This window comes from Diplotaxodon limnothrissa, linkage group LG8, assembly GCF_057381915.1.
Source record: "Diplotaxodon limnothrissa isolate DT_005_m linkage group LG8, D_limnothrissa_male_GT1.1, whole genome shotgun sequence".
Classification (NCBI taxonomy): Eukaryota; Metazoa; Chordata; class Actinopteri; order Cichliformes; family Cichlidae; genus Diplotaxodon; species Diplotaxodon limnothrissa.
The window spans coordinates 12,405,128-12,642,929 of NC_140603.1; the positions used below are offsets into that span (position 1 = coordinate 12,405,128).

Here is a 237,802-nt window from a genome sequence, read left to right on the forward strand (position 1 = left end):
TCAATACTGCCACCTGATGTAGAATTACTGCATAACACCTGGCTATCCTAAAAAAGCAAACATGATAAGGAAAGTCCCCAGGACTATCCCCGTTTAATTGTCATTTGTTTTGATAGTACGTGAGAACTCGGTGTCATTATGCAACCATCCGGTGCCAAACTGGATTAGTTAAAAGGATGATGATGATGATAATGGGTGCGATGATACCGAGGGTATCAGCTTTCAGCGTGTCCCCAAATAGCACCACAAATAGTTTCATCGCCATATGGAGAAATGGTTTGAATGGATGTAAGAGGTCCAGAAATAAGTTCCGGCATGAGAGCCGGTGGCTGTATGTAGGTGCATGATGATAGTGGTGATGTACTATTAAATTAAAGCGTTTCAATTAATCCCTGGAGCTCCCCACTTCATATAAACGTCTTCCTCCTATTCATAAGACTATAACTCACAGTTTGGCGTGGAAAATTATCATAACATTGTTTTAGTTCAGTATTGCTATTATATACAAGTCCCCTCTACGCATTCACGGCAATAAAAATGAATGAAACTTCAAAAAATGGGGCACAATGTGCATAAACATACATACGAATTAGGAAGATAGAAATAATAAAGACTCATAGAAACCGTAGTCCATAAGTTTGACGTAGATTTATATATATATTAATAATTCATATAACAATCATACACACATAATTGTTTTTATCAAGGGAATAGATAAGCAGGACAATGTTTTTCTCCATAATATAGTAGTATAATAGCTGATCAGCCTAGTGTTCTCAGTGTTGCCATTATGTGAAGCTAAGAACAGCTGGAATAGGGAAAAGTGTTAAAGGCATTCCCCTGTTGTGGGCTAAAAATCCAAAGAACAAATAAAGAAATGAACGTTTACATTTTGAACGTGGTGTTTTAACTTACGTAGGTTTTCGACTACAACGTCCCTACCTGCAGTGATCAATCAGACCAATCAGCCTGTTCTGACATTGGAAGGTCAGCAAAGTCATCGCAGACGTTTTACGCACGCCAGTTACGCACAAGCGCCGTTTCAACCAAACCGTGATCAGCGATGATGGTGTAAAAGCACAGAGATAATATTACCAAAATGTACTGAGTGTTTGGGGGGGTTTACAAAAAAACAACAACAACAAAAACACATTGCTTTATTAAAGGAACTTTTCTGAAGGTTATTTAGAACCAAAGCTGGTGAAGATAGCTATTTAAGGTCATTTAAAGAGTTCATAATCAACACAACGCTTTTTCACATTAATACATTTGTCATTTAAACATGATTAAAGACAGCGTTTGAAACGACATTCATTAAAGCGCAGTCAACAAGTGAAATTACATAAACACAGGGCAGGGATAGCTCAGTAGGTAGAGTGGTGGCCCCATGATCGGAAGGTCGGGGGTTCGACTCCACTGAACGGCTACCCTGAGGTACCCCTGAGCAAGGTACCGTCCCTACACACTGCTCCCCGGGCGCTGCACTGGCGGCTGCCCACTGCTTCACTGGGTGAATGGGTTAAATGCAGAGGAACTATTTCCCTATGGGGACTAACACGCACACTTTACACACTTTACACAAAGCAAAAACAAAAAAATAATAACAGTATTAAGTACGGTTGACTTGGAATAAGACTTTCTGGCTGTCAAAGATAATATAAAAGTTTACCCCAGCTTTCACTCTGACGTGTTCTGCACACTTTAACAGGCTGCAGAGTATGTTTCAACCAAATCAGCAACATATATTATTAGCCTTATGCAATATTAAGCACTTTCACATAGGCCTACGCTTAGCCTACCATTTAAGCATCTTCATTTATGTTCATATAAATAGAACAGCTCTGTCTACTGGACACATTTTTTGACTGACTGCTTTGCACACAGTGTCTGTTACATAGCCTATGCATCATATTTCGGGTGAGACAAGGTATATAAGCTGGTGAGAGTCGCTGGGGGCTTTACTGCAGTCACCAGATTCATCTGAGCGAATCCACTCTAGTCTTAGCCAGACCCTAAGGTGAGTTTCACTGAAGAGTTGCAGACCTGTAGGCAAGTCCACTTCCTGACTCAGAGAGTTACAGGGCTTCTACTTCTTCATGCAATGGGATGTAAATCATGTCCAGATTTTGAACATCACAAGGCCAGATTTCAGCTTTGGACTAACAGAGGAACGAAACGGAGAAAGAGAAAAAAAATTCAACTACAGATGCAAAGGAGATTTAATCTTTTGCCTTTTGGAAGGCTTTATTTTGGAGAAATTGGACTACCTTTTGTGGCTTGGAAGACTCACAGAGAGGGACTGTGAATTATACTGCATGGCATAATGAGTATTGCATGAAGCTCTGTAACTCTGAGCAGTGCACTACAAAGTGCACTGAGGGAAGTTAAAAGGTGGCCTTAGATTGAGAGTAAAGCTGCTTCATCGTGTCAGATTTCCCCACAGCCTGACTGACTAACCGATGACTTGTCCTCTTCTCTCCTCCCTCAGTTAAAAAATGGCATTCGCCGGAGTCCTGACCGAAGCTAACATCACTGCAGCCCTTGCAGCTTGCCAAGGTAAACATGATGAAACTCATAGCATTTTAACCTAGGGAAAGCCTAGACAACAGCCAAACTGTGACTGCAAAAACTTCGCATCCAGTTGCAAAATATTATAAAAAAAAGAAAAAAAAATCTCAGGTGTCTGCCAGTAGTATAGAGAGCTTTAAATGGCTGTATGTCTCAGCATAAAGCATGCACCAGTGCATCTACTGTAAGAAAAGCTGACCTGCACATTAGAAAAAAAGCTGAGTGATGGTCAGGAAGGGAAAGTGGATACAACCAAATGCCAGGCCTTACATGCAGAAACTACAGCCTCTGCAAAACACACCACAGCCTGTGTTTGTGCTATAACCTCCTTCTGTCCATCTTTCCACAGCTGCCGATTCCTTCAAGCACAAGGAGTTCTTTGCTAAGGTCGGCCTGGCAGCCAAGTCCGCCGATGAGATCAAGAAGGCCTTTGCCATCATTGACCAGGACAAGAGTGGCTTCATTGAGGAGGATGAGCTGAAGTAGGCACCCTCTCTTAAATTTCACCCACAAGCTCCTCAAAGCTCTTGTAGCACTGGGATCATCTTTCTCTGGCTCACAGTGAAATCAGAATGATGTCAGAGGCCCAAAAGCATCTGAGAAGCTCGGGCTACTGGGTGTTCTCCTAGACTGCAACTCAATACCAGTTCTCTCCTTCAGTGCCTCTCGCTGTAGGGTGACGTAGAACAGAGGACAAAGGAAAGGAATTGTAGCCTGCTTACATTTTTTTCATGACAAAGCCCAAAAACCTCAGCATCCAATAGAACAAGAAGCATTCAGTTAGAGATATTTAATATGCTTTTTGAATAGATGATCGGTTTAGCACAAAATATTCACTGTGATCCCAGAAAACAACTGTTCAAAGAAAGGCTTCTCTTTTAAAAATAAAAAAAAAGCTCATCTTTTGTCTCTGATTACCCTCTCCAGGCTGTTCCTGCAGAACTTCTCTGCCAGTGCCAGAGCTCTGACTGATGCTGAGACAAAGACATTTCTTAAGGCCGGTGACTCTGATGGCGATGGCAAGATCGGAGTTGATGGTGAGGAAATCTTTACCTCCAGAAGAACAATGTAAAGGCCATCCAACAAAAGCAAAACAATAACCTTCTTTCTTTCTTTCTCCCTCTACAGAGTTCGCTGCCATGGTCAAGTCTTAAATGAATGAACTGACCAACTGACTGACTTCACAACTCTAAAGGAACAACTTGAATCAAGACATCCTTTTCCTCTCTTCTTCTCCTCTTCCCATTCACTCTCTCTCTCTCTGTCTCTCTTCAGTTCTCCACACCACTTTTATACACTCAACCTTTCACCCCTGACCATGGACAAACTGCTCCCTCTCTTTCTTTCTCTGGCAGTGCAGACCCCAATGCTGTCCACGATGAATGTAACCAACTAAGTGTATAGCGTGGTTGACTCGTGTCTTTCTCTCTCTCTCTCACTTCTGTCGTCGTTTTACTGTGACTTCTGCTTTCTGTGAGATCAGTGATGATGCACTTTTAGGGCAAACGGACGGACGATGAGAAAACAATAAAGGTTCTTTTTTCAGTAAGACAAGTCTGACCCTGTTCTTTGCTATTCAGTTGTGAAGTAGTAAATCAATGATAGCTTCTTCTTTTTTTAAAGAAATTCAAAAACATTCTTTTAAATGCATGAGAAAACTTCTACATGTAACATCCACCCACCCACCTATCAATTCCCCCATTGCCTGTGAATTGGCTCTTTAGGTAATCTTTAGGTAATATGGCTCAGATGTGCCTATTTTAAGAAAATAAATCAATGCTAAACTTTTAACTAAAATGCTAAACAAGTAGGCGAATGTCACACAGACAGGTAATTGACTCTGTATAAATGATGATCATAGCCAACATAATGTCACCCCCATGGGTTTGTATAGTCCTGTATTGAAGTCACGAGTTCAGAATTTTGCATCACCGTCTGAGATTTTGGAGCCAAACGTTGAATAGGTGATGGATGGGTTAAGGGGGATTGTAACATGTAGTTCTTTTATTGAATCGGTTGCTAAGACCATAAAAGAAGGGGCATTTTCTCTTGTACATCCAGAAGAATGCAGTTTTAAAGCACATCTGCAACAGCATGTATCTTCTGTGAACAATTCATGGAAGTGATATGATATGCAATGTTCAGAAATCAACCCACCTAAAACACTTCAAAAATATCTATGTGCAAACTGACTTTAAATCATTTGATTACGTGTAGATTTTACATGTAGTTTTATTACAAGTACAATGTAAACCTGTGAATTTAATGGACTCTGTTCAAATGAAATGTACTTGATTTGTATGCATTCAGTTTATACTATATTTTCCTTAATGAGTCATTATTTAAATAAACAAACCTTTTTATTTTACTCAAAATTATCTATTATTTATTAAGTGCCAGTAGTTATATCAGACCAAATAAGCCTGTTGCAGCAGACCAGTTGAGTGCACATACTGTATATGCAAAATTTTCCACTATAATGCGCTCAGTTTTTGATTTGTGTGAGGTGTAAGGTCCTGTTTTGGTTGCTTAAATGCATTTTTTTTAATTGACTTTTGCACTATTAATGCATTACAAGTACGTCCAGCAGTGCTGATGTGAGACTTACATAACCTCTTAATCTAGATTCACTAATACGCTGACACACACCTGACTCCTGCTCTACATAATCCAGCTCTTATCTCTTACAGTATCTGGTAATGCTTAAATTCCACCTCCCTTCCAAAGTGGGAGAAAAACCAACAACAACATACAAGAGCAAAACTTGATTGATAATCGCAATAATAGTAAGCAACCACAAGGTGTCGCCATTTAAAATAAATAAATACAAAGAGGGTTTTCAGATGCTTGATGGTTAAAGTTGCAAACGTCGAGGCTTGGAGATAAAGAGGTGGAGTTACTCTTGGGGTAAATAGTTCATCTTTTTGTGTAACAAGTAGGTGAGACTGATGAAAATGCTGTTACTTGCAAAGTGTTAAGTCAGAGATTTGCAGCAATTGAAAGTTTGAAAAAAATAATTAGATTTATTCCCCCTGGTTCTAGTTACAGAAAGCACCCGTCCCCCCCCCCTCTTTCCTAAAGCCATTAGTGCTGACTGGATTCACCAGAGACGCTGCTGCGTCAGATGGTTTGGAAGGCTTCCCCCTTTGCAGGAAACAAATTCATCAGTTTAGAGTGGCAGGCTGCCAGCAGGCTCTTCAGCACAGGCCCCACCCAGCCTCTCACCTTTTAGCACAGGTGCATGAGTGAGAGCTTCAAAACCTCTGACAGTAACAAATGATATGCATATATCTAAATTCTCACTAAAGAAACTTGTAATCTTCATGTTAACTTGTTAGGCAGGTTGATGGCTCACTTGCAACAAACACTGAGGTTTTGACTTCTGAATTTTTACTATCAGAGCATGCGTAATGGAGTATTTCTGATAAATTACGACCTGCTTGAGTCATCCAAATCAAAGAGACTCTTCATTAAAGAAACAAAACAAAACAAAGAAATGATGCCAGACTGATTATTGGATACTTTTAAGGTTTCAAATGCACCTGCAGGGAGAGAGAGAGAGAAGAGAAGAGATGGGATGGGGAAAATGTAAGGGAGGGGGAGAGAGGGAGAGCAGTGTAACACAGGGGGAGAAAGTTGATTGGACGAACCACACGCTGCCATATGAGTAACGGGGGAAAGGGAGAGAGAGTAGGAGAATGTGCAGCGGATATAAACCGTATAGGTTAATTGGACAGGTGAGCGGGTGAGGAACACGAGACGGAGGCGGCTGGCTGCGGGAGAATTTGATCCTCGGACAGATTGGAAACTCAAGCATCGCACTCGTCGTATATAAGGCAGAGCCAGCTGTCGGCAGCCACCAAAGAGTCTTATTTGCTGCTGCTGCTGCTGCTGCTGCTGCTTTTGGACCCGGACCGAGGCAACTGCGGTGAGTAGCCCACAGCTGCACAGGTAAACTCTCAGTACAGGTGTGGTATCTGTCTGGTGTGGTCTGTTGGTGCAGTGGCACAGCCTTTAGACTATTTGGGTTACTTTTTCAGGGACGTGACGAAAGTTTTAAATTCGTCTAGCACTGCTTAATTCCTCCAAACATGACAGAAAGGTGAGATTTTTGACCAAAATACAGGTTCGGGCTGTTTCTGCTCATGCTTTTAACAGATTCCCCTAAAACAACCTGATAAAAACTTGCAGATCATTTTTTATCTACGTTTATTTTTTGTTTAAAGACAGCAAGCTGTCTAGCGCTCAGGGGAGGGTGTTTTAACTTTTCCTAGTTCTCTTTTTTATTCGTTCTGAAATGGAAGTTTAAGTATCACAAATTTTACTCCTTCCCTCCCTCTGTTGATTTTTTTTCTTGTAAAGTCCCTAAGTGCCAATTATTTTTGCACAGAGCCAATTAAGCACTTCAAACAAGGCCAAAAAAAAAAAAAGCCCATTAACAAGCTCGCAGGGGAGATCCAATCAAAAAGCACAATTAACCTGGCATCAACGATAAGACAGAAAATATGTTTGGAGTTTTTTGATAAAATAGAGATTGTACATAAAACACATGAAGCCCACTCATCAAAAACTCATAACCTGAGGTCTTATGGGATGATGATATTAACCTAGATACCACTACAGATATTAAAAAAGGTAATCCAGTGTGATACAAAAGTGGGCTGAGAGGATATCAAACAGCCAAATGTAGGTTAAGATCATTAGAAAAAAGAAAAATACAGACCTATGTGTGTTTCTTTAAGACTTTTCTTCTATTTTGCAGGACCAACATGTCACTCACATCCATTCTTTCCGCTGACGACATCCAAAATGCCATTAAGGACTGTGAAGGTAGGATGTCAACTTATGCACACTGGACCACACAATAACTAAACATGATCAATTATGACGGTTGTATGACTTATATGCAAAATAAAATACATTAAATGCCGAATAAACGGTTGCTGTAGTCGAGTTCTTTGGTTTTGTTTTTGTTTTTGCAGAAAGGTGCATAATCTTCTCCACAGCTTTTCAATATTGTACAGTGTCCTCGCTACTAAAGTCGCACCCGCTTTAAATCGGAATTTATTTATTTATTTACTTTAAAAAGGGGGTTTTAATAATCTTCTCTGTTTTTTATATTTGTGGGGGCATGGCTGCTGGCTTTAAACGTTTAAAAAAAGAAAGAAAAAAAGGGGGGAGGGAAGAGGAAAATCCTTCCCTCCGTCGCTGCAGACACATGCCGTTTTAATCTCCACATCACCTCCCGGCCCGGTGAACCTCACGGGTCAGCTCTGTTTCTGTATTTGTTTCTCTTTTTTTCAACATTTGTATGCTTTCAGCTCCGGACACTTTCTGCTACAAGAAGTTCTTTAAGCTGTGCGGCCTGTCCTCAAAGACACCCAAGGAGGTCAAAGATGTGTTCCAGATCCTCGACGAGGACAACAGCGGCTACATCGAGCACTCTGAGCTCAAGTGCGTAAAAGGATACGGGGTGTCTGCTCTCCCAGAGGCGCTGAATCTTAGTCTTTTCTTTTCAATATGCACTTTTGTTCCTCTACCTGGATTTACTCCGTCAACTAACTGACCCAGTGCGGTGTGGCTTCATATTTAATGTGAATCTATCTCGTATTATTTCTCTGATAGAAAGAAAAAAAGAAAGAAGGAGGCTCGGTACATTAAATCACACAGTAGTACTCTATTACTGTGATGAATGTTAAGCTGTCTCGCAGTAATCCACTGTGAGTGGTGTTTTCATTTCATTTCTGTTACACAATTCATCCTTTTTTTGATAAGAGGTTTGACTTGTGCAGTCCAGTTTAGGAAGTGGTGTCTTTCTCCATGTTCTTATTATTTTCTGTTTTTAAAACATGCCGTATATTGTCATCCATAAATATCAGTCATGGATAAATATCATTGTGTTGCATTGTGTGTGTGCGTCTAGGTTTTTTCTGCAGCGGTTTATCCCCAGTGCACGGACACTGACTGACGCAGAAACCAAGAGCTTCATCTCAGCAGCTGATGATGACAGCGATGGCAAAATTGGAGTAGACGGTTGGTATCTGGTTTCTCACAAAAAAATCAGCATGTGGGCAGAAATGATCTTATTAGTTGGATTAAGACTCAGCTGGTGGAAATGAACCAACACAGGCTGTGCCAAAAGAGACGAACTGGGTGATATATGAGATTTAGTGTGTGTGTGTGTGTGTGTGTGTGTGTGTGTGTGTGTGTGTGTGTGTGTGTGTGTGTGTGTGTGTGTGTGGGAGGGGGGGGGGTGTCTTTCACAAAGAATCAGAAAACATCAGAAAACCTTAAATGCACTATACATCTATGAGGTGAGAGAAGGTATTGTTTTTCTATAATGTTGAAATCCTGGGAATGTTTCATTGGTGTATTTTCTGATCCCTATTTAACCATTATGCCATGTGTGAACCACACATGTTGATATTAAGGTCATCATCATGCTCGATCATTTGCCCCAGTTTTACCCATTATCCATTTGCAAACAAAAAAGTTGTCTTAGTTAATAGGATGAAGGATTTAGGCGATCCAAAATGGACCGCTTTAGTCTGTGTTTATTGTTTATTTACCAGCTCTTCCCTAATCCTGGAGGGAATTGACACAAGATTTAGATTTGCTTGTTTTCTTGATTTTTGTCACGTGGCACATGCAGAGCTATGATTAATTCTGAGTATTCCTTTATTTGTTTATTCTTTTCCCCAGAATTCCAATCCATGGTCCTATCCTGAGTTTTCAGATGAAAAAAGTTCAAGCATTCAGGTCCTTTGGTCACTTTCCCACATCTGGAGTCTTCTGATCCACTTCCAGGGATTAAATATGTTTTCTATTAATGTCTGTGTGCACAAATTGCTTTAAAAAAGGCCTTTTTATTTTATTTTAAAGGCATCACAACTTAATGTGTCTTTTCATTATATTGGTATGTGGTTTCTCGTCTGTAGCATTCCCCCCTGACAATGAATGTGGTAAATAAACATGTGGAAACACACACACTTGTGAACTGACTGTGTATATATTAAACGAACTCATATTATGGTGTTTAGTATGCTTTGATGATAAAGTTATACATAAAGCAGTGCTTAGCACTGGTGCATCATATCAAGACGTTTGTGGGTCTAAATTCCCCTGTCAAATGTCAGCCTTTGTTACAGAAAAGGCCTCTCCATGTGTTGCTCAAAGTCCAGAAGACATGCCTGTTAGATTATTTGGCTGTAGGTGTAGAAAAAAGGAAGATAAAGAAGCTTAAATTTATAGAATAAAATGGATATATGTAAATATTTGGACACAACTTGTAGTGTAAAGCACATTGTTGTCGGTAAGACCCGAAACACAACATATAAATGGCAGTCTAAATCAAAAACAAATACACACAAGATTACAGCTTTACTGGAGGTCAAAGGAGCTTGCAAAGAAAAGCATCTGGACTTCTTTAAGTTGCTTGAAGACGTTTCACCTCTCATCCGAGAAGCTTCTTCAGTTCATGAGAGGTGAAACGTCTTCAAGCAATCAAAATAAGTCCAGACGCTTTTCTTTGCAAGCTCCTTTGACTACGATGACCTGGATGACTGAGAACCTTCACAGACAGCTTTACTGGAGAATCAAAAGAAAAACAGTCTGGGTGCAGGCATGTTTTGGTGGCACTAATTCCTAAGTATCAACTGTACTATTCATCATTTATAACCTGAAATGTCCGTAATTAAGAAATGTATGTTTTAAAGATTTAATTTTATATAAAGATAAGATATAAAGGGTGCAAATTAAGAAAAAAAAACATTTTAAAACGAAAAAGACAAACTTTGTATCTTGCTATTATGTATTTAAAAATTCTAATTCTGTAATATTATTGCACAGCAGTATGCTTACTCAGCAAAACGTGTTGTGGTCAGTTAAACTGGAGCACCCCACAGATCATTTGAACCCCCTATTTGGAGAGTAGGAAACTTTGTTTGAAAGCGGTTTGACCCGAGCGACTGAGCTTGTAGCACCTCGTAACTAAAAGCAGGAAGTTAAGGATGTGAAGTAGAATGCAAGCGGCTTCGCTTCCCATTAACACCATTTACGCATTAGTTCTTTTAATTTTCACTGTCTGTATCAGCGAGTACATGGACGTGTTGTGTTTATCTTCTGTAAGGTGAGTGTTACTGTCACGGTTCACTGACGGTTCCTCCGACAGCCAACACAAGCCTACAGCTAGCAGAGCCAAGCTAACAAGCTAGCTGCTCTGAGTGACTCCGGCTGGTCGCTGACTGGATGTTTGTCAATAGTAGTACACAATCACATAAATTTCCTTATGTGTTTGTTTTGTAGTTTATTATAACACATATTGTATAAAAATATCCAAGTATTTCTCTCTGCCGGCTAAAGTACAGTAGTAGCATTTCATTTGCAGTACCGTATGTGTACGAGACAATAATGACAAAATGTAAAACGAGTAGAAAACAAACACACCCCTTAAATGTAGAGGTGTAAGCGTCTGAATTATATCACTTTTATCTCCAGTAAATGAAGTGAACTGCTAAAATTTTACCTTGCGTGACCTAGTGCCTCTAACTTTAACCAAAATGGTCAAAAACTGGTACACCGTTTTATTATTATACACAGCAACATGGCTGCTAACTTTTAAATGCAAATATCTAATAAGCAAATCGCATGGCAGCAGTTCAGTGCATTTAGACACGTAGACATGATCAAGACGACCTGCTGAAGTTCAAACTGAAAATTAGAATGGAAAAGAAAGATGATTTTAAGTGGCTTTGAACGCAGCATCGTTGTTGATGCCAGACAAGCTGTTCTGAGCATTTCAGAAACTGCTGATCCACCGTCTCTAGGGTTTCCAGGGAAAGCGAAAATATCCAGTGAGCATCCAATTTTGGAATTAAAATGACTTGTTGATGGCAGAGGGGAATGTTTCTAGGTGATAGAAAGGCAAACTTATACAAATAACCACTAGTTTACAACCAAGGTATGCAGAAGAGCATTTTTGAAGGCATGACACGCCAAAGCTTGAATTGGGGGCTACAGCAGCAGAAGACCACACCGGGTACCACTACTGTCAACTAAGAACAGGAAATTGAAGCTGCAGTTCACACATGCTCGCCTAAATTTTGATTTCTCCTGCATCATTCAGAGGGTAGGCTTAGATTTTGGTGTAAACAACATGCTTTGTATCAACAGTTCAGGTTGCTATTGATGGTGTAATGGTGGGTGGAATATTGTCTTGGCACTCTCTTTGCCCCTCGACCATTGCTTAAACACTACAGTCTACTGTAGCATTCTTGCTGACCATGTTCATTACTTTATGACAACAGTGTAGCCATCTTCTGATGGCTTCTTCCAGCAGGGTAACAGAAAATACTCTGTGGAGGCCATTTAAGTACAGTAAGCGCAATCTTTAGATCTCAGTGAAATAGAGAACTAATGGAGTGAGAGATTCCCACCATGTATGTGTAGGCAACAAGTCTGCAGCAACTGTGTGATGCTATCATGTCAGTATTGGCCAGAATTTCTTAGGAATGTTTCCAGCGCCTTTTAAAATGTGTACCTTACCAGTAGTGTATTATTACCAATGGATTTGTGTCACTATATAACTGGATGTTGTTGTCTTTGTTTTGTAGGAACACGGCATGCTAACCAAACGGCCACTGGAGCAAAGGAAAGGCAGACACAAGTTACACTAATGCTGATGATCAGGTAAGTTTAGGTGACTGAATATTTTGGTCTTCCCTTTTTCCATGCAGTATTTTGGCCCCTATGCAATGTTTTGGTCTCTGTGACCTTACCATTCCCATCCTAAATGATCATAGCCCCTCCACCCTTATTTATTTATTATATTATATTACTGCCCTTGTATACACCCCCACACTGCTTCTGTTTCAGTGTTTCTACATACACCGTGTATAGTCAGGGGTGCACATACGTGGTTCGCAGGTGCGCATTCGTTGTCAAAATAAAAGACGCGCACCAGATAAGAAGTTGCAATGCGCATTTGCGTACATATAAAAGCCACTGTTTTTGTCCGCTAGAGTGGGATTTTCACAGCATATTCTGCACTACATCTGTGTGCGTTCATCATTTGTTTGAAGCCAGTTCACCTCCTGCAACCACGTTTCCGAGTATACGCACTTCTTTTGCGGTTCGGACTCTTTCTGGCATTTCTTTGGAGGTGGAGGACCACCAAAGTAATTGCTTAAAGGAGCTTGCTTCTTCGACATCTTCAAGAGTTCTAGTCAAAGGTCTGTCCTCCTCCAGAAAATCTTATGTACGCAAACTGGCGTTTCAACTTCTTATCTGATGCACATCTTTTATTTTGTTAGCGAATGTGCACCTGCAGACCACTTATGTGCACCCCCATATTTAGTTTAATCACACACACACACACACACACACACACACACACACACACACACACACACATATGTATGTGTATTTATATATATATATATATGAAAATATGAAATATACTGCTTTTTCTTCTTTGTATATTATTTTCTTTACTTTTGCACCTTTGTGGTCTTGCTACCCAATTTCGCTGTGCAAAAAAGTGCACAATGACAATAAAAGGTCCAAGTCTAAGTATTACATAAGAGCAACTTGGATGGAGTCTAGAGGTATGTCACCTTTCTCTTTGTGTGCCACAGCCCCAAAATGGCCTCAGGAATGCAAGAGAAACAGTACACACCATCTTTACTCAGTTTTTTCATTTACAACCCCACGTTTGGACCTCGAGAAGGAGAGGTGAGTGAGACTCCCTGATAAAGAGTTCTTATGCAAACCTTTTTAGCCTTTAGATGAAAAAAGCATGCCTAATGCAAATATTTTTGTTTTAGGAAGAGAAAAAGATTCTGTTTTACCACCCCAGTGATGTTGAGAAGAACGAGAAGATCCGAAATGTCGGCCTTTGTGAGGCCATTGTGCAATTCACCAGGTATCAGTATTATGGTGTATATATTACTGCAGCAGCATCATGGCTGTATTTGCAGTCTATTTATTTGTACTTTGAGCATAAATTTAAGCGTTTGTAGCTGTGATGAAGCAAAAGGAAGCCTGAAGCACAATAGAAAAGGGAAATGTTGCAATAAGTGGTCAGATGCACACTGATAAATATCTAGTGTAAATACAGACAGAAATTTAAGAGCCGTGCGTGTTGTTTGGGTGTGTCGCCCTTCTTCACTGTCACATCCCCTTTGTTCCAGGACGTTCTGTCCAACAAAACCAGCTAAATCCCTGCACACACAGAAGAACCGGCAGTTTTTCTTTGAGCCCGAGGAAAATTTCTGGATGGTCATGGTATCTTGCAAGCTTATGTGTACATCACCTTCCCAGTATTTAGTCTTTGTCCAGAGTTTGTCTCCTTCATTTTAAATATCATTCTGCTCTTAACTCTTTAATGCTCCTTTGTGCTGTTTTATTAAAAAAAAATCCATCCTCAGGTGGTTCGAAATCCAATGATTGAGAAACCAAACAAAGATGGCAAACCACCTACAGCAGAATATCAGGAAGAGGAAATGCTTGTGAGTACTGAAAAGTATTCGTGTATGTCTTCATTGTTTATCTCTGAGTATTGCCAGTTGTACTTAGCTTCCCTCTTGCCTTTTGTAGGATACTGTTTATGGTGCAGTGGTAAGGCAGTGCTACAGCATGTATAAGGTGAGTTTGAGTGCGGTTTTAGAATTTGCCATACTTTTTAACATTTACAACACAAAAATCACTTAAACCACCAGTGTGATAAGTTGTTATTTAGCAACACAGACCCAAACCATGACACAGCCACCATCATGTTTTACAGATGAGGAAAAGGTTTTTATACTGGAATGCACTTTTTTTTAATGCATTCCATTTTAAGTCTCTTCTTTTTCTCTTCTTCAGAACAAAATGTTTATCATTCACATCAAAACGTCCTTTTTAAAATTATTTAGTCATTAAACATTCTCGCTTGTCAGCATGACTTTGAACAGAGTGCAGATGAGCTGTGGTGATGTTTTCAAGTTCAAGTTCAAGGTTCTTTATTTGTCACATGCATAGTTATACAAGTATAACACACAGTGAAATGTAGCCTGACACGCTCCTCGACATGTGCAAAAATTGGGGGGGGGGGGGGGGGGTGTAGAGGAAGAACATTATATATATATATATATATATATATATATATATACACAGACATATATATATATACAGACATATAGTATATACACTGGGTGAATGTGCAGTAGTAGCAGCAAGCAGGTGAATTCTGTACATTAATATGAATAGACATCTGACTATTTTACAGGATAGACAATATAAACATATTTAAAATTAAAGGAATTGAAATGTACATTGTGCCTTGGTTTAGAGTGTCTGGAAGAGAGTCCTGTCTCAGGGCGGGTGTGTGTGTTTAGGGCACGGATGGCTTGGGGATAGAAGCTCCTCTTGAGTCTCTCTGTCCTTGCCCGGAAGATGCGGAACCTTCTACCAGATTGCAGAAGTTGGAACAGTTTGTTGCCAGGATGGGACGGGTCCTTCAGTATCTGCGCTGCTCTAGTCCGGCATCTCCTGGTGTAGGTGTCCTGAAGCGGGGGGAGAGCAATCCTGCAGCAGCGTTCTGCTGTACGGATCACTCTCTGGAGAGCTTTTTGGTCCTTCACACAGCTGTTCCCAAACCACGATGTCATGTTCTGTGTGAGGATGCTCTCCACAGCGCCTGTATAGAAAATCCTGAGGATCTTTGGAGAGACCCTGAACTTCCTCAGTTGTCGTAGGTGATACAGGCGCTGCCTAGCCTTTTTGGTCTGGACCTGAATGTGGGCAGCCCATGTCAGGTCTGAGGAGATGTGGACACCAAGTTTTGACACAAACATCGTTGCTGTTCATTGTTCTTCTGCCGATGAGCTACTTAGCAAATTTGAAAGCGTCCTAGAGTGTGTGCTAGCTTACCATCTTCATAATGGTGATTCGTAAATAGTAAAATAGTTGTTATATATCACTGATCTATTCTTATCTTTCTCAAAGCGCTTTATACAACGTGGCTCATTCACACACATTCATACTCTGAGCAACGCATTGTGGAGCACGACTTGGGGTTCGGTATCTATCTGTAGTCAAATGACTACTCTATTAAATCTTAAAATAATTTAAATAAATATGTAATTAATGTTAAATTACTAATGCTAGAGGTTCACAAACATTTCCCCTCACAAATACACATTTCACGGCTCTTGAAATGACATGAAATAGTACAATATATATTTGTTTGACTTGTTAAGAAATATAGAAAATGTCAAAGGGTTCCTGCTGCTGTGTGTAGTGATACATTTATCTTCTGGATGAAGAAATCTTTGACTTAAAGTTTAGTAAAGTAATTAAAATAAATGTCATTGCTTTTATCACATTTGTGTTAAAATTGTATTTTACTGCATTGGAGGCTTATTCTAATAAAAAGACCTTATTCGCTCAAAGCCATGTAATGACACCCTAGAGTAGTGTTTCTCAACTCTGCACCCCCAGAGGTACTCTGAAGTGTTGCAGGGGATTTTTTTTTTTTGTTCATTTATTAGATGTGTTCTTAATTCCCGAAATTATTCCTGAAATAAATAGTATTTTAAGTTCCTATTATTACTATTTTAAGGTTAATCTATAAGAGAAAAATGACAGACAAAATGTAAAAGTTGCAATCAGCTGAAAACACAGGAAGAAATTAAAAAGAAGGCAACATGGAGTCAGTAAAATACTGTTGTTTCATTTAAATTTAGTGCTGGTCTTTTCCGGTTGTAACACTTCTCATGAAGTCAGGTCTGTGCATTATGTTGAGGGAATTTTGCTTGAAATACGTAATGAAAGGATTACATTACTGGGGGGAATGTTGAATCATTGCTCTTGAGTGTCACACATTACTAATTTATACCTGTATGATGCCAAAATAAGTCATGTTTTAACAATGCTCATTTTCCTCATGCTGTAGCTCTTCAATGGCACCTTTTCCAGAGCAATGCAAGCTGGCGGAGTGGAGCTGCTCATGCAGAAACTTGAGAAATTCTTCTACAGGGTAATAAATACTCACAAGCCATAACATTTTTGTTGCTAGGCGGATATGTTTTGAGTTCAGATCATGCATGCATGTATATTGACCTTGCTTTGACAGGATGATTCCCTTAGAATGCCGGCATGTGTGTTTTTAACAGAACTCATTCGAGCCTGACTGTCCTTGTTATCACAAGGGTTTCCCTCACTGATGACAGTTGTCATAGGGACACTGTTTATTTGTGAATGCTCCCGTTACTCTTGGAAAGCTGTAAGATGTTTGCAGTCATGGTTGACGTCTTGATCGTTGTCTTGCCCCCATTATTTGTCTTCACGTCACACTTCTGTCAACTAGCCGGAACATTGCTTTTAAGGAGCTGCTTTAAAAATTAATTTCTAATTAGGGAATACCCTTCATCCATTAACACGGGCTTCCCTGTCCACCATGAAATCTAAAGACGGGGAGAAAGAGAGAGGCTGTGGTGTGCTTGTCAGAGGTTGAATGTCAATGCGGTACAAGTCAAAGAGTTTCTTATATCCTCTTTTCTGTATTGAACTGTAAGCAAGCACTTGTGGGCAGGTAAACTAAACCCTTTCTTTTTTGCGTCTCCTGTGTCTGTGTGTGTCCGTGTGTTATCACGCTGGGGTTTCCAGTATCTGCAGACTCTCCACTTGCAGTCCTGCGACCTGCTCGATGTATTCGGAGGCATCAGCTTCTTCCCATTGGACAAGATGACCTACCTGAAGATCCAGTCTTTTGTCAACAGAGTGGAGGAGAGCCTCAGTCTGATCAAATACACAGCCTTCCTGTATAATGACCAACTTATCTGGTATACAACACTTGTTGATGCTGTGCTTTAAACTGTATGTTTGTCCATCAAACCCACCATCTGTCAAATTTGACTGAGCCATCCGGTGTATTAAGGTAAAATCCTGTGCTGGCATCAGCACACGAATAATGGCATGCTGGGTAAACAGTGGTGGTTCTAAACACAGCAGTTAATCCTCTTTGTGGTTTATGCGCTCCCTGACATGTCACTTGTTTTTAATTGTGCTGTCGGCCACCGGCTCTGTGTGTAAGCACAGGGGGAATTACATGATCGCTAATGAAATTACTGGAGAGCAGCATAATCGTTCACTGTGAACTGAAGATGGACAAACAGGAAGGAATATTTAATTACTGTGCAAATTAAGCATCTGCATCTGCTGCACAGCACTCATTGAATCCCATTTATAGCCACTGCTGAACAGCAAATAGTAAGGCATTTTCTCTTAATATCTATCCAGTGATCCATAACACATTTGACAGCACACCTGATAAAAATGAATCCATGCATTTAGTTTTTTTTTTTTTTTCATTAGTGCAATGTGACGTTTACAAGGTGTCATTTTTGGCATCGTGGTCGTGTTTACAGGAGCGGGCTGGAACAAGATGACATGAGGATCCTGTACAAATATCTGACCACCTCGCTTTTCCCCAGACACTCAGAACCAGAGGTAGGTGGAGTGAAAAAAGTGGACTTCTGCAGAACTCCAGCCCACTAGATTATTTTAAGGGCAAATCGAGGAATGGTCAAAGGAGGTGTCATGACTGTAGAGAAGAGGACCACTGCTTCACGATATTGCATAGTGTATATCATATGACAACATGGCTAACTTGTCTTGATAAATCTGTACAGCTAATGCTAAGCTTTTTATATAATTTGTAAAACAGGTCTGTGTCCATGGTTTTGTTAGTTTCCATAGAAGGATCCACCGTCATTAAAACATACAAAGCTACTGTAGCATTTAGAGCAGTGTGGCTCACTGGGATCATTTGCACAAACGTTGACCCCATTATCTGAAACTTTGGCTGTGTTTAATATAAATATCTGACACTTTAGTAATATAATGATTATTTTCTGACAGAAAATATGACCTAAAATAAGGAAAGCATAATAGATCTACTTAAATAATTGGCTAAACAATCCATAATTTTACTCTCTTGTATTTGCTTGTTTCAGTTGGCTGGCAGGGACTCCCCAATGAGACCAGAAGTTGCTGGAAATTTGTTGCACTATGGGAGGTAAGTCTATGATCCCTGCGCCCATCTCTTTTAATCCAACCCCCTGCAGTGGTGCGGTTACTAGAGTAATGTCATTCGTGGGCCAAGGCATCCCAGATACGTCAAAAGGCATGTTCTGGATGCACATATGAATGATAAGATACAGATGCATGTGTGTGTGACACCATGTGTGATTTCGACCCACTGACAAGCAAATTAGATAACGAGGTAACTCCCTTGGCTAACACACCGTACTGTTAGCCAAGGGGTGGAGTATCACTCCAGCCTCGAGAGGTTTCAACTTTCTATTTGGTTTCCGTGTCCATGTGTAACAGGAGAAAGTTTGCTCAGGTGTTGCCTCCCTGTCTGCATGCTGCTTAAATAACTTGTGTCTCACGATGATGTAAAGTTGCTACAGTGGTCCGAGTGTGACTCTTGCTGAAATTACACGGGACAGACGACACAGCATTTCTTGAAAAATGCTGAGAAATGTTTTTTAAATCAAGACAAGGTATTGCAGTAATGGAAGTTGCATAGGATTGCAGAGTCTGTTGGACAACACTACACAATAGACGTGCATTTAATTGGAAACATTAAATTGTTACACATAATTTTCAATTCAATTCAATAAAACTTTATTGATCCTGAAGGTTGACCCCGAAGGAAATTGGGTTAAGGCTGCCGACCTTTGCCAGCGCTGACTTACCCTTCTGACCATACATGCATTACACAAACATCACATGGGGAAGACAGGTCAGAGAGGTATAACAATGGAAAATGCACCACATAAGGAAAGATAAGGAGAAAAAAATAACTCCTCCCAGACTGAGCTCCAACAGGGAGACCAGTTTGAGAACAGAAAAAAACACCTCTGCACATGAAAAAACTCTAAATACACCAAAGAAACACATGACAAGCAACAGGGGTGGGTAAAGGGTGAGAGACAGCCGATTTAGACAGTGCATCCGGGCCTGCGTGCGCTGGTCTCCTTGATCCACCGTCAGCATCGGAAGGGAATAAGCGTCGAAGGCGTTTGGAAAGGGAGGGGGGATGAGTGTGTGCATATCAGTGTATATGTATGTGTGTGCGTGTCCAGAGTTCAGCTGAGACAGTGTCCTTTGCCCTGCTAGGCTAAGTAAACAGTCTTCCAGCCAACCCAGGTGGCCTTGGAATGGGAAGGAACAGACTAAACACAGTCGTTATCAGGGTGTTTTTTGTTCGGCTCCAGCCTTGCGACCGCAGCTGGCGCCGAGAGGGTATCCGCATGAAGTGATGGTGCTTTTTACTTTAGTGCGAACAACTCATATGAATTTCAAAGCTGTTCTAACAGTCCAACACTGGTCTCTCAATCTCCCGTTGGAGAGCCGTGAGCTTTCTATGATGTTATCCAAACTTACGTTCTGTGATGTTGTCGTTTTTTTTGCTCAAAGAGCAGGTTCTGAGAACTCACGACCGCAGTTTAAGTGGTTTCTCTAAATTCCTGTGTAACTATATAACAGTGAATTCGTTGTTCTGTTGTGAACAAAAGAGGCATAAACGGTTTTTGCTCCTGAGAACATTAAGCTCATATTTGTGTGGTAAATTCCTGATTAGATTTGGTGCCATCCATTATTGGCTTTAGGCTAATATGCTACTTTACTACAACTGTTGATTATTACGGAGAAACGTGCACTGTGATGATTCATAACACATCAGTCAAAACAAATAAATACTTCGTCTTCCGGAGATTACAAATACATCTACGCAATTTCAGGGCCATCCATCCAACAGATGTTGAGATAGTAGATAGATTCATAGAAATCTAATGTGATTAGAAATAATACCTTAACTGCTTCTCAGAGGATGAGCTTTTCCTGTTTTGGAAACCTCATGTGCTCCCAGCATCACGCATATCTTAATATTTTCATTCCCATCATTCTTCAGGTTCATTTCTTAACTCTTTCCCCCATAAAGATGACATTTGATGACCTCCCCTGTACCCTTAATGACGAGTTTATATCAGTATATTTTAATAAAGATGTGGTTTGATAACCATTAAAATAGTTTCCAGGTTTTTCTAAGGGAAGCTGCATTGGCAGAGACCACCCTCTCACATCCAGTCATGTTGTTCTATAAACAGGCCTGAAATATGATAGAAACCGTTCAGCTCAGGGTTACTCCTGGTTTCAAGGGGTAAAGAGTCAATAGCATCGTGTGCTTTTGTTTTTTGGTGTGTTTTGGGCACCAATTGAGCTTTCTGATTTTCAGTCATTTGGTTTTGAGTAATTAGATCATCTGTTTTGATTTTGATACCTGGTCTGTGAATATGAACCCAGGCACACTGCGTCTGTCTTTTTCAGGTTTTTGACAGGACCTACAAATCTGAAAGATCCGGAGGCCAAATTCCGATTTCCAAAAATATTCGTCTCTGCAGAGGACGGCTACGAGGAGCTGCATCTGATTGTTTACAAGGTACAGTAGGTTAAATGCAACACTCTGGCATGACAGGCTTGTTTCATTTCTCTTGATTTATTTAGTTTTGATTCTTTTTTTTTTTTTCTAATGCATTAAAAATGAGTGGGCAGTTGTTATTCATTTTTAGGAGGATTCTTGTAATCTGTGACTGGGGGGGATTTAACCTTTTTTTCTGTTTATGAATAGTAGATTTGGGATAAAATATATTCCACTGCTCTGTCAAACGATGTGGACTTCAGGGATTAGTGCGCGGAATTTTAAAATGATGAAGTATATCCCGCACATTAGTGTGATTCCTGGCCTGTGTGACCTTGATTTTAACCTGCAGTGATCTGCTTTGATCTCCAGGCAATGAGCGCAGCAGCTTGTTTTATGATCAGTGGTAAGTGTGTGTGCCCTCCCGGTTTAATGATGAAAGTTCACTTTCATTTTGCTTTTTTCAGTTCGGCATTTTGATGTTTTTGCTGCTCTTATAAAACGTAATTATTACATTTTCCTCACCTTATGTCCAGTAACAGCTGACAGTTCACTCGTCTGTTTCCTAATAGCCTCTGTGGAGCTGACGAGGGAGTTCTGTGAGCAGTTGGACAGCTTGGTGGGCCCTCAGCTTACTTTGCTGGCTTCTGATATTTGTGAACAGTTCACAATCAACCGCAGGATATCAGGGTTTGTTGCAATTTCTCCTCTTTCCTAGCTTTTAGCTTGGCATGTTCCTGATCTAATCTCTATGTGGTGCTGCTACGCTTACCTCAGCTTCATTTTACAGAGAATACAGGGCATAATGATGCACCTCTGGGCAAATTACAAATATTGTTGATATAAAAAGTGATACGGACAAAATGCCATACCTACAGCAGATATTTATTCATTTTATTTTAAAATTATACATAAAGATTGCAACACAAAACCAGGGTTTAGAAACTAGACATACATCTTATTGTTTGTAGCTCAAGAGTTTAATATTATATGTTTACGACATTGAAGGACTATTTGTGTGCTTACAGTATTGTGCAAAAATCTTGAGCCACCCCTTATTTATTTATTATATTTTGCTTCCAAGCAGCCAGACTTTCTTGTAATATTATAACATATAAAACTGCATCTTTAGATACTTTGTTACTAGCAGCCTGCCACAAAAACACATCAACGTTTTCCCAATTCCTTAGTTAAATCTTCAAAAATGGCAAAGAGAACACAGTTTGAAATGCATGAAATTGTATTTTTGCACCAAGTAGTTTGATTTTGTGCAGTGTTATGAAGAAATGTGGAGAAACTTTACAAGTGGATGTCAAGAAGTCATTTTTAAAGAACTGGAGTGAAAATCAGTGGCGACTAACTAGAGTGATGAATCCACATTTGAAATGTTTGGTTCAACTTTTCATCAGTATGTACTGAGGAGTCAGGTGAACAGTATAACCCTGAGTGTCTGCTTGGTGGAGGCTTTATCATGGTTTGGGCTTCATTGCAGCCAGTGGGGATCTTGCCAAAATTGATGGAATCCAGAAAAGTACCAGCAGGTTTGGTCCACCATAAAATACCATCTAGAAAGTATTTGATTGGCTCCAGTGTCATTTTTCAGCAATGATAGTGATCCCAGACCCAAGGCCAAAGCATACCTGGGTAGAAAAACACGAGACTTTTGCACATTACTGTATTCAAAATAAATCAAATAGTTTTTTTCTACTTGTGCCTTTGTACAGTATCAGGAAGACTGGGAGGATATTTAAAGGCAATCTGAACTCCAAAATTAGAAAATGAGGCTAGAAAAGAGCGGTCTCAGGTCTCTTTTCAGAATAACGTACCTTAATGTCATTTGTGCGTCATATTTGTAAGTATCGATGACATTCATGTTTCTGTCAGTCAGTCTGCTATAACTAGAAAGCTGATTGATTTGTGTGCTTGGTGATTACACTTCCCACTTTGCTTGTCATTGGCCTGTAGCATTAGCTCTGCCTGGCTGGCAGTGATAGATGAGACTCTTACTATCACTGGGTAGCATCATGTCACTACTTAGGGGTAACTCAAGCAGTACAGCTTTAAGGACTGGCATCCTGGTCAACGCTCCTTTAATTCCAGCAGTTAGCTTCAGACACGGCCCGGCAGGTAATCCAAACCTGACCGAGGCAGTTTGATGGGCTCCTTTTTAATCACCCTAGTGAAGAATCCACTCAATAAATAATGCCACTGCAAATTTATCAGCTAGCTTTCAGGTCTGTGTCCTGGTTTGGCCTCGTCCAATGGTAAATAATTACACACATCATGTATAAAAATCACCTATTTGAATACATTCACACACATGTCCATAGATGCAGTTTAGGCACTTTTGTTAAGTAAACTCCAGCTCATTAACTTGGCACAGCGTGGGTAACCAATGAAGCAGGGATAAGTAAAATGATACCTTGGTTTAAGGCTTCATTTGGTAACAGTATGATTTTAGAGACTGGCCCAGCCTCTTTAACTTTGTTTGTCTCTTACTCTAACCGATCTTACTGGATATCAAGGTAACACACATTTCATGCAGATTTTGAAAAGCTGTGCTGGCACCTTAAAGTCATAAATCCCAGGTTCTCTAAACTATCAGGTATAAAGGATAATTTGTAATACTAACATTTTATCGGCACTTTTTATAAGTTGCTTAACTTTTGCTTACTTTTGTTACTTTCAGGCCAGAAAAGGAGCCCCAGTTTAAGTTCATTTACTTCAACCACATGAACCTGGCAGAGAAGAGCACTATCCACATGAGGAAGACCGCCAGTGTTTGCCTCACCTCTGTCCATCCTGACCTCATGAAGATCCTGGGAGATATCAATTGTGACTTTGCCAGGTAAAATCAGAGGACACTTTAGTGAAACTTAAGCTATATTTACTAAGTGCCATCAGGCATTTCTTCGAGAGTTCTCTAATGACAGTTCACAGATAAGATAGGTGGTACTGCTGGTGTTCCTAATGGTGACCAGAGAGGATAAAGAATTGATTAGTTTTGGTTTATATAAAAATAAATAATAATAATAATAAGAGTGATCACAGCAGCATTAGACCATCTTTAGTTGTGTATTTTAGAATCAAACAAAGAAGATGTGTACAAGTACAAACTCATTTTCCCAGCGTTTCAGCACAGCCGTGTAATTTTCAGTTTTATTACGACACTCCTGGGATCTTTGCATATCCACATTCTTTCCGTCTTCGAAGCAACTTATTACACTGCAATCCTGCAGTGTAATAAGTTGGGGGGTTTTGAGTAGGTTAAAATGTTCTCTGGTACATTACATGATCTCTCAAGCAACAAAGAGCCCACTGTGAATGTGGTGAACACCTTCGTTTGAAACATGTAGTTCTTTCCGTCTTTCAGGGTTGACGAAGATGAGGAAATCATCGTAAAAGCTATGACAGACTACTGGGTAGTCGGCAAAAAGTCAGACCAGAGAGAACTGTACGTGATCCTGAATCAGAAGAACGCCAATCTGATCGAAGTAAACGGTACGTCTCCCCTATTTGGCATAAAGCAAATGTATGTCATTCTTACCAAAAGTACACCATCTGTCCCAGTAATCTCCTCTTCTCCTTACGTTGACCCTTGTCTTTTTTTTTTCCCTTTTTCTTTTTTTTTTTTTACTATAGAGGAAGTTAAGCGGCTTTGTGCGACTCAGTTCAACAACATATTTTTCTTGGATTAATGGTGAAGACACTAAAAACTGTTGCAGGGTATCTTGACAGCATCAGCGTAATGCAATAATTGCATCGTGAAATTAACAATAACAATGAAAAGATTCCTCACATCGATTTGGTTTTTTTATTTAACCTTGAAAAATTGTAATTTTTCTTCTGTAATTAAGTGTAAAAAAAAGAGAAAAAAATCCAGGTTTTGACTGTATGTGTAATTTTCTTTCTTTCATTTTCTTTGTACATACTTGAGCGATTTGAAACAATTTTCTTTCGCATTAAAATGTGTTCATACACTTTTATAATGAACATATGACACTTTTTCAAATATATTTAAAAACTGACATGCTCATACTCCGGCTTTATTTGATGATTCCGATGCCATGTCAAAAGATTTGTGGTTTGTAAACAACTGCCCTAACTTCAAATAAATTAAGAACCAATTTTCTGCAGTGTACTGAATATTTTAAGTCTCTTTGGCTTTAGACACAAAAGCGAGTAAAGGTTTTGGAAACTCCACAACATCATTCTGATCATGAGTCACTGAAGTCAGGAAAACTCATTAAAATGTAAAGAATAATAAGGTGTGGGTCACCTCTTTGATAACTGTTCAGTGCAAATTAATTGAAGGTAAGTGAGTAGATGGTAGCATTACTTAGGTTTTTGTGGCCTGTTTTCTTTGTTTTGCTTTGTTGTTTTGTTTTTTTTACATTTTATAACAAAGACATCTGTTCAAAATAATTAATTCCAGTTACTTTAAAAATAAAAAGGATGAGGATGGGCTAGAATAACACAAATATTAACTTGTGATGAACTCCTGGAGCACTTGAAACATGCCAGAGATCATAGAAATCTACTGTTCCGTGGTTCTTGGTAAATAACAGAGAGCACTGAATTCTTGGCACCTATGACATATTAAGCTTCTAATATCTTTTTTTGGTGCTTTTGCAGGAAATGTAGTTAGCAAAATCTTACAAAAAATTTCATGAATTAGGCTTGAACAGCTTTTTCTTTTGGTTTTGTCTGAACTACATCCTAACTTGTACTTCGTCCTTTGTCCTGCAGGGGAAAAGGACAGAAAATGTGATGACATATTATCTCTTAAAAACACAGTTGTGAGTTTTGTTGACAGAGAGGTTAGAAATGTAATATTTAGTCAGGTTTTTTTAATGACCTTTAAAACACAAGTGTTGTTACTATTTTAGGACTTAAATCCACCATAAAACAAAAATGATCATGACTCAAAAATGTATTTGTGTTGATGTTACTTCATTTGGTTGTTGAACTACACTACACAGAGTTTCATGTGGAGAGAAAAAAAGGTGTGTACATTTATATATGCTGTTGGAAATTTTCTCACCTGTTTATGCTCTCCTTGTTTGAGTTATGACTTTGTCGCTGGTCTCAGAGTCAATTCTGGTCTAACAGGCAAGTTACACAAGAGTGATGTGGACACTGAAGTCTGCATAAGGTACACAAAGGAGTAAATGGAGTGTGTATAGCACTTGGTGCAGTGGCCCCCTGCCCCCAAGCTAGGCAACTGGCTCCAGCAGATCCTAGGAACAACATCAAGATCTCTGTCCAGAAGAGTGCAGTCCTAGAAACAGCTACTGCGCAGGACCCTGAAGCTCCCAGGTCCCAAGCTTGAAGGATAAAAATCACCTGCAGGGGGAAGAGGAGGGGAAAAAAACAGAGATATTATAATTTATTTGGCTTCAAAATATCACTTTTTAAATCTTCTGTCTAATTGAGAAATGTATTAAACTTATTTATGATGAACACTTTTATTTGCATCACATTGTACAATCATTTCATTAGTTTTCTGTGGATGCATGTGTATTTTTATTTTAGGTTGCTTTGCAAAGTAACAAATAATGATTTACAGTTCATTTCATTCCACATGGATTTAACCCACATAGCTGATTGCTGATTATAAATAATTCCCGTGTTCAACTATATCAGCTAAACAACTTAATATTAATACTAATTGTTACCCTTCCTACTGTAAATGCCTGATTTTATCAGACACATGCATATTGTGTAATTATACAGGGTTTGACCTTAAAAAAAAAAAAAAAAAAAAGAATTTATTCCAAGCAAACGTTTTTATACAATTTTTTTCTCCACTTTTCTGGACTAATTTCAGCACACAATGGAAAGTTGTTACAACAGCAACAAAATAATCAGAAGAAGAAGAAAAGAAACTAACCAATCAGGGCTCACGTACGACTTGCAGCCAATCAGCGTAAACTTGGACAAATTTTAAAAACTCACCCGCCATGATTGTTATGTTTCTGCACTGAGCGTGTACGTTGCGCTGTCAGGTTTTAGTAAGTAGACAAAAAAGAAAAGAAAAATATTGTACCTCTTTGGAAAAAGAAAAAAGGTAAGTTGGGTTTTTAATCATAAAAGTTGTTCACTTAGATATATTTGTTAACGGAACGTTGAACTCTGCGCGAGTCCTTCTGTCAACAGTCGCGGTGGAGTGGGTTACAAAACTAGCATTGGTTGAATAATTAGCTCGTGTTCCTGGTTCGCCTTTGAAAGTATCTATTTCTACTCACTACACTTTTTAGTAGCAGTAGAACAAAACACTGTGCTGGCTCACGTTTATTTTCTCCAATTTTTGCCTTATTATATTTTGCTTTTACTCAGGTATGTAGTTGGTGTAAGGTTCACGTCTCCTTCAAATCATACTTTAATCCAGTAACACTGACGTTGACATTTGTTTGCAGAGAAACCACCAAGGAAAAAATTAAGCCATCGCGACGCCATTCCTGTCGTTGTTTTAACGCAATTGTTTGAATTTCCGGAGAATAAGAAAAGCGGGAGGGGAAAAAACACAGCGTCAATATTTTTGATCTGTTGGTTGTTGCGTCTGCAAGCTTGTAGCTAAACAGGCCAAAATGAAGCCGTTTTTGCCGTGTTACCATTTATAGTGCCTAGCCTATACCACATACTAAGAAGTGTTTTGTTTTTTGTTTTTTTCCCCTGACAGCTCTTGCTCAGTACATTGTCCATGTTTTGGGAATTATTTTTGTGTGGTTTTAAAATTGCCACCACATGAATAATGACACTAATACGTTTAAAAACTGCCTAATTTCTATTCTTATAGCTGATTACAACACAAAAAACGAAAAAATTTTGCCATTCAGTTTTTGATCCCTCTCGTTTTTATCTAATATGACAAATGTCTCCTAATGTCTGTAATATCCATTGCATGCAATCTGCAGTACCTTTCAAAACATTATGTTTCCCTTCTTGAAAAATCCAGATACCTGATTATGGAGTCACGATTTGCTCACCTGCGGCAGCGGGACACCAGTGTGTCGATGCTTAGGGTAAAAATGTCTCGGAGAAGGTCTCATTCCCAGAAGGAGAATCGAGAACGTACTGTGAACACCCGGAGGCAGCTGGATAAACTCCCAGAGCTGGAAATGTCCTCCCTGAATGCCTCTATTGCAGTGGCCAATATGTCAACCATACAAGAGAAGACGAAAAACAATGAAAAACCTGCTAAAGGTATGGCTTCACAGTTTTAAAAAAAAATGGACTGCTCTAGCTCTAGCTGATTTGTGCCCTTTCCCATGCTTGTTACTCCACAGCAAAAGCAGTGGAAGATAGGCTGAAACAGCTCGAGCGCTGGAAGGAGCGGAAGGCTCTTGAGAAGGAGAAAGAGAAGAGGGAAAGGGAACGTAAAGGGGTGTTTAAGATTGGTCTGTATCATCCAACGGGAACCATTACCTCACTACCTGCTGTCCCAGATGCCTCAGCAAAAATCCAAGAGGTAAGAGGGGACTTATCAAAAAACACTTTAGGTAACTTATTATAAAACAAGTCTGTGAATCACATTACTTCCCTATCTTTTTGTTGGTTCTTTCATAACTGTGATGACCACATGATATCAGAGGATATTCTTTTTGGTCTCAGTGGAATTTATTTATTTATTTTTGGTTATGTTTTCAGAAAAAGGCGAACACGGCTCCATCCCAAAGTATTAGAGTCACTCGTTCAATGAAACAGCAGCAGCAAGTGGAGAAGGTACTGTTTTCTTCCACGCATGCACCATTGTTTTCACAAGTTTCGTATTTAACTATTTAAAACAAAAAACTAATACTTTGTTCATTTGTTTTTCTATTGCCTCAATTTCTGCAGCCTCTGAAGATACAAGATCCAAATACTGGACTGAAGAAGGGTAAATTAACTGAATGCCCCTTAACTGAATTTTTATTTTTTTAAATGCAGCTTTTGATTAGAAGCAGTTTTAGTAATGACCTTCTTCTCTTTCTGTAGGACAACCTGCTGTGGAAAGATCAACAAGGACCCGGCTAGCTTCTGCCAAGCCTGCATCAACTACGACCAAGACCAAAGGTACAAATAATTTAAAAAAACTGCCCTTGAAACCAGCCATTGAGCTTTGTTTGTTTTGCAGTACTGCAATCCTGTGTTTAGCTCTTAATTTGTGTCTGTATTATCCCATTCTACCATAGAAGCACCTGCCGTACGAGCTTTGTCAACCAGATCTGCCAACAGACCTCCAGTTCCTGTGGTAAAAGGCAAACCTAAGGACAAGACTGCAGGTATTGTCTGGTTTGGAAGCTCATTTCATATCGAAACTGGGAAGGGAAGTTAAGAAATGGCGTTGAGGGATTAAAACAAATGGATATTTGTTTGTGTTTAATGTCTCTCACCAGTGTCCGATGCAAGAACCACAAGGAGCCGAGCAAATCTTAATCCTGTGGCTCCCCTGTCTGGTGCACAAAGGAACTGTAAAGGTATCATGAACCATAAAACCAAAACAAAATTTGTTCCAAATGTGTCTGCCTCACTTTACATTGTGAACAGTTGTTGGAATTTCTCTCACCATTTTTGTTGTCCTTCTTTATGAAACACAGAAGCAGTCAATGACACTATCCATCATGCTGTCTCAGAGGTGAGCAGTTCAGTGAAACACACGACAAACTAAACTTGTGAAACTTTTAAGTAACTTGGAGTTTAATTGCTTTGCTGCTCCTGTCGTGTGCAGGAACCTGAGCTGACAGTGCCTGAGATGCAGGACATTGAGAAAAGACCTAGTCCTCCCAGCCCGACACCATGTGCTGAGGAAGAAGACATGGTGGTGGATCAATCTCCAGCCAAGCCTGTTTCTGCTGATCTCGTCCCATCGACATCCTCATTTGCTCCAGAAGGTTTTCTCTTCCAGGCTCCGACTGGCTTGTCATCCTTCAAGTTTGAGCCTCTCACACCTCGTTCAGCAGACTCCTTCCTTACACCAAGGTCTGCTTCTTTTTTCCGTTTCATCTGCTCAAATTTTCCTTTTGCTAAATATGTACTGAAACACTGATGTTGGCCACAGTATTGCAAAACACCAATTAATAGATGTGTTTACTGCTGTTGTTACTCAGCATTACTGTGACGAGTCAGGCAGTAGTATCTTTTCTTTTTTCTTTTGGGCCCTTTTTAAAGAAAATATGTAGGCTTTAGAATTTCAGTCAATCTAAAAGCAGTGCTGTTCTTTCCATCCAGCTCCAGCTTCAACCTTCCACCAGCCCCCGTATTCAGTGATGAGCAGAGCGAATCGTGTCCACCTAAATCTCCTCTGCGCTCTCCTCCTCATACCTCTCCCACGGTTGTCCCTCCAAGTCCAGGTGGATCAGTGGAAACCAAGCACGACGTACCATATTTCAGGTACTTTTCATATTGTTTAGTCTTTCAAAAAAGAACGCCTTTTTTTTTTTTTTCTTTTAAAAACATTTTCTTTTAAATGCTTCAGATCAGAAATGGCCAATGAGACAGAGAGACTGATGAGCTTGTCTCTCCACTGGGAGTCTAAAGTGGAGGATGAGTCCATCCCAGAAGAAAGTGAGTTTATCTTCTACACCAATTGATTATTAAAACCTTGAATATTTAATTTTGGTTCTGTAGATAGTGGTTGTTTTTCATATGAGGAAAATGGTGGATTTCTCTGACTAATAGTAATTTTGTTATCTTCTTTCTCATCGTGTTCAGTGAGAGATCGCATGCGCACAGCTGTTGGCCAAGCACGGCTGTTGATGAAAGAACGCTTCAACCAATTCAGCGGTCTGGTGGACGACTGTGAGCTAGGCCGAGGGGAGAAGATCACCACCTGCACTGACCTGCAGGGGTTCTGGGACATGGTTTATTACCAGGTGATGCCTCGAGAGGTGCAACACACACATTAACACGCAAACAAGGAGAAGTGACCTAACATCTGTTTTGCACTCTTTCCGCATTCCAGGTCGAGGATGTCAACAAGAAGTTTGACGCTCTGAAAGAAGCGGAGGAGCGAGGCTGGGTGGAGGAGCACAAGCCTCCACCACGACAGAAGAAAGTAGTTAAGGTAAAGATTCCTAATTTAAGCTTTGGTTCAATAACACTGCTTTACTTTTGTCAACACACAGCTGTGCCATCATAAAACTAATTGAGTTTTATGGTTGCTGTTTCTGTAGTCATTTGCATATGAAGGCCTCCGTGTTTAAGAAAACAGCTTGTCCCGTCTTTTTCACAGAAACAGCTAGCAGCATCTGCCAAGCCTGCAGGAACTAATGCAGCAGCTAAGGCTCGTCTGGCTGCCGCAAAAGCAGCCATGAAAGCCAAAAAGCAGGCAGCTGAGGCAGAGAAGGCAGCCGGTGCTGCTAACACTGAAGACTGTCTCGTCTTGAGCTCTCAGAATCCACACCCACAAGCAGGGGCTCAAAGGCAGGACACAGTGGTCTTTGATGGAGGCTTCTTCCAGGTGGAGAGCCCAGCTAAACAATCAGGTGACTTGCATGCCAAAAGTTTGGACTTTGGATGACTCTGGATTTGGTCTAATCATATTGCACATGTTGGGTTTTTTCTTTGTTCAGTTAGGAGATCCAGCCATTTAAATGCTGCTGTGCTGCCTGGGGTCTCTCCCTGCTCCACATATCTCTCACCTAGAAGGGTCACCCGGCGCTCCCTTGCGTTGGCTCAGACACCTGTTCAACATGTTCACGCACCCGCACACCTCCGCCTCACTCTCAGACAAACCCCAGAACCAAAGTCTCAGTGCGGCACTCCTCAGGCGACCCAGAGCAGAAGGGACATCGTGAACATCTCAATGGATTTCTCACCTGTCAAGGAAGTGATTTCAGATGACACCCAACCTGACGGATGCCCTGCACAAGTGTCAGAAAAAGTCTTCACAGACATTCCCTCTGTTCCACAACTCCTTCCAGCAATCCTCGAGCCAGCCGAGGATGTAACTGTTGATAACCCTGTCAGTCCAGCAGTTCCAGGCTCTCCGTGCAAACAACCTGCCGTGCCCCCAGCTCCTGAGCCCTCATCAGCCCCGAGCTTTACACTGTCGCCCTGTGCAACTCCTAGCCAACCTTCCGTCTCTTCATCTGCTGTGCAGGGCCTAGTGGAGACTCTGTGTCACACACCAGACAGCACAGTCGTTGAGGTAAAATAAATTTCCCTCTCAATTCTGTTTTGTGCTTCAGAACAAATTTTTTTTTTTTTTTTTTTTTTTTTTTTTTTTTTTTGGGGGGGGGGGGTGTTTTCTAGCCATGTAATGAATATATTATTGTCTCGTAATTTTAGGAAATTTCTGGACTGGATTTTGAGAGATACCTCCAGCCCTCAGACAGATGCAGCCTGTCACCAAGGGACACAGTTGCGACAGAGACACTGTCACCCATGGCAGTGGATGTAGCGATGGAGAGTCCTAGAGGACAAGCTACGAACTTTCTTACTGAGAAAGAGTCTGGTAAGACTAATGTTTTATAACTTGGCAACACTAACTAATGAAAGAGATTTTTATGTTGAAGTGTTGTTGTTTTTTTTGGGGGGGGGGGGTTTGTCACCACATTTTTAAAAACTACACATTTTCACCATTTTATTCATTCTTTTGCTCACTTCTGTCACGACAGCACTGCCAGTGGTGTCTTCGGTGTTAACTCGTCACTCACGACAGGTCAAAGTTTTTCCACTTTTCTTCTAAACACTAGGGTTTTATGGAGTGGTTAAGTAGATAGATCGATCCTAATGTTTTGTCCAAAATTGTCTTTGTGATTTTTCTCTTTGGATTTTTTTTTTTTTCCCCTTTTATTCTTTAGGTACAGACAGCAGAGTCTGCCTTGCTTCTCTTCACCCCAGACCTGAAGGACAAGATACGCCAGTCAGTCTGTCCGAGTGACCTCATGGTCTTCACCCCTCCTAATATTTAGTAAAGAGACTGAAGAAAGTAAAGAAGTGTTTATTTTTGACTTGTTTTAGCAACTTTTTACACTTTTTAATATTAAAAAAAAAAAAAAAAAGATTTTTGACGTTCTTAGATGAGTAGAAAAGTTTTCTCACGCAAAGTTCTAATTAAAGTTTTGGTTACAACCAATAAAGAACTCTGTATCTATATCCAATCACAAATGAACAAAATGCTCAACGCTGTTATTACTGACTGCTTTTATTTGTTAAAACGGGATACACAAACAGAATCATTTGTTTCATCTTGTATTCTTCAATTTTCTGGGGGGTTTTTTGCTAAGGGGGGTGAGGGGCATTTCTTCTGAGAAGAGATGCAGTCACAAAATCTTTGTTGCAAAGTGGCAACTTGGAAAATTTGAAGATTTTTCATGAAACCAGCCCTTTACTTGCATGTCTTGTTAATAATGGAGTACAACGTGTGTGAGGTCATTGTATTAATATTTTCACTTCATAATGCTCTAAACTGAACCAACAAAACTAAGGACATGATAGCTGCATGTTGTTCTGACAGCATTATTTGGCTTTTGTTTCATCTTATCTAGAGCAACCTGAGATTCTGGGTGGTGCTTTTCTTCCATTATGTTTCTTGTGACCAGCTGGTAATAGTCAGATGCTGGGAAGAAAAAGTGGTTGAAGAATTCATCGACAGTCTTCATCTTAAGTTCCAATTTGCAGTCTTTAGTGTTGTTTTCTGCTGGTCTGCACATGATTTCACCTTCAGGATCGTCTGTGTACTCTAAAGGAAATAAACATGTTAGGCATTTTAGTTCTGACACAATCATTCTGAGAATTTGAAAGTACAAACCAGTTTTAAATATGTGATTTGTGAAGTGTGTATTTACTGTGCATGTCTAGCTTACATTGAATACAATAAATGTCCCTTCATTTTCTGAACCATTCTTATGTAAAACTTTGGGTCTATGAAATTTTGAATCTGTAATGATGACAGTAGGATAACATCAAGGGAAAAGAATTTAAGCCTTTTTAGGTGGTCAGTCTGCAAAACATTTAAGCATTTTCAAGGCGAAGTTATGGACTCGGTTTACATCCCAGTCACCACTGAAATGAAAGGTTATTGGTTTAAGTTCTTCAAAAAAACCCTGCCCAGGCAAGATAAGACCTGCTTCTAGCCCTCACGTCATACTGGGCTCTTTTTGTGCCACTTTTTTCATTCGTATGAACGCCATTTCCGCTGTGTTGGGTGTAACATAGCCAAACTTGCCAAGCGGTTTCGTTTTTGTAAAATCTTTAAAATTTCAGTCTGATGTTCTTAAATCAGCCTAAAATGACGGCGCAGCAAAAATACTCACACTCAACACCCTAGGGACCGTTTTGTGCCCCATTGAAACCCATTATAAACGCTATTTTTCACGGCAAAAAAATTACGGTCAAATCGATCGTGATCGGTTATGTTTCCGTTTGCAGTACTGGCCTTAGAATTGTAATTTTTTTATTTGTCCACCGGGTGGCGCCCTTGCTCCACATGTGACGCCTGCTGGAACATACACACCTTCTCCAGCGGCCTGCTCGAGACAGATACCCGGAAAAGGCAGACTAATTTCCTGCGTGCAGCAGCAGCTTGGCCCGCTGCTCGTTCCGGACCATTTTCTGCCCTTAGGATCGTTTGAGGGTGCATTAATTTTTTTTAATCAACAGGAAATGACGTATTTGTTTTCACGTGGTAGCGGAAGTGTGTGCTGCAGACACGGGAACCGAACCATATGCTCCGGCGCTGCGCGAAACACACCCGCGGCAGAGGCACTCCTCCCCGGGGGAGCAGGAGCAGCAGCGCCGCCTGGGGACATTTTCGGCTTCTGCAAAAAAAATTAAAAACGGATCGAAATTAATGTTGGTGCCAATCTTTTGTCCATCTAAAGGCCTAATTATAATAACAATAAAATATTACTTCAAATGTTTTTTTTGGAAAATATTTTATGTTTTATGTTTTATGTTTTTGGGGCAAAAAAAGCAGTGCGCTCATGTGACGAAACCGGGATATAAAGGGTTAAAATCCTCGAAATGTAATTAAAACTTGACATGAATATTTCAAGGAGAAGTAGGTCTAAAAGATTGGCTAATTTAAAGTGGAATAAAATATTAATATATAAATTTTTTATAGCACTTTTTGGGCGTGGTCGATAGTGTGCATTTTATGAAATGCGCTCCTGGAAAAAAAATAAAAGGCGATCGAAATGACTGTTGGTGCCAATCTTTAGTCCATCTAAAGGCCTAATTATAATAACAATTGAATATTACCTCAAATGTTTTTTTTGGAAAATATTCAAGTTTTTTGTTTTTTGGGGCAAAAAAAGCAGTGCGCTCATGTGACGAAACCGGGATATAAAGGGTTAAAATCCGCGAAATGTAATTAAAACTTGACATGAATATTTCAAGGAGAAGTAGGTCTAAAAGACTGGCTAATTTAAAGTGGAAAAAAATATGAATATATAATCTTTTTATAGCATTTTTCGGGCGTGGCAGAAAACGGTCCCTAGGGTGATGAACGTAAGTTTTTTAAAGTATGACGTGAGGGCTAGAAGGCCTGAAGTCCTATATATATATACACACACAGGCATGCATACACTGAAACTATAAACCAAACCTGCAGGCTCGGGTATCTCGTTGGCTTCCGTCTTGACATCCCACTGACTTCCATCCTGAGCACTGGAAATCCCAGTCTGCAATAAAGATGGGATTTTATCTTATTAAATATTTTAGCAAAGTTACTGCCAGTTTTGTGGCATATTCCAGAATCACCCTTCACAGATGCAGCCCCAGTCATCTTTTTGTGCATATAGTGTTGGTTGTTTTGTCAACCAATACTGGCCTGTATCGGCTAGTAAAACTGCCAGAAGGAAAAATGAGTAACACTGAAAGTAAATGAATAGGGGAAAAAATACAGGAGCTTGTTAATTTTGAAATATATAATTATGTCACAGCTTGCAAAAATATGTTTGGTCCTTAATATGTTTGAACAACTACATATTTTACATGTGACATGACATTACAAGGTTAGCAGATACAGAGATTATGAAAGCGTTGAGACAGGATCTGACCAACTGGAAGGGGCTGTTTTTTGTCTGTATCATCTCTTCACTGACCTCCACCTCAGGCGAATCCTTCCTGGTTTCAGTGTTGGACCCAAAAACCCGATGGTCCTCCTTCAGTGTTTCAGAAACCTGCTCACATGTAACTTCTGCGCAGCCCAGAAGCACCTCAAAAAACTCAAGGAACGTAATCTGCAATGGAAAGAACAGAACAACAGCTCTCATGATTCAAAAAGAGTAATATTGTACCAAAAAACAGCTGAATGAGTTTACTGATGTAAACAGACCTCCAGATCAACACTGGCAGAAAGGTTGTCGGGGTTGTGGCTTTCTGTATTGATGATCTCCAATAACCTCCTTGTGGTCAGCTTATGGTCCAACAAATGGAAATCCTGCAAGTGGTTACAACATGAGGTTTTAACTTTGATTAATTGTTTTTGTGATAAATAGGCATGTCATTCATCCTATCTGCTGTTGTTGTTGATAAAGACATTTAAATCAGATTTGTTTGACCATAAATCCACTTTAATTTTTTTAAAGTATTGTATTAATGTCAAATCTGGGACATAAAACTTTCATTCAGTTTTATTTATATAGTGCCAAATTACAACAACAGTTGTTTCTGTGTGCTTTATAATATAAGGGAAAGACGATGCAATAATACAGGGTTAACCCAAACAATCAGATAACTTCTAACAACAAGCACTTGGTTATAGTGGGAAGGAAAAATTCCCATTTAACAGGAAGGAAGAAACCTCCAACAGAACCAGGAGGAAGAGCCACCTGCCGTGACCAGCTGGGAGTGAAGGGAAAGAGGGAATAGAGCAGCAGTAATCATTTAATACTGAGAAGCTTTTAGTTTGCACTGATGAAACAGGCAGCAAAAATGTAATGTACTATTTATACAAGCAAAGAAAAGTGTTACAGTTTGTTGCACCTTGAACATCCACAGCAGGTGATGGCAGGTCATGGTCTGTTCATCCCTGGTGGCTGTGCAGAAAAGCTGAAAGACTTCCCAGCACCTCTTCATATAGTTCATAGCCACCACTCCAACGTCTGGCTGCCTAAACAGAAAGCCTGGACAGACGCAACTATTGTTAATGAACAGTTAGTACTACATACTATAGAGTTAAGCAAGAGTGTTAAACACTACAACATCAGGATTCTACAGGAGTATCAAAACCTGTGAAGAAACCCAATTGAGGAACCAACAAACTACTAAACCAAAACATTAGTAGTAACTGAACTTTTCTTTCACCGATTTGCTCTTTTAGTTCTGATTACAGTGTCGTTTGCTGTTACCTAGCAGTACCGCTGATGAACGGATTGTCTCTGAAGTTCACCAGCTAGTGAAATACAATTTAAATGAATCACATACAATTGGGTCTGTAGCATGTGTAAGCACCTTTTACATTCTTAGCATTTGGAAGGATGTCATCTGTCATCAGTTTGGAAAAACAGGCAGCCAGAAGGTGCTTTGGTGACCTGTAAATAGAGAAAAAAATGAATTATTACAGATAACTGATCATGATTAATCCCGATTAAACAAAGTTTTCTTGAGTATAAACAAACTGATTTTATTAAGTTTATTAAGGGACACCCCAGGCAGTTTCATTGTGATATCTTCTGATAAAGATAGGAACAGGTTCCCTTACACCATGTCTTTACTGTGGATGTGGTGGGCCACAATGACAAGATAGCTGATGAGCTTGCGAAGCAGCACAGGCGTGAAAGGCGAGTGTATCTCTGCTGGATCAACATCCTCTGAAACACACAGAGTGAAAGCGGTTAAAATAACCTATAAATACTCTCAGAGGATCATTCAGTGTCTGCTGTGGAGCAGTCCCTTTCACCTCTGATAAGACGGTCTATCTGTGTCAGAGTTATGCCGTGATGATGAATGTTACAGTCTTTGAGCAGGCGCCAGAACTGAAGACGGGACAGCAGGAGGGTGTTCACCGGGGAGTGGGCATAACCAAGCCTGCTGTAGAAACTACAAATTGACCTCAGCTCTCTTTCTTGCCTCAGCACCACAAACTCCACCTGTTACACATGATACACGGTTTCAGGGTGGGAACACGGCTGTAAATGAGGACGCTGGGCTGAGGACTGACCTGTTTGCGCTCTGTGTCACGTTTTCTTTCCGGGATCATGTCCAGGAGACAGTCAATGTTCAGAGCCATGTCTGGTCCCAGTAAAGATGAGTTACTATGTGACAGTGGGAACGCACCTATGACAAATTTCAGAAGGATTTCAAGACTGCAGGATTGCTTATTTCCTCCTTTACTATTTTGAACATACTCTTGAATACTGTTGCTCCTTACCGAGAGGAGCACTATGTGCTCTCAGGTTGGGTGTGATAATTTGGTCATCCACAAAGTGTCCCTCGAATGCACGCCCGTCACTCAGTGTGAATTTTCCCTAACAAAGGTGACATTTTTCTGAATTTTACAATCAGAGTTGATTCATTCTGCACTTTTAATACATCAATAAGAAAGCATACTGTGGATTTCTCTAAACTTTTTCCAGCTGACAGTGAAACACACCTGCCCGTGCTTTTTATTGTTCTTCCATTCTCCTTCATAGATCGCACCACCAGCGTAGTAAAAGGTTCCCCATCCATGCCTCTGACCCTGAGCAAATTCCCCTGTGTATCGATTGCTCTGGGAATACTGAGATCCATCTTTTCGTCTTAAATTCCAGACATGTGTGCCTTGGCCATGCTGCCGCAGGAGCAACCAAAACATAAATCTGATTCAAGAATTAATTTTTTTTAAGCTTTATAACTTCATATATAATTAAACTAGGGTTTTCTTTCATACCTGCACTCCATCCTGCCATGCCCCAACATACTTCTGTCCCAGATTCAGCCACCGCATCGTGCCCTTTCCATGCCTCTGGTTGGTCTTCCACTCACCAGAGTAAGTGTTCCCAGAAGGGTAGCTATCAGGAACAGATGTTATTGCAGGGTAATTCAAATACAACACCAGATGAGGAGATATATTCACCTGATGCATACCATCTCAGTCCACATCCTTCTCTGTTGTTCCTCACCCAATCTCCTTTGTACCAAGAGTTTTTTTCCTCGTTATAATACGCCGTACCCTAGCACAAACGAGACCAATTAAAAAGAGACAACCAAATTCCTAAAAAATGACAAAATCAATGGTAAATCATACCTTTCCATGTCTCTTGCCCTGATGCCACTGCCCGCTGTAAAACAAGCTGTTTTGGGTACATTTGTAGGTTCCTGTCCCATGTGGTATACCGTTGTAAACCTCCCCCTTATAGGTGCTGCCATCTGCCCATGTATAAGTGCCCTGGCCCATGGCAATATTGTGTACAAACTCTCCCTATTAGATAAATTCAATTCAGTATTTTGCCTGCATTCCTTTATCAAAGACTTTGCCTCCACATTATGTTTCATTACACCTTACTGACCTGTATTTTTATGAGTGTGTATATAAAGGATGGCTGTTTTTAGAAATGTTACATATACATTGACTTTTCAAAAACCCTGCTTAAGAAAGGATACTGTACAGTTAGTTTTTAATGCATAATTTCTGTATGCTACCTCATATTTTAGTCCAGCTGCCCGTGTGAATGTGCCGAATCCATCCATAAGTCCTTTGGAAAACATGCCCTTCACAAAAATACAATTCAAACATACATTTTTGTTATTTGTTTGATGCATTTTTTTTTGGAAGGATATAAACACATTTCAAAATATATTATAATATAATAAATCCTTAATTGATTTATGAAATTCGGTCATTATTTGTATTTGAAATTCATTTGTAAAGCTGTACCTTGTACACATGGCCTCCTTCAAAATAAGCTACACCTTGTCCATGAAACTGCCCTTCACAGGTTTCCCCTTCATATCTGTCAGAAAGACACCAAACCTCACACCCTGAGTAACTTATACGTTCTCTAAAAACAATTATTCACATAACTAACGTCGTGAATAACAATGTACCTCTGTTCAGTTAAGATAACAAGTGGGGGAAGTTCATAGTTGCCTTCGTCCTCGGGCTGCTCGTCACTGTCAGGATGATTCTGGAGCTTGATTTGGCTCATCGTCATCGACTTTTAAGATCGTCTACCCTCCTCCGTTTTGGATGTCATACCCAACTGTTATTGTTTTCCCTTTTTATTATTATTTTTCCCAATCAAACATTTTCCTTAGCCTCTTTTCTATTTCTCATCTTGTCTCAAGTACTGCACAAGCTGGGAATAGGAACTTAACCATGGCAACGGACGCTTACAACTACGGAAGCCTGAAAGAAAGCCTTCATTTGAGTTTGCTAGGCTAATCCTTGGTCACACCCTGACCTGGTGGGCTTTGAATGCGCAACTGATCTAGTATTTACGATAACCTTAATAAAAGGCATTTTGTGAGCGCAAATAAGTAAATAATAAAACATATTTTCCAGATACAGCAGTCGGACACTTTCAAGCGTCATTAAACACTCATTATGGATTTCAAAGTAATGGAAAATACATTATTTCCATTGTTAAATTACTTCTGCTAATCTTAAATCGGCATTTGCTACTGGAAATTTAGATAGTCTGATGTGTATAACGTTTACAAATCCAGTGGCTGATAAAACGATCCCAAATCTTGTGGTCCTAAAGTGACGATATTTACAGATCGTTTGCTTTTCTGCATTTGCCTTCAGTAATTTTACCACTCAGGTGTGAATCTAGGTTGACCTCACTCCAGTAGCAGACCCATTCAGTCAACACAACACAATGCAAACCTGTAAATAAATGATTTAAAGTAACAGAGACAGAATACATATATTTTTCCAGTATCTTTTTTTATTGTTCTGTGTAGTGTATATTAAAATAAAAAAATATAATATGTAATATACATTTTTAAAATCTAAACACAACTAAACATGACATTAAATCAATAACAAACCATTTAACTCTACAATATACCATAAGAGTGGTTTGACAGAAGTAATCTGGAGTGAGGACACATTTGAGTTATCTTAAATCAGTTACTCCAACAGTTCCTTCCTTTGCAGACTCAGTATTGTGAGATGACGTCCAGGTTAGCGAGGTGCCTCATGGTTGGCCTGCCGTGAGGACAGTTCCATGGATGCTCGAGCTCCCCCATGTGAACCACGAGCTTCTTCATCTCATTAACACTCAGAGCAGTGCCGATCATCACCTGATGAGCAGAAAATGTATCAAAAAGCATTTTTAAAATAATGTTATGCAATTTCCCTATAATGACATTTTTAAAAGATCTTAGATAACTACAAATTACTAGCATTACTAACAGGGTGTATCATACCATATAGTTTATGTATGTAGCTTTCCAAATCAAGCTTCCTCAAAGATGAATATCATTTCTGAGTCCAAAAAAACGTAATATCACGATGGGCAAAACAATCTAGAAATCGAGACTTCAAAAGTGGACTTTAGAAACCAATAAGTGGCCACGTCCATCCTTTATATACAGTCAATGCTGCAGTCTATGACTATCCAGTCAAAACTTGAGTGAGCACTTAAAAACAACGTCACAGTGATATAAACTCACAGATTTCCGACAAGCTCTGGAGGCGAACATCTGCCTGACTCTGGATGGTCGACACATAACCCCTGGACTGTCGCTCAGCATGAAGATCAGTTCTTCGATGTCTGATGGACCGAATGTCCAGTTTTTACTGGTGGGCAGTGAGACCAACTTCACTCTCTCCATCACCTGAGCTGCAGTCCCCAAAAAATAAACAACAAATATAAGCTTCATATTTGTAACTGTCAAAATAATCAGATCACTTTTAATCCCTGGTGCAAATTGTATTACCGTCCTCATCAATCAGAAATTCAAAGCCATTGCCCTTGAAAATCTCGATGTTCTCTATGAGTACGTTCTCACTGACTGCAGTGAGGTGAAGTTTTTGTGGGCTGCAAACGGAAAAAGAAAATAAATAAAAACATACTCGGATTGCCATTGGAAACATTCCAAACACGGTTTTACTCAGTGATTTACACTCTTACACAATGAGCTTCTGCCCTTGGAGTACGGTGTGCTGCTGTAGCATCTCAAAGTTGTACTTCTCATCTGTGGCATGCTGATCAATCATGAAAAGGTCCGACTTGAGTTTTGTGATAATGAAGCCCAGGTTAAACTGACCGATGATCTCCATTTCTTTAAACATTTCTTTACTGAAGGGATTAAAAACATTTTTCTTTTAATTATTTGTTTGAAAATTGCACACCGACAGTTAAGTCCATACCTCTAAAATCTACCTGATCTCCTTCTTGAGCTCTTCTTCTGCACTCTGGTTTTCTCCTGGATTGATCTTGGCTCTGAAGCGTCTGTACAGCAGCTCTTCCCCGGCCCTTTGTTTCTGCTGGTCATGTAACCTCCTCATCTTCTTTGCAAGCTCTGCTAAAGAGAACTGAAGATGCACAGTCCTCCTCTGCAGGGAGACTGGAGCATCCACTGTCAAGGGAGGTTTCTCACCAGCGTTTGAAAAAGTGCTGGATTCTTCTTCTGAAGGGAAATGTGGATCGTCTTTCCTGGCCCTCTTGGCCTCTGGACTGACAGCAGAGTCCTCATAAGGAGTGCATGCTTCAGTCTCTAACTCTGGATCTTCGGGAACAGTGTGAATGTTGCCTGATGTCTCTTTAAAAGTTTCATTATTAACACTCGTTCTGTCCACTTTTGGAGGACCGGACTCCAGGTCAGAACACTGAATATCGGGTTTTGCTTCAGCTGTGTTACAACTGGACCCAGCACTGTCTTTTTGAGAATCAGTGTCCTCGCAGGACATCACTCGGTACCTAAACCCATCTAGCACCGACTTCCCTGCCGACGAGCATTTATCCAGCTGTCTTGTGTATTTTAATGGAGATTTTAAACTTGAGTTGCAGGAAGTTTTTACAGGATCCTTAAAAAAAGACTGCAGTGTTTTCTGTGTTGTGCCACTGCCGGAAGCTTTTTCCTTACTCGACTTCCCAGAACTGGAACTGTAATGACTTGAAAAAGCAGCTTTTAGGCCGGCCAGATTCAGGGATGACTTTGGGCTCAGAATAACAGATTCGGTGTCCTCCTCACGTTCTGCCTTGTTCTCGTTAGACAAGACAGTTCGGCAAGGTTCAGATGTTGATGTTGCATCTATGAAGAAGCACAGAAACAAAATGAAACTTTTAAGAACAGCTAATAAAAATACCATTCATTGGAAAAGGGATAATTAAATACTGAACACAAAATGTGCTGATTTGATTAAACCTGGCAGGGTCCATATGCCTATGATATCCCATGAAGTAACTGTACATTATTGTCTTGGTAGGACATTTCTGAAAATAATATATGAATCCATGCTTCATTTGATAATACTTTGTAATACTTTATGGACTTCTCCCATAAAGTAAACAGATTTTGTAAAAAGATTCTACACGTGGCCATGCATTATTAGAAGATAAATACTATGTAGCTCTCATGCTCCCACACTTAATTAACTCATAACCATGGCGTTATTTCCTCCTTCCCTTACATTACTAACCAGTGAGCGCAAGGACAAATATTCCTAAAAACCTCTCAGTGTTGCTATTTTACCGTATTATTAATGTAAAGATATGAGGGTCTACATGTAAAGGTGTATTCTTACTGGTGCTGGGTGCAGGTGTATAGTTCAGGCTGATCTTATTGACTCCACCCTCATATATGGCGATGAGAGAGGTCTTCAGAATAGCCAACAGGAGTTTCTCCTCCTGAAGGAAAATCTGTCGCTTGTCCGGGGTTACATTCACATCCACACACTCTGAAAACACAACGCACATGCACTCAGGGAAATCAAACGGGTTCCATAAATTACATCAGCTTGATTAATCCCCATTTTCTCACCTGAAGCAACAGCTACGTTCAAGGCAACAAATGGATACTGATGTCTGTTGTACATGTGATACACTTCGTTTACGAGTTTGGTCACCTGCAGGGTGGGAATAACCAGAGTTCAGGCAGGAATGATGAAATCTGACACCTCCTCATAAAGCCACTCAGCAGGAATTACCTTCAGGGGGTCACAAGGCCGACTGTTAATGAAAAAGAACTGCCTGTCTGTGGTGCTTCTCCCAACACCGTGGTCACCTTGAGACACAAAACCTGTGATCCTGTCAAAAGCAAACAAAATAATAATAATTACAAAAAAGAAAATAATAACAAGAATTGTGCAAAAAGGTCTTCCTATAAAACACTCACGAGAAAAGCTGTTTGGGTAGATCTGCACCCTTGAGTCCATATTCTTCAATAACATTTTCAGTGGGAGAAACTTGCTGGAAAGGTAGAAGACTCTGCAGCTGCAAGATGTACAGCCAGCACATAATCACAGAAAAAAAAATTAATATGAAATAAAACATTTAGCAAGCACATGAACCGCTTTTTTGACAAGCCTCTTTTATGAAGTATCAGGCCAGTGGCTTTGTTGTTATTAGCAACAGCATATTAACCTGCTTTGGTCCAAATATGGCTCCAATGTTGTCTCTCATACTTTGGCTGCCAGTAGTGCTGAGGACTGTGCTGCGCTTTCCCTGCCCATTTTGGTTGGAGCAGGTAATGCGCACTCCTGTAGAAATGATACAGTAGGACTGCAGCACATGTATCATTTTGGCATACTCCTAAAAACACAGAACAAGATAATAGCCGTTATTAAGGTCTGTTGACATTGTTGATCTAATTTGTTACTTTAAAGTTAAACTTGGCATAGAAAATACCCACTCTTGCCGCCGCCTCTCATCTAGGACAACTCCAGAGTAGAACAAAGCCCAGGAAACTGGCTCTGGAGCCCGAGTTGTATGTTGAGGCGAACCAGCCCATCTCAGAGATGTGACCTACCACGTACCACAAGCTAGTTTTGAAAGCCACGGATCAACACACCAGGACCTTGTCCCTGATCACCGCTCACCGCACTGGGACTGGCTCACGGGTGGAACCCTGGTAACCCTGAGTTTTTAACCCTTGATTTTTTTTGGACTTCATAGGGGTTGTTAGAATTGCTCTTTGTCTGGCTCCTCACCCAGGACCAATTTGCCTTGGGAGACCCTACCAGGGACAAACTGCCCCTGACAACATAACTCCTGGGATCACCGGAACGCACAAACCCCTCCACCGCGATAAGGTGGCGATTCACAGAGGGGGCACCTGAAGCCCACTTTTGGAAAACTCAGTATGTGAAGAAAGACAATGAAAGAGACGACTGAATGCCCGACCTTCTTAATATTGCGTTGAAACTCTTTGTGTCGAACAGGCAGGGTGGAAAAGAGCTGCTGCAGGCTGACCGTGGTGCCCTGTTGCCGAGGATGAGGGGTCCTCTGCACTAGGTGGCCTTTGTGGTCAAAAACCAACTTTGTGCCCACCTGGCTGGACTCGTGGCAGGTAATGACACTTAAGTCACTACAATAAGGAGCAAGAGCAAATTTTAGCTGGCAAATAATTTAGTTTTATATCTAAAATTACCGCAGAACGTGAAATACTTTACCTCAGAGCACATAAAGAGCTCAGGGCTTCACCTCTGAAGCCAAATGTTTCCACGTGGATGAGGTCAGAGAAATCCCTCAGCTTTGATGTGTGATGCTTCAGTGCTGTGGAACACACAGATGATTTCTTCTTAACAAACAAGCACAGGCAGATATTGTCTAATTACACAGATACAAAGGTGACACTTACTCAGTCCTTCAAAGTTGGCCTCCTCAACACCTTTGCCATTGTCTGCCACCTCCACTTGTTCAGCTCCACTCTCCTTCAGCTTGACATCTGCAGCATGCAAACATGTGATACATTAAACTATATCTAACAATGCAAAACAGTATTATTAGGCAAACGGGACTCTATCGAAAAATACTTTGGGTAAATATTTAATTACCAATGTTGGTGGCTCCTGCATCAATGCTATTCTCCACCAGCTCTTTGACAGCAGTGGCCAAAGTCAGCACCACCTGTCCTGAGCAAATCTGATGCACCGAGTGCTTATCAATAGCTCTGATGGCCCCGGCAGGTTCAGAGCTGCAGCAAAGAAAAGCAATGTTGAATTCCAGTGTACAAGGTAACAAAAGTTTAAAAAACACAAATATATGCATATGAACAAATGCTCTCGCTAGCTTACCATGCATCAGACATCTTCGAAGAGTGGAGTGACTTGAGAGTTTAAATTTGTTTTTTTCTGTAAAACACCGAATAGTTAGTCCCTGCCGTCCCTTCTGTCAAATAGTATCATTGGCACTGCTTGCCAGTACATCCACTACCCGACACCATGCTGTAAACACAAACCTAAAGCAAGTCCCGCGCGAACTGCGCAGATTGCTCGCGAGCGTCACGTGTGCGCAGAACAGCGCAGCTTCCTATTAAAAGCAGCAAAACAGTAATATAATGAGTGCGTAAGAACACAGCCTCAAAAATAAATACAATAGTAGCAAAAAAAGTAAAATAAATGGCACTGTTAGAGTAAGTATTTTCAAAGCTGTTGCCTAAAGCTTAGTATTATTTCATCACCAAACCGACTCCGTAACGTGTCAGGGCGAATGTGCAATTATCCAGTTTTTAAAAACGAAAAGACGACTTTTTAACTACAGGGACCACCTCAGTGTCTTGACTTTTTAGTTTCATATTTTTCAAATGCGCTTATGTTAATTTTACTTTAAGTTTTTATTTTATTTTATTTTTTTATTTTACAAAAACATAGATTAAATAGAATAAATAAGTTAACCTTTTGGCTTAATACGCTTATTGTCAGACGGTCCCTGTAAGGCTGGGGAACGCAAAACATGGCTGTCCATTGACATGGTGAACCTTATGGCATTTTTCATACAGCTTTTCGGACTTTTCTGCCGTTGTACATTTTCACAAACTGGGATTTAACGTAGAGTTTGACTCATCTTATTGCAGACATGGGGCAGCTTTTTTATTTTTATTTTTTGTCGGGCAGCGTGGTGAATTAAGCGTTTTATTTTGCCATGTCATCGTTATTTCCCGTACTAAAATGTACAGCTCACCGTCCGACAACGGACTCGTGCAGTCGGAGGAATGTTCTGGCAGCAGCGGCCTTTTGCTTCGGCATAACCGTAAACCCAGCTGGAGGCAGGAGGCAGACAGTATCGTTAGCCTGCTAAACTTGGCGACTGAAGAGGACGACGAAGTCCAGTTTGACAGTAAGCAGATTTTCGTTGCTGTGTTTTACAACTGCTAAACTCAAAGGTTTTGTTTACACCGGTGTCAACCAAACGTCCGTGACGGTTGTCCACATTGATTGAGTGAAATGTGAGTTTTGGAGTTGTCGAAAGTCCACACCTGCATTTTTACTTATGTAATATAGCAGGGGCGTAGCTAAGAAGTTAAGAGTCCGTGTGACAAGTAGTGATGGGTCGTTCGCGAACGAAATGGCTCTTAGAGCCGGCTCTTTGACGTGAACGACGCGAGCCGGCTCCTTATCGCGAGCCGTCACGTGGTTTTTTTTTTTTTTCTTTCTCTCAGCCTCTCTCTCGCACTTTTTTTCCGCTTCACTCTGCACGCGAGCCTTGTGCTTTACGCTGGGCAGAGGGGGGAGGGGCGGTAGTTACACTCAGTAGCACAGGAACAGAGCCAGAGAGAGAGAAAGAGAGGCAGGGACAACAACATTAGAAAGGTATAGTAATCATCCACAACTATTTTCGGTTGCAGATGATAAAGGATTGAGAAAGTTTATTCATGCAGGTCCATATGACAGAGAATATGCATGTTCTTTTAGTTTTCATATTATAATTTATATTTAATTGTGTTGTGGTTTGCAGTGTTTTGTGTTCTTTTCACTTTAAATTTGTGAAAGGAAAAAGCTGAAAATGTAAATAGTTAAAACTTGAAATGTGAATAGTTGATTTTTGTATTAGATGATTTATTTATTACATTTTATGTGGAGTGAATAAATAAAAGTATATTTACGGTGGCCCCTAGAGACAAAGCACATACAAACTTCAAATCACGTACGAACTCTGAAGCATGTACAAACTCCAAAACACGTACAAACTCCGAAGCACGTAAAAACTCAGAAGCATATAAAAACTCAGAAGCACATAAAAACTCAAAACACGTACAAAAGAACAACAGAAGTGCTCCAGGATGCTGGGCGCAGTGTTGAGCCTTTGTTATCTTGTGGCTACACAAGCCAGCAAGTACCAATGACCGGATTTGGTGTGTGGTAATAACAGGTAAATGAACTTTTTTTAAAATTATTTGAATATATATATGAGTGCCTGTGTATAAATACACAAACAATACACACATGCTTTCAATTGTGTAATTTAAGTGATCTAGTAGCTCTGCTTTGGAAGTTCAGTTCATGCTAGAAATGTGTTTTGGAGTTTGTACGTGTTTTGTCTCTAGGGGCCACCGCATATATTTATATATAAACATATATAAATAAAACCACTTGTTTTTACGTTAGTAATTCCTTTTGTGCATAATTTTATATTATTGTTAATAATAAATTAATTAAACAACAAAACAACCTGAAGAGCCGGTTCGGAGCCGAAAGAGCCGGCTCTTTTTAGTGAGCCGAACCGAAAGAGCCGGTTCTCTAAAAAGAGCCGGAAATCCCATCACTAGTGACAAGCCATCCTCTGAGAGACCGTTTATTTTAACTGCATGAACAATTTTAAGGATCAGCTTTAGTCTTCAGCCTCAGCCTCCAGTCATGATATCGTGCACAGTACCCTCCAATAAGTATTAATTGAATATGGTGCTTGCAAGCATATTCAATCTTTTCACCTTTGCAAAACCCATTTGAGCTGGGTATGCATTAAAATGTTAACTTAAAAAGCAATCTCATTAGTTGGATGACGTATTGTAGTATCCATTGTTTGAGTTTCCTTTTACTTGAAGCAATCAAAGTAGCATGAATTAGTACAGACATTAAAAAAATAATACAAACACTCCCTTTATTGTGGATAGCTGGTACCCAGCCAGATCCACTTATACTTAAGTATAGTGGCAGCTGTCCTGTTTAAGGCATGTTTAGAGTGAAATGAATTCTGTTAAATGCTACCATTTACCTCAGTGATTGTATTAGATTTAGGATTTGAAATAAACTTCAGTGAATGTGGCCAAAAGAAGAAGCTACCGTAGCTTTATAACTTTTGCTGATTTTGATTGCATGTAAGCTTCCTCTACTTTTGCTGTCTTCATCCTGCACTCTCTCCTTCTCACCCTCTCTATCCTCCTCCCTCAGGCTTTGTGCTGTCACCAAAATGTAAATGTGACAGTGAAACAAAATGTACAACAACAACAATAAAAGCAGGATTTACATCGTTTTATGATAGTATTCTAATTGAATATAGGCTTCCACTGCCCGTTGATAGCTAACATCCTTCTGGCTTGCTCTGGAGTGCTGTTGTGCTGTAAACAAATAATGAAGCCCAATTCAAGCAGAATGGGAATAAAATAAACTACACTGGCTCCTTGGCTGGCATAAAGCGATATGGCAGTAGACTTATGGACAGCTAATAATCTTTAGCGCTCTAGCCTACATCGGCTAAGGTTTGTGATGCTATTTAGAGAATTTGATGATGAAAATTAGGGGTGCTTGTCCCCCCACCAGAAAGGCTCCAAACCCTTTGAAATACACTCGTATATATTTGTGTGTTTGAGGTCTCATTTATGTTTTGGGTTTTGAGGTATGTGCGGCTGAAATGCCTGACTGAATTAAAGCAACCATACCTATTTATGCATGGCCTATCCCTTTAGTTCTTAGTGTCACAGAGAGAAATAATAGTCTTTACATGTGAATTTACTCCATAGAGCCTTCAAATAAAGTGAGTCACAAAGAGGCAGGTCTAGCCTGACCTTCCTCCTTTACATAAACAGGATTTAAAATACACCTGGTTAATGTTTGCTTCACACGTCAGGCCCTCCCTGTGTACGAATTCTGCAATATTATAAAATGAGAGTGACGACGGAGACCATGCAAAGACCCCTACATGCACATCTTCTCCTAAGCTCAGTCATTTTGTGCGATAGGTGGAGGGGGGCCTGTGTCCACTGGATAAGGCAGATAAGCATTACTGTTGTGCACACCCCCTTATGCATAAACAAGATGAGCAAATTTTTTCTTGAAGTTGAATCATTAGTGTAGCTCTGAGGCCTTAATATTGCACCGAAAGGGTTTTCACACAGAAGAATGGATATAGGAGAAAGAAACATTGTAGAAATTATAGCAAAAGTTATTGAAGAAGGTAAGACAGCTGTGTCAGAAATCTACTCTGTGAACTTTACAGAACAGTCAGCTGCTTTCACAAGTGCTTATTTGATCTCATTTTCAGTGTTTTTCTTTCTTTTTGTCCTATGTTTAGCTTCAGACACAGACGATAACCGTGAGGTGTTGATGGCTGGTAGGCATTATCCGTCAATCCAAGAGTTTGCCTCAGCCATCCCCAACCACCTTCTCCTCGGGTCTTTGCTCGAGCACCTGTGCTTTGTTTACGAGAGCAATCCAGCTCGCTCACGCATGCTGTTTAAAGGTAGCCATCGAGATCCTATACTAAGAACTGACATTTAGTTAGAAGAGAAATCCAAATACAGTTCATGTTTAGCATTTGGTTCATGTGTCACATAGGTTTAAGTATTTTATTGCTCCTCTCACAGTCATAGGTCAGCGTTTAGCTGCCATGAATCTCCTTTCACCTCTGGCAATAAGTGATGAATTCAGCACCGTCAGACTCCAGCATAACCGGGCCTTCACCGAGCTGCTTAATGCTGCCAGCTCCTCACTCTACCCTCAGGTAAGTGGATCTGTTGCCAGCACCTACACTGCGTGCTTGGAGTCAGTATGTTAGTTTTAATCAACATTTTTGAGCAAATTCTGTACTTTGATAAACCTTCTTTGCCGCCTGCTGTGTCAAAGAGTGATCATTGTGATTATCCTCGTCTTGGTTTGCAGGGCCTCGGAACAAACGCACACAATCCTTCTCTAAGGTAAATTGTATTTGGATTTTTTTCTGATGCATGTGTTCAAAAGCATATTTCAGTACATTTTTAAGGAAGCCTGTTTGTGCCTTAAGCAGACCTAAGGAGGGACTGTTTCAAGCGCAGACATCACGGTATCTCAGTGAGTTCGAAGAAATCTGTAGACTTGGGAAAGGATCATATGGAAACGTATTTAAGGTATATATAATTTTTGTGACATTCTTTAAGAAACTCTTCTAAACTTTTCATTTTTCCTCACAATTTCATTGTACATGTACAATGACAAGAAAGGTCTATTCTGTTCTAAAACTGGATTTGAGTTAAATCATTGTGTTATCGTTGATAGGTTATGAACAAATTGGATGGACAGTATTATGCGATGAAGAAAATTCTCATCAAAAAAGTTTCAAAGGAAGACTGTATGAAGGTAAGCCTTCTGAGCTGTGCTCATTAGAACACTTATGTAACTTAAATACAGAGATATGAAGTACCCGCTTTAACTTGTTTTACTTGCTGTAGGTCCTTAGGGAGGTCAAAATGTTGTCCAGCTTGCAGCATGTAAATGTTGTGGGCTATCACACCGCATGGATGGAACATGTCCAGCCTGCAGCATGTGAGTATTTCAACTCTGTCCTGCACATGTTTGCTTGGAAGAAATGCATGATGGGACCGCTGATGGAGACTTTGTGTGTAAACTGTCTTTGTTGCAGATCCTGAGTCAAACTTGCCTGCACTAGAATCTGCTGGACGACAAGACAGGTAGGCAGTGTGATTATTATCCGTTTTGGCTTTGTGATTTATTAGGTTGTTGATAATTACAGTGTTACTATTATTCTCATTTATGGGCTCAAATTTTCGTTTCGAGGGTGTGCTAGAATAGATTTGCAGGCGTTAATCTTCAGATGGTACACAGATACAGCATTACTTCTCACCTTATGTGTGCAATGCTGTTTGTTTGCTCCCTTCCTGAATCCCTAATGTGTTCCGACTGGTCAGTTGGCACGATATTTCCACAGTATAACGGTTTAACGTTTTCCTAACAACAAAGGATTCCTGGTTTTAATCCTAGGAGGAGACACAAATGCCATGGGTGGGTGTGCTAAATTAGATGCTGAGCTACCCATTGTAACCCTTTAGGGACTAGCCAAAAGTAACTTTTTGTCAGTGGTTACTAAAAAGACAACAATTTAAAATAAGCAGAAAGGTTTCCTCTTGCTTCTAATGTCCTCTCTGTGCAGTTTTTATACAATTTTTAAAAAACCTAACAAAACAAAAAAACAGCACTTATATCTTTAGCTGATTATATTAATAGTTATTTTTTCAGACCACATTACTGTTATATTAAGGGTTTTAGTTATGAGCAGCAAATTGGCACATGATTTGGAACATGGCTTCTGGTTTAAATTTGTCTCAGTGAGCCAAGTTTGTTTGACTGTTTCATTTTTATGTTGTCTGTGAACAGAAACAGAAAAATCTACCTGTATAAATGAGAACAGATTTATTGGGAATATTGCTTGACTAAAATTTTGTTACCGGTAGTGTGAACAAAGGCATATGGGAGAGAAGCAAACATAATGTTAACCATATTACTGTCACACTTTCCTCCTCTTGTTGGAACGTTGCCATCTGGATTTAGTTGACTCAGGTGCTTAAAGTAGCTACCAAGTAGGCATCTTGCCAATGTGTTACATAGTAGCATAGGTAACAGAAGAAAAGACTGGATTACAAACCAGATATTTAAGGCAGTTCAGTAGCATTGTTTTGTGTGCGAGTAAATAACTCCATTTGTGGCCTATGTAAATGTTTTACAAGTATAGGCTATACAAATTATGAACGGCATTATTAAACTCTCTGGGGAAATGTCATTTTTTTCATTATTTCACAAGTGTTGTTAAACAGAGAAATTGTCCCACCATGGTGTCTCTCTCTGTGGGGATTGTGTTCTTTATAATGTGTGCCTCTCCCTTCTTTCTTGAAACATAATCAGCATCTCTGAGGTTGTCCTTAGCATACTTCAGTCTGACTTGTAGGTGTCTCTAATGCAGAAGTTGAGTTTTTCTTGGGCTGCAACCTCATAGTCCATTCCTGTGTATGGCTCTATTGGATTACTTCTTTTTTTTTTTTTTGACACTGTAATTTTTATTGATAGTTTTGTCACAGTTTAAACATAGACATGTATTGCATTACAGGAGAAATAACCATGCAAGCACACAGTCAAAACAAACAGAACTAAAGCGAACAAAAGGTGTGGGTGCCAATTCTAATCAACTACCGTATGCATGCCTGCCTTTACTCCGCAGCATACATACTCCAGCTTATATACGTACTTTTATACGGGCATGCATCAATAGATATACAGAGTCATAGACCTTAAATGTTTTGTTCGTTCATTAATTTTCCTTGGTGCCATATAATGTCCACTTCTCCCACTTAGCAACGAAAATATCTTCCTTTAATCTGAGAATGTAAGTCATTTTTTCCATTGCATAGATTTCTCCAACAATATTTGACCAGTCTTTTGATGAAGGCGGATCCAGTTTGTACCAGTTTCTTGTTATAGCTTTCTTTGCAGCTATCAATAGGATTTTTGTCAAATACAAGTCGTCGTACAGAACATACTCTCTAATATTCCCAAGATATACAGTTTTAAAATTGTGTGGTAATTGATAGCCCAAGATATTGCCTATTACAAGAGTCACGTTCTTCCAAAAATTATGCAGTTTCAGGCACTCCCAAAACACGTGCGTATGGTGTGCTTCCATGTTACCACATCTTCTCCAGCATGGCAAACTGTCTTGAGTCTTTTTACTTTTGATTTTTGGTGTAATAAAGAATCGAGTAAGGTGTTTCCACCCAAATTCTCTCCAGCATCTTGAGTTAGTCGTTGTGTTCTGGGTTTCACACATATCTAACCATTCCTCAGTTGAGATATCAGTTTTTATTTCCTGCTCCCATTTCTTTTTTATGTATTCAGTTGATGTTGCCGTGTTCTCTCTTAGATTTTTATATAGTACAGAAATCTCCTTGAATTGGAGGCCCTATTGGATTACTTCTTGAAGTCTACCATTCCCGACATGGCTAAGTCATTCATTGGTGTCTTGGCAGTTGTTTTGGGGTCTTTAGACACGTCTCCCTCTAGTTTTCTTTCCACAGTCTTTGAGATCTTTCACTTTCTACCTCTACCAGGCTCGTTCTTTACTGTGTGACTCTCCTTATATTTCTTGGTGATGCTTTTCACTCCAGTTCTTGACGCTTCAAAATGCTGTGATAATTTTGTATAGCCATCTCCTTATTGGTAAGCATCAACAATTCTTTTCTCAAGTCTAAACTGATTTTATTTGTCTTTGGCATAATGCTTTCTCATGTGACAGCTAAAACTCTTGCTGAAGTTTTAACTGTGTAAATTAGAAGATAACCCTTAGATTTAACTTGATTTTACAAGCTTTGAGTATTACAGAGTTACATCATTGCACAGCAATGGTTTGTGCTATGGCTCAATAAAAAGGTCAGTTTTTCAGGAGTCTGATAATGTTGTTTTCTTTTTTTCTGAAAGAAATCTGGATTTTTGTAAATGGTTTTCTTGGGAACACATACATTATGTATGTTTATCCTAGAAACCCTATGTTGATTTCTTTATGTACTAGGTTTCTGACTTGTTGTGTTTAAAAGCATTTGGGAAAATTTTGACAAAACTAATAATTTTCTCCTGCTTTTGTAAAATTACCTTGAAGTGGAACACTTTGGATGAATTGCTGACTTCAATTCAGAGCACAAGTAACATTATTCTTGATTATGTGTAGAAATACCATTAAAGGTGGGCTATTTATTGCAGGTCTTGGCATAAAGTCTGTGTGACTAGTGAACAGTGTTGGTCAAGTTACTTGAAAAAAGTAATCAGTAACTAATTACTGATTACTTCCCCAAAAAAGTAATCCCGTTACTTTACTGACTACTTATTTTCAAAAGTAATTAATTACTTAGTTACTTAGTTACTTTTTAAAAACACGATTTACAACCTGAATAGGTGATAAAGCGATAGATCTTTCAGCCCAATTCTACTTTTTCTACATAATCCATCATACAAAATGTAATCAAATGGAAAAGTCCCTTTTTAAAACTTGTTTTATTCGTTTTAATCTTTTAACTTTATGCATCAAGCAAAAATGTAATTATATGCAACATTCTCTGGAAGAAATTTGTTTAATATTTAAACCTATTTTCTGCACATTCCAGCACATAAAAAGTGTTTACACTCAGTCTTTCAAATAGATGCAAGTAAAACACAGCAGAGAATAAATAAAATCAAAGACTAGCGGTCCTTTTGCTCTATTTTCACCTGTAAAGCAGGAGCGGGGTACGCGGAGGTTTACCCTGGTGCAGGTGTGCCGCAGCGGTCAGTGGAAGGATACGGCAGTTTCTCTGTGAATTTCCCATTACGTGGTAGCGCACTCGGAGCTTGCTTGGAAGCTCACTCACATGTACTGTACCAATGTACCTGCACATGTGATGTGACAATAAAAGTGATTTGATTTGATTTGATTTGAAGTTTAGGGGTTTTTTTTCGCTGTAAAAAGAAGTTTTCTTCCCACGCACAACGGACACTGTTTTTGTCACTTTTTATCAAACTTAAAGTAAGGTCAGTACTTCCACGCTTTAAATGCTGCACGCTCATACTCTCTCCAGTACTCGATATATGATCCACTGTTGATCTGCACACAGCTGTTGTCATGAACGTCGCACTCGCTTACGTCACTGTCATGAGACATTCTCGCAAAAAAAAATCACGGTTGTAGTAACGCAGTAACGCAGCGTTCCTACGGGAAAGTAACGGTAATCTAATTACCGTTTTTGCAATAGTAATCCCTTACTTTACTCGTTACTCGAAAAAAGTAATCTGATTACAGTAACTGCCCATCTCTGCTAGTGAATGACTAGATATCTCGAGGCATGTACAGGCAGCACTAGTAATTAGTTTGTGAACTTGCACTAAGTCTGTCTCGACTCTTTCATTTACAGCCTTGATGAAAGTGGGGAGAAGAACAGCAGCAGTTCCTCTATAGTTTTTCAGAGCCACAGTCAAACACCCGCAGAGACTGCTTCAAGTGCCAAAGTACCTCAGAGAGACACGCAGCCTATAAAAGCCTTAGTTCCCACCCAGGAGGGACAGGTGGTGTGTCCCAAGACGATGCGTCGCATCCCAGAGAACTATGTCCCTTGCGTTTTTCTGGGACAGCAAGGTCCCATTAAGGCCTCCAAGTGTCCTGCCATGGGTTGGGACGCTTCAGCAGTTTTGGATGAGGAGTCCAGTAGGAGTAGCATGGAACTAAACAACAACTCCTGCATTGACAAGGAGTGTCATCAGTGGACTGAGAAGCGTCCAACGAGGCCTTCTAAAGAGGTAGGTGATTTAAAAAAACAACAACAAAAAACCCAAACTTTCTTGGATTTAAAAAAGCTAATTAAACTAATTTCAGATACTGAGGTAAGTGTATGTAGAAGTCATAAGTTCAGGCTTCAGACTGATCTAAATTATAATATTTATAATTATTTTATTTTTATAATTTTTCACAGTTTTCACACGGATGTCAGTGAGATTGAATATCAGTAATATGATCATCTCCAGCACACTGCTCTCGAACAGTGCATTCCTATCAGAGAATAAACTGAAAGGGTATACCTAGTTTAAGATAATTTTATATAGGCTTGCAAAGCAACGCTAGTAAAGCCCATAAATTATAATAAATAATAGACATGAAGGTGGAAATGAGCAATAGGAGTTTTTTCTTTTTCTTTATTGCAAAAAAGAAAAGCAGAGGATGTAACTTTTCTGTTATGGCATATCTGCAGGTGCACTTCCACCTGATGCTTTATATCCAGATGCAACTATGTGAGCGCTCCCTAAAAGACTGGATCTCTGAGAGGAACGCCAAGCCCAAAGAGGAACAAATCTCAAGATGTAATTTCTCAGTTATACATCCATGTTTATTTCAGATTACTTACAGCCCAGAGCTTCATGTTGCTTATAATATATGCAGATAATATTTTTAGGGGTATTCTGAGATAGAAAATCTTTTTGGGGGAGGGGAATAAATAGATGTATTTTCTGTTTTCAGGTCCTTATGCCTGTATTGATACTGAACACACGCTCAGACTGCTAAGACACATACTTGAAGGTGTGGAGTACATTCACTCCAATGGAATCATGCACAGGGACCTGAAGGTATGATTTCTCTTTTCTTTCTTTCATCCACACCTCTGTTACTTTAAGGTTAGTCAGCGGTTTGATGCAAAAGTTTAAAGTCAGGTGGAGTTTGAACTGGTGTCAGGTTGGAGTAATATGAAATTATTATTTTACATATTCCTGTTCACTGTCTGTCACAAAGGAGATGTTGTGTACATTCTCCCAATGGTTGAAGATAAATTTGTACAGCTTGTCAGGAAGGATTTTCCTCGTTTCTTCTTTCTTGCCTCTGACGTGTGTTAGATAAATGTCACTCTTACAAATATCCTGAAGTCTCCTTGGCTGTCGAGTTAGGTTCATGAGGTAGTCTCTCTGTTTAAAGAAACATGGTTTTGTTAAGGTTAAGGGCAGGTGGCCTTTTTGGTTGTAGACAGTAAGCGGTGAGGTCAGGCTGAGGAGCTTCACTAGCAGAGAAACATTTCTCACATTAGGCATGTTGTTCAGGAAAAGGTACAGACAGTTCTCCCCTGCTTCGCTTAGCTTATACATGCTAGCTCCGTAGCTCAGCAGCAGGTCTACGAGCTCCTCATTTCCCATGCTACATGCCTCGTGTAAAGGTGTCATGCCAGCGTTGTTCACTGCATTGGGCTCCGCGCCTTGTTCGAGCAGCTCAGTGATGCTGCTAATGGCGTCTTCTGGGGTTTTAGTGGTCTTTGTAGCCATTGCCACAGCAGCGAGGTGTAGAGGGGTGTTCCCAGTGTGCTGCACTCCCTATTAAAAAGAATAATACAGACTTGTTGAAGGACACAAGATATTTCAACAGTGTTGAGAGCAGAAAGGTTAAAGGAAAACTGAATCACATGCTGCCATTGTGCATCTTTACAAACTTGATCCATGCTTTTGGATGGGAAGGGGCTTTTTATAACCACAGCATATATAATTGAGTGAGTATGTAATTAAGATTGTAAGTAAATATTTAATTAATGATAAGTTGGTGTTGACAGTTATAATTAACTTTTCCTATGTCTTATTATCCATAAAGCACAGTTGATTAAAAAAACAAACAAACAAACATAATACTGAATATCAAATTCTCAAACAATACAAACCATGTTAACATTTGCGCCATGCCTGAGCAGACTGGCAATAATATTCTTATGCAGTATCCCAGCAGCCATATGCAGAGGTGCCATCCCACTGCCATCCACAGCATTAACATCGGCACCATAGCACGCCAGTATTTGGACAGCAGATAGTGCTCTGTAGCGTACTGATATGTGAAGAGCTGTCTGGTGGCCTTTTCTCTCCACCTACAGATGAACCACAATTTAACCAGTATTTATCTTAAAGCAGAATTTACTTCCACAGACTTATTACAGTATGCTGACTTTGACGTTGTTGGTAGCCCTTTTGCATGTTGAACATCAAAGTTAGGAGATTGTAAGAAGCAGCTAGACATCTATTTGCCTACATGGAAAACTCACCTTAGCATTGATGTTTACACCATGGTCACAGAGGAGCCTTAAACAGGCCTCTGCCTTTGTACACACACCGATCACTTTAGTCTGGAACTTGGAATCTGGTTTTTGGGACGTATTCAGGATGCTTGGCCAACCAATTATCACCAAGTGCAGCGGGGTTCGACCAAGCATATCTCTGTGACAGAGGTAAAGGTGAAGACATGGAGAACAGAAGACTTTTAACAGAAAGTACATTATTTTTCTTGTTCTCAACCCCCTATAAAATAATTGTATGATGATCAAATGCTTCAGGAAGTATTAGGTGATTCTACCTGAGTTAGATGTCAGGTTTTAGTGCTTACATCCATACCTCAATTCAGTGTCTGCTCCTGCAGACAGAAGACTCTGCATGCTTTGGATTTTTCTGTAAGAGGCAGCCAGGTGAAGGGGAAGAATAGCAAAGCCCTACCGGGAAAAACGAGTGAAGAAGAAATGGAATAATCATAAATTTAAGTTTCTTGTTTGCCTATAAACAGTTGACATTTATTTGCTATCAAAGTTGTTTTCTTTCTTTGTTTCTGTGAAGTGAGACTTGCTTGCAAGCATAAAAAGATCCTTGCAGTATTTTATAAGATGGTAGCATTGTTGCATTTACCTTGCAGAAGGCTTCTTTATATACTTTGCCTTGTGGCTCAATGAGGAAATTGCTCCCATGTTTCTCAATCAAGTCTTCAATGCGTTGCAAGTCCTCTTCCATGACTGCTGTGTAATATTCATTGCTGTGAATTTTGCTAATGCTACCTCTCTTATCCAAACACTCCTTGTGCTCCTCCAGCATGGTCAAGTGCTGCAAATTCACTGATGTTTTTCATAGAAAGACATCAGGAAGCAATACTTTACGGAAGGGAAGTCGAAAGCTACTTCTGTTTTCTGTGGTTGGTGTTTTTCTAACTTTGATGTGCAGCCTTCCTGTCTGAACTGATAACTTGTTGCTGCACTCGGGGCCAATTTTGGGGGCTTGCTGCATCCGTTCCTGCAACTAACTGTGTTTGCATCACATAGTTACCTTTTATTTACCTGTACTTAAAGTTAAATCTTGATGACTGTGGGGGGATGAAATTGAAAAACAATTGACCATGTTTGGTTACCTTCAATTTTATTTTCATATTTTTACTTTCTCATTTTATTTTTCCATTTTAAGTTATCTTTAGCTAGACTGAGCAAGTGCCGCAGTTGTCTAGCAATCTCATAAATCAGTAAGTTCAGGGAAATAAATGGGGAGAAAATGTAGGTGAAGTCACTACAAATAACGTAAATAAAAAAATGAATACAATTGAAAAGTAATGGAAAAAACAAAATACAGTATAAATAGTCCCATTATTAAAAATATGCTTTCTATTGCATTTAATTGCTTATTTATATATTCTTTTTGTTCACTGGGACAGACTGGATTAATTATTCAATGTATTTTCCCATCAGAGCCTTTATGTGGAAAGAAATTTAAGAAAAAATATTGCACATTTTATGTAAAGTTAGATTCTCTCAAATCATAAGAATGTTTAGTTTTTGTCTTTATTGTATTGCAGATTTCACATAAAAGAATCTGTGTCCTTAGTGACATATGGAACTTAATTATAACCTTTTTTTTTTCTCCCCACAGCCAAGGAACATTTTTCTTCACGGCCATGATTGTCATGTTCGGATTGGGGACTTTGGTTTGGCCTGCAGGGACATCATAGCGGATGGACTCAAAAGCAACACTTCTCCTTACAGCGGTAAGAGTTTACCCACATAACATGGCATGTTTCAGAACCACCAGTAGATGGCAGCGTTTGCTATTTAATGACATTTCTGGTGTTTTCAAGATTGCAGCCATACTTCAGGTGTTGGCACATTTGTGTATGCTGCACCAGAACAACTGAAGGGCTCCAATTATAATTCAAAGGTAATGGACTGCCTTACTTATTAATAATTCATGTTTTCTTTTCATGTAAAAATCATTCTGAAGTGTTAGCAATTTATGATTAGAAATGGTAACATTTTATTAGAATTAATTATTTTTTTCTGTTGTCTTTTAACAACTGTGCTGAACATGAATCTTCATTTGCTGCTCACTCAGTCTGACATGTACAGCATCGGAGTGCTGGCTCTCGAGCTATTCCAGCCTTTTGGTACCGAAATGGAGCGGGTCCGGACACTTGGGGACCTGAGGGAAGGGAAAATCCCTGACTCGTTCTGCCACAGATGGCCAGTTCTGACAAAATACATCATGAATCTCACAGATAAAGAACCCAGTGTTCGTCCCACAGCCAGCCAGCTTCTACAGAGTGAACTCTTCTGCAGTAAAGACAAGGTATGGTGTAATTAAAAGACTATTTCTTTTTTTACTTAAGGAAACAAAGTAAATAAAAGTTACTCATGTAAAGAGTGGATTATGTTTTACTGTTTGAAGTTGTTGAGGTTTTTGTTTTCATAATAATTCCAATCCAGTTTTAAGAATATTCCTCACCCTCAGGTGATCCACGGTTTGCAGAGGAGGGTTGAAGAGCAGGAAGAAGAGATCATGCAGCTGAGGAGACGGATCACTCAGCTCCAGACTTCACAACTCACAGTTAATTTCTCCGAGCTGGAAAACACCTGAGCCTTTGAGGAAAAAAAAAAAAAAAGTTGCTAGCTTAGTGCAAATTAGTGTGTTTGTATGTTTGAATATTTAAGTGTGTCTCATGCATCTGGATTGCAAATACTTTTCTTCATTGAGCAGTTTAATAAAAATTATTTCTAATATATTCGGCAGAGTTTCTGCAAAGCACCGTGTCACTTAAAATCATTTGAGGTATTTCTTTAAAATCTATGATTTATATTATGAGTTTGACAAGTCGATGTTTAAGCAGAACTGAGCAGCAGAATAGTTTATCCTGAGAGTTCAAGGTGCAGTCTTTACTGTTTGACACAATAAGTCCTGTCATTCTTTCTTTTTTCTGAAAACATAGGCACTTATTGTATTTACATGATGAGGGGTTTCTATATTTCCTGCATATATGTTTGAGATTTGTTTAAAATGAGATACAGGGGGTGCGCTCTGTTATGTTTCAATAGCTTTCAAACGTTAAAATGCTGGGAGCACCCAATAATATAGGGAAAATAGCATTTCTACATCGTTTTTGTTTTGTTTTAGTAAAATAATTAAATCTGGACCACTTCTATAATCACGATAAAGCTATAGAGCTCATACTGTGGGGTGGTACACTATGTACACAAAGTTTAGAGGTATGTACATGCGCCGGATATTCACTAGGAACGTTTGACGATTTTAGGAACCTATCAGAGGCCTTGTTTCATCCCAGGTACCCGGATGTACCCGTGGGGCAATTAGCTACGTCATTGTTCACCGCCGGACACCCGCTAGAAATAAGGAATGGATTTACAACCTCTACTAACGCGATCATAACAGGTTACAGGTGAGTGTTGTATTGCCTTTACGATCAAGTGCCACTTTAACTGTGCGCCCGTAATATTTTGGTAGGCGTGAGCCGCTGAGATTTGTTGTAGTAAGCTTACACCGGTTCTCTATGTCGTGTCGGAGAGAGCAGCGCAGTGATCATACACAAGCGCCGGCGTCGAGCCCCTCCTTTCTCCTCTAGCTAGACGCCCCGTTGCCCAGGCCACACATTTTTAAATAAAATAAATGTCACCGCACAGCCAGGAAACTACCCGTCAGCTTGCTGGTCCGTAACTACGCTTCTCTGCGCCATGTCAGCCAGCGTCCATAGTCTTGTGCTAGCTAGCAAGTAGGCAAGCTAGCTAGCCGCACAAAATGCTAGCACAGTTCGATAGCTACGTTGCGTTCGGCGTTTCGATGGTTTTTGCATCTTCTTTAAGTGCGCGTCATTACATCTCGGAATTCGACAAGACTGGTAAGCTCTCAACTTGCTCTCCGTCTGATGTGCTCAGGGTTTTTTGTGTGTTTTCTTGAGGTTTTGCGACGCTGCGTGTTAAAGGCCTAGCAGCCGTCATTTAGCCAATGTGAGCCACTCTGTAAGAGCAGGTGGGAGGGAACAGCTGCTTCTGTTGTAAACGTGCTTCCGACTTGGAAATTTCCTCGGTCGAGTGGGTTATCTGGCATTTCCCCTCTTGAGTTTTCTAAACACAAATTTTTGTCGATATTTTAAGTTTGTTAGTTGGACAGAGTTAAATTAGATGTCGAAAGTTACTCTTGTCTCCTGGTGTTTGTTATTTAAAAGGAATCTGACAAGATGATTCAAATAAAAGCAAAGGGTCAAAAACAAATATTTGGCGCTCACTTATGCTAGTCTGTTTGTGAATGTAAACAAATCATCCAATCTAACACAATTTCTGATACTTGTTTGCTGAAAGTTTAGGCGATGGTATGAGGGCAGTGTTTAATATAGCGTTATTTAACTATAAGCTATAAGAGACTTAGAGCTTTTTATTATCATTGTGCAGTTTTTTGCACAGCGAAATTGGGTATAATCTGTTAATGTGGCTTTTGTATTTAGTAGTTGTTGTCCAAACTCACTGTACTGCTACCTAACCAGTGTAGGATTAATGTAGTATTTAAGTTTTCTTTCCCTTTTTCCAAAATAACAATGAGAAAATTCAAACCTAGCAACGACTTAGTTTTTTTTGTTTTGTTTTCAGTTCATAAACGTATGTGTCTTTGTTCCTAATGCAGCTATGAACAATGACCATAGTTGACGGATCTTCAGAAAAGTCTGACCACGAGTCAGCCGGATGTAACCGACCCTCCTTCACCAGTGGAGACGTGGGGATGGACGGCAGTTGTTCCAGCAGCTGGGCAGTGGGCCCCACTGTACCCAGTGACTCTCCAAGGCTCAAGGCTCCAGTAGGCTGCCTGGCCCCCACTCCTGGAGCTGCTGTGTACAACAGTACACCCTCCTCCGTGGACCGGCCCAAGGACCAAGGTCAGAGCAAAGCCTGGCTTTTTTTCAAAATGTCTTTTTAAGCTGTTTGAAGATTTTTATTGTCAGACAGAATAGTTTTCCAACCTGTTTTAGCAAATATGGAACCACACTTTTTAGCCATTATTTACCCATATTTGTCAGAATTGGTTTTAGTAACATACAGCTAATCTTTTTGCTTCTGCTTTCACACAAGTTTGACAACTGTTTTTGTGGGTGTTGTGTTGCTGCTTCCCTTCTCCGTTCATTCATCCAGTTATGTAATGCATCCAGCTTTGCATGATCAGTCACTTCAGCTCGTGATGCAATTGCTGTTTTTATATAAAGACCGGCAGCCCAACTTGTTTAGCAGAAACAAAGGAGAAGGCAAACTGTCCCGTCTTTCTTCCTGAGCCTGTTTAGGAGTTGTTCACAGTGGCCAGAATCACATTATATAACTGTTAATAGTTGTAGCTATTACTGTGATGTCCTGACATGACTTTGCCATGTGCCAGTGTGTGGTTGTATAAGTAAGTTAGCATTAAATTATGTCCTTTTTAAAATGTATTGAAACAGATTTTTAGTAATAATTGTGGCTCTGTGTGTCAGTGATGAGCAGTAGCGATGGAATTGACTTGCCCCAGAAGGTGCTGTTCTCACCAGATCGGCTCAGCCTAAAGTGGGCCCAGGTTCACCGCATTGGTGCAGGCCTCCAGAACATGGGGAACACCTGCTTCCTCAACTCAGCCCTGCAGTGTCTCAGCTACACCCCTCCTTTAGCAAACTACATGCTGACGCGGGAGCACTCCAAAACATGTAAGTTTATTTCACCAACAGTGGTGTTACGCAGTCCTGCGCTGATTCTCACATTGTATCACTCCTTACTCACTCAGTATTTTGTCTCTGTCTCTGCTGCAGGTCATGAGCCAGGGTTCTGTATGATGTGTACCATGCAAAACCACATCATTCAGGTTTTTGCCAACTCTGGGAATGTCATTAAGCCCATTGGTGTACTCAATGAGCTTAAGAGTAAGTGGATGACTGTTGATGCTGTGCTCTGTGCAAAGTGTTTACCTATATTTTAATGATAGGAGGCGCTGTGTGACTGTTTACCTTTTGTAATTTTGGAGGGAAATAATCTGGAGGGATTTTGAATTCTGTTTTTAAATAAGTGTAAACTTGCATTTAACTGTGGTATCCTTTACAATAATTCACCTCCTGCTTTGTTTTTTGGTTCTGTTTTTCCTCGTTCCCCTCACCCAGGGATTGCAAAGCACTTCCGCTATGGAAGCCAGGAAGATGCTCATGAATTCCTGCGGTGCACAGTGGATGCTATGCAAAAGTCCTGCTTACCTGGAACCAAGTGAGTGTCATTTTACATTGCATGCATTCTAAACAAATTAAACACACAAAAATATTTTTACTTGGGCTTGACAGTGTTTGCACTTTATTATGTAGTAAGATCCATAATTAGCTACGTAGAGGTAACACCGTGACAGTAGGAGAATATGAAATAAATCCTTTATCCTGTTTTTTCAGGAAGTGCAGTTTTTACTAGTTCGTTTTAACTATTAATGCTTCAATTGCTGAGAGTATTTTTCAGAAATGCAGATTCCTCAGTCTCTTGCCTGACTGACACCTCAGTTTACATACTAGGCAAGCCACTTGATATAATACCTCATTATTATATCAAGTTTTTTAATGAACTTGACTGCTCCAACACAGAAAGTATTCTTACACTGGGTGTGGTAGCTTGTTTTGGTAACAGGGCTTGAAAAGATCAGAAGCGGCTTAAACGTGTAGTAAAACAGGTGTCTGGGATTATGGGGGAGAGCTGCCAGTCTTAGTGTCTAGTATAGATTTCTTCTGAGGCAACAGGGTAAGCAGTGTGAGCAGGAGCACTCAACCCCTCAGGTCACCCTAATGGCATTAGTGCTATTATTGCAGCAGCAAAATTCAGAAAATCCAGGTTTTTCTATGTGTTACTATAGAGCTTCAAAGTCTATGTGCACATTTAACCAAAACTACACGTTTAACAGATGCACTGGGCTGAGTGTTGTGCTTCTTGTTAGACTCCTAAAAATAATTTATTAATTCATTTTTTTTTTTTAAGAACCTAAAGTGTCAATTCTCATCAAATCAATTCTTCCCGTGTAGCAGCAGATGGCCTCTTAAGTAATTAATCGTGCTCCAATTCCTCCTATTGTCTTTTCTGCTACTTGAATACTATAAAGTGATCGTCTGGTTCCAAAATGCTAAAAATAAATGGTCAGTTAATTGTTGCACTGTCCTTATTAGTTAACTTTTGTGCTTTATCTTTTTATTATAGATTGGACAGGCAAACGCAGGCAACCTCTTTCATCCATCAAGTGTTTGGCGGGTACCTAAGATCCAGAGGTAAGTCACTGTTTTTTAAGGTTTGATTTATTTTTCTTTTATTTGTCTTTTTATGTCTTACAGCTTGTGTGATACTCATAGCACTGATTTCTGTTTCAGTTAAATGTTTAAACTGCAAAGCTGTCTCAGATACATTTGACCCTTTTCTGGATATCACTCTGGAAATTAAGGTAATTGGACAACATTCAAAGTGACGTTGCTACTATGTATTCTCTGCATTATGGAGTGTGAGGTTTTTCCTCTCTCTCTCTGTTCATATAGACTGCTCCAAATGTCTCCAAAGCTCTGGAGCAGTTTGTCAAGCCAGAACAGCTGGATGGCGAAAATGCTTACAAATGCACCAAGTAAGTCAAAGAGATGCCAAACCATGATGAGTTTTAGTGTTTAGGTGTGATTTTTTTTATTTTATTTATTTTTTTGGTCAACAAGCTGAATGTTTGTTTCCTTCAGGTGCAAAAAAATGGTAACGGCCTCAAAAAGATTCACAATCCATCGCAGCGCCAATGTGCTCACCATCTCACTCAAACGCTTTGCAAACTTCAGTGGAGGCAAAATCACAAAGGTAAATGGCCAATAGTGTCTGCTTAAGTCATAAAGATACATGACAGATGCTTTGTTTTATTATAAAACAGGATATTTGCATGTAATGTTTGAAATTTTTTGTTTGGTGGTCATCAGGATGTGAAGTATTTGGAGCATCTGGATCTGCGGCCCTTCATGTCTCAGTCCCACGGGGAGCCCCAGCTCTACAGGCTGTATGCTGTGCTGGTTCACTCTGGATTCAGTTGTCATGCTGGACACTATTTCTGCTATATTAAGGTACTGGCTGTGCCCGAATCTGTTTGAATGTTGCTGTTGCTTAGTACAAACAAACACACACCATAAACAACACATTTCAGCAGAAAACTGAATGCAAACAGAGAAAAATACTTTGTATGCATTGAAAGAAAGAAAGAGGAAAAAAAAAAAGACTCCTATATAACCATAAGATTCTTCTTTTTAGCTCAAATTCAATTCAGAAACTGAATCTGCTGTGTCACATCTCTCTCATTCTGTCTCACAGGCCAGCAATGGGCAGTGGTTTCAGATGAATGACTCGTCCGTGTCAGTCAGTGACATTAGGAACGTCCTCAACCAGCAGGCCTATGTCCTCTTCTACATCAAGTGAGTAAACATCGGTATTTTTAAACATTCTAGGCTTATTCCTTCAGTAGAACTTTTCCCATCATTATTTAATAATGTAGACATGTTTATTCCCACTTTTCTTGTAGAAAATTTATTATTATAACCTAATGTTATAATGTTGATGCTTTGTCATGGTTAATATTCTTTTTTCCATGTCATCAGGTGCACAGATGTGAAAAAAACTGGGGACTACAGCCACGTGAACCATAACGCTGGCATATCTGGTCAGTCATCTCCCCGGCCGGTGGTGATCCCACGCACCATGGCCACCATGCATCACAACAGTGTTGGCTTCATAGGTCCCCAGCTGCCACCACACATGAACAAGGTACTTCCTCACCTGAGGGTACTGCTAATGTTGTTGTTTTTGTTAAACCCAGTGTTTGTCTTCTAAAAACCTGTTGTTGTGACTTCTTGTTCCTTCAGAGTTCGCTTCATGTTAATGGGAATGGATCTCTGAGGGACTATCCCACAAGCTCCAAGCCCAGCACCAGCGGCAGTGCGGTGGGGAAACCAAACCATGGACTAGCTACTTCTGCTTCCTCTGCTTCCATCTCCCACTCAGTAAGCCGGCCCACAATGATTCCAGACAGCGACAAACGACAGAAGCTTTCATTTTCAATTGGGCTAAGCAAACCGAACCGCCCATCTGCTTCTTCCTCCTCTTACTGCCAGCCGTCCTCCGCCAGCAGCTCCTCCTCCTCCAGCTCTTTGTCCTCCTCACAGTCTACCTCAGACGTCCAACCAGACGTTCGTTTTATTCCGCGTCCACTAAACCGAGTCGGCGGCATGCCTTTCAGTAATGGGGATCACAACCCTGTAGGAAACGGGGCATCCTTCCTGGTGCCGTACAGCCAAGAGTCTTCAGAGGAATCAGACCAAGAGAACTGTGGCACTCTGGATAACGGCAGTTCATCCAAGTCTCATCCTAATGAAAATAAAGACACAGGAAATGTCTTTGATAATTCTCCCAAAACCGCCAATGGGGAGTCAGGAGTGCACCATCACGGCAATGGATTAAATGGACAAACGTATGGAGACTTCAAATCCAGTCAAAATGGGCACCACAATGGTCATCACAAAGTGAATGGACACAGCGGCCCTGACAAGGTAAATCTTGTCTTTATTTTTAGAATGCTTGTCTGTTTGGGTTTTTGTTTGTTTTTCTTAAAGGGACGTATTATTAATATTTCTTTTATTTATTTTGGGCACATCAGATCTCTGGCAGTAATCATGGCAGTTTGACGTCTACGGCTCCTGTTGCTAATGGAATAGGCAGTGACCATAGCCAACCAAAGTAAGCCTAACACTGAACTAAAAAAAACTTATTGCTCTGCTGTCCATTTTATGCATTTAAATTTTTAAGTTTAGAGGAGTGATCTTAAAACTGTGCAGACTTTCCTCTCTGCCAGTGTGACAAAGCATTGCTCATATTGCTTTTGTATTTTATTTTTCCAGCAAAGATGCCTCATCCCAGGCCAGTTCTTCTCAGAGCATTCATCCTGCTGCTAATGAAAGCCAGGATTTCTCCACTCCTGTCACAAGGGCTAAAACTCCATCTGAACCCCTGCCTCACTGTACAGAATCCTCCGCCGTTAGCGCTTCACCCTCAGCTACTGCTACAACTACCCCTTCTGTTGCAGCTAAAGAATCTGCTTCCGCTCTTTCTTCTTCTGGGCAAGATGACAACCCTGCAGCCTTACCCCCTCAGCCGGGCTGCTCTCAAAGCACCAGTGGGGCTTCTGCAGCTCCACAGAAAGTTAGCGTAAGCAAGGATGAAGCCAAGGATCTACCACAAGATAAATGTGCAACAACAGGGACTGAAGGACGTAAGGATACTAAGGAGCAGTATCAGTCCAAGCCTAGTTCTAGTTGCAATGAAAGACGATCTTCCAGAGACAGGGAAAGACTGTACTCTAGCTCTGGCAGAGATAGAGAAAGACACTACAGGGATAGGAGTCACGAACGAGAAAGCGACGGCGATCGTCACCGGTACAGACGGGACTACAAAGACGGTCACCACCGCCAGTACAGGGATCGTTTCCCCCTTTCTGGACGTTACTACAGGGAATGGGAGGCCGATCGTCACCGGGAGCGAACCTTCCAGCACCCTCGGGAGCGTGATCGCGACAGGTGCTCTAACCATTACCATTACTACCGCTACCGGTCAAGAGAGGACATTGACCATGAGCGAAGGGGATATGGTTACTCCCACCGAGAGGAGTCTCGTGGCAGTCGGAGGTGGCTGCAGGATAGTAGAGACTCCTGGGCAATGAAGGATAAGAGTAATGGCAAAGAGAGAGAAAATTACTCCTCAAAGGAAGGAAATTTCTCACCTTCTACAGCACCAGAAACAAACAAGTTCAAGGGCTCCCCGCCACGGGCTCGCCTTTCCTCTCCAGACAAAGAGGATCAAAATCACAAGAGGACTCTCAGCAAAGACAGGGACGACAGCTCTGAGGCCCGCCACACTAAAAAACACAAAAAGAGTAAGAAAAAGAAGAAATCAAAGGATAAAGACAGACACCGTGAGAGTGGGTGAGTATTGCCATCTTTCTCTCAATCCTTTAATGAAAACAGAAGGAAATGTTTGTTTGTTTTAAGCTAGATTTTTTTTGAAAATAATATGGGGTTAAAGCTCACTATCAGTATTAATATTTTCTTAAAAACGGAAAGAATTTTCATCATTTTATTGATAATGGGTCACTTTTTCTGTCTTAGGCTGGCCGTAAAGCTTGAGATCTTGGTTTTGTTAAACAATGTGATTGGTTCTCTGTCATCCCATAGAAGTTCTGACGGAGATTCAGACAGAGCTGCGGAAATGAAGAAGAAAAGGAAAAAGAAGAGACATCAGGACAGCGATCCCGAACTGCACAGCCCAGACGCAGCTCGGAGCCACAGAAACAGAAGCAGCGAGGAAAGGGAGAGCCGCAAGCGACACCACTCTGACAGAGACTTTGAACATGACAATGGTTTTCCATCGGAAAAACGTCGCTGCACAGACTACGCTGACGGCAGCGGTGACCATCTACTACCTTCCGATCATACCGCACCGGCAAACGGTTCAAGTTACGGCCATCTCAATGGACAACCAGGTATTCATTTAGTCTCCAAAATCACAGGAATGCTGAATTAAATGGTGCTGACGAGCTAGTCCAATTTTAAAGCATCAAACCCTGTTTTGTAGGTTACAGCCAAATCAGCGGCAGTGGATTTCCCAGTGACCTGAAATACTGACTCTGTGAGTGGATGTCTTTTTAAATGGTCAGCGTCGATGTAGCTACTAATACTTTCTCTTCACTAAGACCTCATCTTTGTCATTTCAGATCCATCAACCGAATTTTAACAACAGCAGAGGAATGACATCAACTTTTTTGACGTGGTGCTTCTTCATTAGGAATAATATTGTATTTTTACCTTAAGTAAAGTGTTTTAAAATTTAAACTATCCCCCCCCCTTTTTTTTTTTTTTTTCCCTCTCCTCAAATGGGCTTATTTATTTGCCGTAATTTCTCCTAGCTATCGGTTAAAAAGAAACCTGTTGAACATTTATGATGAAGAATATTAATATATACTTGTATGAACACAAAGCCTGGAGCTTAAACATCTCAACTGCTGCTCAGTGGAACTCAGGACTTGAAAAAAACGTGTTAACATCAATCACAGATATCCACCTGCTTCGAAGAGGAACGAAACAAAGGGAATGACGTGATGCCCGAGAGGACTGAAAGGCATCGGAAGTTTAAGATGTCACCATATCTACACAGCTGCAATGTTTTACTTTATTTCTTTCTGGGAGCCGTGAAACTAATGGAGTTATTTGTGCAAGGGGAGGGAGGGAGGGAGGGAGGGTGGGGTGGGGTGGGGGGTGATGAGTGCAGTGGTGGGAACAGAGCTTTGCTGACTGATACCTCCATGTTAACCCTGGAAAGACTTGAGAACATTTCCCAGCTTTCATTTTCATCTTCGTTCCCATTTGTGAAGCCTAAGATTCACTCTGTAATTTTAACTTTCTTCACCAGATGCAGAGGGGTTTTTTGTTTTTTGAAAATAGTTTTGTCATGCCGCTCTCTCCCACATTCGAAAAACAAAAAGAAGCACCACGCTATTGCTGTCATGGTGGTGGACCACTTTTTCCTTTTTTTTTTTTTTTTTTTTAAGATACAGTTTGTCGTCTAGCGTCAAAAAATACTGTGAATTTAATTTTGAACTGTAATATCAGTTACTTTTATATGTTAAAAAAAAAAAAAAAAAAAAATCAAATCCTGTATCAGGATTCTCAGATTTCTGTTTTGTGTTTTTAGAAGAACAAATTTTGAGCATATTCTCTGGACAAATTCAGTGATGAATATGCTTTGGGTTGTTTTTTTGTTCTTGTTTTTTTTCCTTTTCAACTCTAGACAAAAGTTGGAAGAAAAACTGCTGTTATACCTTTAAGTTTAGCATGTACGAATTTATACATTGTATAAGGTAAACGCCTTAAAATACATTTGTTAATGTCAGAAATTGTAATTTGTTCTTGGTCTTGGACTTTGTTTACAAGCTGCATTGAAATGAATGGGGAAAAAATGCTGATTGAGATGAGTTGCAGGGATTTTGCTTTTTAAAGCCCCTGTGTGCTTTTGTATGATATAGACTAGACTGTATGAGACTCTTGTTGAGCAAACCTTCCACTACGGTTAAATTATAATGTAGATCCACTAACGACACTCCTATGTATTCAGGTTTTTGTTACATACAAACACTTTTCTAGCTGTTTGGGCTCAGCTCACTCTAATTTTCTCACAGCACTGTATCCATGTTTGAAATAACCAAAGACCTGGTAAGTTTGGTGAGTCGAGCACTGCTCGCTGAATTCACATGCACGCAAAAAGCTGTTTTCTTATCAGCATGTATTTTTTATTCAAAGTGTACATCAAAGTATTCGAGAGCCGTTTTCCCGCACAAACGCCAAACCGTGCTTAGAGCTGAAAGCTGCGCCCGTGAGGAAAGTTTTGGCTTTGTGGGGCGGTTTGATCTGTCTGGGGAAAACGGTTCTCAAAATTCCGGTTAGAGCATTCACACGTATTCCAGCAAATTCCAGTATCTTATTTTGAAAGGGTTTGTCCTAATTCTCTTTCATATTACATATACTATCTGAACCTCAGTAATAACAGTGTGAGGGGAAGCTGCACAATGACCCTCTTCCACTATTGTAAACTTGTTAGCTGTCAAACTAAAAATGAAAAGAAAATGAACGGGTAAAGGCTACAGCCATTATGATTTCCACACTACGTGAACACAATACAGAAAAAACAAAACGGTATGTAAATTATATACTATACATGCATAATGTGAGTCGGGGGGAGGGCTGCTTTTTTTTGTGAAAAGATGAGAAAATAAATACAAAAGAAACGATCGCAGAGGTGGATCTTCACTATGTGAGTTAATATGATGCGTTACTGCTGGCAGGCTTCGTTACACACGACTTGGTTTGCCTTTAAAAAGGAAATATCGTAAATGGACGTGTACGAGCCCATGTTGAGTATGTTTGCATATACAGGTACAGTCACTTAAAGGCTACATCAATCAGACCAGCTGACTGATGAGCTTGAGGCTTTCTGTAGTTGCGAATTATCTACAAAATATTGTTGGCAGTTGTCGAAGGAGGTGAAGGTAATGAAACGCTGAGACCAGACAAGTAGGTCTGAGTGGCTGGGAGCTGAACATTCAGCTTTCAAATCCTCCCAATGTGTTGCAGCACCTTATGTGTCCAGCAGGGTGTAGTCTCACATTAGGGCATGCTGAAAAGACTAATGATTACAGCTATGGCTATCTCCAGTTACATGAAGTCCTCATGCTGTTCTCCATCGTCGTCTAGTGTGGTGAGAATTTACCTTCTTTTTTTATTATATTTTTTGCCTGTAGCAGACTGAATTTGAATCTTTAATTCCCAACAGCCAAGAACTGAGGTGCAGACAAATCTTCAGGCAGAAGTAGGGATGATCCACGTTAGTCCCATATGTTTTACTGCATGTCCCGCAGGGCTGACGGAGAACGTATGAATCGGACGCCTTTGAGACTCTTAAACACACACACATACACACAAGGATTCCTCTGATGACAGAAATGCTGCTGACACTTGACGTAAGTGAGGGTGAGTCATCATCATTTCTTGTTGGCTATCCTCCTCTTCCTGGTGGCCAGCATGTCGTAGAAAGGATCCCTGCTGATGCTTGCTCTGTGGAGGACAGGAAGGAACAGATTTAACAACGACAACACCTATTTTTAATATCAGCAAAACTGCTTCTATCTAGTCTGTCTGTGTCAGCCCTGCGACAGGCTGATGGTTTTTCCGGGATGTACCCTGCCTCTCACCCCATGACAGCTGGGGCAGGCTACAGCCCCTCCTGTCACCTTGAACTGGATATCTCTATCCTATCCATCCTGTTTTGTCTGTATAGTTGAAATAAATCACCCATCTACAAGTTCATCAGCACCAAAATCTGGCACTTACACCTCTGAACGCTGTTCTTCACAAACAACACACTCGCTGAGCTAGAAATCTGTGCGACTGATAATTGTGTATCTTAGTTCAGTGGAAGTCAAATATTGAGTAACAGAATTTTAGGATGGAGCAGACATGCTGCAAGTTCATGAGCTTTTAAGTTGATGTGCATTTTTTCTTGTCCAATATTTCAGTGAGGTAGTTGCTAACTTTGCGTGCATTAAGCACTGCTGTGCTGTGAAGGTGAGAGACTGAACCAAAATGAGCTGCGGGCTGTAAAGTCAACACGAGCTAAAAAAAGCTCCAACGCTTCACGAAGCAAAGAGGAACTGTGGGTTAAAGTGTGAATCATGTGTGGGTTTGTCACAATGAGCATCTTTCACCTCGCACATGTGATACGGAGCTGCCATAAAATTGTAAAAATTACAACTTCAAGTTTTTCATTAACGCAGCTGCTCGTCAACCACGGCGTATTTAACTTGGACTTCTATAGCGGAGTCACAGATTGCTGATGGGAATAACGCTGAGTAATTAGCCGCTTTCCCACCACATGACGGCTGACATGTGTGCAAGTGCAGAACAGTTTCTACAACAGTAGTTTCCAGCCTTGCAGGTTGAATCAGGGCCGGACAGTGTGTGTGTGTGTGTGTGTGTGTGTGTGTGTAGTCGCGTGCTTGTGTGAAATCTGCTGACCACAGGACAGTCTGCCGCCCCGGAGTGTGGTTGCGGCAGCACAGCTCTGCCCCGCTGAGTCTAATGTGTAATCATTCCACTGCCAAAGTGACAGGAGGAGACTTCATGATGTGCAGCCACGAGAAGCCAGCAGTCCCCCCCCCCCATGTGAAATTTTCCAAACCAAGAAAATTAGCAGTTTTCAGTCTATTTAACCATACCCCAGGCCATGCTCACCAAAATAAGATTCCAGTAACTCACCCTTAAACCTTCCCCACTTTCATCAAACATCTCTCCACACCAAGGGTTTTTAAATCTCATCGGGGCACGGGGAAGATTCAGCAGTACAATTTTTCGCCTGATATTGATCGCACTGAAGCAGAGCCGATCATAACCAGCATGCTCGAAAGTTACCCAGTGGGTCCAATTTGCAGCAGCACCTCCACTCCTCTCTGTGTTTAACAAGTGTTTGGATGGGAATGCATTAAAACTGTCATTATGTTTTTAAGTGTACAGCAGTGCACCGAGTCTGAGCAGGTGTGTGTGTTCCCCCCCCCTTTCTTGTTGCACGCTAATCAAAGGCAAGTGTGCTTATCCAGCAGAGCAGACATCACCTCCGAGTGTTATCTGCATGGAAGTGTGAGAAAATGAGTCACAGTTAGTCACCAGTCTGCATGTGTGTGTGTACTCAAGCCTCAAGCATAGTTATGATTAAGCTCGCAGCTCCGTGTATGTGTGTGCGCGTGTGTGTGTGGGCTTCTCACAGTCAAGGTCAGACATGAGAAAGTCCCACATGGGAGCAGGCAGGCGTTGGCTAAGTGCCCTCTCAGTGTAAATGGATCCACACTAACGCAGCGTCTCTTACTTGATGGATTTGATCCACTCTTCTTTCTCCTCCGGGGTGGGGGCAGATATCCTGTACACCACGTGGTTTCCCTCGACGACACGTCCATCCGCCTCCGTTTTGCAGGCCTTGATTACCTGACCTTTATGGTTGGGGTTGTAGAGCTCAAAGCAGTTCTAAAGAAAAATCATGAAACTGTTGATTTACATGATGAAAGAATCCGAGAACACATTGTTTGTGTGTTGTTGTTTTTTTGGCAGTGCAAAGGTATTTAAATTTAAATGAGATGAGGATTTATTCGCAGGGACAGGAGGTGTTTCTTACAGGTTTTCTCGGCTCATCCACTTCTCTGATACTAAGATTTTCCAGAGGTATAATCCCACGAGGCTCTTTATCCTGAAGAGACACAGAAAAACAGTCCTCAGTATCACTTATTCATTTGCATGCACATCATTTACAATAATCATATCTATGTGCAAATGAAGTCACAGTGACAAAAGATCCGCCTGGATCATTGTCACATCACCTGTGACACCTTTAGCCTTATGCTGTAGCTGTGCTGTGGCTGCCATGACCCAGTCACAGACTGTATATAAAAAAAGATGGATGTAGCCTCCAATTTTTAAAAAGTAGTCTGGACAGAAACTAACTATTTGCTAACCTGATTTATGAATTCAATAAACACCGTTCCGGTGAGTTTATGGTCTCAGTTGCATGTTTCAGGTATGATTGATATAATATGATGTTATTCTATAAATTATGGAACCATTATGGTAAAATAGATGATAAAGCAGGGCATGATGCTTCTGGATGAGTGTTTCTGAGCCAGATCCTCCCAAAAATGACAAAAACCAAAATGTGATTTATTTATTTTTTTTAAATTATCCATCTTTCATATACAGGCTATGCTGGCTGTCTTGTTTGTTGGTGGGACAGAATATGATTCATTAAAAAAAAAAAAACAAGAATTTGTAAAAATGTAATTGCAAACAACCTTCACACTTTTATCATCACTGGTAATATTGAAGACATTTAGTACTTTTTGTTTTCTAGTGTGGAGTTTTACTAAAGGCAGTTTCAAATAACAAGACCTCAAAAATATGTGTGTCACAAAATTTTCCCAGAGTTTTTGATGCAACACATTTGCTATTTAGGTGCCATTTTTACCTTTATGTTAAGTCTGAATGCATCCAAGTAAAAATCAAGGTTCGATTAAAGCACTTTGAAGGTTTTTATTCATCCTGGTCACCCAAAGGAGATGTAACCCGACTCTCTCCATCCCCCCATTGTGTCTGCGGGGCCAGATGTGTGTGTGTGTGTGTGTTGGGAGAGCTCTTGAGGAACAGCCCCATGTCCTGCTTGTCATCTTCCTTCTAATAAGGTGGCAAAGCGTGGGGGGAGGAAATGCCCTGGGAGAGCTGCTCACAGCTGGCTCTGCGTATGCCCCCCACCACAGAAGGCGTTTGTATGTGCTGAGGGATTCATGGTCGCGGGCTTGAGGGAGACACTTGGCTTATAGCTTAGCAGGGCCAGATGTGTGTTGCAGACTTTGCAGATGTTTCCTATGATGTCTCATGTTAATTGCTGGAGTGAGGTTCATTTAGGTCAAGGGGGCGGCATCTGTTAAATAGCAAAGCTGGAAGGCACAGACCAGTGCCAATATGTGTGCGCGCATGTGTGTGTGACAGACTAATCTGATGCCCCTTTGTTTAATCCGTCTCTACTATATCTATTCACAAAACTGTACTAAACAGTCCTGGGTTAAATATTTTAAAATAATGTGAAAATTTATTACAGATGCATTCGTAAAGGAACAGTCTGACATTTTAGAGATTATATTTACTCGCAATTCTGCTGAGAGTTGGCCACCGATATTGAAAACCAAGTCATGACTGCAGTGCAATTAGCTGATTATCTTAGCATAGATTATTTTAACACCAGCATCATGATGATTGATTATATGTATGTCTGCATGTTTGTTCCCAAACTCCACCTGGACAACTGGTTTAATATTGATTAAATTTAACCGATAAACTACCGAAGGTACCAAGGCTCGTAACATCTACATGATGACTAATTATAATATTTCAAATAAAAAGTACTGTTTCATTTTCTGTGGATTTAAATATAGATCGAGGTCGGTGTGTGAACATACGTCGTTTTTACATATAAATTGCATAAATTTGCCACTTGTGCATACGTTTTCACGGTCACTAGAGGTTTTACGTTTTAAGAATTGGCAAAGCACACCTTCACCATTGTGCACCATGAAATGGTCAAATTCTGTCCTGACACACACACACGTGCACACACCAAATTGCCTACTTACTGTTGTGTATTCAAAGTAATAGAGGCAGTTGTCAGTCAGAATAAACCACCTCCTCTTCCACGTCTTCACTCGGCCACCTGCGAGGGAGAAACAAACAGCGTATGAGGGTAAACTGAAGAGGTGAATCTGTTTGTGTATGTGGAAGCTAACCTGCTTTGTTCCACGTTCCACATCTGGTTCTAATCAACATTTCCCAGCATTATAAGACCGAATCAGACCCTTATCCCTCAATCCCTTGAGACCGATGCCTGCAAGGGCAATGGTCTGGAGGGGAATGAAGGTGTTTCTCCTCCAGGAGGAATCACAGACACATACGAACGCATACATGCGACAGCTAAGAGAAGCAGCGCCATGACCCGATTTGAGAAAAGCCTGACACTTTTTAAATAGAAAGCAGCAGAAAAAAATAAATAATGGCCTGTGATTGTTGCAGTGACAGTCTTAGAAACATTTTAATGCATCCATCCATGCATCTGCTCCTGCTTGTCCTTTTCAGGGTTGCGGGGGAGCGCTGGAGCCTATCCCAGCTGTCATAGGGCGACATTTTAATGCATTAATGCAAAATATAAGGAATTCCCCACAATCTGTCCATCTAGCTCTGTCATTGAATAAAAAATGGATTATTGGGATTATTGGATTTCCTGATAATTACCCCATCAACAACATGATAAACAATTTGTCTATGTAATCAAAAAATAAAAAATAAAAACTTAATGGGACTTATGTCAACATATAATCTTCATAATAACTTGTTTGCTGACTGGATGAAACGTGCACAAAGCAGCTGTCACTGATGTAATCAATAACGTAACGCTTATGTGACTCAGATTATCATCCTAACACCCAGTATGATTTATTGGACTAGTTAACGAAACAGAAGTTTTACTCTGCTGCAGTCCAGGGAACCACATGTACACTTAATATACAGAGCCATCATCAGTTTGTTTTGTTTACAGAAAGCTCAAATAAATGTAGTTTTTATGAAAATTTGTTGCTATGATTAAACTATAAGAGTTTGAGTTGGTGGATGAATGGATGGGCTGGAGCCAATCCCAGCTGCCATAGGGCACGAGGCAGGTACAACCTGGACAGATCGCCAGCCTGTCGCAGAGCTAACACAGAGAGACAGAAAACTGTTTGCACACATTGACAACAATAGGAAATTTAGTATTAACTTAACCCACTTTTATGTCCAAAGACACACACACACACACACACACACACACACACACACACACATGGAGAACATACAAACTCCACACAGAAAGGCCTCGGCCAGATGGCCTAGACCTTCTAGCTGTGAGGTAACAGTTCTAACCGCTGCCCTCTGTGCTGCCCTCAGGCAAGTCAATGAGTTAAATTTACACCTCCCTGTTTAATTCACCTTATTTGTGCCTGGGACTACCAGCACAACATAAATCAAGAGTTTTAAGGAGCTTCGTTGCTCCTTAAAACTCCTTAAACATTTGAGGTCGATGTAGCTGTGATTAGATTAGAGTCCAATATACTGCTGTAAGAATTCAAAAGATTTAAAACAGTCTAGTGAGTGCAGCTCATTTGCTAGAGGACAGAGAAATCCTTGAATGAGCGGGAGGTAATAAAGCCTGCAGGGCAGGAACAAATGGAGGACAATGAAGAAAGGGAAAGGCTCTCTCTGATGTTTCGCTGCATGACCAGCCACGCAACCGTAGGTACGCATTCCCACAGTGCAGACACAAGCAGCCACATTCACTAAAGCCCGAGCACGACTGCGTGTTCTGGCAGGAGGAGCAGGAGATGTGTGACGTGCAGGGAAGTGGTAGAGAGCATGAGATGACCCGTTCAGCTAATCGGTATGAATCACGATGATTCCTGGCATCTACAAAGAATTGACGTTCTATTGACGAGTAATTTGGCCTAACCTTTTGGGGTACTTGCTGATATTTTCATGGCTGTTATATAATTTTATGCTTCCTTTCAGTGAAGTTGCAGAAAGGATTCTAATCGTTGTGTGCAGGTTTTGAAGCTAATGCTACAGCTGATACAGCTTTTTTTGGTATGGAAAAAGGCAAGAAATCTTAGAAAAACTGAGTAAAATTAGAGCTCTCGTAAGCACGAGCTTAGCTGTGTCCCTTGTGCCTTCTCAGTAGCCACAAGAGGAATAATACAGCCAATCCCCACGCAGAATGAGCCAGATCATTGACCTCTGACTTAACTTCAAATAAGATAATCCATCACATCACATTGCTTATACACTTATTTTCCCATTTACAGCTATGATACAACAACACAATTATATGAGCAGGTCAGCATGTTCAAGGGCCTGTTGTGCTAAGGAGATAATGGCAGCCAGTGTCAGAACGAGGGCGCTCTGTGATGAATTGAGCGGCGGAATGAAGACAAAGTGTTACCTTCCTCCTAATACAGAGATTTAAAGAGGGAGCAGCCATCACAGAGCAAAATGGAATAGCAGAACGAAGAGTGAAACAGAGGTCAGAGAGAGGGAGGGAGGAACCAAAACATGGGAGGAAAAAAAAAGAGAGATAAAAAACACCATGGCAGGAAGATGAAGAGAGAAAATGCAGAGATTACTATAAAAGGACAAGAGAATAGTAGACAAAACAAAGAGGAGAGGTCACAAGCTGATGGATAAAGACAAAAGCAGACATGCTGCAGGTGCACCACAAATTTCCTTTGAAACCCTTTGCCAAGGCCAACTTAGTTTTGCCTAGCTCTTTGTTTCCTTGTGATCTCACTTGCCTGACAACCAAGTCTCCCCTGTGTTTGAAGCTCATGCTGCCCACAAATCTGTCTCGCACCATCAGCCACAGCAGCTCTCCCTGCTCGACTCTCCACTCCTTGCCTACCCACCTCTCATCGATCCTCTCAGCCATGCTTCCACCTTCAGCACGATCAACCCCAGCCCTCTACATTTGCTATTATTTTGCTTCTCCAAGGTTTTAATTATTCTGGAGTGAATCTGGTGAAATATTTAATCGAGTCAGTCTACCCTAGGTGCTTAACATTTATTCTTGCATGCTCGCATGCGACAGCGGTAACAGGCAAACGTCATTCGTTGGTCATAGGCACCATTTTTGTAGTTTTTTGTGGCACCTCACTATGTGATGTCTGTCTGTCTAATCTATTAACAAAAATACAGCACACGTTTGCAACCAACATGACCAACATGAACTACCATGGTGAAGGTTAATTTTGCACCTCTGAGGCGCCCCATACATACCGAGCTTTAAGAGCCAGCCTTCCCTGTCGGGGTTGAAGAAGGTGTGCGTCAGATCGTTCCCGTCGTCCTCTGGGATTTTGAAGGGCTCGTTTTTGATGCTGTCGTAAAGATTCTGCATAGAGAGAGAGTGGTGGTTCAGGGGAAGCTAGTAAATTAAATGTCTCATTTGTATGGAGTGCGTGCAGCAGGGCAATCGCACATTTAAATCATCGCGCCACACACTTGGTACAGACAAATCCTCACCCTGAGAAGCTCCTCTGGCAGATCTCCCCCTTCATTGATCCCCCTGTTCATGGAGATAAAGCGCTCCACGGGGGGCTTGTCTCTGACGTTAGGGTTATGCAGGCTGGTGTTCAGCATGATGATGGCGAATGACAGCACATAGCAGGTGTCTGAGACAGAGAAATGGAAAGGGCGCGATGCGATGGATTAGAAAAAGCCCATGTCCAGGCACAGTGAGCACATTTATCGCTGCTGTTAATATACAATTATCACTGTTAATGATTTTAATCAATTTTGGTTACATAAAAAAAAGAATATTACAATTTATTAAAAAGCGTGTGCACAAGAGGGAGAGAGGCGCGTGTGTGTCTGCAGAGGAACGAAGCGTTTACAGTCTCGCAGACTCACACGGGCCAGTGGCTGCCTGTAAATGAATCATTCATTCCCGTCTGTCTGTCTCCTCTCACTGACACACTTTGGCTCTGGCTGTCCAGCGCCGTCTATTGTCTCCCTGCTACTTTGCAAATGAGGACCTCTGTACCAAACTCACCACAGGGAAAAAGGTGCTGAAGCGAGGCGAATGCCATGTTGTCGAGCTGGACGAAACCCAGGTTTCGCTTGCTCGTGGGAATTTTTAAAAACCTGAGGTCGTGTTGTGTTTTTCCCCAGTCTTGATACGCAGTTTACGTCAATGAACAGGAGCCGGTGCACCCACACACGTACCGACTGTCACACACACACACACACACACACACACACACACATAATAAAAATTCCCACCTGCCTATCATCAGATTCTGTTACAGGCTGGGGAAACGTCTACCACAGGAATGTCCAGTATGTAAATCAGGGGTCACCAACACGGTGCCCGCGGGCACCAGGTCGCCCGCAAGGACCACATGAGTCGCCCGCGGGCCTGTTCTAAAAATAGCTCACCATAACAACTTACCAGTAAGCTGCATCTATTTTTATTTTTTCTTGCTTTTTTTTTTAATCACAATTGCATTGGCGTTAATTTGTTAGAGATAATATATAAAAAAAAATTTTATTATTAAATATTAGATCATGATCTAATATTTAGTGCCAGCTGGTCTCCACGGAAACAGTTGCCGTGAAGACCAGCAAAGGCAAAGGTGAGGAGATGAGGAAAACATGGCGGAAAAAAGGAAGAAAACATATAATTTTCACAGTGAATGGGAGGAAGAGTTCTTTTTTACCTCTGTGAAAGATTCTCCACAAAAGAAGAACTTCTGACACTACTGCCGCTAAAGACAACAACGAAGGGAGTTGACATCTATAACGCGGTGAAGGAGTTTTTCGCGAAGAAAAAGGTACCGTTGGAAAAGCTGGTATCAGTGACTACCGACGGGGCTCCTGCTATGATCGGCCGACATACGGGATTCATCGCTCACTGTAAAGGTGACACAGAGTTCCCAAACTTCATGCATTACCACTGCATCATTCACCAGCAGGCGTTATGCGCAAAGGTGATCGGCTTCGAGCACGTCATGACTCCCGTCGTGAAGATCATAAACAGCATCCGCTCCAGAGCTAAACAGCACAGAACATTCAAGGTGCTATTGGAGGAGCTGTCAGCTGAATATGGTGACCTGCTACTACATACGGAAATCCGATGGCTCAGCAGGGGACGGATTTTGCTTCGTTTTTTGTCACTTTTGGGTGAAATCAAGGAGTTCATGCAATCCAAAGGGGAAGACACATCTCTGCTGGAGGACACCGATTGGACACTTGACCTTGCGTTTTTAACAGACATTACTGGGAAACTGAACCATTTGAACTGTGAGCTGCAAGGCAAAGGTAAGACTGTTGCTGACATGATTAGTGCTTTAAATGGATTTAAAGCCCAGATGAACATTTTCTCTGTGCATTTACAGAGAAAAAAGGTGCTGCACTTTCCCTCTGTGCAGATGGTGCTGAAAGACAATGCTTCTGCATGTGAGACTTTTGACAAAGTTGCAGAAAAGTACACTCAAGTCATAAACCGACTTGGTCAAGAGTTTGAGAACAGGTTTTGTGACCTTGATCAGCTTGAGCCATGTGTCTCATTTGTCTCATTTCTCACAATGGACAACTGTACCCTCAAACACACAATAATAACATGGACTGAACCACCACTCACAACCACTAGCACTTTATATAGCCTCTGTAGAAATTATCCACACCCTCACTTACCTTAACTGCACTACTGTATAGCCCTGTGTAAACAATCATTCTGTACATACGATAATTTTTAACCCTACAACTGTTTACAACTTGCATAGTTCCCATTTCTGTATAGCTGTATATCTCAGATTCCTGTAAAGTTATTTATTTCATATTCTGTATAGTTTTTCATATTTATATCCTGTCCATATCCTGTACATAGCTTGTACTCACTACAGCCTTTACATACTTAGTTATAGAATATTCACAACATACTTCATACCGTGTACATTATAACATAATAGACCCATTTCTGTAATATACTTACATATCTATATTATTGCTAATATATATTGTAATATATCTATATCACTAAGCACTTCTGGATGGATGCAAACTGCATTTCGTTGCCCTGTACCTGTGCATGTGCAATGACAATAAAGTTGAATTCTATTCTATTCTATTTGTTTCCAATCCTTTCATGAATGTGGACACAACATGCATTGCTGAGCAACTAAGTTCAATGTTCAGCTTGGATGCTGGACAGGTGGAAATCGAAATTGTAACATTGCAAAATGACGTCCACCTCAAAGCCTATCTGGGTGCACCAAACTTTTGGTGCCTTGTTGACACAGAAAAGTACAGTGGTGTGTGCACAGCAGCTATGAAGGTTGCCAGCCTGTTTGGTTCAACCTATCTTTGTGAATCAGCCTTTTCTGACATGAACTTCATCAAGAACAAACACAGAACACGCCTCTCCGATGCACATCTGCAAGACTCACTCAGAGTTGCAGTGTCAAGTTATACCCCAGATTACAACACACTGGTGAACAGCATGCAATGCCAGGTTTCCCACTAACAGACAAAGAAAGCCATATTAGATGTTCTCAGTGGCAACATTACAGTGTCATGTCAAAGTTGAATTTAATTATTGAAAAACAAATGTGTTTGTTAAGTGTAACATGTGACAATTTGCTTTAAAATGCTGCCAATTTGGTGAAAAGTTCTGTAAAATTTGAAAGTTGATTTTTTGTATGTTACATACATACAAAAATAATGTATGTAACAGTGCATGATTTGTTAAAATTTGTTAGTGGTAAGTGAAAATGTTGTAGAAGTGATCACTTCAAAATGTAAATACTTGCAGAGATATATAGAAATAAAGCGTTGCATATTGATATTTATGTTTCCTACCTTGTTTCCTAATTGCATTCTTTATAATTATGGTGAAAAATAATTATAATAATAATGTCCGTACATAGATGAATATCATTAATTATTAATGATAACACATAATTAAGTTAAACTGAGGAAATTTGTTATTTGAGAAGTGTGTGTCAAACTGGTAGCCCTTCACATTAATCGGTACCCAAGAAGTAGCTCTCACTTTCAAAAAGGTTGGTGACCCCTGATGTAAATGATACAAAAACTTCATGTATCAAAAAAGAGGCTTTTAAGCATGTAGCTTAATCACCAAGCACTTTTACTTTTCAGCATTTGGATTGGCTCAAATGCTAAAATGGGACCACATACACCAGCCATGGTATAGCACACAAAAGGTTCCTGTGAAACCTTTTACATTATTTATTGACAGATGTAGCTGCTGGCTTTGTTTACCACAATACTATGTATCACTCAGGACAGGTTGAGCCTCCCTGAATAATGCATTGGTTTTTTACTCATAAGCTCCAATGTAACTTGCTTTAATCTGGTTAATCCTTGTTGAGCTTTAGTTACAGCAACTCTTATGGCTTAATGGTTGAAATGCATTAATAAAAACAGGCCATCACTCAGGCACATTAGATTAGATGATTTCTGTGTGTTGGATTTCACATTTTCCTTTCATTTACCGCTGGGGTAAAAAAAAAATGATGCCAAAAGAACAGTTTATTAATCTGAAAGATTTGATTTGAAAAGTCTTGAATACATGGGAATCACTGGTTTACACCACACCACACACATGTTGTGCCTCTGACCTGTCGACTGGAAAACTCCAGGGTTGCACTGACAGTACCGCGAAGCAAAGGCCTCCATCATACGGTCGATCTTCTGCGCCTCGCCGGGCAGGCGGAAACTCCACAGGAACTGCCTGCAATAATGAGGCGTAGGGTTCGCACAATGCAGTTAACTGTTGAAATTATTATCCCCCCCTCCTGCTCGATATTTGAGTTAATCGCTCCCCTGACCGTAGTGCTTGGACGAGGTTTAGGTCTGCAAATTCGTGCAGCTCCACAAAAGCCTGAAGCACCTTGATGTTGAAGTCGTCCCTGGAGAAAGCAATAAAACCCCAAAAAACAAAGAAGGTAAAAGTCAAGTTTACAGTATCATTCAACAGCTAATCATTTTCTTTGAAAATACAAAACGTTTAATGGCGATAAAAACCCTGAAAACTATGTAAACCTAGACAGCTTGGGGAAATCATATTAATCCATGAAGGCATTTCACAATCCGAACTCCTTTTTTCGTTGCATTCCCTTCATATTTGTGCCCCAGCTCATATCAGACGCTGTGAGGGTCTGGAAGCAATTGAAACAGCTGGATAATAGTGCGTTTCTCTCCACCGCAGAGGGGAGGATGGGGGTAAACGGTGCATTTGACTGATGAAAAACAGCTAAAAAGGACCAAACCCGTACAGGCTCCTCTTTGTCAGAGTTTTGTTTGGCCATTGGAGGGTTTTCAGAGGAAAAAGTCGGCAGCTGCTCTCAGACTGCGGTCACGGCTTCTCTGATCATATTTGTTGTACACCGGGCTCCACGATCCTGACCCCTGTGTAGTCTCTGTATTGTGTATATTGTTGAAACCAAACCAGGAATTTTAAAGACTTAGCTTTTTGTTTTTTGTGGAAAGAAATTGTAGAAGGGTTGAAAGTGCTGGCTTATAAGAAACCTACAACAAACACTCTTTGAATTACTCTCAGAATGACTTCTTCTTTTTTTTTCTTGCTTATTTGTAGTTCTCGGTCTCGTTTGTGATTACAGTGCACGCTCGGCTGTCATCTACAGCCAAATAAATGGACTCCTGTCCCGTGAGAGTTACATGCAAGGTTACATTTATCCGTGCCTCAGTGTGCAATAATAATAATAATAGTACTAATTCGTCTCCTAGTTGTTTTCCTTTTCCACCATCTCTGTCTCTATTTTCCTTCTCTTCCTCCCCCCCTCTGCTCAGCATGTAATGATAGGTTCCTGGTCCTTGCATAAGCTTAATTAGTGATAATTACTGAGTGCAAACCCCCATCCTGTGCTTAGTGTGATTTCCAGTGGGTAGATGGCCGCTTTGATGATCCTCCATGAATAAAGCCTATTAGTAATAGAAGGAGTCTTCAGAGCCCCCCCCCAACCCCCCCTGTCTTTCAGCGTGTGTTTCATTGATTTACTATTGTCAGACTACATCTGTCTGCTGATGCACAAGCAGCACCTTTACTCGTGTAAGCCAATGCAGCGCGTTGGTGATGCAATTTCCTGCATGGACTAAAGGGCAAAGGGTCAGGCGGTGGAGCAGATAGTCTATTTGAAGCTATTTTAAAATGCTCTGTCACCAATTAAACATTCTGCGCTCACAGAAAATAAAAAGAATCCATTTATAAGCTTGAACACTGGCAATAAAAGAGGCTACTTTTAATTAAGCTTGTTCAAATGGCAGTTTAAACAAAGCACCAAATCCAGCTGGGACAGCATCAGAGGAATGCAGCCAGTCCAAATAGCTGAGGATTTATTCACCACCTGCAGATACACCATCACCTGACAGAGTCTGCGCTCGGTGCTATGTGATTTCCTGTATTTTATATTGGCTCCTTGGGGGCATATGCTTGTTGTTAGGTCTTGGTTGCAGGCAGCTGAGCATTGCTGAGCATAGAAATGTTTGAGATTCAGATTTTTCTTGCGATATTTGCATTTTAGATTTTATATCAATGACAGAATAAAACTCTTTAATGCCTTTTTTCTACAGACTGTATATAAAAAATGGAGGTAACCCCCCCAAATCCCTGGCTCAGTAATAAATAACAGGGTTTATTAGTGGACAGTTTTCTTTGTTGTTCGTTTTCTATCAGCTTCCATGTCTTGGTGTGGACTTCCTGTGTTTCTATACGGTTAAAATAGCACCATCCATCTCACTAGTCTTTCAGCTATCTGAGACAGCTACTGCGTTACAGCATTGTCACAACTTGTCTCTTTCTTTATTATCCTGCAGTCTGACCTGAGATATAAAAAGCTGGATGATGGTTTTATTACCAGCTATAAGTCCCACTGGGCGGACTTATAGACCAACACGCCTACGCTGCCTCCAAGATTTATGTTAGAAAGGGGTCAATCATGTTCCCCCTCTTTAATCAGTAAATCCAGTCCATAATTTCCTTCTTTAATCACAGAGGGGGTGTAAATCTCCTGTAAGGAGGACTTTCTCTCTAGGCCTGATAGACGCTTTGTCTTACCGCTCGCCTAAGTAGTCCCCGATGACGGTCTTGTTGAGGCCCTCGCCTTTGTAGAGGAACTGAGCGATGTCTTCTGGAGTGTGCTGGAGAAGGTCGTTCTCCAGCAGGAACTGTATTCCCTGGAGAGGAAGAGGAGGAGGAGAAAGCAGGATGACTGCTCATCTCAAATCATGGTGGGATGATAGATCATGACAAGATTTCACAGCTGTGAAGAGATTGCGTTTCAGTCCGGCACACTCGCTTCAAGGCTACTGACACTTTAAAGGCTGTGGTGGGTTTTGCTAAGAGCTTCAGAGCTTTGACAAAACTGCAAACCGCAGAAATAACACAGCGGAGTACCTTTTTAGGATCCATGTTGAATTTCTTCCTGCCCATAGCGATCTGTTTGTTTCTCTGGGAAGTTTTACTGGAACACAAAAATAAATATAGAGACTTTATTTATTTACTAAAAAGAACTCCAAACATGAATGATTTTCACCATCTAGCATGACAATAAACTCACGGTATCAACACTCTGATATGTTTTCTTACACGTGTAGGGCTACACATGGTCTCCTTGATCCACCCTGAGTCAGTGGCTTTGTTTCCTAAACCAAACACTGAGTGATGGCAAAGCTGGTCCCAGACAATAAATGAGCTGCCTCCTAACGTCGACTTTTCACTCACTTCATGTGGAAACAGCGCAGTGACCTCTGTGCTGCTAACATTCCTTTTTTAAAAACATAGTAAAGGGGCAGCGTCACATCTTGAGAGTGCTCAGGAACAACAACCAAAAGCTGCTGGTGACCTTTTAACACTCCTCCACAGAGAGCGTGCTGACACTCTGTATCACGGTAAGGTCCAGGAGCTGCACCGACGCACAGAGGAGACGGCTTCGACACAGCTCAGAAGGCTGCTCTCCGCCCTCCCTGCAGGGCTTACTCACCTCCAGCTTTTAAAGGACCCCCTCACATCCTGGCTCTCACCTGTTCAACACCGTTGCCCCTCTGCAGGTGCTACAGGGCACACAGACTCGGAAAGAGCATCTTCATAAGTGCCATAATCACCTGGCCACTACCACCAACATCCCCCCCCTCTCCTTCATTCTGCGATAATTTCCTTCCTTTACAATATCACAGCTAAGTGCAATGAGCAATATTAGAATATTGTCTATTATTGCTTAAATCATTGTGCAGTTCTTAAATATTTGCATGTTCATGTTACTCCATAGGATGACCGCTTGTTGTTAGCACATTGACTTCCTCACCATATTTTAAACACATCTTATTTATTTATTAGTTTTAATGTGAAGTACTTTCTTTATGTCTACTGTGTAAATGACTGTACGCTTGTTTCATCATACATTTAATGACAATAAAAACTTTTTAATTCCCATTCTAATATACAATAGGTATGATAATTCATACAGCCAGGTGTAGTTATGTATGTAGTTATGTCACATAATGCTGGTCTGTCATCAAAACTTGCATGCAAATCCTAAACGCAACTCAGACAGAGGCAATGAGCCACAGTCACAGAGATAGCTTCTATGAGGCAAAATCTAATCAAATGTTGCTGCTATTTATTGCTGTAGACCATCATCTGTCATGGAACAAAATCAATATTGTATATGTTTGTGTTATTTTAAGGGTGTTTCTGTCAACGCTATAGAAGATTTGTTGTTTTTTTAAAATGTAACCCAGAAAAGGGTTTGGTATTTATCTCCACAGATCGCTGCCATAGTGAGAAGGGCTCGATGAAAGCCTCATAACAAATAGGGAGTAACTTTGAGACACACTGCTGCCATTAAATCCACACTAAAAACAATTAACCTGTTTCCACACTTAGACATGCCTTTCCACATGAAACAAGATAATAAGGTAAAAAAAAAAAAAAAAGACTATAGCAATATCTCTGTTTAACAAAGCATCTCCACTATTTTGACTTACCTTTCTCCGACGCATGTCAGTTGTTCGATCTCCGTCATCACCTCTGCTATCTCAAACTTCAACCTCTGTGAGAAACACAGAGAAAATACAAACCCCAGTTGGTTTTCTTTATGCTTAAGCAGGACAAAGCAAAGGGATGAGACGGGACTAAGAAAGAAGTGTACGCAGTGGAAAACTAACTTTTTTCTTATGAGGAAACTGCGTGTGCAAAGATAGGCCCATTTGCATTACATACAGCATGCAAATGCCCACAGTGCCGCAGCAGCGTATAGACAACGGAAAAAGACTGGGAATACAGGTGAGCAATTACAACAAATACATTCAGCACTGTCCTTAATTTGGCAATAAAATGATTTTCAATCAATATACAACGGTTGTAGTTAATGAACTTAGCTGCTGAGATGAAGCTAAGTCTATCCAGTTAATATACTGTATATATTCAAGCACACACCTCTATGTCATCGAGCAGCTCTCTCTTCCTCCGCCTGATGTTCGACAGTTCATCCCTCTCCTCCACGGACAGATCCTCGGGGACTGAAAAGCATGATGGAGAAAACACAGAAGACATTACCTTAAAAGAAAACAAGTCAACTAAAAGGAGCAAAACAGGACTGCTAAATCAAATCTAGCAGTTCACTGCAAAGATGTAAAAGCAGTTTTAAGGCTTATTCTCCTAACACAGTAAAGTGGGACCTTGAACAGCTGGAACAGCAGATATCAAGAGCCTGCATGTTAATTTATAAAGACAAAAAGAGAAGGCAAAGGGTCTTAATTATTCCACTTGAAAGTGTTTAGCCCCTTCCCTCCTTCCTTCTCCATTTGGCTCGGGGGGAAAATTCTATTAATAAAACCAATCCAGATTATGTTTCTTTCATGTGAATTTGGTAATTTAACACAGCCCATGACCCCAACCCCCTCCAGCTGTGTGTGTTTTACCACTCTGAGCAAGAAAAAAAAACCAAAACATGCAAGAGAAAAAGATGATTTGCTTTCTTTTCCAATGTTTCACTCTTGTTTTTCCCTCTAACTTCATCCCTCTTCCATCCAACGCACGCTTTACTTCTCAATTTTCTACATCTTCCCGAGCACAGTGAGTCTGTGAAATCCTGCTTCATTAAGCCAACCAAAAAGCAGAAAGCGTAAATCTCTCAACAGGAAAGTGGCACATCTAAAAATCATGCGCAGCTTCACATGTTGCTAAAGGGAAAAGAAACAACCCACCCCCCCAAAAACCAAGAAAAACCCACCACTTGTTATTTCCCCCTCACAGTCGGGATTCTGCGCCAATTAAAAATAAAACAGGGTCACTGGGCTCAAGAGGAAGTACTCAAGCCCCTTTTAATTTGACAGCTTGCCGAAGAATTGCATTCAGGGCGGCCAAGTATTGTTGTCGATGGTATTCGCATTTAGCAGTGACGCAAAAGGTACTTTCTAACCCAGTTATGTAATTCTGAAGCAGCGTGATGAGGGTCAGGTAAAGATGGGGAGGGGTATTTTCTCCCCGGGGCCATGATTTTAATAGACAGCAGATGGGAACATGAAAGCACAACGAAAATAAAGATGTTAATTAATTAGTGTTGCTCACCTTCGGCTACCTCACATCACTTACACTACTTGCAATTCTATTGTGACCATGAATGAATGTGGCTTTGAAGACAATTACTTGGGAAACTCCTAAGTTTCCCAGTTTCAAGGCTCTTTCACATGACTTTTTAATGTTTTATTTAAGTGTTTTTGAACAATTTCGCCTGCATACATCAAAGTCTGTTTGTGAATTTTACTGGTTAAAAGTTCAAGAAGGATTGGAGGCATCTAATTAGTTGGAAGGATGTGCTCCCTGTGTCCTCTGCTTTATGAAATCTCAATCTATGCCTATATAAGCACAGTCGAGTTGTTTCTAAGCGTTATCTTATGCTAAACTATAGCTTCGTATTTAATGGACAGATATGAATATGGTATAAAATTTTTCCACGTTTATTGGGGGTGATACCAGTGCCAAAACCAGGAAAAAAAAATCAGACATCAACAGAATACAATCTGGGTGGCCTTCCTGTCAGCTAAAAATGGGAAAAATGAAGCTTCAATTCACAAAATTGAACAACAGAAAACTGGAATCTGACCTGAAGAAGTTTAGGCTTGCTGGCGGTGGTGTGATGGTGTGGGGGGGATCATTTACTGCCTCCTCGTACCAAAATGAGTATTGTTTAAATGCCACATCGTCAACACTGTTGATGGTGTCCATTCCTTTATGGCCACAGTGGGCCACCATGCGCCCTGTCACAAAGCTCAAATCATCTTAAACTGGTTTCTTGAACATGACGATGAGTTCACGGTACTCAAATGGTCTCCACAGTCACCAGATCTCAATCCAAAAGAGGACTGTGGGATGTGATGGAAACCTAAACACTTTCTATCATTAAGTTTTGTTAAAAACGAAGTATTATTAGCAAATACTGGATATTGTATCGTAAGTGTTAATGCCAATATATATCAAATATGTTAAGACAAAGACTAAAGCATCAGTTGAATGTGTTTTTCTTAGAAAACTAAATGGTAATCATGGTGAATGCTAACAGCTAAACAGGCGGATAAAACATTTCCTGGCACCAGCTTTCTCAGGCTAAACAATCAAATCGTATTCCGGCATCTGACACCGTTTGTACCAGATGACTAATTATTAAAACAGGAAATAATCTATAAAGCAAAAAATTAAAAAGGTTTTCCCAATCACTGGGCTTCTTTTATGCCTTTTGAATAATTGTCCCAGAGGATGATTTTATGCAGGAGGCATACAGCTCCATGTTTTCCATTAGCCTATGGCTGTGCATTAGCTAATAGAGATATCCCACGGCTGCAACAACAACGTGCATGATTACAATCTTGATTCATTACAAATTGAATGAGAAGAGGATGCTCCCTTTAATGAAAGCCAAGCACCATTAGTGGCATAGCGTTATCACGATCCTTCGATCGAGGCTAGTCTTGCTGGGTCTACAAGCTTTTCAAACCACATGATAACAGAGAAAGCCATAAAGTCCCTGCTATTAGTGCTTCTGGTCTACTGGATGCTCTTGCTTAGCAGTGTATGACCTTTCTTCAGAGGTGGTCCACCAATTAGATTATTAACACACCCGCCCCGTGACCTTCTATGACTTACTCAGGAAATGACTTTAGTGTCTTTAGCAAACTGGTCGCTACCAAGCCAAACGCAGCCATGCTTGAATGATAATCTACTAAAATCAATTACGGAGTGAGTCACTGCCTCTAAGTAAACAGCAGATCTTGAGAGGGTCAAATCATACAAAAGTTAATGGCACGCTGGCTTCAATTTGTGTCTAAGAAAACAAAAAAAAGCTAGACACACTTTAACTTCGTGACCTCTAGAAGAAATCCCCAACAGGCGACATTAGAAATACACGGCATCGAGTGAGAGATTCCAAAGGTTAACACTCCAACATGTGTGCGGCAAAACAAAAGGGTTCCAGCAATTTCCTGCCTTAAAAAACAAAATCTCCCCAAAATCTACTTTTAAGTGTAAATCTCCTGCTGCTCTTCACACCCAAAAGCAACAACAGTCCCACAAACACCCACTAAAACCATGCAGGAAATCGTCTGCAAACCATCGATGTGTGTATGTATATGTATACGTACATACACATATATATATATTATATTCAAGTTATTTTTTGGAGTCGACAGAAGAAAGGGGAAAAAAATTCCCAGGCTTTGAGAAATGAGTCTCTAAATCCTGTGTTCAGACCATTCGTGCAGGAAAAGCAGCGAGGTACTTGCAGCACATGGAGCTCACTTGAACCTGGCTGTGGTCCCAGTTGTCACTGACTCGTGTGACTGAGAGGGGATTTGTCTAGATTCACTGCCTTTAAACTGACTTTAAACGCTATAATGTATTTTAAAGTGGATGAGCTTTGAGAAAAAAAGGCATCCTTTTTATCCCAGTTGGCTCTGAAGCTCTATGTGTCACATGAGAGGAAGGAGGAAAGACCAGGAAGGAAACTTCCTTTGGATCCAGACCCTAATCCGTGCTCTGCTGCCCTCAATCCCTCAAACGGTGGACAAAGGCATGCTTTATATTATATTATAGCCCAGATCATACATACCAGTGGACATGTAGATGAAAATACATATGATTACATGCACACCAAAGCCAGCTGGCACTAATCCTACACACACTCTTTACAAGCCCTGTACACTCATATGTGTGATATATGGCAGCATATACACAGATGTTCCCAGCTGCTAGCCGCTGCCTGGCTCAGTGATGCTGGATAAAGTAACGTGATAGTTTGCGCTGCAGCAGATCACCATGTGGTACATAACGGTCCTGGCCTATCGTGTCAGAAGAGACGTTCCTGGGTGGCTAACATGGCCTCTAGTTTTAACTACCTCTGGGGGTCACCATCAAAATCTGGGGCTTGAGCGGCTGAAGAGCCTTTACACTGATTGCTCTGTTAATCTGCTGTTTTGGGGGCTGGGGACCTCCTGCTGTGAGTGCATTTATGTGTGGTTGCATAGGAGGTGGTCTGCACATGATGTCCTTGTTATATTGCACATCTGTTCGGCATCAGCACTATGTCAATATTTGATGTGATGCTTCCACAGCCTTATGCCGGTGGCTAAAGTAACTATGATCGGATGATTTGATTGGCCAGAGAAGGCATTTTTGTTGGAGCTGAGAGGATGAGTGCAGTTCAAACAGCATCAGTTTCACACACTGGAACTCTCCAGTCCTGGATGCTCCAGGTTATAGACAGATTAATGTTTTTCCGAGCTCATAAAGTCAAGTTCTCACTGAGAAGTATGGCTACACCCAGTACACTACACGTACCCAGACACTGTACTCATGATAGTGACAAAGTTTGATGTGGAAAGTTGTACCCGTCTGACCCTGCACAGTCACTGTCTTTGCTGCAAGATAAAAAGGATCTTTGCTCACAGCAAATGAAAAATAATATTTCTATTGATGCATTAAAAGCCCACATTATGGCTGCGGCGTGAAACAGTGACATCACTAAGTCCAATCATCATTTGCATCTGCGCCGAGGGTACAGGTACTTGCTGCAGTATTCTTCTCTGAGCGATAGGCGTATCAGCGCTAGCCTTGGAGTAGAAGAAGTTGGTGTGCACCGATGACTGTAGAAATTGGTGTCGACACATTGAAGATTATGTTTGATAAATGGCTAAACAGCCTGTAAATTATTACAAAACTAAACAACCAGCACAACTGTTATCAAATGTTACACAAAACAGAATAAGCGCTACACAGAACAGTAAAAAAAAAAAAAAATTAGTCTCCACCAGCATCGTCGCTTTTATACATGTAAAATTCAAGCCTTACACGGTCAAACCTCATTTGGATGCGGTTCCAGTTTCAGCCGGCAAAGATGGACAACACTGATATGACAACACATTTTGAAAAACGACATGTATGTGGCTGATCATTTCCTTTGCTTCCTGTGGGTGTCAGCTGACAGACAAGCAGCAGAATACAACGCTTTATCTGATATGTGCATGCTCGCCTCCAATATTGTGATAGATATCTAGCCAGGGAGCAATTTTGAAATCCGAATTTGGTGCCTATTATTTTGCACGCATCACTGAACAAGAGCAAACTTCTGATATCTCGAGTGATGCAGACTACATGCAGGCAGCGGCAGAGAACTGGAGCTGGATGATGGGCACAGACTTCTGTTAAACAGGAGCTCTGCGCTGGCTTTCAGCCCGCTCTGAGATCTGGGATGTTCCTGTGATGGTTGTGTCGCTGTCTGCAAAAACACCGAGTCTGGTGGACCACCCTGATCATGTTCACAATGAGACCAGAACAACACTTTACAAGCCACCCACAACGTCAAGGTAATTGCTCTCTCTTGGTATTGACTCCCAAGTTCACTATAGTTATTATACACGGATCACCTCAAAATATCCAGATGGCCACCTGGCAGATCAAATACTTTCCATTTAAAACAAAAACAAAATTTCAGTTCTTATCCAAGTCTAGTTGAACACAGACGTGAAAATATATACTTGATCGAGAAAACGGTGCAGGAAATGAAAGGAGAAAGTGCCCGGATATTTTATTAAACTTCAAAAGTTTTCTCCAAAGAGGGAATGATTCATTTCCATGGATTTAGGAGAGTCTGATGTTAAGCCTCACTAATATAGGATTTTAAAAGTCGATACAGATATCGATGCCAATACTGACATTACGCAGGTTATTTAAAAATCTGATATTCCAACATATTGGCTGATTTTCAGACATACAAAACATTAAAAGATACCCTTCCTCATTTATGCTCTCCACCGACGCTGCTCGGATCAGCTGGTGGTTGTATTTGTCGACTTTGCAGAGCGCCCTCTTTTGGACAAGCTGTGCAACATCGAGCTCGACATGGTTGAAGGGTGTTTCTCCAGTCTCGTTTTTACTTTTTGAACTTTTCATCTGTTGGATGTTATAAATGCAGATACTGATATATCAGGAAATAGCTAATATCAGCCAATAATAGGTTCAATGGCAGAAGTGCAAATCATAGAGGTACACCTCTATGAACTACCTAACCAGCAGTATGTATTTAAAGGGACATTTCACCCCAAGAAAAACGACATTTCTATATTTTCCCTCTGGCCTGTGCAGTCATTTATGCATCTTGATTGTAGAATAAATGAACAGAACTGTAGAAATGTTTGCCTTCTCTTAAACACACGCATAAAAAGCGCAGTAAACAAACCTTACAGTGGGTATTTTAATGCACAATGTTTTTCTTTGTATAAAAGTGCAACCACAAAGCATCTTAAGGCAACTGCTGTTGTGATTTGGCAGCATATAAATAAAACTGAACTGAAGCAGCAGTGATATCGCTGTGCAGACGGACTCATGCAAAGGCTAGGGTTTGTATCAAGATGTTCAAAGATTAGGGGCGTAACAATTTTGTAACTGATACAAAACCGCGATATAAACCTCCGCGATATCATATCGCAATTGCATCTTCCCATAACGTGACAGCCATGCTGTTAATGGGTGATTAGAGAACACAGCTTTGGAGTCTGCAAGAAAACTAACACTCACAGATCATTCAGATAACGTACTAACTGCTAATGTATCATAATAATAGACAGTTTTTAATCCACTCACAATCGAGTGATCAGCCCTGTGGTAAAAAAGATTTTCTTCAGTTATTCTTGTAATTCACCCCCTCTGAAAGAAAAACCAAGAATGGATTGTTTGCTGGTTTTAGAGAATTCTTATGCACAAAGCAAACATTTATGACCTTTCCCCTCAGCTGTGCTGTATTTTTAGTAAGCACTATAACAATACATGTCAGTTGTAGTACATAACAGAGGAAAAAACAGAGGAAAAACACATGCAGTTCATTCTTGGGATGAAATGTTCCTTTAATATATGTTCCTTTAATATATGGCCTGACATAAGTGCCGACAGTGAGACTGACCTAAGATATGTAGTAGTGGTTGAAAAGTAACCCACGTATTTGTGCTGAGGTGAGAAAGGGTTTGGCGTCCTCCATTTCTATCCAGCCAGAAGCCAAGAAAAACATGCAAGTCTCACAGCCACCCCCACTACTCCCTCCCTCCTTTCAGGCCTGTATGATCGGCTGGACCCAGTTTTCTTCATTCTCCTAAACTGGACGCAGCGTTCCCCTTCAGCTGAAATTACTCAGACACTGTAGGCCCAGATCTCTGCTGCTGTCTCTCTGTGTTGGTCCCCACAGTGAAACACACTCATTTAATTTGCCGAGCCTTTTGTCTCCCATCTGCTCTCTGTCTCGCACTTAAAGAGATTCCTCCTTTCAAAGCTCGGAGCAATAATTCCAAGCAAAGCGTCCCCCTATTTACAACAGCAAAAACATTGCCTCACTGACAAACAGTTGCAATGTCTTGTTTCTCTTTTTCTCTCTCTCTCTCTCTCTCTCACACACACACACACACACACACACACACACACACACACACACACACACACACACACACACACACCTACTACCATGGAGATGGGAACATGTTGCAAAGCCTCCACAGTCTCTCTTCTAATCAGGTCCATATGTAGCCGTCTCTCCCGACACTTAAATAATGCAGTTTGTTACGAGCCCCGACTCAATCCTTGCGCATCACCCGCCAGCGCTGTCTTTGTGTGTTTGTCTACTTACATGTGGTGTAATGCAACTGTATGTTTAATCTTCTAATGTTGCACCACAAAACCCATAATCTTGGCAGTCAAAATGAATTTCTGTTCTTTCCAAATCTCCCCTTAAGCCTTTAAATAACACAGCCTGCCTACTGGGTCAACCAGCGAGATTTTAAGAGTTCATTTTAGCACTTTTTTTTTGGCAATTGCTTGTGATGACACAAAATAGACGCATTTGCCTAAACCACTGCAGACAGTCATTTCAGACTACTCGGGTGCTGTATGGCGTTTGGAAGGGTGAATTATATGGAGCTCTATGCTCTATGGATTTTTCTTTATTTTTTTAATTACATTTGGATAAATGTTAAGCTAATTTAAACTCACCCTCTTCTGGCTTTTAGCTTTAAGCAGCATTAATATTAGTCTTCTCACATAACACTTGGTAAGAAAGCGAATGAGTGCTTTTCAAAATCCCCAGCTATTCAGATGACTGGCATTTCTTTTTTTATGTAACACAATAATCTGCAGATTTTACACTTTTTATATACAGTATTGCTCAACTACATGTTGGATACGGGAAATCTAATTGTCACCAAAATATATTACTGGATGTTGCTGCGGGGTTATGTTTATCTTCATTCAGTCCAAAACAGAAGTTATTTTGTTTTTTATCACAGAAAAATATGCAAAGCTGAAACAAATGGTTTCGGCTTAGTTGGACTATACTTAGCACCTGACAACACAACTGCAAGTCATCAACTTTGGGAACTTCTTGTTCTTGTTGTTTCTATTTTGTCCCGTTTGTTCTTTGTGGTCTCTCTGTGCTCCTCTTTTTTTTGTCTTCTCTTTCCCCTCAAGAGCCCATCTTTTCAGGAAGTCTCATCTTTTCAAGCAGTCGTGACATCTCCCTCTGAGCTTCTGCTCTGATGAAACCAACATGATCTGGCTGTATCGCCCATGTGATGTTACAAAAGACAGAAAGCCCCCCCAGAAAAAAAACAAAACAACAGGCATATGACCAGCTGAAACAATCAAAGCGTGGCTTGCACCAGTGGATGTGACATCATGTTTGGTGTTTTCAACCACTGGTTAGGGCCACAATGGCAGCTACACTAAGGCTTTCACTGGGGTCGTCGAGGAGATTTCTTCATGTTAAAAACAAAAACAAAAACCACTGTCTGCTCTTAAGTATGATTTATGTTTAACTGCAAGGACTCTGTAATCATGAACACTTGTCAAACCCTCTGCCTTAACTTATGGTAATGTACCTACACGCACGCTCAATCATCCAAGTAAGTAAATCCCCAAAAGTTGATTCTGTTCATCTGGCCGCTGCGTTTTCAGTGGGAGAAACGTTCCGTTACCAATCCAAGTGACTTCTTCAGTCTCAGAAGACCCACCTCATCAGGCCAGGACTCCTCAGTCTATTTACACCTACAGACCAGTGGACACTCTTTCAAGGATGAGGATGTACACACACTGGATGGGGAGGAGCGGGGTTTGAGCGTGGAGTCAAGGAGGCCATTTACATGGAAAGGGAAAGCATCTCTGAATCGTGGAGGGGGCCTAAGGGTACATGCTGTGATTGCATGCCATTCCCCAGTGAATGGTACTCATGGCCATTGATCAGTGGTTGTTGATCAATGAGCTCTGATCAGTGGTTGTTGATCAATGGTCATGAGAATTTGCATGTTAATGATCAAGGAACTGACCTCCCAGCCCATTGTTTCTTCAGTGGTGCTAGTTTAAGTCATTATGCAAATGTACTGCTTATAAGATTGGGGAAACCTGCAGTCAGCTGAGTCTGAAGAAGTCACTTGGATGAGTGACGAAACGTTTCTCCCACTGAAAACGCTACGTCCAGATCAACAGAATCAACTTTTGGGGATTTATCTACACGTTGCATCGACTGCAATGACTGATTGCATTTTCAGCTACTTCGGCTTTTCCTCTTTTTTTGAGTCGACTGGAAGAAAACACACCAACTTGAAGAGAGAAACTCCACCATCAATGAGTATTTTGGCAGCAAACATGCAAAGCAATGCAGGTACACCAGCACAAGTATTAAAACTGGTAGCCCTGTTGGCCTATTCTGCATGCTGCGTTAGACATAGATTGAGTGCAGTAGTATAAAATCATTCACTCTGTAATATTGTGCTTTTACAGCAGTTCAGACCACAGCTATCATCAGACAGCAATGTTATGTCTAATGTGACATGCTAAGTATTGACTGCATCTTGCAGAGCTTGTGGCAAAATCTTTGCACAGACCGACACATAAACCCAGGTTAAAGTACTCTAAACCATCTTTGGGGTAGGTCCGTCTAGAGTAGGTGTCTCCCAGACCACATTTTCAACCATAATGCCACAGAGAGAGAGACAGACAGACTCACAAAGCAAAAACAACACTATTCATGCTGTCGCCACTAGTAAACATGTATCCACCCATTCAGCACCAGCACCATTTACTTTCAGCCGCCCAGGGTGATGGATACCTACAGAGCAGCCACAGCTCGCCTCAAGTACCCGTTTGATGTCCTCCCACTCACTCGCCCTACAGCCACAACAAAGACCATACCCCAATCACACCAACTTCCCCTTCTTACCAACTAATCTCCCTCAGAGCTTAAGTTCTGCGTAGACTCAAAAGCCATCTTATCTTGAGTTTCACGCCTGCCGGGGTGAATATGATATGAAATAATTGCATCCAGTCTGATGTCCATTGAGAGTTGATTGCACAGAAACGCAAAGAAGAAAGGCATTTTTATTTTTTTTTACTCAAGCTCTTTCACTGCAAGAGAAGACTGATCAGAAAGCCTGGATGTGCTTTTAGGAGACACAGTAACTGCCATTGTGGTGTGTACCATTAACAGGTCTTTACATTCAGATATGAGATGTTATTTCAGAACACACTCACAGTCCAAAGACAGCAGGAGAATGGAAGGAAAGGCCTTTCACATTTAACTTTTCCCACGGTCAGATAGAGAGAAGAGTGCTGATTGACTCACTCGGGTTATCGTGACAGTTAAACAGGAAACATGGACAGAAAAGACTGACGGGGCTCAACAAAGACAAACAGTTTTGCACATTTTGGGCGTCTGCACCAATTTTGCCACAAAGAGCTTCATTCAGGCTTTAAAGGTGTTGGAAATTTCTATTCACTTCAGCATTTTAATACTCCCAAGTCTGCACAAAAAGCTCAGCTCGCAATAATCCTTGACTGAAGCATCACAGAGCTCCTACGAAGGAAAGGAAATACTAAAAAAAATAGTTTTTTAAAATCCAAGAGTAAAAATCCATGGCCTCAATCCAGCCATTCAGCAAACTGCTTCCTAGCCAGCTCCTGCGTCTGTGTTCTTTCCACTTCTCCATTCAGCTATACAATGATTCTAAAAATAGACACATGAGTAATAAAAACATTTTGAAGCCTGTTGCTGATTTCATCCAATCTGAAGCCAGGCCCTGTCTGCTCTGTGGCATGCAAGCTGAGCAGAGAAGCGCCAACTCTGATTAGCGAGTGCAGTAAACATGCACTAATGAATCCCATGCTGCAGCTGAGTACCACAAACAATGCACAGTGGCACCGTTTATAGTTTCGTTCAGCGTGGGGATAACTGTAGTTAAGAAATATAGGTTCTACTTGCAGGATGGGACAACTCCACACACTGCACAGTAGTAGGTGCTTTACAAGTTCTTGATTCTGTCTGCGAATTTCAATAACCCCGCCCCCCCAGATCACACACTTTGAGGCAGAGCAACAAGTTGCAAACACAAGCATGACTTTTCCCCTTGCAATGAGTTGCTTACTGTATGGTTGTTGACATGGATTGAAATCTAGCCGCTATAACATGCTAAACAGTGGGAAAAAATGGAGGGTTGCAGGACTGGAGCTACGATCTAAGTCTCTTAACCATCCAACAGAAATGCAGCATGCAATGAGGAGCAGATCACACTGGCACCACTGTGAAGTAACACAAAACAAAACTCATTCACACCTGCCAAAGGAAATGTTTGGGATTCCATAAACGAATGTGCCCATTATGGACTCTTATGTACGATGTGTCCTCCAGCTGTTATAGTGATAGCACCACGGAGGCCGCAGCATGGAAGGAAAGCTTAACAATGTGAAATAACTGTGAGGCCATTGGACAGCCTACATCTGTTTGTTTTTATTTTTGTACTGAATGTATAAGATTCCTTAAACGTGACAATCGGCATGTGTTTAAGAGATGAATGGTAAATCCTTTTCCCTCTGTTTTGGTCTCCACCTGCTCATGAAAATAAATAACTAAATGCTCCACTGTGTTTAGTGGTTTAGTGTTTATGTGGTCGCTTACTGCAGGGACGCCAGCACGCAGTCGTTTTAGCGGCTTTTGTTTAGCTAGACGGCCGCAAGTTGCGACTAGAGAGTGAACAACACCAAGCATAGTGAAAACCTTTCAACGAGTCGTGGGCGGCAACTGGATTTAAACACAAAAAATTAAAGTCTTTTCACATCATAGGCTGATTTTATTTGCAGACTGTCAACACGGTGCGATCAGTTAGTCACGCCCAAAGCATATTCTTAATGGGTCATTTAGCTAAAGAGAGCTGCAGAGGCGGGTGGTAATTTTTTCCCTGATTGGTTCATGATTACAAGCAAAGCCAGCTAACAGTATACATCATCGCCTGATCACCTGATAATCAGTGTCAGCAGAAAGCATTGATTATACCGATTTGGTGCACACCTGTAATCTACCAAAAAAAAAAAAGGCCTCTCATATCAGAAACCTCAGTATAGCCTTGTCATTTTGGGCCCAGCTGCATGTTCCCATACACTGTTTAGAGTTACAGAGGAGGAGGGTTGAGGGAGCATTAGCTCTTTGTGTACTGTTGCTTAATCCTATAAAATATGATGTCATCTGTTGGGCCTCTGTTGTTCTCAGATTGGCTCAACGGTGCAGAACAAATGATGCCCTTAACTTTGAACATATGTTGTGCAGTTTGCGTGCAGGCTGGACGTGCAGGCGTGGGAACACGGTCCCATAATGTGCACATATGTTAGAATGCAAGATAAGAGAGCTACAAAGCACAGTTTGCAACAAGGCAGATCATCATGCATTGAGCTAAAGGTCTGCAAAATCACCACGGCACTGACATCACAAAGTTTTTTCAGTGATCTGACATAAAAATGTAGCAGAACACACCTCTGAGTCTTTGACATTACTGACTTTGTGCAGCTGCCCGTTAAGTGACTGGCAGACAGATTCAGGCGCCAAATGCCTTTCGCTTAGCATCAGCGTATCAAGGTGCGCATGCGAACAATTTTTAAGCGATGGGAGGCAGCGAGAGTGTGAGTAAGTGCTCCAGAGCTCTCAATTAGTTTAACATGTATGGAAAGTTATTTGAAAAATCCGCTACGCACACCGCTGCGTGTAATCTCAACAAGCTCGTGTCCTATATTTCAGATTTAATCACACGTGCCTCTGTGCTCTTGAGCTCTCTCTTCTTGTCACATGATTTTTTTTTCGGGGGTGGGGGGGAGAGAAATTGGTATCGCTATGATTGACCTCATATGAGGAGATGGCTTGTAGTGCGCATGATTTTAAGGGAAAATGGAACAACCACACTAACTCCTCATGGGTTAGAGTCCAAATAGGATGACTGTAAAATAATATTCATGTCTGCAAGCCTCTGAAATAACACATTTAAAACTCTTCTCCTAAAACACACGTGAAAAGAGAGATCTTTGTTCATAGCTGGCTGTTTTTCCTTCTGGTAAAGCTAAAATATGAATATTTCTTGCCCTTTGGATCATGAATCAGCACAGTTACCTTTGTGGCACATTAGATCTTCTTGTTGATAACTAGCCCTAGAGTGAGAGCGTGGAGTGAGAAATCAATACGCCTGATTTTGGCAGCAAATATACAAACATTAATATTCACACAAATCCTCCAAAATATAGTCCCTTATTTGTCTATTATATAAATATTCCTACACTGATGGATGCTCATATTAAACAGTTTCAAATAATGGAGTCAGAGTGTGTATAAGTAGTCCTTGTAAAGCAAGAGCTCAGCTTTCAGACTGCTGTAAATGTTCAGCTCATGTGTTTCTTTTCAACTCTTAACACGTTGATCTCAGGCAAACAGCTCTGATTGTTTGAGAGGGGCAGCCAATACGAAGGAAGCTAGCCTAAATGGAGACGCGCTAAAGAATGCCTGTTTCAGACAGAGAATGGAGAGGATTTTTAAGCGTGAATCATGCAAAGCTACCCGAGTGGAATTCAAATAAAATTGAACACGGACATCAGCTAAAGGGCATACTGACTGGAACATTTGGAAATATCTGTGTCATCTATATCACTTTCATTCAAATTCAGGGCAGAGCATGAAGCTTTCCTTATATTCAGGTAATTCAAGCATGACACCGATGAGGGTAAAAAAGAAAAAGTGGAAGTTCAGAGGAACGCCTCTCCTGCCTCTACTAATCTCACAGTTTAACCGCCAAACTGTTATCAGACTATATCCATTTGTTTACACTACATTGTATTCAAGGACTTCAGGCCAGAAGACGGTTAGGATTATCTGCTTGGAAGCATCCCGTATGTGTGTCGCTCGCCACCATCATTTAATAACCAACTCAGAGCTGCAGCCACCATGTGTGGTAATCTGGGTTATGTTGCACTCGCCTGAACTGGTTGAATTCATTCAGCTTTAAAACCAAAACCCACCATCAGGACTGCATTATACTAGCTTTAATACCCAAGTCAGGACAGTCAGCGCACACTGGATATCACTAGTGAGCTCATCATGCTTAATTTCCACCTACATCAAGATCAAAAATGTAAATCTTGCATCTAATTCAATAATGAGCATTACAGTATTTCATTTTACTACAAGATCTAGCAGTAAAACTTCAGACAGAGTTTAATCAAATGTGCAATGGGTGTCACTATCCTAAAAAAACCCCTAATTTTTAAACACAGAACTGCTCATGAAAAAAGAACATTTAACAAGAAAATGCACTATCCTCCATATGGAAGGGTGCCTGTCAGATATCTTATCAATTTCCACCAGTTTACAGGCTTCACATGGCGCCAAGAGATAGTGAGAGATACTTCAAAGCAAAGCAGAGAGACATCAAACAGATGGAAAAGAAGCATGCAGGGAAAATTTTGCTTTGTGTAGCTTTTTTCCACCCTTCTTTCCTGATTTCTGCCAAGATCAGGATCTCACCTGCGATGAATGAGGGCATGCAAATCATTACAGGGCTGCCCTATATCTGAAAAACGCTCTTTTATCAGCAGGTATGTATTATCAGGGTACACGGCGGCCGACCGTGGAAGACTGGGAATGTCTAAACAAGACAACCTCATGTCTTCGCGCATCCTTGCGTCCTCGCACACATCCATCCATACCGTCCTCTCCGTGTCCCCCTCCCCTGCGCGCAGACTGAGAGGGAGAGAAAACCAGTGTGGGAGAAAGGAAAACAGCCTCACCGTGATTGTCTTCGTCCATACCAGCGACCTGGCACTTCCAGCAGAAGGTGTGAAACCTCGCGGGAAATTCTGTTTATCTGTCTTTACCGGGATTTTCTTTCCGTCCACTGACACATAGGCGACGCCGGCGGTGTGTTGACAGATGGAGGAGTGGACCGGTGAGCAGATGTCAGCGGCAAAATTAACAGAAAACAAAAAAGAAAAAAGGGAGAAGAAGGGAGGGAGGTGAGGAAGAAGCCTCCTTGTATATTAAAAGAAGCTCTTTAATTGCACGAGTGAGGTGAGACGATGAGATGTGAGGCAGCCGCTTTCTTGTCCCTCTGCTCCATCCTCAGCTGCTCCGTCTGCGTTCACACCAGCGACACTGCAAGAGCGACGTCATCAAGGCCCGCCCCCCAAAAATAACACCCCCCACACCAACGATACATTACACTACACACAATGTAACCGGCGCTTACTGATTAACCAAACAAAGTAAAATGAGTGATGTGGGGTATTTAAATCAAGCAAAATAATTGTAAAGCATTGTGATATTTAAAGTGAAATTACTCACTCAAATAAGAAAGAAAAAACACAATCCCTGCACGTGATTTTTTTTTATGTAGATTACTATTATTCTTGCAATTTCTTTCAAGGTTTTTTCCAAAAAAAAAAAAGAAAGAAAGGAAAATGGTAAGAAATTCCCACAAAAGTTAGATTAAATTGAATCCAGTTTTCTTTATTTAGCGCCAAATCACAACAACAGCTGCCTCAACTGCTTTACATTGTAAGGTAAAGGTAAAAATTTTTAATAAATGACAAATTAAAAAGGCATGAACATTTTTTTGTATCGAAAAAATATCGGGGGGGCAGCATGGTGGCTCGGTGGTTAGCACTGTTGCCTCACAGCAATAAGGTCCTGAGTTCAATTCCACCATCAGGCCGGGGTCTTTCTGTGTGGAGTTTGCATGTTCTCCCCGTGTTTGCGTGGGTTCTCTCCGGGTACTCCGGCTTCCTCCCACCGTCCAAAGGCATGCAGCTTGTGGGGATAGGTTAATTGGATAATCCAAATTGCCACTAGGTGTGAATGTGCGAGTGAATGTGAGTGTGAATGGTTGTCGTCCCTATGTGTTAGCCCTGCGACAGACTGGCGACCTGTCCAGGGTGTACCCCGCCTTTCGCCCTATGACAGCTGGGATAGGCTCCAGCGCCCCCTGCGACCCTGAAAAGGATACGCGGAAGCGGATGGATGGATGAAAAAATATCGAACCGTGACACCAAAGTATCGAACCGAACCGTGAATTTTGTGTGTCGTTGCACCCCTAACATATATATATAGTGGATATTTGGATTTATTTAATCTTGTACTTTTTATTATACGTTGCACAATGAGTTGCTTTACAAATTAAAAAATAATGACTTACAGTTCATTTAATTCCACATGGATTTAACGCACATAACTGGCTGCTGATTATAAATAAGTCCCCCGTTTTACCATATCAGCTAAAGAACTTAATGGAAATACTAATTGTTGCCCTTCCTAATGTAAATGCCTGATTTTATTAAACATGTACATCTTTGTTATCAGTTTGATGTACAGTTAAATGGATCATTTATTAACAGTTTCTCTGAACAGTCATGTAACTCCAGTGTTGTTGATGCAGTGATGACTTCAGCAGTGTTAGATTCACATGACTACCCAGAAAAACTGTTTGTATCATTCAAAATGAAAACATTATCCAAGCGAGGATGCAGCATATGAATTATACACTATGTGGAGACTATTGAGACTATTTATGACCACAAAAAAAGCTCAGTTGGAGATTAACCTCATTAATCAATGATGTGAAGATAAACCAATAAGAAACATGTCATAGGCGTTGGATTATGGATCATGGATTGTTGTTTTATCCCTTAAAACTAGTTAGTTCACATTATAGTTCATAATAAGGTGATTACATCATATCATATCATTTTATTTAACATTATTGATTTGGCCAGATGTTTTCCCGATGTATTTATTTGCATCAATTACAAGATCAGTGGTTAACTTGTGAGAAAAGTCTAAATATCTGTTTTAAAGGTGCTTTTTGCACTCGACCTACAGTGGGGCAAAAAAGTATTTAGTCAGCCACCGATTGTGCAAGTTCCCCCACTTAAAATGATGACAGAGGTCAGTAATTTGCACCAGAGGTACACTTCAACTGTGAGAGACAGAATGTGAAAAAAAAATCCATGAATTCACATGGTAGGATTTGTAAAGAATTTATCCGTAAATTGGGGTGGAAAATAAGTATTTGGTCACCTCAAACAAGGAAAATCTCTGGCTCTCACAGACCTGTAACGTCTTCTGTAAGAAGCTTTTCTGTCCCCCACTCGTTACCTGTATGAATGGCACCTGTTTGAACTCATCATCTGTATAAAAGACACCTGTCCACAGCCTCAAACAGTCAGACTCCAAACTCCACCATGGCCAAGACCAAAGAGCTTTCGAAGGACACCAGGAAAAGTATTGTAGACCTGCACCAGACTGGGAAGAGTGAATCTACAATAGGCAAGCAGCTTGGTGTGAAAAAATCAACTGTGGGAGCAATCATCAGAAAATGGAAGACGTACAAGACCACTGATAATCTCCCTCGATCTGGGGCTCCACGCAAGATCTCATCCCGTGGGGTCAAAATGATCATGAGAACGGTGAGCAAAGATCCCAGAACCACACGGGGGGACCTGGTGAATGACCTGCAGAGAGCTGGGACCAAAGTAACAAAGGTCACCATCAGTAACACACTACAACGGCAGGGAATCAAATCCCGCAGTGCCAGACGTGTTCCGCTGCTGAAGCCAGTGCATGTCCAGGCCCGTCTGAAGTTTGCCAGAGAGCACATGGATGATACAGCAGAGGATTGGGAGAATGTCATGTGGTCAGATGAAACCAAAGTAGAACTTTTTGGTATAAACTCAACTCGTCGTGTTTGGAGGAAGAAGAATACTGAGTTGCATCCCAAGAACACCATACCTACTGTGAAGCATGGGGGTGGAAACATCATGCTATGGGGCTGTTTTTCTGCCAAGGGGACAGGACGACTGATCCGTGTTAAGGACAGAATGAATGGGGCCATGTATCGTGAGATTTTGAGCCAAAACCTCCTTCCATCAGTGAGAACTTTGAAGATGAAACGAGGCTGGGTCTTCCAACATGACAATGATCCAAAACACACCGCCCGGGCAACAAAGGAGTGGCTCCGTAAGAAGCATTTGAAAGTCCTGGAGTGGCCTAGCCAGTCTCCAGACCTCAACCCCATAGAAAATCTGTGGCGGGAGTTGAAAGTCCATGTTGCTCGGCGACAGCCCCAAAACATCACTGCTCTCGAGAAGATCTGCATGGAGGAATGGGCCAAAATACCAGCTACTGTGTGTGCAAACCTGGTATAGACCTATAGTAAACGTTTGACCTCTGTTATTGCCAACAAAGGTTATGTTACAAAGTATTGAGTTGTATTTTTGTTATTGACCAAATACTTATTTTCCACCCTGATTTACGAATAAATTCTTTACAAATCCTACCATGTGGATTCATGGATTTTTTTTTTTCACATTCTGTCTCTCACAGTTGAAGTGTACCTCTGGTGCAAATTACTGACCTCTGTCATCATTTTAGGTGGGGGAACTTGCTTTATTTACAGTGGCTGACTAAATACTTTTTTGCCCCACTGTATATACCTGCCTCAATGTTGGTGATGCACGCATGACGACACCTTTGAGGGCTCACCGCCAAAGGAGTCTGACTCACTGAGGATTTTCCAGCAAAGCCATGCCAGCAGTCCAACTGCAAAGAATATGAAATGCATATGAAAGTGCAAAACCCAGAGCTCAGGAAGGGAGTTGTTGCTGAGGACACATTGTGCAGAACTACAGGGGCACAATGGAAAAAAGCTACAGAGCAGGAAGTGATGTGATGGGCCTGTCCTCCTCCACCCTTGCAGCATTATGAAATCTGACCTCTTTCAAAGTGAAGGTTCAATAACAAACAGCAACCATATCCACGGTGACTGAAATATTTGGGATAATAATCCATGAATGTGAGCACAAGCTTGCAGCATGCAAGACTTAAACTCTCATTAACTACAAAGCATGCAGAGTGGGAGAGTGAAGACACACGTGTTTAATTTGGAAATAAACATAGTGGTGGCACAATATATACAGTTTATGACTATAACATGGGAGCTTATTTGGAGGCAGTGGCTTTTTTTTTTTACCACTAACGGTTTCTGCGTTAGTATGCAAGCACATGCACAAATACACTTTTTTTTTTGCTTTTTTTTTTTTTTTAAATTGTATTCCCAAAGGCAACTTAAAGTTGTGTTTTGCACATTTTAATAAATCGCTGGACCTTTTCTCCACTTTCCTTCCAAAATATAATGAAATGAGGGGCAGCTCAAGACTTAGGCAAGTAATAAAAGTTAAATTATAGTAAACATTAAAACCTGATAAGCTACTTTCAGCTTATATTTTCAGTAGTTCTACTTTACTTCAGTAACTCCTGCTTGCTTTGTGGGTTTGTTTCATGAAGACGTGTGGAGGAAACATCCAGGCCTGAAGTAAAAGCACCATAATGCTACAAAGGTTTCATTCACTTGAAAAGTTTGCAGTTTGGAACATCACAAGAGCGATGTAAGGAACATGATTTATTTTCAGTCTTTTGTTCAGATGCTTTTTTGTACTGCAAGAAGAAAAATGAACTTGTTGAATGCCACACCTTTAGTATACCAAGAGTCTGATAATTGCAAGTCTTTTGTTCAGTCAAACCTTGAGCTATAATAGAACTGTTACTGGAAAGCCGAGTAAAACTCCCGTGCTTAGTTTCCCTTCTGTGGCATAATCACAGTAAACTTCTCCTGATTTGAAAATCCCTCTGCTGGCTGAACAGCTGACATAAATCATGCCTGCATTCATTGTTTCATGCCTCAGCAATGACGTCATTGTTACCAAGTAGAACAAACACGTACACATACTTCCAATCACAGCAGATTTATCTATGATATAATGGATCTATGAATCTGAGTGGGGTAACGTTTCATTCTAATACAAACTTAAAGCTAAATCACTCTCTACATATTTGATATCTGACCTGAATAATATCAACACTCTTGACACACAGTTTAATCTACTAGAAATACAAACATTTAACATATATGCACACATTCATTTATTCCCAGAGTTAAGTATCTGGAAATACTCATTATTTCAATTTGAAGAATGGGTTTCCGTCTTGTGATCTGATCGTATGTTTCTAATCGTGCTCTTTCCAGAAAATAAAAAATGAACAGTTACTTCATTTCCTCATTCCTCACTTCAAATTAAAGACAGACCCTACTTGTTGAGCAAACTACACTTCTCTTCCTAAAAATAGTAATTTAATGGCCTTCCTTGTTTTCCCACTGCAAAGCTCATGGAATAAACAGATACTGAGTCCACAGCGTGGGTAGCTGTAATTAATTTGTAGCATGTTTCCCATGAATTCCTCACTCCCCCTCAGAGGCATGCTTGTAGTCAGATGTTAGAGTTTTCATACAAACCTTCTTGAAGAAACTTGAGGACTGAATAATTGGATATGTGACAGTTTCGGCATATTTCTCTTTAACTAGTATTCCTGGCTGTGACAATAAGCAGGAATGCAGGGAGGTGACAGCCATAGGTTTGGGAATCATCCTGTCTTGCATGCAGATGTCCGGACTGGAACAGGAAGAGGCTCCATTTCCAGCTTCATTGAAACCAAATGGGTGGACTCAAGCAAGAGCTTCCTTCAAATCACTGAAGCTAGACTTCATACATCTGCTGTTTATGGTGTACACTTTGTTTTGAATAATTTGGAATACTTGGAAATGGAACATTTGTCTTCCAGAGGTGTGCCTAAAAATACTTTGTGAGTCATCTCAAATTTCTAGCGAATTTAAAATAGAAAGAGACAGAAAAAGTAAGAGTCAGTCTTTCCTTGCCCTAGCATTCTCATTTTTGTTGACTCATAAAGTTGGCCCCAGTCGGTCATCACACTTGACTTCATTAAAATGTAGTTATGCATTTTGTTTTTATTTCTTTAGAAGCCAGAAAAAAAAAAGCTTTGCATGGACGCACATCCTGTAAGGCAACTTGTGTCATCTGCATTAAAACATCATGTGCAGGGTCATCAATGGGTGCACGCATGCAAGAGTTGTCCTTTTTGTGATGTTTGTGGACGCGTCAATTTAAACTCTTCAAACATCAGTTTATTATAACTTTGTAAATGTGTTACTGTTTCACAAAAAAAGAAATATAGAGAAATCATTTGGGGATGTTCTTACTGTTGGTAATGTAGACATTGTCAGGGGTTTGTGGTTTGGTTGCTAATATTATAACTTTGTGTGATGGTCATGCACACATGCTAGGAGATCAAGTTTAAGGTGGGTATGATGGCATTCTCAGATGTGCTCATTTAACCAGATCACCATGCTGAAGTATGCTACGTACCACTAAACCATAGACTGTATATGAATAATAGACATAGCTAAATGATCAACATTATACAGTACATAAAGGTTCAACTATATACATGCACCCCTACTAATATTTGATCCAAGGTTTTGGCAGTCATCAACAAGCTTCTGTCATAATTCTGACTGGATGTTTGATCACACATCTTAGCAGAATTTGTAAAGTTCATTTAAACTGGCCGGTTTCCCGGCACAGACTCATCTTTTCAGTGTATTCCACAAATTTCCAGTGTATTCCACAAACCACCGACCTTTGGGAAGGCCATTCCAGTATATTAATGTTAGTCTGCTTAATCCGTTCCAAAACCATTTTAATATGTATTCGGGATCATTGTCCTGGTGGAACATCCAACTGTGTCCAACTTACAGTCGTCTAGTGTCATGATCCTAAGTCTGTGGCCTCACTCCTCTTAGAGTCCCTTGGATTTTCCCATTGTTCTGAGCATTCAACCCAATATCACGGCAAAAGGTGTAATAAACACATCAGTCCACAGTGTCCATTTCACACTTTATTAACATTACTACCACATTTACAAGTGTAAATGTACACATTAGCCGCCTAGCTTGATCATTTCTGATGATTAAGGACCCTGGAATGTACTTAATATATAAATCTATCAATTGTAATCAGTAATGATCACTAGTTAATAGGTTAATAGGCCTCATCCTTGTCAAGTTCAAGACATCGTGGAACCTTCAGAACCACCAAGTTCTTGTTTTTTAAAGTTATACTAGATGTATGCTTTACAATCATTTCACCCTGGAAAAGAACAGTTCAAAGAAATCAAGTAACGATGACATTCATGTCCATGATGAGTGTATGTAAACTTCTGACCACAACTGCACCTCTGGCAATAAAACACACACACACAAAATCCCATGACTAATCCACATTCACCCTCAAAAGTTTTTCTCCAGGAAGTTGTTGACTTTTTTCTTTTAGCTTACAAACTTTTATGCCCTGAACTTTTTGTTGCTCTGAAGAAGAAAATTACAAGTCAGCAACGCTGTAAGCTGCTTCCTGACCCATACTGATATAATGAGGCATAGGTTGAGCAATGTAGCTCCACGCTTTTTCTATTTTTAAGATAGAAAAATGCTGATTACTGAGCTCTGTTAGGTAAGTAGTGGGATTTTAGATCCCTGAAAGTGAGATTTACAAATGAAAGTGATGAAATGTTAAATGTAATTAGGCAATTAGTGAGTGCACTGCATTTGATTCATCACCTCCTGTGTTTCGGTCTACCACTGCAATGACCCTGCTTATCAATGTCTGTCATCAGATACAGAATTTATCTTCTTCAAACACATATTTTGTTTCATTTGTATCATTTGGCTTTGAACCTGCTGAGTTTCTTAAGAATTCCTCAATCCTGTGAAAACCATCATGAACTTCCCCCACACATTCCTGCAAATCCCAACACACAAGTAATGTGACACACTTCCTGTCTGACAATGGTGGAGAGACTGAAGCAGGCAAAGCTGGTGAAGGCCGGAAAAGAAACCGGAGAAAGAGAAATGCACACACACCGAATGAGAGAGAGGGGACAAAGGGAAACACGTGGGACGTCTTTCCAGCTGGGAGCAAAGCTCTGCAGTTTTTCTGTTGTTTGAGCAGACACAAGCTTCCCATCACATCCACCCCTGCAACATGTGACTCACCAGGACATTTGATTGTAAAAAACTCTGACTTGTATTTGATTGTTAAAATGTAATTGCATAGTTAAAAGATGGGTGTTTTTTTTAAAGAAATGGGACTGGACATTTGCAGGGAAGTCCCCTTTCATCTCACGACTAAACCATGCACATGTTGCTTGTCATACTTCAAAAGCGCTGCTTATTTTTAGGGAGCTTTCCATCTGCTGCCACTGGCTAATAAACAAGGTGCACAGCACTGCCTGAAGCCAAACTGAAGGAAAACATGCATCCTTCTGTTAAAGCTCGACATCCAGGTGGAGAATATGCTAGAGGAAGCCTTCGGGAAGCACCTAGAGGAAGGTTTCAAAGAATAAAGCAGAGTTTATTTCTGTTTCTAACACATTGTCATGGGGGGATTTGCTTCATAGACTTGTGCTGTAAAAAAGTAAAGTTATGAAACCGAACTATGAGCTCCAAATGAACATTTGCAGTGACTTAATCAGAGTTGCAGTCGCAGCTAAATTTTTGGAAAGTCCATCATGAGCTACTGAATCATTTATGTAGGTTATCTCCTGTCGCTGTGGCATAGGCTTACATTGATCATGTGGGAAGGAGAGATAGCAGCAGCAGCAGCAGCACAAATGGCAAATCCTCAGCTGGGATCAGCCATCTGCTTTATGTGCTCAATTCAGCTGGAATGAGGAAATCCAGAGAATGTAGCTTTTACTTCATTTAAAATGCTGAATTTTCCCACATTGTGTGATTCCCCACATGCACCATTGCAAGCTATACTCAGGCACTTGAGTGATGACTACGTGCAGACTGTCAATATGATTCCTATGCAAATGGCAACACCATGAAAAGGGTCATTAAATCTCGGTGCTTATTAGACAGCATAATGATCTGATGATATGTCTCTCTGAGCAGCGGTTTGAAGGAAGATGCATATGGACTGATGGCATAAAAAAAGACTTGGAGGCTAAGTTCATGAATAGTTTTTAAAACCTCCCTAAACTCAGGTGTTACAGCAAGACAAGGCCAAAACAGTCCCAATGATAAAACCCTCACATCTTTATTAAAGGTCGGATGTTAAAGGTATAAAAAAAAATCACCCAAAGTTGACCATGAAGAAAACAGATACTGTATTCTATAGTGTAAGTAATGATACATCCCTACCGCTGTCAGTGAATGCACCGGAGATCAGATTACAGTCTTAATCTTAGGTTTTATGTGATCTGCTTCATTGCACAAGTCAACCACATCGGCTTTTCGTTGCAAAACCGCAAAATCTAAATGAGATGATAAAATATAGACAGAGTTTAACTTTCAGGGAAATGCTACATTTCTTTTCAGCTAGATAAGAAAATTACTTCAACTGTCATGCCAGTTGCAACAGTAACATTGCTGTAAAAGAGAGAGAGAGAGAGAAAAGGAAATGTGTGCATTTTAATGTACCTTTCTTTATGAATACACTTGGGTGCTATAAATGATCATGACTTTAAAGTCTCAGATGGTTATTTTAGGTAAGTTTATTAAAACGTTTTATTGTTGGGGATGCATGATGCTGTTTCCAGTGTTTATGTGACTGTGTTAATGTTTAGCTAGCAATAGGACAATGTTCATTGAGCCAATGTTCATTGCCCAAAAAGTACAGGAACTGTGTGACATAAGTAAGGAGATTGTAACAGGAACATAATAGAATAATGGTATAATGAGGGGACAAATCCATTATGATATTAGAGTGTAAAGCAGTAAGAATACAGTAGATATGCAAGAAAATAGCTTTTCACCTTAATGCAACTTTACAGGTTTTTAAAAAAATGTGAGAAATGTGGTGAGAGTAAATTAAAAAAAATATCTAAATTTATATTCAAAAAGCTCAAATACTGTAAGATCCAGTGTTGCTAAAACTGCCTTTACTGGTAATATCACTTGAACAGACTCAAAATATTAACAACATGCTGCTAAACTAGATGCAAACATTAAAAAAGAAACTATTATGAAAAAACTTTGTGCTGTGTAAAATTCACAGTAAAACATTAAGAACAAATTTTCTTTGTGTTTTTTTTCTTCATTAGGATGCATGAGTACAACCTCGGGGAAGATTTTCTTCATTCATTTTGTCAGTTTGACATACAGTAATCACGCAGTGTGACGCCCCTCTGCTGTGTTTTACAGCCTCCCCGTTGTGATGGCGACAGGCCTGCTTATCCTTCATTAATCTCTCCCCCCTCCTTCTCCCCCTCACTTAATGGTGACGTTTATCCTATTAATGTGTTGTTTGCCGGTAAATCTCCCCCAAAACATAATCCAGAGACATGGTTAGTAATGTGTGTGAGCGGGGACATGGTTGCCTTGGAGTCTGTGATTAGTTAATGGACACAAAATAAATGTCAAGAGATGATGCTCAGAGACGCTGAGAGAAAGAGAGCGATCTGTGATTCTATTATACTTTTCCCCAGTGGCAACGAAAAAATCAGCACTACTGGCTTCCCTTTCACAGAGCTACAAAGATGTACAATACTGCCCCCTGCTGTGTGCATGTACAACTGCAGTTTGATTGTACCACGTTGATGAGTAATAAAAGTGTTCAGGCCCTTAAGTAAAGACAGCAATGCCACAAGATAAAATAGATCATTACATGTATAAATCAAAACATGGAAAGAAGTACATAATTTTTTTGCTACATTTTGTAACCCATTTAACACACATTCTTCCTTTGCCGATTCTGAAATATTTACTTGTTGTACATGATATTACTGCTTCATATGTACTTATTCCACTTAAGTGTATTTATTTTGATCTCATATTGGCTTTCATTTTATTAAAATCTTTGTTCAGTCAAAATGTAATGTAATTTAATTTATTTTAAAATTATTTCATTTACATATATGCCTTTAATATATATATATATATATATATATATATATATATATATATATATATATATATATATATATATATATATATATGTATGTATGTATGTATTTGATGTATTTCACTCTCTGTTTTTCAAATTTAATTACTGTGACAAAAGAATTCCCCAAGTCCGGGAATTATATCTCATCTTCTCTGTCAAATACACTAGTTCAGGAAGCCTTTTACCTATTAATTTAATGCCCTTTAATTGTATAATGTAGTGGCTGGAAATCAAATATGCCATGCCACAGAAATGGTTTTGCCTGCATCCTCATTTCTTGCCTTTTTCTTTCTTTCTTTCTTTCTTTCTTTCTTTCTTTCTTTCTTTCTTTTTGTTTTGTTTGCATAGAATTTTCATCTCACAAAACAAATTTTATTATTAGTTAATGATAGCCAGAATGAAAATAAATTGCAGGTTTTAAATGATGATTTCGTTGTTTTGTTTTTTTGCGGTTTCTTTGTTTCTTAAACGTATTTTTCACGTGCATGTTGCTAGTTTTATAAAATGACACTGCTTACCCCAGCCAGTTACATTTAACCAATAAAGACAGCAGGAATGCACACTTGAATATTTACATGAATGTGCTTAACTGTCCCTACAGTTATTTAACAACTCACGTTTCTTCAGATATTAAGAGATAGATTGCACTTATTAACCTCTAACTAGACATTGCCGTTATAAAAAGAATTATTCGGCAATATGAAACATTATTATATAGCTAGATGTTATTCCAAAATATTCCAAGTATTTTAACTTTTTTTGCCTTTTTTCCTTTTTTTTCTCCTTACTTTTTACATGACAGTGCATTGCTGCAAAGAATCATATGTTTATGGAGTTTTTGTTATTTTGTCACTTTTTTGGAGGCTGTCACGTTGTTATTTTAACCAGCAGATGGCACATTTTGACTACCATACAATACCCATCTCATGCCTTGCAGGAATCTCCTAGCCTCTGCTTCCAAGTTGTGGGCGTTTTTTCCTTCTCAGTCTTGACTTTTTTTTTTTTTTAGGGTGTTGCCTTTACAACTTTGGAGTTTCACCGGAGTGCTGCTAACAAGGACAGTCAAGTCGGATACGTCCTGTAGCAACATTTAAAACTTTTCGGACCACCGTCGAGGACCCCCCGCTTTGTTTATTCCACACTTTTTCAGACGGTACGGGACCGCTTTATTATAGCCGCTGTTAGCCAGCTAAGCTAACGGACGCCGAGCTGCTGTAACGTCGGCTGAGTCGCCAGAGAGAGAGTCGTTCGATGCAGGCCATAAAGTGTGTGGTGGTGGGGGACGGGTAAGTTAAAGGGCAATTTTATTATCAATTTGAGCTCTTAAATGTTCACAGTTTGAAGCACAGTACGATGTTTTATGGCTGTTTTAGTTGACCCAGTTACCAACAGTTGGCTAGCGGCTAACATGCCTAAGATAACAGCCAACATGAGCGACAGCTGTTGTTGTGCCTGTTCTCCAGCCCAGCTGGGTCAGACAGATTTATCTGCATGCCCCGGTTCGGTGTGACTGAAAGGCTCCACAGCACGTTATTTAGCAGGCATTTCGTTTTTTATAAAGTGTTATGATTAAGTGCTTACATTTGTCTGTTTAAATTATGGTTTTACAACAGCTGTGAAGCTGCCCAAGGCCTTTGAGAAACTTAATTCACTCGTTGTTTGAGGCTTTAAAACAACAAACCACCATTAAAATTCAGCAGAAGCCATTTAATTTTAAATTAGCTGGGTCATTCCTTCTCAATTCCTCATATTTTTAAACATTTTCTGCTCAAACATCTCCGATTTGCCTACCAGTCAGAGTTTGGACTCCCATAGTGGTTGCTGTGAAAATTTAGCTTTATATCTCAAATATTTTTCTGGATATTTATTAAGTTTTAAATGCCCGTTCATCCACTTTCAGGCCTTTTTTTGCACATTGAAATCTGAGTCAATGTTTGAACATGAATATCTCAAAAACTAGAAAAGAAAGGGCCTGAAATTTCCCTTTCCCTACCATAAAAGTGATTCAGCATCCGTAATATGGGACAGATGCACATAGAAGACTGAATATTGGCAAGTTAAAATATTAATATTTGCGCACACACTAGTTAAATAAATAATTAAAATCTTCACATTGCAAACAAAAAAAGGAAGAAAAAATTGTGATAATTTGTCAATAGTGTATATTTGTATTGTTTTCTCATTTTGTTTTATGCTGGATTGAAAAAAAATTTGAATTTTTTTTACACAAAACAAAAATATCACCAATTAGCTTATTTCAAATTGATCAAAATTCTGGAGTATTCAGATGGTACTCTTAATTATTAATACTGATCCAATAATTTGATTAAATATTTGCTAAACCTACAGCCCTGAAGGAATCTTTGAATTCAGGTTAAGTTTACAGTGTTGTTAGAGATATTAAAAGGCGTTTTGAATACCCTTTTTTTCCCGATTTTAAATGTAAAACATGCATTATCAGACTCCTCTAGGGCAGTGTGCTTGCTTACAAAGTTGTTATTGGGTTGGGGTTGGATGTAGAGAAAAAAAATGTCTAGAATAATAGTTGATATATGAAGCAAACATTTCAATTTACTACCAAATTTATATATTGGAATAAGCTTTATGAAAGTGAAAATGTTAAGTGAAATAGTACTTATGCAAATAAAAACATAATGTCTTTACCTGTGCTCAGCACAAAGTTTTATCTAGTAGTTGAGACCTATCATAGTTCACCGTATGACTGGGTGGCATTTAATGATCTGTGTGTGTGTGTGTGTGTGTGTGTGTGTGTGTGTGTGTGTGTGTACAAATTCTCACTTTGTTGAAAATCATGGATCAGATATACTTAGGATTATGATGCATTTCTAAGCCTACAGTTCATTTTGTAATGTATTTGTATGTGCTCTTATCCCCTATACTATACTGTGTGTGTTTTAGATCATATAATATAAAAGCTGTTTCAGGACACTCCTGGGCATAATTAAACTTTTGCGATTAAGACCTGACATCTCTTTGAAAGATCACAACAAAGCCAAAGCAGTAGGTCAGCAGTGGTCATCCAAAGCTAGATCTTTTACATGAAACCTGTAACTCGACATGTTAACCTGTCAAGTAGCACAGTTTCCCCATTCACACATTTCAAGTAAAGTGCTCCACTTCTCATCATTCCCTCCTTCCTCCTCTCAGGGCTGTGGGTAAAACATGTCTGCTAATCAGCTACACTACCAATGCCTTCCCCGGAGAGTACATCCCCACGGTGTAAGTATCACACACACAAAATCCCCCACTGGCCAGCTGAGGTAGGGGTGTCAAATTGACATGTGGCAGTTAATCTTGAACATTAAGTTGCATATTACAGAAGAAAAAAGTTTTGTACGTTTTTGCATAGTTTCAAAAACATTATCCACCTCTCATTCTCTGCAGCTTTGACAATTACTCTGCCAATGTGATGGTTGATGGGAAACCAGTGAACCTGGGACTGTGGGATACAGCAGGACAGGAGGATTATGACAGGCTCAGGCCACTGTCCTACCCGCAGACAGTATGTATACAGGCATATATTACATGTGTTTATCCACTGTCTTGCATAGTTTGGTGTAGCCAGACAATGTTCACTTACCCAGCACCGATTTGGAGTTATTCACTGGCCTCTAATACTCAAGACAGGGTCTGTGCATTCTGCAGAGTAGAGCCTTGTATCCACAGTACCTATACACTGTCTGGAGGATGGCTGGAGGAAGTGAAAAGCAGCTCTTGCTTTTGAAAAGCAGCTCTTGTTTGCCCTCTTTGTCTTCGCAGTCAAGTTGGCCTCTGTGCCAATGACTCGAGTAATGGGAGTCACTTTGTTTACCCAACAGGACCAGCCTGTGTTTGTGTTTATTTGTGAATCCTCACATCTGCATTAGTCAGTCTTATGTTCAAAATGTTCATCCTCAACTGTTATGGTTAATTAGTTCTTACAGTAAGTTTGGGTTATTATTTTCAAAGTTGGAACACAGACGCCTGCACAGCGATAGTGAAGTTCTTAATGTCGTAGTGATTTGTGTCTGTTTTGTCCTCCTCAGGACGTGTTCCTGATTTGCTTTTCACTCGTCAGTCCAGCCTCCTTTGAAAACGTCCGTGCCAAGGTCAGTACAGCATGCTCTTTAATATTAACTTAACTGTTGTCCATGAAATGCCATTCTCAGATCAGCTTGGCTGGGTAATTGTGTTAGTGTGATACATAGCCAGATGATGGTGTGCATTTTTGACACAATTCTAAGTCTAGCTAAAGAAATATGCTTAATTTTAGGATTTTTTTTTTGTCACAATGGTTTCCAAAAAACTATTAAAAAAAATGTTTTAAAAGCAAAATGTAAGTTTTAGTTCAAATGCAGCTCTTTGATGCAATGATCACACTTCTTAAAGGTAACACTGTTTGAAACTGGAAACTGTGAAAGAAATCTGTTGTTTTAAACAATGCACTTGCATTCAGTATCGTCTTTTTATTTAATAATAATGCATGCCAACACTTCTGTCCTCACCCTGCAGTGGTACCCTGAGGTGAGGCACCATTGCCCCAACACACCTATAATCCTGGTGGGAACCAAGCTGGATCTAAGAGACGACAAGGACACCATTGAGAAGCTGAAGGAGAAGAAACTCTCTCCTATTATCTACCCGCAAGGGTTGGCCATGGCTAAAGAAATAAGTCAGTTGTAGCTCCACACTTTGACAAATGCTTCCTTTAAAAAAAAAAAAAAAAAATAATAATAATTTATTGACTATTATTTTAGAGGATGAGGATGCTAGAAGGCAAACTCTGCAAGGGACTATTTTAAATTTGGCAGATTCCTGTTAACTTGGCTGCAGACTGACAGCAGCAGCGACTGGCGTCTGTTTGTTGCTCGTTTGTCGATTCATTGTTGGCATTTCAGGAATATTTATTGACATTTTACACTTGTTACAGTATTTAAGTAGTGACTTTTCTCCTATAATTGTTTTTGCTGCTTTAGAAACAGCATTTTGTTTCATTTTCTTTTTGATGATATTTTTCTCATTTTAATAATAATAATAATAATAATAAGAAGAAAAATAAAAACACTTATTAATTAGCATCTGGACAGGTGTGCCTAATTAAGTGGCTGGCGAGTATATTGTGTCTATTTATAGTCACATAGTAGTTATTTGGAAGAGACCATCTCCTACCTTCCAGATGGAGCCTCAGAAACTAAGCCTTTAGAAATCTGATAAAACTGCGCACAATTTGTTTTAAACTTATAATTCATTATGGCAATTAAAATATTTAACATTTCTATTGCTGAGTTGTTTTTTTCATCATTGATTATTTGTAATTGTGTTTTTATCCATTTCTTTCTTTTCTATTTAGAAACCTCTGCTGCCTTTTGCTGCCTAAAGTGTAGAAGGATCTTAAAATATGTTTTGACTAAAAAAACGAGACTGTTCTTCTTTCCCCTTTTTGTTGACCAGGTGCAGTGAAATACTTGGAGTGCTCAGCTTTGACCCAGCGTGGCCTTAAAACGGTGTTTGATGAAGCCATCAGGGCAGTTCTGTGCCCACCACCTGTCAAGAGAAGGAGGAGGAAGTGCAGCGTGTTGTAACGGGGAGCAGCAAATACAGTCGAAATCAGAACTCGCCTACTTGGAGGGAAGAAGACGGCTGGGTTATTTTCACCCTGTGTCCTTGCTTACATAGAAGCTTTAGTAGATCATCTGAAAGAACTTTACAGATTTAAGGGGTGCAGAAGAGTTTCTGTCAGATCTTTTCTCTGGGTTTGCATCTGTTTAGTCCTTTCAGATGGATGGGAAAGAAGTGATTTTTTGCTAAGGCCTCGGGGAACGGGAGGGCAGGGGATGTAATTGTTGAGCTGGGGAGAGAGGGAGGATTTTACTAAAAGAAAAACAAAAGTCGTCGGTTTTCTCAGACATTGTGAAGAAACACTACCTGAAGGTGAATTTCTCGTGACACTACCGTAGATTTAACACTAAAAGAAGGAAGTTCTGCACGGCACTCTATCCCCTACACACTAAGAGATTCCTGTTGCCTTGATTAAAATTTTAGTTTTAAGAGGTAAAAAGATTTTTTTTTTAGATTTTTTTTTTTAGATTTTTTTTTTTTTTTTTCCTCCATTGGACCATTTTTGTTTACACGTGTCATCCAACTAGAGGTGCTGCGAAAACTCAGCCATCTCTTGCTAGTCCCTCTGTGAACACTTTAATACTGTTTTTACCTGCACAACGTGTCGTCATGCAGTTGTGAAGAAAACCTTTAAACCCTAAAATGACTGCAATAAATTTTTGAAGCTCCTGCTCAGAATAATTGCAAGAGTGCAGTGATCAAACATTAAAGAGACGGTGTCTGGTTAATATTTTTAACATTTAGTTGTCTTGTTCCTCAATGTTTTTTTTCTAAATGTATCCATTGGTCTTGTCTCATCATATGTGAGCACAGTATTTTATGAATGACGGTCAGACATGTGAAGGTGTCTGTGCAGCAGGTCTTGTTTTGCTCTCCTTTATTTTTCCTTTAAAGTTGGGCCCTAGCTTTCACCAAATTTTACCCAGACGATGCTTCTTGCTAGTATGTGATACCCACTGTGTCATAGCCATCATGGAAGTGTGTAACATTTCATTTTGAACCCATCTATTACTGTCTGTTATGAAGCCAGTGAAGTAATTTTTGAAGGTCAGAGCTGATTTGAATGCATTTTGTTTTACAATTAAACTTCAGTAACAGAAAATTTATTATTTTGAAATGATCAAGTTGTGCAATTGCTCCAGGGAACTCAACATTTTATCAGCGTTTCATTGGCACAGAGGAAGTTGGATTTAATTTCTTAATAAATGTGGTTTCATTTTCACATTGTAATTTGCTGTGATTTCTTTTTCTTTTTTTTTCTTCCTTTTTTTTTTTTAAGCAAATTTGTTAAACTCTGTTTTTACATTTTATATGATGCCACAGACATTCTTTTGTCAAGGTAAAGGTTTAAAAATGTTACTATTTCCAATGAAATGCTTTGATTGGAGTAGTCCAAATTTTAAAAAGGGGGAAAATGCCCCATTAACACTCAGTTTTGCTTCTGTACTCCACCACAATGGAAGCGGTGTACAGAAGCAAAACTACAAAAAGAGTCTCAGAGCTTCCTGTAAATTAACAGACGACATGGAGCCGCTGGTCTGTCCATCTCTTGTAGCGCAGCAGCAGTTGTCAACTTTTTCTGTCCCCGCTTGGAACCAGAACATGGTTCATACCTCCCGACACTTTAATGATCAACAACATTAAATTAAAAACAAAACAAGGATCCAAATTTATTAGCGTCAGCCAACGTATTTTTTTCATGCATAAATCATTTCCTTTCAACTTGGATTTACTCCAGATTTTTTCTTTCAACCAAGGTGGGAAAGTGTTACAAAAGTTTAAAAAAACAGACATTTGAGTCTGCCTCAATTGTGGTCTATTATTTCCGAATATTAGTGTACCATATTAAACAATGTGGTGAACACTATAACCACAGTAGAGGAACATCAGCATGTTAATCTCACAGCCTCACTTAACTCGTGCAGTTGTAGATTTGTTCAGGTTCCTCGATATTACTTAAGTCAGTTATCTGCTTTCTTCCCTACCCTGACTTTGTGATTCATCGGCTAACAGCTAAACTTAATATTAAAATAAGCTCTGAGGAAAGGCCAGACATATTTCTTTTGCTCCTTGATAATTGTTCTTGTATGGCTTCATTCTTGGTCATTTGTGTGATGTGTAAAGGTTAAAAGTACATGGCCGCTTCACAGTTTGTAGGCTTTGGCTTTCCACTGCTCGTATACCAGGTTAGCAGCCACTGCATCTTCAACTCCCATTCCTGTTATTAAAAAAACAAAAAACAAAGACATTTTCAAAGCATTAAATTTCTTAATGAGATGAAAACATGAAGTAGAGGCCAGATTGTGTGGCTTTAAAGAGTGAGACTTACCAAGGGACTTAAACACGGTGGTCTTCTCTCTGTAAGCAGGTTTGATCCCATTAATAACATCTCCGAGCTCTGCAAACACCTCAACCTGCAAACGGCACAAACGCTGTAATATTCTTCCTCACATAAGATGCCAGTGACACACACACTGACCTGTAAGCATAACAGGAGATGACACACTGACCCCAGAGAGGATGACATCACCGGACTCGGCCATTGCTCCCTCCCTGCTGTCAGCATACACCACAGCCTCCTTCATCAATGAGTCATCCAGTTCCCGCCAATCTGGCCTGCAAGCTCCCACCGCTGGTTAGAGGAAAAGTAGAGAAACTGTTTTTCTTTTTAAAATTATTTTCTGTAGTAACCGGTAAAAAAACGCTCCATCTGTTTCCTCAGTTTTGCATAACCATCAATGTAAAAAAAAATCTCCCCCACTTCCCTTAAAATATTTTGTGGGTGAATTACTTCTCACCTGCCACATGGGCCCCTGGTTTGACCCACTGGCCACACAGCACTGGCTCTATAGACCTGGTTACTGTTACTATTACATCCGCTCCCCTCACTGCTTCCTCCACTGAACCACACACCGTCACGGGACCGCCAACTGAGCGGCGAAACTTCTCCGCTCCCTCCCTTCTGTGGTTCCACACCCGTACCTGAAATGAAGTTTCAGGGGAAGCGAAACAACCAACAAATCTTTGATTAGTTGGTGCAGTTAATGCATTAATATAGCTGTGATCAGTAACTGAGTAAATACTAAATGCAGTTTTTTTTTTTTTTTTTTTTTTTTTTTTATTAATATTTTTGGATGGACAGAAACATTAATAAATAAATATACAACTGCGATAATCATACTGTCAGTTCTCTGTCCATTTCTAGACAAACAAACAAACTAAGACAAGCAAACAAACAACACACTAACAAACAAAAAAAAAAAAAAAAAAAAAAAAAAAAAATTACATAAATAAATAAATAAATAAAATAAATAAAACCCAGGAGAAACAAAATAATACACCGCCTCCTGGAAAACATCAGCAAAAACAAAAACGAATAAGGGTAAAACCCCCTGGTGCAAAAAAAAAAAAAAAAAAAAAAAAAAGACAACAACCAAAATACCAATGACACATGAAATATCCCTCTAAGAGACCATTTATCATAATGTCTAAGAGACATTGTCAATGTACCGCAAAAAGGGACCCCAGACCTGCTCAAAAATATCTTCTCTTCCCTTCATTCTATACATAACCCGTTCATATGATGCCATCCTAGACATTTGTTCGGTCCATTCCTTGAAAGAACAGGGGCTGGATGACTTCCAATGCCTAAGAATTACCCTGCAACCAGTTATAAAAGCCAGACGCATCCACAATCTCTGTTTTTTTGAGAGAATGTTATCGTCAGGTAGTAGGCCCAGGATGCATATAGCTGGAGATTTAGAAAGATTAAGTTTAAAAATATCATTCACCAAGTTGATGATCCCATCCCACAAATAATCATTTTTCCGACATGTATACAACACTAAATGCAGTTTTTAAGTAATTTAATTTATTAAGGGATAAAAAATATCCAAACCTACCTGGCCCTGTGTGAAAATGTAATTGTCCCCTTGTTTGCAGATTTAAACCATGCTGGAGCATGAATGGCCTGTTTAAGGTCCTGTCAAAACATCTCAATCTGATTTAAGTCTGGTCTTTGACTAGGCCACTCCCAAAGCTTAATTTTCTGTTTATTGAGCCAATCAGAGGTGGACTAGCTGGTGTGTTTCAGATCATTGTCCTGCTGCAGAGCTCAGGGCATGAACTGATAACTGGACATCCTCCTTCAGGATTTTCTGCTAAAGCAGAACATCCTGGAATCATCAAGGAAACCAGGTGCTGATGCAGCAAAGCCTCCTCAGATCATCACATTAACATCACCATGTTTGACTGTTGGTTTGATGTTCTTTTTATGAAATGCTTTGAGTTTTATGGCAAGGTTTGAGTCCCATTACATGTGACTAATGGGAGTTCAGCTTTTCTCTCGTCAGTGCACAGAATATTTTCCCAGGTGTCTTGGGAATCATCAAGATGTTTTTGGCAAATGTGAGACGAGCCTTTCTTTTCTTTTTGGTCAGCAGTGGTTTTCATGTTGGATCTCTCCCATAGATGCTATTTTTGCCCAGTCTCTTTCTTAATGTGGAATCATGAACTCTGACCTTAACTGAGACAAGTGAACCCAGCAGTTCTTTAAATGCTGTTCTGGGCTCTTCTGTGACCTCCTGCATGAGTCTTCAAAGTGCTTTTGAAGTAATTTGGTAGGCCGGCCACTCCAGGAAAGGAAATTTTCTCCATTTCTGCATAATGGCTCTCACTGTGGCTCACTAGAGTCCCAATTTTGGTGCTTCTTAGAAATAGTTTTACAACCCTTTCCAGACTCATAGATGTCACTGATCTTGTTTCTCAGCTGTTGTGTTACTTTTTTAAATCTTTTAAGCCTGCTTCAGTTTGTCACAGAAGTTCTGTGTAAGTGATTTCTTTATTCAGCAGTAGGGATGGGTACCGGTATCCGGTTCTGACATAAACGGTAGTAACCAGACCAAAAAGCAGCGCACATTTCGGTACTCTGAATGGGACATTTTGGACCAACATTTTACACAGCACTCTCTACCACTATAATAGAAAACACCACATAAGGAAATATCTTCTGGAGCAATGGTACTTATCTCTAAAGAACAGCTCCAAATACCTGGAGAATTAATGCTAAAGAGCATTAAGAGTGTTCTGGTGGCACACGTCAAAAGACTATTGGTTTTTCCTTTAACATGAATGTATGGGTCATTCATACAATATTCAGGTACTGCTGCTACTGTTACTGGTCAGTAGGGCTGCCACAAACGATTATTTTGATAGTCGACTAGTCACCGATTATTTTTGCGATTAGTCGACTAATCAGATCATCATCCATTGGACATAAAACGTACAGCTTATTGCACCAGCAGCATCTGCTCTTATATAACTATCATTAGCTTACAGCTTTAAGTGTTTAAGGTATGTGCTAACTAAAAATAAAGACAAGATGATAGTTTATTAAATTTGAATGAAATTTGCAGATTGTCTCGGTGAAATTTAATAAACTCCTTGCTATCTAAAATATAACAGGACACCGGAGTATATTCTCCAGCATCTCACACTTCTGATAATCAGCTGTCTGCTTGATGTTTATTCAGCTGTGTAAAAAATATAACTTTAATCTCAGCCAAACCGATTTACTCAGGAACAAATAAAATACAAAAAAAGCCAAACAATAATATTTTTAAGTTATCTAAGTGACTCATATATGTTTAACCTGAGTAGCGAAAGACGGCGGTGGGTTTGAAAACGATTTGCCAGGAGTCCGGTGTTCTCACCGGCTCTAGTGAGCCTTGCCCCCGGCTAGCTAACGAGCTAGCGGGTAGCAGACGTCTCCGAAAACGTCGGAGCGCTTTTGAAAATATGTGGTGTCTTGATAAACTGAGCAGATATTTGAGGTTTACACAGCTACATTCTCGCCTGAAAATATGTTAAACGTTTATTTTGTGACCCAGAATGAATAATAAGAGTAATATTAAAACTAAGTAGCTACCGCCATTGTTGGAAACTGAGCTGGGCTGCGCTATGAATTCTGGGACAGAGCTACTTCTTCTTCTTCGGGGTTTAACGGCAGCTGGCATCCTTGTACATGCAGTGCTGCCATCTTCTGTTTCAGTCCGTTATTACACTCTTAAATCCTACTACTTATTCCTGCGTCTTTTGTGATCTTACAAAGCTTCAAACGACGCGTGGACTATTAAATCAGTCGTCGACGATTTTAATAGTCGACATAATCGTGACTAGTCGACTAATCGTGGCAGCCCTACTGGTCAGAGATCATTTTAAATACCGACATCTGGCAAAATATAGAACACATTTTTATCACTTTCTCACCGACACTGCTAGCAGGTCGGCAGCAGGGACTGCTCAAAGGAATGCTTTGTGCACATGCTTACTACTGTCCCTCTCTGTCAGCCCCACGAAGCTCAGCAAGCTGTGCTGTCACACATTTTGCACATTTAATAAGAGCCGACATCCTTCAGGTAACTCACAGTATGTTCAGTTTTGTGCAAAAGTCTGGGGTCCCTTATGTTGCACAGATTTCTTTAAATGAAAAAATAAATAAATGAAAACCCCTGCAGCAAACAAGCCTCTTAGTGGGGCAGACGTTGCACTTGCTTCTTATTCTTTAATAAATATGTAATAGTATGCTGTACTTAACGTATCATGTTCTCTAAAATAAATATATTTTTTGGAAGCATACCTCTTTAAATGAAAGCATTTCAGTGAAGGCTTTATAGTGACTCAGGGCTTGTTGGCCGGTCCCCAAGATGGCCAGAACCTCGGCTCCATGGCGCATCAGCAGCTGCATGACACACCAGGGCAGACCCAGAAGTTCAGAGCTACAGCAGGATTTCCAGAATAGAAAAGGCATGCTGTGAATAAATCGAGAGCGGAAGTACCTTAGCCGAGATTGCTGAAGCTCCAGCAGTACGCATGTTAGTGATTGCCTCTCCATCCATGACCTGCGGGTTGGAAGCATGAGACTGCAGCTCATAAAACCAAAGCCATCAGAAAGACAGGTGCATGCGGGGATTGAACTCACAGCTTTCATATGCCCGGACTCGGGATCCAGCAGCAACACTGTGGCTGACACTGATGGCAAAGTGGAGCCAGCCCCCCTGTTGTAGAAGCACACTAACTTTGTGGACAGGACTCCGTCATTCTCCATGTATGTAGGCATCAGCCCCAGAAACCTAGAAACGAGAGCGAGTTTCAACCAGCAGTAGCTGCACCCTGTTAATGGTTGATTTGGGCTGAAGCACTCTTGAAGCAGACGGAGGGCCTTACCCGTTGTGTTTCTGCAGGGGCACCGTGGAGCGCACAGGCTGGATAACCTCCGCGCTGTCCCGGCTGGAGAACTTACCTAAAGCCTCCTCCAGACGGGGGATCAGCTCTTTGTAATGCAACAGGCTCTCAACTTCACGCTCCCATATGATAACAGGAGGAGCCCCAGCCATGGCTGCTGCTTCTGAGACGCTGATGCGGAACTGACTTAACTGGTTTGGTACAAAATTTGAGTCAACATCGAGCGGGATTTGAGCTGCGTTCAAGAGCCGCAGTAAAGCTTTTTTAAACATGTTGCGCGGAGAGAGGCGGGACGCACAGAGGAGGCTGTATAATCCACTGCGCTTTCCAAGCGCCAGGCTCCCGTAGTCTGTGATTTGGCACCAGTTTAAGGGGAGAAAGTATTCAAACAAGCCAATCTCAGGTTGATACCCACTTAATCCGTGTTTAAGTGTTGCAGTTTCTACGCAAACGATTGTGAAACAATGTCCTGTCTTCACATTATAACCAGTAACGGGGCCAGCTAGATGCTGCTTTCACGCCCCCTAGAAGGTTTGTAAGTCCTTTGACTTCCACAGTTGTTAGTATTTGTATGACTGTAGAAATTCGGAATTATGAATTCATTACTTTTAATTGACAATTTACATCCGTGCTTTTGAGAACGTTTCCCGACTGATTATTTATCCTGATGCAAAAAAAGGAAACAAATTGTAATTAACATTTTGATGTAGTGATCAGTGTAAGAACGTGTTTTATACAGTACTGTACAAAGGTTTTGAGCCAGAAAAAATTGGAAAGAGGTGATCGATTTATCAAAACACATGCAAAAACATACGGAATTACAGCATATACAGCAAAAACAGTTTGTTGGGTCAGTGTTTGGTATGACCACATTTATTCTTTCAATTCTCTTAGGATAGTTTGCCTGTCATTTCTTTAAGTAGTCTTTGAGAATAGTTGTCAAGGCTGCTTGACTTCTGCCATGCTGAAGACAGTTTGAACCAAACATTTCAAAGCCATCACTAAATATGACCTGTTTGCCACTGATTTCCATCCCAGTGTTTCTGTAACCTGGTGTACCTCAGCCTTTTCTCCATGTTTCCTTCCACTGAGACCATTTCTGATAAGGCTTCAGTGAAGAATAGATGCATCTCTCAGGTCCTGGGTCAGGTCTCTCAAGGACATGATTTTCAGATAGTCCTCATCTGCTATTTTCTTTGACACACATCAGACCATGCAGAGATACGCCCCGTTTTCTGTTACTAACCATTTGGGAATCACTTTGTTTGAACTCATCTTGAAAAATTTTTTTTAATGAACACAAGACCAGGTTTTAAAAAATAACAAAAAGAATTATTTTATTAAGTGAGCAGGGCTACTACAAACTCCTGATGAGAAACATCGGTCCCAAAAAGCAAGAAACAAAACAAAAACACAATTAAACATGATTTTCCCCCCTCATGTTTAATCAAACAAAGGACAGCACTATTTAAAATGGTTTTTTTTTTTCCCCTCAAGGAGTTTTTGTCAGTGAAAGAAAAATCACACAAGCAGTCTCTCAATGGCCATCTGAACAGACTGGATCTGTGGCTTGAGCTGAGACCCCTCTTTTATAGTGACTGAGGTAGCGATAACGGGGCGCGACACCCCACAGGCCCGGCCCAAGGCCTGCTTGGAGCGGACGAACACGTAGGGGACGTTCTTGTCCTCGCAGAGCAGCGGCAGGTGGAGGATGATCTCCAGTGGTTCCGCATCAGCAGCCATCACGATAAACTCAGCGATGCCTCTGTTCAGGGTTTTAGTGGCTGGGGAAGAAAGAGCAACTTGAATACAACAAGTTTGTTCTTGGAAACAAAAAAACAAAACAATGCTCAGCATATTACAGGTTACACAAGAAAAAGTGCCCTTCATTACTGCTGCACCGTTATTCTTTTTGTGGCCCACAACAAAAATACAAGTGTCTGTTTAACACATTTTTCACAAGCACTTAGTAATTCATATAATAAAAGCACTCAACATTGGCTAATCATTAGCCTCCACAGGAAGACACAGCTACGGTGTAATTTAACAATTATCTGTGTAAACAATACTAAAAGTTATTTTTCTTCTCGCAGGCATTCCATTCATGCAGAAATCAGAGGCTTGTGACTAAAGCTTGTTGTTTAAAGTGAAGAGAAACCACGTTTCGAGCATGCTGGTGTCGCCTGTCCACTCAAATGCGTTCATTAACAACTTAAATATTAATTTGCACCGACCGTGTCGCACGGCACGTTGTGTTTACCCACCTTCGTTGGCTCCCTTCCTCAGTTGCTTATAGTTTGAGGCTTGCTGCACCAGATCCAGGATAGTTTTGGTCAGCGTGGCATCGGCCAGCGGGTAGGCCTTTGGGTTGACTTGTGCTTCAGTCTGCTCACCACACAGAAACAAAGTAACTCCATGTTAACCAAGAGAAACCAGTTAACGGGGAAAAAAAGTCACCAGCACCGTTTCTGGTCACTTCTACTGAATTCTGCACTTAATTTACTATGCTCGCTGGTAGCTAACTAGCTACTCTGTTAGCTTGTTCGTTCGAGAAGACACTCACCATGGTGTTTTTGTGCTATTCGGGCCCTCTCGGCGAAATGCTTCACGGAGGACTATTTTAATTCGACTGGCTTCTGAAAGATTAACGATACGATGCAAAATGCGATCTCCTGTGATGTATTCTACAGCGGTACCAACTCTCTAAGCTCCGTCGCATGCAACGAGTCCAAACGTTTGCCACACGTGTGGTGTGAGGCGCATGCGCACTGGCAAAGCTGGCGAAATCACAGGAAGTGCTTTGGGAGAAAAAAAACGTTGTTAATAAATTGAAAAATACAACGAAACAAGTCACTTTCATTTTTTTTTTTTTACCAAATAATAGACAACCTGGAAAGGGATTACATTTTTTTATTGAACAACAAATACCTTTTAAAATAAATACACGGAATTTTTTTTCTTTTCCCTTCAGCTGCTCCCTTCAGTGCTCAGCACATCTGCCCTGTGCCAAAGTAGTTCAACCTGGCAACATTCTGTTCTTTCACAGCAACCCTCCGCATGTGCTTCTTCACTACATCCATGAACATCCTCTGTGGTTTTCATTTTATCCTCCTGCCTGGCAGCTCCACATTCAACATCCGTTTACATAATTTCTAGTCCAATAAAAAAAAATATTTAACACATAAAATTATTTTATTTTATTTTATTTTATTTTATTTTATTTTATTTTATTTTATTTTATTTTATTTTATTTTATTTTATTTTATCTCCAGGGCAGCAGAGGGCGCGCGGTCACTGACTAGGCACCGTTTACAAGCGAAGAAAGCGCTGAGCATTCTGGGTAGGGCACTTTGAAGCCAGCCATATTGCTTCATCGTCCTGACCCAAGGCAAGAGGGGAGATGAAGGGGATTCGGGGAATCAGTCAGTTATCGGTGAGGACTCGGGCAATGTGTCCTACGTGTCTGTGTGTCGGAACATTTGCACACCGAGCTGTGGGCTGTGTTTGTTAGACGGTGTCTAAATTCCGGGTCGTGTCCGGGCAGGTTTTGATGAAGAGCAGACGAGGAAGCAGTCAGCTAAGTCTGGTCATGAATGACTCCGAGCATAACCAGCAATAACCTGCTAGTTACATCACGAACCCTGCGGATTTTAAGTCATTGTACACCCAGCTTAATACTGTCTATTCAGTTAATTCAAGTAAGGCTTAGAGAAATCAAACTAGTTGACGTCTGAGAGATGAGAGCTAGCTAGGTTCATGTTTATGAAGGACCTAGCCGTCGAGTTGCTTAACTTACATTTCCATTTTACTATCTAATGATGTCTTCCTCTTTCTTATCTGCAATATTGTGCAATTATTGCAGTTTGGATTTTGCAGTAAACATCTACACTTATGTGTGTTTACTGAGTGAGAACCTTTGCAGCCTGAAATGGTAGATTGTAGCTAGTTTTAAAAAGATAAGTTCTTACTTTTTCACATTTGTCGTTAAAGGCTTGTAATGTTGTTTGCCATCGTTCTGATGGAACACACCAAGAACCATATAGAGGTTGTTATTACATTTCAGAGTACATTACAATCTTACAAATCCTTGATACCTTCAAAGATAATTTGGAAGAATTAACCTGCAGATTAAAACCAGGTGATATGCTTAAACAAAATGCAGAACAGAGACTTAAGTGGGCCTTGTCATAAGATTATTTTTTCACCTGCATAATTCTAGCTTCATAGTTAGTCACAACATTCAGTTCTTTTAGTACAGACTGCCCTACTAATGCCATTGATCCCATTATTTTAAAGTTTGTGCTCATATCAGCCAAAAGGCCAGCAAAACATTAGTTGTAATGTCCTGCCTTCCTGTATTCTTTGTTTTTTTTTCCCCAGACAAGGTTTTATGCAGCCCAGGCTGCCCGTAAGGTGGAGGTCACTGGTTTTCATCCACAGGATGTTCAGGTCAGTGGTTGTTGACTTCTTTTTCTTCTCTGCAGAAACGCTTCTATGCGGCTGCCAGAAAAGACCAGTCCCTTGCTCAGCCCCTGGCTGGCCTCAGCCTCTCTCCCAGGGTTGGCCATTCCTACCAGGATGTCCACGTATGTCGGGCAGTGATGAAAATTGTAGTATATATTGGTTGTGTTTTAAGCTTTATCTGTTTGTTTCACCTTGCTGAATATAAATGTTAAGTAATCTAACTAAATGCCCGCATTATCTGAGCTGTATAAATGAAAGCCAAGGAAACCAGTTAACTGAATCACTGCCTATACCTCAGGGTACTAAGAATGCTAAAGGACATCTCTATATGTCTCCAGGTGACCAGGCTGCCCAGTGGGCTGGTTATCGCTTCACTGGAGAATTATTCTCCAGCCTCCAAAATTGGAGTCTTCATCAAGGCTGGGTGTCGCTATGAAACCCCTGAAAACCAGGGTGTCACCCACCTCCTCCGGCTGGCGTCCGGTCTGGTATGTAACTTAAAAAAAATCATCACATTTAGCTTGAAGTAACCATTGTCATCATCAACCTTGGTTCTTTGGTGTTGTTGAAAGACAGAAATGAGTAAAGCTGCAGAAGCACCAGAATACAAACCAAATCTTTATTCAGTTTTAGGTAAAAGTCTTATTTTGAGTAGAAATATAACAGTGTTTACATATTAAAAAGCCTGCACAACTGTTGTTAATAAATGGAGCTTAAGACCACTGCTTTTGTAATCATGTGTAACATTGCTGCATTTCAGTTGACATGTTACTTAACTTTTCTACCTTTTCAGACAACCAAGGGAGCTTCAGCTTTCAAGATATGCCGTGGAATTGAGGCAGTGGGAGGCAGTCTTAGGTCAATAACTAAAAGGTTTATCCTGTAAATAGTCATTTAATGCTGATTTTTTTTAGGTGTCTAATTGTATATCTGTTTATTTCTGTGCAGCGTGACTTCATCCAGAGAGAATATGACCTACACCGTTGACTGCTTAAGAGATGACGTGTGAGTCTCTGCATATCACCTGTGTGTATGATGTGTGTTGACATGATTGAGTAATAGTAATAATAATGTAATGAAAATGTTTGAAGTACTAGGAGATACTTAAAGAACTTTGTCTCTTTCTATTTACACACTTTTCCATATTTTGTTGAAATGACTACATTCACTGGAACATATGAATGCTCTGAGATGTGATGTTGCAGGAGTGATAACTGTCTTTTCCCGCTTGCTCTATTATTGGTCTCTAGTGACACAGTGATGGAGTATTTGATCAATGTGACAACAGCCCCCGAATTCCGTTCGTGGGAGGTGTCAGACCTCACCCCAAAAGTAAAGGTGGACAAGGCACAAGCTGCACAGAGCACCCAGATAGGTGGGTCCTTTGTTTCTCTTACAACACTCAGTTTTTGAAAGATTTTTAAGGGATCTGTTGTTTTAATATAGAACTACTTAATTTATATTCCCAACTGTGAGCCTGATTAATATTTTAAAAAGCTTCTTGGTTGTTCGATTAATCAATAATTACCCTGTAGAGCCTAGATACCAAACTGTCATATAGGGACAGTAATGTTCTCTCTGTTTTTTCTTCACCATGAGTGCGCTGCAGCTAACAGTCACCCATCCATCTTTTTCAGGTGTGGTTGAAGGTCTGCATGAAGCTGCCTACAAGAACGCCCTGTGTAACTCCTTGTACTGCCCAGACCACATGATCAACGACATCCACTCTGAGCATGTGAGTATATATTTTTATTTGTCTTTTATCAGTACGAAACGTACAAACTAAAACAATTATGAATTATTGCAATGTTTCCATTTTTCCCCAGCTGCACCAGTTTGTCCAGAACAATTTCACCAGTGCAAGAATGGCCCTTGTTGGACTTGGTAAGTGTTAGGATTTAAAGTATTTTCCATATAAAGAAAGAAGTAGCCAGATTTTGGATAAACGATAACAATGCTTACCTTTCTACTAGGTGTTGACCACACTGTGCTGAAGCAAGTGGGAGAGCAGTTCCTCAACATCCGCAGTGGAGCCGGCACCACAGGGGCTAAGGCACAGTATCGTGGAGGTGAGGCGAGCTGGCTGAGAGGGGGAAGGAAAAGGAAAAAATATAGGATTTAAGCAAATTTTGAATGAATGATTCCAACCTGAGAAATTGATAGACCTTGCAGACTTCCCTGTCTCATGACCTCGTGCCCATTTCCAGGTGAGATTCGCCTGCCCAGCACCAGCAGTCTGGTCCATTCAGCCGTGGTGAGCCAGTCAGCAGCAGCAGGCACCAGCGAGGCTCTGGCCTTCAGTGTGCTGCAGCATTTACTGGGAGCTGGGCCGCACCTCAAGAGAGGAGCAGGCGTCGCCAGTAAACTGGTCCAGGGTGTTTCCAAGGCAACAGCAGACCCCTTTGATGTGAGTGCCTTTCACTTTTGTAAGATAAATTGTAAATAAGCCATACGCCTACAGAGCAGTGTGTCTGCACATTAACCACAAAAACACAATCCAGCTTTATTCTAATTCAGTCTTCGTCTCCCACACCAGGTCACTGCTTTCAATACAAGCTACTCTGACTCTGGTCTGTTTGGGGTCTACACCATCTCTCAGGCTGCAGCTGCCGGTGATGTGAGTATGCCCCGTAGTCTTGAAAATAATTTTTCTTTACTTTTCCCCCAAATGAAACTGCTATTGAGAGCACTGTTTCACTCTTCTCTGCAGGTGATCAAGGCTGCTCTTGCCCAGGTGAAGGCTGTTGCTGACGGTGGAGTCACAGCTGCTGACCTCACTCGAGCAAAGTGAGTCAGACAGACAGAAACAGGATGAGAGAGACCCGACAGAATGTACCTCTGACAGAAAATGTACATTTTCTGCTATTTGGCTATAGAAACGCTGGGGGAAGGAGGGGGGAGGGGCGTGTACTTAGCGTTTATTTTAAAGATTTTTAAATTTTCAGGTTTAGGTTAATGAAAGAAAAATCTAGTGACAAATAATGCTGATAGATTCATCGGTATATAGAGTAATTAAAATTAGCTTCTTTTTTTGTTTTTCAAGGCAGGAAAAATATGAAAGGGGCCGCTGGCCTGTATAAAAGGAAGATGTTACATGCGCACTGGATTGTGTTATGTAATTTAAAAATCCTTTAAACACGCTGCAGTAGAGAGAAGCATCTCATTTTTACTGGCATTGTATGATTTATCTGCCTTCAGGAAGTGAGTTCAGACTTCTCCCACAGCTTGTAATTTCTGGTTGTTGTTTTTTTGTACAGCTGCCACTTGTTGCCTCTTTTGTGGCGTCATTGTTGATATAGAGCTAGCAGATGTTTTGGACATTAATCTCAATTATGAATTTGGCTTCTAAGTGTTCACTACCAAATGCATCCTTTCATTTGCAGTGGTGCATTTTCAACCCTCCCTAAAAGCTCAAACCCACCTGATGTTTAGTCTTTAAGGAACAGTCTGTCTTGGGTCTATTTGATGAGTCTGTGGAACGGTTCTGGTGGCCTGCAATTACTTTTAATTTGATTCGGGGTGTGTCACAGTCTGCTTTTGGTAGCACGTAATAGCTGACTGATGGCTTCACCTCTCTGTCACTGGCCCCACTAAAGAATGCAGGTCCACTGCCACTTGGGCCTTTCTTCACACCTGTCTGCAGCTGCAGTCGACCCCTGGTGGAGGCTGGCCAGCTGGACCCAGCAGCTGCTCTTGCCAGACTGGTTTCATGTTCAAAACACCCCCTAACTAGGACCTGACTCACTACTGGATGAAGCTCTGCCCTCCATCACCTCCATATTTCTTTTTTCTTTTTACTCATTCCTGTATTTTTTTTTTAATAACATTTGCAGATAAATAAGATTCCTTATTAAAACTTTTAAACAATTTTAAACTATGCTAACTGCATAATGTTTAATACATTCCCCTCCTCATTTCTTTCTGCAGGGCTCAGCTTAAGTGCCACTACCTGATGTCTCTGGAAACCTCAGAGGGTTTGCTGGAAGCCATGGGCAGTCAGGCTCTGACTGATGCATCCTACCAATCCCCCGAAGAAATCTCCAAAAAAATTGACAACATTTCCTTGACTGATGTTGCTAATGTAAGACTTTGTTTTGTTTTTTGTCTGTGCTTTGTCGTAGTGTAAAAGTGGCGTGTAAACTTAGCTCTTCTTCTTTTTTTCAGGCTGCCAAAACATTCGTATCTGGAAAGAAGACCATGGCATCCAGTGGCAATCTTGTAAAAACACCCTTCGTGGATGAGATCTAAATCCCACCCTCATCACCACACACTCAAGCGTGGTTGACAGCAAAGCAGAATTCGTTTCTTCTACATTTGAACAACAAAAAAAGGATTATTTTACAATGGTGTTCTCCTCAGACATTTGTCGTAACAACACTGGGTATTTATAGGTGTTGAAACAGTATACTTTCAGGTGATGCTGCTCTGGTGCATCACACTCATGTGTCCACGTTAACTGTATAGCTGATGTAAAATAAGGAATAAATTCTATCTACCACACCGAGTTTAAGGTCATTGGTGTCTTGAATAAAAGTTTGAGTTGGTGGAAACTGATCAAATCAGACTTGAGTTTACTTGATCTGATAATAACCACAGTGTGGCTGCATGCTTTCGGGAATGGGGCTTTAGTCCCCACCGTGTGTGTCCAGGAAATTATTACCACCTACATAAATCTGCACGATGGAAAAAAAAAAAAAAAAAAAGCTGCGAGAGTTTACGGATTTTCTCGCGAGAGTGACGGGCGTGGAGACGGGAGGGTAGAGGTAGGCTGTCTAGATTTGAGTTTGTCTTCCTCTGAGAAAGCAGGGTCATTTTGCGAGGAAAGAAGGCGTTCAGTGAAGAAGTAAGAAAGCTGGATGTGCGAGTGTGGGGGGTGAAGCTCCGGAAAGCCGCTTTAATGTGAGCATGGGCGGCGTTTTCCGCCTGTGGTCTTCCCGAGGTAGGAAACAGCTTCCATATGTGGGGAGAGAGATCGGACTGTTCATGCAAACTCAGGCACCAAGTCCAGTGCATGCATAAAACAGTATTTTGTTCTTTAAATATAATCTCCACTCGTGTTTTCCCCACGAATATCACCGAGATGCGGTGGAGCGACCCGTGACCCCCTGCAGCGATACTCCCCTCCTGGGCCAGCAGGTCGGGTCAGTCAGTCCACTTTCGGAGGAACAACAAAGAGAAATCACCCCATGCATGGACATCAAACCACCGGAAATTAAATACAATGTGAAGAGAGGGCGTGGAAGAGGCACAGGCCAAATTCCACAGTGATGGGACACGACATGCGGGTTTAGGTCACTTCTCGATGCCCTGTCTCCCTCGGTCCCTCCTTTTGTGTTCACCGACATGGATAAACTCACGGTGATATCAGGATGTCTCTTTCTAGCTGCGGACATCTTCGCCATCGCCAGCGTTGCCAACCCGGACTGGATCAACATCGGAGAATCAGGCGGTAGGTTGCGGACACTCCAGCACTGTTTTGTTTTTTGTGCTTTGCATGTGGGGAAGTCGGGGTGACACAGGAAAAGGAAATCTACCAACAACCACATGAGATGAAAAAGTTTACCCACTGTAGAAAAATAAGCAGACAGCAGAACAATTGTGGAAGATTGCACTCTTAATTCTGTCTTCTTATTAAAAACAACAACAAAAAAAGCTGCTCAATAACAACCAGCTGCACACACTGTTTCACTATTTAGGTATGCAAGGCTTTCCTGTTTGTTTCAAGGGATAAAAGTCTCTGACAAGCACATGGCCTGATGCCACAGCCACCATGCTTTACTGTAGGAGGGCATCACCTGGTTTAACCTTGCATGATGGGTGCAGTTTTCGTCTCTTACGCTGGAGAATCTTTTTTCCCTCCAGCTCTCAGAGTCCTTTAAATACCATTTGGCATGCTGTCAGCTGTTTTCACACATGCAGTGCATCCCTGAACTTTGGAAGGTCAGGTTCTGGACTGTTTTCTATTATTAAGATGAAAATAGTCCAATAGGTTCATAGCATGAGATCACCAGACCTGACTTCTTCACCTTCTACCCTGGCAGCACCCTCACCTAAATCAGAATATTTCCAGAACATGCAAAAAGTGGCCTTTCTCCTGCGCTATTCAGCACGTGAGAAAGAACAACAGGGAACTCAAGTGTCTTCCTTTTGCTGCCCCGCCATTAAGACTTGTTTCATGGACTACTGCTGAGATGGCTGTTCTTCCTCCAGGTTCTTCTGGCTCTACCGGGGAACCTAAAGCTCCATTATGGTGACCGCTCTTTGATAAGGACCTACTCACCCTTTTGGTCACTTTGGTCATCTGCTGTTTCACAATTACTGAGGTCATGGTGTTTATGGAAACACAGTTTCTTTGATCTGTGTTTCACCAACGTCACACTGTGGATGTCTACAGAGTTACTTGGACTATGGTGAAGTCCTGATAGATGTGTTTTACAAACTATGTCCAGTCCATTCAGTTTGCTGACAGTAGAGTCCTGCCACGGTTTTGACACATAAGGATAATTTAAAGCAGATAGTGTGTAGTTGGCCTGCGTTTGTGATAGGCTTGCAGCAAAGGCACCAAACCCTTCCAAATGATAGATTAATACTTTTGCAAAAAGTCTATTAAAAAGGCATACACTTGTTGTTACAGGTAACTAAATGTACACTGGAGGACAAACATTTATATTTTAAATGATTATACAATTTAAGAGTTTGGTTTGCTCAGTTTGGTTTGCTCAGCTGTTTCTTTGTATAAAATTAGATGATTAGTGGTTATTGGTAAGCGTGCGCTACAGCTGAAGATGTAGTTTCAGCCTTCCTGGTTATCTGCTTATTGCAGTAAAGCAATACACAGATGCAGCATCCAAAGCTAAACATTGACTAAAACTGGCACAAACGACTGTGTGCACAGCTGCACGAGGCTCTTGTCACCTCCATCAAAATGCTTCAGAGGAGCAGAGACAAGGATATAACAGCCGTACTGAGTGGTCATTACAGGATTGAATTTGTTCTTTAAAAAATAAATGGTTTCAGCTGCTCGTTAAGGATATAAGAAGCGGTTATTTTTGCACGATTAAATGAGAAACAGGTAAATTTTTCTTTTATAAAATGCCGTAGTTGTAAACGAACTGAAGCTCAGAAAGAGCTCACATTGTGAAGCTCTTATCTCCCGTTCCTCAAAGTAAATAATAGTGTGAAATGACTGTAGTAAAAGCCTTGTGTGCCTGTCTAATTAGCTGGATGGTAATTACCTGAAGGCAGGAAGTGCTGTGTGGGACTGAGGATGTTTGACTTTTAATTGGACCTCTTGGGAAAGTAATTTTTTCCACCCGGACAATTAAGTTCTACATGCTCAGTTCTGACATAATTCATTTTAGCCGTGTGTGCTCAGTGTAGTCACGTCTTCCTCAAACTGATAAATATATATCGTATTGTGTAAAACAAATTCTAATCCTCATTTAGGTGATTCAGTTTGAAGTAATCAGTATTTTCCTTACAGGGACACCGTATATTAAATTACTAGTGCAATCACTCTCAGAGAGATTGTCAAAGGTTTTCAAATATGTCAATGAGTGCAACTCGAGAGGATTCAACTGGTTTCAGCTGGTTGTATTTTGGTTAATTCCAACAGAAAAGGAAGGCTGAGCTCAAATGTAATAGTTACATGTGAATTTCTGTCTATGTAGACAGTAACAGATATGTGATTTTCGATGATTTATTGCAGCTAATTGCTGTATTATCAGAAACAGACTGCATGTAATTGCCAACTTGGCCCCATTTAATTGCAGACTGATGGCAGACTGACTGTTTTATGAGAACATCTGTGGCAGGTTTTAGCGACAGTGTTGATGTGCTTGATAGTCTTATTTTGCAGCAAAAAAGTAACTGTGAGAGTTAGAGAACCTTATCTTATTGGATAAAACTGATATTGACAAAGCATGTCACAGAATGGTAAAAGTCGGAATAATATTGTATCATGGGATGTCTGGTGATTCCCATCTGTAGCCTACATGTATGACTGAACATTTTCGAACACGCCGAACACTTCAAGCACAATTGATGCCAAAACATTCAAAAAGTGCTCGAGACGGAAATCCTCAGCCACCACAGGGTCAAATGGCACATCAGGTGTTAAGTGCCTGAGTTTAGGTGCTTTTTATATGACCTCCACAGTTAGCCATTCGCTTTTTAGGTGTTGATTTTCTTAGTTAGGTTATCGACTGCATACTTGCTGGAAACCTAGCTTCGTTTCCTTTAGGTAATGAAAGATTACTTGTGAAGTTCTTTCTCCAGTTTCCTGTAGACAGCTGATTGCGTTTAGTGACCCAAACAAGCTGTAATCAGAATGTTGCATTTCTGTTCCCGGTCTGTTCGGATGAGCAGATGTTTGTCCCTCAGGGCAAAAGCTTTCAGAGTTTGGATGATTGTGTGAATGTGTAGCCACAGCAGACTTGATTTTTGGATCATTAGGGCAGTTTCCAGGGAAATGGATCCACCATTTGCACTTTCCTCCACCCTGTGGTAAGAACAGGATGTCCTGTGGAAATGGGGTCTAGGTCAGCCTGCGGGGGGATCTGACTCAGGCCTGATGTTTCCTTCAGCCGGCCGTTCTATCATCACCCCAACATTAGGATCTTTGTTAACATGCATGGTCTAAAGTATTCGATTCTTTTTATGTGAAGCAGCTTTTTGTGCTGTACTTGTCTCGTGGGTGGAGTGAGGATAAAAACCACATGTGCATTTACAAATACTTAACAGTTAAATCTAAATTGACAGCGGCTTGATTGCTGTGAGTACCAGATGTTTATTCAAATGCGGTTTATTGTATTTAATTCCCTGCCAAATTAAAAGATGTTTCAGTGCTTCACTGTTTTTTCCTTCTCTCTTTTTTTATGCGGTTTGCTTGTAATCACGTTAAGTGTGTTAATACTACACTCATTGGGTCGAAATAACCTTGATTGCATTGCTAAATGCTAAAAATGAATACAGCTTCTCTTCTAAAGATAATTCAGGGAAAGAAAGAAAACAGAGTGAGGCGAGTGAACAAATGATAGTGTGGGAGGATTTTATTTAGCTTTTTTTTTTTCCACTCTCAGTGCGCGCACTGGTTTGCTTGGAGTCTTATCTTGTTGGCGTGGATGCAAAGTTGAGCAGATGCAGTCTCTGTTGGGCTCCAAGTGCAGACAGTAGCCCTCCTACCTGATATCACAGCACCCACCAGGCCTCTGGGAGACAGGAGGCCATCAGAGGACTCGCGCCACTAATCTCTTCATTTCCGTTGCTCTCTCTGTGCATGATGCTTTGCCGTTTTGTGCCAGAACTCCTGACCTGTTTGATATCATACTGCTGCTGGTGTTCTACCGATCAACCAGTTTTTTATAATAGCAGGTTCCTCGGGCCCCTGTGGACTGTGGTGGGGAGGGGAGAAAGACTCCTGCAGGGTCATCATGTCAACACAGTGTCTTTCTACAACATTAAACACTACTCACAGTAGACGTGAAGCTTAAAGGGAAGAGTCTATCAGTCACATACTGACTATTTAGCCACATTAACTACATGCAGATTGTGTGTGTTTGTGGCATAGACTGTAAATAAAAGATGTCTCCTCCATTTCTTCACCCATCTGATCTAAATGAGAAAGTGTGACCACTGCATGCTGCCCGCCGCAAGGTATACTCTGCTTTGTCGTACTTTTTGTCTCTAATGTGGGACAGAATGTAAAAAATGAACATTATGTTGCACTCAGTAAACTGTGAAACTAGTGATAAAAATCATAAACTCCTCAAGACGGTGTTTACTGAGCTCTTAGATCAAGTGAGCATACAGTCTTTGAAAGCTGCCCCCTTCAGGTCATTAGAAATGATGCCGGAATAAGGTCCTTCACCATCGGCTTAACTTTCTCAACCTGAAAGTTCATTGTCTATTAAAGTCTATGGTTTGTGTTACAGAAATAACCCACCCCACAGCTGTGATGTCATTTCTTTCCGGTGTTACTGATTGGTCCATAAAAACAAAGCAATGTTATATTTTTCCAGCTACAAAGGGGAAAGAAACACAAATACATAAATCTGTTAAGTGAAATAACAAAAGCTGCTGTGGGAAAACTGGGCGTGTCTTGCTAGCAGAAACCAGACCTGGAAGTTTCAGAGGATAAGCACAAACAACAGCAGAGAAGTCTTTTTGTGTTTTTGAGGTTTTTAGGGCCAAGTACAATAAAGTAAGTATTGTCTGCATCTAGAAGTATAAAACTGTGGGTCATCCAGGCTCCTAGGTAAAAGTTTTAGTTTCATTTCTTTCATCTTTCATAGATGAATATATCTGCACAATGGAAACATATATAAAGTGATAAGTATTGGGGTCTAAATGACCTTTAATTTCAGTGGGAACCAAGACATAAAACGAGTCATGGTTTATTAAAAAGATGCAGAATTTGCCCCAGCACAAAGTTTTAAATAACTCAGTTTTGGCCCTAGAAGTTGTACTTCTACCACCATCTTTTCTGTGGTAGAAATGGCCCATGTTGCCCTCTGATAATATTTTCGGTAGTGGTCCTAGAACAGATCCCTGTGGAACTCCGTGACTTTTATGTGGATGGATCAGTGTAAATAAGTCTATGACAGCACAACTGTAAATAGTGTCATTAGTAAAATACTGTGATCAGTATGCAGCACTGAAGTCTAATAGCAGTGTAGTGATATACTGACTGAAACTCTCCAACGATCCATTCTCATGCATTTCGTCACATTTCCTTTGCAGCAGGCTTTCTTACCTGTCTCACAACTCCTATTAGTGGAGAAGAGATCTTTCGATTCATACTGTGCCAATGACAAGATTTATCCTGTATTTCAAAAGGTTTTTTTTTTTGGAGTACCTTTACCCGTCATTCTTTGGTGAAAATGTACAGAACCAGCACTGCTTTGATGAAAACCTGAATCGATATTCACCTGAAATAATCAATACCATGTTCTATAGAGACCATTGTGTATGCCACACAATGATGTTTGCTTATTGTGTGTCTCAGCGTGATTTTTCTGCTTTGTTGATGGATGCAACATCACAAACCTCATTTTTCTCATATTTCACCTACCTTCCTTCCTCTCCCCAGGCTCTTTGACTTTGGGTCTCGTCCGGCAGTGCCAGACCATCCATGGCCGAGATCGGACCTGCACCCCCCCACGGCTGCCGGGAGAATGGATCACTGTGCTGCTCTTCATCATCCTGGGCATCATCTCCCTTACAGTCACCTGCGGTCTTGTTGTGATGTCACACTGGCACCGAGAGGCCAGCAGATATGCCCGATGGATCGCCTTCACGGGGAGTACGTATCCACTGCCACAATTTGCACTCAATCAAAAAATGCGCTCAAATAATCTTTTTCAGTTTCACCTGCGAGCGTGGCTCTGGGATGTGTTTACAGGCCTGTGGTTACTCACAGCGGGGATTGTAAAATGACTTTTTCCCTTTCTGCAAATGACTGGCTTATGTGCTCCAGCTAAACTTGAACTTGCTGAGATTTGCAGTGCAGCTGTGTGCTAATGGATGTAGAGTACCAAACCAAAATTATATAATAAATTCAGAAAAAAGCTGTGAAATAAACTTCAGCTACCTCTGCATCAGAATTATTTTCACTGTGGGAAAGCTCAGGTAATCATGAAAACATAAAAATATATATAAGGAGCTCTGTTTAATAGCTGCTAGTTTTTATTTTCGTAGAAAAGAGACATAATTAGTGTGCAGAGAGTGTCATATTACTTTAAATGTTTAAAAGAAAAACATTCAGGTTAATAACAGCTGGTCAGTGTTTTGGTAAGTGGACTGGTGCTTATATAGTCCTTTTCTACTCTATTACAGCACTCAGAGCATTCACACACACGTTCATACAAGTGCATTTTTTACGTCTAATGCTTTTAATCTAACATTCACACACTCACACTCTGATATCAGGGGCAATCTGATCAGCAGTTTGGCCAAGGATGCTTTAAAATGCATTCTGGTGGAGCCAGGAATCGAACCACTGACCTTCTGATTAGTAGGCGATGCACTCTACCTCCTAAGTGACACTTGAGACCCCAAGATTAACTCCATCACTGACTCCACCATCTCAACAGCCAGAACGGCCCACTGTGTAGGCTGCAACTGTCTTCAAAGCGGCTTTGGTGAATCAAAACTGCAGTAAAATGGAGTTTGTATGCTATCAATTTGGGTCAAGTTGGATTTTACATGCAATCAGTTTAATAATCAACTGTGGAAATTGTTGCATACTTATAAATTCACCTTAACTACTTACATTCCAGCCAGCACCCACAGATTTGAAACTCCAGGGTTTTCTCCACAATTAGTGACGTAACTGTTGCACGATGGGGATTTAACCATCCTGCAACACAGGCTTTCAGCAATGTTGCTTTTCGGCAATTTTTTGCAAACATTGGGGTTGTTGGACACTCAAACGTTGTGGAATCAGCGGTCGATGCAACTTGGTCACTTGCAAAAATATTTTCGGGGCTGCTATCCTGTTTTTACTCTGGTATGACTGAGCGATTAGTTCTGCAGCAGAATCATTGGTGCTGATGCTTCTCTATCCTTGTATTTTCTCATTGCAGTGATCCTGTTCTGTATGGCTGCGTTCATTTTCCCAATTGGATTCTACATCAACGAGGTTGGAGGACAGCCATATAAGCTGCCCAACAACACAGTGGTGGGCTCCTCCTACGTACTCTTCATTCTGTCAATATTCTTCACCATAGTGGGACTGCTGTTTGCCGGGAAGGTGTGCCTGCCCGGCTGACAAACTCACGTTCTCTTTTTAAACGCATAAAAAACCGCTACCACTGGAAGCCAACGTCGTTAGAACGAACTCTCCTGCGGCAGAGCTGGAAGCGTCGCTGAAAGCTGAGAAGTACTTGTCTTTCCCTCGCCGATGAATTGTCGCAACCGGAGCCAAAACCGCTGCAGTCCATCTGTGCATGTGTTTGTTCAGAGGCCGAGCAGGTGCAAGGAGCTCTGAAACGGCCCTCCTTGTTTTCCTTCGTGAACAAGAAGCAGGGAAGTGAACAGAAAACAGATTATAAAATGGCAAAAGTGACATGTGAGCTTTCGAGGAATTTAAGGGGGCATTGTGAACGTCTGAGCTGTCATCCTAAAAATTCACGACAGGCGACGGAGAGCTGTTGTTCTTCTCATCTGAACCATCAGGGACGATTTGCACATGTCAGGCCTGATAGCAGTCTGAGGCCCTGATATTGGCCAGTCAACCTCTGTATAATGTCTGTTCTTCCCCCAAACACTGCTACAAAATAATATAAGCTGCATTACTTTTATTTATATGATAGATTTGGAAGTGTATGTTTTAAAAGGCCAGCTTCTCTGCCAGTGCTATGTCAAGTGGATCATATTGCCTTGAGGATGGTTTACTGCAATGGAATAAATATAAAGTTCATGATACAAGAAGTCATAAAAATGCTATTTCTGAGTGGAATGTAAAATGGGCTATTAGCAACAGCTGCCCAAAGTTTGTAATGCTTGAGTCTGTGAAATGTGTCCGCACTGAAGGAAGAGGAGCTGTTGAAAGATGTCAGTTTTAAGCTTTTAACATTGTGAATAATCAGTGAGGAAAAGGTCAAGCCTGTTGTGGTTCTCTGTTAGTTTTACTAATCTTATTGATGTAGTAAACTGATTTTTCACCTTTTTTTTTTTTAAAGAATATTTTATGGATTAAACAGTGCAAAGAATGATAGAATCATCGACTTGTTTTATTCATCTATAATGCTGATGCCTGTGTGTGTGTCTGTGCCTTTTTTTTTTTTCAAATCACTGATGTTTGTAATTGTGCATGGAAGGTGTCATCGCATTAAAATTATGACAAGGGAATACCCATTCCTTTTATTTTTCATGCTTTTTCTCAAAATAATGCTGTGTGCATCTATGATGTTTGAACCACACACACAGTGTCTGCAGTAAGAGCAATCAAGGTCACACTTGAAGTTGTAGTGTGTGTTTATTGTCCTCAATGTCAACCATTACCATACTAAATATCTACACTCAACACTTTGTTAGGTACACTCTCATTAAACAGCTGATTAATCTAGCCAATCATGTGGGAGCAATTCTGTGCACATATACACTCAACAAAAATATAAACGCAACACCTTTGTTACTGCTCCCATTCCCCATGGGATGGACGTAGAGACCTAAAATTCATTCCAGATACACAATATAACCATCCCTCCCAAACAGTGGTCACAAATCAGTCCAAATGTGTGGTAGTGGGCACATCTGCTATATTGAGATAATCCATCCCACCTCACAGGTGTGCCACATCAGGATGCTGATCTGACATCATGAGTAGTGCACAGGTGTACCTCAGACTGCCCACAACAAAAGGCCACCCTGGAATGTGCAGTTTTTTGCACTATTGGGGGTCTGGGGACCCAGAACCGGTCAGTATCTGGTGTGACCACCATTTGCCTCATGCAGTGCAACACATCGTCGCATGGAGTCTATCAGATTGTCAATTGTGGCCTGTGGAATGTTGGTCCACTCCACTTCAATGGCTGTGCGAGGTTGTTGGATATTCGTGGGAACTGGTACACGCTGTCGTATACGCCAGGCCAAGACCCCGATGAGGACGACGGGCATGCAGTTGAGCGTCCCTGAGACGGTTTCTGACAGTTTGTGCATAAATTGTTTGGTTGTGCAAACCAATTGTTCCAGCAGCTGTCTGGGTGGCTGGTCTCAGACGATCTTGGAGGTGAACCTGCTGGATGTGGAGGTCCTGGGCTGGTGTGGTTACACGAGGTCTGTGGTTGTGAGGCCGGTTGGATGTGCTGCCATATTCTCTGAAACGCCTGTGGAGACGGCTTATGGTTGAGAAATGAACATTCAATGCACGGGCGACAGATCTGGTTGACATTCCTGCTGTCAGCATGCCAATTGCACGCTCCCTCATTGCTTGTGGCATCTGTGGCATTTTGCTGTGAGACAAAACTGCACATTCCAGGGTGGCCTTTTGTTGTGGGCAGTCTGAGGTACACCTGTGCACTACTCATGATGTCAGATCAGCATCCTGATGTGGCACACCTGTGAGGTGGGATGGATTATCGCAATATGGCAGATGTGTCCACTACCACACATTTGGACTGATTTGTGACCACTGTTTGGGAGGGATGGTTATATTGTGTATCTGGAATGAATTTTAGGTCTCTACGTCCATCCCATGGGGAATGGGAGCAAAAACAAAAGTGTTGCGTTTATATTTTTGTTCAGTGTAGGTGTCGTTCAGGCAGACTGCTTCAAGATGGTGAACACTAACTCACAAATAACCAGTCATTACAGTCAAGATATGAAGAACAGCTCAATTCAGTTCTGTTCTATTCATATGCTGCTAATTCACTGTAATAGTCCCCTCAATGTATATTTATTGTAAGATAAAGACCCTAAAATATTAGAGAGAAACCCCAGTTAGCATTTAGCCTGAAGGCAGCACATCACATATGAAGCACAACCAGAGGAGCGTTTATCTTTTTCCTTGGGACTCCCTTTGAGCAACTCAGTGACAGTGGGAAGGTAAAACTCCTTGGCAGGAAGAAACCTCCGGGGGAACCAAGCTCAGGGAGGGGCAGCGATCTGCCGTGACCGGTTGGGGGGGTGACAGAAGACAGCCAGAGTTCAATAATTGCTCATGATTAAATACAAAGTGGTGTAAAAAGACACAAAGTAAAAAGAGGTGAGTGAAGAAATAATGCTAAGTGCATTATGCTGAGCACCCCTCAGCAGCCAAGGCCTATTGCTGCATAACTAACAGAGGATTCAGGTTCACCTGATTTAGGCCTAACGAATCAACATCATCAAAAAAAAAAAGTTTTAGGTCTAATCTTAAAAATAGAAAGTGTTTTTATCCCAAATCCAAACTGGGAGCTGGTTTCATGGAAGAGGGTCCCTTTCTACTTCTAAATATCCTTGGGACTACAACTAAGCCTGCAGTGTGAGAGCAAAGTGCTCTGTTCAGATAATAAGGTACTATGAGGTATTTAACATTTAATCAATAAAGATTTTGTATGTTTGGAGAAAGATTTTTAAAAATCTGAATTTAACAGGGAACCAGAAACAGAGAGGCTTACCATGGTAACGTGGAAACCTTTCGAGTTCCAGTTAGTCTTCTTGCAGGAGTGTTCTGGATGAAATGAAGACTTTTCAGGGAGCTTTTAGAGTAACTAGATAATAATGATTTACAATAGTCAAGCCTTAAAGTAACAAATGCATCATCTAGTTTTTCAGCATCACTTTGAGACAATAACTTTGTCGAACCTCAAAGCAAATGAGCAGAAAATTGAGGCTACATTTCACACAGGCTCACAAAAATTGCACAGTAGAGGACTGGAAAAAGTAACCTGGTCTGTTTAGTCTCAGTTTCTGCTGCGACACTCAGATTGCAAGGTAAGAATTTGGTGTAAACAGCATAAAAAGCATGGATTCATCTCGACCTGAATAGACACTTAAGTCTAGAATCCTTCAGTATACAGAGGAGTTTGTGATTGTGTTGATACTGCGAGGTGTGCAGCTTTTGTGGGTAAAAACAAGCCCAAACGATCACATCTCTAATGCTCACCAGGCTTAATCGTTAGTATGAGGTGTTTGGCTGATATAGTGTGTTTGGTTTCCACCAAACATCTCCATCCTTGTCTTCTTTGTCCAAAGGACATGCTTCCAGAAGTCTTGTAGTTTGTTCACATGCAACTCTACAAACCTAAATTGCGATGCTATGTTCTTCTGCCAATCCTTTAAAAAAACAAACAAACATCAGTACTTGTTCAGTATTTTTATAATTGTGCTGTTATAAACGTGAACATTTGACATGCTAACCGAGGCCTGTAGAGTCTGAGATATCGCTCAGGGTTTTTTTTTTCTATAAGCATTGAATGGTCTGATGCCCTTTTGCTGGGACGTTCATTCTTGTGAAGATTGTGGAATCGTTTTAACAAATACTCAAATGCTCCAGACCAGCAAACTGCCAAAACATCTGCTTTTATAGAGATGCTGACACTGATGATAAATTAATCAAGTGGATTTGAGCACCAGCGCCTGGCTGCTACCGTATTAATTTGAATTTAAGAGGTAATGTTGTACCTGTTCATTGTCCATATGACTGTTTCTTTCTTTCTGTACTTTCTTTTCCACATGACTGTAGTTTTTGAGCCTCTTTGAACCACTTCACAATTGTTCTATTGGCTGGCAATAAAATTAACAATAAAAGGAAAGAGATTTAATTATTTTTTGCTCATAATTTCATTAATGTGATGTGTTCTAATGACAATGGAAAATTAAAGTACAAAATTATGATAATTAATAGTCCACTGCAGAGTAGTCATTTACACTTATTAGAAGGACTGACATACTTGTGTTACCTTTCTCTGGCCCCTTTTTGATTTTTTGGGTTAAAAACTACTAGAAAATAGTTATTATAACAGCAAAACTTGGTTTAAGTGTATCTATTTATTTTCCATGTAGTTAATTTCATACTGACACGAGATTAATTATGCAATAAACTTTCCATTGGATTTAAAATTTGTTACAGAGATACCAAAAGAACATGAGAAATGGGACAGCAAGTTGGCTCAGTGTTGTAGTCGCACTGAACACTAATACAAAAACGTGTAACTTATGTAGAACAGTGTTAAACAACACATGAGACTTACTGAAAAAAACGGTTTCACTTTTCATCAAATTAATCTGCATGACAAAAGTCTCTCTCTCTCATATATATATATATATATATATATTAACATATATATTAACAAACAAAGCGACTCATATGAGATAAGTTAAAGAAACATTATATTATAGTGAATTGAAAGCTTGTCAGTTTAGTTTGGCACAACAGTATGATCAACAGATACACTCCGTGTATGAGGTGCAAATTCAACCCCCACCACAAGAGGGCGTCATTGGTCAAATGTAATTGACAGTATAAATCCGCCTCCTTACTTGGACCTCATCGTCAGAAAGTCAGAACTGCCCAAACTGAAGGAAAATAGATCCATAAAACAGTTCGCTCCACATCAATTTTTATGATAGCCTTTGGAGTCTGTGTGAAGGTAGAATCACACCGCATCGTCATCCTTTCCTTTCTCTAGTATTCACACACAGTTCAGTTCTCATCTAGAACACCATAGGCCCACTGCACTGATTATGTTAGGCCATGATGGGACTGGTGTGCTGGAGCTTGGCCATTTGTGCAGCTGTAAGCAACAGTACTCCAGTGAGGAGCTCCAGGCCGTAGGAGAGCCAGGCTAGACCGAAGGACCAGCCGAAAGACGTGTGAATGTAGGCCAGACCCTCCTGACCCACCAGCCTCTCAGTCTCAGCCAGTGCCTGGTTCGAGTAAATGATGTAGAGACTGGCGCCGCACATAGTCAGCAGACCTGGAGATTCACACATATACACACAGGAAGAGGCAAGTAAGTTCAGGGTCTTCAGATTCAAAGCAGTCAAAACTGGTATATTTAAAGTATATAGTTAGAGCTGGATCAGGGAACTCTGAATCCTCCCTTTGTTTTGGCTGCTGGGGGCTTCCCATGCTGCAGTAAGTTTCTTCCTGTTTAAAGGGAGTTTTTTCTTCGCACTATTGCCATGTGCTTGCTCATAGAGGGTCTGATTGTTGACATTTTCTCTGTATTATTTTAGGGTCTTTACATTACAGTATAAAATACTTTGAGGTAACTGTTGTTGTGATTTGTATATTTATAAATAAAACTGCATTGAATTGAAAATTGAATCAGCTGAAAATAGTTTTTTAGTCCTAACACTACTTCTTTTGTCCCCCACTTAAACTGGAAACACTACACACCGTTCTCAGACATGCTGAATTTTTGGCTAATAGCTCTTTCAGAATCACCTCGTCGGTGCAAAAATACTATTTTATGTCTGTCAGAGAGTGTTATCGTTGGCATTTTTTTGTAGATTGACTAAAGTAATGGGAACAAATTACATTCAACTGGTTTTGAAAAAGATTGCTCAAAACCATTTTTTGCTTCTTAGAAGCAAAAAAATAACTTAGATGAATGAGGGGTGGTTACTTTTTGTCCAGATTTAGTGTCACATTCACTTAACATTTTCTCCAACAAAATGTTTTCATCAGTGTGGCCAATTATGACATGAAAAATGATTGATTATTACTGAGAGGCCTTTTTGTCTAAATCGTCATACTGATTAGTTTTATGAGTTTTATTCTGAGCTGATAATAAATTCCCAATTTCTCTGCCCTTATTATAAAAGTTATGTTAACATCTAACTGACATTTCAGTGCTTGTAAAGAGCTCAGTCTCTGCAAAGCAAATAGGAGCTGTGATATCGACTGTATGAATTAGGAAATGAAACAGAAAGTTCAGACGTAGCAGGAGGAGAGGAGACAGATTAAACCCAGACTTTTAGCTCAATAGATAACCTGGGATTTAAGTTGGCTTCCTTTATGGAACTGAAAGCTTTGCATTTTCCTCGATCTCAAGTTTAACAAACTCAGAGTTTTCACCAAACCTGCATCCTGTATCAGGGTTCTGGGCGAGATAGATAAAGGAAATCCTTATTTGGATCTGCTATTAGTTTGGTTCCAGGTTTAGAGGTGACAATAAATTATATACCCTGTTGAGGAGGATAGCATTTTAGAAGCAAACACCTGCACAAGCTGGCATCGTACTCCAGCAATTCTGAAGCGGAAATGTGTTCTAGTCAGAGCTCTGTGCTGAGAGCTGAGAACGGTAACTCATGAAGCTGCCCAGAATCTCATATTATGAGAGACAGGAACAGCACTGACGCATGGATTGTCTGTTATTCTACTCATCAGAGACTAGACTGAGACACACACACCCACCCACACACACACACACACACACTGTTCCACAGTGTTGCTATTGGAAACCCTTTTAATTCTGACAGCTTGCTACTGGTTTTAAGGGGATGCAAATGAAGCTACCCAGGGCGGGACTAATAAAGATTTTATTACAATTACACCCCAAGGTGCAACAAACTAGGAATATGATGAGGAAACCGCATCTGACGCCTCATTTTTATGCACTTTGCCAAGAAACAAATAGAGAGACAGGAAATGATTGAACTGCAGCGCATATAGGAAAGACAACTTTTACCATAATAGAGATAAGGAAGTCAAGTAATGGAATAATTTTTCATCAGGTGTGTAATCAGTTTTAATGATTGAGCAGACAGCTAAAAGAATAAATAAAAAAATAGAAATAAAGAAATCAAATCAAAGATATATTTTATTCAGTGTAAAAACTATCGCTTTTCATTATATCCTGTAACAGGACGTGAGTGTCACTGAAGTTTAGATTAGATTTAGTTAGAATAGGCATCTTAATGTCAAGTTGGTTCGCTTCTTTTGTTCGATATCTTAAGAGATTAATAGACTGTCTTGAATTTTTTTTTTTTTTTACAGACATTAGACCAAATATTCACCAACTGATTGTGCAAAAATGAGAGTGCCTACGTAATAACACTAGTATCTGCTCAAATAACCACTTTTATTTGCCATCTTACAAATCGGGGGATTTATTGAAAAGAAACAGCTACTAAAGTCTTGAGGGACTTTTCATTTCTTTAGAGATTGCTACAAAAATGGTAAAATAGTTGCAGAGATGTATCGAAACATCTGCAAAGACATATAGAAATGCAGTAAATAAAGCAAAAACAGAGTTGGTACAATTCTAATGAGTTGAAATGAAAGTCAATATTTGATACGATCACTTCAACATAACCCTTAAGCAGCTTTTTGCCCCTTGAAAGGCTTCTAGGAGTGATCCTTAAAGCTCTTTCTGAACTAAGAAGTTTCATTAATGTTTCAGGCCTACTGATTGAATGAACACATGGAAACTATTGACATTTGCTGGGGTGTTTGGGATTATTGTCATGCTGAAAAATGAACCCATTTCTAATTAAGATGTTTTCCAGATGGTGGATCAAAAGCTGATGATACATTTTTGCATTTAGAATTCCATCAGTTTTAAAAAGATCCTGAACACGACTAGCTGAAATGCAGCTCCAAACCATCATGTTTTACAGATCGCTATGGACACTCACTGTTGTACCTCTATCCTGACCTCCACCAAACAGATTGATGATTTTAACCAATGGCTGAAATTCATCCCAACCGTTTTTCTTGTTTTTCTAACTTAAGAATGATTTCTTGACAGCCACCCTTACATTGAGCTCATTTCTGATGAGGCTTCATCAAGGGTCAGATACAAACCTCCACTTGTCCAGTTTTTGAATTTTTTAAGGACACACTGCAAACCACGCTGAGATAGGCCAAGTTTTTAGCTAATAGCTCTCTGTGAATCACAAAAATACCACAAACTGCATTTCCTTCTCCATTTTTCATTGGTTCAGCTAGATTTAACAGAAACTGGAACAGAAGTTTCTTGTTAAATTGTTGTTTATTTGTAGCCACAACACTGTCTCAGTTAAGTATGTTTTTATGCTTGAATGATTCATAGATCAGTGTTATGTGGCTTAACAGATAAAAAACATTCCCCTGAAATTTTGAAGTTACGAGGATCGGACTGAAAATGAGTGAAAAAGCTGTCAATGTCCAAAGAAAAACTTTGAAAGGCCTTCAGAAAGCCTGCTCACGACCACTTTTTAAAAAAATGACAAGAAAGTGTGAATGCTTGGATGCAAAATATTAAGAGTGGGTCAAGACTTACTACAGAAATGTTTCTGTTTTTAACCCCTCTTCTGCTGCTGAAGCATTTGTTTTAATGTCACATTCAGGCACTGCAAATCAGACAGCAACAGAATGCCATTCATAGTTATTTACTCATAAACACGGTTTGTATCCAGCACTGAAACGCCGTTGCCATGGGGGTGTGTGTGCTCAGTCTGGAACAATGTTAAAGTGGGCGGTTAATGTAAACATCTGCACGAATGCCAAGGCCCGAGGCTTCTCAGGAGAACGCTGCACTGAGATAACCAATATTAGCCGTTGGTAATTTTAATTTTGGTTGTGTTGTGCAAATGAACAATTAAAGACTTCATCCTGTAATATAGCAAAACTCTTGTTGTCTTCCTCATCACACTACGTTACAATCGTGTTCATAAATGCACTGCACGCTTACTAATGGGCTAACTCTAAAAATACTCCGACATTAAAAGTTAATTAAATGCTTACAACTAAGAGCAGCAGAGCGCCCAACGACAGAGCAGAGTGGCAAAATCGAGAGAGATTAAGAAATGCCCGGCTCGGAGGCTGAGGTCTTTTAAAAAGTCCAACAGTCAACAAGTTCACAAGATGACTCCAATCTAATTCAAGACTTTATTTTATTCCACACTTAACCATGTGCTGCTTGTTAAAGTGAGACTATGAAGAGTCTGTTTAAGTATGTGTTTGTCTATCACAAGGTCCCATTTATGGAGGTCATAAGGCGTTGGCAGAAGAGCGCCCAGGAGATCCAGAAGCTCAGGCGCTAGATTTATGCAGACAAGAATAACTTAATTACTGGAAATAGCTAGATTAAGAGAATGGCATTAACAGTAATCTAACTATTTCACATTTATAGCTTTTTGAGCTACTAAACTAATAATCACTGTAGGTGCATGATACATGACATCTTAACACTTTCTGTCTTAGTTGTGACCTGAATGCCACTTTTATTACAGTTTCCTGTTTTTTAGTTTTTCAGTTTTTTCTGTTATCGCCCGGCACAGATTCAATACACACCAAAAAGAAACAGCTCTGTGGTCTGTAACTGTTTAATTCAAAAGTCAAATGAGTAATTCAGCTCTAACTAAGCTATTCTTACTCAGATCATGTTCTGAATTTGGATCAGATAACCAGGTTCAACATTTTACATGGCGGCTGAAACATTTGGAATATTATCTTCGTCTTGTTTGTCTCTTTCACAACTGGGGTGTCTTAACACATGCCAGTTTGCTCCGGCCATCTTTTTGAGGCAAACGGTCCTCACTGATTAATGATGCGATGAGAACATATCAATTTCAGCAAACCCACTGAAGTTGAATTATAAAGCTTTAAAATTTAAGATGTGCTGAATTTGAAGCAGGAACAGTAGTTTAGGGGAGCAAAATCGAAAGATGTGTGCTAAAAGAGGCAGCCTGACCTTTAATCTGTGTAATTCATACAGTCATTGGCCATTTTGTTAGGTAAGCCTCTTCAAATGCTTGTTAGCGGAGGAGTCGGTTGATTGAGGGGCTGATGAAGAGGATGCAAAAGACCCACAGTAAGCAGAGAAGACCTAATTATCTGGTCATGTAACAGCAACCTGATGCACACTGCATGGAGACATGGTCAAGACGACCTGCTGAAGTTCAAGCTGAGCATCAGAAAGGTGATTTAAGTCACTTTGAATGTGGCATAGTTGTTGTTGCCAGAGCAGCTGGTTCAGAAAACTGCTGATCTGCTGGGATTTTCATTCACAACCATCTCCAAGGTTTACAGAGATTGTATCAGTGGTTCAGGCTGCTGCTGTTGGTGTAATGTTGTCTGGATCATTTTTTGTTTTTGGCATGATCACAGTGTACCCATCTTCTATTGGCTGCTTCCAGCAGGATAACGCATCATGTCACAAAGCTCAAATTATCTCAAACTGTTTTCTCAAACATGACAGTGACTTCACTGTACTCAAATGGCCTCCACACTCAGCAGATCTCAATCCAATAGAGCACCTTTGGGATGTGGTGGAACAGGAGAGTCTCATCATGGAAGTGCAGCCAACAAATCTGCAGCAACTTTGTGATGCTGTCATGTTAACATAGACCAAAAATCTCAGAGAAATGTTTCCAGCACGTTGTTGAATCTGTGCTCTGAAGGCATAATGAGGTGCAACGCAGTACTAGCAATTTGTGCCTAATGAAATGGCCATGGTTGTATACAGATACACAGACATGCTGTTACAAAACCACTGCGATTCCCTAATAACAGCACACTAATTCATATTTTCCCCTCCTGTCAGAAGTTAATTATTAATAAATGTTGCAGAGTTAATAATCACAAGTCAATCAAAACGATTCCCTAAGTAATGCTGTGTCGTTATTAAGACAGCTTACATTTCTGGAGTGAAGTTTTGCTTAAAGATAATTTTTTGGGGAGAGCAGTATCATCGTCAACATATGGTTACATGTAGTTTTTACTTAATTCCAAATGCGATGCATTTCATGTATGAATGAAAGAATTTCTATAGTCCGAATTTACTGCATAATACAGTGTTTATGAAAATAATGACAACTGCAATATAAAATTCTCATTGAAAGTAGATTTCTTAAAACCCATATCTGCTTGTAGTCCATTTACGTGTGCCACATATGAGTCATGACCTATATTTGTAATACTTCTGTGGTCTAACTGACTCATGTGCAGGTCTCATGATGCCCAATAAACACGATGTGAAATTACAGACTATATAAAAAGTACAAAGTGTTAGACGGACACGTTTGGGTGATTGATTGCGCAGTCTCTTTCGGATAGAGCTCTCTGGCCACACTGGCCTGTGGCAATTGTGTTTTAATGGATCAGAATTGAATGGAGGGTAAATGGATGCACTAAAGCCCTTAGCAACTAAGTGTTTTCCGTTTTCACACACCGCAGTGCCCTCACAAAGCGGCTGACCTCACGCGTATTCAATACTCAGAGCTGGACATCCGGACCGATCTTCGTGGGTCTAAGGTTAAACAGATCAGAGTAAATAAAGTGAACCCGAACTTACTGCAGATGAAGAAGTACGACGCCGTGCCGGTGAGGAGGATCGGGCTACGAGCCAGGGAGCTGACCAATCCACAGATGCCTCCAAAGAGCAACAGAACCAGGCTGAGGGGAAGCATCACCACAATTGCACTGTGCATGTCTGGGTAGAAACAGATGGATTATGGAGCATCAGCGGAGTTATAGCTGCCTTGACAGTGAAAGTTCATTAGCAGAAAAGCTGGTGGTGTTTCTGGACTCACTCAGCATGCGCAGCTCGGTATCGGAGACCCCGGAGTAGTCAACTGTGAACGAGTCGATAGAGCCCGTGTGCATCTTCCCACCTGAATATCACATTTAACAACACGGTGATGTTGGTTGAGGGTTTAGATCTCAGCATTTAGAGGCAAAAGTTAAGAAAAGTGGCAGCCTACCTTCGTTGATGCTCCACAGTCCCGAGTGGGAACTCATGTTCTCAAAGTCGCTGACATTCATGGGATTCATTTCTATAATGTACCAATAATCGGTGCCGAGGGAAGTGGCCAAAAAGGCAAAGCTTAGCATCCCGCAGATGCCAGCTGCGATAACGAAAGCGCCAAAAGATACCTTCATCTTGGACAGGTTAAGGTTTGAGACACGCGTGAAACTCGGTGGCTTCAGCTCATGCGTAACGGAGGTCTTCTGCTGTCGAGTGTGCTTTGGAGTGCTTTTACGCACTCATCACCGCCGGCTAAGTAATCAGGAAAAAATATCCCTCCCCAAAATCTTTCCAATTGACTAATCAAATTGTTAAGGGGAATCGATATTCATTTCCGTTCTCAATTAATGAATGATCACACAGTAACAAAGAGATAAGAACCTGCCTGAGCAGCAGCAGCTCCTGTCTGGGAGGGACTCGGATTCACACTGAAACGCACACGTTTACGCAAAACACGGAGGGAGCAAATAGCGGAGAGTTAAGAGGCTGCACTCATTTGTGTTTGAGTAAAATACTTTAACCTCAATTTCAAGCTGTGGTATGGAGAAAGCTAGAGATGCAAAGGCTTATATAAATATAATCAAATCTAAATACATTATAAATACAGCCAGACCTTTTGAGTGGAGGATTCATGTTGCTCTAACAGACTACATCTATATTAAAGACACCATAAATAATTATGTTACAGAATCCAATATTTATTAGATATCAGATTACATAAAAACAGAAAGTGTTAAAAGATAAAAACACATACGTGAAAAAAGATGACATGAAGGCACACAAAGGAAACATAAAAATGAGTTTGGTGAGGAACAAGTCAATAATTCTGACAGCTACAATTATTCTCTCCATCTTTCTCAGATACACAAACGAGCTCATGTCATTCATCTGAATCTGTCGCTGTGTCACTCTTCTCCCATGGCCGTCTTGATGATGTCTGCTCGCCTCAGTTTGGCTGCCTCTTCAAACTTGGTGATGGCCTCATTACAAGATTTGTTCTGTGAGCAAAGAAGATCAACTGCAGATCAGTAATTAAGGCCTTGTTGTCATGGAAATAATTAGCAGACATTATTCTAGTCGGCAAAGTGTTCGCTCGTCAGACATATCCCAAAAAACTATTTAATAAATTGTTATTATACAAGACAACAGATTCGTGACTTCCTATAAAGAACGTACATTGATGAACTTGTGCCTCTCTTTCTGCAATCTGTAGAATTCCTCCACAGTCAGGTCTTCCACTTTTTTCTTCAGGGCAATGAAGTGGCAGGATGGTGAATGAGACTTGTGCTCCTTTCTGGCAAAAACAAGAGATAGATGGGAAAGTAAAGAGCTGTGGGCATGTAGTCACAAAGACTCCTAAATAATGCCACTGAAACACAAGTCTTGTTAATTATGACAATAAGAGTCAAAATGGGGGACCGGGGGTCACAGGCAAACTCTCGCACATTAAAGGAAAGGCTTATAGGAGTCAACAGCTGTTACTGGAGGAGAAAAACAAACAAAAAAAATAATAAATCACCAAGCCTCACCAAACACTCGTGTCACCGGATCGCTCACATGTTTTTATTACGAGTGAGCCAAAAAGGGGGAAATAACCCGGGGTGAGCACAGATGGTTCTGAGCTGTCATAAAATGTTAGCAAAAATCACTTGGCAATAACTTTGACACCAATTTGGCAACATGTTTGAAGTTTGCTTAATAATACTGAAGACATGCTGGAGACATTATTAACGACTTGTAAAAACAAGAACGGCTTAAATTTATGGAAGAAATTAACAACTATTGGGCAGTTTATTTTTTATTTCTGAGCCCAGTAATGTGATGTGTGCTCTTACTCTGGGTCATCCTCTGGCTCCCAGCCCTCCAGCTCTTTCAGGCAAAAGAAACACATGGCGATGTCTGGGCTGTTCTCTGAAGGTGTGTGAATGAAGCCGGCTTTAGCCATCTGCAGGAATAAATGAAGATGTCATGTTGCACGAAAAAAAAAACAAAAAAAACAAAACTTCATATAGAGCTTTTCACACGTACCACTCGGGTTTATTTAATTAAAATGAGTCATTTAATATATTTATTACTCACTTTATTTTTTCTTTATTGTATGTCATCTAGACTTTAAGTTATTGAGCTCCATACTCCATTATATTAATCTTTTGAGACTGTACTGTATAAGCTATTTGTTTTGTCATAACACTACTACTACAAATAATAATGACAACAACAACTACTGACAGCAGCATTAACTCAAATAACCAGTCGTTACAAATGTAGTATGCAGAGGCGCATCTCCGAACACACAACACATTGAACCTTGAAGCAGATGGGCTCCAGCAGCAGAAGACCACACTGGGTGCCTCTCCTGTCAGCTAAGAACATGAAACTGAGTTGCAGTTCGCAGAGGCTCATTAAAATCTCTGCTATAAAGTCTCAGTATCTGTTGTGGCATTCAGATCTCAGTGTCAGAATTTGGCATAAACAACATAGAAGCCTTCTGCCTCCTGTCAACAGTTCAGGTATGTGGGATATCTTCTTGGCTGACTTCGGGCCCTTTACTACCAACTGAGTGTCATTTAGGCAACACCACGGGCAACTGATTATTGTTCCTGTCAATGTCCAGCGCTTTAGAACCACTGATGGCTACATCCAAAAGGCTAACCCACCATGTCACAAGGCTTGAATTGCGTAAAGCTGTTTTTTTGAGCTTGACAGCGAGTTCACTGTACTCAAATGGCCTCCACAGTCACCAGATCTCAATCCAGTGGAGAGATTTTGGGATGTGGTGGATGCATCATGGATGTGAAGTCTACAAATATGCTATCATGTCAATAGGAACCAAAATCTCTGAATGTTTCCCGCACTTGGTTGAATCTGTACCACGAAGAGTTAAAACAGCTTTGAAGGCAAAAGGGGGCCCAACGCGATAGTAGCAACTTGTACCTAATAAATTGACAGTACATGTCCATAGTGATGTGACGTTCTGTATCGAGGCTTCAAAGCTTGTGTCGAGTAATTTAGGGGGCGTTTCCGCGATGCGCGTATCGAGGCTTGCCTCATTTATGGGAGGAGCTGAAAATGATGACGTCCGAAGCCTCGCTGCCCGGCTGTACCAGGTGACTGGTTCGTGAAGTGGTTCGAACTTTGCCGCGAGCTATGACAGCGATATAAACCCCTCAGACTTCATTCAAAATGTGGGTGTTTGATGGAGAGTTGCGGTTAGTGAGAGTTTGGAGACAGTTTGGAGGTTTATGAGAGAAAGTCAGGAGAGAATGGAGCCAGCTAAGAAGAGGAGGATGTCCTCACCTGTGTGGGAACATTTTGATTTTATTCCTCCCAACAAGGTATGTAAATTTCTACAGAAGATGTATTTTCATAATACTGATGGTGCAATACAATTTATGTTAAGCTGTCTGTACTTTTGTACAAGGTGAAGTGTTTGCTATGTGCCAGGGAGCTGGGATATAACAGCAACACCTCATCCATGCTTAGGCACTACAGAGCTTTGCATGAGAATAAGGGTAACGCCGATTGAGGAGCAAGACCAGGTGAGCCATCAAATGTCATGATAATATTACTAATATTAGTAACATTACTAAATGATATAACAATATTCTACAACTGTAATAAGTTACGTGTGTGATTTTTATATTTGTGCTTTGTCTTTATTGTCTTTCCTCAGGAGAACAATCTCAAATAGATGAAGACCTGGTTAGCATGGTGATTGAGGACTCCCAGCCATTTAGCATTGTGGATGACAAAGGATTTAAAAGATTTGTTAAATCATTAAATCCTAGCTATGTTCTCCCCACTAAAAAGGTCATAAAAGCAGTGAAAATGTAGTTTTTATAGAATAAAATGTGAACAGGCAGGACTGAGGCTCAAAGCCTGTAGCTGTCCATACCTCAACATTACAAAAGCACAACCGCTGTCCACACCTCACCTCACAGTAAATGATCATTTCCATTTTAAGCATTTCCAAATAATCATTTCCCATACTGCCAGTATAAATATACACAGTATAATTCCATCACTACAATATACATGTTTTACACACTCCTTTTGTTGTTGACATTTACAGGCTGTGTGCAAAAGGCCACACTCTTCAAATTCATGCCAACTAATATTTTTACGTCCAGTAGGTGTCCTACTAGAGCAAATGAAGCTTCAAGAAGCTTTGCACTGGGGTGAACCAATTGGATGAAGAGCTTCAGTGCTTCGTGAAGCTTCATCTGCCCATCACTACATGTCCATTACTATTTAAATTTAAGCAGTTTTAATTGGAAAAAAAAATAACTCGGATGAATCAACAAGGAAAACAATAGATTCTTGCAGTTAATGTGTCGGTTTCAGCGCGTTAAATGTGAGAATTTGTCGTAAATTGAGTACATTTAGGTTTAGGGACTAGGAGCCAAAACAAGTGTGTATTTAGGCATACAGATGGGGAGTCAGAAGATTTGTATTTCATTTAAATCTACAGCTAAACCAGAGTTTAGCTAGATTGTATTTCATCTGAGCCGCTTTTCTTTTTGCTTTCACGCCAGCTGCTGTTGTACTGTTAGCATGTCAACAGTAAGGCGTCGCTCACCGTTTCCAACCTCAGTTTAAACGTTAACTCACGTTTTCCGGCGTGCACTTGCAGTCTTCGTCGAATGGCCACCCCCCATAAGTTTTTAACCTATTCTCAAAAAAATACATTTTGATGTTTTCCTCGTTGTATGGATCCATTGTATTCACTGTCGCACGAACCCGTGAGCTAAACTACAGAGCCTTTTCAAATTTCGACGACACTTCAATTCGGCTGTTTTGATTGGTTGCCCACCTTCTTCGTGTGTATATTAGTTAATCGTATGAGCACAAGAGCGCCATCATGTGTTCTTGACCGAGAGAAAAAATAAGGAAATTTATTAGACAAATGCACTCAAACTACGTTTAAAATTTGACTCGACTTTATTTAAAAAACAAAACAAAACTTGCTCTCATTCATTACTCTCTACCTTCTACGTGAGCACGAGTCAACCTTAAGTTCAAGCATCCGTTATACTTGCGTCCCACTTCCGCTTTGTGGTCATGGGCAATGTAGTTCATTACGTTTATTGGTCGAAAGCACAACGCGCGGAACTTTGTGAGACAGTGTCACATCCTCTGTCAACAACCGGTTCACATAACCTCACATTAGCATCCCTCACTGAGCTGATAGTACCATTAAAGTGAGCTTAACGTGACATATGCTCATTCAGCGGCTTCTTCTTCTTCTCCCCCCGGGTCCAGGTTATGGAGGGACGGTGTGCTGTCGAGACTTGGGCACAGTTTGGGTTTTCGGGAAGATCTTATAAAGTGAAGATCCTCTGTGGTTTCGGAACAGATGTTTTAATCTGCACTGGCACTGAAGAGATCTACGTGTTCAGTAAACGTGAGAGGAAAATCACGGCAAGTATCCGATTTACATGTATCAGACACAGATAAATAGATATAGATCTATGTACTTTATTTATCCCACACTGGGGAAAGTCACTTGTTACAACACCACAAGGGTCAGAAAGCAAAAAAGTTAACTAGAGATATATTAGGGGAAAAAAGATACTAATAAATCTAGATATCAATCAAATATTAAGCTATACTAAGACATAAGCTACACTGCAGGGCATATCTCTGGATTAACCATACTGTGTGTTGCTTCGTATTGTGCTGTTGCAGACTGTCCTCCTGTTACCTGCTGCTGTTAATGACCTGGTTGGAAACCAGGACAAGCAGCTAATCTATGTTGCATGCAGGAGTGGAGTTTACCGTGTAAACTTACAGTTTCTGCTACACAGGTATGAACCCTCATAGTTAGATTTCAGTAAACCTTTTTTAATTAATGCTGTTATTTCAACTCTGCTAAATTGCTCTTATGTAATATGACATTTCTCCTCTGCAGGGATCAAAGCTCTCAAGCTGATGCATCCTCCAGTCCAGCTGAACTGAAAATCTCCCAAGAGTGTCTCGTTGTTGGAGCAGATGAAGTGTCATCTCTGCTCCTCGTTGGCTCTGTGCTCCTGACCCTTTGCCAGAGAGATGCCTCCTGGCTGCTGACTTTGTACAAAACGCCAAAGCAAACGGCGTCTACTAGCCACAAGGAGTTTGGCTCGTTCCATCTGCCGGTGGCCTCAGCTGTGGACTGTGGCGCTGCTGAGTCAAATAGAGGACCAAGAAAGGGCTCTGTGCTAATTTGCATCCATTCGGGTGATGTAGAGGCATCGTCTTCCTCCAATGCTTCTGCAGAGTCAACTGTAGCTCAAGACCACTTCCACCTGGAGCCTCTCCTCTTCAAACTGTTATTTGGAGTTGAAGCCGCCCTTGCCAAATCTCCAGTCATCCTTTGCGGCCTGCCAGATGGGCGCCTGTGTTTCCTTCCTCTGCGTCTCCCGGGATCGCGCCTTCGAGTCCTGCACAGCCTGGAGCAGCCGGTCTGTTTTGTCGGTGCATCTGTTGTCACGGAAACGGGTCACGCACAGTGCTTGGTGGCGGCGGGCGAACAAGGCAGAGTGGCACTGATCAAGACTGACAAGGCAGGCTCAGAGGGGGGAAGCGCTGTGGCTGCTTTTACTGAGGGGTGTGTACCAGGGCCTGTATGGTGCGGCTGCATGGATAAAAGCTGTTTTTACTACAGCACTGGTGCAGATCTGCTCCGACTGGATCTGTCGGAGGGATCGTTTGCGAGAGAAAGCAAAGAAAGAGGGGAAGAGACATCTGGGACGACAGCGGCCGCCCTCCAGAGCCCCAGCAGTTTAAATGTGTGCAGAGTCATCGCCCTGGCTGAGCCTGCATGCAGCACTGCGGGTGAGCAGAATAGACGTGCTGACTTTGAATGGATTTATTATAAGTTCAGCTTCAATGTGCTCTTCAAGTTAGGAAACAGGAAAATGCACAGGTTCTACATGTTGTGCACTCATGTAATTCTGTCTTGTATTCTAATTTAAACTCTCAAACTATTTTTCCTAACTCTAAAAATGCTTCATGCACAGCAGGTGATGTACAGCTGCTTGGAGTGTCTGCCAGAGGGCAGCTCCAGAGGATCTGCTTACCTGCGGGGAGGGTGGATGAAGGATCGTCTAAGCTTCCTTCCACACAGGTGTCCCGCAGTGTCAGGGACCTCCTGTCTGCCATCGGGGATGTTTGTGAGAGGTATGCCCGTCAAGTATTTGATCGGGTGTGAAAGACGACATTTAAATAAAACACAGCAAAGATCTGTAAATATATATGTGATTTTTTTTTTTTTTTGCTTTCTTCATATAGAGCATCAGTGCTGAAAACAGTCATCAAATCCAAAAACCAGTTTCTGAGGCTTCTGAATCACGCCGTCAGCGTCAGTTTCCTGCTGATGGCAGACACAACTACTGATCTTCCAATTAAGGAGAAACCAATCAGATGTCATTTCGAGACTAGCTGGAGCAGACTGCTTCAGAAAGACTCCTTGAGCCTTGTGTGTTTCCTGCATAATTCAAGTCCATTTGTCCTGGAACGAGGCTGGACGCTGAGCATTACGGTGTCCCCTCTGTCTTATTCTTCCTCCCCAGCAGGAGAAAGCTCCTCCACTAATTTTTCATTCCCGTTTCACGACCTCCGTCCGGGGCAAACATTCGAAGCGTCTCTGCCTATCGCAGCTGCAGGTGATGCATCTTTCCCCATGACTGTGAGCTGCTCGCTCATCTTCTCGCTCTCGAGTCTTCTGGGAGAGGAGGAGGTGGCGGCGAGCTTTGCAGGCTTGCAGAGCAGCTGTATCAGTTTGCCCCTGTCCACACTGACAGTGGACTGGCTGCATGCTCTGCAGCTAAACAGTCCCACAGCTACTCATAAGATGGCCACAGTTCAGCCCAGCAGCGCCGCAGCAGATAGCATCCAGACCTTTTTAAGCTCGCGCCAGCTCAGGTGCAGCGGTAGAACGAACAGAGGAGGAGAAAGTGCTGCAAAGCCTGAGCCTGAGAAGTATTCAGCAAGCGTATGGGTGTCATCAGAGATAGTGAGGGATACGCTGAAGCCAAAAAAGAGTTCAAATTTGGATGCCAAAGAGTCGATACGAGACCCCGAAGATCTCTGCCTGTCTTTGCTTGAGCGACTGTTGTCTGAAGATACTGAAGGAGTGAAGATGGGTTGCCAAGGAGACAAGATTGCTTTGAGCACCTCAGTGGCCCACGCTCGTGGTCCAAACGGAGCGGCAATGAAACTGACAGTGAAAGAGGTCAATCGTTATCTAATATGATATAATCATATATTGGTATGTTTTATATCCTCATCGTCAATGCTCCTTTATTCTCCAGATAAACGTGGGGGAGGAGGAGAGCACAGACAAGGAGGCTACAATCGAGGTTCAGATCGAGAGCTCATCTTTAGCAGCGGTGTGTGGCCTGCACCATGCTGTGCTGCGCCGGATCCAGGTCCAGAACACACTTATATAACATAAGCTAATTTCTGGCTAAACTTAGGTAGTTGCAGATTTTGAATATTTTGCATTCTTCTTTTTTAATGTAAAACTGTACAGATGTATAACAGGGATGTCAAACTCACTTCACATCAAGGGCCACACTATTTGATCTTAAGTGGGCCAGCCCAATCAAACTCCCATTTCTGTCATTGTAAAGTAGTTTAACTGCACATTTAATCCCAGAGATATGCTAATATAAGAAAAAGAAGTACAACTTCAATATTATCCCAGTTTTTCTGCATGATAGGGAAACGCTGCTGTAGCAAAGGAAAGAAATCTTTCAGTGTGACTATAAGGGGATAAAATGTTAGACATTAACAGAAAAGCTTCTGGTTGCTGATTGGCCCAACTGTTCTCCAATTATAAAGCAGATAGTTTTTGTTAATTCACAGAAAATGTCCTATTTTATTTTATTTCTTTTACCACGGACACAAGAATTCAATATTTATCTCCTCTTTCAGCTTTGCCAAACATGTCTAGATGGGCCGGATTGGAGTCTTATGTTTGACACCACTGATGCAGAACATACTGCTAGACTTTTGTGATACGTGCAAATTTGCCATTCCACCTTCCAGCCACTTGAATTGGCATAAATAGAAGGAGCGTAAAAATAGCGGCTCCCTAGTGCAGTGGTTCACATGTTAGCCTAACAAGCGAAAGACCCCCCGCTTCGATTCCAGGAGGAGACACAAATCCTTTGGGAAGGGGAGGGGAGGGCTGCATCAGGGAGGACGTCCAGCCTCACAAACACACTAAGCTACTCGCAGGAGAGCTGCGAGTCAGTGCTATGACATGGAAACTGGGACGATTCTTTTAACGTGTGCTGCAAACAGTGTGGTCGGTTTAAAAGAAGCGTTATCGTGTCTTTGGGCTTGAGAACAACGCTTCATGTCCCTGTTTTACTTGAAATTCTTTAGGTTTGAATTTTTCCTCTGCTCCTCGACACAGACTCTGCTGCAGAGCGCCACAGAGAAAGCCGCCTCTACAAAGAATGTCCAGATTTTAGGATTAAGACGGGCGCTGCAGCGGGCCGAGGTAAGTGGGCCCGCGCTTGACGATTAATCCCATTAATGTCAAAGCCCTCCGTATCATTAAATACACGTAATTATCCAGCTATTTTCTCTTAGTTCAATTAATTGATTAGCAAGACTTTAGAGCTTTTGAGGGCTTGGGATGTCTGTAAGTGTGTTAAGATTAAAGCTCGTCTGTGTTTTTTGTTTCATGTGTCCTCTGTGCGTTAACAGATCCAGCAAAGTCAGATCTCAGGAGCCTTTGGTGAGGTCGTGTCCACAGTGCAGAGAGATCGGCTGCTTCTCAGTGTTTACCAAGAACTCAGACGAAATCCTCTGCTCATAGTGTAACACCTACACAGCTGCCCTCGCTTGTTTGGTGTTGTTGCGTAATCTGACTTTGCTGCCAGCCCTTTCACAGTGCAAAGCACATGTAATACTTTAGACTGTAAGATGGTTTCTATATGACATTTTACAGTATATTTTGATTTTGAAGAGGTTATAATTTGGTGATGTCTAATAATAAAGTTTCTCTTGTTTTTTCACATGACAATAAATTCAGTGAAGTATTTCTGTAACTTTGCTCCTGTTTGTGTTTATACTCATGTAACTGTTTTAGTTTCCAAGTATTAATATTTTACTACACAACCTCCAAACAGGACTCGGTGCAAAATGTACATTTAAAACAACACAATACTGTGCATGTTACTTTAACCCTAAGTATAGTTTCCCAGATGGCTGCTCCTCCCTGAGCCTGGCTGTGTCAGAGATTTCTTCCTGTTAAAAGGGAGTTTTTGCTTCCCACTGTTGCCAAGCGCTTGCTCATAATGGGTTTAAAATTGTATAAAGACCACATAATTTGACAAGCTCCAGAACTGTCTTACAGGTGCATTTTTACAGTCTCCTGATATTTCAGGTGTGTGTGTGACACAGTCACTACATTGGACACTTTATTAGGCACACCTTGCTAGTTGATTGGGTTAATTAACCCCTCTTTTAACGTCCATGCTTTCATGTTGCTTAAGCCAAACTCTGACTCTACCAGATGTCACAGCAGAAATTCACATTCATCAGACCAGGTAACATCTTTCCAGCCTGATATTGCCCTATTTTGTTGAGTCCATGTGATTTGCAGCGTCAGTTTCCTGTAACTAGCTGACAGGAGTGGCACCGGTGCCGTCTTCTGCTGTTCGTCTTCTTCAAGGTCTGCCGTGCATTCAGAGATGCTCTTCTGCGTAGCTTGGTTGTAACGAGTGGTTATTTGAGTTAATTCTGTTGTTGGTAAAGCAGTTTGGTCTGACATCAAGAAGGCATTTTCACCTAGAGAACTGCCGCACACTGGATATTTTCTATTTTTCAGACCTTTCCCTGTAAACACTAATGATGGTTGTGCACCAGTAGATCAACAATTTTTAAGATAGTCAGAGGAGCCTGTCTGACACCAACAACCACGGCACATTCAAAGTCACTTAAATCACCTTTCCTCCCCATTCTGATACTCTGTTTGAACTTTGTCAGGTCATCTTGACCATGTCTACATACCTAAATTCACTGGGTTTCTGTCATGTGATTGGCTGTTAGATATTCTGTTTAGTGTAGGATCTGATGCGTTGTGCTTGAACATGGAATAAACATGGAACAGACAACTGATAGATTTCAGTATCGTTATGTTTTCAGCCAATCATTTAATCCACTGCAGAAAAAACACATTCCTGATATGTTTATGTGTGGAAAGTTGTCTGAGGAAAAAGTTGCCTATGCCTTTCTCAGCATTTTGCGATGGATTGTACATTTTGGACATAAAATGGGTAATCACAGCCATTTTAACTGACACTATAATAATTGCAGGGACTGAATGTTCTTGTGATGGATAAGCTTCCTAAACCTGGTCAGGGAGATGCAAGTCATTGAATGTTATTAGCGATCTACATTAACTGTCCCTTTAATTGCCCGAGACATGGAGCAATTTCTGTTTTAAAGCTCCGATGAGTTTTTAATATACAGACTCACACAGTCAGTACAGTGATTACAAACAGTTTACATCACTGCAATAAAACAGACTTCTAATGGATACAAACCGCAGAATAGTAATTGAGTTTAAATGCAATTATTTTTAATAACTTCATAGTTACTCATTTGTAGACCTTGCTGTGAGCGCTATGATATGAAGAACTCAGTCTAAGAAGTGAATCTTAGTGGTTAATTTTTCTTAATGTAGACCAGACAGAGAGAAAATTAAAAGGACTGCACAGGATTGCATTTTTTTATTATGTTGAAAACTTGTTTTGTTTATTTTTTCTTAGTCTGTATCATTTCTGATCTGTCCAGGGTGTACCCACACTTCAGGCTTCAGCCTCCTGTGGCTCTGAACTGGATGAGTGGAAGAGAATGGATGGATCAGTCATTTCTATATTTTACTTTTCTCTAGGACTAGCACAAGAAAAAGGCACACAAATGTACATTTGGAAACTAAAATACTTAGCACTTAGCAGATATTTAAATTACAGAGGTTTTTCTGTGTGAGTGGATCAGGCACCATGTCCTGCTGTTTTCCCCTCACCTGCTGCAGGTAAGGTAACACAGTACTTCTACAGGTGAAGCCTTAGTGTCACTGGCTCCTTTTTTAGGTTCAATCATAATGAAAAGGTGACTCCTAACCAGACTAGTCCTAATCATTATTAGTATAATGATTATTCTGTTACAGTTTGAAGTCTTGAAACTAACATGCAGAAATAGCTTCTGCATGAAGTTGAATAAATGCCTCCAGATTGTTTGAAGTATAAAGTAGATTACAGGATTGTATTTGTCATGCTGTTGCATCGCATTCTAAACATATGTAACTCACTGAATCCTTTTTACTTAACAGCCATTGTCCCTTAAAGGTCTGGCTCAGACTCACAACTTAAGCAACACTCTGCGGGTTATTGTCTCATAAGTACAGCAAGCCGACTGATTAAAGTGTGAGCCTGCTGAGGTTCTAGGTTCAGAACTGGATTAGTGACTTAAATATCCTGGAAATAATGGGCTTGATCACTTAGAGTCATGATAGAAAGAAAATCTACCCTATTTCAATTACAACATTTCATGTATGAGGATATAATACAAATAATTTAGTCGTAAGGAGGTCTCACAATTAGATAAATACAAACATAAATGATCAACAACACATGACATATTACTCTGCGTCCATATTTATTCAACAAAAACTCAAAAGCCAAAAAGAACCACCGTAACTGATAATTAGCAAATGTGAGCAGCTCTATAAAAGCAGATATTTTGGTGATTTGCAGGTCTGTGTTAACACAATGCCAATAATTAAAGACATCAGCAGTGATCTTACAGAAGCAGTAGTTGCTGCCCATCAATCTGGGAAGGATTACAAGATTGAAGTTCATCATCCTAAAGTGAGGAAGATTATTCAATATCATTCAGGACAATCTTCCAAGGGGAGGATGTCCCAGCAAATTCACCCCAAGGTCAGACCATTCAGTGTTCAGAGAAATGGAAGAAACCAAGACCAAGTTGCATTTGAACAAACCACAAGACAATAGAAACAATATCCTTTGGGCAGATAAAACCAAACTAAAGATGTTTGGCCACAATGCATGATACCACGTGGAGAATACCAAACACAGCATAGCAGCACAAACACCTCTTAACAACTGTTAAGCACGGCGGTGGAGGGGTAATGATTTGGGCTTGTTTTGCAGCCACAGTAGCTGCGCACCCTGCAGTCACTGAGTCGACCATGAACTCCTCTGAATGCCAAAATATTCTAGAGTCAAATGTGAGGTCCTGTCCGACAGCTAAAGCTTGGCTGCTCATGCAACAGGACACTCATCCCAAGCATGGCAGCAAATCTACAAGAGAAAGGCTGAAAGAAAACAAGGTGTTACAGTGGCCCAGTTAAAAGTCCAGACCTGAACCTGAGCAAAGTGCTGAGGGCCATAACAGAGCTGTGCATGAATAAATATCTGCAAACCTTAATCAATGAAGCAATGCTGTAAAGAAGAGAGAACAAAAATTCCTTCTTAACAGTGTGAGAGAGTGATAAAGTCACACAGAAAACGATGCATTCAAGTTATTGCTGTTAAAGGAAATTCTACGTGGGCTGCTCTTTCACACTCTGCATCCGCATGTTGGCTCAGTTCTGTTAAATAAATAATGACACAGTTAAATATGTCATGTGTTGTTGTTCAGCTCAGGTTTAAGCCCTGGCGTGGACTGGATATTTTCTCATTATGGCCACATATAAACCTAGGAATTGAAACAGCCTTTGCTTTTCTTTTCACCATGACTTTAGATCTAATATACCAAGATTTTAAAAACAGATTTTACTACAGGGTTCAGTCTCAACATCGGATTCCAGTGCTAGTTTGGGTCCACTCTCTTTTATGAATGAGCACACTGACACATAAACAGAACATGAGAATTTATTTGCTTAATTTAGAGCAGAACATAGAAACAGTGACAGCGGTCAGTAGCTTGGGCAGTCTTGCCAGGACATTTTCATTCTTGTCAAAATAACAATCACTGTTATTAAGAAGGGACTGAAAAAGAGCGAGAAGGACATTTAGGAGGAGAAAGCCAGTAAGCACCTGACAAATGTGCCATAATTTCAGCAACCATTGCTGCTGCTGAAACTGATGGTATTTTCTGCTGCCATCATGGTGTGATGTGCGAAAGCTGATAGCGTCAACACGCCTAAAGCAGCAGCAGGTGAGTTCTGTTCCTTGCTGCTAAACTCTTTCACTATGACAGCCAAGGTGCATCCAAAAACAGCACCGGCTTTGAGAATAGCAGGTGATGATGAAGAACAAAATTGCTAAATTTGATCCAACAAAATGTAAATGATTTTAACAGCAAACGCAAGAGCTGATTATAAGACATTCAACAGTTTAACCCCTTGAAATCTTGAAATCGCCAAAAGATGAATCTCTCAAGAAAACACTGCAGTTTTTCAGCTTAATAAAGAAAAACAAAAGTCGACTTTCTGACTTTTATACATTCTGTCTCTCAGGCCACAATATCAAACGTCAGTGGTAAACTTGATTATAGACTGACCAGCCACTTTATTAGGTATACCTTGCTAGTACTGGGTTATGGTACCCTTGGATTGTTTTTATAGCTTTGTAGCAAAGATTCAGCAAGGTGCTGGTCCATAGTTACATGATAGCATCACACACTTGCTGCAGATATGCAGGTTGCACATCCATGATGTGAATCTGCCATTCCACCACATCCTAAAGGTGTTATATTGAATTGAGATCTGGGGACCATACAGTGAAGTCATTCAATATTCAAGAAACTAGTGACGTGGTGCAGAGGCAGCCACCACCACCAGCAGTCTGAACCACTGATACAGGAGAATTCAAGACTCATCAAACCAGGCCACATTTTTCAGGTCTTCAGTTGTTCAATTTTGGTGAGCCCTTCTGCGTTATAGCTTCAGTTTCTGGTTTGTAGGTGACAGGAGTGGCACCCAGTGTGGTCTTCTGCTGCTGTAGTACATCTGCTTCACCATGTGAGGTGTTCAGAGATGCCCTTCTGCATACCTTGTTTGTAAAGAGTTGGTTATTTCTGTTTCCTATGAGTTTCTCCTCTGATCTATGACATCAATGAGGCATTTTCATCCAGAGAACTGGTGCACACTGGATATTTTCTGGATAGTAGTGTCAAAATATCCCAGCATATCAGCAGCTTCTGAAGTACCACCTTGTCTGGCACTGACAACCATATAACGTTCAAAGTAGCTTCAATTACCTTTCTTTATTATTCTGATACTGAGTTTGAACTTTAGCAGGTTGTCTAGTGTGCCCAAAAGCACTGAGTTTCTGCCATGTGATTGACTGATTAGGTCATTTTCTGCCAACTGTTGGTCTTTCACCTCATCAGGCCCCAATCAACCGACTTCTTCAAAACACACACATGCTAAGTGCAGTTTTTGACTTCTTGATTTCAGCTATTTAGCACTTGATCAGATGTACCTAACAGAGGTGGGACCAAGTCATTGTTTTGCAAGTCTCAAGTAATGTCAGGCAAGTCAGAGTCGAGTCTCAAGTCACTGGTGTAAAAGTCCGAGTCAAGTCACAAGTCTGAAACTTTGAATTTCAAGTCCTTTCGAGTCTTTAAAAAAAAAAAAACGAAAAAATAATGTTGCAGTTATATGCTAAATGTAAATATTAGACCATGTAATTTTAAAATCTGTGTTTTTCTCAACACATGACAAAATAGTGAACTTAGAAAATATACACAAATTGTGAAATTGCACCTCTTTAAAATGCAGCTCAATTAAACCTAGCTCCAAGAATAATTTTCACCGACAGTTCTGAGATAAGCTGCATGTTATTCTTGGATGCGGTTGTAGGACCGGTGTTCCAGATCAACTGGCGATGGTCGAACAGATGTGTGGCAGTCTTGCGTTTCAGGAGCTGCTACCGACAAACCAGCAAAAAAAAACGCCAAATGTGTCACCTGTGACACTTGTGAGGTTGTCTCAAACACACTCAGTCAGTCTTGATGCTGTTGAACAACAAAATGTTTAAAAATGTGGCGAGTTTACCTGGTGATATCCTCATGCGCGACGCGATCGCGAAAACAGCAAACAATTAACACCACGCCGATGTTGTTCACAGGACAGCAAGAGTAAACGATCGGGAGACTCTTGTCGTCGTTATCGTTCCCCTCGCACGGTTTATGTCTCCGAATTCAGCGTTTTTGCTTCACAACTAAAGCGAGCAGTTTACTTTGTGCACTAACATGGACTCGAGTCAACCAGCGCCACCTCTGGCCAAGTGCCACAGCCCACAGCCAGATCAACTGGTGACACATCTGCACCACGTTTGAATTCGTGTCATGCACATTTGTACCTTTCAATTGTGTCTGTTTGTGCGTCATGCAAATAAACCATTGAAAAGAATGAAATGATATCATATATTCCTTATTGGCCTACATTTGTTCAAAATCCCAAATTATATACACAAAGTCATAGAAATCACCACTCCAATTGGTCATCATGATTTTGATATTCTCTTTTTCCATAACAATGAAATACACCTTGGACAAATATGACACATCAATATTTCATTAGTGTTGTCACATCACATCCTGTAAGCATCGTCTGCCTGTGTTCTTTCCCTGGAAATTAATATTTCCAGCCAATACAGGCAATCCATCAACATGGCTGGAGTTATATACAGTCTGTATAAGTGTGGTTAATCTAATGAAGATTTGTAAGGAGATGGCAGTTACTGTGAATTCACAGCAGTTACACAGTGATTAGTAATAAACAGCCAGTGAGAGTGAGTGGATTTAAGAAAGTCAGTGACTCAGGTGTGTTGCTTGGTTTGTCATCTGTTTGTGAGACTGGAGGAGACGTAGAAATCTTTTGTTTTAAATCTTAGTTAGGAAGGTTCCTGTTTGAAAACAAGCACTTTCTGTGAGAAATGCAAGAAGTACATCTGCAGAAAGCACACAGTTACATTCTGTCCAGCATGTGGACAAAATTGAAAATGTTGAGCATTGAAAAACTGAGAACGTTGGGCAAGTTCAAAAGAAATGTGTTTGTAAGAACGAAAAACCAAATTGTTCCTAAAATAGTTATGTGATACAAAAAACCTGTTTTATCCTGTGAATAAAAGTATATGTTTTTGTTAATGTACCATAATAACAGAAGCGAAACGCAATATTGTGTCAGGACAATTCACTATTTATGCACAATAAATAAAGGAGCATAGCGCGACAATTTCTGTTCAGCGCCAGACTTGCTTGTAACCTATATCACTAATTATGTTATGAAAATGACGTATTAACTACTAAAAAATACTGACCTTCGTGGAAATGCTTGGAGCAGACTAACCTGTGAGCTGGAGTGTTCTGGGACGTTATATTTGGTCTTTGAATGGCTGCAATCCAGTCGCGTCTTTGTTACTTCGGAAACATGGCTTGAACAATTTCTCTTCAACGACGTAATCCGATAACAACCGATCTCTTTACCCGTCGGCTTCCCGTGGCTGTCATGCGACCGGCTATTGCAGTTAATAATACAACAGCTTCTTGACATTTTTGTGTTTCTTTTTATCGCTGTATAACTGATTTTAATTGAAAGCCTGCGTGCGCTACTACCGCTTGCCACGAGTTCCCAGAATCCTTTGCGGTTCTACCCGTGAATGACGTCACATTTTCAATCTCTATATAATATGCATGTTAAATTTTATATTTTGGGTAAAATATCAAGTCTTTTCAAGTAAACCGGTTCAAGTCCAAGTCAAGTCACAAGTCTTAGAACATTTTTTCAAGTCAAGTCTAAAGTCATAAAATTAATGACTCGAGTCTGACTCGAGTCCAAGTCATGTGACTCGAGTCCACACCTCTGGTACCTAATGATGTGGCTGGCAAGTGTATATTGAGTGAGTTCATAATTCCCTGCTAACACAGAAGAAGTTGCATGTAGATAATAAGCTTCCAGCTGCATTGTTTCCATGTAGTCAGAACGAAATAATGTCCATCATAAATCCACAAGGAACACTTTGAAATTGGTCATAGTGTTATTAACTCCTATGGCACGCTCACATGATGTAGTACTGCTAATTTTGTGACATTAATGGGAAGGAAGCATATTTTCAGCTTTTTATGATATCCCTGGTTCCTTTATTTTGATAAAACAATCTTTACCTAAACAAAATAATGCAAGATATGCATTTTTAAAAATCTCTGTGTTCACAAAAGAAAAAGAAAACACACTCCAAGTACGAGTCTCGGGTACAGTCTTTCTCTGTTTCTACAGGCAGCTATTTGAAACCTTGTCACTCTCGTCTCCTAATAACCTCAGTCAGTAGTACCATGCATGACTTCACCCACCTAGAGGGTGACATCACTTCTAATGGTGACTGCGTCTGCCTCAAATGGCACCCTGTGTCACTTGACCTAATGAGTGAACGGTACCATTACATGCCCACACTACAACTTTACTGGCTTGCTCATGTAATACTTGTTTTTAGTGGTTAAAAGGCAAAAAAGATATAGATGGAATGATGAATATACATAAAAGGATGTCATGTCATGTTACGTTATGTCATACTAATAACTAAATCTGTGAAAACATGAAGTGTTCATTAACACTAATTGTTAAAATCCTCACTCAAAACACTGTTCACTTCATTGAGATTCTCTTGGCCTAATATATACATATGCAGTCCTCTCTTTGTTCACCTAGCTATGTGAGCCTCTCTCAATAATGCTCTTTGCAAAAGGAAAAAGAATAACAGTGATTTAGATTCACATTAAGCACTTAATGCCAACAATGAGATGAGCTAGGACTCAGGTTTGGACTAATATTGGTTTGTATTAATACTCCCAGAGGGCTGAGCTGCTCAGGCAGAGTCCATCTCCCTTAAGAGTGCCTCCCTGGTCTCCACGCAGGTATTTGCCATTCTTGCCACGGATGGCGAGACGGCCGTGCTCAAGGAGCTCCAGAGTGAAATCCTCAGGGGCCTCGCCATCTGAACACACCAGCCCGGCACTGTTAACGTACCAGAACCGGCCATCAGCACCTGCAGGGGTTTAAAGTAAATACACCAAAGTCAGACAGAGTAGACAAATTGCAGTAAACAAGCAAATTAGAGGAAAACTAAGCAACCTGGCTTTTTCCAGAAGTATGTTTGATGTATGTGCTGACCTTTAATATGGTAGGCTCCATTGCTGAATTGCACAGTGAAAATGTCATAGACAGATCTGCTGGCATCCAGTGTGTTCGAGTTTCTGTGGTGGCAGATGAATCCATTCTCTCCTCTAAGGATAAGCATGGGTCGGTTGATGAGTTTCAGAGTGAACTGTTCATCATCCCCTGGCAAAAGTCAACATAGTAATGATCAGAAAAAAGAGAGGTAAGAGCCACCTCTTAATTACCAAAGAAAGGGGCTATAATATAAAGGACTGTCCTCCTACCGATGGAGTCACTGACAGCGACTAACTGGCCGTTTTTCTTGGTACAGATGTATTTGCCATTGCTGGCTTTTAGTGCCACCTTGTGGCCAAGCCACTCCACTGAGAACATGGTGTTTGCTGACCTGTGGTGGAAAAGATTTCACACTTTTTTGAAGTTCGGTGTTTTGGATAATGTGTAAAATAAAACGAAAATTGCCTAAATTTGCTGGGATCATTCCTTCATAACAGTTATTTATCATTCTATGTGATTCACCTGTTTGCTATCTCATGCACTCATTTGACCATCCCTCTTATGTTAACCCTTGCATCTTAATTATCAGTTGCAATGAGTCAAATTTATGTAACGTAAAATGTCCAACTGACTCATTTTCAATGATAAATTCATTAATTTTTCTCTATACAACATATAAAAGTCTTCTCTTACAATTCAGTTGCAGTACACTGGACGCCTCCATGAGCCACCAGAGCCCAGCAGTTCCCTTGGCTGGTGCGGAACGTACACTTCTTGGTTTCCTTGTCAATCTCCATCTGAAAAGTCTCCATGTCTGTCTCATCTTCCTGATTGGCTGCAAGGCTCACTCCTGGGAGAGACGAAATAAACACATGCTGTCACTGTTACTTTGCTTTAAGCTGGAAAATGTGAGGTGTTTTTAGTGTTATAGAAACACTGTGATTAAAAATGAAGTCGCACTGATTTGTTTAGCTTGGTCTACAAAAGATCTTGTAATTATATCTGATCCTGTTATTTTTAAAAAATCTTTTAAACTGCACTCTTTATCCCACGTGTCGTCCTCGAATATCTTCCTGAGGGTAAATACATTTTCAGTGATTGCAGCTCTGGATGCAGTTATGAAAAGAGCATACAGGAAATGGAGAAACAAAATAATTATGCCAAGGCAGGAAGATGCTTCTTAAAGTGAAAGTGTTATCAGCTGTTTTAGAGACACAACACTCTCACTGTGAGGCTTTGTGTTGATTACACCAAGACCACTTAACACCTGAACAAAAATCTCACTTGTGACTGAAAAACACTTTATTAAAATCTCTATTATTATTTTAGTATTTCTATTATTTACACGTGAAACAGAAACAGCTGTGACAAACTCTTGCTTGGGTACTTTGTCTTCTAGGTTCAAAGGCAAACAGGCTTTACAATTAATCCTCTGTTATTTACTGAATGTAACCCATTAGTTTTAAGTAGATAATTTGCTTCTTGTCTATACATATTTTAGTTATTTTGTTGATTGCCACATTTTAACACTGTCCTGAACGCAGAGAGGAAGACAATAGTTTGCCACAAACTGCAAGACAGCTTGCAGAGGGCTAAGCCTAAATTAGATGCATTCCCGAGTATTCTCAATACATTTTCCTAATCCTTTAACAACACTAATCTGCATGCCTCTTATCTCTTCCTGTTCTATTCCCTGGTCATCATTCTCCACCTTCATCCCTTCCCCGATCTTTTCCTGCGTACCCCCTGACCCCCCTCAAGCCCCACCTCCCACCCTCACCCCACCTTTGGCCCTGTCAGTCTGCCCTCCTCACAGCAGGGCTCTGATATAATCAGCTTTCGAGTGCTACCCGTCCAATCCCTCAATCCCCTCAATAAAAGAATAAAGGAAAAACAGGAAGAGACCAGAGGATTTTATGGTCCACACTTAGCAGGATGTGCAGATAATTACCAAAACCTCTCAAAACTCAAACTGAAGGAAGCACGGATGATAAAGCAGAGGGATAACATGGTAAAAATGCAAAAGAACCAATGGCACCGTTTAGTTATAAATAAACTACACTAGTGGGTTACAATAACTTGCTAGGGTCCATAATGAGTATCTATGCTTAGACCTCTGAGGGTATAAGGTCCAGCTTTTTTAACTGTTCCCAGAATTTGATCTAATGTGTGCTTTCAGTTCCTGTGGTCCTTTTCTTTGGAACAAGCTTCCCCCTGACCTGAGGTCAAATAGAACTGTATCTACATGCAAAAGAGGAAAACAAGAGGAAATAAGTCAGACTACACTAGAAGTGTCTTTGATACTAACCACTGTGGGTTAGTATGTAACATGCATGCACAAATTAATGTTTGACACTGAATTTTCCACCTAGGACCATGTTGTACATTGTCACTGAATGAGTTACTAATTTGCTGAGCTGTTAACCTTGTGAAGCAATGGCTTGAATCTGAGACAAGGAGCATAGCAATGACTGATTCTCTTCCAACTCTTAAGAAGACACATAAGATAGTACAAGAGTTCTACTTTACCCCGTTAACTCATTTCGTGGTAGTATCAGCCACCTCAAAAATGATCCCTTTAACTGCTAGCTGCCTGCTCAACTAATTTGAGTCACAGAACTGTAACTCTGTTTATTGTATTGGTGTTTTTGGGGCCTGCTCTAAGATTACTTGTACAAATAGGCTGTGCAATTTTTTTTGCCCCATTAGGTGAACAAAATTCAATTATTTTATTTGTATGTAAGCACCAACTAGCAGCTGGCCGTGTTTGCACATTCAAACTGTGCTCTTTACTTATGTAGCTAGCTAACCAAGCTAGCTAGCATTAGCTGATAACTTGGTGCTTCACCCTCTCCTCAAATAAGCTAATAAGCTAACAAGCGTCTGTGTCCAAAAAAACAAAAGGGCAGTGACCAAAATCTTAGGGCTGAGGTTTCAGCTGAGACTCCAGCCGTGGGTGAGGTCAGTAAGTTATAAAAAGAAAAATGTAGCAGTAGCAGTGAGTAGTTTGTAAGTGTTTGCTGCCAAGATGCTGTCATCTATGTAAACTATGGGTGACTGTGGTAAACTGCTAGCAACCAAAGCAATAACAAGGAGGTTTTTGTGCAGCAATGAATACGTCTTTGTGACCTTGTAACTGCTCATTATGATCAAGACATCAAGTGGTTAAAGGTTAATAATGGATGCATGTAAATAACTTTGGCATACTCCAAGACAGATAAACATTCAGCATGTGTGAGAGGCCCGATGACAAATTTTTTGTTGCTTCACTCTACAGCTAAATTCAAATCTCACTGTTGGAAGGAGAAAAGGGGGCTGACACGTGACAAAGATGTCATGGTTACTGAGCCACTGGGATGCTTTAATCACATCTTATTCACACCCGATAAACGTGGCATCATGAAGTCTTACAACTGGTGAAATTATCATTGATCTTAAGTGCATTTGAAGCATAATTTTTAGCCCTTCCACTCTTCAGCTATGCCTGGGGGCCTATCACTCCCATTCTCTCTCATCCCAACTCAATGTCATGCTTTGTCTACCTATTCCATGTGCCCATTTCACACTAATTCAACCCAGAAATGATCTTCACACAGGGCTCAGCTGGGACCTCACAGCTGCTATTTGATAGATGAGAGAAAGGGAGGCAGAGGAAGGAGAGAAGGATGAAGGAAGAGAAAGAAAAGAAGAACAGATAGGAAGGGAGATTAGATATACTGAAATCCAAGCCATCAATCTGAGGATAAGAAGTGAGATGTTGTCATCAAACAATAAGCACAGCACACACATATCAGTACACTCTCAGGTGTATCTGGAGGACAAACAGGTAGATTCAGTAGTGCATTATTTTGGATCAGACCCCAGAACCAGCTCCACTTCCTGATGTTGTCTTACAGAGCCTGCAAGTGGAGCAGGCCTAACTAATCCATCAACGATAGATGGCTCTGGCGTCAATTATTAATGGTAAGCTGATGCTACTATCCCCATGTCCCTTATTTCTCTCTCTCTCTAAATTCTTCATCCTTTACAACTGCATTTCACTCCAATTATTTTTTCGGCTTATCTGTTACTGAGCTCTGCACGCCTGATCATGTATACGGTATGTGTGCTTTTATGTGTCTGTGGACCTGAAAAGTTTGTGAAAATTTGGACTGTCATCTCCTTTTCACATTCAGGGCAGAGCGGGCCCCTTGTGCCCGAGGAAACGTGATGAGAGGTTTGATAACAGATCTGTATGACACATTAAAACATGCACACTTGTAAACTATATACAAGGAAAAGCACAAACACACACTTGCTTCAGTGTTTGATGCTGGTTAAGAATTTATCTGATTCACTCACCTTCCACTGAAACCCTACAAAAAAAGCAATATGACCTGTCACAATGGCATAGCTTGCTAAATAGAGCATATTTACTCTGTCTTTGATTTTTCTTTCCAGTAGCATATAGAGGTTGACTCAGGCTGAGGTTAACAGGTTAGATTAACTGGTTAGAGCGGGATTCGGTGGGGGACAAGTTTTGGCCGCAGGTATGAGGAAGCTTGGGTTTCTGAAAGCAGACTCCCCTCCCACCCTTGCCTTCCAGGAACAGGGGCCAACTTCATCAATAATTCAACACACCTCATCTCACCACTCGCCGCAGTAGGATGGTATGGTAGTGAGTGGGCGAGTGTCTCAAAGAAAGATAAAGCTTTTGTTTGTGCGGGACAAGCGTAGGAAGGGGAAGGAGAGAACAGATACAAAGTATGCTGCAAAAAGTATCCTTGCATGCATGCATGTGATGTGCTACATATATGTGTTTAGGGTTTAACCATTTTCTTCCTTTCCCTTTAACCAATCAGTTTTCAATGCTTTGGTTCCTGCTTGCAGCCCCCACTGCTAACCAGGAACAATGAGTGGTGGGGAGATTCAATTACAGCACCCAGGCCTGAAGTAACTCAACCCTGCAGACAAGAATCTGCAGCCTGTGGATGGCTGTCATGACCAAGTATGCTGACAAGGACTGGGGGGTGTATGCTAATCTGCCCCAAATCCAGTTTCAAATCAGACCAGCAAGCCCTTTGGACCATCAGCAATTGAAACTCTGTGCAAGTCCCTCCTAATGCAAGTGCATTTGTAGTCACATGTAATGTAACCCTCACAATTATAGTTTTTGTAGTTTTTCTGCTGCGCTAAACAAAGCCTAATGTCGACGTCAATGAGGAGCAGGTGTAATCCATCAGTACAGTAGTGTGGTGTCGTGCCTGCGCGCTGATCAAATAACTCCCCTCCAACAGCCCGATCACAAGACTGAAGAGTAAATACATAATACAGTATCAACAGAGCATTACTCTGCAGTATATTGGTTACAGGCAGCTGTTTCAGTAAGCTCAAGGGGTAAAAGCGTGTTAACAACATTGCCCAACAAAGCCAGAAGGTACATTTGAGAAGGATTGAGAAGGGATTTTCGAAAAGAGCTCTATTTGTAATAGATTATTTAGTGAAAGAAAATGAAAACAAACGGCCCTTTTTCTGAACATTTCACAATGAGGTATCTGATATTTTAGGAGTATGGAACCATCTTTTTTATTCTTAATACATAAAAAGTGATTGCAAGTTGTTCTTGAGAAGTCTGCTTCTGTTATTCTCCTTGAAATGTATGCACATTAAGTCTGTTATTTAAATAAAATAACTTATTAGTTTAGGCTCGATACTGATGTAGGCCAGCGGCCATGAACACAAATGACGTGCTTGTCTCAGGTCTCAACGATGGGGCTGATAGTCTCCCATATCAGCCCCAGCAATCTTGTTTTCTTTGAGACATGCAGCCACGTACTGTGTTGTTGATGCAACTTGATGTGCAGACTACATTACCCATAATTACCATGCATCCCTTATCGGCTGTCAATTTCTCCTTCATTATGTATGCACATAGGTCTGTGTCTGTCAGCAAAAGCTTGTGTGACCACTCTCGATGGCACCTAAGGTCAGCCTTTGTCCATTTAATCAGACATGTGGGATTCTTTAGGGTACTAGCAAGCTGCCAGGGGAGCAATTTGTGTGTGTGTGTATTGCAAGGATTTAGGATAAAATCTAATTCGCTAGAATATCCTGTCCCTCTGATATTTCTGTGTTTTCCTACCTTGTCTTATGGAGACATATCGCCCATTGGCTGCTGTCAGAACTACTTGAGGGTGACTCTCCTCCAGGTCAAATAGTTCATCTTTGCCTGGTTTCGAGCATCGTCCGGACCTCAGGGTCCCTGTAGGACCCATGGGAGACAAATACTTCCCCTCACAGTCTTTGAAGGCCAGCTTCCCACACTTCAGCTCCAACGTGTACGCTGTGGCCCTCCCGCTCTCCATTAGGAGCTTTCCATCATTGCCGAGGAACCGGCTGTCACAGGTCTTTAGGCAATACTTTCCTTCCTGGTAGACAAGGGTCAGGAGCGCTGCCACACCCCAGGGAATGTTCAGATGCACAGCAATTTCCCCATCCTCCATAGAGAGGTGGGCATAACGCTTACGGGCCACAGACAGCAGGTTAGCCTGGGGATGCAGAGCCAGGTGCACTGCCCACAGCTCTGCATCTGTGATCACCTGGGCAAAGCAGGACAGGTAGTCCCGAGAGCCGCCGAAGAAGCGGAGGTACTGCTCAGACTGCAGCGCCCAGCGGCCATCTGACTGAGCCACGATGAGGAAGCGACAGTCTGAATTGTGGCCATCTGCCTCACAGGTGACTTTGCCGTCCTTGTTGGAGGCCAGGTAGCGTCCCAGGTGACTGCGTAAATAGACCACCTGGCTGTCCTGGGAGTCCTGCTCTAAAGTCCATATCTGCTTTTTCTTCAGACTGGGAGCTGACGCATTCACCTAAGAAGCACGAAAAGGTATCACTTGAAAATCTTGCATATACTGATCCAACAGCAAAGCATCACCAGCAGAAATGCAAATCGACACCTTATAGTTTGTCACTCTTATTGTATTTTTATACCTTAAAGCCAAAGGACTCAGCAGTAAGGTAGCGACCCTCGTGATTGATCAGACCAAACTGCAGCTTCAAAGGACGGTTCCCATTTGTGGGCATTTTCACCTGTGGAATTGGAAGAGCAAGAAGAGAGAAGAGTGGAAAGGGAGAAACAAGTTAGCGATGAAGGGGGAAGAAACTTAATTTGAGGTAAAACTGAACACAGAAATAATGGAGGACTAGTGGGTTTTAAAAGTGGAATGGTAGGTGGTGATGTCACGAGGATGATGAAATATAAAAGTTGCAAAGGCAGGAAATCAATTCATTAAGGTACAGTATATAAAGCACTTCCAAGACCACAAATTCCTTCCCCCGCCCATGGCGTCATTACACATTTTTCCAGCCACAGCCTCCTAATTTACTTACTGTGGTTTTGTGGCTTTCCCTCTGCAGTTCCTACGGCTCTAATTCCAGCTCCCAGATTTAAGAGGCTTCTTTCACCGAGCGTCCTCTTGTAATTCTTTTTCTTTTTGCTCTTGCCGGCTCTCACATTCGGTTGATCGGGTCTCCCGGCTCGCCTCCACTGCCGCTACTATTCTCCCTAATCAGGTTAGAGGCAGCAAAGACTTGAGTCAACCTTGATCTCTCTTCAGTCCGGTGTCAACCCCTCTTTCTCTGTAGACTAATTTTGCTGTGGACTGCTTATCTCTGCTTCTACAGCCTACCCTCGCCCTCTCTCTCTTGTGCTGAACAGTGCTCTCTTGTCCGGCTTAACTCTTGTTCTTGCATGACTTGTTATTCACCCTGAAGGCTCAATCACTTGTTCCCCCCTCTTACTAAACTTCTCTGGGGTTTTGCATTTGCTCCTCCTTTGGCTGCTTTGCCAACTATCTTTAGATCAGTCACATCAAGTACTCTGACCTTCTTCTTCTTCACCTTCCTCGAAGTCTGGGGTTCCTTTTCTTTCTTTTCGTCAAAAAAAAAAAAAATCAGGCACAGGTTTGATCAGCGAAGGATAACATCCTCCACAGTCATACTAATTTTATGGTAGAGGATTGAAGAAGTCCTTCACTCTTTCCCTAAACTTAAGCGGTCCATCGCAACTGAACTCAGCAACAAAAGGTGCTCGACTCTGTAATCTTAAGCCTCTCTCTGTCGCTTTTTCCTCCCATCCTCTCCTTCTCTCTCACCGCCTTTCTCTAACCTGCCATGTGTGTAATCCTGCCTTTCTCTGCCTCTGCACCTTATTCCGAGCTCAGCACTTCACCTTTTTCTGTGACGCATAAAGAGGAGCAAGTAGAAACAATGCAAACAAAATATACACACACACAGCCCCGTGTAACCAGAGCACTCCCTGTGCCTTTGGAGTAGTTGCCTGAGTGCAGCTCTCCTTACCTGGCCGTGCTCGGCTTTAGTTACACTCCTTCTCTGATTGCAAGCTCTCTGGGTCAGTCCTTGTGGGAACTATGTCTGAGAGGCAGGGGGAGTCAGACTTTACAACTGAATTTAGGAAAGGAGATGGCGGGCATTAGAAAGGCAACAATAACAAGCTAATCAACATATGGGGTTTTGAATGAATGTGTTTGTGTGTGTGTGGCATAAGCACCTGCAATTGTGTGTGTGTGTGCAATCAAGCTTGCCAATCAGCCTATTGTAAGTCTTCTTTGCGGAGTAAACAGACGTGTCTGTTCCCGAATCCATCTAATCCTCAACCCAATCATCCCAACCTGGCTAATCTACTGACACAACCCCTCCCCAGTCCCTTAACCCCCCCTCCACACACACACACACACACGCACGCACACTGCCCATTCTGCTTGTCAGTGCCTTTAAACGCACACATAGGTGCAATGACCCACAGCAACATACATGTCATCACTGCACACACAAACACATACACACAAAGGTCAGAGGAGGGTCTCAGGGTTCATAGTAAACACCACCCACCTAAAGATTTACTCTTCCTGACCCAGACTTGAACTACACTAAATGTAATGAACAATGCGCACTGCACACAAAATCACACGCTTGCAAACACACATGCTCTGAAGGACGCGGGTGGTGCAATTTTTCCCTTAAGCCTTTCTGGTGGTGACACAATGCAAAGCAGAAGCAAACATCTTAGAAAGAAATTAAAATAAGACTAATTTTTAGAATAATAAACAACTAAGCAAAAAACGAATTTACTATTTACTTTCACATCCACATTATACCACACACAGAGCTCTGTTGCTTAACCTATGGAGGACATCCCTTTTTTTGCACACAGTCCGATATAAACCCGCCAAAATCATTTTCAGTATTTGAGAGTTTTTTTGATTCAACAACTGAGACATTAAGGTGAAAAGCAATAGCAGAGAAAATAAGTTTGCAGTTCATTCTACAAATTCTATCTGGGCGCAAGCAATTGAAAATTTGATGGCGTCTTCTTAAACACACTCAATGATGTGGATAAAAATCACTTCTTAGAAATGTTCACCCTGCTCTTCATTGGATCTCTTGCTGCTAAAAAGCCTGCTGCAGCGTGCATGCACGTGCGTACATGTAATATTTTAATAAGAACAGAAAAATAACAGATATAACACACTTCCATCGTTAAAAATCATCATCAGTCGACCTTTTGCCCTTCTTCATTTGTCTTCAGTTCTGCCTAAAACGGGCAAACTGTACAAACACAGAGGCTGAGGGGGGAAGCGATGGGAGGGGGAGACAGACGTGCTGCTCACCAATCAAAAAAGCCATAAACTGTTATTGTTATCAGTGCTATTATTTTCATTACTATCACTATTATCACTAGTACTGTACTTCCTCCTCAGATGTATCCTATCCCACGCATCATTAGCTCACTCTCTGTGGCCCCTGGGGGCTGCGTCATCGTCTGCTGATGTGCCGCCGCTCCTGCTGCTGCTGTCGGCACGGTGATGCCTGTCCATAGCCCAACCAGATGTTTTTTTTTTCACCTCTTACTCTGGGACAGCGGCTGTGCCAGGTTCACCGTGGCAACCGTGGGATGGTGCTTTAGAAGCCATTACAGCGATCCTCTGATGACACTCAAATAGCTATCATTACACCTCCTCCAAGGAAACACAGTAAGGGAGGGAGGGCGGGAAAAGAGAGAGATGAAGCAGGGAAGGATGGAGGAGAGGAGCAAGGAGGGGAGGGAGTGGGAGAATCAGATGAAGAATAGGGGGGAGGAAGGGAGGAAACGAAAGGAAAGGAAAGGAAAGGAAGGAAGGCAGCGGGAGGTGGGTTAAGGATATCGGGAAATTACACAGGCAGGCATGGATGGGAAGAGTTAAAGACATACAAGGTGAATGGAAAAGTGGAGGAGCAGGAAAGAAGTGCTGGAGAGAGAGAATGGGGAATTCAAAATGACCGTTTCTGAGTTAACAGCCTCCAGCCTTTTTCTACCCTATTAAGTTCTATTCTGCCATTACTTGGGACTGCAGGGTGCTGCTGCATACCCCACAGTGTCCCCCCTGCTCTTACCCCATCCTAACAGGCACACAGCCACAAATACACAGTCACCCTTTGGTCGGTTTCCTCCTGCAGTCATCTCCACTTTTTTAAAAAATATCTATTTATCTGTTTATTTTTGTTTATCTCCAAGTCTTCCCCATTCTCCCCACTCTCGTGCTCAGTTCATTTCCAGAGGTTGTGAAGTGAATGAAAGAGAGATCAACTGGATCAGTCTTTAAGTCCACTGGTTGTCCTTGTTGTTTGTGCAAAGGCACACCAAAACAAGCTGTAAAGCTGCTGTTGCTGCTGTGCAACAACAGCATCAGCGACAACATACAGTTCTTTACTACTGTAAATCACCTGGCAGGAGGACCCAGTTTTCTATCAAATATTGGTGGGGTAGGGGGGTCTTTTACAGAGTTACCCACTTAAGAATAACTAAACGTACCTGCATTGCTTAGATTTAGATTTAACTCCTCCTCTGGCAGCTGAAAAAAATGAACTATTAAATCAGAATCTGTTTTTTGCAGCTGCCTGTTTTTCATGACAGGAACGCGGGAACAATAGGTGTAAATAACTCTTGAGAGTTCACTTCAACTTCAGAGACTGTAAAGGGAAAAAGGGCAGTTCTTTCAGTGCAAATGAACCAAATGTGCTCATTGTAGTTAATATGAAAGCTCAAGCGTCTTTATAGTAAAAATTTGCGCTCTCCATCCCATCTTGCGTCGTATCAGACTACCTGTGTCCACCTTTTTCTTCCCTGCTTCGCTTTTCTTTACACGCACTTCTGGGATGAGCAGTTCAGAAGGTCACGCAGTGGCTGAGTAGAAAGGTGGAAACCTTTGAAAACAATGTCAATATATGTCACATGTTGCAAATGAGTTTGCAATTTTTGTTACTTTTCCCTCATGTTAAAAATAAATGAATGATCATCCAATAATTCATTCAATAATTCATTCAATTAGCAGCTGTGATAAGGCCTTTTTGATGGCTTGCATAATTAGACAGTTGTATCATCATGCACACACACTGACTCTTGACACACACTGCATGCTCGAAATTTTAATTCCCAAAGCCACCGCGGAGGGGCGGTGTCAGCCTTCTACTTCGGCTCCTCCACAGGATCCTTGCCTATGTATTTTTTGGAGGCTACGAAGACAAAAAAAAACCGAAAGAGAAGATTGATGCTTGGTTTGTCAGTGTTGGTGCCTGTATGACTGCATGGGGTAGGAGGCAATGAAGTTCTTTAAAAAATGCTTTTAATGTGTCTTGCTTTATGGGGGGCGGTGGTAGTGGTCGGACGAGACTTTATAGAAACTGAAAGGCGTCAACACGTCAAACCTTATCAACTGCAAAACACCAGCGCAATTAAAATGAAAGGGGGCGGGGAGTTGGGGGGTATTTCCCCAGTTTCGGTGATTTCGAGTCGTCACCGTACCTGAGCCCCTTTGCTGCGCCCGTATAACCACGCTTGTACGTGGCATTATAAGTGCAGGTTTGACCCTCGGTTTTAGTGCCTGGATGTGTGAATGTGGGTTATACCTCACTGCTAAGCATGCACTTCTCATGTGCTTTTAATCTCATTGGTTTTCTTGCATGCTGATTTGATTATGATCAGGCCAACACACGCTTGAAAGGGTTCAGCGCTGCTCCGGGCAGCCCCATGTGCTCTACTGTAGTATAGTATATTACCCTCGCTTTTCTTTTAAATGTGTCTGAAACGAGGCTTTGAAACAGTCCGGATTAACTGATGTATTGCGTTTCTAAAAACAAACCGCCTCTGAATCATTCATTAATTCACATTTGGCTATTACAGTGCGGGTTTGTGTTTTATGGGCAGAGTAGCTCCTTCCTGTGTGGTAGGAAAGAGTTAATAACGATGGGCTAAACGTGATGAGTGAGGGGACTCTGTGAAAAGCAGCGGGCCAATCCGCGTCAAGATTAACACCTTGTGGCGCCGTGATTGGACTAAAGCTCGCTCGTTGTCGTATGGAACTCAACACCCACGTGGGGGCACGGACCCTCAGTCGAGCTTTCACTGGCTGAGACCCCGCATTTAAGACCCGCCTATCAACGATCTCTCCGTGTTATTGGCCAATCTTCAGCATTCAACCACTCCCCCTTCCTCCCCTCCCCCTCTCTGTCTTGTTTTTCTATCCGAGAGGAAAGGAAATATCCCTCTCGCGAGCTCCGTGGGCTCGCGCGGGCAACCGCGCGGCCGCTTGCGCCATCGCTTCACATCTATCAGGAGGCGCGCGAACTCAGAACAGACATTTCGCTCCGGTCCTCTTCTTTCTTAACGGCTCGAAATTGCGACATAAACCATGGTTCTCTGATATGTTATATAACTGTATGTCGACATGTGGGTGAAGAGTCAGTCCGCGTTACAGTCAGTTTCAACGAGACGTTGTCTGTTGCGATGTTTCCTTATCTTCAAAGCAGCCAGCCGACTCGCTCTCCCACGAAACTGAACATCCACCGCAACACACACATATCCGCGCGCGCCTTTGCCCGTGTTTATATGTGCAGTGACACGACCGTTAACCTTTAATAAATTAATTATATTACAAAAGATTAACAGGCAAGGAGATTCAAATAGAATTGTTGCGTGAGTATCTTTCTATCTATCTGGGAAGGCTATTGGAAGCTAACTGAGAACATTTTAATATTTTATCTATTTACAGTGAATGACAATTTTAAATGTCACTTATGGGACATCCAGTGTCTCCAAAGAGACCAGACCACTGCATCTGACTATACAAACTGTTCAAACCAACAAAATCTGCGGACTTGGGAAAGCGTTTTATTCTCAGAGATTGTTCACCTTGTTCGCAGCACAGAGTGTGCAAGCATAGATTGCAGCCCCTTTGTGAAAGCTGATTAGCTTTTTAAACCAGATGTCACAAGTGCAGAGGCGGATATGACTGTGAAACCAAGTTATACTACACATTCATTGGCTTGCAACTTGTCAATCACTCAGTGAAGAATAAACTGATTTACCAGCCTGCTGTACAGTTTTTGTATAAACTAATAACGTCCAAAGTGCTGTATTAAATAAGACGTTTACAGAGGCTTCCTAGGTGTCTTTTTTTTGCAGCCCCAGTAAGTTGCCATGTGCTAAGCTTTGGACACAGTAGAAATTTACGGCACATTTGCTTCACTTTTCAGAACTGGAAGCTACATCCATGTATAATAAATACAGTCTGCATTTGCAAGCTCAGCACTTGCTACCTTCTCACTTTTTAATAAGGACAAACTGTAACAATAATTCAGGAATCTGACCCCATCCAAGGCCATCCTGATCACACAACCACCAAACTGTTAATCTTCTAGGTGAACCTTATTTTTCAATTAAACCTCTATTACAGCATACACTGTTTTTGCACTGAACGTGGATGATGATGGCAGCGTATTCCTGTTATTATGTATTGCACCAGCCATGCAGGTGAGCCTTGACTGCATTCTGTTGTGAACACAGATAGCTGTTCCTGTTATATTTCTTTGAAGTCCACTGCCTGGACCACATGCGCAGATGGTGCATTGCTGTATTAAGTCTTCGCAGGAATAGTCCTCATGGTCACAAAAAATTGGCAGGCATACAGATGATAGCATGGACCCTCGTGCATCACTTGGGTCCTAGTGGACTTGTGTAAAGTATAATCAAAGCTTAACTACTAACGCCAGGATTGCTGGAAAAGAAGGCTAGCCCTTACTTGGACAAATTAACCTGTCTGGGCCTAAAAAAAGACAGAATTAAAACTTGGATTATACTTTCCATGTCCGCAACTCAGCATCTCATCTACTAATCACGAGGTTGGTTGTTTGATCCCTGGTTCTTCCAGTATGCCAAACTATTCCTGGGCAAGATACTGAACCCCAAGTGCGCACTGATGCATTCAGTGGTGCATGAATGCTTGCAAATGCTATCTAGAAAGTATTTTCACATATTATAAAAAAGTGCTTGCATGAATGAGTGAATGAAACAAGTTGTATAAATTGCTTTGAGTGCTCAAGAAGAGTAGCAACGCTCTGTATAAGAAACGGTCCACTTACGATTTACAAGCCAGTGCACTCCTAGTTTTGATCCTAAGGGGATGGTTACCTCAGGAAGGGCATCTTCACCAAATCAAACATGTGGACCATCAAGACTTCCATACCGGGTCGGCGACCGCCTCCGTGCATCGGGAAGCAAAAGGTTTTTATTAATTGTCAATGGCAAAGTATATATTTTAGTTAAATGGAGTAACACTAGCTTCTGTCTGAAGCTAGCATTCAATACTATTTAAGGTCGGATAGCAAAGGAAGAAAAAAACTAAACATCCATTTCATTTGGAACATAAGCAACTTAGGACATCTATTAGTAAAATCGCCAAACATTTCTAGTGCTAGTTTAGTACTATTAAAGTTGACTATGTTCAATTAGCTTAAATCAAAGCACATTTCAGTTTAAAAAAAACCTACGTGAAGCAGTGTATAAAAAGTGAAGCACTCAGGGCCCACAAGAAGCTCACAGAACACTTTAAACTCAAATCGAATTACAAAATGGTAATTCTCCATGCCCCCCCCACCCCCCAAAAAAGTGCAGTGCATAAGCTCCTAAGAGTTTAAAAGCTCTGACATTGGCATGATGTCAAAATCTCATAGGAGCTGCACTGGGAATTGTTGAATGCTAACAAAATAATTGTTCTTGCAGTTTGATTGAAATGATGACGGATTCAGATTTTACCAGGAAGTTGATTTAATTTTTTTTTTTTTTTTAAGAAAAAGACCACAGTAGTCTTAGTATTTCATGTTTCAGAAAAATCTGTGACAACCTCCACTGTAAAGTCAATCAAAGGCTATTGAAATGAAGCGAGCCGCAGCCTGTTTGAGACTCATTCATCTTTAGACAGTATCAAATGGCAAAACTGGGTAACTTTTTTTTTAACCTCGAGGTAGCTGAAATAACGAAGCAAACTGACAGGACTGCATGTGTTTGTTTGTTTTCACATTTGAGTCATGTTTCTGGCATAGCTGGTGAATGTGGCTTTGAGATTACACAGATTTCAGTACCATTACAGGTCCAGTTATTGATCATTCATCCCCAAAACAGGTGCTTTGTTATCTGTGTCAAAAGAAGTAAGTGTTGTGCACATAGCTCCTCTGCCATGAGTTTGACACAACTGTTTTTGAAATAAACAACTTTCAGCGAATCATGCCAGCACTGGTAAAAGGGGCTGATAAGCTTTGAAGACATATTGTTCCGATACATTGGACATATCAGTGTTTGATTCCCGTCCCCACTCTTTGCCATGGTCTTAACTGACTCCTGAACTCGTCTGGTGCCAGGCAAGTTGCATGCTGTAGGCTTATCAGAGTTATTTTTTGCATGAAAGCTGCCTGAGCTATGTAAGCGGCTGTTAGTGAAATGTGGTCAGCAAAACCAAAATAAGATAAGGCTAAAAACCAGAGGTGGAAATCTCCACCCTTCCTTGATTTTTTGCATTCATATATGTTGATTTCATACTGTGGTAATGGTTTATGATACAGACAGATAAATCACCAGTATGCTATGTAATCTTATTTTTCATCTAAAGCTTTTACTGTTTGGACGAGAGCAGTTATTTCGGGCTTGTGTCTCCCTCGGAGGCAGCACTGCTCAGTGGGCCTCACAGACCCAGCCGCAGTGACTCCTTTTGGGATTTCTTCCTCTGGAGCATCCCTTACCCTTTGTCCTCCTCTTGAAATGTTGAATAATGCCGCTAACCTCAGCTCAGATTGAGTCTCCTGTCAATATTCAGTTCAACCTCGGAATCGAGATCAGTCAGCTTTTTCTCGCCTCATCCCATGCTGGAGTCATGCTGTGGATTTAGCTTTCTTCTGATCCAGCAGCAGCGGGCACAGCGGCCCTCGCTGTGTGACGCCTGCAGGAGGTGAGCTGGGCCAGCAGGGGAGGGAGGGGGTGGGGGTAGGGATACCCGCTACCCCCTTGTTGTCGTGGCGATGGTGGCCATAGTGGTGGTTGCCAGGGAGATGGCAGTTGCTTGTCTGACCCGTCCCCCTCGTGCTGTCACTGGCGTTATTGATGCACGCCGCTGCTCGGCATTGTGGGAGTGCGGGAGGGAGGGCGGAGAGGACAACGGTTAATGAGTTCAGGAGGAACAGGGACTCTCCATGCTTGCTCTGTCTCTCCTTTCTCTGTTATCCTCTTTCTCTCTCTAACTGTGTTCCCCCATCGTCTCTCTCTCCTTCCCCCCTCTCTCTCTCCCTCTCTCTCCCCTTCATTTCTCATGGGTGTCTGTCTTGTGCGAATGTGCATTAAGAATGTGGGTCTCTCATGATCCATCATGGCAAAATACACTTTCCCTCTCCTTCACGCACATGCTCCATGCAACACACATGAAGCCGCATAGACATTGCACTCACAAAAACATGTTCTCCCACACCTTTACTCACACACTGTAACCGACTCATTCGCTACCACTCCTTTCTCTCTCACTTACACACACATGCACACACAGAAATGTGGCCCTGCTGTTATGCCTGAAGGTAGGAGAGCTAGCAAGATTAATAATGACCCCTGACTCCCCATAGACAGACCCAAATATACACAGTTTGGAGAGGGAGAGCGAAAGAGCGATGGTGAAGGGAATAAAGAGGAGAACAAGGTGAGGCCAAATGCTGACTAAAAATATACAGTTTGGAAACAAAGAGAGGGGGAAAATGTATACAGTTTAGAAAGCGGTACAGATGAGAGAAGCAAGGGCGGGGGGAAAAAATGGGAGGCCAGACGCCAAAGCGCAGTGGCAAGGGACGCGGGAGCTCATGTCGGCTCTAAGCGGGTTGAATTTAAGAACTCGATTTTCTTTATGCTTTTCAAAAATGGTCACTAGAGGGGATAAATCTGAAAAACTGGGCTCACATTCATGTGTGGACAAGGACAAATTATCTTTTGAAAAACAATGATCCAAAACAGGTTAGGGTGTGTGCAGTTAAGCTGAAGTGAAAGTGTACTCCAATGATTTAACGCCACGCACGCGCAAAAATATTAACCTCCTAAAAATAGAACCAGATGAAAATTCTAGACTTTTAGGCACTACTTGACACCAAGTTCCAAAAATGTCCAAAACTCTTACAATTCCTATAATGACCAATGGTGTTTTTCATTAGACTTTCACTCGTTTACTGTGCAAGCTGAAGCCTACATTACCCCTCAAGAAATTTCTCCAGGAATAAAGAAGATATCATACGTAGTTGGAACCTAGACAGTTATTTATTCATGTTTTCAGATACTGTTGACAAACAGGACAAAATCAGTAATCTAAACCACAAAAACACAAAACAAATAGTCAAAAGTGAAGGCAGCAAAGAACCTGATTTGCATTGACCAACCAAAGTCAGCCACATTCAATGATTAACCCTTTAAGACCTACCATAGAACCAAGTCCGCCAGAGTTATCTTTATATTTTTACATGCTGTAGTGCCATTTTTGGGAGCATTTCAAGTTGCTATACATCAATATAACCGTCATAGCCCAAATTATGATAATATGTATGCATAAAGTCTACAGTAACAATATAAATTGCAAAAAAGTGCAATAAACTACAAAAAAAAATTAAAATAGTTTTTGTTTTTTTGTTTTTTACATATCTTTCTAGTTAGAGAAATTTAAGCGGTTTGTCCCTCAAAACTGTAAATACAAAAAAGTTGCACAAAATAGTTTCTAACAACAGGAAATTTATTTTAAATGTCTTCATAGTTTTATTTTTGAGATACACCAATTTTTATATACAGCTGGAAAAACGAAAATAAATATTATAATGCAAATTTGCAAAAAAAAAAACCCAGCATGTGCATCAAAATAAACTATTTTCAGCAGTGCAATTTGAGTTCTATACAAAAAATATGAAGTCAAACATGACTTTTAAAAACAAAGGTAAAGGTAAAAATCTACATTTACCGCGAAAATGACGTCACTTCCGGTTTCGGCCAGGTAATGGTGGACACGCGATAGTTCGCGCTGACTTCTACTCCAACATAGGAAATGTTATGGACAGCTGATCGGATTGTGTTTCTGTAATATTGTGTTTTTGTTGCTTCAAGTGCTTTTTATGCTGTTTTTGCAAAGCTATATGTGGAAGGAAACCGTGACTTAGGACAAGCTGATGGCATAAGATGTAAGTACAACTCCTCCGGTTTCATGTGCAGAAAAAATTATTGTGTTAGCTTAAGTGGTTCCGGTTCTACAGGGATTTAAAAATAGTTACGCAAAACAGAGCGTGCCCGCTCCGACTGGTTTTAAAGGGTTAAGTAACTGTGGAGGAAAAAACAATTGCGACAGAAAATAGGCCGGTCCTGAGCTAAACTTTTCTCAATTATAGTGACTCCCAATGAGAGTGTATATTATCAGTGACTGACATATGACAGGGTTACCCAGGCAACCAGAGCCTTGACCATCTGCTAGTGACCAAATGTCAGTTTCAAAGTGATGTGCAACAAACAACTTGCTGTCTGTGTGGATGCAGCTTTAAACCTGCATTTTTTGATGGCCATCAAGGGGTAATACCTGTGATTGCAAAAAGAATTCCAGATGTATGGGAAAACAACTCTCTGACTTGAGCTGTGTAAACACTTTCCTGATGACTTTATGGACCAATTTTAGGTCATATCGGAAAAAAACATACAAAGTACCAAACTAACAAAAAAAATATTAAGCTCAGTTTGTTATTTTAGCAACACTATGTTTCATTGGCTCAACAACTTGTGATTGACGAGTTGTCAGGCAAAGAGTGTACAGACTTGAAGTGAGGTCTGCCCTTCTCTCATCACATCCAGTTAAAAAAACACCAAGATGGCGACTGAGAAAACTAATCAAATAGCACCAGCAGACTTGTTCGCAAGCCTCTGCTGGTGCTACCACCAGCAGAGGCTTGCGAAACCCGAGAGAGTAACAATCATGATGTTGAGATCAGCAAATTCCTGGAGGAAGATTGTTGAAACTGTTGAAATGGACATGAGGGAAGTTGCAAAGAAGTGGAAAACGTATAAATATGTTTGCTTTTGTTACAACATCAACAACAACAACAAAAAGGACCACAACGAAGAGCAGAGACCCAGAAGTGAGAAAAGTCCCACAAGGTAACTCAAACAACACCAGGCCAGCTATTAAGCTCTATGAGTAATAAATAATTACAAAATGATAATCCCACATACTTAAACATATACTCCTCTATTTAAAAAGTCATTTTAAATTACAAGGAGGTGGCAGATCATTTATTTTAAACGTTAACATCATATTTTGTTGATGGGACAGGCTGAAAGGTCAGGATAGTTGTTGAGTAGCCTACTAATGTTACTGGTATGAGGTTAGTGACACTGCATTAACGTAAAAGTTTTGATCATGTTAGCCACATGTGCGAGTATTTTTGCCTATGAAGCACAGCTAATTTCACACAGCATTCCTAACATAGAGTAGCTCCATGCTCGATTCTTACTGCCTTTGTTATCAGTGAGTATTGGTGGTGCTTTACAACTGGCTCCTATGTACATTTTTCTTTTGTAGGTGTCCGCTGCCACTGTCGACCCATCAATAATCGCAACCTCAAAATTTCAGATGGAGCCTACGGTACAAACAAGTATCACTGCATTTTTAATGTTTTGACATTAAAATATATTATAAGTATTAGCTCTGGTGACATAGTGCACGATCTTGATACTTGCACTCTTTAATCTGACTATATGTAGAGGAGTTTATTTAAACTAGCCAAGCCTGCAGCACATTTTCATCACAGACGTGTGGTTAATTTATCTTGTCATTCTGAATATTTTCATTACACAACTTCATAACAGAAACTTGGTTGTTAATAAACAGTTATCAACAAAATGACACCGTGGGTGTGATGTTTATGTGAAATTACCGTAATGCTGGTATGACCGGTGATAATCGCTAAAAAAATCTGAAACCTGAAATTTTAAACAAGATATGTAAGAAACCTGGTACGTGTACTGATTTCTTTGATTCAGTAATTTAAGATCCCAATTGTAATACATGTTGTACCTTATTGGATTCACATCTTAGCTGTCGATCCAAATTTAACGTTAAACATTTGCCTTCATAATCGTTCATTTATATTTTAAATAAATGTCTGTCTCTCTGTGTATATAATCTTCTGAATATAATACAGGTTAACAACATGCACACAAAAAAATTATAATTAAAAATAAAATTTGCTGTAGGGCTCCTGATGATCGTTAAAAGCTTCTTCAGCATTACAAGAATGAATTATCATCTGAAAAGCAAAAGAACTGGCCTTTGTAATAGATCTTTAAAGAAACATATAAGTGTTAATAATTACTGAATGTGTGAAGATGTTCAGGCAAAGCTTCATTTACATTGGAGGATGGGACACATACTGATCTAAGTCAGATTTTAAAACTTAAAGTGTGTGATAGCTGAAATTGTGGTTTAACACGAACTGTTTTTTTTTTTTTAAATCTCTAAAAAGATCTTTCCACAGAGTGTAAGCGAGTCTATTTACACTCTCACCTCTCAGTGTCTCAAACTACAGTCTCAAATTTTTCAGCTGCCTCCCTCCTCCTTCTCACTCACACACGAGCTTGTGAGCAGGAGTGTGTTGACGCACACAAACACTCAGCGATACCAGTACCAATATGCAAACAAAAACACAAACAGGGATGCATACACACACACACACACACACACACACACACACACACACACACACACACACACACACACACACACACTGGCATAGATTAATGTGTTTGGCTCAACCATTTCATTTATTACTGTCGGAGGCCTTTTGTGATGAGGGCATTTTTCAGGTTGCTAACCATTATTCCCTCTAGGCCCGGGGCTCCTCAAAGGACTTGCTTGTGTGTGTGCGAGTGTGTATTTGTGTGTGCGCTCATCAATGTGAGCCTTACCCAGCCTCGTGGTTATGGTCCAAACAAGTAGTCAGATATTTTCTCTCTATTCTTCAGGGGATTCACATTGCCATTTTCTGACTGTACTTAATGCTCCCTCCTCATTTGTCAACACATGCCTAAGCAGCTCGAAGCCTGTTTGTTTTGCCATGAAAGGTTTTTTTTTTGTACCTCTATCATACCATGAAATATTGCTGAGTGTGCGCTATCCATCAACATACCAAAAGTATCAGAGAGAGGAGTGAGGGAGAGAGAGGGAAAACACACACACACACACACACACACACACACACACACACACACACACACACACACACACACACACACACACACACACACTGAAACAAGTGGAGGATACCATGTCACTCGTCTCTGTCCTGATCTCCTTCTCTCTCCTTCCCCCTGTGTTTACGCAGTATTTGGATCAGCTGCGGCCCAAATTACATGCAGATAGAGATATAAACTCAAACCACATGGGTCTGCTTCTGCTCTGAATCATGGTTGGCGTTTGGTTGTGTTTTCTTGGGCTTGTTGCCTCGAGAATAAATTAATTCATTGGTTTACTTTTGGTTTTGTTTGTTTGCTGAGGAACATTTGCTTTTTTGGACAGTTAGCTAACGCGGGACACTGACGCAATAGTTAATCAAAACCTGTCGGGAAGTCAAAGACAGGAAGCAGCGAGAGCATCATAAGCAGTCCGCTCTCCTGCTCCTCAGCAATCCGATGCACTTTAACCGTGCAACCGCGAATGAACCATAAGTGCATTGACAACTATTCAAAACAAATTCAGAGGAAGAGGTCAAGGACAGATGTTTCCACATCCTTAAGGTGAAAGAAGAAGAAAACCTTTAACTGCAAACCTTCAAACTGAATCAGCTACAGGGAATGGTAGCTGATAAATGAAAAAGCTTGTTACTGGCTCTAGTTCAGAACTTATTAAAAGAAAGCCACTAAAGCTTAGTCTAATAGTCTGTCATAAATAATTGGCAGCTGAGGTCCATGGATGGGGTTACAGGATTGGGAAGGACTGAGCTTTTTGGATTCAGTTTGCACTGAACCTGATGTAATGGCTGGAATTCGCAAAAGGTTGAATCTACTACCGAACCAAGAGAGTTAGAATAATAGCTGAACAAAAACCTCGCTAGTGCTGGGTTTGATCCCTTTTGCCTTTTAGAACTGCCTTAATCCTTCATGTTACAAATTCAACAACGTGCTGGAAACATTCCTCAGAGATTTTAGCCCTTATTGATATGATGGCATCACACTGTTGCTGTAGATTTATTGGCTGCACATCCATGACGGGAGTCTCTCATTCCACCACATCTCAAGGGTTGCTTTATTGAACTGAGATCTGGTGATGGCGAAGGCCATTTGAGAACAGTGAACTCATTGCCATGTTCAGGAAACAGTTTGATATCTTTTGAGCTTTGTGACATGCTGTGTTATTCTGGTGGAAGCAGAAGATAGGTACACTGTGGTCATAAAGGGATGGGCATAGTCAGCAACCATACACAGGTAGGTTGGTGTTTAAGCAACGCTCAGTTGATACAATTCAAGTTCAATTTTATTTAATCACAATAACAGTTGCCTCAAGGTGCCTTATATTGCAAGGTAAAGACCCTACAATAATACAGAGCAAACAGCGAAAACCACAACAATCATATGACCCCTATGAGCAAGCGCTTTGGACACAGTGGGAAAGAAAAACTCCCTTTTAACAGGAAGAAACCTCAGTAGGCTCAGGGAGGGGCGGACATCGGCAGTGACTGGGAGTGAGCGGATGAAGGCAGCATGCAGCCATGCTGTGACATTGTTTAAACCAAATTTTGACCCTACCATCTAAATGTTGCAACAGAAATAGAGTTTTCCAGTCTTTTGCTGTACAATTTTGGTAAGCGCATGTGAATTTTAGTCTCAGTTGTATGTTTTGTTTTGTTTTTTTGTTTTTCTTGGTGTCCCGTTTGGATCTTTAGCCATCAGAATTGTTGTCTTAAGGCCAAGAAAGATGCCAAGCGGATTTATTTTACCAAGTGGATCATCATGGCCTTGCCATATTGGTCCATTTGATTGACATTTATTATAATTATGAATTAATTTTATTTTCAGTTGCTACAAAATCGGGACAGACATGACTGGGGGATAGGACAGGGAGAAAGAATGAAAGAAAGAGAGGGAGAGAAAGAAAACCAGAGGGGAGAAGAGACGGTGAGAAGGGGGGGGGGGGGAAGAAAGAAAAACAAAAACAAACAAAACACCTGGATCACCTGTATGGAGAAAAAAAACAGAAGAGAAAGCAAACAACAAAGAGCAACATAATAATTACAGCACCATCACAATAAACTAGCTAGCAGTAGATAACAGTAGATACTAAATAATAAACGATATTGTGCAGCACGCAAGATAGACAGCGCACAATGTGCTTTGAGGCAGCAGCCAAGAAAGGTGTAGTCCGCGTCTGTGAACACCCGTGTGTACACCTGTGTGCATACCTGTGTGGATCAGCATGCTTGTATTCAAAAGGTTTCTCCATGTAACGATCTGCTAGGAAGTGTGGGGAGCCATAGCCCCGTCCACCAGGGTATGAAGCAGGTATGGAGGAGATCCAGGCCCCAGATATCCAGAGGCCCCAGAGTACAAGGACCTGAGGAGGACCACCAAAGGGGGGGAAACCGTGCCACCCTCCTGGGAAGAGCTGAGTAGAGCCCCAAAGGAGAGGTCACCCCGCAGCTACAGAGCAGAGGCCAGAGGGGGTTGCAGTGGCGTGCCCGCGGGCTCTGCCGGCAGCCAGCTTTGCCAGAGAGGACCGAGCTTCAGGCCCTGAGGCATCCCACCCCCCGGAAGGAGCCCAGCCAGGCCACAGGCGCCCGGCCCCGCCAATCGGCCACCAGGAGTCAGCCGGTACATACATGAGCGCCCAGCCCCAGACGACAAGCACCACCAACACACCAACGTCTGAGGGCATCAGCCACCGGCAGGGAGTGTGGTGAGGGGAGATAGGCCTCCGTACTTTAGAGGGCCTGAGATGTTCCCAGAGAGGCTGAGTCTAAGACCCAACCTGACATATAGACACAGACGAACAGGCACATGCAGACACAAACGTGCATTCCCACCCCATATGCACAACCAAATACTCGGCACTCACCCAACGTGTAGACAGACACAAATAGACACTGCACAGACAGTCGCACTCCCCAAACATATACTCTATATCCCAGGTCCAGGTACCCCCGCCCTCAGAGGGGCAAGCCGCACCTAGACCCAGGAGATGTAACCCTTCTCTCTGGGGTGGAGGCAAGCGGACCACCTCCTTATCTGCAGTAGCAGGGAGGCCCGCATCCCAGACCCCAGTCTGACGGCCAGCACCTCCACCCAGCCCCCCAGCCCTGACGGCTAACAGAACCGGGATGAGTGAAGACCTCAAACCTCCCTACGCCCACTCATATGTAGTGTTGCTGTGTGCTGTTCTAAAGTGCATTTAAAACTCAGGAGAGCATGGTACTAGCTTCCTCTCAGAGAGCAGCACGGCTCTTCCCGAAAACCCTTAGTGTCTAAATGCATTTAAAATTGAGGGTAGTGCACCAGCGCCAGAGGTGGGTTGGAGTACACCGACCATCCTCTGGATGCTGTAAAACGTGCCCACCCCCAAGGCCCTATGTGCATGTGTTATGTGAGAGTGTGAGTAATGTGGATGTCTAGGTTGCAGAATAAAATTGAGGCACAGGCGGCCAGAAGGGGACAGAGGGGGAGTGCCTCCCCTGCACCCTGGTGACATACCTGCACCCCAAGCCCTGCGTGTGTGGGTGGGTGTGGTAGAGCGGGAATAGGGAGGCAGCTGACGATGGGGAGGGAAGAAAGGGAGGGGCAAGCGGCCCCTCCCTGGGGCCAGCTCCCCCGCTGACCCCAGTAGGCACCCCCACACTCTGGAACCCACCAGGGAAAGGGGGCCCAGGCCCATCTGGACCGGGGACCGCAGCACCGCCCAGCCCCACAGAGTCCGGAGCAGCCCACCCGACTCCACCCCAGAGAAAACTGCACCCACCCCATCATCCAATTATCTCCCAAACTACACAAGACAATAGACACCCAGGTTGAGTTCATTCTCCACCTCTCCTATAACTCTCCCCCCACCTGCAGAGTGAGCTCCTGTAGAGAGGGGACCACCTGCAAAGATATAACAACCTCCCCATCAGTTAGAGAGCCCTCTAGTTGGGCCGATGCACCAGAGGTCCCCTGCACTGGGGCTGAGCCCCCCTGCACCCACCCGCCCACTGCTCCGGCGACACAACAGCCAGGACCCAAGCCCCCAAGGCCCGGCCAGCACCCCAGACTGGGGGGCGGAGCACCCCCAGACCCCTAAGCCTCCACGCCCGTCCCGGACCCTCCCAGGGGCAGCCAGGCTACCAGGCCAGTAACCAACGTCCGCCAGCACAGACCCTCCCCCATCTCCGCTGTACGCAGTTGTATGTTTTTAGTCGACAGGAGTGGCACTCAGTCTGGTCTTCCACTGCTATACCCCATCTGCTTCAATGTTCAGAGATGCTCTTCTGCATATCATGGTTCTAAAGAGTAGTTATTTGAGTTACTGTTGACTGTCTGTCTTCTTGAACCAGTCTGAGCATTATCTCTGACTTCTTACTTCAACATTTTCTCCCAGAGATCTGTTGTTCACTGGATATTTTCTCCTTTTCAGGCTATTATTTGTAAACCCAAGAGATTGTTGTGCAGAAAAATCACAGTACAACCATGCTACATTCAAAGCCATGCACTTTTTCATCCCTATTCTGATGCTAAGTTATAACTTCAGCAGGTCATCTTGACCATGGCTAAATGAAATCAGTTGATTAGCTGATCGGAGATTTGTGTTCACAAGGTGACACAGTGATGGTGAGGATTAGCTCAGCAAGCACTGCCAGATATATGATCAGCTGTCAGTGGCAAGGCAGTGGGCGAATCTTTTTCTTAATCAAAGGTCTAAAAATTTTGCATAAAAGCATTATAATTATTTACAAAAGATGTTTACTTTTTTGATCAGAGATTTTCTAAAATGTTGACATTTTAATGATAGGGTGCTTATCAGTGTGAGTCTAAACTACACACAACAAAACCAACTAAATTCTTTCATGCAATAATTTAAGAGATGATAGAGCAAAGAGATAAAGTGGTTTAAAGTCAAAGCTCAGCCTCAGAGATAGACAAATATTTACTGTAACCTGAAAGCTGCTGAATATTGTGGAGATACAAAGCCCAAATTCATTGCAGATTTTAATCAACCTCTCAACCCCCGGTGTTACAGTGTCAACCAACACTGTGCAATGACAGAGTTTCACAAAGCTTGTATTCAGGGCTGCCATTCACAAATAGTCTTTTACCAAGGCCGAAGCACAAAGATGCAGTTGGTGCAAAAACCACAAAAACCCAGACCCCCGAGCAATGGCCAGGTGCAATGTGATCTAATGGCTGTCTTCATATTTCTCTTATAAGTGTCATCAGAGTCCACTGGGACCAATGAGTTCCTTTATGTAGCTTTATATCAGCTAAATTGTGTTTTTGGTCATGATTTCCCCCGCACTGAAAGATGATGATGTCTGGACACTATAAAGGAATTGAAGAGCGGTGTCACGAGATTCAGAATAAGTTCTTCAGTTGCAAACAACACTGACCCTATACACAGGAATCTGTGTAAAAATAGCTTTTGTTTGTATGGGCTTTTACCCAAAAGTCAAAACTGTACACAAATTGTGGAAAAGGGATAATGCGATAGAACGAAAATTATACAAAAACCCCAACATTTTAACCTCAATTGTCTTTTAAAGTTAAAAATAACATTTTCAACTCTCTGATAACACCTCTCAATCAAATGCACGTAACTCTACTTAAGTATTAAAAGTGTAATTAGTATATATATTTTTTATTTTATTTTATTATCTATCTAAATTGAGTTCCAGGTCCTTCCCCCTGTTTACCAGACGTTAAAGTTTTATTTTTACCTTTAAAATTTCCAGATAACATCTTACAAATGAAATCCAAACAGTGTTAGTTTATTTCGATGAACAGTATATTCTCAGAGTGAAACACACTACACTTTTACTAAAAGGTATTAAGATTGATGAGATTTTTGTTCCAGCACATTTGTTCTATTTAATTTCTCACACTTATTTGTATTATTAAAAAAAAAGAGTGACACATCGGTTGCAGTGATATACTACAATGACAGTCCTCACAGCTATTTCACCTCTTACTCACACGCCCCTGGTCTGGCAAGGGCTAAGATATTCCCTGGCTCATGAGAGACCTTTGCCCAAGCATGCAGGCATATTAGCACCATGAGTTTAACTAATGAAATAATTTTCACAGCTAAGTGAACAGCTGCTTTGTGTGTTGAAAAGATAATTACAAAAATGATTATACACAACAATGTAATGTTTTTAAAAGCCCACATTTTCAGTTTGGGGCATTTACTCATAAAATTACATCCATATAAACAGTTTTCTAATGCATTTCTAATATAGTGAAATGACTTGTGTCTTGAGCTATATTGATATTTGCAGCTGGTTAACTCGAAAAATATATAGGAAGATGATGTTCTTTTTCTCTGTGTGAGCTGGCTGCCATGGGATCATCTTCAAATGCACTCGAATTGAACAGATCAGAGATGTAGGCAAGATCTGGAGGTCTGGGAAGCTGGGTCACCTTTATGAAAATTTGCCAATGCACCGAAGGAATACTAAACAAAACCAAAAGCTACCAATAAGAGACTGGTACAGTCTATGTCATGGTTGGAATTGGTACATTATCTGTTTGTATGATGGTCTCTCAGCAAGATCATGCAAAACTACCAAACTTAGTGTGGAGTGAAGTATGGAAAACTGAAGGTGGACTGGGTCTGTCTCATCTGTCTTACTAGCTCATTTTACAAAGTTACAAAAGCCAACAGATTTTAAATAATAGCGAAAAACAATAAAAAGCAAATGAATACAGTGTAATAACATAGTATAATAATGTGTAATCTGAAATGTTACAGTTACTTTAAATGAATGAAATTTGTGTGACAGTTTTCATATCTTTTTCTTTCGGTATGGCAAGTATGTGCACTTTCAACAAGTTGGTGGAAACAGAGATTTTGGTCCACAATACTAAGATTGCATCATATACTTGATGCACATTTAGAAGCTGCACACGATGCAAATCTTCTGCTTCACCACTTCCCACATGTACTCCACTGGAGCATGGCGATTGGTTAACTGTGAAAATCAGGATGGATCCATGTGTACATCAAATTCTGACCCGACCGTCCAAACGGCACAGCAGAAATAGAGACTCATCAGACCTTCCTTTTTACCTTCCTTTCCTGTTGCCATTTTCATTCTTTTTAAATTCTACAAAGCGTTCTGAAATATTCAAACCAGCTCACCTGGTACCAACATCTGGTACCACATTCAGAGCCATATAAACCACCTTTGTTCCCCATTCTGATGATCGGTTTGAAATTTGGTTGGCTGCTGCCATGTGATTGGCTGATTTGATATTTGCATTACCAAGCAGCTGAAGGTGTCTAATGAAGTGTCCCATGAATGTTTGTATATATATTTTACAAATGTCTTTAATAAAAAAACTTCTTTATTAAATTTAAGTGACTCCCACGACACTAGTGGCATTTACTCCCCCCACCCCATTCTCCAGAGTTTAGCCCACATTTGCTTCAGATGGGCTCTAGGAGGTTTAAGACAATTTATTTTCTGGTCAGTGTTCTCGTATGCACCTTCGTCATATGCTATCTAGAACAACTGAGGCCTGCAGTGTACACGGGAGCACAGCTTTATACTGTGTTTGGCTGCTGACCAGAACAGCCTGAGAAGAGAGTGAGATGAGAGCCACGTTTAAAACAATCTACCACGAATTTGTGCTTTTTACTGAGCGTGCAGCCATGTTCAGCAGTTAATCACACACACACTCACACACACATACACTCATTCATCATTAAACAGCATTAAGTTTTCAAAATATGAATAGGGTTACTCAACTGCTAAAACCCGTACTTTTGTACTGTCATCATATCATCAATCATTCTGTTTCCCTGTGCCTCCGTCTTCATACCTGCATCTCTTATTGTGCGTGTGTGTCTGTGCGCACTCTGTAGCTCCAGCTAATGACATAAGTAAGCAGACATGTTCAGCAACATATTGGCGCATGTAAACACTGTACACTGTAGCAGCCACCCCCCGCTTCCTCCTCTTTCCTCCATGCTTTTATCTCTCTTATCTCCTGCCCTCTAAATCTGCTCATCCATTTCTCTCTGTCTCTACTCATCTCTATCTGTTTATCTGTCTCCCTTCCTTGGGCACTCCAAGCCCTTTCTTCCCTGTTCCCCCTCTTTATTATAATATGCCCTCTTTTTCTCTTCTCGCACCCCGAAACACCTTCGCTGACATTATTTATTTCTCCCCGCAACTCCATCTGTCTGACGATCTGCCTTCCTTTCCAGCCGTTCATCCACCATCATTCTGCTGCTGATGTGCTGTGATGGAGGAAGTAAATAAATAGAACCAAAGCCAGGAATCCTAAAAGATCTGGTCTTTGCATAAAGGACAGTAATTCATCAAGCAGGATCTGCGTCCGGTTCTTCTTCATCGTAGAGAAGAAGATTTATCTTTAATAGTAATAGTCAGGTGATCTAGGAGGGCGGGAGGGAAGGTTTAACGGGAGAAAAGAAATTATTAAATGTCACCAGTTGATTGATGCCACCTGGGGCTAAGATGCCATCTTTGTTTTGGGCTTAGTGTTCACTGCATTGGCAAAAAGGGAAAAAGTACGAAAGGGAAAGACGGGCAGGAAGGAAGGGATGTTATATCTCGCACTCTTTAAAATAAATAAATAAATAAAATAAAGACCTTGTCCTGTTTGTAGGTGTAAAGTGAGAGATCAGTGTGTTGAATAATTGCAAACAATAGGTGGTGAAAAATGCAGGAAACGTTCTCCGAAGGCACCACCTCATTGTAGAAATCCCCGCACCAAATCCAGGCTTCCTTTAACCAGCCTCCTCCTGGGTAAGTGAGCTCTTTTCTCTCGCCTACCCACCACACCCTCCCCCTACATAACCAATTAGCTCTGAGGCCATAATGGATGTTGTTTGCCGTGTTTCCCTGTCAGCGGATTGAATTAGCGCCTCTGTGTGTGCGAGTGTGTGTGCGTGCGTGAGTGATCATCTTATCGGCTCTTAGTACAGTAATGAAACACAGTTATAAATGGCTGCAATCCTGTTAACAAAACAGCACCTGAGTGCAGCCCGCTAGATAAATCAGAACTGGGCCGCCGCCATGCTGGCCCCAGCGGCTGTTGCTAAGGCGTGGAATCACCAGGAGACAATTGAATCATTTGCTCATTGTCTGATAAAGCGTCTGTCTTTAACAACCGGATCACTGCTATAAAAAAGAGGAGAAAAAATAAGACTGTTTGTTATCTCTGTGCTTCTCCTTTCACAGGATTTAGGAGAGGCCGCGCTGGAGTTCTGTTTTTGTCATCAAACCGATAATACAATAAAACAACAGCATATTTATTTGATTTCCAACATTAAAAAAACAGCCCGCTGCTCTGGTTCTGGTTTTTCTTCACTGCACCACGGTGATATGGATTGTCATGCATACACTCTCTCTCTCTGTCACACACACACACACATGCACAGATTCCCCCGTCTTTGTGCTGGGGGACTATTAAAGACAGTGTCTAATGCTGCGACATACTCCAGTGCTCACACACTTAATTGTGTTAATGTTTGAGTTCACATAATCTTTCAGGGCTGTCATTCTCCCCGATTATTCAGCCCTGTTTTCAATTACCGAACGCCTCGGCACTGTAGGCCCAGAATGCATGATATACCTATCCGCGCGCGCGTTGTCTCTGTGTGTTTTCCCGCCGCTGTTTGGGCACGTGAGCAAAATGACTTCAGCTAAACAAAGATTGAGGATGAGGTATAGCGTGAATTATCTCCATGCTGAGTTTTTTTTGTGGTTTTGTTTTTTGTTTATCAGTTAACTCATTTGGCTCCGAAGCTGCGCACATGCGAATGTTTGCGCGCGCATGCACACGCAAGCGTGGTTTCAGCACAGCCGTGTGTTTACACAAGCATGCTCGGGCTGTCAACGGCCAGTCAGATGAAAAATTGAACAGCTCCTCCTTAAACTCATTTTGAAATGTGTCTGCAGCAGTTTTGGCTCCAGTCACCGATCACACCACATCATCAGCTATTGTGAATATGAGAAGAGTGAACTGTGTTAGCGTTTCGACACACACGCTAGGAAGCGGAGCGTGAGTCAACTTTACGGGAGTAAGAAAAATAAAAAGCACATAGCACAGTCATTACGTTGTGAGCAGGGCCCACTCAACCAGATCAGTGTGTGTGTGTGAAAACGATAGAAACTGTGTACGTGTGTTTGTGTTTTCTTATGTCAATCATTCATCAGTACCAGTGCTGGCGGTCTATTGAAAGAATGTTCCTAGCATGGTTTACTTACTGTCACACAAAGTCAAATGTGTTACTGTGTACAGCGAGGATTATGGCTGGAAATTCAAGGTTAATCACTGTTGTCCTGTGAAGTTAAAAGCCTTGTATGCCAACTCCCATACAGCCTGAATGTTCCCCAAATATATCTTTCCTGTGTCATCCTGTTCTGTAGTTGGTTAATGATGTGTTGCAGGAGTGCGTTTAAAAAATAATAATAGTAGTAAGATAGTAAGCCAGTGATAAACTGGGGAATTTCCACTTCTAGCAGATGGTGTCATTTCAGTGCATGATGCAAAAAACCAGCAGGCTAATAATACTGGCTTATGGGTAAATATATCTATTTAGCTTTTATTTCTCTGTCATTATTAGAACAGCTCCAGACAAAGGATTTTTCTAGCTGAGTAGCACATTTATGAAATTGATTTGATCATTAAATATAGAGTTTGCTGGGACATTAGAAGGTGTTTTAGGTTCCAGTTTTTAGGTTCAAGTTAAAAACACCTGAAAAAAATCTATGCACTTGGAAAATGAACTAAAATAAGCAAAACATTTAGAGGCTTTAGACATCTCTTATAACCTGCCTGATGTGGCTTTGATGGACATGTTTACTGAGATTTAGTTTTTTCAAAGAGTGTTGGGTTTTGATTGTGATAACTATGTAATTTGTTTAAATCCTGCATTGCTATTCTTGCAATATTAGTCAAAAGACTAAAAACAACACTGAAACTAATAAAAACAAAAAACTTTAAAACAATAAAAAGTTAAAGTGGAATGAATACACCTTCTCTGGAAGCTGACTGAAATTAAACTTAACTGAAAAAAGTAAAAAAAAAAAAGAAGACGATAAAAATGAAAGCTAATTAGAAAATACAAAACTTCAATAACTGAGCTGCAGAGTGCTCTTCTTTAGACCTTCTTCCTTTTGCTCTTGGCTCTATATGAGACAGGGAGAGGTGTTATCTTCAATATGCCCTGCCCACATACTGTTTAAACCTTCTGTTTGTGAGCAGCAGCCAATCAAAACAAAAGTTAACATAAAAAGGGGGAGCGGGGGCCAAAACACCTGTTTCAGCGTGTGGATGAACTGAAGGACTGGACCAGGGTCAAGTATAACATAATTGCTACAGTATTTTGAATTGGCGATTATTCAAAGTCCAAGAATAAAAATTTGAAGCTGGAAATTAGCATATAGTTCTAGTTTCATGCTGTGCTACATTACAGAGAAATACGAAACCAGAACAGCAATGCACAAACCGAACTAGTTTTTAACAACACTGACAAAAGTGGTACTGATTCAAAAAGTGTTGCAACCAGGAAGAAAACACCCTACCCACGGTGTGTGATCAAACTATCAAAGCTATTGGGGAGTTGCCCAACTATTATGTCTGTAACTGAAGGCATCATGCTGTAATGATGCTAAAAACATCTACCTGGACTGCATTTCATTATAAATGTCCTTTGACAAATAAACAAAAAACCCCCAGAAAGAACGAAAAAACGAATTAGACACTGGATGTGTCCTGTCCCATTTAGAAGCTCCTTTGGAACAGCCCAGCTGCTTTCAAAGCTGTTTGCAGAAATTTGAATGAGTCAGCTAGCGGGTTAGAGTTATTTGGCTAACACATACTTGTGTTGAGTAATGTCAGCCACCATGACTAGACAGACACAAACAGGAATGACTCAGGATCTTGGACTTTGTTAGCAGAAAACTGTAGACAAGGATGCATGCAGTGGAGCGTTGACAGCTGAACCTCAACAAAACAGCACTGACTGACGTTGTTCAAGGATGCCACAAAGGTATCGCTAGATAAATAAATAAATTCACTGTAATCATAATAACGAAATTCCCGAAAACCTATTTTTAGCAATGAGGTCCAATGTAAACTAAGTTTAAACACACCAACATAAATTTGTTGCATACATGCAGAAGTTTATTTAAACTGTAAATTGCATAATATATATAATATATTACTTACACAGGTCATGGATAACATTGTAACCACCTGCTTAACATTATGTTGATCCCCCTTTTGCTGCCAAAACAGGACTGACTCATCAAAGCACGGACACCGTCAGAACTCCTGAAGATGCCCTCTGGTATCTGGCACCAAGATGTTAGCAACAGATTGTTTAAGTCCTGCTTTTTGCGAGATGGGGCCTTCATGTTTTTCCCGTATCCCATTGATGCTCGGCTGGGTTGAGATCTGGGGAATTTGGAAGCCAAGTCAACACCTCTAACTTGTTGTTGTGCACCAAACCATTCCTAAAGCATTTTTGACACAGCCATCAGGGAATACCGTTTCCATGAAAGGGTGTACATGGTCTACAACAATGCTTAGGTAGGTGGCACGTGTCAAAATAATATCCACATGGACTCAAGGTTGCCGTACAGAACGTCAATCAAAGCCGATGCTTACCAGGTGTTCCCCAATTAAGCATCGCAAGTGCACCTGTCCATTTAGTATTTAGTATTTAGTATTTATTTATTTATTGTCATTGTCAAGAACAATGAAATTGCGTTTGGGGCTTCCATACAACCCAAAAAAAAGAAGAAAATAATAAATACCCCTTAAAACCCAAGTGTACATATTTAACCCAGTGTGACTCCAATGCAATAAGACAATCCTTAGCAATAATGTTCGTAGAAATTCAGACAAAGACCTGAGAAACATGACAAAATACAACAATGCAACCCATTCAATATTATTGTACTGTGAGATATGATATCAGATATGATAGTTATCTATTTAAGAAAGGGGGGGGGGCAGGAGGGGGAAGAGAATAAAGATATGATGCACCAATGCAGACCAGTTCATTGCTATTTAGAAGTTGGATATGGTTATTGTCCGTGAGAGGGGGGCAGAGAGTTCAGGAGCCTCACAGCCTGTGGATACAGGCTGTTGGCCAGTCTGGATGTTCTGGCCTGTATAGACCTGTACCTTCTCCCTGAGGGCAGCAGATGGAAAAGGTGGCGCGCAGGGTGATGTTGGTCCCGCAGGATACTGTGCACCCTCCTCAGACAGCGAGTGGGGAAGATATTACTGATCTCTGGCAGACTTGTTCCAATAATTCTGCCAGCTTCCTTCACCACCCGCTGGAGTGCTTGCTGATCGGCCTTGGTGCAGCTGGGGAACCACACTAGAAATCCATACGTCAGAACGCTGCTGATGGCACAGTTGTAGAAGTTCAACATCAGAGATCTGGGAATGTGTGCGCTCCGCAGTCTCCTCAGGTAGTAGAGGCGCTGTTGGGCCTTCCGTACAACTGAGGTGATATGGTTGCCCCAGGACAGGTCCTCGGTCACAGTTACCCCCAAGAATTTAAAACTGCTCACCCTCTCCACCGCCTCACTGCCAATGAAGAGAGGCAGATGGTTGTTATGACCCCTCTTCCGGAAATCTACAATGATCTCCTTGGTCTTTTTGGTGTTTAAGACCAAGTTATTGTCGTGGCACCATGACTCTAGTTGTTGCACCTCTGTCCTATAGTTTGTCTCATCATTGTTGGATATAAGTCCGAGCACTGTAGTGTCATCTGCAAACTTAACAATGAGATTGGACGCGCAGGAGGAAATACAGTCATGGGTGAAGAGAGTGTATAGCAGAGGGCTCAGAACACACCCCTGAGGGGCACCGGTGTTGACCACAAGGGTGGAAGAGGTGTTCTTACCCACTCTGACACTCTGTCTACGGTTAGTGAGGAAGTCCACAATCCAGTTGCACAGAGAGGAGTTAAGTCCCAGTTGGTGGAGTTTGGGACGGAGTTTGTATGGCCGGATGGTATTAAAAGCCGAGCTGTAGTCTACAAAGAGGAGCCGTGCATAGGTGTTCCTGTGTTCCAAGTGCTTCAGTAATGTGTGCAGCACTGTGGCGATCGCATCCTCGGTTGACCGGTTCTCCCTGTATGCAAACTGGTGCGAGTCCAGGGATGGTGGAAAAGCAGCTCTGATGTGTTTAATGACCAGTCTCTCCAGGCATTTGGCGGGAATGGGGGTGAGTGCCACAGGTCTGAAATCGTTCAGACATGTGACATTTGACTGTTTTGGGATGGGAACGATGGTTGCTGCTTTGAAACAGGATGGTACCAGTGAACAGGACAACGAGGTGTTATATATAGAGGTGAAGACGTCCGCCAGGTCCGCAGCACAGTCTTTTAGCACCCGGCCCAGCACTCCATCCGGCCCGGCCGCCTTCCTGGTGTTAATGCTCCGGAACACACGCCTCAGCTCATGAGTGCTCAGGACCGGAGCAGGGTCGGTTGAGGGGAGAGGGGAGGGGATGTAAAAGAAAATGTGATTGATCACACTAGGCCACTTCCCTCCATAACTCTGTGGTCCGGTTCTGATTGTCACGTGTCCATTGTTGGTGCTTTTGAAGGCAGACAAGGGTTAGCATAGCACCCCGACTGGTCTGTGGCTATGCAGCCCCAAATGCAACAAACTGGTATGCACTGTGTATTCTGACACTTTTCTATCAGAACCAGCATTTACTTTTTCAGCAATCTGAACAAGACTCACTTTGTCTGTTCCCACTGTCTGTGGGAGCTGACCTTCGCTCCCCACACGAATCAGTGAGCCTTGACTGCCCATGACCTGTCGGTGGTTCACCACTGTTCCTTCCTTTGACCACTTTTGATAGATACTGACCACTACAGATGGTTAGATTATGATGATTAATTAAATTATCTTCAAAACCTCAGTCTGGTATGGCAACCTAACTGAGACAGGAACAAACTGGACAGGATCATCAAAATGCTGGAAAAATCACTGGTCTTCATCTGATTTGTTCCAGCTGAAGTACTAATTATTATTAATACTTTTATTATGAATTGATTTGTGACTTGCTCAACCAATGACAATTTTCTACTAATGTTAACAGTGTAATTACTCTAATCCTAACTTGTGTTTAACTTGTAAAAATGCCTGTGTGTGATCATTTCTCTAAGGTTGGTGCTTATTTTTGTTCCCTAAATCTGACCACACTGCTTTAACCAAACAGCATCAGAAAAGACAAAGTCAAAATGAAAGTCAGGAAAAAGTTTATCTCTGGTTTTAGGCCATGTGATTGACGCTAAATGATCATCCAGGTGCTGACGGGCTACCTGTTACATTAAAATACACCAGAAATGGGTTACTGACTGTGACTAGTTAAGTTGAAAGCGAGAGGTGTATGAGAGGCAAAGTGTATGACTCTGATACCAGAGGATGACTATTTGGCAAGTCTTAGTTTCCAATGAGTGATTATTTCATTTAAAAATGAGGTGCAACAAGAGTTGACACACATCAGTCATGCAGAGACTTCTCCATGTCTCCCTCCATCATCATGTTATCTGAAACACACCTTAGTTGTCCAATGAACGTGTTTTCTGTGTTTTGCATAGCGTGTAGATGAGTTGATTTATAACTCGGTTTACTATCTGTGTAACAGACAAGGAACTCCTCTTCTAGTTTCTGAGGGCGTTTATCTCTCTAAGGCTGTAATGGATGTATTCACACTGTGAACACACAATTTCTATTGTTGTTTTTGATAAGTCAAAGGGGTGTAAAGCAGTTGTAGTGATAGGGAAAGAAAAGAAATCATTGCATAGCTGTGACAGTTTAAAGATTCTCTATACTTCGGTGTTGGTTTTGGGGGTGGGACAACTTACCAGATAGCCTTTGCAGATATTTATATGGTGGCCATGCAGTAAAACTAACTGCTTGGTAGCCTATAAAGAGACATTTCATATAAAACAAATCTTTTCTTTTGCAGTCTTTTGCACAAACAAGTTAACTGATTACACAATCATGGAACATGTATGAGTTGAATCTCTTTTCTCAACAAACCCAAAAAATTAACAACTGACATCTTTGATGGGTATCCCCCCCAGAAACCAAACTATTGCAAAGAGTGTTGGGTGCAAACACAGTTTCATTTTAACAAAATGTAAATTCAATTCCTCAGTTTCTGAGGAATCCAATTTTCCAGAGCAGGATTTTGCAAGTGTAAACCTCAAACCTTTGCATTTACCTTTCTGTCTGTTCCTTTTTGACAAACTGGGCTAAATAGGTGTTGGGGACGACCCTTTGTAAAACAGGCTGTGGGTCCGGTCAAGGCTGCAGAAGCCTGTTAGAAGAAGGCCAGGCTGGGGAGACAACTGAGGTTGTTTGCCATCAGGTGTGTGTGAAGATATCTCCAAACATTTGGACCCTGGAGATAACAACATGCCAGAGAGGGGGAGGCAGAGAGACAGAGATGAGTGTATTTCCCTGGGACCACCTAAGCTGCCTAATCAAGATATGACTCCACTGTGCATGAGTGTGTGCGTGTGTTTGTGTGTGAAAGACAGCGGGAGAGACAGAGTGTGTGTGTGCGTGTGCACGTTTCTGCGCCTGAGATAAAAGGCGGCAAATCAGAGGTTTCCCTCATCCTGATCCCTTATAGCAGACTATGTGCCTGTGAGCGTGTGCGCGAATGTGTGTGTGCATGTCTGTGGGTATAGGTATGTGTGTGTGTGTCAGACAACTGGGTAGCTGCTCCCAGAGCCCCCATCACATCACCTAGACCATGGAGACCAGACCTGCACAGGAGTAATGAGCAGTGCGTTGTTGTGTCTATGTCACTCACAATGTGTGTGTGTGTGTGTGTGTGTGTGTATTTCTGTGGGGGCGAGTGATAAGCGTTAGCACTGTGATGTTGCATTAATTGCGTGCAGAGTCTTTGGTTCCCTCTCGCACAGTTAATGAAGACACGACACGTCGCTCATCCCTCTCCGACGCTGCGCTTTGAGTGCCACTGTGGCCTCCGCTGCATTTGAGCACTGTAATTTGGCTTTTAAATGAAATAAATTAGTTATCTGGGAGATCCTAAGGATTACAATTATCATTATTTTTCCCTTAGTGACAAATGCCACGCTGTGATTGGTTAATGGCTTTCTTCTGAGTGGCAGCCATCCTATGGGGTCGTCCAAACTGAGGAAAATGGAAGGGGAGTGAAAGGCGCCAATCTGTACGACTAATGAGGTGCAATTATATCGCTGACTGTCTGTTGACGTGACCCCACCAAAAACCTTTGCATATACGCACACACACACACACGCACAAACGCACATGCTTAAAACAACCCTTGAAAAACACAAATTTAGTTTGTAACTTACTGGATGGCCATGGGACGAAAAAGAATATCTGTGAGTTACTCATTACATTCATCTTTTTACAGGATTAGGATGTATCGTTGTCCATGTTGACCTGGTTAAAGGTCACCATTTGTTACATTACGTTAGTCACTAGTAGCTTAGCAAACACTGAGTGTCTGACCAAACCGTTGGTGGTTGATTTGTGGGAAATGAATGCAGAAGGTTTTACTAACAAAAAAGATATAAGAATAAAAAAAATTAAAGACTAAGAAGAACAAGATCTTTACTTCTGCTGGATCAGCATCAGTCCTTTTAAGTTGTTCATCCTTTGAGAATTTGCAACTGTGTAATAGAAAAGCAAAGCAGGTTATGTTAAGCTTCAGAGACTGTCTCTCTATATCACAGTGCTGTTAGAGAAAGTTTATAGGTTTGTTTCCTTCTGTTTGGGTAATTTTAATGTAAATCTGTTCAGCACGGTGGACAAATCAGCTGATTTAATGTATATAGCCGTGCAGGTCCTTAAGTTTATTTCTGTGTAATCACCTTTTTATATTTATGTGACCTCAGGCAAACAGAAACTTTTTTTTAACAGATTTTAACTGACCTAAAAGACATAAGACAGACTGGTAGCTCATATGGTTTAGACACATTATCACGTTTATTTTAAGGGTATAGTGGGATGTAATAACTAGACATGAAGACGGAATACGGTACATACTTTTAGACCAGAAACTTGATATGTGTTTAGATATTTGATGTGTTTAAAAATTCTATCTGGAGTGTGATTAGTTTGCTTCAGACAGTCGATGTAGAACTAACCAACATATATGCTCAAGAGCTGTTTTTGTTTTAGATAATAGGTTCGTTTGAATATTATGTTGTTCTTATGGTCAACAAATCTAACAAAAAGACCATAAACAAACAAACATTTGACACTAACAGCTGCTGTTTGGTCTGACATATTCTTGCTATAGTTTACTTTGTGCAAACATGCAAAAAGCTAAATTTGTGGTCAAAAACTAGAAAAAGCATAAAGACAGGGAAGAGAAAATGCTGAAAGATGGACTCACAAATTGGCAGTTTGTTGCTAATGACATAATACCAAATAAATAAGTCTTATCTTGTGAGATTTTTTATATGAACTGTTTTGTTTATGCTTTTGCACATTAGCAGAGTTCCAGGGATATGTGGGGTTTTTTTTCTTTGTTTTTTTTGTTTTTTTCTTGCCACAAGTCTGTTTCATTGTGCGGTCTTTCATCCTATCACCGTGGCTACTTCATGCACGTATGCAGGTAAGATGTCAATTACTGTTTGCACATTAATGGAGACTAGAAGTCTTTATGTCTGTGCTAAAAGCAAAGCTGAAGATCGGCTTGAGCAGAATGCACTTCATGGACAAGGCTTGATTTTTCCTGCAGCTCAAGTCATAGAAAGCCTTCCACTCTTCCCTTTGTCTATTTCTCTGAATGCTTCTCTCATTGTCTTCGACTTCTTTCAGATAATCTCATTTAGACTTCCTCTCTTGATTTTCAAGCCTCCTTCTCTCTCTCAGCGGAGCTCCCTGCCTCTCTCCCATGGCTCTGTCTTTCTTGCTCTTTCTCACTCACTTCCTCTAAATGCACACGGTATTGATGTTTTTCCCTCCATCATGGCCCCTGTGATGCTTTCTCTCCTTTTAGCTTTCCCCTTTGTCTCCCACCTTTTATTTGTCAAAGGTTCTCTGCAGTGTTTTCTCCCCAGGTACAGGCTCTCTCATGCACACAGATGTATAGATAAACCAGGGGTTTAACTGAGTTTTTGAAGGGTAAGGCCAATACTGATTTTTTGAAAGTGCTGATGGCCAGTGAACTGCATATATCAACATAGAATATCTATAAAACAAACATTTTCTTGCTGAACTCATATGAAGAATATCATTATAGCCTAAGAGGAAAGCATGACATGTTTCTTTGATTGAAACAAACACAAATATAGCATTTTTAAAATGCCTGAACTGTGTAGTGTTTCTCTTTATTAAAATTCCAACTACTGCTCTGAGAAGAGAAACTATTAAATATAGTTAGGTTCATAATTTGTTGGATAGAGATGCGATTTTTGTAGTTTTGCCTCTGTACACCACCACAGTGGAGTTTCAATCAACAATCAGCACATGATTGAAGTGTAGACTTTATTTCGAGGGGTTTAACCGAAATTGTGGATTAATGTTTAGAAATTAGACATTTGTATACAATGTACCTCAATTTCAGAGCCTCAAAATTAATTGGATAAACTAATAAAGGGTTAAATATAAAGATTGTCTTGAATGCTGTCTCCTTTGCCTGAAGTCTTGGAGCCATGTGCATCGCTAAATGCTTTTTCTCCTCCCTCAGATTCTCCACCAGGCCTTTACTGCGGCCGCTTTCAGGTTTTGCTTGTGAGTCTCTTTGCTCACATTTTTGTTTTCAGTAACTGAAAGTGACTAACTTGGTCATTGAGGAATATCTAATTTCTTTGCTGTGAGAAACTTTATTTTATTTTTTGCAGCAGTATGCTTTAGGTCATTATCCATTTGCACTTTGAAGCCATTCAATCAGTTTTGCAGAGTACTTTCGAGAGCATAGCACTGTACACTTCACAATTCATCCTGCTACTTCCATCAGCAGTCACATCATCCATAAACACTGGTGACCCAGTTCCACTGGCAGCCATACGTCCCCATGCTGTAACATTACCTCCACCATGTTTGACAGATGATGTGGTATGCTTCAGATTATGAACTGTTTCTCTCTTTCTCCTTATTTTTCTCTTCATATCATTCTGGCTCACGTTAATTTTGGTTTCATCTGTTTGTCAGAACTGTGCAGGTTCCTTTAGATGTTTTCTGGCAAAGTCTAATCTGGGCTTCTTGTTCTGGAGTGTAACTAGTGTTTTAAATCTTCTTTATTTCCATTTATGAATGTGTATCTTGATTATAGACAGTGATACACCTGTGATGTTTTTCTTAACCATGGAAATAATTCTGCTATCCTCCACTTTAAGTATCTTTCGTGGTCATTCAGGATACTTGGTGTTGCTAAGCTGGTCACAGCAAAATCTACCAGAGAGTTGATTTAAATGCCCCTAAAACTTTTGCTATAACTCTTCTTTTTTTTTGCACTGGCATCTTTTTATGACTTAAAATTACATTTAACAGCTAAAAAAAATACAATTTCAACATTTATTTCTGCTTTATTTGTCATGAAATAACAAAGAAAGCTGGTCATAAAACTGCTTGACAGTCAATTGTCCAATTCAATTTGAATCTCTGAAAATGTGGACTGTGTGAATGTCTGTAATTCCTTAATAATAATTCCTTAAAACCCTCTAAAAACCATTGAATTAAACTTGAATGACTGCACTTCAGTCTGGTGTTGAGAATTTTTAATCCAATGTGGTGGTAAATAGAAACACAACTACAAAAACTGTCTGTTTGTGCAGCTGATCTGTGATGATTTGTTGGAAGTTATAACTCACAGAAGGCAGGGCAGACCATTTTGTGAAAGTCAAATACAAAATGAAACCAAATATGGAAATCTTAATCTAAATGTGGAAGAAATCTGGATTCCTGGATAGGGATGTTAAAATGCAGCTGCCTTTCAGGAAATTCAGGTCATCAAAAGAAATGCCATAGGCATGGAGTTTAGGATTAAGTTCATATTAAATGGATTTGTTTGAATGAATTTGAATAAATATCATGGTTAAAAAGGTCTTACACTATTGGAACGTTATACATATTGTTCAGTAAGTAAAGCAGGAAGTACAGGGTGGGCCATTTATATGGATACACCGTAATAAAATGGGAATGGTTGGTGATATTAAAGTCCTGTTTGTGGCACATTAGTATATGTGAGGGGCAAACTCCTCAAGATGGGTGGTGACCATGGTGGCCATTTAGAAGTCGGCCATCTTGGATACAACTTTTGTTTTTTCAATAGGAAGAGGGCCATGTGACACATCAAACTTGTGGCTAATGTCACAAGAAAAACAATGGTGTGCTTGGTTTCAACGTAACTTTATTCTTTCATGAGTTATTTACAAGTTTTCTTTGTTCACAGCCATTGACATGTCAAAGAGGTTAACACGTGAGGAGCGGATCGAAATTGTGTTGATATCTGGTAAATGCAATAACTGGGTCATTGCAGCAGATTTCAATGCAAGACCACCCATCTCCCATGCTACAGTCAGCAAACTGCTTGCTAATTTTTGTGAAACTGGTTCAGTGTTGGATTTGCCAAAATGTGGACGCAAGAAAACTGTCACTAATGAAGAAACATCAGTGGCTGTCCTAGCTTCATTCAGCAAGAGCCCACAGCGTAGCACTCGCCGCATGTCACTGGAGAGTGGCATTAGTCGAACATCCCTTCGGCGGATATTAGCTACTCACAAATGGCACCCTTACAAACTCCAGCTACTGCAGCATCTCAACGAGGATGACCCAGATTGGTGCACAGAATTTGCAGAATGGGCAAAACAAAAATTGGAACAGGACCCTCAGTTCACACAGAAGTTTTTGTTCAGTGATGAGGCAAACTTTTATGTGAATGGAGAAGTCCAAGATGGCCGACTTCTAAATGGCCACCATGGTCACCACTCATCTTGAGGAGTTTGCCCCCTCACATATACTAATGTGCCACAAACAGGACTTTGATATCACCAACCATTCCCATTTTATTACGGTGTATCCATATAAATGGCCCACCCTGTAGAGATAAGTAACTTAATACCAGAACAGGGCAGTAACATCTGCCACATTTTTCATTTTGGTAAACAGTTCAGGCCATTAAGCTTCTTGCTCCAGCTTCCTGGCTCTTCTTTTTCCTGTTTAAAATATGTTGTGTTAAGTAACCAGTGGGTGATGTCACCATGGCTACGTCCTTCCTTTAAATACAGGCTATGCTATCTACATATTTCTGTTACACAAGGCCAGTGTCCACATTTCTACAGAAGAAACTGCACATTCCTGCATGCTCCATGCTAAAAGCTTAAAGTGGCACAAGACAAGGGCTCTTTGTTGCATGTATCGCAACATTTCCTGTCTTCCTCTTGGCTAACTACATTATCAATTAAAGGCAAAATGGACTATCCTGTGGACAATCTGAAACAGCTAAAACCTCTGACGTATTACTTACTGTAGATCCTAATAGTACACAGACACTATTGCTTATTTACAACAGCATGACCAAAATGGATTTGTAGTAGTTAATCAAGGACACAATATAACCCTCATGCGAGGGTAAATTTACAGCGACACAGATATTTTGTGGCTGTGATTCAGGTGTAACCTTCATGCTTAATTTCATCATGATATATTGGCCTACCTGTAATAAAGCAGAAACACAGACACACTGAAATGCTCACGCAGCCTTTGCACCCTTTCTTTTGACTGTAAAAAAAGCAGCTGTAATAGAGAGCCGTGCGCCATGTCAAGCTATATTTTACATTTACAAGCGTATCTCACAACAAGCCAATCTAAGGTGGTAAGGCCAGATGAGGCTGGCTGTATCACAGCCCATCTAGTCAGCAGTTGCTTGCTTTATAACGCGGCCTGTATCCAAGCAGAAAGGATATTTAGGGAGCGATATAAAGAGAGATAAATGATGGGTGGCAGGGAGGATGGATGAGCGAGGGAGAGATGTAAGGAGAGAAGGCTCATGTATAAAAGAGGCTGTAAAGAGTGGAGAGGTTGGTTTCAGTGTGTTTAAGAGCTTGGCAGAGGAGCAGCTACCACTACTGCGACTGTGGTTTCTGGGGAATCAATGTCTGTGTGCGCATTTGTGTATGTGTGTGTGTGTGTAATAGGGGGGAAAGGATCCAGGGTATTTTCCTGGCATTTGATGGACAGCTTAACGCGCAGCTTGTAAAAACAGCAGTGCAAAATGTTCCACGTGCCAAGGGACAGGGTAGGTCACACACACACACATCAGATACACACACACGCGCACAATAAAAGTGAAGTGCACAGTTGTAGTCTTATTTATTAGGGATCCTGTGGTGTGGGTGAACAGTCACTGGGTAGTAGATCAGCCCAGGGTAAAACCAGATGATGTTTTCTTAACATTTCCCCTGATAATTTCCAACATCTCCCTCGCGTAATCACATTTTCAACATTTCCCCATAGGGGAGGGCGAGCCTGTTAAAACCTTCACACTCGTGACCACATAGTCTCAATTAGCCCTCGCTGATATTTTGTGTGCAGCTAATGAGCTCAAGTAGTTTGTGCAACAACTAATGACAGCGAAACTGAGTCACAGAGAAATGGCAGATAGCACTTGGACTTCTCAGACAAGATCACTTTAAAGCCATCGCCTCCCTCACCGTTCACCTCTGCTCCCCTTGCCCTTTATTGTCCATGTCCCATTGGTATCATATCCCCAAACCTTTCATTTTGCTGCGTTACAACCAATGTTGCACAAGTTGTCCATCTCTCTGAACCCCAACTCCTCATTTCTCATTCCTATTTCAGTCTCAACACGAGAATTTTGAACCAGTGTTACAACATTCGGTGTTGTTGCATTTTGTCGGGGGATTGTGTGGTCGAGCAACGATTACAGAAGCTCCTTTGGCAGAGGTATTGCTCTTTTGCATTCCAAAATGAGCAGAAAAAGTAACTTTCTATGTAACATACCGTAAAGGATGAACTTACAAATGTTGTCAGGAAGTGATCTAAAAGCAGAAATGTTAAATGAATAATTTGTCTGTTTTATTTCAGATATCGGAGCTGACATCTTTGTGGATTTGGTTGTGGTCCCCACATGGTTGGATAAAATTGAATAACTCATGACATTTTCAAAGGAGATATTGAATGAACACTGCTGACCTTCAATAAATCCATTCTTAACTCATATGCTATTAAGATAAAAGATGGAGAACATACACAGTTGTGGGGAAGCAGTACCATGTGATTCAGATCATGGGGTTTTGGGGAGAAGCATTTTTAAATCGAGCTGCATGGCCCGGTTAGTCACTTACTTGATCAAGACTGTGATTTCGACAGCAACAGCTGGATAGTTTCCAATATATTTAGCTAAACCCATGTGTTGTGATGTTTGCAATGTAGGCTTTAGGTGAAACTTTTCATCAAAAATTTAAGAGATGGATATTCCAATTTGTACACATATTCATGCTGCACTTAGAATAAACTGTGTCATGTTTGATCATCATCTTTTTATTTGATTCAGTCTTTTATCTGCCCAATATAAAAAAAAAAGTATGATGTAAATGTATGATATATTTAACTGTAAATATCCTTTTGTTGGAGTGAATAAAAGTGAATAGAAGTAAATAAAATATTAAATAGATAGTAAATAAAATAATAATAAAAGACTAGACCCAGTTTTTGTCCTGTCTCCCTCCCCTCCCTCCCAGAGGGCTGCTTCTCCCCGAGTCTGGTTCTGCTGCAGGTTACTTCCTGTTAAAAGGGAGTTTATTTCTTCCCACTGTTGCCATGTGCTTGCTTTTATTATAGAGAAAACTGCTGTGATTTGGCACTATATATACAGTATCTCACAAAAGTGAGTATACCCCTCACATTTTTGTAAATATTTTATTATATCTTTTCATGGGACAACATTGAAGATATGAAAACTTTGATACGAAACTTTGATATAATGTAAAGTAGTCGATGAACACTTTTGTAAAATACATTTCTTCTTTTCTCTATTTACTTACTTTTCAGTCATTGCTTTGTTAAACCCACAATCATACAGCCCTAGATCATCATCTATCATAACGATCATCTAGCAACCATTGATCATGAGTAAAAAATGTGTCTGACCAGCTGGTTGAATGGTCGCTGGTGGTGACCGGTTGAAATTGGTTGCAATGAGGTATACGGTGCAGGACTGAAAACCTCCTTCCAGTTGACACCAACTTGTTTGCAAACACTTGTCAACTTTTCTCAAAGCAGCGCAGCCATCTTTTAGCAACCACAGCAATTACAAAGAGGTTTTTGGTGCAGCACCCTGTTTACAACTGATTTTTACCAGCCAACAACTTCCAACAAACACTTGTCAACTGGTCAGGAAATAGAAATTTTCCCTTAGCAACTGGAGGTTGCCATGGGGTGGTGACCAGTCTAGGCCTCTGTGATTGAAGCTCTAGGTTCAGAAACCAGACTACTTTACTTCCGTGTTTGAAAACTAATAGTTTGATTTAAAATGTGCCTGTTTACATGAATCTGTCATGCTGAAAATTGACACCAAATGATATCAGCTGCATTAAAATGTCTTATTATGAAGGTAAGTCTTGATTTATAGAACATTTTAATCTTTTGGGCTCAGTTTGTCACGTCACAATTTTTGTAAATTTTCTTTGCAAACTCATACTTTATTTATTGAATTTGAATAATGAATATCGAACAATATGAATAGTTTTCAAATATTTGACAACCCCAACTTCAATCATAGAGAATCAAACTATGGCTATTTTAGTTGTAGAAGATAAAAGTGATGAAAATATTTAATAAGTAATGTCACTCATGTCAGTTTATTGTCAAGATTTATGTTTTTTAGGTTAGAAAAGTTCTTTTCTATCATTGTCATTGTTATCTAGTTAACAGGATGTGCAATGATGCCATGTTGAGCTTAGATGTGGGGAAAAAATGCAACACGTGCTTTTATGTTTAAGGTTTGAATTAAGTGTCTAAGAATCGTGTAGTGCCTCAGAGTATTCAAGTGTCTAAAAATGACAGAGGCAGAGACATTTATTTCTGCACCAATGGTTTTTCATTTGCACACATGGCGCATATGGTTTGCCTGAGCATTTAAATCACTGCGTTTTGCTCTGATGAGTAAGTTTGTTACACTGTTTCAATAAAACATCTCTGCTGACAGTGAAGAGAGGTCCAAGAAAAACAGCATATACACACTTTGAATATCAAAACCCATAAGAAACTGTTTTAAATTAACACCTAGAGGATGTTAAATATATACCAGATGACAGAGCTGAAGTCACCTGGCTATGATGATGCTTTTAACGTATTGTGCTCATGGGGCAGAACAAGTCGGTCTCGTGTGTGTGTACAGGGGACTGCGGTGGTGGCTACTGTTTTGTTGTGGCTTCTCAGAATTACAGAGCTCAGATGTTTTAATATTACAAGCAGTGTGTATTTTTTGGCTTTAGCACTTAACTTTTATAAGGTAATCGTTGGCTTTTGCCCTGTGTTTCTTAGTGTTGACCTTTTCCCCATGTCTCCCGTGTTTCCCTGCCCATGCTGCGTCTGTTTTCCAGTGTGTGCTTTGTGTGACTTCTTCCTTTGACTTCCTGTTTTATTTTTATAATCAATTTGTCTTGTGCATCTTTCACTTGTCTTTGCCTGCATTGTGATTGCCTATCACTTCCTCATTAGCATTAGCTGTGTATTTGGGTCCTTTCTGCTGGTGTTTCAGCTTCACTGCTTCCCAGCACCAAGGAGGTCTTACTGCTGAACACCATTGACAACATGTTTTCTGCTTGTGGGTCAGCTGATAACTATCCTTTAGCTGGGATGGCTGCTGCCAGCATCTCTCATAGTCACCAGGTCCAAGCCTGTTCAAAGGTTGATTGACGTGAGGCCGGCTCCTCTTTAGTTTCTAAGCCAGATCCAACCGCTGTCTTGCTTGCTCCAAAGAGTGAGCTGGAGTGCTCAGGATCCTGGCCGGTCTGCTGAGGGATTTTGTCTCCATTGCCAGACTCCTGCCCAGCATTGCTTTCACCATTGCAGCCAGCTCTCCATACTTCTGGGACCCCCTCTTGAGTGGCTTCATCTGCTTCCCATGCCTCTCAGCCTTTCAGCCAAGTTTTCCAGCTCCCCTGCCTTCTATCCCCCGTGGTGTCAGCCATAACCCTTTGCCTCTCTCACCCTTTGCTTGGTGAATTCAGTTCTTATTGTCACATGGTCACATGAAATGAGGCTCCGACATGACATCTGGTGGGTGATTCACACCATGCTGCACCATGCCCTCTCAAACAACTGTGCATGTTCATCTTCTGAGTACCCACTCGCAATATTTTATACCAAACCCTTCAAAAAAGAGACACTGAGAATTGCACTTGTTGTCCAAAATACTGACTTTGCAAGAAAGATAACTTTTCCTGTGTCCATCTATGTCCTCAATATGCTGATTGCTGTGACACACAGGACATCGAGGGGTAGTCTTCACCTTTAACACAACCAATGCCTCTTTTCACAACCACTGACAGAACAACCAATCCGCTCTCTCCCCCTCTCCTCCCCTCCCTCCATCCATACTAGAGTTACTCATAATGAGGAGCTGCCACTCAAACTGCTTCAAGCAGCACTTATTGCAACACCGTCGAGGTTACAGGACAAGCTACCTTAACGTCTCAGTTGCATTTGTTGAATAAGAGTTTTGAGCAATACAATGGGCAAATCTGGAGGAAAGAGTTTGGGAACAAAGACCACCTCTGCTGTTACTCACTGGATGGGCTATATGAAGTGTGGCTTATGAATCGAAACACATGCATTATGCATAATGAACAGAGACTGAAGAGGGGAAAAAAAATGAGAGACACGGAGGAGACATCTTGTCATCACTAAAGGAGAGCGATGGAAAGATGGACAAAGGAGATGTCCCAAGGGAATATGCACTCATTCTGCATGGCTGCCTATCCGTCACCATGGAAACTGTGTGTGTGTGTGTGTGTGTGTGTGTGTGTGTGTGTGTGTGTGTGTGTGTGTGTGTGTGTGTGTGTGTGTGAACATTTGTGTATGTGTGCACTGGTGACTAACATTGAGCTGTAGGGTGTGTGTTTATTAGGAGGGGTAATAATGTGTAGGTGCCGAACGGCGGGCCTCCTACCGTGTTAGCAAGAATACCTTCGAAACTCTCTATGATCACAGTCAGCGTCACGTGAGTGCGCAGCTGTGTGTGTGTGCGTGCGTGTACAGACAGATTATGTGGATAGAGATCTTATCGTTTTAAAGCAGGACACCAGGCTGATGAGTGATCTGCCGTATGGTGTGATTGATGAAGGACAGACCGATGAACACTTCATGAGATGAAAGGGTGAAGAGGCATCGGCACGCAAACACTGACTCATGCACGCTCATCAGCACACACACCGAAAGACAAAGCCCACGACTGTGAGGCCTGTGATGTGCGTGTAGGTATCACACGTTTATGCTTACTTGAAGAAAACTTACAGAACCAGAGACACATTATGCAAAAACACACACAGGCACTCGAACACACACCTCAGGAGAAGATAAAGGGACGTTTAGAGATGAAATGTTTTCTTTGAGCCAATGGAAACGTGTCATGAATAACACACAGGGGGCTGTACTACCATATGCATGCTCCCAAACACACACTTAGGCTTACACACATGCAAGTATAGCTAGATAAATAAAGACTGACAGGACTCGGAGTAGTTCAGACAGCAGTGACAAAGACAGACTTGTGCCAATGTTCATACATATCATTTATTGTTTTGATGCAAACATTTCCTCCAGAAAGGAGACTTTAAAACATAAAAACAAAATTTACTTTTAATTAAACTCTATATTACCATATCCTAATTATAAGGTAATATGCGGTAATTTCCGGTACTTCCCGACTTTTGGGATAAATAAAGAACTTCTTATCTTTCTCATGTTATCTTATTGTAACATTAATATTTTAACATTTACCCCAATCTAATCCGAACATTACCATACCCTGAGGTCATCATATCCAACTGTAATGTAACCATGGGTATAGGCCTACACTATGCACCTCTGAATCAAAGTGTTTAGTCTGCGCAGGTTTCTTTATTTTGATAACCCACCCGATGCTGTGTCCTGTGTCTGCGCCTCTTTTTGATTGCTAACAGTTGCTTCTAGTTTCTGGGAACGATGACGGCTTGCCTGCGAATGCTTGTCCCTTTACTCTCTGAGCTGTAGTAAATGGACTGATTCTTATAGAGCGCTTTTCTACTCTCCCAGAGTACTCAAAGCGCTCTATACAACATGTCTCATTCACCCAATCACACCCATTCTCACAAGCACTTTATCTATACATAGTGCTTTCTAAGTACATTCACACACATTCATACTCCGATGGATGCATCGGAGAGCAAGTTGGGGTTAGTATCTTGCCCAAGGATACGTGACATGCAGACTGGAGGAGCCAGGGATCGAACCACCAACCTTCCGATCAGTAGGTGACCAGCTCTACCTCCTGAGCTACAGCCACCCAGTTGAAGGTTGTAGTGAAAGTTGAAAAAGTGAAACATAGATTGGACATGGAAAAAATCAACTTCAAACTGAAAGTTCTACCTTACTGCTCAAACAGAGGTATTTTAAATTATGCAATTTTTACTTTGCAGGTGAGAGGTCTCCATTTTTGGTTTGCTTTTCTTTACCACTTAGCGAGTAGTCGGCAAAGGTTTGCAACTGAGCCGCCCTAAATGCAAACTATGGGTTACAAAGCACCAAAGCAAGCAAAGTTTTCATTGCAGCACAGAATACACAATATGTATCTCTAAGGTTACGTTCACACTGCAGGTCTTAATGCTCAATTCCGATTTTTTGATCAAATCCGATTTTTTTGTCTGCTTGTTCACACTACAAATAAAATGTGACAGCAAACGCGCTCTAGTGTGAACCCACAAAGCGGCCCGCATGCGCAAAAGAAGACGTCACACACAACGCACTCTGTTTAGACCCAGACCAAACAGTATTGTTTGACTGTTTCTGACTTTACGTTTCCCAGTTTTGCTTTAAGTTATAAAGTTATTTTGTTATTTACAAATGGCCAAATAATGATCCTTATTGCTGTTTTAGAGCGGAGCAGTGCTTCAAAGGATAGTTGCAGATTTCTGTCAGAGTCTGCAGATTATACAGTACAAATAAAATGTTCACGTTTCTCCAACGTTGTCTTCCCAACAGTTTCACTGACATCTACACTGGATGGCCAGGAAGCGTTCACGATGTCTTCTCAGGCGCTTCTCCGGCGCTGATAATTGGCGTCTGTGTCTGTCTTGTGTCAGTGACGTAAAAGACGGATGTAATGCGACTTGACCGTTCAAACAGCAGTCGCTTTCTAAAACATCGGATATGTATCGGATTCAGTACCACATACAAAAGTGATCCAGATCGGATTTGAAAATATCGGATTTGTGCCGTTCACACTGTCATACCATGATCAGATATGGGTCACATAGGGTCAAAAAAATGCGCTTTCGCCTGCAGTGTGAACGTAGCCTAAGTGGTCAATTTCATGCTAACAACTGTGAGCAAGCTTTCAGAAAAACCGCCTAAAAACTGTGCCAGAATGCACAGGCATATTTGAATAAGCCTTTATCAATTAATTGATTGATTGATTTCACAGCAACTGCCAGCAAACTCCAGCAACTACTTGCAACTGTCTGGGGAAATACCCATTTTTCCCTCATGACTGGTGGTTGCCAGATGGTCACTAAGTGGTCTCTTGGCCCATGTGGCCCTGACACAAACATAGCCGTACCTTGCCTAACCTGGAAGTTCTCCGGATAATATTTGATGTTTTATTCATATAGCACACAAGTGTATAAAATGGACAGGCTAGGAATCAGATCAGTCTTTGTTTTTCTATTGCTTTCTCTCACATAGTCACGCACAGGCACACATACACTTGAAACTCTGGCACCTGAGGAGAGTGCCCTGACTGTGCTGACATGTGGGAGCAGTTACTGCAAGGAGACACTGCCAAGACCGCTCTGGGTGGGGCAAACAGCTGCCAGGGGTACACACACACACACACACACACACACACACACACACACACACACACACACACACACACACACACACTAATCCAAAACCTTCAGTCTTATTCACACACATACTTTTTACTTTCACTACTGCAAGAACGCAACCACAAATTCTCCATACAGCTTCCTCAAACACACACACATAATTCTCACATAATCCTCCTCAGTCTCCCATTGTCATGCAAACACTCACGCACGCACACACACTTTGCTGAGTCAACACGGATAACAAAAAGACCAAAATATAAGCAGGGTTTCCGGGGCCTGTCTTGATTCCTGTTGTCTGACATATAGGAGGCTTAACTGTTCCATTGATTTTGTACTGTATGTTCCTGGTGGTTCGGCCCTGCTCACTCAGTGTGGCGTCTTAATCTCTCAGGATTGTTGTCAGTTGATGAATTGTCATTTATACAGACAGAGAAGAACAGATCTCATCTTTGGGGACCACAAGCGTGAGTTTTAAAACACACAAAGGCAGTTGTCTTTTATGACTCTTACTCTTCGTGCATCTCTCAGCCTTTCATATATTCAGAGTGTGTGGTTTTTTTTAAAATATGAAGCAGGCTCATCAGGGCTAATTCCAGTGCACAAATTATTACATTTACCAATTAAAATCTAAATTGTTTATTCATTTTCAGTCACTTATCACCATGGTAACTACATCTAGACACCATCTCTGTTTATTATTATTATCAATATTTGTACCTGGCTCATCTTGGGATTTCTAATAACTACAGAGTTTCTATGTGTTCTTAATTGCTTTCAAATCTCCCATATGTGTAAATTGGAAAGAAAAAAAGAATCTACCCCAAATTGCCTTTCACATTTTACCAGATATCTGGTGATATTATTTTTGTGTCTCAGTAATTAGAGCTTCTTAAAAAGAGAGAGCACGAAAAAAATTGCCTTGGTTTTCAAAATGTGTTTTTTCTTTCCTACGTGGGATGAGAATGACAAGCTGACTTCTATAAGTAACTGCAGGCAGCTTTTCAAGCTAGTCAACAGAGGAAGCCTATTGTAAGTTACGTATATTATGAAGCATGTTTTCTGCGTTTTTTACAGGAGAAGATAATAAAAAATATTATTAATAATAAAAACTATTAAGACGACAGATGCCTCAGTCATTCTTCTAAATACAAAGCAGCACCCAGGGGGCCTTTAGCTTAAAGACTAGAGGGTTGAATAAGTAGCTTGTCTTAAATTCTACCCCATCACCTCTGAACCTCATTAACTAAAATAATTTGTTAGGTTTGGAGTTAGACAAACTCTAGCACTCCCACAAACACTAAGCTGGTTAAGGAGTTAGGAAAATGGATCAGTGGTTGGGCCCGTTGATCCTGGCCAACCAGTATGCTCACTCATCATAAGGGAAGAATAGACATTTCCCAGTGGGGCGCGAGTGGTTTGTGAAAGCTGCTGGCAGTCATTTTAAAATCAGTTGCTAAAGCCTCAGACATGTAGGTATAGACAACAATCAGTGTTGTCAGTGCGGAAAAGTGTGTAACCTGCTAATGGTTCATGAGTAGTTGCTGGCAGTTGGTACTGTGAAACTGGTTGCAAAGAGTTATCTGGTGCGGCACCAAAAACCACCTTAAAACTGCAAGAGTAGTTTGTATGGAAGATGCAGACTAGTCTGCAAACATTTGCAAACTAGTCTCTAAGCTATAGTGTAATTGTGAAGAGTACAACTCCAAAGCTGGGCCTTTTGCTCTGTTAAGGCACAGCTACTAGCATGCAAACTGCTAGTGACCAAAAAACATGCTAGCTTCTTGGAAAGTGACGATGGTGAGTAGTGTCTACAGACAAATCAGCATCTTTTATGTAATTAAGGGTGATTGCAGCAATCTAGTATCAACCAAAGGAGAGACAGGAAAGTTTTTAGTTCTTCAACCTTTTTGCAAATTATTTTAAAAGGCGTCAGCCATCAAGCGCTTGCCAACCGATCTGTGAATACCCTAATGACCATAAGAAACTCCAGAGACTCACTTTCTCTTGAACTTTTAAAAAATGTATTTCCATACACAACTTAAAGCTACAGCAGTTTTCTCATCAGTCTAAATTTACACACAGAACAACAGCAGCATATAATTTAACCTCCCATAATTCCCCAGATATCCTGACATATGACATAAAACAAGTGGCCTTTTAAGAAACAGTTTCACACAGAAGCGATATGGACTTGTGAGCACGCCACACGTCGATGAAAACTGTTACAGTGATCCTGTGATATAGTATCCATTTAATATGGAATATTGTTTTAAAAAAACCCGATGAAATGTTAGGAAATGGGACCCGACTGTCTGCCTGTTGCATCAATTCACATTTCAAGTGGTGATAGAAGCATGTGAGGTGATAAATCCTCCAACACTGCCACACAGTTCAGGTTTCGCTTTAATTTACTGTACGTGTTACGTCCAGATAGGTGTAATGTTACAGGTATTTTGATGACCCCCACAGTGTAGCTGACAACAGATCAAGAGGAAAGAACATACAGGCCTGTTTGCGATATGTATATGTGCGTGTGTGTGTGTGCATGTGGGTGGGTGGGTTTACACTAGTTGTTTAATATAAATACACTGTATATATCTTTTCTCCTGCTGTCGCTGGGGTAGAGTTGGCAGGTTTGGCAATCGAGTGTGCCTCTCTTTCACAAACACACACAGATACGTGTAAATTCTTGCCTGCATCAAGATCCTATCATAAATATCACACACACATTCCTGCACTGCTGCTATCAGGTGTCTGCAGATCGGGTTGCTGTGTCCACTAAGACTTTACAAGATGTTTGACCTATTCTGATTGTCGGGGCAGGCGGCCACAAGTCAGCCAAGTCTCCTCTACTATTCCAAATATCAAATACCAGCATCAGTGATAACCGCCAGAACTAGTCTAAGCAATGTACAGCGTGTGCGTGTATGTGTGTGGAGTCTGTTTTAGCTTCATTACAGAAAGCAAACCATTACTTTTCCTGTGGTTTAATAGTGAAATAAGGACATCATGAAAGAAGTTTGGCACTATGTCACCCTGAGACAGCATCCTGGCTGCAAAATCATCCTGATCCTCGCCTCTTCCTCAGCCCCTCTTTCCTCTTTTTTCTTCTCCTTTCGTCACTGTTCTCTTCTTTCTACTCTTGTCACTCTTTTCCCTGCTTCACTGTGTACACAATGTTTGTAATGATAAAGGATTTTACCTTGACATGGAACGGTGTATCAGAAAATACAAATTGATTAAATTGGTCATTTTAATGCAGTTATTTTGAGCAGAATTTTCTCAATTAACTCATATTGTGCTCAAATAAATAACAGTTGCTTTAATGCGTTTTGCATTGCACCATTGAATCACCCCATAAACATTATTTTAGGAGTAATTTATTTTTTCTTGTTACCTTTATCATTCAGACAAAGAAGAAAACAAAATATATTTAAAGACGTCAGCCTTTAATATGCCACATGTAACAATGATTGCTTTGACAAACCACAGCTTTCACAAACAGCAAGACAAACATGTGTAAAATATGCTTTTCTCAACAGTGGCAGCTTTGATACGTCAGCTCTTCATGCTGTCTCTCATTACCAGCTGCAGATTTTATTCTTGGACTCTACCTTTTCTATCTTTTACACGATTCGCAGTTCAAAACAAACCTGATCTTTGGCGCAGCCCTTCAGTTCATCCTCTTTTAAACAATATGTGTTAACACGAATGTGTTAGCTTTTGTCACTTTAAGCCAGGCATTTTACATCCTGGGCCACATACAGCCCACTTTGATTAGAAGTGGGCTGGACCAGTGAAACTCCCCTTTCTGTAAGTGTAAAGAAGTTTAGCCACACATTTAACCCTTGAGGTGTTTTAATATGAAAGAATTGATATTTAAACAATACATGTCAGTTTTTCTACAAAGAAAAGGAAAGCTGCTGTAGTAAACGAAATACGTCTGTCAGCATGACTGTTCTGGCTTTAGTTTTAAGAAATAAATTAGTAAAAATAACAGAAGTTCTGTTAGATCATCATTAACTAAGACTGTTCTGTGATAAATGTGTATTTTATTTAATAATTGAAAGATAATATCCTTTCTTTCTTTTATTTTCTTTGTTATTAAGTGAACCCATAGTAAAAATCATTCAAATCGGACCTCTCTGTCATTTCATTGTTTAGTTCTCATTTACTTTGGTGTATGAAGGAGATGAATTCCCATGGAGGAGATATTAATTAGTAGAAAAGTTGTAAACCTTGTGAAAATACAGGTAAATGTCCAAAATGTACGTCTTCCTTCAAATTTTCCAAAGCTGTTGAATCATCCAGATTCGAGTGTTTGGTGGGCCAAGTCTGGCTACCCGGCCTTTTGTTTGACATCACTGCTTTAAGCTAACGTTCTCCTAAGTTTCTAAATTGGAAAACCTCCTGATTTTGAAGGGCAGAAGAAAGGAACAGCAGGTGAGTGGGGCTCTGAGCTCACAGGCAGAGCTCTGTGCTCGAGATTACCATATCGAGGAGATACACTCTCAGTATAACAGTATATTTAGAGCAGTAGGAACCTTCCACTTTTGGCTCACAGGAATTTATTGTAGTTGTACTGACATCTTTATTTAACATTTTGACCATGTTTAATAGCAGGGCCAACTGTTATAACAATACATATCCATCTATCTTCTTATCCAGTTCACGGTTACAGAGAGGCTGGAGCCAAAATTTCACAAGGTTAAAGGAAGAGTACAGCATGGACAGGTTCTGCTCTATCCTCAGGTTCTGCTTCTTTCACTTTCACTGCTACTCAGTGTTCTAATTCAGTAATATTGGTCTCTTAGTTTAACACCGTGTTGTTCGCTAACTCGTACGTTCCTGACCCGTTTGGGGATTCTGCTTTTGGTTAAACTTTACTGACCCCTCCTCTCCCTAACAAAGAAACACGAGCCTGTTGAAGAAAAGGGAATCATTCCCAGCAAGTATCTGCAGAAAATATTTGCAGTTCTACCCATGAAAGCAACCGCAACCGTCCGGTGCCTGCAACCTGAGAGAACAATGAACACTTACCTGTCATACCACATTTAACTCGACTTGAACCTGCAAAAAGAAAGAAAACCTTTGTTTGAACAACACTTTTAGCAGCATTCAAAAGCGTTAATTAAAGACTTTTTCTAGCTGTTTTTGGACTAAAGGAAGCTAGAGAACCGAGCCACATTAGGTCTACTTTAATGATCTAATGATGATAGAATAATCTAATGGCCAAGTGTAGATGTCTTAAAAGTCTTAAAAGTATAAAAACAGTGTATTTTGTGTACAGAATACACTGTTTATTATGATCCCCGAACAGTAATGCAGAATGGCAGCTATAAAATTAATGCCCAGTTCTCTGAGGAACTGACACCAAATCCTGATATTTACTGCCTTAAACCTGTCAAATATTTTTACTCATATGTTAAGCTGAAAACATGGCCGTATCATTGACACTTGGCCAGTTATCTGTGGGAATTCAGAAGAAAGTACAAGCCTAATGTTTTCCTTTAAATATTCCATGTAATGGTCCAGAGTCAAGTCATAAAACTGGGGGAAATGGAACAGTGGACGCTTGTTGGTGTTGTAATGTAGGAAGACATGGACATGACTTCCACACTGCCAAGAATCCATGATTTATGTAAGCCTTCCATCTGTTTCCACAGAATACGTTGCACAACTACAAATGAGTCAGGCTGGCTATAGGGACATCTACAGTATCACACACACACACACACACACACACACACACACACACACACACACACACACACACACACACACACACACACACACACACACACACACAGATAGTAAGATGGATCATTGTGACGAGCTCTCTGTGGCTCAGATGAACGATGGATGAGGTGATGCAGAGAAGCCGCTGATCTCCTTACTCCCACACTGAGTGACCTGAATATACACAAGCTCGCACACGCATATAAAACTTCACGCACACATACACGTACCAACTATCTGCACACACATGCAGCATCCCGCTGCAGCTGACAGCCATTCATTCACTCTGGTGACATGCTCGGGCTATATCTAAATAGAGGGCTTTCTCTGGATTGGACCCACCCATCCCCCACCTCCTGGCATCACACACACATGCATACACACATATGCATCTTAGGTACACACTTTTCCTGTATCAGTGGATTGCTGAGGTGAGCATGCTTCAGATGTTGTGCCTTTGCACAAACCTACACCTGAAAACAGAGATATGCAACGAAAACTGCCACACCTTTCTATGACACCTTGACCCATTGCACACGCGCTCGTGCACACACACACACGCACACGCACGCACACACACACACACACACACACACACACACAAATCAGCTTTCAGCATGTTTGCTCTAACAATGTGAAAGCCCTCTCTCATTAACCCAAAGGGCACCCGAGCCTCCCATTGTGGCCCTATCTCCTGCAGCATTCTGGGTAAAGTAGTTTAACAATGTCAACCAGATAAGCCCAGTGCAAACCTGCTGATAAGGAGTCAAAGACTGCACTTAACGTGTGTGTGTTTTGAAGGCGTCGGTTGATTGAGTGGCCGATGAGGAGGATGTAAAAGACCAACAGTAAGCAGAAAGGGAGCATGTGTGTGTGTGTGGTGGGAGTACTGTTTCATATCTTTGTAATAACAAGTCAAACTGCCGAAACAGCTAAATGCAAAAGACAAAAGAAACGCAAATATGCACACATACCACTGGCCCCTATTTGAATGTGTGTATGTATGGCCAAGGACCATGAGTAAAGTTGTTATGTATTGACAAGCAAAACAGACGCTGGCCCGAGTTTTAAAATGGAAAAAACTGTGAAGGAGGGGCTGCCATTTAAAAAAAACAAAAAAACAAACCACAGCTCAGAGTAGAAAAAGTTTATGACCGATGTTCAAGGCAATGCAAGGGGCCACAAGGCAACTGGATTGTAATTTGAGGTCAAAGGTAAAGTAGAAGTTTGCCGTGAGCGGCATAACAAAAGGCTCAATGCGATACAAAAGGTGTGAATATGTTGCAGGAAGTCTTGAATAAAGCACCAGAAAATTTGCAAACTTTGGCCCAGGCAGTCCACAGCCTGCAGGGGGGATATAATCTCAACTGTTCTTGGGTAATACACACACACACTAGCAGAAAACCCATGCAGTGCAGGAATGCACTGACATAATTTATTTATAGTGGTTTATAGACTCTCACATGAGCTGTGTGCTAGCACAAAAATGCAGAGTGCAGATTTGAAATCTTTGCCAGCTGAAATCTGATATCCTCCCTTTGTTCTCTTAATGATCCTGTTCTGTTTTTTTATTATTCTGAATACCTGACCCACCTGTAGAGCCTGCAGAGACTTTATCCCGTCGTCTCTCATGAAACACCCTAAGATACAGTTGCCCTTTCTC

General features: G+C 41.0%; 19 protein-coding genes across 26 annotated transcripts; 10 read left to right on the top strand and 9 right to left on the bottom strand.

Moving 5' to 3' along the window:
- Window positions 1–1,934: 1,934 nt before the first annotated feature.
- Window positions 1,935–4,122, top strand: LOC146626392 (parvalbumin beta). The gene is made up of 5 exons (XM_085361272.1): window positions 1,935–2,017; window positions 2,489–2,556; window positions 2,918–3,050; window positions 3,496–3,605; window positions 3,697–4,122. Exons 2-5 carry the CDS (start codon window positions 2,496–2,498, stop codon window positions 3,720–3,722), a joined length of 330 nt encoding a protein of 109 aa, XP_085217398.1. The 5' UTR covers window positions 1,935–2,017; window positions 2,489–2,495; the 3' UTR covers window positions 3,723–4,122.
- A 3,215-nt stretch (window positions 4,123–7,337) lies between these two features.
- pvalb9 (parvalbumin 9) lies at window positions 7,338–9,296 on the top strand. The gene is made up of 4 exons (XM_085360516.1): window positions 7,338–7,398; window positions 7,890–8,022; window positions 8,492–8,601; window positions 9,271–9,296. The coding sequence occupies exons 1-4, from the start codon at window positions 7,338–7,340 to the stop codon at window positions 9,294–9,296; spliced, it is 330 nt and encodes a 109-aa protein (XP_085216642.1).
- A 1,269-nt stretch (window positions 9,297–10,565) lies between these two features.
- ccz1 (CCZ1 vacuolar protein trafficking and biogenesis associated) lies at window positions 10,566–25,152 on the top strand. The gene is made up of 17 exons (XM_085360517.1): window positions 10,566–10,696; window positions 12,180–12,255; window positions 13,203–13,299; window positions 13,392–13,489; window positions 13,758–13,851; window positions 13,995–14,075; window positions 14,164–14,211; window positions 16,502–16,585; window positions 17,215–17,390; window positions 17,976–18,057; window positions 18,564–18,625; window positions 20,944–21,055; window positions 21,407–21,440; window positions 21,607–21,724; window positions 23,724–23,882; window positions 24,408–24,535; window positions 24,677–25,152. The coding sequence occupies exons 2-17, from the start codon at window positions 12,242–12,244 to the stop codon at window positions 24,730–24,732; spliced, it is 1,443 nt and encodes a 480-aa protein (XP_085216643.1). The 5' UTR covers window positions 10,566–10,696; window positions 12,180–12,241; the 3' UTR covers window positions 24,733–25,152.
- Window positions 25,153–27,077: 1,925 nt separating this feature from the next.
- dlgap5 (discs, large (Drosophila) homolog-associated protein 5) lies at window positions 27,078–32,931 on the top strand. The gene is made up of 19 exons (XM_085360518.1): window positions 27,078–27,104; window positions 27,993–28,240; window positions 28,324–28,505; window positions 28,685–28,759; window positions 28,874–28,913; window positions 29,012–29,089; window positions 29,209–29,298; window positions 29,413–29,493; window positions 29,614–29,651; window positions 29,745–29,995; window positions 30,245–30,406; window positions 30,492–30,580; window positions 30,728–30,888; window positions 30,978–31,079; window positions 31,248–31,500; window positions 31,588–32,165; window positions 32,306–32,471; window positions 32,635–32,678; window positions 32,821–32,931. Exons 2-19 carry the CDS (start codon window positions 28,003–28,005, stop codon window positions 32,929–32,931), a joined length of 2,739 nt encoding a protein of 912 aa, XP_085216644.1. The 5' UTR covers window positions 27,078–27,104; window positions 27,993–28,002.
- Window positions 32,932–33,423: 492 nt separating this feature from the next.
- rsph10b (radial spoke head 10 homolog B) lies at window positions 33,424–40,140 on the bottom strand. The gene is made up of 17 exons (XM_085361807.1): window positions 39,992–40,140; window positions 39,822–39,897; window positions 39,587–39,655; window positions 39,192–39,365; window positions 39,032–39,117; window positions 38,835–38,955; window positions 38,559–38,735; window positions 38,337–38,433; window positions 38,127–38,242; window positions 37,866–38,055; window positions 37,668–37,776; window positions 37,418–37,497; window positions 36,950–37,089; window positions 36,300–36,404; window positions 36,022–36,204; window positions 35,568–35,643; window positions 33,424–33,701 (listed from the first exon to the last, which is right to left on the bottom strand). Exons 1-17 carry the CDS (start codon window positions 40,096–40,098, stop codon window positions 33,424–33,426), a joined length of 2,184 nt encoding a protein of 727 aa, XP_085217933.1. The 5' UTR covers window positions 40,099–40,140.
- Window positions 40,141–41,032: 892 nt separating this feature from the next.
- On the bottom strand, window positions 41,033–46,189 carry pms2 (PMS1 homolog 2, mismatch repair system component). Its single transcript, XM_085360519.1, has 15 exons — window positions 46,134–46,189; window positions 45,894–46,033; window positions 45,698–45,784; window positions 45,510–45,612; window positions 45,241–45,424; window positions 44,482–44,649; window positions 44,234–44,331; window positions 44,046–44,145; window positions 43,880–43,964; window positions 43,644–43,796; window positions 42,280–43,150; window positions 42,028–42,195; window positions 41,834–41,934; window positions 41,567–41,736; window positions 41,033–41,194 (listed from the first exon to the last, which is right to left on the bottom strand). The coding sequence occupies exons 1-15, from the start codon at window positions 46,145–46,147 to the stop codon at window positions 41,051–41,053; spliced, it is 2,586 nt and encodes an 861-aa protein (XP_085216645.1). The 5' UTR covers window positions 46,148–46,189; the 3' UTR covers window positions 41,033–41,050.
- Window positions 46,190–46,784: 595 nt separating this feature from the next.
- eif2ak1 (eukaryotic translation initiation factor 2-alpha kinase 1) lies at window positions 46,785–61,355 on the top strand. 4 transcript variants are annotated; one of them, XM_085361277.1, is made up of 16 exons: window positions 46,785–47,175; window positions 50,158–50,229; window positions 50,347–50,514; window positions 50,639–50,775; window positions 50,934–50,968; window positions 51,058–51,157; window positions 51,306–51,386; window positions 51,479–51,572; window positions 51,670–51,718; window positions 55,976–56,357; window positions 56,807–56,915; window positions 57,073–57,179; window positions 60,261–60,375; window positions 60,466–60,545; window positions 60,720–60,953; window positions 61,116–61,355. In XM_085361277.1, the coding sequence occupies exons 1-16, from the start codon at window positions 47,007–47,009 to the stop codon at window positions 61,239–61,241; spliced, it is 2,058 nt and encodes a 685-aa protein (XP_085217403.1). In that variant the 5' UTR covers window positions 46,785–47,006; the 3' UTR covers window positions 61,242–61,355. The 4 variants fall into 4 exon arrangements, with proteins under 4 accessions (XP_085217403.1, XP_085217400.1, XP_085217401.1 ...); XM_085361274.1 differs by lacking the exon at window positions 50,158–50,229 and having other exon boundaries at window positions 51,055–51,157; XM_085361275.1 differs by lacking the exon at window positions 50,158–50,229.
- Window positions 56,968–59,812, bottom strand: LOC146626399 (ankyrin repeat domain-containing protein 61-like). The gene is made up of 5 exons (XM_085361278.1): window positions 59,256–59,812; window positions 58,971–59,065; window positions 58,625–58,796; window positions 58,250–58,450; window positions 56,968–57,911 (listed from the first exon to the last, which is right to left on the bottom strand). Exons 1-5 carry the CDS (start codon window positions 59,436–59,438, stop codon window positions 57,306–57,308), a joined length of 1,257 nt encoding a protein of 418 aa, XP_085217404.1. The 5' UTR covers window positions 59,439–59,812; the 3' UTR covers window positions 56,968–57,305.
- Window positions 61,356–61,989: 634 nt separating the features above from the next.
- usp42 (ubiquitin specific peptidase 42) lies at window positions 61,990–70,487 on the top strand. The gene is made up of 18 exons (XM_085360520.1): window positions 61,990–62,058; window positions 63,294–63,543; window positions 64,129–64,335; window positions 64,438–64,548; window positions 64,783–64,882; window positions 65,849–65,916; window positions 66,016–66,086; window positions 66,178–66,260; window positions 66,367–66,478; window positions 66,595–66,735; window positions 66,980–67,080; window positions 67,264–67,429; window positions 67,528–68,211; window positions 68,319–68,398; window positions 68,560–69,639; window positions 69,889–70,196; window positions 70,289–70,342; window positions 70,428–70,487. Exons 2-17 carry the CDS (start codon window positions 63,303–63,305, stop codon window positions 70,336–70,338), a joined length of 3,603 nt encoding a protein of 1,200 aa, XP_085216646.1. The 5' UTR covers window positions 61,990–62,058; window positions 63,294–63,302; the 3' UTR covers window positions 70,339–70,342; window positions 70,428–70,487.
- Window positions 70,488–72,633: 2,146 nt separating this feature from the next.
- Window positions 72,634–105,360, bottom strand: LOC146626401 (cytohesin-3-like). Of its 2 annotated transcripts, XM_085361280.1 has the most exons (13): window positions 105,032–105,360; window positions 89,849–89,931; window positions 89,398–89,462; window positions 87,809–87,875; window positions 87,470–87,588; window positions 85,224–85,304; window positions 85,014–85,126; window positions 80,896–81,044; window positions 80,653–80,764; window positions 77,433–77,509; window positions 75,428–75,499; window positions 75,125–75,279; window positions 72,634–73,320 (listed from the first exon to the last, which is right to left on the bottom strand). In XM_085361280.1, exons 1-13 carry the CDS (start codon window positions 105,048–105,050, stop codon window positions 73,248–73,250), a joined length of 1,185 nt encoding a protein of 394 aa, XP_085217406.1. In that variant the 5' UTR covers window positions 105,051–105,360; the 3' UTR covers window positions 72,634–73,247. The 2 variants fall into 2 exon arrangements, with proteins under 2 accessions (XP_085217406.1, XP_085217405.1); XM_085361279.1 differs by lacking the exon at window positions 105,032–105,360 and having other exon boundaries at window positions 89,849–90,369.
- An 11,752-nt stretch (window positions 105,361–117,112) lies between these two features.
- Window positions 117,113–122,918, top strand: LOC146626402 (ras-related C3 botulinum toxin substrate 1). Its single transcript, XM_085361281.1, has 6 exons — window positions 117,113–117,381; window positions 119,264–119,335; window positions 119,501–119,618; window positions 120,142–120,204; window positions 120,608–120,767; window positions 121,547–122,918. Exons 1-6 carry the CDS (start codon window positions 117,347–117,349, stop codon window positions 121,675–121,677), a joined length of 579 nt encoding a protein of 192 aa, XP_085217407.1. The 5' UTR covers window positions 117,113–117,346; the 3' UTR covers window positions 121,678–122,918.
- Window positions 122,919–123,339: 421 nt separating this feature from the next.
- crym (crystallin, mu) lies at window positions 123,340–129,228 on the bottom strand. Its single transcript, XM_085360521.1, has 8 exons — window positions 128,939–129,228; window positions 128,694–128,844; window positions 128,551–128,613; window positions 128,352–128,453; window positions 124,513–124,696; window positions 124,225–124,346; window positions 124,044–124,128; window positions 123,340–123,932 (listed from the first exon to the last, which is right to left on the bottom strand). Exons 1-8 carry the CDS (start codon window positions 129,226–129,228, stop codon window positions 123,859–123,861), a joined length of 1,071 nt encoding a protein of 356 aa, XP_085216647.1. The 3' UTR covers window positions 123,340–123,858.
- A 1,080-nt stretch (window positions 129,229–130,308) lies between these two features.
- On the bottom strand, window positions 130,309–131,689 carry snu13b (SNU13 homolog, small nuclear ribonucleoprotein b (U4/U6.U5)). Its single transcript, XM_085360522.1, has 3 exons — window positions 131,520–131,689; window positions 131,221–131,341; window positions 130,309–130,740 (listed from the first exon to the last, which is right to left on the bottom strand). Exons 1-3 carry the CDS (start codon window positions 131,520–131,522, stop codon window positions 130,478–130,480), a joined length of 387 nt encoding a protein of 128 aa, XP_085216648.1. The 5' UTR covers window positions 131,523–131,689; the 3' UTR covers window positions 130,309–130,477.
- Window positions 131,690–132,298: 609 nt separating this feature from the next.
- uqcrc2b (ubiquinol-cytochrome c reductase core protein 2b) lies at window positions 132,299–137,961 on the top strand. Of its 2 annotated transcripts, none has more exons than XM_085360524.1 (14): window positions 132,299–132,389; window positions 133,337–133,405; window positions 133,759–133,908; window positions 134,214–134,278; window positions 134,369–134,425; window positions 134,671–134,795; window positions 135,058–135,155; window positions 135,247–135,304; window positions 135,394–135,489; window positions 135,628–135,827; window positions 135,957–136,037; window positions 136,131–136,207; window positions 137,348–137,501; window positions 137,585–137,961. In XM_085360524.1, exons 1-14 carry the CDS (start codon window positions 132,357–132,359, stop codon window positions 137,666–137,668), a joined length of 1,347 nt encoding a protein of 448 aa, XP_085216650.1. In that variant the 5' UTR covers window positions 132,299–132,356; the 3' UTR covers window positions 137,669–137,961. The 2 variants fall into 2 exon arrangements, with proteins under 2 accessions (XP_085216650.1, XP_085216649.1); XM_085360523.1 differs by lacking the exon at window positions 133,337–133,405 and adding an exon at window positions 133,441–133,542.
- A 222-nt stretch (window positions 137,962–138,183) lies between these two features.
- On the top strand, window positions 138,184–146,736 carry LOC146626406 (uncharacterized protein C16orf52 homolog B-like). Its single transcript, XM_085360526.1, has 3 exons — window positions 138,184–138,869; window positions 144,510–144,722; window positions 146,005–146,736. Exons 1-3 carry the CDS (start codon window positions 138,764–138,766, stop codon window positions 146,187–146,189), a joined length of 504 nt encoding a protein of 167 aa, XP_085216652.1. The 5' UTR covers window positions 138,184–138,763; the 3' UTR covers window positions 146,190–146,736.
- Window positions 146,737–151,591: 4,855 nt separating this feature from the next.
- tmem235b (transmembrane protein 235b) lies at window positions 151,592–158,717 on the bottom strand. Of its 2 annotated transcripts, none has more exons than XM_085360528.1 (4): window positions 158,540–158,717; window positions 158,378–158,449; window positions 158,131–158,268; window positions 151,592–151,821 (listed from the first exon to the last, which is right to left on the bottom strand). In XM_085360528.1, exons 1-4 carry the CDS (start codon window positions 158,715–158,717, stop codon window positions 151,592–151,594), a joined length of 618 nt encoding a protein of 205 aa, XP_085216654.1. The 2 variants fall into 2 exon arrangements, with proteins under 2 accessions (XP_085216654.1, XP_085216653.1); XM_085360527.1 differs by having other exon boundaries at window positions 158,369–158,449.
- Window positions 158,718–159,488: 771 nt separating this feature from the next.
- birc5a (baculoviral IAP repeat containing 5a) lies at window positions 159,489–163,302 on the bottom strand. Its single transcript, XM_085360529.1, has 4 exons — window positions 163,195–163,302; window positions 160,419–160,528; window positions 159,760–159,877; window positions 159,489–159,581 (listed from the first exon to the last, which is right to left on the bottom strand). Exons 1-4 carry the CDS (start codon window positions 163,300–163,302, stop codon window positions 159,489–159,491), a joined length of 429 nt encoding a protein of 142 aa, XP_085216655.1.
- Window positions 163,303–163,848: 546 nt separating this feature from the next.
- faap100 (FA core complex associated protein 100) lies at window positions 163,849–168,399 on the top strand. 2 transcript variants are annotated; one of them, XM_085360530.1, is made up of 8 exons: window positions 163,849–164,004; window positions 164,272–164,390; window positions 164,495–165,396; window positions 165,582–165,741; window positions 165,853–166,795; window positions 166,875–166,991; window positions 167,987–168,073; window positions 168,283–168,399. In XM_085360530.1, the coding sequence occupies exons 1-8, from the start codon at window positions 163,849–163,851 to the stop codon at window positions 168,397–168,399; spliced, it is 2,601 nt and encodes an 866-aa protein (XP_085216656.1). The 2 variants fall into 2 exon arrangements, with proteins under 2 accessions (XP_085216656.1, XP_085216657.1); XM_085360531.1 differs by having other exon boundaries at window positions 165,585–165,741.
- Window positions 168,400–177,393: 8,994 nt separating this feature from the next.
- Window positions 177,394–184,786, bottom strand: fscn2b (fascin actin-bundling protein 2b, retinal). The gene is made up of 6 exons (XM_085360532.1): window positions 184,694–184,786; window positions 183,846–184,572; window positions 178,418–178,574; window positions 177,994–178,115; window positions 177,725–177,892; window positions 177,394–177,599 (listed from the first exon to the last, which is right to left on the bottom strand). Exons 1-6 carry the CDS (start codon window positions 184,784–184,786, stop codon window positions 177,394–177,396), a joined length of 1,473 nt encoding a protein of 490 aa, XP_085216658.1.
- Window positions 184,787–237,802: the final 53,016 nt, after the last annotated feature.

Coding starts and splice junctions, on each gene's coding strand:
- birc5a (XM_085360529.1), bottom strand. CDS start 163,302: ATGGATCCATACAACGAGGAAAACATCAAAATGTATTTTTTTGAGAAT. Junction 159,878..160,418: donor GAGCCAGAGGATGACCCAGA/GTAAGAGCACAC, acceptor TGTTTTTGCCAG/AAAGGAGCACAAGTCTCATT. Junction 159,582..159,759: donor AGAGGCACAAGTTCATCAAT/GTACGTTCTTTA, acceptor CTTTGCTCACAG/AACAAATCTTGTAATGAGGC.
- LOC146626399 (XM_085361278.1), bottom strand. CDS start 59,438: ATGCTGGAGGAGCACAAGGAGTGTTTGGATAAGAGAGGTAGCATTAGC. Junction 58,451..58,624: donor GTGTAAACATCAATGCTAAG/GTGAGTTTTCCA, acceptor GTTCATCTGTAG/GTGGAGAGAAAAGGCCACCA. Junction 57,912..58,249: donor ATGGCGCAAATGTTAACATG/GTTTGTATTGTT, acceptor TCTTTTTAATAG/GGAGTGCAGCACACTGGGAA.
- LOC146626402 (XM_085361281.1), top strand. CDS start 117,347: ATGCAGGCCATAAAGTGTGTGGTGGTGGGGGACGG. Junction 120,205..120,607: donor TTGAAAACGTCCGTGCCAAG/GTCAGTACAGCA, acceptor CTCACCCTGCAG/TGGTACCCTGAGGTGAGGCA. Junction 120,768..121,546: donor GGCCATGGCTAAAGAAATAA/GTCAGTTGTAGC, acceptor TTTGTTGACCAG/GTGCAGTGAAATACTTGGAG.
- LOC146626401 (XM_085361279.1), bottom strand. CDS start 89,965: ATGTCTTCTGTGTTTTCTCCATCATGCTTTTCAGTCCCCGAGGATCTG. Junction 87,876..89,397: donor CTGACATGCGTCGGAGAAAG/GTAAGTCAAAAT, acceptor TTTGTGTTCCAG/TAAAACTTCCCAGAGAAACA. Junction 85,127..85,223: donor AACCTCGTCCAAGCACTACG/GTCAGGGGAGCG, acceptor TCATTATTGCAG/GCAGTTCCTGTGGAGTTTCC.
- faap100 (XM_085360530.1), top strand. CDS start 163,849: ATGGAGGGACGGTGTGCTGTCGAGACTTGGGCACAGTTTGGGTTTTCG. Junction 164,005..164,271: donor AACGTGAGAGGAAAATCACG/GCAAGTATCCGA, acceptor GTGCTGTTGCAG/ACTGTCCTCCTGTTACCTGC. Junction 166,992..167,986: donor CTGTGCTGCGCCGGATCCAG/GTCCAGAACACA, acceptor TCCTCGACACAG/ACTCTGCTGCAGAGCGCCAC.
- ccz1 (XM_085360517.1), top strand. Junction 14,212..16,501: donor AGTGCTACAGCATGTATAAG/GTGAGTTTGAGT, acceptor CTCATGCTGTAG/CTCTTCAATGGCACCTTTTC. Junction 23,883..24,407: donor ATCAATTGTGACTTTGCCAG/GTAAAATCAGAG, acceptor TCCGTCTTTCAG/GGTTGACGAAGATGAGGAAA.
- usp42 (XM_085360520.1), top strand. CDS start 63,303: ATGACCATAGTTGACGGATCTTCAGAAAAGTCTGACCACGAGTCAGCC. Junction 64,883..65,848: donor TCCTGCTTACCTGGAACCAA/GTGAGTGTCATT, acceptor TTTTTATTATAG/ATTGGACAGGCAAACGCAGG. Junction 66,736..66,979: donor ACTATTTCTGCTATATTAAG/GTACTGGCTGTG, acceptor TCTGTCTCACAG/GCCAGCAATGGGCAGTGGTT.
- uqcrc2b (XM_085360523.1), top strand. CDS start 132,357: ATGAAGGGGATTCGGGGAATCAGTCAGTTATCG. Junction 135,828..135,956: donor CAACAGCAGACCCCTTTGAT/GTGAGTGCCTTT, acceptor CTCCCACACCAG/GTCACTGCTTTCAATACAAG. Junction 137,502..137,584: donor CCTTGACTGATGTTGCTAAT/GTAAGACTTTGT, acceptor TCTTTTTTTCAG/GCTGCCAAAACATTCGTATC.
- tmem235b (XM_085360527.1), bottom strand. CDS start 158,717: ATGAAGGTATCTTTTGGCGCTTTCGTTATCGCAGCTGGCATCTGCGGG. Junction 158,450..158,539: donor ACTGTGGAGCATCAACGAAG/GTAGGCTGCCAC, acceptor TGTGATATTCAG/GTGGGAAGATGCACACGGGC. Junction 151,822..158,130: donor GTCGTACTTCTTCATCTGCA/GTAAGTTCGGGT, acceptor GTGAATCTCCAG/GTCTGCTGACTATGTGCGGC.
- LOC146626406 (XM_085360526.1), top strand. CDS start 138,764: ATGGATAAACTCACGGTGATATCAGGATGTCTCTTTCTAGCTGCGGAC. Junction 138,870..144,509: donor CAACATCGGAGAATCAGGCG/GTAGGTTGCGGA, acceptor TCCTCTCCCCAG/GCTCTTTGACTTTGGGTCTC. Junction 144,723..146,004: donor ATGGATCGCCTTCACGGGGA/GTACGTATCCAC, acceptor TTCTCATTGCAG/TGATCCTGTTCTGTATGGCT.
- fscn2b (XM_085360532.1), bottom strand. CDS start 184,786: ATGCCCACAAATGGGAACCGTCCTTTGAAGCTGCAGTTTGGTCTGATC. Junction 184,573..184,693: donor CTGAGTCCTTTGGCTTTAAG/GTATAAAAATAC, acceptor CGTGCTTCTTAG/GTGAATGCGTCAGCTCCCAG. Junction 178,116..178,417: donor CAGTGTACTGCAACTGAATT/GTAAGAGAAGAC, acceptor TTTCCACCACAG/GTCAGCAAACACCATGTTCT.
- dlgap5 (XM_085360518.1), top strand. CDS start 28,003: ATGGAGTCACGATTTGCTCACCTGCGGCAGCGGGACACCAGTGTGTCG. Junction 29,652..29,744: donor TCCATCATGCTGTCTCAGAG/GTGAGCAGTTCA, acceptor TGTCGTGTGCAG/GAACCTGAGCTGACAGTGCC. Junction 30,407..30,491: donor CACGACGTACCATATTTCAG/GTACTTTTCATA, acceptor TAAATGCTTCAG/ATCAGAAATGGCCAATGAGA.
- crym (XM_085360521.1), bottom strand. CDS start 129,228: ATGTTTAAAAAAGCTTTACTGCGGCTCTTGAACGCAGCTCAAATCCCG. Junction 128,454..128,550: donor CTTCAGCAATCTCGGCTAAG/GTACTTCCGCTC, acceptor TGTGTCATGCAG/CTGCTGATGCGCCATGGAGC. Junction 123,933..124,043: donor CACCGTGTTTAAGTCCCTTG/GTAAGTCTCACT, acceptor TTTTAATAACAG/GAATGGGAGTTGAAGATGCA.
- pms2 (XM_085360519.1), bottom strand. Junction 43,965..44,045: donor GGCCTTGTGACCCCCTGAAG/GTAATTCCTGCT, acceptor CCCACCCTGCAG/GTGACCAAACTCGTAAACGA. Junction 42,196..42,279: donor GAGCTCAAGAAGGAGATCAG/GTAGATTTTAGA, acceptor TAATCCCTTCAG/TAAAGAAATGTTTAAAGAAA.
- LOC146626392 (XM_085361272.1), top strand. CDS start 2,496: ATGGCATTCGCCGGAGTCCTGACCGAAGCTAACATCACTGCAGCCCTT. Junction 3,051..3,495: donor ATTGAGGAGGATGAGCTGAA/GTAGGCACCCTC, acceptor TACCCTCTCCAG/GCTGTTCCTGCAGAACTTCT. Junction 3,606..3,696: donor TGGCAAGATCGGAGTTGATG/GTGAGGAAATCT, acceptor CTCCCTCTACAG/AGTTCGCTGCCATGGTCAAG.
- pvalb9 (XM_085360516.1), top strand. CDS start 7,338: ATGTCACTCACATCCATTCTTTCCGCTGACGACATCCAAAATGCCATT. Junction 7,399..7,889: donor TGCCATTAAGGACTGTGAAG/GTAGGATGTCAA, acceptor GTATGCTTTCAG/CTCCGGACACTTTCTGCTAC. Junction 8,602..9,270: donor TGGCAAAATTGGAGTAGACG/GTTGGTATCTGG, acceptor TCTTTTCCCCAG/AATTCCAATCCATGGTCCTA.
- rsph10b (XM_085361807.1), bottom strand. CDS start 40,098: ATGACGATGAGCCAAATCAAGCTCCAGAATCATCCTGACAGTGACGAG. Junction 39,366..39,586: donor CAGCTGGACTAAAATATGAG/GTAGCATACAGA, acceptor TTTATCTAATAG/GGAGAGTTTGTACACAATAT. Junction 37,498..37,667: donor ATCCACAGTAAAGACATGGT/GTAAGGGAACCT, acceptor CTCTATTTACAG/GTCACCAAAGCACCTTCTGG.
- eif2ak1 (XM_085361277.1), top strand. CDS start 47,007: ATGTACAGCTCACCGTCCGACAACGGACTCGTGCAGTCGGAGGAATGT. Junction 47,176..50,157: donor CGACGAAGTCCAGTTTGACA/GTAAGCAGATTT, acceptor TTGCACCGAAAG/GGTTTTCACACAGAAGAATG. Junction 50,515..50,638: donor CTCACGCATGCTGTTTAAAG/GTAGCCATCGAG, acceptor CTCCTCTCACAG/TCATAGGTCAGCGTTTAGCT.
- snu13b (XM_085360522.1), bottom strand. Junction 130,741..131,220: donor GAGGAAGGGAGCCAACGAAG/GTGGGTAAACAC, acceptor TTTCTTCCCCAG/CCACTAAAACCCTGAACAGA.